The sequence below is a fragment of the Bombus fervidus genome, chromosome 13, assembly GCF_041682495.2.
Source record: "Bombus fervidus isolate BK054 chromosome 13, iyBomFerv1, whole genome shotgun sequence".
Lineage (NCBI taxonomy): Eukaryota > Metazoa > Arthropoda > Insecta > Hymenoptera > Apidae > Bombus > Bombus fervidus.
In genome coordinates, this window is record NC_091529.1 from 7122959 (window position 1) to 7381730 (window position 258772).

At 36.6% G+C, this 258772-nt stretch overlaps 7 protein-coding genes and 2 long non-coding RNA genes across 19 annotated transcripts; 5 read left to right on the forward strand and 4 right to left on the reverse strand.

Annotated features, from left to right (window-relative positions):
* Positions 1-1390: 1390 nt before the first annotated feature.
* On the forward strand, positions 1391-7678 carry Jhbp-1 (take-out-like carrier protein). The gene is made up of 6 exons (XM_072015207.1): positions 1391-1573; positions 2265-2363; positions 4509-4659; positions 5459-5595; positions 5949-6098; positions 7337-7678. The coding sequence occupies exons 1-6, from the start codon at positions 1510-1512 to the stop codon at positions 7489-7491; spliced, it is 756 nt and encodes a 251-aa protein (XP_071871308.1). The 5' UTR covers positions 1391-1509; the 3' UTR covers positions 7492-7678.
* On the reverse strand, positions 5448-6429 carry LOC139993461 (uncharacterized). Its single transcript, XR_011801381.1, has 2 exons — positions 6183-6429; positions 5448-6134 (listed from the first exon to the last, which is right to left on the reverse strand). It is a non-coding gene; the product is annotated as an uncharacterized lncRNA (long non-coding RNA).
* Positions 7679-7994: 316 nt separating the features above from the next.
* Positions 7995-65825, forward strand: LOC139993865 (uncharacterized). The gene is made up of 2 exons (XR_011801477.1): positions 7995-8352; positions 65232-65825. It is a non-coding gene; the product is annotated as an uncharacterized lncRNA (long non-coding RNA).
* LOC139993864 (GAS2-like protein pickled eggs) lies at positions 45762-135082 on the reverse strand. 2 transcript variants are annotated; one of them, XM_072015985.1, is made up of 8 exons: positions 134652-135082; positions 114874-115060; positions 91532-92056; positions 61570-61771; positions 60091-60175; positions 58619-59045; positions 57633-58041; positions 45762-51293 (listed from the first exon to the last, which is right to left on the reverse strand). In XM_072015985.1, the coding sequence occupies exons 2-8, from the start codon at positions 115042-115044 to the stop codon at positions 50407-50409; spliced, it is 2706 nt and encodes a 901-aa protein (XP_071872086.1). In that variant the 5' UTR covers positions 115045-115060; positions 134652-135082; the 3' UTR covers positions 45762-50406. The 2 variants fall into 2 exon arrangements, with proteins under 2 accessions (XP_071872086.1, XP_071872087.1); XM_072015986.1 differs by having other exon boundaries at positions 58619-59033; positions 134652-135081.
* Positions 135083-135929: 847 nt separating this feature from the next.
* Positions 135930-138586, forward strand: LOC139993858 (uncharacterized). The gene is made up of 6 exons (XM_072015973.1): positions 135930-136296; positions 136458-136561; positions 136680-136946; positions 137284-137926; positions 138059-138280; positions 138340-138586. Exons 1-6 carry the CDS (start codon positions 136076-136078, stop codon positions 138383-138385), a joined length of 1503 nt encoding a protein of 500 aa, XP_071872074.1. The 5' UTR covers positions 135930-136075; the 3' UTR covers positions 138386-138586.
* Positions 138587-144919: 6333 nt separating this feature from the next.
* On the reverse strand, positions 144920-153194 carry Nipped-b (Nipped-B cohesin loading factor). The gene is made up of 3 exons (XM_072015972.1): positions 152745-153194; positions 152539-152639; positions 144920-151621 (listed from the first exon to the last, which is right to left on the reverse strand). Exon 3 carries the CDS (start codon positions 151260-151262, stop codon positions 145137-145139), a length of 6126 nt encoding a protein of 2041 aa, XP_071872073.1. The 5' UTR covers positions 151263-151621; positions 152539-152639; positions 152745-153194; the 3' UTR covers positions 144920-145136.
* Positions 153195-154385: 1191 nt separating this feature from the next.
* On the forward strand, positions 154386-201476 carry Tgo (Aryl hydrocarbon receptor nuclear translocator homolog tgo). Of its 8 annotated transcripts, none has more exons than XM_072015945.1 (13): positions 154386-154622; positions 155472-155535; positions 179486-179566; positions 189643-189800; positions 195254-195571; positions 196081-196284; positions 197641-197826; positions 197971-198129; positions 198204-198354; positions 198544-198701; positions 198859-199043; positions 199131-199272; positions 199565-201476. In XM_072015945.1, the coding sequence occupies exons 1-13, from the start codon at positions 154586-154588 to the stop codon at positions 199780-199782; spliced, it is 2061 nt and encodes a 686-aa protein (XP_071872046.1). In that variant the 5' UTR covers positions 154386-154585; the 3' UTR covers positions 199783-201476. The 8 variants fall into 8 exon arrangements, with proteins under 8 accessions (XP_071872046.1, XP_071872045.1, XP_071872048.1 ...); XM_072015944.1 differs by having other exon boundaries at positions 179486-179565; positions 189639-189800; XM_072015947.1 differs by having other exon boundaries at positions 154387-154622; positions 155481-155535; positions 179486-179565; positions 189639-189800.
* LOC139993852 (U3 small nucleolar ribonucleoprotein protein MPP10) lies at positions 201053-203987 on the reverse strand. The gene is made up of 4 exons (XM_072015949.1): positions 203803-203987; positions 202377-203733; positions 202188-202296; positions 201053-202099 (listed from the first exon to the last, which is right to left on the reverse strand). Exons 1-4 carry the CDS (start codon positions 203877-203879, stop codon positions 201729-201731), a joined length of 1914 nt encoding a protein of 637 aa, XP_071872050.1. The 5' UTR covers positions 203880-203987; the 3' UTR covers positions 201053-201728.
* Positions 203988-204364: 377 nt separating this feature from the next.
* Positions 204365-243488, forward strand: LOC139993853 (uncharacterized). Of its 3 annotated transcripts, XM_072015953.1 has the most exons (9): positions 204365-204482; positions 204809-204922; positions 219606-219781; positions 226271-226455; positions 229089-229327; positions 229790-230068; positions 238042-238384; positions 241136-241424; positions 243225-243488. In XM_072015953.1, exons 3-9 carry the CDS (start codon positions 219620-219622, stop codon positions 243441-243443), a joined length of 1716 nt encoding a protein of 571 aa, XP_071872054.1. In that variant the 5' UTR covers positions 204365-204482; positions 204809-204922; positions 219606-219619; the 3' UTR covers positions 243444-243488. The 3 variants fall into 3 exon arrangements, with proteins under 3 accessions (XP_071872054.1, XP_071872051.1, XP_071872053.1); XM_072015952.1 differs by lacking the exons at positions 204365-204482; positions 204809-204922 and adding an exon at positions 215668-215808; XM_072015950.1 differs by lacking the exons at positions 204365-204482; positions 204809-204922; positions 219606-219781 and adding an exon at positions 213625-215808.
* Positions 243489-258772: the final 15284 nt, after the last annotated feature.

Below are 258772 nucleotides of genomic sequence, written 5' to 3' on the forward strand. Positions count from 1 at the left end.
GGCTCATTGAGATTGCAAATAAATATGAAAATTACGACATTTAAATATGAACTTATGATGATATCAATCATGCTGATGATAATTAACACTGAATTATTAGCTTCCTATCAAATATCTGTATCCTACCAAAGGTTCTTGAGAAATTCTAATAAGTTCCATTCTGAGTAATTCGAACTGAATATATCATTAGTTGTAAATATGTACTTAAACATGATACCTATTCAATTACCTATAATCAATAAATTCAAGAGAGCATCGTAGAGTAATTGAGCCATAAAATCTGTCAAGAAAATTTCTAGAGTAGGTTGTTTCCCTAAATGCAAAGGAGGAACGAGGAATATAGATAAGGGACAAACCTGCATATGCAAAATACTTTTACTTTTAAACTAAACGAGCTTTCAACGAGCGAATAAAACAGCAACTGCACTCACAACCGACATTCCATCTCTACAAATCATCTACACCATCTCTATGTAAACACAGAAACAGTTGAAAGAAGAAAGACAAAATTGAAAACAAATATAATAGGGAGAAAACGTAGAAGGAAACAAAGAATCACGATTTACATTATAAATCTGAGCAAACAAGAGGAGACAAAGAAAAAAGGGAAGCTCAGAAGAAAAAGGACAAGAAAGTTAGTAAAATCAGAGTTGTTTTTGGAAAATGAACAACGTGTATTGTTACGTATAAGCAAAAATGAATCTCAGCTAAATTGTTAAAACACCTGTTTGCAGATTGTTAATAGAAAGATAGGAAAGCAAAGAAAGAAGTAAGAACAAAAAGGAAAGTGAGCAGACCTAATAATGGAATTGAAGATTAAGATTCTGTACTCTAAATCTAAACGACAAAGAAAAAGAAAAAAGGAGAAAAGTTCCAGTCCACATTGACCACTGACAACAGTTCCAGTTACTGAATGAAGGCACGTAGATAAATACGGTAGTACTCCATTTATCCGAACTATCATCACAAAGCCCGATATATCGAACGTGTTCCTGGACCTCTACTATCCGATACCAGGACATGTGATATACTGCTTGTATGAAGAAGTGTTTGCCTCGGTTGTTTATACATTTCAGTTTAATTTTTCTGTTTTCTTCAATTACGTGAAAATTAACTACAGTTGTCCACGTCTTGTCCATCGACTGCGTCGGATAAATAGAGTTTTAAGTACTGTAGTGATTTAGATCGAAGATTTTCCATCGTGGAATGGAATTTTCAATAACAACAACAACGAATGGTATTGAACATTTAGAGCTCATGTGTCGTCACTACTTTCTATGTCCTCAGGTATTGTTTTAATGGCTTTTTTCGTTTTTGTATAATTTCGTGGGAAGAGGTACGCGTACTTGATCAGACAAGTAGTAGTGGGGCGATCCTGCTGCTTAAATAGACTGCATCAATGACTGTTTCCATCAGTTCACATTCAACTGTCCGAAGTAATTTTTAATCCGGAGAAGACCGTCGTGGACCACTTCTTCAACTAATCTAATAGAATTTTTCACGGGAAATATGGCGATAGTCAAGTTACTCATCGTGGTCATGTCATTGACCATGGCCATCGCCGTCGATCTGCGTAAGTAGCTTCAGTATTTTTCACTTACGACTCTTTGTTTGTTGTTACAACGTTTGGCTGACAACTATTAACTTACGACACTCTGCTACACACTTGGCTTGGAACGATTCCCAAAGTACAAAGAAAGAAAATCGCTGTAAAATAATTCAAACATTCTAGCTATTCTTCTGTATTCGAACAAACTCCATGTGATCTATCCTCAACGATCATCTAATAACAATAAAATTTGCCATAACTATAAAAAAATTACTATAAGATACAATGAAACACTTCAAAGTAAAAAAACTAATTTTTTAACTCTTATTAATACTTTAACTAAAGAAAAATCAAATATCCTGTATGTAGAAACGTATGAATTATTCAGTGGATCCAAAGAGATGCCAGTATTAAACTCAGTGTCGATGAAAAAGAAATTTGTGCCGCGAGCAAACAATGAAATTATTGAATCTGGACGAAACATTTTAGATTTCCAATCGAAAAATCATTACATATCATGGAGACATGATCACGGTCTGAAAGAGAAAGTCAATTCCGAGCTTCAGATCGGCTTCGTAACTGGTGTTGCACTTTATTGGATCCACTGCAATGCAGTAACTGTTTACGTAACTGTTGCATGCGACATTTTTTTCCTCATTATCAGTCTCAGTATGTATCATTCATTTATTTGTTTGTTTTTCGTTAATTCTTATAGCAAGCAATTGGAAGGTATGCAGCAGATCATTGCCAGCAGAACAGCTTACCGAATGCCTAGACGAGGCTGTTACAGATGCTGTAATTTCATTGGCTGGAGGTAAGGATTACCCTTTTTTTCTTTATCAAAAAATTGAAAAATTGATCTCTATTTTGATCTGTATCCATCCTTATTGATTTTTTTTCTGTATAGAAACTCTTACAACAGTGTAAGAATTTTTAAAAATCTTTTATTCTTTATTAGATATAGGAGTATTTGTAAAATATTCTTACGTATACGCTACGTTATATATTATGTATTAGCAAGGAATATTACCACATTTACGTCAAACATTATGCATCGAATTAATTTCGATTTCTGCCGCAAAAACCAATTTGGTTAATAGGAATATATATATAGAATAGAGATATCGTCTACTGTATTACTGAATCCTCTGAAAGACGAACCAACCACTCAAATAATTATCGTCATTACCGAGAGACCATAAGGTTTACGCTGAATATTTGTACAATTATGCAACCATTTTACCTGACCGATCGTGGTCTCCTAATCCAACGCAATTTTCATTGAAAGAATAGTATCTGTTCTTCCATTTCTTTTTCTATTTTCTTCTTTAAGTCGAACTAGTAATATCGTAAATGGATTATTTCATCCCCTTCTTTAAAGAAATTATATATTATGAATGTTATTAGCAGACAATCATTTCTCATTGATATTTGTACTATCTCCCTCCACGCACGATATCTTCAATCTTAAATTTTCAAAAGTGCAATATCATAGGCTGAGTTTTCATTCCTTTTGGAGGAAATTATTAACTATAAATGTTATTTAAATTGTTAATTACAAATATCAGCATCAAATAGTTAATTTCCTCTGCCAGTTTTACAATTAAGATGTCACCATCATGAATTACCTTACCTTTGAAAGTATCAATAATAAATGTGTCCTTGTTTATAAATAGTACAATTAGGTTTTGATATTCAGTTTTCTACAGGTTTAACTGGAGGCTAAAACTTTTCATAGGAACGCAGTAGAGAAACCTGTGTTATTGAACAACCATTTCTCACATTTGCAAGTTTGTCCAAAAAAACCTGAAAAGAAATATCTTCCACGGATTCAAATTAAGCAGAGAATCGACTAAAACAGACTTTGACCCCTTTGCTATTTTTAAATTTTTTCACAATTTTCGATGTATCGGTAAACGTTGTGCACAATTCCTTGTTGATTTCACAAGAGCAATGCACGCAGCGTTTCCTTGAAACTGGCATTAGTTTCTCTGATATAATCACAGGCGGCAATTTACAGAGGTTCTCCTTGACTCAAGTTGACTCCCTTCGCTTTCTGAATCCCCAATCAAAATTTACACACGTGTGAATACATACTCTCATTCATAATACCCAAAATATTGAGCACTTAACATAACTTCAAACATAACTCTCAAAATATAAAATAATTTTAATGCACCCTTCCCGAGTCTCACACGAATGGTTAGTATTGGAACAATTATTATACAAAGATCTTATCCATATAAACTAATAATTTTGATATTTTCATTTTGACTGTTCTTGCTAACAATTTTCTGAAAGTTCTCGAACTTCGGTATCGTTCATTTCAGTTAAACAAGGACAGAGGATTTAATAATTTCAGTGAAGAATAATTTAATTTTCTGCGGATCAGTTGTGAAGATTTGCTTGGACTTTGACGTTTGATAATTAGACTACAAACGTTATGTATTTATGGAAATATATAAAAGAGGAATAAAAACGATTACACGCGGAAAATATTCAGAGTGATGTACTCGTTATTACTCTTTCCAACTAAAATATACATCTATTCGAGTTTTATTTCTTTTTAGATAAAGTGAAAAATGCGGCAGCTGTGCTTTTCATTGGCTGGAATTCCAACAGGAAGAACTTTTATGTAATCGTTTCTAGTGACCGGTCGATTGACTATCTAGAGAGATCGTGCGATTAAAAGAATTTATTAATTCTGTCTAAACGAAATTCGTTTCCATCCTTTGCGAGCAAATTATGTTACTTATGTCTAAACCTAGTTTTATTTATTACGTTAGATTTTTAAAACAGTTAAAAACTTGCTGTGCTATATATCTGGCTTTCTTTTACATATTATACGATCGTATAATCGTTCATTAAGTCAAGTGCTTGAAACATTTTTCAGTAAAAGTAAAAAAGAAAGTTAAAGATCGCAGAGTGAACCGAAATTAAAGATGAATTTCTTCTGCAGGCTTGAGGAGTTTAAGAATTTTGCCGATTGAACCATTGGCAGTGGACAGCGTCAGTATCGGAGCAGCACAAGGATCGGTTACTTTGAAGCAGGACTATAAGAATATTAAGTTACATGGCCTTACCAAGGGTGTTAGGATCTACAATCATCAGTAAGTTGAAAAACGCTTGCTTTATTTGCTATTCAATAATTGGACAATTAATTGCTTTCCGAGAGTTAGAAAATATTTTACTGCGAACAAACTTTTTCGTAACGTTTAGCAGAATAAGTGCGTTTAATGCGATTAGTTAATAGAAATTACGTTAGTCGATTCGTAGTTAAAAAGTTGTACTATGTATGATATTATGGAGAATTGCATTAACTGTTTGGTAAACAAGTTTAATCGAATAAAAATAAGTAAGCACAGTGGAACGGTTGCATAATAATTTAAGGAAAGAAATGTATCATGTGCTCGGGATTATAAGAATCGGCCAAATATGGGCAGAACCGGTACGATGCACAATGAAGTAACAAGAAAAAAGAGAAAGAAATGCTTGGTAGAAATTGAAAGTTGTGTCCTGTTTGTTAAAACCAAACTTGAACTGAAAAAAATCGAACCAATAAAAGGATTTATTCTAAATTGATGAGAGTATATACAGACTTAATAATATTGAAAGTAGAAAAACTAGAAAAATTCAAGAACGCGTCAAAATATAATTCAGCAGATTGTTCTATCAGATATTGCACGAAACGTGTATCGAAATATACGTGTATGTATCGTGTAACCCTACGTCATAAATAATAATTAGCGCATAATCTTTTAAACAAGATAAAATATTTTTCCATAAATTAAAAATAGTCAGTAAATAAAGAAAAAAAAAACGTTATACGTATTGAAGAAAAAAACAATGTTGACATGAAACTTACGATTCGATCCAAGGTGATGATTAACGATGAGGCTTGTTTTTTAGCTTAAATGTGGATAATGGATGTTTATTGACGTCCGATACGATTCATCCTCAAGTAGACTTCGTCGCCAATTACAAGATCGATGGAAAAGTGTTACTCTTGCCTATCAAAGGATCTGGAAGATCAAACATCACCATGTGTAAATATATTTTTGCTTATATATTACCTACTTACATTTTATAATTTAAAAAACTTAACATTGTAGATGATAAATAACGTTTTCAAATTCCTCACGATCACTTCTTCTTCGTTTCTTTAGGAATCTATCTCTTCGATATCAATTCATTTCGAAAATATAAAAATTAAATTTTCGTCTATTTCCATATTTGCAAAGCTGTAATTCCTTTTATTCATATTTTCTTCTCTTTTCTCCTTTTTTTAGGATTTGTATTTCTTCCTATATCTATAGAAATCTATATCTATTGCGTTTAAATGATAAATACAAATAATGAATAATGTTTTTTCAATCATTGTTTTTATTGAAATATTTAGATGACTTGAAATCGCATAACGAGATATCCTGCGAGAAATATCAAAAGAACGGAGAGACTTACTTGAAAATCAAGAAATACGAAGTGAAACTCAATCCTGCTCGAATCAACTTGCAGTTCGACAACCTCTTCAATGGTGACAAGACACTAGGTATTTATCAAAAATCACCATACAATAGCAGCAATCCTTACTTATTATTGCATATTAATCAACCTTTACGAAAAAGAAACGTACCAATCACTGTGCATGTCTATACAGATTTCAACTTTTATGAACATCACAATCCAAGCAGAAATTTGTTTCATTTATCAAATATTAACTAAAAGCCGAATTTTTTATACATCTTTACGTATTAATATTACAGCTACCAGAACGATCAATTTGACTAATTTGTGAATTTGTCAGAAAAATTTTATAACTTGCAACGATGAGTTTCTAGGGACTTTTAGTGAGACAAAAGCTATATAGTTCTCCAAATAATTTCAATCATTCATAAATCGAATAATACATTTTTCATAAATACATTCAATTTGATAATCTACTAATAATACTATAGAAAACTTTTAATGTAGTATTTACATTTCCAATGCATCGTGACTCACAATTTTGTATAAAATTATAGGAAAATCATTCATTAGAATCATTGTTTATGACCAGATTACAATAATGATACTTGTTATGCTACGCACAAAAATAGAAATATGATCTTATTTATCTTACGAGGTCACCGTTTCGAATGAACGAAGAATAATGCGTCGTGTGCATAGACTTATAAATTTATGATTATGTACGACGTTCACCTTTACTGTTGATCTTTTCCTAAGTCAGTCATGATTACATGGAAATTCTAACATAAATATCTTCTATCTTATCGATGCTACGATGCATTATTTATTAGATTTATTCAGTTCTAAGTTAGATTAGACAAAGTGACAGACCATACAGAATTGTTAATTAATGACAGTTATTACCTCTATGATGAAACAAAATTAGGTTAATGCTATCATGAATGAAATTCAATATTTTATATAAAAAGTAAGAAAAATTATCGTTTGCAGTGATTAAACGTAATAGTGTGATAGTTTTATTATAGGATGATAATATTAAAATAAAATTTGTATCGGATGACATTTTATCTATGATAACATTTAATGGTTAAATGAGGTTAGGTCTGGGTTAAATTTTATGGAAAAGAATACATTTAACATGATTAAAGAAATGGAATAATTAACCTAATAAACTAACAAAAATATAGCCTAGACTGATGTGATGCTGTTGTGATTGAAAATTTCTGTAATCTTACACGAGTTTCGAAGACTTGAATATTGCGACCTCGAATTATATATTTAATAATTTAATATTTCACTTGCCTTTTTCTTCTTTTGTAGGACCACAATTAAACAACTTCATCAATGAAAATTCCGAGTTGCTTTTCAAGGAACTCCAGGCCCCCTACGAGGAAACTTTCAGTCAAGTTTTCACCCAACTCAGCAACGAGGTGTTTAATCGCGTGCCACTGAACAAAATCTTCCCGCTAAATTAAATTACTAAGAGTTTCCATCATTCTATTTGTGTGAAATAATTAAGCCCCCTTCCGTGAAAAAAAGTACAAAACAAATTGTGCGACTATGCCAAAAATGTTGTACGTGTAAAAAATGTTTCGAACATGTAACAATGTGTTTGTATATTTTCTTTTTCTTAATAAAAGAAAATTTTTACTGATTTTCATACTTTACTGTTGTAAATTATTTGAACTAACATTCTAGTGATCCTATTTTCTAGGTGTAATTATTTGAGAGTCGTGATCTTATTTAAAAACTGTTTGTTCTTGTATGAATAATTTTATTTTCGTTGATGATTAGAAACATGATGCGATTAATTAATAACTCGTAATATCAAGATCTTCTTCTAGCAAACAAGAGACGGTTACGTTTAAAAGCGAAAGATGATTAGACTGATTTAAGTGGTAGGTAGCATGGTTTGTAGTTTATGGAATGAGTAATAGGTAGAGTGAGTCAAAACTTGTCTTTTCAAGGTCTAAACATGTTTGTACTTTTAATGTCTTCATACAAAGACCTCATTGATATAAAGCCTGTTTTAACTTGACATAAAAATATTCTCTGCATATATATTACTCGTTTTTTAAATTTTTTGTTTGAAATTAGACAATGCACGAAATGCGCGCGCATCTTTTAACTAAAGATTACAGCGCCGGTGAAACGACGAAATACGCAATTATACATCGCGATATTTAGTCAATAATCTATATAATTTTTCGCGATCGATCTATCGTATTGAGATATAACGTAGAAGCGTCAGTTTTAGAGTGGTTAATTGGAATGGTTAGACAGGAATCGTAGGAGGCACAACAAGAAGAAGCGTGAACGGTTCATCTAAATGTCAGGTAAAGAATACAATCAATAGTTTTTAGATTTGCTTTTACATTATCTAATTCGTCTACGATTTAGAATAATGAGCATTATTCAAAAGAGTTGTTACAAACATATATCGAATTCGATCACTGAAATTGGTTAAAAGTGGATATAGATACTTCTGTATACAGTGGTTCACAAAAGTATTTCAATATTTACTATAGCAAAATTTTATGCATATTATGTTTTGCATTAGCGTGTGTTTCCATATGAGACGTGATTATTGTGGTTATGGCAATCAAATTTAGAATTAATCTTATTAAGACTTATGAGGAAGGTTTAAAACTATAACTTAAAACAAAGAATAAATCCCTCGTTATTCCCCCACCGTTCAACAATGAGACTTAAAATTAAGAGGTAGATTAAAATTAATAAATAAGAAAGTAGATCTAAACCTACTTAGAAGTAACGCTAAACTAATAGTAGATACTAAATAGATACTAATCTATTTGAGGCGAAATTTCAAAAATGGAATTATAGACATTCTGTTAAATCAATTGTTCCATTTAGTAATTTAGTATTTAAACGAATTACATAAAGGAAATACTAATTTTTCACTCTAAGTGGAATAACGTATTTTTGTACAAAAATTGCGCACAATGTATCCCATGGCAAGTGCTGATAATATAATACAATATAAACGTCTATTTTGAGATTAATTAAAATTAAGAAGCACACGTTCCACGTTGCTTGTCTAAACTGAGAGTTAAAACTAAGCCTTAAAAAAAAACTTAAAGATAAGCATACTTCACGCCCCATCTATCTCTCACAGAACGATTACATAAATCTTTACGAACTGTCGTCTAGTTATCGCAAAGGCAGGGGAGTCTTTAAATTTCTATATTATCGATCGAGATAATACCGATCAATCGGTTCTTCTCAGTACTGCTTCGTTACCATTCGCGCAACACCGAGTTTTATCAGATTTCTTACCGATCGGTAATGTTCAAAACATTTCAATACAAAATTCAGGGATTCGTTTTACCAACTTTAATACTCTCAACCAGCATTTAATAGTCAGCATACATATAAATCAACAAATAACATTATATAGTACTTAATAGTATAACATTATATTAACAACATCTTATAATATGTTATTTTACAATAACATTATAATATTACATCTTCTATGCTTAACAGTCGTAAACGAAATGGACAGTTAATTATCTAATGAAATATTACCTCTCCTTACTGCGTATTCAAATAATTTCGAATTGGAAAATCTCTTATAGCATTAAAAAGGGACAAAAAAAAAAAAAAAAAAAACGACTAATTGGAAAAATCAGAAAATCATTCTAATAGACTACCGTTTAAAGCGATGCACATATCCAATTACATAGTTTTTAATCTTATTTTCAATTTCATACGCTAGAACGATTGCAAAGTTTTGAATGGCACTGTATATTTGAATATTTTTCATGGAAAAAAGGGAAGACTGAATTTTATATATCAAGACGCAAATTACAAATAAGACAACATCTTTACATGATATTATTCCGAGACACTTACACCGAGCAAAAGCAAATGTAGGTCCCAGAACGGGCAAATTGAGCAATTCCGATGCCGAATCGATAATGAACCCATTGATGTATCTTATTTTTCCGTAGCATCGTTTATATCCGATAAAGCGCGTCTTTTTTTGGCAACGACCGCTTTTTCTTTACTCCTTTTAATCCTGGTTGTCTGGAGTTTTTTAGAATCACCTCTCACCACAGGTGGTGCCGGAGACTAACACAAGCAACGCTTTTGATAAAATGCACCCTAATGCGTATCGCTCGTAAATTCTCGATTAAAGAAAATGAACACTGCTGGACGTCTTGATGTAAAGAGGTCAAGATAGAAATATTTTCTCTCGGCATTGCCGCTATTAAAAATACTGAAACTTTATTAAAAATACTACAGTTTTACCTTATTGATATTTTCCAGTTTATCAATTAGTAATTCCAAGTGCAAAGAATTGAAATTAAAATACGTATCCGTATTAAAGCTTTTATTTCTTAGAGAAGAACAGCAGCGTAATAAGAGAATTTCTAGTACAAGTTTCTATCGTAATTTTTGATGAATATACACAACGATTTACCGAATGACAAAGTCAAAGAAATTTCTGCTTTTTGCACGATTCGAAAGTACCAAAAATATTAAAATAATTTCTATATAGTCACAAGTCTAATTTTCCCTATTTAACGACCGACGATAGCGATAACATTCACATTGCGTTCTGTTTAAACAACTTCCCTATACTCGTTAATCACGTTAGCAACCGTAAATAAATAGACTCTTAGGTAACTTGGAATTTTTCGAAATCCAACGTATCACCCCGTTGCAATCTCGCAACGTTCCTGCAATACCATCGAGCAACATCATTAAAATCTAAAGATTCCGCTTGCGAGAGGACATTCTTAGCGGTTAACGTAGTTGAACCAACGTCGGACTAGTCTCGTAACAAATGGTCGGTTGTCATGTGGTGACAATAACAGCGGTGACATTCGACTGGTTAGAAAGAGAATCGAACGGGCATCCTATGCATCTGGATGCCGGTTGCAGTTACCGTGGACTATGGTTTCGCAATGGTTCGCGGAAGGTCGCCGACGTAAAGGATTGTCTGCTGCTCTAGGCCGTTGAAACGCAGGTGTTTTCCGACATGAACGTCGCGACAAGGCTGCCCACGATGCCTACGAACGTATATCCGGTTGTACCGCGTGCTGCTGCGATTTGCCTTTCGCAAGGCCGTTTCTCCAGCCTAGCGCTAGCAGCTCCGCTATAGAAAGTGACGATTCCTATGGTTTCTCGAAGAGATGTAGCCAGATGCTGAGTTTTAACACTTTACCGACCGCTAGCGATTCAACAGCATACGCACGTCCGACCGGTATCTCAGGCGCCGGCTCTGTTTCGGTTTAGACTCTTCAATATCATTCTTTTCGTTCATCGCGAACGGTAAGTTTTCCAAATTGATATAAAACTGTGAAAACTTATAAAGCAACGCACCTACGCAAGGTACCTTAGTATTAAATAACGAATTACTGCTCAAATAATGAGGAAGATCGTCGGTGACAAAAAGCCGATTAATAGGCTATCGGTTGATAAACATCGGCGATAAAAAGCCGATTAATAGGCTATCGGTTGGTAAACGTCGATGAAAAGACCGATTAATAGACTATCGGTCGGTAAAGTATTAAGACGTTAACTTATTGCGAGATAAATAGCGTGATAAGACGTAACAATTGTGCAAACGCAATATTATTAGTATCAGCAGCAGTGCTGTAGAAACTGACGATCGGTATGATCGTTCGATGAGATATACCAAATCGTGAATTAAAATGTTAATTTATTAAGGACGAAGAATGCAATGTTAAAATGTTAATTTATTAAGAATCAAATAATAAGGCGGAAAAATTGTACAGATGTAATATTATTACATCTATCGTATTAGCAGGTCTGCTACGAAAGTGACGATTCGTACGATTGATCGGATGTACAGTGGAGGATAAAAGGATGTTTATAGAACGAGAAGCGTGAAGAGACATAATCCTACAAAATGGATTTATATTTAATAGAGCAAAGAATAAATACAATTTACCTCGTGCAGTGAGTCACTGTTACCAATATGGTGAGATATTTTTCGTAGTTACAGAAGTTACTGAAATTTCGATCAATTTGAAACTTTCTTTTATCTGCCACCCTATATATGCAGCGATTACTTCATCAAGGACTAAATAATGCAATAATGAATACAAATTATGGAAATATAATATTATACCTTTATTCTTATGTAAATTAATGTAGTTGCCAATGGTACGAATAAGTTGATGCAACAGAAACGTTTAATTAAAAATGAAATTGAGAAACGAAAGGAAATGACCATTCGTCGTATAATTAAGTCGTGGAATATTAAGACGGTAAACTATCAAAGATCAAGTTGCGAAACGATGCATAGAAATTGAGTGAGTGCAACATTGTAGCAAATAATTTTGTATAAATAATATAAGATACGTTTTAACGAATACCCTTAGTACAGTATATATTCTTATTCTCATACGTCGTATTAGTGTTTTTTAATCGTCCAAAGAATAGAAATAAATATAAATAATTCTACTTTATATGTTCCGTACACTTGTGAAATTTACAATCTACAGATTTTTTGTATTTCTAATTTTCCAACAATTACATAAATATGTACTAACGAAGCGAGAAAGTCGCGATTAACGGAGACGCACACGTTGCGTCACACGAAACATCATCTTTTTCTTTTTTTTTTACGTGATTCAGTGCTCGTAGAGTTGCTTGCTTTCAAAGTTGATTAATTAACCTTCTAAACAGTCGTTCAGTTTATATACACAGTGGCATCGTTAAACAAGATGATTCATTGAAAATGACGGAAACGTGTAGCTTGTTATTATCTCCTTTGATACACACTGTGATAAGGAAGGTCCTTGATCGTCTTGAACCGCTAGATATATCTTCGTAAAAGAAAATGATAAAAGCTTTGATTGTAACAAGAAAAGAAAAATAAGAAGGGAAAAGTGAAGCTGATATAGTTTGCAGTAATAGAAGCGTCGTAGATTCATGGCAATCGTATGAAGTATAGTCAGTAAGTAAGTCTGACAATGAGTGTACATCTTCTATTTTGTGGCTGCATTACGTACAATCCTATTTCTTCTGGTCGAAAGAAGGTGCTTACGTAAAGTTTCAACAGAACGAAATGATTCATTAGTAACACGTAATTTTTTATTATCTTTCTCAAAGCGTACGATTTTCTATTGTTTCCTTAATGGTAGATTTATGTTTGCAATCATTGAGCGAAGTAATCGTTTAATTCAATCCACAGAATAGATCCGATCAAATTAATCTCTCGACAAATAATAGCACATACGTGTAAGCTTAATTTTTCTTTCGCGCAATCGCAATGTCAACGAACGTCTTCGTGAACAATTGTTTTCTACGTGAAATCATCAGAGAATTCATTGTAACGTTTTAAGGTGTTCGATATAAAATCCTGTATACCAATAAGACGAATATCGTTTGATATTTTGTTCAAACAATGGAGATATTTGTCAACGATAGAAAAATGTAATTGGATGGAAATTGCGCGAAAGAACGTGGCAAGTTAAACGGAGGAGAAGAAGGAAAAGTAAAAACGAAACGGAAACTTGAAACTAGTTTCAACGATACGTTTCTCTTAGACGCCGCTTTAAAGTGCACCCCGTCGGTTTTCGACAAATAAGCATTCGTATGCGAGATCACGTCCGCGAGACGTTTCGTCCACCGAAACATAGAAATCACCGCGTTTCGTTTCGCGAATTCGGTATGCCTGTGTCACTGTCACTTGACGAAATTTCGCGGGCAACCTTCGTAGCAGCGTACTTTCCCGCCTTTTTGTCGCAATCCACGCGCCTTCGTCTCTCGCTTTGACGAGCAAGAAGATCGAAACTGTGTCCTTTTTTCTCGGTCAGTCACCAGTTTTGTTACGCAGTCAGTATATTCGCGTAAAATTCTGATTCGCCAATAGTCGCGGACAAACTTTGGAATATAGAACGTTAAAAGACTCGAACCGCGTCGTACGACTATAAAACGATCCTAAAATTTCCAATTCTTACCCGTTGAGTTTCCTGAATAATAATATACGATAAAAAATGAGCAAATACAAAACATAATTAAATATTATAGCAGAGAACCGTGATACATTACCATAAATAATTTAAGGTAGTAGATGGACCAAGAGGTAGCCTGGAAAGGGCGGAGGAAGAAACGGTAGGTCGTCTGAGGGATTTAGAAGAGAAAGAGAAAGAGAAACAAGAGCGAAGACTGGGTTAGATAGTAATAAAGTAGAAATAGAATAGATTAAGTAAATAAGCAATTAGTTAAATAAGCTAAATAGCGATAGTAAGGCAGGTATGAAAGGAATCGTAAGCCAAATCTATTTCTTGGCTGATGGGTCCAAAATTATACAGATAATAATAATAGTAATAATAAAATATTACATAATATAATGAAACTTCCCAGCTATTGATAAAAATTAGTTTATATACTAGTTCAGATTTTCATTTAGATACAGAATTATAGTAGCACAGTTCCATTCTGTGCAAAAGTTCTATGCGATTAACTCTTTGCACTGTGAAAATTGTTATTTAGAATTTCATTTAAAATAGTACTTGACGTAGCTGAAAAAGAAGTAGAATAAGACTGGCCCTGGTCAGCCAACAATGTTGCATTCAAGCAGCCAAGTCACTACGAGGAACAAGTTTGAAGTGGATACAATTATTGAATCTAGAAAGTAGTATTAATTTATTTGCTTAAACAGCCTCTTAATATGTCCTCGTCGGAGTTGCAGGATTATTAACAGAAAAGTACTGCAATATAGGAGAATTCAATTAGCGAAACGTTGCTTCGTAATCTCATTCTGGCGAATAGTCAGTTGTGGTATTGTTCCAATTATTCAGACGATATACTTGCACGATACAGGAGTAAAGTTCAAGGAACGAAACCGCCTCTTTCCTCTCGAAATTCGCGGAATTTCTAATTCCCTTTATAATCTGAGCCCGAAGCACCGATGACAAAAAAATTCATAAGAAGGAAACTTTTACCGAAAACAAACCACGAAGAGCAAACATAACCGAAGAGTACAAGGAAGATCTACGTCGTTCTCCTGTTAAAACTATTTATTTTTCAATTTAAAAATTGATCTGCCTAAAAAATTGCCCGAAACCTGGTGAACTTCGGTTCCTTGAGCGACTGCGAATTTCACTTCCTGCGATCCTTGTAACATTGGTGCTCGAGGGCGTTACACGCTATACTTTATATTTATACGAAAGATTTCACTTTTTATTCGTGAAATCGGCCATTTCATATTCGACATAATAAGAAAAATTGGCAAATCGGCGCGAGTGTTTCGCAAAAATCGCGTATCGAACGAAGAAGTCGAAGGTTCGAAGGATAATATCTCCGCCCACATTCCCCTGGCTTTTCGATCTGCATTTCGATTAATCTACAGTCCGAACTCGACCGACCGGCGACGCTAATCGCGACTTTCACCTTTCCGCGTAATCGCGAATCAACGGCTGCCTTGTTTACAACCGTTGAAAATGAACGCGGTGCCAAATAAATCCCGCTCCGATTTCCCATCAGGAAGCAATCTGCATCCACTGATTATCATCGCAGGGATTTGCAATCGCGAAAGTTTCTCTCTAAATCTCCAAACGAGAGAAATACAACCTGTAATACGCGAGCACGATCTTTTACCACGTCCACTGCCACGATGGTCATTGGTGATCCATCTTGCATTCACAATGATGAAAATAAGATAAATTTCGTCGACTAGTGACTTTTCCATGATACGGATGGTTTAGATTTAATTTGCAGATTGTCGGAGGAACAGTGCGCACACTAAACGTTGTGGTGTAGTTATAGTGCGAGGTAAAGTGTGTAAAATTAGCGTTAATTAAGGTTAATTCTTTTTAACAAAATTATAAGCAAATTATAGCAAAGTAGGACCATCTGAAGACGATCCTAGTGGTCGTGTAAGCTTCTCAACATCTTGAAATTCAGTGTTGAGCTTCGCGCAGAATAATCAAACTCATATTTCATCGATCATCATGAATAATCAAAGCCATATTTTTATGATTGCGATAATTACATAATTCTTTAGTATTTGGTAAGTAATGTTAATAAAATTGTGTAAATAGCACATGTATTAGCAATGAAAATACCGGGCCATCCCATAAGTAATACAGCTTTTTTAAGAATTCTATTCAAAACAATGGAAGCTTTTATCGGAGTTATCAAAAATTGGAATGGAAAACTTAATAAGAAAGATAGGAAACGAATTGCAAACAGTACGAGAAAATTCATCATCGATCGATTATCAATAGATAATTTTTTATTCTATTAATATTATAACGCTTCAGGTCCAAAAATGATTTTCCTCGATTCAATTCCGCCCAGAGCAGAGCGAAGCTCGGTTCTACCGGGTCGGTTCGTTTCATAATCGATCTAACTACGTTAGAGGATGTACGGTGGTGCACGATGTGTCTATGTGTCTATAAACTATGTTAAACGTGTAAGCTCGCTTGGAGAACCGCTCTCACTTTTTTCTCCTTCTCTCTCACGATCTTGGTCTCGTTCGCCGGATCTCTCGGCCTTTATTTACCCGTCGTCGTCGTCGTCGCCATCGTCGTCGTTGTCGTCGTCGTTGTTGTTGTTGTTCGCTTCTTTCCGTACTCCGGCGATTTAAAACGAGAGAAAAAGAGAGAAAGAGAGAGAAAGAAGAAGGAAGGCAAAAGAGAGTGCCACGGCGAGGCAGCAGCCAGCCTAGGCGTGAGTCATCGTGAGAGACAAGATCTCGAGTAAGGAGGCGGCCTTGATGCCGCAAAACTGTTCGTAATATCGATACGGGTCCATGGATCGCTGGCTTCGATCGTCGTCATGTCGTGGCAATATCGCCGCTCTGTTAATCCGTGCCGCCCCGGACACCTCGTCTAGAGAACCTCTTCACACAATCTTCAATAAGCTTCAATAGGGATATCGTTTATAATCGTTGCAATCGCTTGCCCGACGTAAATTACAGGCATATTAGAGACATGGAAGGTAATTTTGAAAACACGTCGAGTTATAAACGATCTAGCCAAATCTAATACAAATCATCGTTATCCTATGAAAGGATGATGCTTCGAAACAATCTATAGAACAGATATCTGCTACGAACCATAATAGGTACTCGAAGCTAATCCAAATTGCTAATGAATACATACATAATAGGTAACGAATAAACACAAACGTTGTTTGATGTAATCATAGTACACCAAAAAAAACCAAGTAGATATTGGAATTTTCTGAAACTGCTGTATCATAGTACGTATCCAAATCTAGACCTAAGCCGAATCCAAACAGGTTTTGAAACAACCTATAGAACAAACATTTGTCAAATACCACGATACATAGGCAAACCTATGCCAATCTATAGGTCTTAGCAAATAAACGAAAACAACTTAGAAAACGAATCTGTAAATTATAATACATATGTGTCCAAGTTGAAGTCGTCATAATATCAAATAACGCTTCAAAACACCCCATAGAACAAACATGTGCTAGAAGCCATAATACGTAGCCAAACCTATCCCGAACTATCGTCTTACCAAATAACGCTTGGGAACAAAGAGTGCAAGGAATATCTATAAATTATGATACGCATGTGTCCAAACCTAAGCCAAACTATCATAATATCAAATAACGCTTCAGAACACTCTACAGAACAAACATCTGCTAGAAACCATAATACGTAGCCAAACTATCGTCTTACCAGATAACGCTTCGGAACAACCTGTGCAACGAATATCCATAAACTACAATAATCGTGCGTCCAAACCTAAGTCATCGTCATATCAAATAACGCTTCGGAACACCCTGTAGAACAAACATCTAGAAACCATAGTACCCTATGAACTAACTATTTCTGAAATCTCAGCTCACCAAAGGAGCCAGATAGTGGGACATACTGGTGTCTACTATTTGCTAGTACGAAGACTATTTGCCGGCGTTTCGCCTCATTTGTCGCGATGCGCGAGGGTTCGCGGATTATAATGGCACTCGACTCAGCCACCAAGAGCCTTAAAGCGAGTGCCAATTATCGCTGCTCCGTCTTGACGAACGTTCGTCCCCTCCACCTCGCCCCTTTGACTCGTTTCTTTTATTTCGATTTTAACGGTATACGTGGCCGCGAAGGTAGCTCGCCGCGGTCTCCGTGTATCCATTAATCGAGCGGAATGCGAAAAGTCATGCTTCGGGAAAAGGGAGGCGGCGGTTTCTTAAAATACACTCGGGTAATTGAAGGGCACCGATATCGCAAGAAACCAGAGCCGCCTTCTTTCCATCGTTTTTTCCCCTCTCTCTCTTTCTCTTTCTATCTTTTGCTCTTTCTTCTTCTTCTGGCTCTCTTTATGCTATCGCGATCGTTAGCCGCAGGAAAAACCATCGGAGACTTTCTGATGCTGAGTCGACCGTGAGATTTTCTAAAGGGGATTCCACGTTGTATAGGATTTGTCAAAGAGACGCGGAACACCCTAACGAGCGATTTCTAGGAACCAAATCGATTGTTTGAAGATTTCTTAACTGGTAAATGAAATATCGTACCTTATAGCTTCGGTCTGATTTATTTTCATGAAGCTTCCTCTTGGGAACACGTGGTATTTCCAGTTACACTTCTCTTTGCTTTACGTATCGTTTGGTGTACTTCTCCAATCACTGACCTTAATTACTTCATATTTAGACTTAAAACAATTACAACTTACGCTTAACTTGGACTCATTCTCTATGTCTTTACTGCTCATATTCTCACAGCGTCAGAATTTCCATAATTATGTAATAACTCTAGTGTAACATAGCTAACATCTGATAACGTAACTGTAACAAAAATACACTATAGAGCTATAAGTTGTGAAACTATTCTCTATTTCTCTTTCTCTCTCTTTCTCTCTGTACTAGCCTATATTATACCTATTAACACTGAGATACTCAATTATTAAAATTAAAATACTACTAATAATCTACGTCATTAATAATCAACAGCGAATAAAAACTGGAGAAATCTCATGGATCATCCACCACTAGAGTTAATGTCCTGTCTCCAATGACCAAGACTGTGGACATTTACACAAATTGATATACGTAATTTCTTTATTAAAAGGCAGGTTCTTTGCTAAAGAAACCAAACCTAACAAGTTCCACTATAACGAGTACTCTATTTTACATATTCCTGACATTTCGTGCGCTCTGTGCAACTTTTCACTTTCAAATTTCCCATAAATACATGAAAACACGCAGTCTACCGATGATGACTAACCCTGTCTAGTATCCTGTCAATAAACGAACTTTAAAAAAAGGAAAAGTCCCTGTGCAGCGTCAGCACGATAGCTACGATGGCGCCGTGACACGACGATTTGCAACGAAACGACGCGAAACTTTCTTGCGACGGACCCGCACGTGGCTCCAAATGATCTCTTGATTCGAACACGCCGCCGCATCCTTTCTTCTGTCTTCTGTTTCACGGTGTCCACCGCGGGGAGAACGTTTCTTGCCACACTGTAAGGGATACTTAATAGCTGGCAAACGTGTAACTTGGCACAGCGTAATGAGCTCGAACCTCGTTTTTGCCACTGACGCGAGCATTAATGTAACAAACGCGTTTCTTCCCCCTAAAGAGCCTCGAAGATAGAGGAAGTTCCGGTATGGAGTGTCTCTAAGCATAGGGCGGAGGCTACAAGGACTTTTCTTCCCTTAGATTATACGTGTTCCTGTTTGGTTCTACTAAACGAGGATCTCTTAATGGCGCAAATAAAGAACTATTATTTTACTTGAAAAGTATAGCGAAATCATGTTGTATGTAGATCTTCTTTTGAGTAGTAGCTTATCTCAAAGTCGATTAGGGGTTGATTAACTACATAAATCGCGAACTAGAGGAACTATGGATGTTGTTCTTTGGAATTTTCTTTGAAATTCGTAGTTTCTTGTATAGTATCATATAATAAACGAACTAGTCGGTTTTTTAGCTTCTTTGAGGACACTAATCACGCGGTGAGATGGCGAAATATTTAGTAGAAAGTAGAATCAATTTAGCTTCTGAGAAGATTACATATAGACCTTTTGACAAATATCTGTTTGAAATTTATTGATACTTCAAATTACTAGCCGCTGCTCATTTTTGTAATTCAATTGGCTGTTGTAGTTAACGTCAGCTTGATGGGATAGTAAAATGTCAATGCATGAAAATAAAGTAGATAAATCAATAAATTTGCAAAAACCTCAATTCGAGACAAAATTTGAAACTTTTGAACATTCAGGTTCAAGATTGCTTGTGTCATTTATAAACTACAAAACGATGTACAGAGCGTACTGTTTTTTACATATTTGTCAGGATAAGATTGACGCAATGTTGTTTATTCAATTTGTAATAGGAAATTTAAGGAAATATTTTACACGTAAAGAAACAAACACGACGAACACGTTTTAATATTAATAACGCGATGTCTAAGTCGTGCGTACGACAGACTTAATGCTCCTCGGTGTGACTTTTAGCTACCAGGTATGTAAACCGCAGTATGAATTTATGTGCCAGTAATTTCTGCGCTCGTTAAAGAGCGCTTCGTCGCGCCGCCTTTCCAGCGTCGCGGCCACGATTCTGCTCGCGTAATACGACAAGCAAACATATCTTAAACGACATTATTCTCTTAACCCTATTGCAATCGTCCGCATTTTTGTACTTCAATCGTGTTCTCATTTTGACAAATAAAACAAGTTTTTAATTTTTAAAAAATTTTCAAAATGTCCTTCTTTTCGACAATTGGTCATAGGAAATAATAGCAGGTTGGATGTAAAAGCTTTTACAATTTCATAAGATCATTTTCAAAAATTTAGCAAAACCGTGAGTCGTCGCTCGTGACCACAGTGACGTTATAATTTCCGACGACCCCATTTCCATAAGAAGTCAAATCGTTCGTTCGTACAATAAGAAGAGAATAAAATGAAGATAAAAGAAACGATAAAAATAAACAAGAAAGGCTAAAAATAAAACAATTCTATATCTTCGAGTAAAAAATGCGTGACACGTAAGTGCGTAACGTAGAACGCAATAAACGCGAGACATGTGCGTGAGTCAGAATTCTGTCAGATGCCAGTGTCACCGTCCGAGGGTTAAGCACCACGATCTCCTTAAATTTTCACGAGATCTACTTCCAATAACGTCTCGCCTTAAAAAAGAGAAAAAAGGAAAAAGAACGAAGCATAGTGTGAAACTAGTACCAAAAATGGTAGAAAAATGGTCCTAAAGAGCTGGTGTACGAGTCATCGAAATCGTCCTTCACACGGCGCTGACCGCGTGACTAATTTTTAAGAATTGCCCGCGATTCCTATGGCCGCGCTGGAGGACACACCGCGGTGCCAGCGAACGCGGTCCTTAGGACTCCCCTAGATGGCAGCATTTTTTTAGAGGAATTGCCCATGGTGGCCACGAACAGATCACCTGGCAAGGATACACTTCCTATTAGCGCCACCGTGGCAGATCCGTATATGGCTTAAGGCGTATCTCGCGATACGACCGGTCGTTTCTGGCCGAAGGTCACTTCCGAAATATCCCGCCACGAGGAACACCAAACGCTTGCGAAATGCAACTTACTGGACACCATGCAATCCTCTCCTTTTCACGTTTGTCCCTAGAGAATTTTCGACAAGGACGTCTTGGAAAGTTTCGTTAGGATATCGAGGTTTGTCCGCAAGATGACGATGGTTTCTAGATCTTAGATTATTTCTGAGAAGATCATTTCGAGAAGCTTAGGTAGAGTATGAAAGTTGCAGGACGTACCTGATAGATAGATGGCAATGTTGGGTGGATTGTTTGTTGATACGAAATACTCTGATTCAAGTATAATACGTTTTCAGAATTTCCTTGGGATACGAAGGTTCGTTTGGTACATGGCAATGATGAATGAGCTTTTAGAATAATTTTGGAAAGAGTATATTAGGCAAGCTTAGTTAGGATACGAAGATATACTTGGAAAATCTCCATGGTGAGCGAATCTTCGATTAGTTTGGGATACAATTTGGGAATTTGGGTATGTTTTTAGAGTTTGTTTAGGATATGGAGGTTAGGTTGGAATTTGGATTGTAATTGTGGAGAGGACATATTGGAAAGCTTCTAACCTAACCTCAACCTAACCTCAACCTAGTCTATAAAGGTTTCCTCCATGAAAAAAGAAAAAAAGTTAGGATATGAAAGTTTATTTGGGAGATGGTGAATGAATTTTTGATTAGTATGGGATAGTTTAATTTATAGATATGTTTTTAGAGAAAAAACATCTTGAAAAGCAGCGTAATAAAATATGAAAAATATATAAATGAAAGTATTCGTGGAAAGTATACTATACGGTTACTTTCGAAGTGAAATTTTGAAATAATCAACAGGACGACTAATAACAGTTTTGAGTGAACAGATAAAAACAAATGTCTGGTTATCGCTTGACAATCAACGCTCGAAAAAAATCTCTGTTTTTTAGCGTGAGCCTCATGAAATTTTTATGAGGTTTCTTTAATCTTGCTCGGGCAAGCATATCGGTAATGGAAACTCGAGCTAGAATCGTTAAATAGCATACGGTTATCCTTACATAGGTGCCCCTACAACTGTCCAGTCGCATTGCCGTCTCACTTTGTCGGACGTTTGCACCCACAGATCTTCTAACTGACTGTTTTTCCCTCCTCTGCTATATTAGGAATGACGAACAGCGTACAGTACCTCAGACTAATTCCAAATCGCCATCTTCGGCTGACATGCAAAACGACAGGAAGATTTATCAAATCATTCGGTGATCCATATTTGCAGGCCAGGAATACGATCGATATAATTCGTAGACCAGAAAAACACGAAGACAGGTCGTTTCTCTTTTTGTGCGTTGGGTCTTAATTTAAATTGTTCTGCTTAGAATTTAACCTAAATCTCCTTTATACGCGTTCTCTGCAACTGATGCAGGAATTATATTTACAATATCACACGAATATAATCAAAATTTAATTTTATATCATGGTTTGTTCGAATTTTCACTCTACTAAATCCAATCGTCGATTTATTCTACAGCTATAAAATTCTGTAAATAATATTTCCTCGTCTTGAAAGATGCAACAATTTCCCATAAGAATTTTTTCAAACATTCTCGTTATTCGTGCGATCGAATTATTTACATTTAGATAGATTTGTTAGACAGATATATTTGTGTGTTTCTGGCACACGCGTTCCTTCTTAATGTGTGTTTGTCGCAATAAATGCTACCTCGTCGACAGTAATAACACCGTACAATCGATACAAATGTTGAAAGATACATTTGAAAAAAATATCTCTCATTCTTCGTATAATCGAATGACGTTCCATACCGAGTGGCACAGCGATCTCGATCGAATCGATAAGCTCGATCCTGCCCTCTACGAAGCAGATGCGAAAGATAGGGTCGTATCTGACGAGACACGTCAAGGAATTCTAAAGGCCAGCTCGTTCCGGGTTGAAAATAATCGAGCACGGTCGCACGAACTTTCGACCTGCGGCGTATGCACGTCCGCCAAAAGGGGAACGACAAAAAGGAGTGCGAATCGCGACTCGGCATACCAGCTGCACGCCATGGACCGTGCCGGAAGAGACTCGTCGCTACGTTTCGGATAGTAGTCTGTATGATGCACCGTCGGTCTAAATTAAAGCCTCAAGTACAGACACTGTCTGATACGGTGACGTTCCCTGTGTAGCATTTCACTTTCTTCGAAAAAAACACGGCTCGACCAAGGCTACAGCTTGCTGAGCTTCTAGACCTTTTCATTATTACAGTAGACATTTTTAATAAGATAGCAATAGAAGTGGTAATTTTTAGGAATTTGAGGTAACCGAGGAACGTTTGTTCCAAGTAACATCTATTTTGAGGTCTATTCAGCGAAAAGATGAACATTTTGGAATGGCTGATTCGTGCTGGCAGCTTCGTTAAAGTCACGAAGGAACACCGTGCAGTAGTCAAAGATTGCACAATTGCGGTGGTAATTTGAGAAACTGCAAATTGAAGTCGATCTAGTTTCCTCTCACATTCCATATGCATCCTTCGCACGGCATAAGTCTTCCTCATTCTCCACGTGCCTCTTGTGTCATCGCAAACACGTATCCAACTACTGTACAATACTCATACCTAATGAATATTGTGCAAGGAGTAGATATGATATTCATATGGTGCAGAATATCCGACTGCTACCAGTGAAAAACAAATATCTAATCTAATAGTCTAATACAATAAATGCTAACCGTCTGAGTATCAAAATTTAAAACGCGTTTCTTAACCGCACCTGTAGCGAAGTGACCGCGATAATGTCAGTATGCGTTCTAAAATAAATTGTTAAAGTTAGTTATACGTCGTCAAAAATAAAAAAAAAGGAAAAGCGTAACTCATTGTTAGTTACGTAATTTGATCAGTGACTCGTGTCATCACCTTTAAAACCAATTTGGAACTAAGTCAATGATCAAATCATAAACTCACTGATAAGACTCAAGTGACATTTGAGAGGAGAAAACCTAGTAATGAAACATTCCAGTCTTCTTTATTGCCTAACTTTCCTCGTAAAATAAACCTCGATACAACAACAACAACATAACACAACGATAAAAGGTAAACGACAACAAGTTACCAAAGGTTCGATGAAAAGATTACTTTATCCCGAATCGCCGACATTCGAACGACGAGTTAACTCGTCCACACCAATTAAGAGGTTAATCCTCATCGATCGTTCGGTCTGATCTTTGGTGAAACAACGTAACCGGCTCGGCGTTTCCCACGGCGTGTGTTCCACAGTTGTGTCCGCGTCGCATTCATCATTCCACGCGTATCCCCCTTAACCGTGAAGCAATAAGTTACTGAAAGCAGATCAAAAAGAAGTCGGTGACGCGCGCGCGTTGCTACACCGCCGCACGATCCGCCTAATTAACATATCTCCGTACGAACCGAAGAGACCGATTTAATATCTTCTTTTAGCCGTGGCCACGAAGGTGACACGATGCTGTACAGAACGAAGACCGGTCCGTAGTCCTTTCCACTTGTCGCAACGCCATACAGCGGCGAATAACAAATCAAGCAGCAAAGTAAAAACGTCAATGAACGTCTGTCGCGATACAGACCGGGTTATACGGTCTAATAGACTTACTGAGCCTGATTACCAACGTCTTTTTCCACGTATACCTGATCATTATTCGTAATCATCATAGTCGACGTTCTGCAACTTTCGTAGCATCCCTCTTTGAAAAATTTGTCATTTCACTGTTCCCAGAAGTATGGTAAATTACGCTGTTCTTTGGCTTAGAGGATTCGAAGAAGCTGAGTCGGATGCTCTTGTGGTAGAAGCTTGTTTGCGAACGAGTTTTTCCATGCATCCCTAATTATTATTCGTATTATTCGAGTTCGCGTTTCGCGAGTCTCGTTGGACGTTTAGACGGACATTTCGATGTTCGACGTGTTTCAGTGTTAGTAGGAAATATTGTAAATTGCCTTGTTTTCTGGTTACACGGGTTTGAACAAATTTGGTGAAAGACCTTGTAACAGATCTCTATCTAGACCACTGTTTCTATAATTTTTGGTCATTTTTCAAGCCTACAAAGTTTCATCCACCACGTCATAGTACGGCCACGCGATCGCAAGGATTTGATACTGTGAAAACAAAACGCATAAACGCCGATACAAAATCCGCTTCGTCGAGGAAGGAAGATACGTGTCAATATCTTCCGCAACCACGGTATTTAAGTGAGAATAAAATCTCAGAATTATACGTTTTCAACGAAGTTAACGTCTTAACGTTACAAACGTTGAACCATCGATTACCCTAAGTACCTCAATTTAGTTTTACTAATTTATGAAAGAGGTTAGGCAGTAAACAATTCCCAATTTCACGTTGTAAACGACGTCAAACTGGCTGGACAAATTGGCAGCGCGACGGATTCGAGGATCACGAAAGCGTCCCTTTCAACATGGCGCGGGCCGATTTCACGAACCGTAAAATCGCGCTAACGAGCGAGTTATCGTAAAATTTTTATTACGCCGGACGAGAGGGAACGAGAGGCGCGATCCTTCTGCATCGAAGAAGGAACGGGACGTCTCGGCAAGCGATCGTTCCGGAGATTTATGCTCTCACGCGAAGGGTAGGCGAATTTTGTAACGCCGCGCTTTATAAATCGCCTCTGCCGCGATGAAACGTATAGTTTACAGTTTACGATTGAAAAATTACCATGTAAAGCGAGCAAATGGACCCATTACTTCGTTCAATAGTTCAGCCTTTTGGCTATTACGGACAAGATTGCGAATGAAACGCTACGATAATCGTAAAATATCGTCGCTTTGAATTTGACAAGTTGTATACAGGCGGTTTCATTCTTGGAAATGGCAATTTTAATATTCGAAAGTTTAATATATTAATTTTATAAAACATTTCGTCGATCCAAACTTAAGTTTCTAGGTCGAACAAACTAGCGCCACCAATCAAGGATAACCACAGTGTATCTCATTCTCTTCCTACCGAGTCGTCATCTACGTGAAAGAAACCGTCATATACTTCGTAGAATTCCAAGATTTTCTTCTTAATTGGATTTAATATTTAATTGATAAATATGTCCATTTATCAAAACATCGAGGAAACGCCTACTTCTGAATATATGATTAACGATACTACATCGTTAATTAATTGAATATATGGTTACTACATAAAACAAACTACGTCCCACTATTTAGCTTGTTCCGTAGTTTCTTTTTTTAACTATTCCGCACCAATGTTGGGCAAAATTTTACTCGAATAGCAAATAACGAAAAGAAATAAAAAATGAAATTTCATTCGTTGCTAATGAATAAATATCCAGTCGAACAAGTATTTATCTGAAGAATAAAGATTTATTCGAATAAGAAACTATTCGTGTAAGGGTTTTTCTGAATACAAATTTAATCGAATATATCTAACCAAACTTAATCCTTGGCATCGAACAAACTAACGCCACCATCCACATGTTTCTGCTACCAAAGAAAGACTTAGAACAACGTGTGACGAAAGTGTTTACGTCTCATACGTATGACGATGTCTGCTGACAAATCTGACTCCCACGATCTTCCTCTCAAACAGGCCAAATATCCAGCCTCCAAACATGCACGCTATTGCATACTCCTCGGTCAGCGCCATAACTTGCACATTATCCTCGCGAGACCCGTAAGAGGCGAGAAGTTCAATCGTTCCGGATTGCTTCCTTTTTTAAAATCATCGGCGTGACCCTCGCGAGAACTAATTCTAGGCAGGATTATGGCAGCAGGTGAGCCACGCGGAGGCTTTATACGGCTCGACACGAGGACTACGTCCTGAAATGGCGGCTTCAAGGTTCCTTACTTCCGCGTGTCCCTTCCTCTTTTTTCCCCTCCCGTGTCTCTTGATTCTTGATCCTCCTGGTTCGCGGAGTTTCGCGCTCCCGTCATCGCGCGCGAATCGTTTCACGCTGCAGGACCTTCGATTGCCATATACGCGTTCTACAGGCGCCAACATGTTCGCGCGCGCGCGCATCGTGTCGCGATGACGATCAAGCTCGATTTAATCGAGCCGCACCGCGCTCGTTCGAAGCGACGCAGAAATAGAACGGCGAACTTTAATCGGCCTGTTCCGCGTGTGCCACGCGCGCCTCCACAGGAATTCCAACTTCTTTCGCAGCGTTTCAGATTGACGATGACGACGACGACGGGGATGCTCCTTAGAATCTTACAAGGTGTGCACCGGTATCGATGGTGTGTAAAACAGGTCGAAAATGTGGAATAAGAGTTTTTCGTTTAAAGGTTTGCTTTCGACAAAATCGAGTTTGAATTTGGCTAGTTTGGAGTTGCATAGGCGCGAATAATCGACGGCAATTGTCTATGAGGAGCATTGCTGTACTATAACGAAAAGAATTTCGTTACCGGTGGAAGTTACTTTCGAGATACAAATCGGCACGACGAATCGGAGAAACGGAGTTCAAAGCAATTACTCGATCAGGGTAGACTTTCCGCGACTTGGCAGGCATGACCGAGTGATTTGTCGAAGCGAGACGCTGGACTGGCTGTTGCACGCGATGGATTTGCGTGCGAGAAAAGTGGTCTGCGTCGAATGAAAACGGAAACGTCGTCTCGCCACTGGTGCTCGTTTGTATTTATTACGGTTGCAGTGTATATATATGGGTTATATCGCGCGACAAAATCGAGGCGTGTCTATATGGCGCGTCAGCATGCATCATCGACGTCAATCACGACGCAACACGACGCGACAGTCCGATCCGGTGCATGCAAATAATGAACGATATCACCGACTGGTTAATTAACAAACACGATACGGAACGTACGTGTCGCGCAAATCAATTTTTCTTTTCTTTCTTCCCTTTCCTTGCGTTGCTCGTAAGTACATCAGAAGTTGTACCAATTAGATCAGATCTGGTACAATCTGGCATACGGAAGACAGTCTTGCGTGGTACTTTTCCAAGATTCTAGCCTTACAGTTGAGTAACTTGCACCTATGGGTAGTACAATATTTCATGGGTTTCGTCCAGGTCGATCTTCCTTCTTCCATTCCCATACGCATTTGAACGTGAGAAGCAGCGATTAAATTAGATGCAGCGTAATCTTGGATATAAAAACAATTCTCGCGTGCAATTAAAAAATTTAGTCTTATGGCTTGATCTAATTTCGGTCTGACCGAGGATTCTGTCTATCGTTATATTAATTTAGAGAATTGAATTTTTGATACGACAGTCTTACGTCTTATGGCCTCATCGAGGATTCTGTTCATCGTTATATTAATTTAGAGAATTGAATTTTTGATACGACAGTCTTACGTCTTATGGCCTCATCGAGGATTCTGTTCATCGTTATATTAATTTAGAGAATTGAATTTTTGATACGACAGTCTTACGTCTTATGGCCTCATCGAGGATTCTGTTCATCGTTATATTAATTTAGAGAATTGAATTTTTGATACGACAGTCTTACGTCTTATGGCCTCATCGAGGATTCTGTTCATCGTTATATTTATTTAGAGAATTGAATTTTTGATACGACAGTCTTTATTCTTATGGCCTGATGTAATTTCGGTCTGATCGAGGATTCTGTTCATCGTTATATTAATTTAGAGAATTGAATTTTTGATACGACAGTCTTACGTCTTGTGGCCTCATCGAGGATTCTGTTCATCGTTATATTAATTTAGAGAATTGAATTTTTGATACGACAGTCTTACGTCTTATGGCCTCATCGAGGATTCTGTTCATCGTTATATTAATTTAGAGGATTGAATTTTTGATAGGACAGTATCCTTATCGAACCCGATACCATTGAGAACCGTGAGTTTTATTTGCTACCACCGCCATATGCCTATCACATAAGGTATAATTGCATCAAACTTTCCGAATGTCTCTATCTTGATATTCAATGAGTTAAATCTAACTTAAATAGATCGAGGTATACGACAAGTAAAGTCAGATTAAATTACACCTGAACCAGGTTGAATATAAGTTACTTTAAATCAGCCTAGCGTCAGATCGAATAACTTGCAGCAGCCCAACCGGCCTATAGACTAATGATAGGTCCAAGTCGTGCACTCGAATCAAACCCTCAGTCACACACGTTCTACATAACTATCTCTCCAAGCAATATTCCAACGTATTCCAGCAAACTTTCGATACCATTTATGATAGTCCTAATCCTCTACCAATACTCATTCGCCAAGTATGTTCCGGGTCTCGCTCCTCTCTCTCTCTCTCTTTCTCTTTCTTTGGGCAGAAAAATTGCACGAATCAGCTTCCTACGATCTCTCGGGGAACCTGTTATTAGCACACCGAAGTCCGTAGAAAACTGGGTCTTGGATGTCGACATCCGGCCCCGCTGACCAGATTACGATACGCGCTTAGGAACAGTTGCCTAAAAATTCCGATCGCCGCGTGGGCCGGTACACGGCATGTTTGTTAGCGGCTCCTTCGACGTAATCAAAGTACGTAAGTACGCGCTCCATCGCGATTCCAACGCCATTGTTCCGTCTGTCAATTCTAATTGCACGAACGACGCCAACGATATTCATTGAAATCTCGCTCGCTACCTCCGCTATGTCGTTGAAACGCGTGGTACACACCGTGTACGGCATTAATCATTTTGCAAAGCACCTGGCTGCGGAGAAATTGCTCGAAACGTTTCTATGTGAATCTTACGAAAAAATTAGTGTTTTCAACACATATAAGCTATACGTGAAAACTATTTTTACACTTTTCGGAACGTTAAAACAAAAATGAACCGAATCGTTTGTATGATTTTGTATTATAATATAGAACAGAACTGATATGGATACAGGCGAATAGAAGAAGAATTCGTTGAAGTCTGGAAAAAAATGGATTCTCCCGATCGTAAACCTTTCTTCCTACAATTCCTCACAGGTTCTCCTTGGATCAGGTCTTCTCGTCGAAAAATTGTCTTGTCATCTTCTACTTCGGTTGTCAAAGACAATAATTCACCGTGTGACATCTGATATTCTATAGCGTTCAATTTTCCCTTTGAGGAGACAATTTCAATTTTACATTATCTTGGAAACATCGAAGAAATAACGCAGGAAACGCGTTCGAGTTTATATAATTATTCACAGCACTGTATATAGTGGGCTTCTATAATGCATCTACGTTTCAAATACATTTCTGTATCTTGACAAAATAATATCTCGTTTGATTTATGTATTTTTTTCTCATAATGTCTGCGCTTAAGTTACTTTTACGCACGTTATTTCACAGTTTGCTACTTAATGGCAGCTTACATATTGGTTCGCTGTACGAAAGATCGGATTAAATTACGATTGAATTTAAATTAGATCTGTTTGATATTTCTCAAACAAGGTTTAGTTGTATCTACGTTAATAGACGAATATCGAAACTCGAGTGTACAAATTGAAAATAAATTAAAGCGAGTCTAAGTGAATTACGAGCTGGAAGGCGAACGTGTAAATCAGGTATACATTCTCGAACGAAAAGAGAACAACGAACCTCGCCACCCATTTTTTTTCTCTTTTTCATTTCATTTTTCATTCACTCTGTAACCTTGTTGCGTGACGCGTAAAGCTTCCTTCGAGACACTGCAATTTACCGCGTCATCAATAAGCCACATAAAGGTTCATTACGAGTATGTGTCGACGTGCAATGGCGATTATTATTAATCATCCATCGTCCATCGATCCGTGCCCTTTTAATTATAACCTATACGTTCATTTACAATTAAAATCATCCTTTCCCTTGAACGTACTCGTACTTACGTTATTAATCTTCATCGTGCGAAAGGAAAAGAGAAAATATTTGAGATATACTCGCAGCCAGCCATTCTTTATCGTCATACCTTGTTTACCAAAATTACGACCACGATTACACATATCGAACTTTATTATTAATAAAATATCATCGTCGTACTCCAATTACACCTAATTGAGAAGGTTTTCTCAATGAAAAGAGGACCTATAAATCTATGATGAATATATGCACGTGTATTGAATCACTGAGTACATGTTGGCGTATAACGTTCCTTTTAAAATGAACGTGAATAAATTGACTTTAAATTACGTTAAACTTCATTTTCGTTTACTTTTTATTTCCACGCTTTTTCTCTCAAAGTATATACTCTTCTTCCTCATGTTCTATCTATTCGAACGAATTAGACGATATCACAATAATTAGCGTAAAATACAGCTCTAAATTGAATTCAACGCAACCCTTAAGCTGCGTGATAATTTCAACCAACTTGAGGAATCCACCACTGTCAGCATACAAACAGGAACCAACAACATCTTAATTAAGTATGTCACTTGCAGCTGAAGAACTCTCTCAAGAAAAGCTTATAAATTATATAAATGTTTCTAAATATTACATTATGATACAGTTATACCGTAATACAAGGTGTAATACTCTATTTTCTAATGAAATAGTCAAATTATCACAAAATTGTTATTCCTGTACTTTGTAAATGCTAAGAGAACGAGGTTCTTCGAGAGCCATTACAGTTACCATGTTTGAACGAAGCTAGTTTCACGAGATTAGGGCCAACGTTTCCAAAGCAATTCACCCAATTTATGGGCCCAATTTGACCAAATTTATTTTTCCGTATGAATCCTTTCTTCAGCAAGTTCCTCGATTGTTATCGATGATAACGACTAATTAGAAGATTGAGTTATAAATAGCGTGAGTTTTAATTATCGAACTGATGGTTTCCGGTATCCAGCGCTCGTCTGACACGAGCCCTGATGACTTTCTCGATGTACACCGTCCTCGAAGGCCTCTTTAGCAGCTTGTTGTCCGAGTCTGAAGAACCAACGCCACTTGTACCGTTCAGACAGAGTCGCGCCATTAACTTCTCATTAGCGTCGCGACCGCTTTCCACGAAACCATGCTACGACCATTCAGCTTCCCTCGTCGACTGTATTTTCACCAACAGATAGCTCGGGTCAACGTTTTAATTGGAAGGTCGTGAACTCGCGGAAGTCTTTCTTATTAACGCGTTACATCGTCTCTTCTCTTCATATTTCGCGCATATTTCATTGCAACATATGGGGTCCCATATAGCGCGGTTCTGCTGTAAAGTGACCAGAAAATTGCTACCGCGCTCTCGTGCAACGCGACTGCAAAATTACTCGACTCTACCGCTTTCTTCGACTCATTTCTGGCCAAATCGTATCTTTGGCTATTAGAAAGTATTTAGAAAGATTGTTGTCTAGTTTATTCAATTTTATTATTAGAACATTTAAATCTTCTTTACGACGAATTTTCTTAAAACATCCAAGTCTTTCGTCAGGTTGATGTACGTCCAGCGAAATTTGTTGATATAATTTAGCTTTAGAATATTGGAACATAAGTAGAACCCAGGAAAAAGTATTAAGTTTTAGGTGAATAACTATCGATATAGATGTGCAGGTTTAAACTGTAACGTATAGCAAATAACCTCCACGTAATAGACACGTAGTTTGGAGTACCATAAATATTTTTATACCGTATATTATTAAAATCCTTTTCTCGATCTAATGAAGAGAGAAAATTGAAAAAGTCGTAGGATCTAGACGAAGGTCGAAATGAAGGCAAAACAAACTTCGGAATTCAATAATAAAAAGTAGAATTCAATAACGCGCGTCCAGTGAAAGCGAATGACGAAATAATGAAAATAACAGGTGAATAGTGTTCCATGAACGCGTATAACCCTTAACAGCTTAATAAGAAATACGAGGAATATTCTTGACGAATTAGTCTTTGAATAAAAAAAAAAAAAAATTGCTCAATCTCATAGTCAGTCGTGCTACAACGATATTCTACTAATTGCACCTGACAACGAAATGGTCCAATCTCTAAATCTTCTTCACAAAAGAACCACGGAATAATAGTCCTATTATTCGCATTAAGGTCATAGAAAAAAGGTCTTAAACTATCCTGAAAGAATCAATAAGTGGACAAAGAGGGAGAAGAAGGTTAATTCCTTTTTTACCATTGAAATTTCAACCGACAAAGGGGCGATTAGTCGCGATTAGTATACTTCTAACAGGAATGAAAAAAGAGTCTCTGTTGGCACAACGTGGCTCTTTCATTCATGAGTTATACAGGCGCCCTCTCGGCGATTGTAAATTCATGAGTGTGGAAAAAAAAATGACTTGTCGAGCAACGCGATCGCCCGGTTGTTTGCGATTTCGTAGGCCTTCGCTCGAGCAAGGACCCCCAAGGTTGCCTGTTCTTTCGACCGATATGGCAAGCACGTAACCTACTACGAGCCTCATCCTTTACCGCCTGTCATCGGCGACCCTGACAGTCTCTCTCTGTTCTCCGGGGAACTACGACCTCTGTCTGAAACAACAACTCCGCCGGAGACAGCATTCGAACAGAAAATCTGCCGAATTTTGTTCACCTTACAGTTGAATGATATTCTTTAATTGTTTCTTTGATTACTTCGTTTTTCGTTGCTTTATTCAATAATCTTCAGATAACAAGGCATCGAACTGACTTTTTTGACGAACGGAACCGATCCGTGTTGGATGTGGGAAGAAATTTTGGGGGGAAGAAGAGGAATCTTTCGTATAATATTTATATTTTGATATAACGCGGAATATTTATTTGCTGGAGTTTACTTGGATTTGTGTGGAATTAATTTAGATTGGAAATTAGAAGGAAAGCGTTGAATATAAATCTAAGGAGGAAAAGGACGAGAAGTTCTGCAATGGCTTTATTAAATTTTGATTATTCGTAGGGTGCATAGTATTAAAAGTTGCATAGGGAAAAGTTCCTTTCGTTTTATAAGGAAATGGATGCACAACGTTTTTCGTTTATCGAATTACGTATGATCCATTTTGTTCTATCAAGATAAAAATCACAAGGTTCGATAGATACACGTTTCACGTTTGTATAAAGATGCGTCGTTGTGAAAGACGTGTCTGTAAAAGAAAGACACTTTTCGGACAACCTAACACACTGGGAACAGGAAGAGATTTAGATTGAAAAATTGCCAAGTTAACGCTTCGTGTATCTATGTAGCCATATTTTTCAAAAAATTAGAATAATCCATTTAGACAGAAAGCAATATCTTCGCGTGGTTTTAAAAACTATCAAGACTTGAAATATCAAAAGAAGAATGAAATCCACGTGTCGTTACCCGTCTGTATCGCGTCAAAGATAAAGTCTATACGTCTAACATCTTCTTACACATAAAAGTTGTAACGAGTCGAAGTGGCAAAAGAAGATTGAAAACCACACGTTGCTAATCGTTTTTCCCGTGTCAGAAACAGAAAATTGTGACTTTGTATCGACTAAAAAATTGGAAAGAATGAAACATATTAAAAGAAGGTTGAAACTTGTATGCTATTAATCTCCATTAATATCAAAGGCTACTTTTCAATCAGTGGAAAATCGTTTAAAAGGTGCAACGTGTGTATCGCAATACAAAACAACTAGAAACTCACCGAACTGTAAAAAGTATGTGGAAACGTGTGTCGTTCAGCCGTGGCTGATGAAAGATTAACACGAGCATCGACTCTAAAACAACTTATTAGCCGCGATTAATGCCGGGTTCGTACAGTAATAACTGTTATTCGTCGTTTGCTGATCCTCTTATGCAAAATTATACGAACGTATTATTACTTTATATATGAAACGTATTGCTGCTTCTTGTGCTACAAAACATTCCTTCAAATCATATTTCATCGTGTAAACGTTATCATTAATATTCAATAAAAAAAAACTACCTATCTTTCTTAGCCTCGTTTCGATAAAAAATCTCCAAGTTATTAGCCAACTAAATCAGCATAATTTCTTCACGTAAACAGTTTAATATTCTGCAACTTTCAATCTCGAGGAGAAATCTCCCATTTTCCAAATCCTCTGATTTCTTCTCTATTTTCTTTTTTCTTTTTTTTGCCCAACATGTGCGTTTCCATGTGAGCTTCCAGCTCGCAAGAGGAAGAAATCATAGACACAATAGGAAATCGAGACCATTCTGCGATTAATTTACGAATTAATAATGTTAGAATGATTAAAACAAGATAAATTTCCACGTCATTTTGCAATCAAAAAATGTTCAACATCGTCCATAGTTAGACTGCGTTTACGCAAATTCAAATTTTGATATCCTCTTAGAAAAGAGGATCTAAACAGAGATTTCTTTCATCCTGCAAATACCATAACTAAACTGCGGATGTCGCTACGCTTGTAGAAGATCTGAAGACGCGAAGATACACAGAATACGCAGAGTATGCGAAAGTACAATACGTAAAATATCCAAAGTATCCTACTTTTCACGCTACCTAATAGATAAACCAACTTTCCATCCAAGTTCCATTCTCTCGATTATATTCATAAAACTATGTATACGCGTAAATCCATACTTTGTGTATTTTCTACACTCCGGTGTATTATCGTACACGTCCTATAAATTCTTCTACGTTCGAATCTTCCATAAATGCACAAACATCCGCAGTTTATCCATCATCCAACCGCTTGCATAAGTCTACGGATTAACGACCGATAAACAATGTTTATCGAAGCTGTGTTTCCTCCGCGATTCTTAAACAATCGTGCGCAACGGGAGCGATTTCGCGCTGGAAACGACACCTGGCCGTGTGTAAGTGTATGTACGCGTGTCGCGTCAAAGGAGATTGTGATACTTACCTCGAAACGCCAGATGTGCTACACACATCGGACAGATATTGAAATGCATGGGATATGCAAATAATCGTGGATAGACACTGGTCACTTGTGGATAGGCAGAGATCGTTGCCAGAGATCACTGGCGGAACGGTACACGCGAAAAACATTTCTCCCACGAGTCCGCTGGAAAATACGAGTCGTGGCTAGCTGCTGTTTTATATCATAATATGTTATCGGTGTTTACTGCCACTCGGTGCAACCGACAGACAGTAAAGTTCGCCGATTGCGGGACACCGATTTTTCCCTCTTTCTGCGCGTCGTCTCTTTCGTTTTCTACAATATTTCTTCGCCTTTTCTTTTTCCTGCGCTTCGATAGCGCCACTTCCGGGTCACGTTCGATCGTATTGGTCTACTGCCGTTGGCAATTTGGTGTGCACATAATCGAAGAATCGCATTATACTGCAGCTTAGAATGCAGCGTTTAAAGATTTCAGTTTATAGTTTTGATAGACTGAAAAGTTCGTGTAGTTTTTCACGTGTAAATAAAATGTAATTCTTTTTGTTATAGGAAATATCCTCGCTCAATAATGTATTGTCCATTCTGATTTATAATCTTTTCTCATATTTCGCACAGTTTCATAATCCCACGTTTATCAAAATTCTTATCCGTCTCCAACAACAAAGTATCGTATCTGTTGCTTAATTCCATTACCAACTTATGGGGCAACCTAATAATATGCAAAAACACATAAAATACCTGAAATATCTAGAGTATTCCTCGTTATACTCAATATATTAAATGTCAAGGTTGAGTGGATGAATTTGTAATAGAAAAATATATTGAAATAATTAAAAGTATAAGTTTATGCTAATTTAAATCCTTACTATCTTAGTGTTACTAGACGGTAGAATGATAGGAAGCACGTTCATATATTTACAGCAAAAGGACATTACCAAAGGAAATTAAGCTTATAGCTTTGGCTAGAGGCTACAGGGAAGACAAATAGAAATCTGTTTAATTAGTTTCTTTGTTCCTAGACTTCGCAACCCAAAACATAATGTATACTCAAGGGTACAATAATATGCACCTCTTCTTATTTAGAATATTTTTGCGTAATAGCAATCTCCAGATCATAGGTCACGGATAGACATAAATAAAGATATAGAGTTTTTCTTGAAGCAGTTTCTTCAACATTAAACAATTGTCACGTTTCAAACGTCTGGGTCATATTTTCTTTTATTTTTTAAATTATTATCTTAGAGTAAGAAATGTTACTTGAAGATAGTCTCAGATGATCTTTAAAATATGAATTTGCATAAATATCCGCAGTCTGCTAATGGCTAGGGTGTACGAAAGGGAGGGCACCGACCACGCAATAGAAAGATGTTCGCGGTCGTGAAAGAGCGATGGCGTGTTAGTCCGGATTACAGACGGACTATCCTCTGTCGTAGGTCTTCAAGTCGGAGTCTTGCTTCTTCGTGTAATCGACTTCCTTGCACACGTGAATCGACTTTCTCGAGGAGGCAAGCGTGCCACGATTCTTCAGCCTATTATCATGTTAAGTCGATTAACAGCGGGTCGTTGACGTCGATTTGTCGTAGGTCGGCACACGGAACCGTGTATCCATCGTTATACCTTAGCTTCGAAATTAAATTATGTCTATATATGTATACGGTGATACAATAAAATCTCCTTGAAAGGAATTTGTAGGACAATTATCAGTGTTTTCATAAATTTTGTGCTGTACTCAGTTTTCTTCGTTATTATTGCATTGGACAAGATTTTAACTTCTTTTGGTTGCATTTGAAGTTTTTCTACAGTAAGTTCCTGATTATATCATTCTTCGATACTGAAAAATTCCGAATATTTCGATATTCGAGAATTTTGTACTTAAAAACTGCGGTAGTTTAATTTTCAGTATCCAAAGCTTTTAATTTACCAATCTTTTCAATATTTCAACATCCTAAACTCTAAATTCCAAAGATTATTAATTATTATCGTTTGTTTCCCAATGAAGTCTAAACAAATAATAAAATTTCATCTGCAAATAGTAAATAATAAATAAATTACTTCTGGCATCGTTCAAGTGACTTTTATTTAAATACGAAATTTTATTCTTATTCGCTAAACTCAACTAAAATATCCCTTTAATTTCTTATTTATTATACAATAGATAAATAAAGTTTCACCCGACAATGTTCTGAACAAAAGACAGCAACGTAGAAAATATTAGCGTACCTATCCTGTCGATCAAAATTTCATTCATAGTGTTTCGCTCGCCCACATGACGCGGTTATCTCACTTCGCCAAATACCCCAAAGATTCATCTATGCAACATCACATACCGATCATCCTAACACCGCATACCGATCCATTCAGACACCTCGACGTGGCTATTATTTCATGCTCGAGGAACCCGTTTTTGTCTCGGCAGTCCTATTAATATCGCGCTATATAGCAATGTTTCTATGAATGAAAACCACATTCCTCCGGGAGGCATTCGCTCGAGACACAACGAAAGCTGAGAGTGCAGAAAGTGGACGAAACAAAGGAACATAAAACGCGACGCGAGGCAAGAAAACGATGTTCGATCGTAAAGCCGCGGCTGTTAGTCGGCCTGTTCCCGAAGGTGCGATGGTTGGAGGATGAAGAAGGGCGTAGGCTGTTGTTACGCGGTCTGGCACCACTTGTAAAAGGAATCAGAGGCACCTGCACACCGCCCACGAGGAGAGTAACGCCAAGGGCCGGTTATCCCAGACGCTGGAGGTCGTGTTCGATATTACTCGAGAAACGGTGAACATCTTAACCCTTAACTGGCTAATATATCACATCCGTTGCGCCACTTTGCCTGGCCTTTTCCCTCGCTGGTCGCGATGGCCAATAGGGGGCGGTACCGAAACGATGTTATTAAGGGTGGCCATAAATAACGCGTTTCCTTCGCGACCACGTGAAATTAGCAATCGTATTTTCGACAAACATCCAACTTTCATCCTCCCTGAAACAAATTGCCTCGATACGAACCTTGATTCCGTTGATTCGAGGATGATTATAGCGTACTGCACGGATGTTGGTAGGGTTATCGGTAGACTGGCGTTCGTGCACTTTCGGCGGGCAATCTGAGGTGGTAAGGACGCGTTGGGTGTTATTAAAGTACTCCGGTGTTAAACTTCAACAATGTTTATTTCGATGTCGAGTGTCCGTTGTTTTAGATCGTAACGTGACGCACATCGAGCTCGAGCGATAACGATGCAGAATTGATACAGACTTGATACCAAATAAACGTGACTATCTGTCTGTCTGACTAACCGCGCGACTACCAGAGACTACCGTGAACTACCGTGAACGACTCTGGACGATTGTGAACGACCTTGGATCACTCTGAACGACTCTAAACGATTCTGAACGACTCTGCACGATTCTGAACGACCCTGGACGACTCTGAACGATTCTAAATGACCCTGGACGACCCTGGACGACTCTGAACGACTCTGAACGAACCTGGACGACTCTGAATGACCCTGGACAACTCTGAATGACCCTGGACGACTCTGAACGATTCTGAATGACCCTGAACGACCCTGGGCAACCCTGGACGACTCTGAACGACCCTGGGCAACCCTGGACGACTCTGAACGACCCTGGGCAACCCTGGACGACTCTGAACGACCCTGGACGACTCTGAACGACTCTGAACGACCCTGGACGACTCTGAACAATTCTGAACGACCCTGGACGACTCTGAACAATTCTGAACGACCCTGGACGACTCTGAACAATTCTGAACGACCCTGGACGACTCTGAATGACTCTGGACGACCCTGGACGATCCTGAATGACTCTGAATGACCCTGGACGACTCTGAATAACCCTAGACGATTCTGAATGACCCTGGACGACTCTGAACGACCCTGGACGACTCTGAACGACTCGGAACGACTCTGAACGAACCTGGACGACTCTGAATGACCCTGGACAATTCTGAACGACCCTGGACGACTCTGAACAATTCTGAACGACCCTGGACGACTCTGAACAATTCTGAACGACCCTGGACGACTCTGAATGACTCTGGACGACCCTGGACGATCCTGAATGACTCTGAATGACCCTGGACGACTCTGAATAACCCTAGACGATTCTGAATGACCCTGGACGACTCTGAACGACCCTGGACGACTCTGAACGACTCGGAACGACTCTGAACGAACCTGGACGACTCTGAATGACCCTGGACAACTCTGAATGACCATGGATGACTCTGAACGACTCGGAACGACTCTGAACGAACCTGGACGACTCTGAATGACCCTGGACAACTCTGAATGACCCTGGACGATTCTGAACGACCCTGGACGACTTTGAACGATTCTGAACGACCCTGGGCAACCCTGGACGATTCTGGACGACCCTGGGCAACCCTGGACGATTCTGGACGACTCTGAATGACTCTGGACGACCCTGGACGATCCTGAATGACTCTTAATGACCCTGGACGACTCTGAACGACTCTGAACGACTCTGAATGACCCTGGACGACACTGAACGACGCTAGACGACCCTGGACGACTCTGAATGACCCTGGACGACTCTGAACGACCATGGATGACTCTGAACGAAAATATCCAAATGGTACTTGATAATACTTGACGCTACTAATATTTCACATTTAAGTTTCATTTTTTTTATCTTGCTTCGTTCGGAGGAACGTAAAATCTGTGACGTTCTTGCGAGCAGATTTTTACGGAGTTTCAAGGGGAGAGTCTTAATATATTTTAGGCTATTTGGAAATCATAAATATCGAGTAATTATCATGGAGATCGCCTAGGATTACGTACACTTTATAGCTTTAATTAGTGGTTTCAAGCACATATCCTGGATTGAAATATGTGACAGGAAAGTAGTGGTCTGTCCCAAATTCCCAGGAATCGATTAGAAAAAGTGGCATTGACGAGTTAATTTATCCGATGTATCGAGGTTTTAAACTTTTATGGCTACTACGGTAGCCGGTTTCTAGACACGTTAACGTTTCTTCCTGCGTTTATGAAAGGTTTAGGCAATTCTGTTAATGTATCAACGTATCATCATAACGAACACTTATAATGTAGACACTATCATCCATAAGTATTTGGACACTCCATGCAATTTGTATATATATATCCATTTCTTATTTATCACAAGCTACATCCTTACTTATCGCATGTTGGATTTATGGAAATCAGCCGCCTATTTCTCAAAAATTGAATATTAATCGTGCATCAGGATAATGAGATTGCTACAATCAGAAAAAATGGAGTTAATCGATTCGTCTTTCGAGAGAATTAAATAGGCATGCGCGAGGATATTTTTGAGCGACAGTGTACGTTGTACTGGCGTCGTTTTACTAAAACTTGATCGACGAACATTTGTCGGGAATTTGACCAATTAGGCAGAGCACCTCGACCGAGATACGCGGCGCGTTAAGAGCGAAGAAAACGAAGACACGACAGTCGAAGAAGTTATTAAGAAATTTGCATACCATAATGTTGGACAGTATGTTGGTCCACTTCGTGGGCGTGACAAATTGAGCCTATAATTCTGTCCGCGACCTTACTATCAACATCGAACGTACACATACTGTACCGTATCATCAGCTTTTACTCGTGTCGCGGATAATAAAACAAAACGTGGTGGAACTTTAATTAAAAAGCTATCTCGAGTGTTTTCCCAATTGAACGTTGAAGCAGACACGTCTGCAAGATGGCCGCGTTGATAAATGCACGGTTGAGATTGCGCAATAAAGTATATTTATTCTGCGTAAGTGAAACCCGACGTCCTGGGGAGGGTCGTCTTTTTTCTGGCGAATTTTCATACATGAAAATGGTCGAATTTGGCCAGAGGTGAGGTCGCCGAGGTCCGACAGCGTGGGAGGACTTTCACCTCGCCACTCAAACGTTCATTAAGAACCGAGTAAAAACGCGAAACATAATGCCGGCCGTCGTTAAAATTCCGAACGTTGACAAATCGACGCAAGCACCAGTCACAACTTATCGTCCGCCTTTGTCCTAACATCGGTCACATCAAAATATTCCACATACTTTTTCTTACTTTAAGAGAAGCTTGCTCCTCTTTCGATACAACGTATCTTCATTGTCGCTGTCCTCAGATACCCAACAGATCGTGAAAATCAGTTCTCTCGAAAAGCCTGACACGCACGAGTTTCGTTCTACATTTTGGATCCATTTTTCGCACGCAGAATATGGAAAATGAATTTTAGAAGATCACAGTGAAATTTAGACGTTTAAGACGATGTATCTTCGTAGAGTTCTGAATATATTTGAAGGCCGGTGTGCGATGAACTTTCTAGGTGAATCTGCTCGAAATCCATCATTATCGATCTAAGTTTGCATCGCGAATCCCGAAAGAGGAATATCGAAAATTCATAGTGAAATTCAGACAAGTTAAAAGACAGTGTATCTTCATAGACGCGTACCCAACGATTTTTGAAAATCGGTTTTCTCAAAAACTAAGCTTCGTGTGGAAAGAAATCTTACCACGGATTTTACATACTTTTACATAAACAATCACCTTCGAGCGTAGAAAGAATGGCCCGTTTGTGTAACACAAATCGGCCTTCAGGGTCCAAATTAGTAGAAAATCGCAATGGTTGCGCGACGACAAATTAAACATGCAATCGTTCCATGGAATCTCGAAAATATATACGTATGCAGGTTTGGATTTGCGTACGCAGAGAACGTATGCTGCAATTTCCATGAGATCCCGCGGAGCAGCCAACGGAATGCGAAATGAACAGTCACGTTCGTTCATACGTATCGTTCGGCGTGTTAAATGAGAATCATTAGGGCGGCATAAGTGGATTTTCTAATTGCCGCCATTACTTTCCTGCGGTTACTTTGCATCGACAATTACGAGTCAGCTCCGGTAAACAATTTGCTCTGGCAACTGTGAACCAACTTGCCGCGAACTGAATTATATCGTTGTCGCAACGCTGCCGTGATAAACGCGAACGACGAGATGAATGAAGTGTAACATGTTTTTATGGTGACTTTTTCCGCTCGTAAATGACCATCGGGACCTATGGCGATTTATTAGTGGAAAACAGTTACAGTGGTTTCTAGAAATCGATATTTCAATGTCTCTATGGTTGAGCGTTTCTACTTTCCAATATGTGTATCCAATATGTGTACGTATACGTTCAATACGCGTTCAAACGCTTTGGTTACGCAATATTTCAAAATTACAATGCGAGAATTTTTTAATTTGCTTTTTTTTTTCTTTTTTGCTACTTTAATGTAGTTGATAATTTTCTAACATTCCATGCCCAAGTAGCAGACGTACAATTTGAGGTTGGCGACTCGGAACTTTTACTCTCCTTGTAGTCTAATATTCCATAGCTTCGAGTATTCTATGTATCAACACTTCGAACGTCTAAATTTCTCCATGCTTCTCAAATACTTTTAATTTCCTTAGGTTCTCGTATTCTAAAGTTCCAATTGTCGCCTCTTCCAGTGCTTAGATTTTGCAATTACCACGAGCCCGAATTTTCCAGTATCCCAATACTTCGGAGCTCCGATTTCACAACGCGCCAATACCTCGAACCTTCAATTTCCCTATACGTATGTACTTTCGATACTCGAAACTCTCAGTTTCTGTACGCTTCGACGATATCTGAACGCTTCAATGATTTAAAACACCCAATTTCCCAATACTTGAAATTGCACAACCTATGGAGCATCAACTGGAATCCAAAAAAAGCGTGTACGTACCAGCGACGTCTCACAAAACGTTCGCTAATCGTCTCCATTATTTGCAGCGTACACGATTCCTGGGATGGAATCGTTGTTGTTATTATCGAGGCTACCGGGGCCTGTCATAAATCTCCCGGCTTGCGGCCGGACGTTTTAAAAATGGCTCCCTTCCGAGATCCTCGTGTATTATAGCGGATGGAGCCGGCAGGCCCCAGACACACAGAGGAAACCGCGTGCTGACTCACGTATACACGCGTGCGGACTCACGCCGCCAATGTTGGGCCCATTGTTGGCGGCTGCTGGCTGTCCGAGAACAAGAGTCGTCTCGCCATATGCGGCAAGGACGCCGATGACTCCTGTCTATTGGGCCTCGTAACGGGCCTCACGCTCCTGTTTACCTCCGCTTAGAGCTTGCGTTATCGCAACAAAGTTCGCTATTGACACGTTAATGTACCTGCAATTTCTTTTACACCTTATCCGATGTAATTGAATTGAAGAAATGTCTTCAATGTGTACGATGATTCATTTTTCGGCTATCGTGTTCGATATTTTGAGAACTAGGAGTTAAGTATTGGCATTTGGTGTAGCTGGTGTATTGGACGTAATTATTCGTTGGGTATTTAATATTTTGAGAGACATAAAAATTAGGTATTGGTATTGGCATTGGGTGTAACTGGTGTATTGGATGTAATTATTCGATTGCCGAGTATTTGATATTTTGAGAGATTTAAATATTGGCATTGGGTGTAGATGGTGTATTGGATGAATTAGTGTATACTGGCTACCGTTTTTGGTATTTTGAGCGATTTAAAAATTAGGTATTGGTATTGGCATTGGGTGTAGCTGGTGTATTGGACGTAATTATTCGTGGGGTATTTGATATTTTGAGGGATTTAGATATTAGGTATTGGCATTGGATGTAGTTGGTGTATTGGACGTAATTATTCGTTTACTAGGTGTTTGATATTTTGAAAGATTTAAAAATTAGGTATTGGTATTGGGTGTAACTGGTGTATTGGATGTAATTATTCGATTACCCAGTATTTGATATTTTGAGAGATTTAAATATTGGCATTGGATATAGCTGGTGTATTGGATGTATTAGTGTATACTGGCTACCGTTTTTGGTATTTTGAGCGATTTAAAAATTAGGTATTGGTATTGGCATTGGGTGTAGCTGGTGTATTGGACGTAATTACTCGTGGGGTATTTGATATTTTGAAGGATTTAGATATTAGGTATTGGCATTGGATGTAGTTGGTGTATTGGACGTAATTATTCGTTTACTGGGTATTTGATATTTTGAAAGATTTAAAAATTAGGTATTGGTATTGGGTGTAACTGGTGTATTGGACGTAATTATTCGATTGCCGAGTATTTGATATTTTGAGAGATTTAAATATTGGCATTGGATATAGCTGGTGTATTGCACGTATTCGTGTATACTGGCTATCGTTTCTGGTATTTTGAGAGATTTAAAAATTAGGTATTGGTATTGGCATTGGGTGTAGTTGGTGTATTGAACGTAATTATTCGTGGGGTATTTGATATTTTGAGAGATTTAGATATTAAGTATTGGTATTGGATGTAACCGGTGTTTGATGGTCTTCGTATTGCATCCAATACTTTGGATATTGATGCGGACATGGTCGAATGACGAAAACCTGAAGTGAAGTATTTAGTTAACAATTACAGAAATATGACAGGTATGGTATCGTATCATCTTCCATAGCATCGTATGTGTGAATAATATAGGAACTAAAATATTTGATACTTGTATTTTGAAAAAATATTATATATAGAAATAGAATATAAAGTAAAATAATGCCATAAACGACAGTGGTTATGAACATTGGAACTTACATAGAAATAAGCATAAGAATAAACTATATTAGAAACTATGTATGCACATATAGTAATAGAGCAATTACTTAAAGAAAATGTGGCACAATGATTTTGTCAAAGCTTTTTATTGTTTTTTTTTTTATGCAAGTTTTCTCTCAATTTACAACTTCTCGTAGATAAAATGATATAACGTAATATACTCAACGTTGCGTATAATAATCATAATAATCAATCAGCATCGTCATCATCTCTGACAATGATGATAATAATATCGTATTAATAATAATAATCGCAATAATAATAATGATCATTCTTAATAAGAATAATAGCGATAGTTCCGCAATTCTTGCAATAATAATATTAATATTGGTAATCATCGATATTATTTATTTCTTATCATTTTGCGGATAAACACCGCAGCTGCATGAGGTTATGAAGCTTAGGCTTAAAAATACGAATGGGGATGTTCACCCCCGCGTTCGAGACTTTTAATATCTACGAGCAATTTTGTAGCATGCCTTCCGGAACGAACTGTGGCCTCTAATATTCTTTTTTCCTTTTTTTTTTTTGTTTTTTTTTTATAAGAAGAACAGTTCGGACGTTTCCTCGATGGAATTTCCTCGAGGAAATAGCGCTTTGTCGAATTGAAAATCTTTGTCCGAGAACCGCTTTTGGACGGTAAATATTTTACAATATTTTCTTGGACGTGCAATTTTTTACGTATTTTTATTTATTCATTAATTTTTTTACAAGCTTTTCTGTCATTTGTTTTTTGTAAAAAAATCGCGCTTCTATAAAGTAAAATTATAACTAAAAGAGAGTTAAAATATTTTTCTTAAAACCGATTGATATTGTTCATCTTTAAAGACGTTTTTCGTTAACCACGATATAGAGAACGCTTACTTTAAAACGAAGTATATATCTTTGGCATGCATTATATAGAACAAAGAGATAAAAGAAGAAAGAAAATTTTCATAAGAAACTACCACGTGGTTTAAAAAACGTCTTCAACAGCGATCTCAATTCCAAATAGGTCGCCGATCTTAATTACCCGAAGATCAATAAAAAAGAAAAAAGGAAGAAAATACTTGGAACCTTTTGCTTTTCAAGTATCGAAGAAATCTTTTAAACGAAACAATATTTTCTACCTGATTGGAAACATAATTCTTGGATCATACAGTGTTTCATAATGTGCCAAAAAATACAAAAAAAAAAAGCAAAAACTAAAAGAAATTCCTGTTTTAAATATTACATTCACAAAATTTGTCTCGACATTTATGAAACTCCCTGTACGAACTAAACCTCAAACCTCGTTTTCTTGAAAAGCAAACAGTCCGCGAACTAAAATAAAAACTCAGTAAAATTAAAGAAAAATCAAATGAAAATAATCCACGCATCGTTCGAACGTCACAGAGGCGACACACAGTAACTTCCGGAAGTGCACCTGACGCGTATTACTAAAAAATAATTCCCTTTCTTTCTTTTTCCTTATATCGGGCATACGTGCGTTTCGCGTTACAATCTCTACTCGAACATCTGGTCAACAAAATAAACTTCTCTGTCTTCCTGCCGGAAGTGTACCTCTTAATTCGTAATCGGCGGGGACCAGAGTTTCCGTGGCGGGACATAGTCCTTGTCGAAGAAACTTCGAGAGGAAACGAAACATCGAAAAACTTGGAGAGGCCGACCTTAGGCCGTAAGGACACGATTTCTCTACTAGGCTATTATAAAAAATATTAGCTCCACACTTTCAGCCTCTTTCATCTTAAGTTCGCTGCGTTTCACTCGCGCGTCTCGCTTCGAAACAATTGTTGATTAAACGCTATTATGATATCTCGAAGTATTTTGAATCGGTGGTGGACACAGAGATTTTGTAATATTCTTTTCTCTTTATTGTATATATTTAGAAATTTTCCAAATCTCGTTTGCAACTATAGAACTGAAAATTTAGAATTACAAATTTAGAGGTTAGAATATACGTAGTATAAAAAACCTAGAGTAACTGGTAATCGTTTTTGTATTCATTTTCGAATTTTTCGATCTCTTCTTGTAACTACGAAACCGAGAAGTTAGGATCGAAGATTTAGAGGTTAGAGTTAGCACTACGTACAATGTCTTTTATGAAAATTTGTTCAATCTTTGTTTTGCAACTAGAGAATTCAAAATTGTAGAATTAAAATGGAAATTCATCAAATTTCTTGACCTAGTTCCAGAATCAGAAATATGTGTCTTTAAAAATGCTACATAACCTAATTGACGTTGATTCTTCCACACGAGGTACCAAATACTCACTCATTCGAGTTACATTCTGTTTAGCAATATATAATTCATTTACAGACGTTCAATTCTGCAGCAAGGACACTACGTACAATTCTTATGCAAAAATTTCCCTGTACACTTCCATTTTTCTAGTTTCTATGAAGCTGACACGCGAAAACTGAAACACGTCCCGCCCGGACGCCATTTTCCCCTCAAGACACTTGATACAAAATGCCGCTACGCTCGCGTTTTGGTATAAAAAACATTGAAACATTGGAATGGCGTTTTGTTCGACGACACGTCGCTATCTACAATAATGCAGTCTGTTTTCTGGGGTGAATTTGATTTCCTTTTTTTTTTTTTTTCTTGCTAAGAAACCTTCGTTTCTCTCTCCTCTACTCCGTTTCTAACCTATTCCTCCTCGACTCTGCATTGTTCTCGTCGTTTATTATCCTCCCATCCTCAAGAGAACTCGCAACGCGCAAATAAATCGTCTTTAATAAATATAACCGATAGACTATATAAATAAATAATTTCTCGCCGGCCCGGCGGCCGTGATAAACGATCGAACGTAGAAATTCTGACTGCGAAACCCGAGATTTTCTCGTCGATCCCCCGACGATCGTTTCTTCTTCAGCGACCGCGATCGTCGAAAGATCGCGATTTACGCTCGTCGACCTCTTATACGTACTAAGCTAATGAAAATGATCACGAAACGACGTGATTCTCTTTTTCCCCTTTCTTTTCTTGTTGTGATATAGCTCGATGTAACTTGTGACCGATCTGTGAGATTCTGTTAGGTTAGGTTTGTAGAAAAAGCTTTGAAGCCGATATCGAAGAAGATTCTGTATTCGTTTTTCTGCAAAGTTTCGTACAATTTTTATGTTCATGTACGACTTTCATGATTCTATATTTAATCTTTCACAAAACTTTCTGTAATTCTCTTTTATTACCATATTATATGCCCCAAATCTTTTTCCAATACATAAATATTCAGCCCCCTATAATTCCTCGGTCGAAGAATGTCCATTAGCTCCGCAATAAAAAAAAAAAGGAAAAGAATTCCCGGTAAAAGAATTCAATAAAGCAAAAGGGAAGGCTGCGAAGTATCGATCACAAGACATACGGAAAAAAGAACGTATCACGACAAAAAAGAGAGATCGCGTCGCGTGTGTCCACGGTGCAAAGGTGCAATCTCTCGTCTCGGATGAATCGACGAGCTGTCAGCCGGAGTGCAATTAACTGACTGGAAGCAAATCGATCGGGAAGCCATTAACGCAAGAGCCGTACACCAGCTAATTGCCTGCTTGAATTCTGTCTGTTGTTCGTCAATCGAAATCGTTGTTGTTCATCGACGAGACGAGTCTCCCTCGCCCTTACCTACCTAACCTACCTTTCTCTTTTTTCCGTTCCCTTTCTCGTCATCATTTCAGCTTCTCTGTCGTTCTTCCTTTCCCATCGTTTTTTTTTCTTCTTTTTTCTTTTTGATTTGTTTTTTTTTTTTAAATTTTTTTTAATTTTTATTTTTGATCACCTTATAATCTTACTTGCATCACGAACGTTCAGCACCATCCAAGCACCACCTCGATATACACGTGACTCCTACGAGCTAACTGATCGACCCCGTACCGTTAAGGCCCGTTAAACTTCCACTCTAATCGGACGCCTTCGATCTGTTATCGCACGACACGTGGAAACGCGGATTTCTTTACATTTGAAAACGCGGATGTTTGGGATTTTTGTGAATCGTGCACAGGTGAGAAAAGGCTGATTTACCTTTCAAGCATCGTTTCGCGGTGTTTAAGTATAAAGGGATTTTCTCTTCTTCAAGGGGGAAAAGAACGTGATTTCTATTCCTCTAAGATAATTCACAATAGAAAAGGGAACAATTTTTTCTTTCAGTAGAATCGTTGCTATTTACAAAATGTTCCAAGAGAAAAGGAATCTCCCAAGCACCATAGAGACACGTTTCATGAAATTACAGGGTACCCAGAATTAGAACAAAGGGAACTATCTTAAACTCCTTTCTAACCCCGGAGCATCAGTTAGGCCCATTTCGACCAGCGATCATTCATCGATGCAATTGGGATGAGTAGTTTATACTAATTCAGGAAATCTGCATGTACATTCGACCAATGTTGATCATTGAACGATGCAACAGACACCAATGTTACGTTAATTCCGGAAACACTGCATTTAAAATTAGGATCATCCTAACCTCACTCTTTCCCTTACTTAAACACCTTCGGAATCACCATTTCTAACCTTGAAACACCTTTCGCACCTACGTCTCGTCACGTGTCCATGTATAATCAATAGAGAATCTGTTAAATCGAGGGCGTCACGAGCAAGGAAGCAGCGAGAGCACTGGCAAGGCTCCGCGTACACACAGTCTAGCTTATGGGCGATCGAGGAGCCCGATGACCTCGAGGACACGCTTTGAACCAGCATCATCGTCGCCCTCTACGTTACTCGAAGCTCATAGAGAAGCTTTACAGGCTGTCAGACGCGACAGACATCGGCCTCTTGTAAACTGGCGCCGGTATCCTGGAGAAACCTCCCCTCTCCGAGACAGGCTTGGGATCCTTTCTAGGACTGGCCGTCATCTGATTGTCCTGAGGCAACACCACGGTCCCGTTACCATCGATCCACGCCCTGGTGAACTCCATATTCACCATGCCATCGCCAGAACTATGCGACTGATAATCCCTCAAAAGATCCTGAAGCTTCTGAACCACTTCGCGTTCGTCTTGCAAGTGGCCAACCTTCTGTAGAATCTGTTCCAGGAGAGGATTCACCTTGGTGGGCGAAGACTGAAGAGATCCAGTGGTAACTTTGATTCTTCTTCCATTTCTGTCATATTGGATACCACCGTTGGAGCTTTGCCTAGGCAGACTTTGCCTGGCTGGACTTTTCCTGGTGAAATTAGGGGTGGTGGCACAGGTGGCTGGTACTTGAGGGTTCAGGAAGGTGTCTGATTGGATACTGGGTCTCTGTCGAGTCTGTCTACCGTTCCACGTGTTGCTACCACTCACTGGACTTGGACAGGTTTTTGGTACAGGGGATGTTTTGCTTAGACTGCCTGTTGGAGGTTTTCGAAGGCTGTTTCTGATGGTTCCTCGTTTGAGAGGACTTCCTTCTGGACTGGAATTGCTGTCTCTGGGTGTTTTACTGCCGGAGGAAGCTTTTGAGACGTTGCTGTTTTCGCGTACGATGGAATTTGCTCGAGGAGTTCGGTCCCCGGAGGAAGAGGCCACGCTTCTCGAAGGCGAAGCGCGGAGAGGACTGGCTGGACCTATGCGAGTCTTTCGAAGGCCTGTCTCGATGCTCTCTGTCTCCACGCAGGACCTCTCCTCAGGTTCAGGTTTCACGGGTTGCTCTGAAACAAGCGAAGAAAGAGATGTTTCTTTTTTTCTTTTATTATCGAATATATTTTCGGTTAGATTGTTACAGTCCATAGGGCTCGACTTAGCTGTTGCAGAATTTCTGAAGATGGATTTGGGGAACGAGAGAGGGAACATTTTGCTTGTGTATCATTTGAGTATAATGTGTGGCATTTATCACAGGTAAAATGATTTTAAGGTTCATAGTTCTATAAAAGTCTCTAGGAGAATAGATGAAGCTTACGTCCTGAGATTCTAATTTCAATAAAATAGAAATTCCATTCTCTGCCTTTTTTAAATTATTGAAAGCACGTTTCCAAAAATTCAACGCCTTAAAATTCACATTGCAGTTCACAGTCTTATTGTCATCTCTACTTATAACTCTCCTAAAATCATTAAACACACATTCTGGTTTGAAAGAGCTGAATTAGTTCTACGAATGCGTTCGGTATACGCAATCGCGATTGCGTAACGACGAATCGCGTTGTTTCCGCGTGCAATCGCATGCAAATGTCAACCAGAGAGCGTCACCAGCTCCCTCCTCGCCGTTTATTCAAGCGTACTCGAGTGGATTTCGACGGGATTTAGGATTCGACGACCATCGCATAGCACTGCGTGGGCAACCTGCCGAATATACGGTCGACATAATCGCGTCTGACTTTTTTATATCGCAATTTGGAACCCCCCCCCCCATCCCCAGCTGACATCGCCAATAACATTTCTCACCAACTATTTATTTAGTTAACATTGTCCGCTGATCTTTATTTGGATTTCTTAATCGGTAAAAAATGTAAAAATAATTTTATTCAAGAGGATATTTATCTTCCGAGCACAGTACAACTGTTCGATCTTCTTGGTCGAATTCTGATGAATTTGAAATATTTTATAAATGAATTACATTACTCTATAGAAAATTAATAATAATCTTTTTTTAATTTGCTCGGAATTTTCTAAATGTTGGATTTCTTAAAGGAAAGAAGATTTAATTTAGGAAGCATCGAATTATACCATCGCATTTGATTAAAAGTATCTTGAAAATGAAATCCGCGCGCGTAAATTATAAGAAAAGTTTCAGCAATTGATTGTTACCTGTAATGCGCGCAATATCACGATATAATTACGATTTTCTTGAAGAGGAAAATTTAACTCGCCACTTTCTTATCTTTACGATTTCCTTGTTCGGTGTAATTGTGCAATTTTAATCGTAGGAATTAATTACGATTGCGTAATTTCTGTAATAGCAGATGGAATCGTTCACGTGTACGCTGTTCATTAAAAGAAAGGGATACACCGAGACGATCTTATTGGGCGTAAAAGAAGCTATTAGTGGAGGTTTGCCAATTACAGACGTATAAATGCGTTTTACGTCGCGAGAACCAGTTCGAAGGAATCGTAAAACGCATCTTAATGGCTCGCGGGATCTTCGATGTGTTGCCAAAAACAATTTTTACAAATGCTATTTCGGAAGAAGCATTTAGTATGCTCTGGACGCGTTCCAAGATAATTGACACATTTTTCGGGAATTTTTAGTTCTCTGGAGACGTAAATTGAGAATTAAATGAAAATTCGGACGAGAGGATTGTCGACTTTAATAGAAAAGTAAGAGATTGAGAAAATATTGAAGTTAAAAGTAACTTGGACTACTGAATTTTTACGAACGAGATATGATAAGTAACTTATTATAATCGATGATAAGCAGCTTATCGGTTGAACAAAAGAATCTATAAGAACATAAGCTTGTTTATAGTGAGTCTAATCCAGGAATAGTTGAGTGAAGTAGTTCAAGTAACTATGTCTTCAAATTAGACATATAAATGAATTTTATATACAATTTTCTTTACAGAAATATACTCTAACGATACGTAGTACTTAAAATAGTTGAGTATTTTAGAATTTATAATCTTGTATTTCCAAATTTCTAAGATATTAAGTTTCCAAAATATTGAAATTGTCAAAGATTCGCAAACTTCTAGACTGCCAAGTCTCAAATATTTATTTAGATTTTACAAAATTCCAAATTCCCAATCTTCGAACCGTATAAATTACCAAAATTCCAAAATTGTAATCTCTATAAATACTAACGTCTCTTGTACCGTCTCAAGACTGACAAATTCTACATTTTTGAATCATCAACATTTTAACATTTCCATGTTTATGCCTTCGATACGCTCGCTTCAACACATAACTACTTTCTCCTTCAAAATCACTTCTCCCTAACCTTCTCCACCCACAGTCTCAACAGAAAAGGAAATCGATTCATTTACAGAAGCCAATCACGGTAGCTCCACACCCATCACTCTTCTAACGTAAACAAAACGCTCACAATACCATACGTAATCGGCAGCGTCTCTTTTCATCGTCCATAGTAATCGAGCAACCCATTTTGGACCACCCTGTAGCTCATTAATATTCAAACTATACAAATACATACACCTAACCTGACATTTAACTGGCTGTGAAGGATTACACGAAGAATGAGATATCTGTGTGCGCATATCGCGAAGCGTGGGCGATCTTCAACAACAACCTGTCCACGGAACAATCACCAGCGGTCGATCCTCGATAACGCTTTGCCTCGAATACCGTGATTCACGCACTTGACACATACTCTGATCTTTCCACTCGGAGCAACGGTTTCCGCGTACTACTACCATCGTACCTACTTTATTTGCCTTTGAAAATTCAATTTCTTTCTTTTCTTTTTCGTAACGAGGAATTGTTTGAAAAAGAGGTTAGGTTAGATTTGAATAAATTACGGTTTCGTGTACCACTGCTTTCGTAGCTTCCATATTTGCATTTGAAAATTTATTCTCTTTCCTCTTTCATCGTGAAAAATTGTTTGAAAAGGAGGTTAGGTTATATTTGAATAAATTACGGTTTCCTATACTAGCATTTTCGCAGCTTCTGTATTTGCTTTTTGAAAATTTCATTTCTCTCCGCTTTTTCATAATAAAGACTTGTTTGGAAAAGAGGTTAGGTTAGGTTTGAATATATTACGGTTTACTGTGCTAGTATTTTCATAGCTTCTGTGGCTGCCCTTGAAAATTGAATTTCTTTCGTCTTCCTGCAGGAAGAATTGTTAAAAAAGAAGTTAGGTTAGGTTAGGTTAGCTTTAGGTAAGAATTATTAGTATGTAGGTTAGTTTTGTTAAAATGGAGACGGGGATAATTCGAGAATTTAAGTCCAATTGTTAAATTTTTATTTCCAGATGATAAATAACTAGGATATTTTTCTAGCGAATCTTTTCTTTTTTAAATTACTCACAGAAATCAAGATTGTAATTAAAATTGTAGGGAGCATTTAACTTTGCTGGTATTTTTAACATCTGACAATTTTATTAAAAATATGTAAAATCCTGAAGTATTGTCACCATATTAAATATTAAATATAGATATATGTATTTTAGTTTTTATAAATGTTTACTTTTGGAATTTGATCATGCTTGATGTTGCATTAAATTACTATTTGTGTAATGTGTAATTTGTAGTTTCCTGTAACTACCCTAGAAGGTTTTTCCCCTAGATTCAGGATTCTGATTGAAGAAAGTAGAACAGATTATAGACTTCTCTTCTCTAGATGAAGATGTAGAGGTTTGACGGTGAGGAGTGGCTAGATGGGACAAAACGCGATAAAAACAAGCACACGAGGCAATTCTATGCGCTGTTATGTACAAAAGAGTTGAAAGGATGGGGCAGTATCGCGAAGATTCATCGAGCTCAGACGCGAATTAAATTCTTCGCTGTCAGGTTTGACAATCTTAGATAGAAGTTACCAGATAAACACTCGTTTTACTGTATCAACTTCCGAAGTCTTCAGATCTTCACAAAAATGTAAAAAAATAATTGATCTTATCTATACGTGCCACTAAGTGATGTATTACGAATATATAAGAGTAAATATTAAAAGAGAATTTCTATAAAATAATCTCTTAGGTATAATAATTATAAGATTTCTTATTATAAGGTAAGAAGAAAAATATATAGAATTAAATATTAGACAAAAACATTTATGAAATCCCTTTTCTATGTTTCACAGTCAAATGTAAAATTACACTTTTCCACAGTTTTTAATATACTTTATAATTCAGTGATCAATCGATAAAATTTACAAATTCTATATTGCAAATTTATGTAGATTATTTTTAAAATGTGTAAACAAAAATAAAGGACCCTGTTAGAGAAGGGCTATTGAAGAAAGAAACAAGAAAAGAAAAAAGGAAATGAAAAAGATACGAGACGTCGAGAAAGTTGAAACACAGAAAAATAAGTAAACACACAATAGCTCGTTCTGTTCATCCATCCCTGATACGCTCGTATTAAACTGAATGACTGGCTTTGATCGAAAAGCCATGCGAGCTATGTGCGTTTTCTTCGCAGCGGGACGCGATTATCGCGATCGCCGAGGCGATTTCACTCGGCGCCCTGTTATGAAACGACCTATACGCTAAACGAGTGTATTTAGCCAACACGCTTTCTTTCTTTTCTCTCCCGTCTTATTACTTGGCGTTGTCATTTAATATTCGAGGACAGCTTTTACAAGTACCTATACCCATAGCATTCGCTGTTTATTATATAGAAAATTTAATCACATTAGAAAAATATTAATAGAATTTATTATTGGATATTGCTATAAATTAATGTCAATCGTCAATGATGATCGATGATATAATTAAGATTTCTGCGTGAATCTACAATTTCTAGCGGGATATAATTCGTCTGAAGTAACTTGCTTCTCAAGGACACTCTCCCCACCATCAGCAACTTTGCGAAGTTTACTCGCTTCCACCACTATCATAATCCCGCCAAGTTCTTCAACTGTTACTAGATACATTTTAAGTATGTATTCATACTAGAGATTTTAGTCGTGACAGAAGTGGTCTTTAAAGTAAACTTATTACACGATGGAGTATATTCTATTAAATAACAGTTCTCTACAGGAACGTGTCACTGACTTCTCAGATCTTATTCCTGCATCTTTGCATATTCCTTGGAAAGTAGTACAGGTTCGAAATTTATAGTTTGAATTGTACTGTATATACCTATTTTATTTTTCCATTTCTTTCGCATCTTCTACGCTATTTTCTTCGATATATTGGAGATAAAAAGACGATAAAAGCTGATCCTTCAGTTTTCAGAAATCATTACTCATTGCTCGAACAGATTCATAAAAAAGTTCCTAATTTTCGTTAACACATCAAAAAATCTTTTTGATGTTCCAAATAGGGAACAGATCATTATAAAATTCTTAGGTATAAGGATCGCTTCAACAATTTTCATATTAGAAAGCAAAGAAAAGATCAGTAAAAAGAATTCTCGACGTTCAAGTGCGTTCTAAAAGATTTAATTTGCCTAAACTTTAATCTCCCCATTAAAAGTTAATTAGAGAAGACCAAACAGAATCCAATCATAAAGAAATTTCCTAACGTTCGAAAGTCTAACCTAAAAGTATCTAACAATCGAGACACCAACACACTCCCCCAAAAACTTTCGCCATTCACGAATTCCTGCGGCAGCCTCGATCTGGCCGGGGCATTACAACATGCTACTCGCGTAACAGGCGTGCCAACCCACGCAGTTGGGGCAGCCCATAAATCCCAGCGCGTGAATAAACGGGATCGCGCGACCGAACGTCGAAAAAGACACTCGCCACGTCGAAAATAACCAGATCCGAAAAGTAAAATGTACCGATCGCAACATCAAGAATCGCCAGCAATGTGTGACACTGGCGCACTTTACAATAATGCGCGCATTGTTCTGCACAGGACTTACTCTCGCGCAAAATGTCTAGTTACATTCTAACATTTGATACAATTCTGCCAAAAGATCGATATTTGTGTTATATTTTCAAAGTTGCGATCGAAGAACGAGTTTTTCCTACTATAAAAATAGTCAAACTTTGGCTTATTCATTTTTTTCACTAATTCTGCCATTCACAATAATTGTAATTACCAATCTAAAAATATTCATAATCTCGTTATGGCGTAAAAGCCATATGTAATATAAAAAATTCTATCTAAAAGGCTATCATAACAGTTTTGAAACCCAAAATAGAATTAAACCTTGTTGAGTTTAGATATTTTGATAGGGGGTTTTTTTTTTTTACTCGTTAAGGGCCAACATTGCGTTAGTCACAAAATTCCACGCATTTCATTCGTCATTTTTTCCCAATTAATTGACGCTATCGATTTCTGTTCTTTAACATTGAAACCACGAAAAAATTCCATCTGAATTTTACGATCTTGTGAATTTTGGAGAATATTAAATTTAATAACATCATGAGAAACGATTGCTTGGTCCTTAATAATTTGATATAAGAGAAACAAAAATTATACTCACTTTGACAATCGGCAACCGTGGGCGATCCTTGCGTGCACGTCCCGGGATTTCCGTTTCCACTGGTTGGCTGAACTGCTCCCAAGCTTCGATAACCCTCGTCAGATACTTCGCTGCAATTGTCTGAATGTTCACCATCGTGCGGTGACTTTGTGTAATGTGCATTCCCGGTCACATCTTTCCTGAAACTTTCCAAGACCGGCTCTTCTTTAATTGCTGGAGGACTCGGCGTTGGACTGCGACTACTGGAGTCCTCGCGACACTTGTAGTTGTAAATTGTCGGCTCGTATTTCGGTGTGTCGTCTTTTTCTATTGTTCTACGCGCTACGCCACCGTCGACGACGTATCGTTTCGTGAATTCCTCTGTTAGGGGAACTTTCGTACGGATCTCTTGGGGGTCCTTCTTTGCACCCTAGGGACAAATTTAGGGATTTTTCACCACAGATCTATCAAGTCCAACGATAACTTCATTCACGTTTTCTTAAAAGAGCATGTCAAGGGTTACTACTGTCATATAGAACTTTTATATATCAAAAAATTCAAATACATATGTCTCAATTTTTATAACTTTCTCCAAGATACATGCACTAGTATCAATGAATATATAATCAACTATATCCTGTTTAACGACTCTAAAACTCCTAAAACGTACCCTATCAGTTATCAATATCTGCAAATATCCATCAATATCCCCTAAATCTCTACCCCTCCCCATACTATACCCATAAATAATTCCACCCCAAACCTAACTCAAACCTTCCCCCTCTCAGATTCCCAAGATAACCTAACCCAATCCTAAATAACTCTCTCCATCTCTATTTGCGGTAGGTCCAAATGGAATTTTAGAATTGTATTACTAAATATGCGAAGCAAGTGCTATTCTTAAGACATGTTTCGTATATGTTTGCATATTATGTGGATTCTATGTATTTTTATATCTTCAAATTTCCCATGAATGCATAAAAATCCACAGTTTATTCGTCACGCACCTTAGCTTCCTGATGCCTTCCATGATAAGTCGGCGAACGTGAACCTTCGTTCGAACTTCTGCTAGGTGAATCCACGTAAGATCCACCTTTTCCATGTTCCAGCTTCGTCGTGGGGCTGATAGGCCTTAGCTGAGCCTTCGGTGTTGGTGATCTCGATCGTTGCTTGCCAAAGTCTGGCTGATGACTCGGGCTACCCAAGAACTTCCTCTGTGGCGTTGGACTTCTCGATCGGTTGATCTTTCGTTGTTCCTCGCTGTTTGATTGTTGCTGTTGCTTGCCGGCAGGCTGGTGAGGCGTGGGCGATCGTGACCGATTGCTGGAAACGCTCTTGGCCGCGTGCAGCTGCGTCGATTGTTGCTGATTCTGCATCGTGCCTGCGCACGAACCGACGCTCGACGCCGAACTCCGTCGTGTTCTAGGAGGTGATCTGCGGATCAGTAGCCGAATTCTTTTTCGGATGCGTTAGGGGCAGGCGACTATGCTAGATGGCCGTTTCTATACACATTTTTGATATCTTTCAAGTTTCTGCTCTACGTACAGAAAATTTGGCGCTTTCGCGTTCAAAAAGTTTTCTCAGATTTATGCTTTTTATAACGAATTTTTGTGTTTTTCACAATTTCTCAAATTTACCCGCGGTACAGTGAAATTTGGAATTTTTGCATTTTCGCAAGTTTTCAAGGCCAACGCATACTTTGCCTACCCCTCCATTACAAAATGGATCCCGCGTTTTCGGTTCACTTAACCTCTAATTTAATATTTCAAGGATCTTTAGAGGTTAGTTGTTAGAGATTAAGAAGATTAATATAATAAGTGTAAAATATAATAAGTTAGAGTGGAAATAAGAGGAGTAAGGTCCACTGCGATAAGATACGGTGATTATAGTGTGAGTCACTCAGACATACTGATCAGCTTAATAAATTGAAAAATACAAAACTGAGATAGTACAATTATTTGTGCTATCATTTGCGATAAATTTATAAAAATAGGACATTAGTTATTTTGAAATTTCAGATCTATCTACATTCATATGTACAAAGAGCGGGATCAGCTTGACTTACGAGGGACTTGTACAAAAAATGGAATATTCCGAATACTAAAAGGAAATAATATCCAAAACGAAAAAGAGCGATTAATGAAGATATAAAGCTGAAGGAAGTCCATTAAAAATTGCTGCTCGAGATTCTTAAGTTCATTAAAATTCCAACGATTAAAGATGTCTTATCAAACACATTCAGACAAAAAGCAAATGAAAATAAATGTTTTCAAATACAATAAAAGCTCAGTTCATCGTCCACAAAACAAGCAGACCAGTCGGTGCTCGTTTAAATCCGAGATCGTTGGGTTTCTAAGAGACGCACAACATAATTTTCTCGAGCAGCATCCTTTTATCGAGGAAGCGGCAGAAAATCTCGGCTCTAGAATGAATGACTGCAGACAGACAAATGACACGTTAGAGGCAGAAAATTACTCACCTTTCGTAATGCACCTGCGCGCTGCCAAGGTCGAACGACCCTCCAGCCTTTTGAATCAACTTCGCTGAGATCATCGAGCGATGCGCTGCAATAAAAGATAAATAATAAAATTGTGAAAACACGTAGCCTATGTGCACGGCTGTGTATAGTGTCGTGCATCGTGATTGTGATTGCACAATCGGTCACGATACACGTTTTTCGTCCGGTTTTCGCTGCATACTCGTTAAAGGATAATTGAAACGTCGCATCGTTTAGCGTTAATAGGCACCTGTAAGCATGGAGATTTCAATGCCTCGAGACGAAAAGTTGAGGATGGGGCGCGTGTGGATGAGAGTTGAGCGTGTTACGAGATAAAATACGTTGGAAAACGAATAGAAATATTATTCCTGTTCTTTCTCAAATTTTTTTTTTTCTTTTTAAGTTTGGATCAAAAATTGAGAGGAGAATATTTGAGTAGCGTGTCTTTTGACGAAGATGCAATGATTGGAAGTAGATAAAAGAAGGATAATTTGAACGAAATAATGAAAATAGAAGAGATAGGTGTGACATAGCATAATTCCATAATAGAAGTATAGTAATTGGGAATTGAATCGAATTGGAATTTTTAGTAAAACTGTGATTTAATGAAATGAACATATCATTCGATGAAATATCATTTATCATCGAAGTTAAAGCTGCGTTAAGCTATGAGTGGGTTTTATAATACAATAAAAATATTATAATTGAAGGATTACAAGATGCATAATCTGTGAGTCGAATGATGCAAGCTTTTTTGTCAAAATGTAAATTTACTAAAGGAGGCGTATCATAATGAAACGAAACGTAATTTCCTATCAAAGCGAAGTTAAATTCTACTAAATCATCAATTTTATTACTCAGCAACGTGTAATTTACGTATGACGTAATGGAACATCCAAATATAAAGTGACATATATCATAATTGAAGAGAGGTTAAAAGGACCATAATCTGCATCTTGTAACGACAGGAATATTAAACATTTTTTCCTTCTTTTTTTTTTTTTTTCTGGTAAAACTACGATTTAAGAAGAGTAGCATATCGTTCAAAGAAACGTAATTTGCTAAATCGAATTAAAATCCCGTTAAACCATCAATCTTATTATTTTTTCTCTATCTGCGAAAAAAGAAACGCGTTAAATCATCGTGCTTCTTTGACAAACACAAATCATCGGACACTTCGTAAATTTGTAACCAAGAGAAAGAGATGGAAAAGAAAAAGAACAGAAGGATGGTTCATCTTTCACATACTCGTAACACGTAACAAAATCGAAAGTCTCCGATCATCATCTTTATTTTCAACGACAATGAGCTCATCCTTGTTTAAACTGTCACCGACGTCCCATATTTTTTATCTGTCTCAACGACTAGTACCTAAAGGATTTACGGGAAAAAATGTAGAAAAAGAAAAGAAAGGAAGAAGGAGAGAAAAAAATTCGTGAAACGTATTGAAAGTTCACTCACAGGTCTTGCATCGGCACGGGTCGTGCTTGTCCAGATAATGGCTGAGGGTGTCCCAGCCGCCACCCACTCGCACCATAACGTGACTTCGAAGAATTCGCACGAAGATCAACACCTTCGTGTCTCCGATACGGTATTTCCCTTCGGAAACGCGGATCATGGGGAACTGCGTTGGACACGTGCACCTTTCCACCAAGTCTCGAACCTGAAGCATAAAAATAGGAAAATCTTGATTAAAAGGATGTCGAAGAAAAATATTTCCAGACGAAGAATCTCTTGAAAGTTCGCTAAAGTTGAGAGAATTCGTCGAAATATAAAAATGTATACTTCTTCTCACACGTGTTTGATACGTACTGTTTATTATTTAAATTGCGATAAAGAATATTTCTTTAAGCGTCTTTTATTTTTGTTAGAAAATTATAGATTCTTTGGATGAAATGGATTCCCATTTCCCGTAATTATTTAATTACGCACGAGTATGGTTTTATGGGAAAACCTGAGTCGACGTCAAGACATTCTTATGGAATCTCGAACGATCGTTCTGAAAGATCTCGAAATACTCGGCTAATTAGATTGCGGACGTAATCAAACCGGCTGATATTTCACGTTTTCTTACAACATGTACTTCGACGTGCGACAGATTTAGATTCTAATCTAAACTGCGATGTTTAGTGATACAAAAGCCTGGAAAACTTAACTAGACTAAACACATAAATATCTGTTCACTATTCCCCTACAGCTAGAAGCCACGTGTAAAATGTTCAGATCGAATAAAAGAATCTAATTTAATTCTGACGTATGTCCTCAATCCTATTAACTCCTGTCAGTCTAAGAAACACTGGACACTCTTGATCTCCATATATTTAATAGACCACATACTGCTGTCTTACAACTAAATATTGCAAATCGGATCGAAACTCTAATTTGACAATTGCTCTCAATTTCCAACATCAAAAACTTCATAAGCTAAATTATACTCTAAGCACGCTGTATAATACAGACCTTAAGTGCCCGTTTCGTTGTAATGTATTTCAAAAACGCTCTATATTCTAACCGATGGCTAAAAAAAAAAAAGAAGAAGAAAAAGGAACAGAATAAAAGAAAAAATACGAATCAACGTACTTTCCTTCTCGACTTATGTTCATGCACGATACCCATAAGAATTATCCGAATAACATGTTTAGACGAAACGATTCAATAACAGAAACAAAAGTGACATGGACGCCAGTTTCCGCCGGGCAACGTCGAGTTTCAGCGCCGCCACTATTTGCCTTTGGGTATATCTACGTTTTTGCTAGTATTCAAAGCAGCGAAGTGAAAGCAGGACTGCGCCCTATCTGTCCGTCCGTCAAACGCTCGCGGCTCCGTATGATCCCTCGGAAGGATTTGAGTTCTATCGGCTCTTAACCGCTTGTTAATTTCGTTCTCGCCCGCCATGACACGAGCAACACGCGCACATTTCCTTCTTTAATCTTTCTAGAATCTTTTTTTCTTTATAGAAGAGAAACGAACCACTATTCGAGGAAATTATGCTCGAGAGAAAATCATGAGAACGTGTTATTTCTATGCTTAGGTATGGTGATCGTGTTTCGCGCATTTAACGCTATTAATGCTAGTGCGTTGTATGGGTTCAATCACTTAACCTATAAAAAATTCCCTAGGCCAGTCTAGGGGACACTAAACATTGTCAATTGTCATATAGTAACTCACGAGCAATTGCTTCTCAGCTACAAACGATAATTACAAGAAAACAATTTCTATCGAATTGAAAATTTGACTTGGTTTTGATACTTGTCTGGAATATTTAACTTGTAGGACGAATTAACTCGTCATATGATTTCCCAAATTTTTAGACGTAAATTCTTTATATAAGAATCTCCTATCTTTTAATGCTCCATTTTATTCAAAGGCATTTCTATTTGAGTCGAAATTGGTCACCGCTACTTAGGGGTTGAGCATGTACTTAAGACTCAAAGTCTCAAATGTAAAAAGGACTGTATGCAGCAAGTTCTCATACTGTTGCTAACGTATAACACAGATGAGCTGCGTCTCTTCCAATTTCTTACAATCAACAAAAAAAGTTACTAAATTTAAACTAAAACGCGTAGAATTAAGAAAACTGGTAAAAGTTCATCAACCAAGCTCGTTTCCCATGTTTCAAACTTCGTACACTCGAGTCTAAAAATACAGACAAAGTGAATTACAACGAGACCGCGAAAAAATTGGGAGAAAAGACTCGAACCAATTATCTGGAATCACTTGGGGAGACAAGCGCAGCTCCGTTATCCCAGTCCAAGACTTTCTTCTCCCGGCGCATTAAGTCGCCTGTGTTATTGATTACGCTGTGTTATCGCGGCGGCGAATCGGCCGGGATAAATATATATCATTTACGTGCGAACACCCACGGGCGAGCTTTTGACAGCGGAACGGTGAAAATTATTTATCGCCGGATCGGCCGTATCCACATGGTTCAGGATTCTTGAGCGTGGTGGCGCTCGCGCCGCCAATTCAACCTTCCCCCGCTGTTCTGTCTGCCAATGACATTTTTCCCCGCGAATGATTTACGCCGCGTTGTGTAAATGCTTGTCGCAACGATTTTCTGATATTCACGGCGAGCAACCCCTCGTGCAAATTTCTGCCGGGATAATCGATTATGGTTAGACTGCGGATTTCTGTGCAAACTCACGTTTTGGGGGATGTTATCAAAAAAGTAGAATCTCGGAAAAAATTGTTTTACGGTGGCAGACGAAAGGAAGTTTCTAAAATACGAAATATAAAGAGACATGATAATTTTACAGGATCCATTTAAGTATAATAAGAGCAATGAAAGAGATATATATAGCACAAAACAGATGCCGTTGTTACAGATATGATGAAATATTTGTAGTATAGCATAACCTATATACAATAACATAACCCCAACCTAACCCCAATCGCATTTATTGAGATTGCTACAGGTTAGATTCTAGCGTATTAAGAGAGGAAGATGATAAATAGAAAGTAGGATAAGTGAAGCGGTTTAAAAAAGAAGATATGTTAATGATAAGCTGGTTGAGAGGTTTGAGGAAAAAATATAAGAATATAGATATAGAAGTAATTGTAAGCCAATGGTAGATATGTGACGGTATATAGGTTAAGTATGAGATAATGTATATAGATTAAACGAAATATAAAGATATATATGTTTAATTGCAGTGTTAGATATCAGAAAGGATAGGTGTGTTTGGATTAGAAGCATAGATAGGTTAGAGTCTTCGGATATGTTGGTGCTCTAAGAGCTGAATATGGGAATGAATGACAATTAGATACTATATGTAAGCCAAGACCTTTTTCCAAGCTACGAAGCCATAAAATAAATAAATACATATACATAAGTATATATGTACATATCATCATATGTATATATCATCACGTATATATACTCGTATATATCCGTAATGTATCAATTCTAAACTATCATTTTGTAGGGGGCGTGGTCTGCAATGGTTAACCATTTTGAAACACGCAGTATAAAGTAAGAAGAATACGAACAGCAAATTGTACTTCATTTTTCGTGCAAATTGCTTAACGACGCTAACTAAATTTTAACGACGCTATTGAACTGTCTTATACAGAGTGTTTAAAAGAGATAGCTTAAGAATTTATAGTATTAATTATAATTACAGATACATCTGAAGGGATCATTGTTCAAGCACAGATATCAGAAAAGTGAAGTACGATAATCGAGGAAAAGGAAACGATGGACGATAAATCATCGGCGCAAACAGTCGATTGGAATTCCTGAAGCGTACACGTTGTTCCTGTTGACGTGGTCACTTTGCGTCACGTCGTTTCTCGTTCCAAATATTTCATTTCACGCGGACCATACAGGATGTGTCCACTCCATGGTAATTACCGGATTATGCTAATCCACGAAAGGACATCATATATGCTTCTAACGTTAACAAATGACATTTTGATCGAGCTAATAGTGTATTACAAATTGCAAAATCGATAGTAATCGATATTGGAGTTAATTGTTGTTAATTGTGTTTAAAATTGAATGAAATTTTTGGTTAAGCGAATTTCTTTTTGGATGCGTATGGCGGCAGTGGTTTTAATTTTTAATAGCGTCGATCGTAGCGTGGACGTTTCCTACTCTGCTTTTGCGACACACCAATTGTCTACGACTCGGTAACTTTCTAGGCTGTATGTTTTCTGCTTGGCAACATTCGTTTCAATCTGTCGTATGTAAAAGAAGAAATCAATTTCTCAGTGTTTGTTAATTTATTTTAATTTGTTAATTTATTAAGTATATTGCTGTACGTTCTTAAATCACCAGTCACATAAAAATTATACTAACATGACGAATACGCCCACTTGCTTCAATAATTGAAAAACAGAATACGTAAGATAATTAAAAGCATTCTATAAAATCTTCCAAACTTTGGTACATCTATGAGTCTGATATTTGAAAAATATCCTTATCCCAAAATGTTTAGTAACATATTCGTAAAAAGAAGTAATAAAATTTATTATTTAAGTTTAAAAAGAAATTATAAGAAGATTTTGGCTATGTTCAAGTGTCATTGACATTAAGACCGCGGTGATAGTTTCGACAATTTAGTCGGTACCTACATTGTGTTTCATGTATCGCTTGGAACACACAGCGTGGCGCATTGCAGGTGAGCGGACAGGATGAATGGTTATGATGCTATAATGCAAGGCCGCCACGAGTTACGTAATAGAACCTAACCCAACGATACGGAACACAGTTCGTTATCGGTGCAATCGTTTGGAAATACGTAAGTATAGAAAGAGGAGCCTCGTGCTTAGCAAGCTTAATCATCCCCGAATTTGTCATACGAATACGCTGAATTGCAAGGCATTTAAGAATTCTGTGAAGCATTCTTAAATTCTACTTTCACAAATTAATTTAGGTTTCCATTCATAGATAGGGTAGACAAAAAATTGAGGAATAGATGGTAAATAGAATCGATAAAATTACCAAGTTATTGTAATCTTTAAATTTAATCAATAATCTATTTTAATTTTTTACTTTTCTCTTTAATCAGTAAGATTAATCTGATTTTTTGTTAATCATAGTAAGATAGAATTGCATATCAGGGATTTCTAGATATATAAAATATTTCTGCATTTATAAAAAAAATGTAATGCACGGAATGAAATATAGAAATATGGCAGTAGATACAATGAAATACGAAAAATCATCAAAAACCTAACCTTTCCAAGAATTTCTAAATCCTATTTCTCTATCTGTATCTTGTACTCGGATCGAAAGAGACTTATCAAAGAGAGAGCTCGCTCTAATCATAAGCAGCCACTCGTCAATTTTATCAGAAAAAAACCACCTGTCAGGCAACCTGAAGAAACATAACCTACGTTCGAAATGCTTCAGAAATTAAAGACTACGCGTGAATTTTTTTTAGTTCCCTCTCTGGCCACGAGGGGGAAAATCTGACAAGCCTGCACATTAACTCTCTTGCGTGTTTTGTTCTTTGCTCTAGTCGGTCTTCCTTCAAAGGCGCATTAGTTTCTCAATTTTCACAAAGCTCTAGTTAAGATCATTGACATTGACAGCTTCCATCAGCAACGATCGATAGCTAATGGAAAAAATGCACGAATCCCGAGTTGTTATCGCAACAACTATACACCACGAGATCGCGTAAATTGTAATTATTGGCTATACGAGGAATTACCCGGTGCCATTACCGTCGATTTCAGCCTTCCGTTTTCTTGTGAAATCATTTTTTCTTTTTTGTCGACTCGTTGGATCGACTTTCCCTCGAATCGTGACGCAAATGGAAAATTTATCGAATCTGAAAATAAGTTCTAGTGACTCTGTCTCTTCCTTTGTTTAACTCTGCTTTAACTGCGATTACATGGATCTAATATACTAAAAATATAAATATTGTTGATCATTTCTGTTATTAAATATTATGAATACATAACTCTTCGCAAATACAATTCTTCTTAATAAATATTATACTATTTTCACATAAATTTCTACATATGAAAACTACAGAGCGAAAAGAGAAAATACGTGTTATTGAAATATACGAAACGATCATAATTGCGACAATATTTTTTAACGTTTGAAGTAGTAGCGGTTAAGAGGTAAAATTAATGAAATTTCAAATAAATTTCTAATACTCTGTAATGTAGTTTAGGTTCCTAACAATTTTACCTTTATAAACATCTTTAGCGTTTCGTATCGCTAATACGAAATATAATGTACATGCATTGTGTCGTAACAGGAAATGAAACGGGGCGAAACAAATCGCGCGCTTTATACCGGAAGTGAAATAATTCCGCGAGTAAGGTGAAACGGCTGGCAGAAAAATCGAGGAATTAATTCGCCACTAGTGTGTAGTTCGCGTAGGTGTTGAACGAGTTAACAAACTCTCCTTCCTTCGTTCTTTCCCTTTCTATTATACTAATATCTTCGCCACAAAATCGATTATTAATTATTACCATTATATTATATTATTTTTTCGTAAGGTCGTAACGATTTGGATGAATCCAAGTCTTCCTATTTCTCACAAAACTCAACTTTAACCTTCTCGTTCTTTCGACTGTTACCTCCAAGCACCATAAAATAAATTTTTCTCTAATTAAGAAGGCTGTAAGTCACAAGGAGACTTCGAACGGCGACCATCATAAATATGGTAGGTGCACGAAAAAGACATTTCACGTAGAAAAGTACGAGAGGTCATGTGACCAGCCTGCAGACTTCAAAGGAAGGAAAGTTCCTTTTAAATTCCGGTGGGATTAGTTTTCCACGGCCGTTGTTATGTTAATGGACACGTCGACACGCGGAAGTACCATCGCGACAAGGATACGAAAGGCTGTCGAACAAACGAGCCTGCCATATTGGTCTCTATTCACCGATAATCATCGTAACACGCTTACACGTATAAAATCGTGGAAAATCTCGAGATCGTTAAACAAGAAAGACTTCAATTCTATTCCATTAAAGATTCGTCGCGGTTTCGTTACCTTTGCAAATATACCATGATGAATCGATCGCTCAAGGCCATCTACAGTTGATCATTCTTGTTTCATTATTTTATGATTTTGAACTATTCGCTTTCTCGTGGGACGCGACAGACGATAACTTTCGTTAAAATTCTTTCGACGATACTTACGAAATCGAAGATACTTCGTGGAATTCTGTAGGTTACTGCCGTACCAACCGAGTACAGCAGTCGAACTCCTTCTGCTTTAAATTTATTTCATCTTATGAACACGCTAATCCTCGACCGACGTAAAATATAAATATAAATAACCAAATTCACATAGCGTATAAAGAATATATTAATTCAAATCAAAGCTCCCCAAATTCCCTAAAATTATCCATATTTCTCTCGAACGAAAATCTTCCACCCAAAAAATGCCTACTTTTAAACTCGTGCAAAATTAACATGGACATATAAAGATCCTCGACTTTCAGTCTGTCAGACGCGTGTCCAAAGATACACGAAACGCAGATCCAAAAGGAGAGCGTAATGAAAAGAAAGGACGACATTCAACGTCAATTCTGACAAAGAGTGCATACTTGGCAGACGGACAAATGAATCTCTATCGTTACGTCACATCGACACGCGTCAGAAAAAAAGAAAAACTGTCTCCAACATTTATTAACACGGTGTATACACGGCGGAGAAAGTGACGGAACCTACACGGTCGACATCTCGATCGCTATCTCGCCGCTATCGCCGGCAGCCGATCTTCTCATGATCATCGGGGGAGGCTCTCGTGGGAAGAGAGAAAGAGAGAGAGAGAGAGAGAAGGAACCGCGAGCGATGCTTAGTTCCGTGATTGCGATTCTTGATCATGAAAATGAGCGGTCGCTTCTTTTCCGGGGAGAGAATGAAAGTCCCGAAGGAATAGTTCGAACGACATCGATCATGTCGTTGCGAGTTTGTACTTACGTTTCGTTATAGCTCGCGTGAGATCGAGCGGCGTTCAAGGTCGATAGCGAGCACGGTTCCCCCACCACATAGCGCGGTTTCACTAATGGCTTTGGGCTTGGGTTGCGACGAAGGATAAAGAAGTATTGTGTATTGTCGGTGATGTGGATGTTTTACTAGTGATTTATTAATCTTGAAATTTGTAAAGTTGGAAAGTTGGGAATTTGGGAAGAAGTTTTGTGGATTTAGGAGCTTAAAAATTTAGGAGCCTGACAGTTTTGAAGAATAGAAATTGAAGAATTTATGAAGCTAGAGATTTGGGAATATAGAAAAGCTTGTAAACTTAGAAATTTGGAATTTCTGCGCATTCAAAAGCGTAGAAATCTACGGACTTTGAAGTGTAGAAATTGAAGAATTTGTGAAGCTAGAGATTTGGGAATATAGAAAGCTTGTAAACTTAGAAATTTGGAACTTCTGTGCGTTTAGGGATTTGGATATTTTTAAGGATTCGGAAGTCTAGAAATTTAGGGGTTTGGAAATACAAAGATTTTACCATTTGGAAACATAGAAATTTAAATATTCAAGAATGTACAAATTTAGAAATTTGAAGATTTACGTTAGATTCTACAAACTTTTCCCCGCCATTGTAGAAAATCTTGTCCCAAATATTAAGCGTTATACCATCAATTGAAAATAATCCCAGCTTTGCAAACATCTCTGTTCGACGTTTTCTCCAAAAGTTACTTAACGTCCTACTTCGCTAAAACACCGACCTATTTTTCAGGGATGGCACATTAAAGACGAGACCAGAGGCCGGTAAAAAATCTTTGTTCCAGTTGAACGACGTGCACAAAGGAACTTTTATCCTCCTACATACACCGTTGGAATAAACTTTTAGATAAGAAAAGTACAATCTGGCCGCAGCTGCACCGAGAAAAGTACACTGCACGGATATCTGGCTTTTTCAGCTGTCCGTTTAGATCATTCTCGCCTTATCTTCTGCTTCTGATAAATATTCTCGACGTGCGACCATTTGTTCCATCAGCTGTTTACGTGTTTCATATGTCTCTGAACAAGCGACTGGACCTCTAGAATTATCTTTGAAATTACCGAAGTGCTGAATTACATATATATATTTAGAAATTTGTATTTTGTTAAACCGAGTATTGAATAGAAATTTAGCTAAAATTTAACGCATCTGTATACATATCAAATTTGAATTTTTTTTAGAAATTTACATGTATTTTAATGTCTTTACTTAGTGTACAGTTTGGATTTTAGTACAGTGTGTTTCGTACAAGCGTATCGTTTGAAGAATCTTTTTCAATTTCAATGCGTAAGGAAAATTTGTAAATCTTCGTTCTATGCATCGTTGAGAGAACGAAAGGAACTCCTACCAGGGGAAAAAATAAAAAGTAGCCTTTACAACGTCAAAAGCATAGAATTTCTACTTTCCTACTTATCATTTAAAAGAAACTAGACTTCCTATTTGCCTTTTCTAAAGATAGAGCTGATAAATAAATTAGAAAGACAACGAAAGCAGATTATCATAACGCGTAACAAGCAACACTCTTCTTTCTAAAACACCCAACATTCAAATTCTCAATCGAGTACAAAAGACACAATACCCCTAAAAAGAAAAAAGCACCCTAAACTGCTCGGAAGAACTCGTCAGAAATCATCGAACCGTTTAACATCCCCCAGCCGTCTCCCGTCAACAACCACCAACCGCGAACCTCGCTATTAAATAAAAATCAATTACTTGTCTCTACCCATCCCAGGAAGATATCCTTTAATTAAGAAGCGACGATAACTGGAAGAGTAAAAAAATGGCGTTTCGTTGCTCGTCTGTTGGCTCGTTCAACCCCTTCCTTCCGTTGATCCAGGCGAAGAAAGGCCCCGTAGGGAAGGTGGAACGCGAGCACGTTGAAAAAAGAACGGCGCTGCTTACTAATTAGGGCCGCGGCGCATTGATAAATCGGCCCGATTATTAAAAGTCGTACGAACGCGAAGGCGTGGCCCGCCCACACGACCCTTTTCTTTCTCGCCTCCTTCTTTTTGTTATCCATGGCCGGGTTGCGGTTTTTGCGGCTGGTAAAAATCGCGCGAGCGGAACGAACCGACGAACCTATTCGATTCTTCTTCCTCTTCTTCGTATGCTTGCTTTCTCTGTGAGGCGGTAAAGATTGAAAGTATACACGTGGAGATGGCTGCTTTGTCGATATCTCCAGGCGATATGTTGCGACTGTACGACGAGGATTTCGAATTGGGGTGGTTCCTTCGATTCTTCACGAGGATATATAAAATGCAATATCTCTCGAAGCTTGCAGGATTTAGTAATATCTATTTATTTGAATTTTTCCAACCTTTTCCTACACCTGTTTCGTTCTTTTTTCCATTGTATTTTCAATTTCGCTGCATTTTTTTTTATTATTTCTTTGTGATCCGTGTCCTCCGCCCTTCAATTACGTGCCCATTTACGATATCTTGTGGCTTGTCTCATCTTAAGTGCTATTCTCACCATAAAATCTGTTTTCCTACCCTTATAATCTTGCTAAGTTAGAATTAGAATGAAGAGTGAAACTTCACACGGATCATACGGAATTCAACTTGAACTTACATTTATTAAACGTAAAAATATACGAGTCAGAATCATATCTGTACTTTCTGTCACATCATATTCTAATTTTTATTCTACTCTCTTCTATTTCAATTATATTTAGTATTCTAATATAACGTTGCATTCTGTATATCATTGTACACGTATTTTCTAGTCTTGTGGCTTGAACCATTATCATTAAATAATATGATATTATACAATAATAAATTATAATGTTATAATTGTTATAACTGTAACCTCATCAATTTCCCCGCCAATGCTTCAATCAATCTCTAATAATATTTATTATTATGTATATATTTGCTATAATTTAGAAGCTTCCGAGAATTTAACGATATTCCAATCTTCAGAATGATTGGGGAAAAGTTTCCATGACGAAGGAAATTTCTTGCGATTATCCTGCCATTCTAAATCAAATTTTAAACCAGCAAAAGGTTTAATATTGTTAAAAAAAAAAAATGATATTATAAGTCGTAAAATATTGAATAATATAAAAGTTTGATATTTTACGATCTTGTTTTTTTTCAAAACGAAAACAAAAACAACGAATAAGATCGACTACAGCAGACATCGAATAGAATTCGCTAGAGCAGACGACGATGTTATTAAACGATTGTTTATGATGTTGTTGAAATGAAAACCAAATAATGATTAACATTGACTAAACCAGACACGGAATAAAATTTGCTAGGGCAGACAACGATTTCATTAATCGAAGAGAAGAAATATAATGAAACGTCTGTTGTGTCACGTGCACGTCCGAGCTCTTCAACAGAATCTCGACTTCTTTTTCCGTGAAACACCATGTCAACGCAGTGGAATTGCGTGAAAAACATCGCCAAGTACTTGTCCGTGCATTCCTCTCGATGATTGCCGATCGATCGATTCCGTACAATGGGGCTCGTTCGTGCAACCTCGCCTACCATGCTATGTGTTGCGATGGAGAGTAGCAAGAGTTAATTAATACGATTTCTAGACGACATTTCTACCAAAGCAACCATTCACGAAACATTCGACTCTATCGCAACTTTATTAAAAGATATTATTGTAAAGAATTAATCTGTTCGTTTGACATGGCTTGGTAATTTCATTTTAAGCGTTTAATAGCTTTTTAATTGAAACAACATTTATGATATATTTATAGTATGGTTTTTTTTTAACAATGAACACGCGTTAAAACAACGAAACAAACTAATCTGTGCTAAAATATTTTAAAATATTAATCCGTGCGTGCTGAAGTATAGCTTGGTAATTTTTGTTTAATTTAAATGTTCAGCAATACTAATATTTAATAATAATGATAATAAAATTAATTAAATTACCATAAAAGTATCTTGTTTTCAATGTATCTGTCTTTGTAACAATATTTCTCTAAAAAACTCGCAATAGCATTTGTTTAATAAATTTCTAAGAAACTTAATATTGATTTTAAAAAGTCCTTCTGTTGAAAAAAGAATATAGTGATTTATGCGATATCATGAAAAAAAAGTTCACGGAATAATAAGATAGGTATGACTCCGAGTATTATAGTTTCGAAACTGGTATTCTCAGAAAGGAGTAATTCGTGTATATTTTATTTTCCAAAGATTACCGTCTTCTCTTTGCGCATCTTCCATTTAAAATTATCTCTTCTACTTGTTTCCTCAGAAAGCCCATTCGGAATATTCTGTGCAACGAAATCTCTACGCTTTCCACCGAAGTATTTGCTTATTTCGCAAATATTCGACGTCTAAAAATAAACAATCGTAATCAGTGGTACATATTTTGATCTCTGATAAGTTAACATAAGCCTACACTTTCGTGCTTAAATCTGATGAAATAAGAGTCATAAATTTACGCAAACGTACCTTTTTTTCTTTCTTTTAATTCTTTCTCGACTACATAGATGCACATATAACTATACAACTGGTTTTATAATTTCACGAACAATATTTATTTTTCTATTCTTTTTTAATAAAAAAAAAAAAAAAAGAAGGAAAAGAAAAATACAACAGTAGGACTACAAAAAATAAAACACACTAAAAAGACATTGCACTATGTAATCTTTTCAGGGTTTTCCTCGACCGGCATGGTCAATGGATAATAATTACAGCCACGATAGCCAATGCAAATCACAGGAAAATATCCAGTACACATACCGGTTTTATAATCGATTGATTTTAAAGGCGAGCCGCTACTCATGGATATCTGTATAATTACTAATTAGTCGATAATTGTAAACTCTGGACAGGCAAAAAGCACGCGTAGTTAACAAATGACCACTAGGTGGAATTGTAGACGATGGTAACGTAAAAACTTTATCGGTTCCATTAGTATAATGTTCATAAAAGTATACTAAAAATATTTTCTTAGTCGATAAGATACTTTGATACATTTTTAGTTATCAATTACGAACCGATGACTCGATGATCGGCATCTCGCGTAAATTACGTATTTTTATTTTATTTATTAATTCTTGTGTTCTTTTAATTCAAATGAGACGACAAAAATTAGGAGATTTTGTTTGAAGTAGATGCGAAGTAGACGTGAAATTTGTGAAGATTTTTGGGCGATCGAAAATCCTATAAGAAGGAAAATTTGGAAATTTGTCTGGTAAGCTCGTGAAGATCTTTTGTTCTTCTTTTCACCTTTGAATTCTTTATTTATTGTCGGAGTTCCTGTAATTTTACGACCACTCTGGCTTACATGTTCTCAAAGGTTTCTAGAAAACTGTAAGACACAAACTGTGAAACGTGCGTGTTTCAACCAAGTTCCTTTCCACAAGATTCCCCGAATTCTGCACCCACGCGTACACTGAGGAATCGTAAACAAAGTTTCGACGGGAAATTTCTTATACAAAATTCCGGGCTCAGACTTCTTTAAGAATGTAAGACCGTGCGTTCTCAGACCTAAAGTGGAAATCTCTTAGCTCGATAGTACGCAACCTTCTTGCAATTTTCAGTACCCGAGTCCTCCAATATATTTAACGTGTTCCTCTCTAGAAGTCTGAGTCTCTTTAGAAATTTATTTTTAATGATCGCCATTTTTATGCACAGGTGAAATAGTCTGTACAACTGTTTAATGTCCCAAAGGTTACGGTAAGAAGGTTTCAATATACATTTCAACTCGCATTTTAATGTTATAATTAATAACAGTTTTAAAAACTTACTCTCGCTTTGATTCCAAGAAATACCGCAGATGAGAAACGTGAAAAAATCCCAGTGACAGGCAGACAGAAGAGACAGCAACAGAAAATTGATCGACCGAATATTCTTCTTTTTAATCAATTTAGTATTAGAAAAATCTAGCACAGTGCCAGCAAATGTCACTCATAAATAGTAAATAAAAAATTACGAAACGTTGATAACCGAAGTCCATACAAGAGTACGTTCTAAGAAACACTCACCTTTGCCAAGTATTTCTTTGCTTGGATTCCAACAGACCACGAAAGACGATAACAAGGAAAAATATGAAAGAAATTTCAGTCTAACAAAGATGAGAAAAAAATGTGAAAAGAAATCGGTCGCTGGAATATTAGTTTTATATTGGAACAATCTAATATAAAAAAAAAAAAAGAAAGACCCAATTGTACCTTTCCAATTGTACGAATCTCAAAAAAATATCACAGAAGTCACCTACAACTGTTAAATAAAAGGTACGTTCCCAAACGTGCTTTTATTATTCCTCCTTCTTCCTTGCCAAGCGTATCTCCTCGTTCGAGTTCCAAAAGAACAGAAAACACGACAATAGGAAGAAATATGGAAGAAATTTTGGTGTAAAAAGGAGGAAAATAAGGTGAAAGCAAGTCGGTCGGTGGAATATTCTTACTTTCGTGGTTTCCGATTTGCAGCTGGTATCGGATAGCGTGGAGGACAGGTGAATTCCCGCAAACACGACGCCCCGCGGCGCAGGTTTTATGGCGGAGGGCAGCGTCGCGGCGCCGGCGTCTCTGCAATCAATACGTCGCGGCGCAACGTTCCGCGTGCTCCAACCTCAGCTGTTCGCTCTCTTCGCGTACGCCCTAACTCCTAGATCGTCTTATTTCCGTTTCCTCCACTCCGAGATGTCCAATTTGCCCGATTCTCGAATTTATCGAGACATCCAGACGCTCAACGTGCGTCCAGACAGTAACAACGTTGGAATTTGATCGTAAAATAAGGTACAGTGGAATTTGTTAACGCGTCTATTAAAAAGAATTTTTATGCAATTTCGCATTTTCTTTAATATAACTGGACAGAGTTTGCGTTTTTATTTCTCCTCTTATTTAACATCTTTCCGTTATATCGTTATAAACATAAGGCTACGTATAAACGAACAATTAAATAATTTAGTGTATAAGAACAACATAAAAAGAGAAATAAATAATTTTGTATATGAGAACAGTGCAGAGAGAGCAACAATATAGTGTAACCTACTGAAGAGAAAATTTGATTTTGCTCAACCACCTATTGGGTTGGCAACTAAGTGATTGCGGATATTGTCATTAGGTAGTAATAGCAAAATCCGCAATCACTTAGTTGTCAACTCAATACTTGTTCAGTTGCCATTTAAAGTTACATATTTATCACGTTACTTGATATTTTTAGCGCAAATGCCAGGCAGAAAAAGGGGACCATCACTTTTCAACGCTACTGTATAACATCCAATGCACTCGCATATTCTGTTTAACATTCAGCAGTAGCTAGCAATGACAATTCTTAAAAAATTTGACTAAAAATAAATTACCATCTCATCAGCAGGCTTTTTAGAAATCGAAACATTGTATGTTAAATCGCGTACGAGAGTGGAAAGCCAATGAGAAAGGTGAATTTCAATGATGCGAACCTAAAGTGCCATTTGTCACGCCCTTTATTGAGAACTGTCATTCGCTTGATAAAGAAGATATTTCACATCACCTTTTTATCGTGGCCGAATCGTGATTCGAATTGAATCGCGTGTGTAAGCTCCCGAGCCTTAAAAATATCTGTCGGAACAATCGAATAAACATTTCTCGAGACGTTGCCTCGAATGATGATAAACCCTCTTCGGTTGAAGACGAAACCCGCGGGCACAGGTTGCATGCTGTACATTCTCAATTTAGTCGATTCGATTCCCTTTCGCAGAGATTTGACAATTTAATCGTATCTTTCGGAGTTATTTATTTATTCGTTCAACTTCCATTTACGGTAGATTTAATGGAATTTCATTAAAATTATTCGTAGATTAATGTCAACGAAACTCAATTTTACCCATTTAATTTGTCGAAATGTTGGAAACGAAAAGTGAAACAAAGAATGGAGAAATTGGTTGATGTAACGAATACGATAGAAGAAGAGTATATGGTTAAAAGAGTATGATGAAACATTGTGGAATAAAAGTGAGAAGTGAAAACAAAGTAGGGCGAGAAATAAAACGTGATATCTGAAAAGAAAATTTAAATTCTATTTCCATTAAATTTTTCTCGCTCATAATATTCATAAATATTCATAAATTTCTTTAGAATCAAAAGAGAGAAATAGCACAGCATACGAATGGAGGTAAAGTGAGACAGAAAATAAAATACGAGCGTATAGTGGTACGATGATTGATGATCAGCTATTCTGATAAAATTAGTTTTATACAAATTTTAGAGAAAATTTTTCTAAAAATACACAAAAAAATACACAAGATACCCCAATGACTACCATCGTCAAAAACACCATTCCAATCAACGTAACATCGTTTCACACTCGGCTTAGAGCAAAGCGAATCATTCGTTTCACAGACGAAGTTTCGATAAATTTCGAACTGGATGCAGTTTTCCAGTGGACGATCGCGACTTACGCTGTGAAATCTGATTTCTGGTCAGCGCACTCTCGATGCCACGGTTCAGGTCGGCAATCAAAGCTGTTTAGAAGCTCTTCGAGTGCACTTTATTGGAATAACCTAGATGTTGTCGATCGAACGGTGCGCGAAAGGTGGCAACCACGTTGATTCCGCTTCAGGACCCTCGTGAAGCCTCGAGGGGACACGGGACACAGGGGGTTACCCGGTTTGTCTGTCACGATTTTTCTTTTAACTCGAGTGTTCGCTGAGGGAAAGTCGAGAATGGGGGTTCTGGGGTGAAACGTGGCAAAAAATTCTTGTGGGGTTGAAATTTGTTGAATGAATGAATCTCTTGTATTTTCTAAGTATCTTTTTCTCAGTAATGAGAACATGGTCTACTCGAGGCCGTTTTATTCAAAGTGTTATAAACAATGGTTCTTTGACTTCGCAAACATTTAATACGAACTGTAACTTCTTATTCAGAATTGCAGTTTTTGTTTACGAATATTAAATACAAATAGCGTAGAATATCTCGGTATTTCTTCCTTAGTTTCTCTTCTTAGCAGTTGCCTACAACTTTAATCTATGAACATCCGAGGCTAAGATATGACACCCTATTGCTAAAATAAGGCCATCTATTCTTCTCGACGAAATCCATTATCTTTCACTATGGACAATCTTGCGCTAATCTGCTAATACATTTATAGCTGTATTGTCTGACAAAGTCTATGAACATCTACTACCAAGATTTGCAATCCTTCTGCTGAAAAAGACATGTGTTATTCTTCCCAAGCTAAACTTTCAAAGTTCTGTAAAGCAAATCCGATACTTTTCTAATCTAAAGCTAATATTTTCCTCTTTGAACAATCTACGTACCAACAAATCCAACAACACACCATTAAAGTGCAACGAAAAGCAGCCGCGTGACTCAAGCCGCACAGAGGCCAGGGAACCGAATGCTGGCACGGCGAACGTGTGTGTCTCTGGCTGGTTGAAAGTCGCCGATAAACACTGGATTAGCTAAGACTCAGACCGCAGCCAGACCTTGCACGGCTCGGTAGCCTTTTCTCTCCGCGCTATCTCGGGCTAATTGCACGTAATAACTAACACGCCTGGACTCGAGACTTCAATGCTATTTATGGTAGTTTCTCGTGGACAGGCTAGCGGGATCAAAGGGGACGCGTACATGTTTCTTCATTTTCTTCTTTTACCTTCTTTTTAACGAAATACGAGCTTATTGTTTCCTCCACTTTTATATTGTCCTTTACGAAACTCTCTATCATCTCTGATGGCTCGGGATGGCTCGGAATGGCTTTCGTGTCTCTTAGCGCACTTGTTGGTCACATTATTTTAATAAAAAATTGAATAAATCAAGATGGTTTCCTTGTTATACTATCAGCTCCCTGACACGTGGCACCTACTGCTTCAGGAATGGACAGGGAACACAAAAGTGTAGTGAAAAAAGTTCATGTAAACGTGTCTCCTATCTGACCTATTTTCAAAGTTGTGGTCACTTATGTGTCTCGATAATCTCTGTAAGCAACTGCTTATCTTCGTAGAAGATGCTCGAAACGGCTATCCTTGGTCTGTATCATTCGTTTGTACACGTGGAATTTTTGAAAGATGGCGAAATTGTTTGACACGACGACTGTAGGTTTGCATAGAAATCGAGGATGGTCATTTCGAGCACCTTCTATGAAGATAAGCTGTCGTGGATTATCGTAACACAAAAGTGACTATAACTTTAAAACAGGGTCAAATACGACACATGCTTGTATGAACTTTTTTCATTGATTTTGTGTCCCATATCGACTTCTAAACTAACTCGTCTTATGAAATACCCTGTACATTAAAATTTCTTCTTGTTCTCATAATTCGCGATAGTCAACCCTACTACGATCGTCGAATTTTTACAATTTGGTCAATAAAACAAGTTCCTGATATTTTATGAAGATGTTTAACACACGATCGAAACGAGAAATCATAACGCATATCGATGCATACCAAAAACAATTGTTTCATTCGAGATGGTACGTAATATCAAGAAAATACGTTTGAGCCAAAAATGATCGGAAGAACGCAGCTTCAACATTACGAAACTTTTCTCATACTTATTTCTTCCTCTTTTCGCCTCATCGCGATAGGTTATGTTAAACGAACGGGAGAAAGAACGAGTAAATGTCGAAGAAGAAGGAAAATGGAGTGAAGAGAATGGAGGAGGAAAAGAATTCTTCAATTTCTTCTCTCGATCGTGTCACGAACCGTCCCCTTGCTTCGCCGGAGTAATTAACGGCCAGCAATGACGAGAGCGCTCGCCGCCTTGGGCATGGGTTAGCGCGAACGACCTAGATTCGCCTCCATATTGCGAATACGTCGACCACTCGACCATCCACGGGGCTTTTTCAGATTGCGTGAGAATTGCTTTTCACGATTGTTGTTCGATTGATGGGAAGCTGTGATTTGTGGTTGCTTGGTGATTATTGAACTAATCTATGGAATTTTGAGGTTATGTTACCTCGGCGTTCAGAAAATGTTCTCTGTTGAAATTTGCATATTATGCTGGTTTAGTAAATCAGTAGACCGCGGTTTTTTATGCACGAACAGAATGCGTTTAATATCGAAATATATGTCGAATGAATAATAATTACAGTCTTCCGAATTATGGATGAGAATTGAAAGTTACTAGACCAGTTTCTCAACTCTAAGTACTTACAAGTAAACTTCAATGTAGCTACATTTCATCGCGTCAAAGTTAGCCAAGAATTCCTGGACTTGCAAATTATTCCAGAACTTGTTACTCGCGTTGAATCGATATCGCTTAAACTCTTAATTAGATGGGAACGATAAATGGCAATTTCAAATACTCGGAACGAGTGCGACGCGTAATAATACACAAGGATTTCGGTGAAAACATTAGCTCTTTTTTTCGATGACTAAGTACAGCAAATACGATTCATATTTACGATAAAACGTGTCGAGATATACGAATATAGAGCATGGCCGCTAACTTTAGACGCCATGGAAGATATGCTCCAAATGAATCATACGAATTTTCAGAAACGTCGGATTCGTCATTGTTAACAACGGCTACTCGGAACGGCATTCTTGCTATTTCATTATATTTAGAAAATTGTAGACGGGAAATCGTCGTATGTTTGACGAGCAAATGAAGTAGTTGTACACATTGTGAGGTTATGTTATGAATCAATCAGTTATGTGAACACGATCCGTCGTTTCCTGTACGATAACGTTTTCAAACTGTCGTCTTGTAGCGTGTAATGTATATTTATATAATTTTCGCCAGTCATATTTGTAAACGTTGGACATACATGTACCTATAGAGAGTTTCATAAGTAGTGTACGATCAAAAGACAGCGGAATATCGTAGAACGATTTTTATCAATAAAATTACGATAGTTTCGGGTTAGTTTCTATTTTTACAGCTACTAAATATATGCTTTCGACAAAAATAATACTGAATTTTATTGAAGCAAGAATATATTATTATGATATGTATATCTATTATTATATTATCTATTTTCATCATGTCGCTTCGATTATGATTATTTAGCGGAAGGAAATGAAATAATTGAACGATGTTACAAGAAAATCAGTAATTTTTATAAAATTATCGATCGACATTATATTGACATTTTTATATAAAATCAATAATATCCATCACTCTCGTCAAATATAATTCTGTTACGTAAAATGAAAATGAAAATGAAAATTTTCTTTTGAACTCTTTTTCGCCTTCCACTATGTACGTAATTATATTTAGGTACACATTAGAGCTCGATGATTTTAACGATTGAAATGAGTATGGACTCTCTAACGGAATAACGTTCGTTTTATTAAAATACCACGATACTATATTTCATTGCCTTGCATTCACGCATTTTAGTGTACATCCGAATCTGTTAGCGAAGGAAAAAATGTGTTCAACATCGACGAGAGCAAATATTTACGGAAACGTATTAAAAAACATGGAAACGAGAGGCTACAGGTATCCGAGAACACGTATGCTTGCACACGTTCTCACTTATCGTCAGAAATGAAGCGTACGCCAAATATCCGCAGAAAAATATGGGGATGTCGAGGAAATATTTTCTCTCCGATAATGAAACGTTTTTTTAAATAAAAGGCGGATTTCAAAATCGGTCAAGCTTTTATCGTTAACGAATATATGAATAGATAATGACCAGCCGGAGCCTCGACACATCTATAATGATAGCGAAGGATCATTAGTTGCCAGAAACCAGGGCAAACTGTCTATTTTTAGAATAATAAGGTTGTACGTATTATGTGCTGTTAAAATACGGTTCTCTAAAGAATATAATAAATAAGGACGAAAAAAGAATTCTTTCAAGAAAGAAAACTATATAATTGTATATAGCATGACGCGGCTGCTCTAAGGATCACTATCCATCTAGTGGAACAAACCAAAATTTTCCAGACCAAGAATTCGAGTTAAATCATGTACCCTAATCACTGAGAATAAAAATATCGTCACTTTAATTCCATGGCCGCTTAAACTGTAACATCATTCTGCGCTTATTTTGCATAAGAATGGATGGTAAATGTCATTTTGCGAGAAATAGCGTCTTTCATAAGACATATTCTCATGAAGGATAATACCATTATAAACTCAGACTTTCCTAAAAATTACAATGACTATTCTGCTTTGAACATTTCATACATTATATTCTATCCATCTTTGCATCTTTAAACATTTAGTTACAATAATAAAAAAGTAACAATTATAATTTCAACGGTAGCCGATCGACCGACCGATTTAAAATTGCCAATAACTTTCACTTAAACTAAAACTTGATAAGGAAACGGCGATTAAATAACGAGGATCGTTATTCCTTTACGAAGGAACAGCTAAGAAGAGGAAAGGGAGAAAACGCTTTCTCTTTTCCTTCGTTCTATCGAGCAACCCTCGGGCCACTTTGTGCAGTCGATATCCTCCAGGAGAAAGGAGAGCTTCGTCCTTCGTAGGAAACTTAAGGACTTTGCGCTTGAACTTGATACGAAATGGGCTAAAAGCGATCAATACGAGCTTTCGGCGCTTGCGAGGCAAAGCTCCGGCTGGCATGACTAGCAGAGACCACCCTGCAAGCTCGCTACGAGCCACCATACTTGTTATCAGCATGGGAATCACCATAGGCAGCCACAAATACCGAGGAACTACGTCTAGACCGGAAGTGAGCAAAACTTCAATTTACTACAATGGTATTCGACATCTAAATTTTGAGACGGGAATTTTTCTAAAGAAACTTTCACCTTTTAAACGAAGGAAAATCTGTGAATAAGAAACAAAAGTATTGAAACGTGACAATGAGTTTAGGAAGTTAAGTTTGTTCAAAGAAATACCTGTAATTTTTGTTTGAGCATGTGCTTAAAGATATACATACAATGGTATTTAAAAGTTGGACTTTTTCAAAGAAGAATTTACCTTTTTAAAGAAAGAGGAATTCTTGCGTAGGAAACGAAAAGAATATGACAGAAACTAAAGTTAGGTGTTTAAGTGTAAAATATGAGGAATTAAGTGGTTCCCTCTTGGTTACTTGTTCGAAATTTACAGTGCAAATAGGTTCAGAATTCTAACTTACTAATAGCAATAAATTACGAATAGTAATTTAGCTTGTCAGATAAGTGCAGGTTCTTTCCTTAGATAAGGTACTTCAAAAGATAAGAGTTTCTAGACTATGACGAGATAATGATCAAGGATGAAGCATAAATAAGATATTCGTTATATTCGAGAAACTATTGCAATTGTAACAATAGATGAACGAAGATTTTTATGATTTCGTTGTTTGAATTCTTTGAAATTATACTTAAACACTATGTGTATCGAAGTATCGAACTATACAAAATTATTGATCAAGTACCATATATAATTACGATATTCGTAAGAAACTACCATTTCAATTACAGAGATAAATGAATGGAGGAAATTACTGGATTAATTAATTAATGAATGGAGAGATAAATGAATGTTTGTTAAGAGAATATCCATCGAGGCCTAAAAACAACAATAAATAAGATATTTATAAAGAACTATTCTATTGGCTTAGTTACCAACCCAATAATTATGATGAAATATCAACAAAGAAGATTTGTATGAGCAATTTTACGACGAACGAATTGAAACACTCTCTACACTAAACTTTATTTGGTTTATGACTATCCGTTTGACAATTACACAATCTTTAAGCTAAGTGTAAGAGCCCAACGTGTTGTTCCGTGATCACAGAACTCCAGCTCGGGCTGTCCCAATGATTCACCATAAACAGGACCAACGCAGCGTGTTTTACCGTGTTCAGATTAGACAAGCACGCTTGTCAGCCTTTCCCTAATCGATACTCCACTAGAGTACTCGGCGTTTTTCGCATTTAATCCTGTCTTCAACGTAATTCGCGACTTAAGAATACGTTCGCGTAATACAGTTCGATAAGATCGAACTAAATTTTGTAAATGGATGATACACAGGTCTTTTATATTCTCTAAAAATCACTAACATGGTGTTAAAATTATTTATAATATTTTTAATATATTGGGAATATAATATATAATTATGAAAGATAACGTGCTGTTCTTTTATCACAATTTCATATAAATTTTGCATCTAGAACTTTTACGACGATGAGATATTTTGATCAATCAACTTTTTGGGATAACCCATCGCGTTTCCATTTTACATTTGCACTTGGCATTTACAATTTGGGCAATGTAACACGGTTTCAGGTTTCCCTCGAAGTAGACAGTGTGTACGAAACGTCGACCCAAAATGCAAATGCCAAGTGCAAATGCAAAATCCAGACGCGATCGTTCATATAAATCGTATGAGATAAAATTTCTAGAATTTCTAAATGTCGTATAAATTAAATTCCTATCTTAAGGGAATAGAACTGTTAAAATAATATTATTTGATTATAAAAATGATATTATAATTGGACTGCGGATTTTTAATCATCGATAGAAAATACATTGAAATAATCAAAGTATAGTGTTTTTTATAATACCTACTAAGTAAAATAATTTTCTACCGAGGTTCTATTTTCTTAATTATATTCTCGAAAACGTGAATTTTCACAAAAATAGGCGATCTAATTACAATACTCTATTTTATCTTAGCTCTAAGAAATAATCTATTTAATATTTAATTCTGTTTAAATTTAGAAAAAAGGGGGGGGGGAAGTGACAAAGATCAAGTCTGAGTGTTTGAATATAAAATTTCGAAACAAGATCGTGAATCATTTCTACTTAAACGATTTATCCAACGGGGCAGCTAATTTTTTTGCGATCGCTCCCACTTCCACTTAACTCTTTAACGAATCAATAAAGTCGTTAGCTTTAAATTATAGCCAATTATCGAGTCTACAGAGGAATAAAATTCCATCGTAGAAACGATACACATACAGCATTCTGCGTGATTATGGGGTTACGTAAGCACTCTTGTTTACGCGACCGTTAATACTATTAAAAGTTCTTGCTCTTGTTTCATCCGGCAATAACAAGCTATCGATGATGTCTTAAATCTCATTTTCGCTCATGATACTTCTACAACCTCGTATAATTATGACACATTTCTATCAAAAATCTAAACTTTCGAAAATTCCATTTAATTATTACGTATCTTCGATTCAAAATACCAAAGTACTTTTTAACAAAGTTTATTGCAATACAATAAGATATTTGGGTGGAAATATAATAAAACGTGCAAGCATATTTGCAAGACAGATATGCCACAGTACTTAGTAAAAGGAGGTAATGAGGCAGGTCAAAGTCTTATGGTTAGAGCAAAATTTCATAATATGTACGAGTGAAATAAATATTGAAAGAAAGAAGAAGAGAGAATGTGCGAGGTATGTCAAAGGAATATGGAGAATCTTAAACACCAAATGGAAGAATGGGAGCACAGACGTGGAAAGAATTAAAATATAAGTATTGAACAAATTTTGCAGAATAAAAGGGTGGGAGAAATATTAGAATGACTTAGGGACATAAATAGAATAAAAAAAGAAATAAATAAAAAGAGACGAGGGATGGATACCAAAGAATAGATATGTGCAATAGAAGGGTTAATAGAAGGTAAGAAGTGTATAACGTTAGTTGTATGATTGTTATGGAGCAAAAAAAAATATGGAAAGGGGTAAACGTAGAAAGATTAGAATGTGTTGCAGAGATACGTGTGTATGGTAATTAAAAAGAAATTGGAAGCCAAGCCCGATATTTTGAGCGCGAGGTCGAGATTAAATAAGTACATATGTACAGGGTAGTCACACTACTATTTCGCAGCGTTTTTCTCGTAAACGATAAGCATAAGAAAAAAACCAAAGAGGAAAAAGATGAATAGTTTAAGATGAACTACACATGTGAAATAATTTTTTTTCACAAGTGTAAAAATATATTTGCATGACCGATATATGCAAAAAGAAAGGGAAGGTTTTCTACTGAAAAAAGAAAGATGCAACTGTAAAATGCACATGGATTTTTGCACTTGCGAAAATAATATTATCGTAAATATGTAGCTATCTATCTCCTTTCTCTCTTTCATTCTTTCCATGTACTTATCGTTTACGAGAGAAACGCTGGGAACTAATAGCGCCAACACACTGTACATACATAGTACAGCTACATAGCTTGGAACACGGCGTATGAACGTTAAAATCCATTTCCATCTAGCGACACACCCGCGCCATCGAAAAAGGGAAGCCTCCGCTGTATCGCGTCTATTCACCGCGACTTTTTCAATTTAATTAGCCATAGGCGAACAGGAACACGTGAACGAGGCGCTCTACGTTGAAACCGATCGACCTGTACAGATTTCCCTTTCGTAATTGCCCTTTATGGAACGCGCACGCGAATTGACATCGCGCCGCGCAGAAATGCCCGTTTGTATTCATGCGGACGTGCCCGTGGATAAATCGCGAGCTGGACGAGCAGCCACGCAGCTGCGATTCCGTATACGATCCTTCCATAAGAAACCGTTTCCCGCCACGCGTGCCATTCTCTCGAATGCAAATTCGCGGGGTATCGCGACGACCTCACTCCAACGGGAACGTTTCAACACGTTACGAAACAACGCTCTCAAGGGTTTTCCAACGATAAATGTCGAAAAAGTCTTTCTACTCGGTACAGATACCGTGATAGTTTCAACATTGTTTTGGAAAGCGTGTATAGGTTTGTTCAAAATTCGCGCACTTATAGTCTTGTACTCTATGGTTACACGTAGTTACCAAAGGAGATAGAATTGAAGATGTGAGACGAGATGAGCAGAGAAAATCGCGCGTCTAATAAGTAGTGGAGGGGGTAGAAGTTGGAGGTGTGAAGAGAACAAGAAGTTTTGCAGGCTTTTTAGTCTTCGATTATATTCTATTCTTTTTATACGGTAAGTTGATTCGCAGGAAACCTTGCAACATTGTGAAAGACTACTGTAAAGAGGATTCCAATGGTAAATGAGGAAAACGTTTCCTAGTTTGTATGGAAGTTGGAAATTTCTATGGAAAAAGATTTTCGATATAATTTTGCGAGTAGTTTCGGAAAGTGTGGATAGGTTCGTGAAAAACTCAAGTGCCTCACTATACCTTACACATAGTGTAGGCTGTGGAGATGTGAAACTGTGCAACATTGTGAAAGACTGCGAAGAATGATATTTCAATGGTAAATAGGAGAAACGTTTTTCCTACTTTCTATGGATATTGTGATGATTTTGATTGTAGTTCTAAATGTAGCTTCGATACAGCTTTGAGAAGGGTAAATAGATTCGTTCATAAGCCGAACGCTTAAATTGTAGGTACTTAGTGGAGGAGATCGAGGTTGAAGGTGTGAGGAGAGTTCTTCTATTCTCTAAATTATACAGTACGTCAACACGACTGCAACGAAAACGTTGCAACACTGTGAGAGATTGCATTTAAGGATTTTTAAATGATAAATATCGAACAAGTTTTCTACTTCGTATGGGTAGATATCGTGGTGATTTCAGCATAATTTTGGAAAGGGTATATCGGTTCGTTCAAAAGTCACGCGTTTAACCGGCGGTGGTTGATTAAGGAGTGATGGACCTAGATATTATTTCTTCGACTACGTAAAATCCGATGAAATACGTTAATTTCGCTCGATTGCTTAATTTCCCAAGGAAAATTCTACAGAATGTTAACAACTAAATTTATGAGACTTCCTGTACACACCCTACGACTTTCCAGGCTTTAAGAATCCAAACGATGTATCGAGTCTAGCTGGGAATAACGATGAGATCAGACGGAAAAGAAAAGTTTCGCGCGGTAAAATAGCAAACGCAAGACTGCATTCGTTCCGATGGAACAAATTAACGAGCGTTTCTTGTCGCTTTCGAAAGCACACGCGGCCTTTCAGTCGCATTAAGCCCGCTAGACGCCGTTAGTTCCGGCTGAAACACGTTGGAAAACACCTTCTAGTCGATTTTTTTCGCGCGCCGACTCTCAAACAACAGCGATGTACGCGCGCGCGCGAGCACACGGCATTTCACGACGCAGAAATTTCCAACTAGCGCGACACGTTATCGCCGCGCGGTTCTCCGAGAATTCCCGCACATTTTCCCTTGGTTAGTCTTTGAACTCCACGGTGAACGTCGCTCATGTATAGTGAACTTTTATCGACACACCTACACGCACACTTTGTCACGTAATAATACCCAGTTTGATTTAATGTATCCTTTGTTCTTTAAAAAATTGCCACTTTTGGTATTTAGTGCTGTCGCGTTTCACGTACCTTATCTTTGTCGTTATGTCGAGTTCAACGATTCTTTGTTACTGTGGTTATCGTTATCTTGGGCCTAATCCAAAAGTATTGCATATACAGTGGATTTAAAAAATATTGGCACATATCCTTATCCTCCAATGAAGCTTGAAACGTCAGCCTCTACACTTTTACAGTATCAAATCTTTGTAATCATATGAAACTACCGATCATGAATGACTCAATTAATTAGCATATAGATATTATAATAAATAGCGTGCCAATACTTTTTGTAACCACGGTATAAGAATTTCTGTCAGGTATTTTTACTATTAGTTTTTCGCAAAAGTTTGTGACTTTGAATCTAAATATTCCTATATAATCCATTTTATATAAAAATAGTTTTTACCTTTTAGTTATCAAGTAACATCGATATTAGAAAACCAACGAGAATAGCCTCGTTACACGTTTTCCTGTCATCTTCAAATGAAACATTACGCTAACGTAACTTTGCCTCTTAATGGATCGATATTACAGGCCTGTGCATCGTGTATTCAATTTTATACTTTATCGTACGATCTTTGATTAGTTTTTCTTGCGCGCAAACTTTATTTGCGAGCCTGGAAGCCGTTAGGCGCAACGTCAGATTTGTTGGCGCCGCGCCAGTGTATGAATTCTTGCGAACATGTATCAGCAGATTGCTCTTTTCCCATTCAGTCGACGCGCAAGCATTAAGTCCGGGGTCGACTATATTCAAACAACAACCGGGTAAATCGCTCGGATGCCTAAGCGTGTTTTGACGCGCATACCGCGGATAACTACACAAAGAATACTGGAAAATGGAACAGCTTTGTTATTTTAATTTTCCGAGAGAAGAACGCGGCCGACTCTTGAGAAAATTCTAAAACTCTTGCGGTCGTGAGAAACACGTTGTACTTGATACTTTCTTCCCTGTACACATCTCATATAACGTGGTATTTGTAGAATGAATGGAATTTATAATTCAATTTCCATCGAGTCTAACAGCGAACGATAAGCGGAGAGCTAAAAGCGAAGATATAAATCTGCCGTGGCTTTCGATTGACATCGTCGAAGTAGATATAAATGAACACATTAATCTGAATTCTTTTGGGCTATTACATTTTCATCGCTTTTGTCCGTCATCGGCACGTACCACTCCCTTTTCTAACTATTGTCTCAAATACCATTATACAACTATAGAGGTGCACTTTATAGCTCACATAAATTAATCCCTCGAGTTATCCAGCGACCAAAGCACAACTAAAAATAATGCCAATCACAAGCACGAGTCAACAACGGCCACAGCCGTACGATTCAATTAATGTAGCCTAACTAAAAGTCTGAAAGTAGCCTCTAACGTTACAAGAATCGGACAATACGACTATAAATTCCGTTAGCGACCATTCAGAGGAACTTCTAGCCGTACGGTAACCTCTAACACGCGTGACCGACGGTAGAGTACGTGAAAAGTGGACAAGTCGGGGCCAAACGATCGATTCCCACGTAGCACACGCCAACCGTTTACGATCGAATTGCAACGAAAACGAAATCGGTCTCGCGATACGTGCATACCGGGCAATTACGCTTGTTCTGCCCACGTGACGCGAACGCGTTGCGTTTAGCCGGCTGATTTAGTGGCCGTTTAATCCATTTAGAGATGGAAAACGCAAGTGGAACTGGAAGCGAGACGGTTTTTGCTCCGGTGTCATGCTAATACGATTTACGAGTGGCGAGCCGCCAGCGGAAGAGAGTTATCAAGGCGACGTTCAAACCGTCGTTTCCTCGAGCATGTACACTGGTTAAGGCTTTATGCAAGGGATTTCTTCTTTTTCTATCTTTTTTCTATTCTTTTTCTTTTTCTTTTTTTTTTTTTAATTATCGGGCCACCTGCGACGACGATACGTCGGGGCGCTTTGAAACGCACGTGACGTGCGTTGGTTAGAGAACACTTTGAGGAAGGTTGGGAATTTTTGTTTTGCGGTTGTCGAACGTGTATGCGCTTTAGCGTGGATTTGGCAAGGTTAGAGAGTGAGAAAATTATGGAAACGGGACTCCGTGTGAAACGACCGTAGACGAGATTTTCCATTTTTACTTGCACGCGACGACGAATTTGATTTTGCGGTATAGGAAATCTCTTTCGCGGAATAGCGAATTCCCTTTGTGGGAAGGGACGGCTTGTTGCCGGCTTTGTGGGAAAGGAATGTGATTTTGTGAGAGCCACCGATAAACGATGAATTATGGAACGTGAATTACACGCGTTTCTTTCGCCTTTCAACGCCGGAATACGAATAAACCACTCTCTTATTCCTGATCTCGTGATATTCACGGTCAGCGGGGAGCAACGCCATAAATACACTCCGATAGACCTAAGGGCGCGAGTTATTTTCATAGTCTGGGAATATTACAGTCGCGTCACCTTTTTAAAAATACGAGTTCGTTTCCTAAGCTGACTTGCGACTCTGGAATCCCACGAGTTGAAACAGACGGCGCTTTGTCTATAAAATTACCAATAAAAACGTAGTCCGCTACCAGTTGGCTGTATATTATAGTTACATAAAAAGAATGTGAAATATTGTAATTAATATTCTACATCGAAAATTATATCGAAATGGAAGGAATCTTTTATTATAGAAAAAAGTAAGCAATTTCTTTTTTCAAAATAACTATACTATATATGATAAATTTTGATTAATTCCATTCAAATCAGAAAAAAAACGAATATACGTTGCTTCAAAGTAAGAACTGCTTTTAAAATCACTCTTACGATATCTTTATACATATTTTGCAATCTCTTGGGACAGCTTCAAACAAAAGTCCGCAGATTTGGAAATTATATCGCGGGACGTTTCGAAAGGCGAGTTATTATCAGAAAGCTAAATCACAGAATTTTATAGCAAATAACGAAATACGAAAGACCACTCACCATTTCGTCCAGGCTCTTCAGATCATTGGTGACGATCTGCGGCTGGGGTCCATAAATGAGACACGGTTCCTCCTGTTGCATATCAGCGTAGTCGTCGTCGCTCTCCTCGTTTCCATTATTTCCATGAGCTCCGTTCGCCGCTTTATTCTCCGCTGCGATCTCTCGATCGATTTGTCTCTCCATTTGTACCAACATTGGCGCCAGCATACCAAATTTCGCGCCCCGCCTGGCGACCTCCAATAGACAAAGAATCACATGTCGTTCGTTCTTGCGCATAATCAGGTCGTCGGTCTCGAATAACAGACACTCGATGATACCGAGGCTGTTGCGGCACCAGCCGATAAAGTTGGACACGTTGTCACGGGCGAAGAAGGTGCCGGCCTTCGCGTTCGGCAGGAAGGCCACGTCGCTCAGCTGGCTCATCGGCAACGCCAGCGACGAGGTCATCGATCGTGTCATCGAGATTTTGCGCGCTTGACGCCGCGCCACGTACTCGGCCGCTGACTTGCGTACGTTGTTCGCGTGCTGCAAACAGAAGATAAAACGGTACTGGTTAGAGGCGCGTGAGGAAGCAACAAACGTATTGGATAATACTGGTTTGAAGAATCCCGATGGTTTTGAGTTGAATCTTCCTGTGTTTGATATAATTTGACTTGGTTTGCCTTGGTTTGGTTTGGTTTGATTCAATGGAATTGGTAAATGCGATGCTCTAATGAGCCGGAAGAGATTGGACATTCGTGTGTTTGAGTGTATTGTACTTAAGAAAGAAGCGAAAACACCGACTTGATTAGTCGTGATGGATGGATGGATGGTGGATGGAGTTGAATTTTTGTGTTTGATTTCGTTTAGTTTGGATTGCTTTGGTTTAATGGAATCAGCAAATGTGATACTCTAATGAACCAAAATAGATTGAATTTCCGTGTATTTGATTTGGATCGTAGTTTGGTCTGATGTCGTTTGATATAGTAAGAACGACGCATTTGTCGCTTCGATGAGTCAATGAATGTTAAATCAAATCTTCGTACGTTTGTTTGTGTTTAACTTGATTTAATTTCGTTTGACGACCGCCAAAATAGTGGCTATCACGCGTCAGTAAATCTAGACAAATTGTTTTCATTGATTTAGTTTGCGTTGATCTCATTTATAAGAAGATAGTTGACCATTGATCACTGAAAGCATTGAAACTAATTGAACTAACTGTACAGGCTCGATGCTCAATTTCACGAGGAAAATAATCTGCAAACATAATTCTATAATTCGTAACAGTTATTTAAAATTCAACTATATCAAATCCAAATTAAACTCAAATTATCTGTCTCGGTTGAACAAACAGTGATAGAGTTGGCTCGCACCTATCTCATTCTCCTTCCTACTGACTTCTAGAGCCACACGACTGGCATTCACCGGTAGGAACGCGGCCCGTTCGCTGCCGCTCATTTAAACAGTCAAACAGACACCGGCGATAACATCTTAACACCCGTGAAACTAATTGTTCCATTAATAACAGCGCGCACCTTTCTTCTCTGCCGCGATTAACATTCACGCGGGCGATAAATATTGTACAAGGCACCGAGGAATCTTCAACTTCTGCACGATGTAGCGCCCATGTATTCATAAGACGCATACGATTTTATCATCGACTATGAGCTGCTTAAGTAACCGGCTGATAATTGGATATCGAGATGATGTAAATGAGCTTACGTCTAATAACAGGTTTTGCTGCGTGGTCTATCGTTTAACATCGAGGAGTAGCGCGCCTGTTACAATCAGACGACCTGTTATATACGCCCTTTTCTCCATTTTTCATTTCTCTAGGTTAATTAGAAACGAAACGACTTATCAAGACGTAAAATCGCGAATTATTAGGCCGCTCGATAAAACACCAACTTCCATTCGAATTTTAATCTGAATCTCAACGTTCGTTTAAATTTAGAGTCAATTCTCGTTGTAGCAACGGAATTGCTCATAATTATCAAACCCTGCCTGTAGCAAGGCTTCCAGTATACTCTGTTAATTTCCTGTTAATCGATCACCGATCCAACCATTTCCCGATCCTTTCTTATCACCCTGGCGCGTCAGTCACATGTCTAAGGCACGGAAAGAAATCGCGTTTCAAAGTCTCCCGTTCAGCGAGAAACAATGATCGCCCTTATTCTCAGTGCTATAACTATCGATACGAAGAACTCGCTAGCCACAGTGAGCACTGAATTCTTTATGATTGAATTGCCGATGCACGAAGGATCGCGCTGACAAAATTAGAAAAATTAGAAAAAGCGCTGGCTAAATTGGAATTAAATTTCAATTTTGATGCTCGAATATTCTCGATTAAATTCGAAATTCGTCGAAGAATACGCGTAAGAAATACTTGAAATAAAATGAAACTATCAAACGAAATTAGTAAATCAAATTCATAGCAGTGAAACCAAGTCAAGTGCGTGAAATATTTGAAATATGACTCAAACGAAAGATTCGCGTTATCAACTCAAATATCATTCTCCCCTCTTGTGATCATAGTCCATTTCAGCGCACGAGCGTCGCCTTTTCTATCTCCAATCTCTATCAACTTCGAGTTAGCTTAATAAAACAAATAAAAAAAGAAGAAATATTCGCTAGAAAGGTCAACAGTGGCCAGAAAATATCCAGTATCGCTAGAGATTTCCATTAACGTATCAACTACAAGTAACTTTATACTCGGTCTACAATGAAACGAAACTTCTATCGACAGATGTGGTTTCCACCGCAACAGAAGGTACACTCGGTATTATTCCTCTTATTTCTATCGAGAGGCAAAAGAAAGAAAGGAATAGATCGCGGTACGACAGTGAGTTAATTAGTCGTAGCTTGCGAAATTTTTGCGAAATACCTTGCGATATTTTTGGACGCGTCGATTCATTTTGCTTTTTGTTCTCCAGCGTTGTCTGTTTGCCTAATTCCGAGGGCTGACGAGGTCAATGTTACGCGGATTAATGCCTTCTCATCTCACTTTCACCGTACCACATGCTCGCTGTTCGCGATTTTAAGCTACCAATTCTGGTACGTAATTTAGTAAACTAAATTTCGTTTATACGGGAAAATTCCTCTATCCGGAGTTAAATCGTTTTTTCAGAGGTTAAGTTAAATTTTGAACAGAACATTAAAATTCGGACAGACAAAATTGTCCAATAAAATTTCGCTTAACTCGTCTATGAGAATTTCAATCTCCTTACGAAAGGTTGATTATCTTAAGCATAATTTTTCTTTAAATATTTCCCTCGCTTCTCGTTTAAGGAAAGAAGGGAACGGTTTGTCAAGAAGTTTCTTCAAGAAAAATATTAGAAATATAATGATATTCACGTGTACACTTTCTATGTTTTATCGACAATAAAAAACATTTCATTTTGTTAAAAAATTTCTACCAGGAAGTAAATTTCTTTTTATTAACGACAAACAACGGTTCCTTTTAAAAATACTCCTTTTATAATATTTATCAAGAAGTTTCCTCGAGAAAAGATATTACAAATATAATAATATTCATACGTACGCTTTGCTGTTTTATTTAACGACAAGAAACGATTTCACCTATGTTAAGAAATTCTGAAAACGAGATTGATTTCCTAAATGTTGTCTAAAGTTTCGAGGAATAAAATAAAATAAGATCGAATTTCTGAGAACAGAAGCGACCTATCAAGTTGGTAGTTATGCAATTAGAGCATTTCAAAACTCAATTACACAGAAGCGATCGTTTTCTATTGAGCAAACTTCTCGTACCATTCATACCGCGTATCTGCCGGCACCGTCGTTGTTAATCCGACTACAGGCGACTTGATAAAGCAGTTAAAGAGGTCAACTGGCAGACGCTGATCGATTGTTCCGTAATTCTTCATTTCCTGCCACGATACGCTACCATGAATTTCAATAATTCCCGACGGTAGCATAGAACCCAAGTCTAACAGCCTTTCTTCGAACCAATTTAAGAATCCTCTTTGTTTTCTAGTCTTACATAGATATTCGAGTCTTGTTCAGTTCGCTCAAAGAACAAATATTTCTTCTGTTTCTAAGATAATTGCTTGCATTCCTTTTGTTAAAAGATTTCTGTTCAAATCGTCGGAGCTTGAGAAAGTTGAAAAATTTTTGCTGTAGTTTAGATACAGTTTTCGAAGATTAAACATTTTTTGGAAGTTCGAGGGATAAATTCAATGTACCGAATTTCGTAAAATTTTAGAGAGTGAAATTGAATCTTGAAAAATCTGTAGAAACTTGAAATACTGAATTCCGAGTTCCAAGTTTATCAAAATGCCAGAGAATAAATTTAAAAATAGAATTTTTTTATATGAATAATTGAATTCAAAGCTTCGAATTTTTGTCGTAGTTCAGAGATGAATTCAGTGTTACGAAATTCTCAGGAATTTCAAAGATTGAAACGTATTTTACAATGAATTGTATTGTAACATAATTATCGTTATTACCAAATGGATTGTGACGATTTTAATACATAAATTCGATTAATGTACATAGGATTTCTAGCCTTCGTCGTTAATGGTATTCCTAAATAAATTGTACTGACGTCAGACGAGGTTCGGAGCGCGTCACAGTACCAAAACCAAAGTCAAACATCCGCGAAATGCGAGAAACGGGGCGATAGAAGCGACGGCCAGCTGGAAATCGGAATAGGACATAACTGTTTCTCGAATTAATTTCCGAATGTTCACCTGAACGGCAAATTTCCGAAATCGGCGACGTAGAATCGATCTGTGACCCAGTCGCTACGTTCTTCGTGTCGAAAGCAACCCAATTTCACTGTAGAAACTTGGACAAACAATTTCCAAACATTTCATCGTAGTCGAGAAATTACAAAATATAGCAATTTCAAGTATCACGTAACCTACTTAAAACTTTAAAATTTTATTCCGTAAAATAATTCTAAAAAATATATTTCTTAAAATGCGCAACTTATTCAATTCATTGAAACAGAGTATCGAGTGTTCTTCGGTTCGTGAAGAGTTACAATTAAATTTAAACGAAAGACAACATTTTTCATCCTATTTAACTGTCAATTAAAAAATTCTCCATCGAACGATAAAGCCAATCAATTTCGACTAGTATGGAGCGTGACAAAAACGATTGTGCCCACTCTTGTCGCATTCGCAGGATTTCCAGACGCGAAGGCGAACGAAACAACGGCTGGTTAGGCCGTTGACACGTTCGCCTAATCTCTATATTATCCTCGGGGAGGTATCGAGCCGGGACGGTCGACCGGATGCTGTTACATAGATTTTTTACGAGTGTTGAACGGCTCCAGCCGTGGAACCGCTCGCATACCATCGCCTTATGGGCTCCACGTGCGCGCCGCTACTAGATACGAGCCCTTCCAACGTCTCCAACGATCCAGTTGCCCTAAATTCTTCAATATGCATCGATTAATTTTCTCAATCATGCTAATTATATTACGAAATGTGGATGACCAAATTCTGCAGTTCTAGAAAATTTCAAAGAGTAAATTGAAATATTCGAATTTTTCAAGATATCGAAGGATGAACTTTATTATCTTGATCAACCAATCTAACTATAAAGATCTTTAATTAAATCTACATAACAGTATAACTGTAAATCTCCAAGAGACTTAAAAGAACTCAGGTATAGACACAAACGTCACACCGGCAGAGTGTTGGAAGTATCAATTACATAAGACTGTACGTAAAATATGTGGAAAGTCATTGAAATACAGCGAGATTCAAAAGCGAGTATATATACCTTTCAAAAATGAAATTCGTGGAATATCGACCTATCCATAGATCCTTATTTACGTCTTTTTATCATTAATTTGCATTCCTAGATGGCAACTCCCTTAAATTTTTTAAATTTATGATGTGAATATCTTTTATATTTAAATGAATTTGACATGAAATGAGTATAAATCAATGCTATAGATAATGAAATAATTTTATGAATTAAATTTTTGAATAATGAATAAATTTTATACTTAATTTAGTAACAGTGTTGTATAGATAGATGGGTATTTCTTGTAATCCCATCCCCCCATGGGGCCATAGAATAGACTTGGTTTACAATGTTCTTTATAGACACTCGTCCCTCCACACTGTACCCACATCGTCCCACATCTCATCTATACCAGCGTTATATACTTAAGCTTTATTTATTACGTATTCACCCTCGTAATATATAGATTATTTAGAAAATGATTGAAATTAATATTTACATTCTTGCGTAAACAAGCTATATATTTAACAAAATTTCATTCCTACCTATTTCCACTACTTGTCCGCTTACTTTTCTTCCCGACTGTCTACACAGTGATCGTAAAAAAGGGCCCATAAAATAAAGGGTTATAATAGTTGTTAAAAGGAGCAAGAAACGTTCAAGCAACGTACGTACGAAAGTGAATCCTTTCCATGTAAAATCGACTCTTATTCTTCATTAGCGTCCGATACTGCGATCTGGTTCTCTTCGCATCACGTTGAACGTCGAGTTTACAACCTCGAACTAATACAAATAAAAGGTACCACTGGTTTACCATGTTCGCCCGAATTCGCGATAACACCACTGAAGAATAAAAGTCGACTTTACATCGAAAGGATTGCTTCCAGATTCCACGTTGATCAGACCATTCTCTGCTCCTCTCGGCAAGTACTATTGTGTTGGCAACTAAGTGATTGAGGATTTTGTCATTAGGTGGTAATGTCAATACGATCCCTTTAAGTTATGGACCCTTTTCTACGACCACGCTATTGTGACAACGACCATACTCAAATCCACGTCATTTCGCACTACCTGACAATGAACCTTTAAGCTTTCACCTTACCTTTGCATATGGCCCAACACCAAATTTTCCCCATTACATAGGACACTCAGGATCCTCTCCTTGCTCCTTAACTCCAGCAAACTTAACATATAAAAACTGCGAGCATTCGACCACGAGACTAAGTCTTGGGCACAGCCTTGGCCGCGATTTGAACAGCTATTTTAATACTTTAATACTAATTTTTAATATAAAAATATAAAAGTACAGTCAAGTTAAGCTATTGCTCAGCTCTTCCCTTTTTATCACGAATTTTACGTGACACTATATACAACAATTTTCGAATAAGTGTCCTGCTTACGATATCTGTACTCGCTTTGCATTCTCGCTGTATCTGAAAACGTGACAAGGGGTTGTGAAAATGAGAGTCACTGGTTCGTAGAAGAGGAAGAGTAGCGTGCAAGAGAGTAGAAAAGGAGAGAAACGCCACATATGGTAATATAACCGAGCAGATGAGAGTTTGACGGCAGGATGTCACATTATGTGGCCTTTGACCCCCTCCCACCCTTCTTCTCATGTTCTGACATGGTGTCGTCTGGGCCGCGCCGACGGTGTGGGCAAACGCGCTTAATGAAAATGGCTGGTACACATTCAACATCGTAAATTAGAGCGGAGCCTCGCGAGAGACGCGCAACGTACGATCGCAGGGGAGAGAAGCGCGCGCGGCATCGTTAACCGTAATGCCATGGAGAAAAGCGTAACGCGCCGCGGTTTCGTTTATTTGCTCATCGCAAACACGAACGCTATCGCTGCGAAGAGGAAGCGACCTCTCTCGACCCCGTACCGATCGTCCGATATTCCCCTTTTCGTTCATCTTTGAATTTTGTTCTCGTTTTCCTTCTATTGGGTCATTTACGGTCTCTTGCCTTCTTTTGCGTTCATTAATCGTCTTTCTTCTTCTTCGTTCTATAGTCAACAGGTTTTACGGTAATCTTCGTTTGTAAATAATGGTCGATTTCTAGGAAGCTGTAAAATATTTTTCGCTTGCATATTTCAAGGTAATGTTCGTTAATCAAGTATAGGCTCATAATCTAATTACGAAATTCGTTGGATGATTTTCGAGTCTTGGAAAATTGTAAAACGGTCGGTAATTCCTAATTGCAAAGTTGTTAAATAATTTTCGATCCCGGAACAGTCTCTCGCTTGTATTCGCTTCTTTCTTCGACCCCCACGTTGATCTTACGGATTTTCCTCTCTCGTTTTTCCATCGATTTTTCTCGTTTGTCTTCTTTTCTCTTCTTGCCAAATAAATTACGCAGATCGATAGCTCGTACGAAGAAATTATACAAAATCAAAAGGAAATTTAATTTGTTATAGGATAAATGGAACAGTAAATCAATATCAGACTTACATCCAAAAAAAAATAAATAAATAAATAAATAAAAAGAGACGAGTAAGGAAAAACAAGCTTTCTAACCAATTAATAATAAACATCGTAATAAATAATGTAAAAAATTCTAATGATAAAGAATCTTAAGAAAAAGGGAAGATAGCCTAAAGATGAGGAAAACACTAATCGACTTCGAGGCAACTATACTTCAAAAAAGTCTCGAATCACGTATCCCTCCTACTCAAAGACGATAAATATTGGAACTTTCACGTTGCATACTGTAATTTGTGGCTGACACTCGTGTCGTGAATCATCTGCATGGTTTTTTCGCGTGTCACGGAAGTCGACGAGAAGAACCTCTTCCGTTTTTGTCGTTGTTAGCGCGCACGAGAAATAACTGGTCGCACAATGGCCAACTTTAATTGGTTGTTTTTACGCATGGGAAAAGGAGAGTCGGAAAAGCAAGCATTCCTGTAAAGTAGACGAGTCTATGGGTGAAAATAGGAAACACCGTGCCCCTTAAGAATAGAAAACATCCGCTTTTTAACTCGTTCTACCGTTACAAGATTTTCCCTGGCCCGTTGTAGAAACTACAAGCTATTCTTTCACGGTCGAAAGCCGTGCTTATTATATGGCAGGCTCGTTATTTGCGTTTTGGAGCGAATCCTCTCCGCCAACTTCCATTTTCCTTTCACTTCGACCCGGAATTAGGAATTTCGATGCAAAATTCTTCGATCCGAAATTAATTACGTTGCACTTGCCTTCTTTCCATCATTTCCGACCTGTTTGCATCTCTTTAACGTCAAAGAATATCTCGATCTTCGATAAAATATGAAGAAATTGTTATCGACGTACGTCATTTTTTCGTTCAATTTTACGTTAAATATTTTCTTGACTCGTTGAAAAATGTCTATGTTTGCTGAAGTAAGAGCAAGATTGAAGCATAAAGATTCGAGTATCGCAACGGGATTAGGAATTGGATGCATAAGTGGTTAATCGCTACTGTAAAATTATACAGTTGTCTACGAAAGTATTCAAACACTTACAGAAGTTTTTAATAGATATATTATCAGTGTTGCTCGTGGCACACTTTGAAACCAGCCTTGTGTGGAGACTTCTATCTTGATAAGATAAATAAATATATTATGAATCTGCACGTACATTTCTCTGTTTATCTTTCTGCATTGAAAAAAATATGGAATATAGCAATTACTAATCAATTTTATCGAATAACAGGAACTCGATCGATCTAATCGCTAACAACAATAGGTTACGGTACATAATCACCTAACACCCGTAGTTTCTCCCATATCTAAAAACGCGTATCTTCCAATGATTCATGTATTATAGTATTGTTAATAGTACTTTATATCGAAAGCAATCAAGCTTAATCTTCACACTCATCATCGATCTATCGTAAAACTTTTAAAAATAATTTCTATGAAGAGCAATCTAACCTAGATAATTCTAGCTTGCGTGCAATTTTCCACGATAATAATAGAATTCAATGAAAGAGACAAACGTAATCGAAATAGCAGACAAACAGGTAGAACGTGTGCAATTGCTGTGCAATTTTCTATGACTGGTATATTGTCGCGCGCACCTATGCATACGCAGCTGGCACACGTGTAGACTTAATTTTTTAAACATGATTATCTCGTCACGCTTATCCAGCAAGAGGTCACGATACACTATCTCCAATAAATATGTAGCCATTAATTATGCTACGGATTATTTTGCGCAGCCAATTGTACGCTCAATTACTTAATAGCCAGCTGATGTGGATTACTCCGCGACGGCCGGTACACTGTGGGAAAACTGCCTTCAACCAGTCGAACACCGCAATACATTACGGCGAAACCAATACCCATTGGTAAATAGATATTTATGACGCGATACCGACCGACTGCCAACAAGTTTGATTCATCTCGACGAGCCGAACGCGTTCCAAGAACCACCGCGTTCGAGAGTTAATTGAGTTAGCGTCCAGTCGTGATAGGTGAGGTTAGGCGAGGTTAGGTTAGGTTAGCTTAGGTTAGGTTAGGTTTGTAGATATCGTTGGTGGTTTGATCGATGATACAGAAGAGTTTGGAATGTGAATTCCACGTTATAAGAAGGGAGAATTGTTTTGTAGAAAAGAAATACGTTTAGAGTTTTCAATATGGTTGAGGTTAGGTTTGCACGTATCTTTGATGGTTTGATTGATAGAAGATTTTGATATTGTATTCGAATTTGAATTCATACGATTACGGGATAGTCTGGTGAAAAAGGAATAACTTTCAAGTTCGTTGTATGATTGAGATCAGGTTTGCAGATATCTTTTATAAAAGTTACAGATAAAAAGATCAGCAAATGTAACAGTGAATGGTGAGATAAATGGGACAAACAGGTTTTCTATATGATTGAATTTAACTATGCAGATATCGTATGGTGGTTTGATTAATAATGAGAATTTAACATATCTGTATTTTGATTCATACGAATGTGATATAATCTGGTAAGAATGAAATAAATTTATGGTTTTCTAGTTGTTGTCTAAGTTTCCTAGTTGAGATTAGGATGGTAGAAACGATTGATGATCCACTAACTAGATAAAGTGCAACTGCTTAAGAATAGGAGAAACGGTTTCTATTCGAGCAAATTTCGCGTATGCAAGTGTCTCGTTTCGCTTTCGTGCAAATGCCACCAGCACTTTACGCCGAATAGAGCACACTTTCCATCGGCTAATCCGTCTCGACGGGCGTTTGAAGCGGAGCGTTTCAACGATTCAAATGTCCCGTCACAAGAGCATTGTGAATTGTGTGACACGACACCGACGCGACGTTTCGGTGACACTCGCTATTTGGTTTAATCTCGAGATAACAGGGCTTTGCGTTAGATATCGCGTTGTACAAATTGGCGTCCAAAGGACTTTGTGACCGCTGGAAATCCGATTTCAGTAGGTAAATTTGTAGCGGAGGATTTTATATCGAAATCAAAGTTAGAAAGATGCGGAGTGCAGGTAACGGATATAGTTTAGAAACTTGACTATTCGACAATTTTCAACTGGAACAATTGGAAATCGTAAAGTTGAAAAATCAGGATTGCGAAAAATTTGGTAATAGCAACGTTTCTTCGAAATATCTTGCTGGAAAAATTGACGAGCAGACAATTTTCCATTTGATAATTCGAAAATTGGAAAAATCATTGCAAATTGGAAAATTTAGGAAAGTTATCAATCGAAGAGGTTGCGAATCGGAAAAATTATCAACTGATGTAGGTCTCAGCTTTCAGAAATTGATAACATTGGCGATTCGAGCATTTGTCAACTAGAAAAATCCGGACCTGGGAACACTACCAATTGAGGGAATTAGGAATGAGGTAAATTATCAATTAAGGTAACGAGAAACGAGATGGAATTGCCAATTGAGGAAATTGGACGTTGACAAAACTAGAAATTGTACGGATTACGAACTGAGAAATTGAATTCCGTAGCATTCGGGAGAAAATTAATTTCTATTTCTGTATTACAAGTGTACATTTATTTTTACACCAGATATAGAACGGAATTCAAAAAAATATTATTTTTACAGATGATAGATTCAGTTTCCATTTCACTATCGTATTATTACATCCAACTGGGTCTCGATCAATCGCAAAAAGTTGCACGCCAATATACTTGCCATAGATCACGGTGATTAATCTTAATTACCGAAGCATAACGGAGATTGATAACAAACAACCGGTGAAAGATCAAACACGGCAATATGTCTGCCGGCCAATTGCTTCTTGTATTAATTAACATTCCTCTTCGTATATCACGACATATCTATCTCATTATTCCATAAACCCATCCACTAAAAATAATAACCGATAAGGATAAACTGTTCATACTACTACTCGTAATGTTACTAAAAATAAAGTTACTAAAAATAAACGACTTACAATAGGACAACCTAAACCCTGTAGAAATAAAGTACAAAATCGGTATTTTTATCAATACTACTTTTATCACTTTCTACTTTTCAACAAATACATTTCTAAAAACGCGTCAAAACCAACGTAAACTGTTTAGTAACCATCATTCAACGTAAATAAGATTATCAACCTTATCCAAAATATGATTGTCGAGAAAATAAACCTAACGTACGAAAGTATAGCAAACTTTTATTTTTATCAAATTTTACTCACGTGTGTGTCTATCTTTTAAAAATTTGCTTCAAAAGACAGGAAAGGGGATAATAAAAAAAATAAGACACAAAAGATTTAATAGGAAGAATTGTAAAGTAGTAGGACCTTTTGTTAGGCTGTCTACGTTTCCTGGAATCGTGTTTCTACTTCAGCTACCCTTCGCAAGGGTGGGAAATAGAGGCAAAACGATTTGTTGCCGGCTGGTCTAGCCGAATTTTTCTCGTTTCTTTTTTTCGGGGAATACCAGAAATAAACAGTCAGTCGTCCTTTCATCCGGCCTTTTTCACGTCTAAATATACCGATTCCTCCCCCTGGATGCAACACGGCGCATAGGGCTGCGCTGGAAAAACAATCGACCAAAATAGAATGTCGAGCGACCATGATGATGGTGCTGGAGACGACTGTCTAGGACCTTTGGGGATTTACATATCTTCAGTTGCCTTTTAATCCAGTTCCAAGTCGAATTCCTCTGACTAATCCACTGGATAATAGGTACAAGGTCTTTTCAGTTGATTTTGAACTCGTAATGACGTTTGAGGGTCTTTCGCAGGGCTCATAAGTCTTTTAGAACGTCGTGTAAAATTTTTTAGGAGTGAAAAAGTAAGATGTCATATCCGGAGTAGAGAATTGTCATCTCTTAGACCTTTTTCTTAAGTGTTTTATTTTATTTTGGTGTTTCTTTATGTTTCTTACTTTTTTTTAGGCAATTGTGGAGAGTTTGAAAAGTACTGGTAGCTTTAAATTATTTATTTTGAGATTTTTTAGAATCTTAAGATCAGATTCTTAGAATAATTGCAAAAGCAGGAGAAGAAATACCCAGTGCAAGGAAACAAAAATATACAAAGGCTATAATATCATTTGGATAATTTTCAATTTCAAGAAACGGTTCAACTCTGAGACGTGAATATTTAAAAAGATTATCACGAAATTAAAATCATAAAAGCTGACGTATATTGTGAAATCCTATAGGCCGACAAAACCATTCGAATAAGATTAAAAGGACAACGTTGTGAAAAAGTATCGCTTAAATAATTCTATAAAATTCTTTACATTGCGACAGAAACATATAGATGAGAAATAAAAGATTTAAATAAATGACCACAATGATAAAATTACACAATAAAGCCATCCATATCACACAAATCTTATAAGCCATAATTTCAAGAAGTAATAAATTATCACCAAACTAAAATAATAATGGATACTAATAAATATACGTAAAAAGATACCTTATTCCAAAAGAAAAGAGAAGTAAGAATTTGAATAAATCATCGTAACAATAAAATTATACGTATATATCGCACGAATTTTATAAACCACGAAGCTGTAATTTCAAAAAAAAGGCACTTCATCGTGAAAAAAGAAAAAGATCAGAGGTAAAATTACAAATGCACGCATACGTTATGCAAATGATGCAAATGATAACATCGTAACGTATATCTCATTGTGCACGCGCTGTGCACAAGATATCAAGCTCAGTCTACCACAACTATAGAGTTGCATAATTATGTACATGTGTCTATTAATGAACGCTAGTGATAAACTAGAATGAAGGGTTGATAAAAGTTAGCAGAAAAGATAGTCTTTCGATTAGATTCGTTCTTGTTGACTACAAAAATAGATTGGCCTTCCGAAAAGGATAATCAGTTGGCAAGGACGACTGGCTGAATATCTTTTTTGTATGCAAATGCATGTAAAATGGCCTAGAGTCGTAGATACAGCGGCGTACGTGGAAAACAAGAGATCCTGGGGCAGATAGGAAAACACGCGTGTCAGAATGCGGGTCGCGAACGATCACGTGTCCTTATTACGCGATTCCTGTGGCAGTTTCACGTCGTGGAATTTCTTATTCGCCGTTCTTTCCCGTACGAACGAACTGGATCAAATTTTGATAAAACCGGTCACAGGATATTTCGCGTTTTAAACGGTCTGGAAATGTGGGTTTGTAGTTTACGGGGTTGAACGAGTGAATTTTTATCCGCTGTTTTAGATTTTAGATTATTTCAGGCCAATGTTTTTTAAATCTTAATTATTTTAAATCACTGAAGATAAAATCGTAGAGGAATCTATGATATTGAGTTGGTAACTAAGTGATTGCGGATTTTGGCATTAGGTGGTATTGACAAAATCCGCAATCACTTAATTGCCAACTCAAAAATTCCTATGAGATCGTAATTCTCGATTCTTAATTGTATTAATCGATCACTGATCTAATTTCTGATACTTTTAGGTATCTTTTTAGGTATCAGGTAAATAGGCTAAGAAGGTGAAAAGTTTCATTAAAGGAAAAACACATAATTTAAAAAAAAGAAGACACTTGACATAAAGCTAATCGTAATAAAAATAACTTCAAACTAAACAAAATAAAGACTTTCGCCATAAAAATATATACAAGGCATCCCGCATTCTGCATTTGCAGACAATAAAAAGATCTTGTTTGTATATATATACTATCCTGTTCGACCGTGTTTCCGAGTTACAATAAATAATTCTATCGAAAGATGGATAATTGAAGTAATCTCACATACTTATTTACAAACGTAATCCAATATTTGGATGTTTGAAGCTGAATCTTGTATTCTGACCCTGTAAACACTTCCAGTCGATGATAAAACGTCCGCGGGTTTGCGTTCGTACGCAAGCAGATCGTTTTGAATTGAAAGTAGAATGAAATAAGACATGTATGAATGATCCTATGAACCTTTCATTATATAAGTTCTATTATTAAGAACATGAAGTTTTTTCAATCGTTTTCATACGTAGAATCCAGTCGACCAAGTGATTCATCGTTGCTGTGAGACACTCTGTATATAATATACTTGAAAAGATACTTGACCTAATATGAATTCCAATAAAACTAATTCCAAGGAAAGAGGAAAGAGATGTCATCAAGAAACTATATACGCAATTACTCGATATTAAAAAATGACACTCGGCCTAAAATAATTCTTGGTCGAGCAACAATCCCGAAATAGCTTCTAGCGAATCAACGACACGATTTAAGACGACAGTGATTTATCGGACAGCATCGTCCAAAACGAAGCAACATATATCCTCGGTGATTAGCCTGTTCCCTCTAAGCGTGACACAATTAATTTGCATGATTCGCGCGCGCGTCGATCGGGTAAGGACAAGCGTCGTTTAATCCCAATTACGGCGTCGGTTCGAGTTTCTGCCAACTGCTAATTGGTAAAAAATCATCTTCGTCCAGGAAAGCGATTCTTGGAAGTTGAAAAAGGGGGACATGCCGCGTTACGCGAGTCGAGACCTCGATGGAGCTGCCGTAAATTCTAATTCACTGTGAAAGAAGGAAGACAAGGAAAGCAGATGTCGACAATTGCGCTTGATTAATCCAATGCCTGGCCATTCTCTCTTGGAGGAGTCTTAATGAAACGGCTTCCTATTTTACCAACAGACGTCCTTATTACCGATTTACCAACTTTCCTTCGAGGTATGTCTCGTGTACCTGCAGTTTATTGCGATAGAAGCGATTAAATTGAAATTGACTGGATAATAAAGTTTCGAGTTAGGTGAGCTTGAATAGTTCGCGATTGTCTCCTTTTAGATCTCACTGAGACTCGCGGGATTCGTGAAAGGACATAATTAAAAATAAATTAAATATAATTAACAGTTTAATCCAATTAATTATAAACATCGTTCATGGAACGAGGATAACAAATCTCTTGACATCTAAAGTATTAACATTTTTCATTGAAAAGATTGGAATTAAAGAAGATTACAAATCGTAAAGATTGGAAATTGAAGTCTTAGTTCCAAGAAATCTTCTACTGATTAGAAGAAGCAATGATAGAGTAGAATAAGTCGAGTAAATAAGCAATCGGTTGATTAAGCAACGATAGTGAGACAGCTGGTATATAAACACGGCAGGTATAGTACAAGAACGGCGGTATGAAAGCAATTGTAAGCTAAATCCATTTCTGTATAAGCTGACAAGGCTGGTATTAAATAAATAAATAAGTAAATGTAGATTACGAGAATTAAAAATCTTTTACGATCTGGTACTCTCGCCGGCCAATATCTCAGATTCTTTTCAACAACCCTCCGCGAAAGCTGCGCGGACACGCAACACCCACGAGCACCTGCACTTTTCACGCAACCAAGCGCAGTTCACCTAAAGCTTGGCCCACGATCGTCCACCGCAGATCGCCATAGGTTGCGGCTTGTGGACTTGTGGAGCAGCCACAGACGGTTATCGTGACTCGTTATTAGCGATTGTCGTCGTTATAAATTCATGCCAGAGAAATATTTAGAGTAGGCAGCCGCGATAAAGGAGCAGACAAAGGGGCAACCGAGTCGGTACATCGGCTACTCGCCCCCGTTGCGCCAGCAAAGGATTACAGACATCTTTGTCTCTTTCTTCCTCTCTTTCTCTCTCTCTTCGATACGACCGAAGTCGCATAGAATTTCCAATCCTCGCGGCCTATTCGCGAATCACCTTCTGCGACTACGTAGACTTTACGAGCCGTGACGACAGCCAAGGTAGAAGAGAAGAGCGAGCTACGTAAATGGTAAACTGCGGATTTTTGATGCATTCGTAGAGGACTTTGAGATACAGAAGTGCACAGAATTGATACTAGATAATGTTGATATTCGATGGTTGGAATTTCTCAGTTTGATAATAATGGAATATTCAAAGAATTAAATGTAATTCGACATGAAAGCTAGATAGGAAGAAGCGAGTTCGATTCGGTGGTAATAGAAGATAAAAAGAAGAGACGAGCGTGGTTCAACAGCAATGGAAGATTTAGAGAATTGATTTCATTTAACAAAAGTAGATTACTCGCGTGGAACAATGATATATGAAAATGTTACAGAAATCGCAATGGGGAAAGGCACAGGGTCTGTAGAATTAAAACTGAGAATTTGATACCAGAACCATTTTTATAGATTTGACTCAACGATTTTGAGAAAAATATAGATTTGCGAAATTAGTTTGATGAAGATAATCGTTTGGAAATTAACATACAGTCCATTAGATGATGGCAAACCTGAAAGATTCGTGAAATTTATTCAGAAAAGTAGAACGTACTGGCAGTAGGTCGTTAAAAGATTAAGATTAAATCTATTTGCACTACAGCTTACTGGTGGCTTATCTCGCGATTAACACGATACAAGTCTGTATTACTAAACAGAAGTTGTAAACTGCTAAAAATACTTTGACAGTGACTGTGTGAGTAGAAGCGCCATTAAATTTCCCAATAACTGGTTTCAATATACGAAACGTTTATTGCCAGAATTAACCTCGGACACTTGGAAGGACTTAATGAAACCTATTAATGTACATAGTTGGTTCTACATTCTCTACCACTTAACGACAACTTTTCTGTGTGGTATTAATACCTAGCTTTAAAAGAACTTGTTCTATCTCTTCAATATTTTAAAATTCTCGACGTTATTAAACTATTTGACAATTTGAACTAAATTGATTGGTATTTTTCAAATGCAAGAATTTTAAAAATCTCGTGAAACGATTTTTGAGACATCCTCTATGCATCATGTTACGTACGATTCGTCTTCGTTCTCGAGATATAAACAGAAATACTGATAGTCGCCGTGTAAGGGCATTATTCTCGTACTCGCTGATACGAGCTGCATATTTTTATAACGATTATGTTTTGTATCGATAAGGGGGAAACATTGACCTCGTCAATAATATTTACACCGGACAGCGACGTTAATTAATCGCATTAAAAGTTAAATAGCTTGAATGTATCTGATTACAAACTCGTTCTTTTCTGCTTCACCATCGTATCTCGAAAACGAATTCTTTGCTCAAAATAGCCTCCCACACAACTTGGCAAAGTCCGTCGATTGAGATCTGCATGGAACAATATTTCAAATGACATACTTTTCTTTCTAATACGCTTTCGTATATTATGTGCATTCTGTGCACTTCTGCATCCGCAAATCTTCCAGAGAAGTACAAAAAACCGCAATCTATCTATATCGATAAAAAGAGCCTAATTGCGAATCTGATTCGGCGATTTTACGCGGCGTAACCGCGACAGCTCGCGAGGAGTCGAGTTCCAGCGATCGACTCCTCGTGGATCAGTGAAAGTCGAAGCAGCTACTCGCTGCTCGCGCTGCCGACAGCCAATCCGACACACGGGAGACTGCTCTATCAGCGCTGTTCAATGGCACACGCGATCGTGCGCGGCAGATACGAGACCCGTGTTTCTTTCGACACGCAGCCTTCCAACAGTTGCAACGCCACGGGGCTCCAATTTCGGCATTTAGTTTGACAGTTTGGCAAAGGATCGGGTGAGATCGTGTTGGCCACGTCGCTCCAACGCTTCGATTGTCTGCTTCGATTAGCTTACATACAGTGTTGCTCCGAGGTAATTAATCGGGCTGGATTTTCGTGAATTTTATAGAATCAAGAGGTGGCTGGATTTCAACCCTCTCGCTGCGACGACGTTGGTCGAATATTTATTAGAGAGTACAATTGAAGGGTTCGTAACAAAAACGATCATTAACTCCACACGTTTGCCTCTTCTTCTTTTTTTCTTTTTTTTGGAAATTGAAAGAATGCTCTTATTATATTCTGTAATTAATCGATTAATATCGTCGATATTGATATAATTATAGTAAGCGTATCTGTTACATAAACGAAGTTCTGAAAGCTCGATAGAGTTGCTTCGAAGAAATAACGACGTTAAATTCGTATGAACATCGTAGGCGGTTCAAGATATGCAAATATCATGATTATCATTAGAAACTCAAGCTGCGTAACTGGACAACTTATTTATCTTTCAATATCCAAATTTTTAAGCCATTTAGGTACATATATCCGACGGATAAAAACCAAATACTTCATACTCGTTACATTATGCAGGTGTACTTAGATACCTTTATCGAGACCGTTCGATCAGTAATTCAAACCTATCGAATCTGTTCATCTTAAACACACCCTGTAGTAGCAGCTGCCGGAGCGGGAAACATCGAAAAACCAACACGCAGAACGCGATCTTACTAAATGATACAATTATAGGTGTATCGATCGTTGGAAACATTTTGACGACTATACTTTATATTAAGATCAAGATACAGTCCCATTCCTAAGTATTAAGACACTTATGATCTTCGTATGAAATTCGACGATTGAGACGTTTCGAAGGTATCGATGGATTTTCTGAAAAGTCAGAATCGATGGAAATTGCAATGAACAAACGTGACAGCTACACGGCAAAGAAAAAGTTTATTATCAAACTGACGAGAGTATTACTGCACTCATCGTGAGATTCTTCTTATAATACATTGAATATTATAAAAATATTCGAACAAGATAATCGTTCGAGACCTTACAAGATAATAATTAGTTTGCTAATAACGATTGAAAGATACTTTGGTAATAAACTGTCCAATTTTCACGAGTGTCTCAATCGATAAGATTACATGCACGTAACCCGACAACGTGTTTATGACTTCGAATAGTTCTTCGAACGAGATAATAATTCCTGGACGTTTCGTTAATTACTTTAATAGCAACGATTAAAAGATGGTCTCGTGATAAACTCTCAGGTCTTCATGATACGTACTTCTGTAGCCGAGTGTATCGTTAAACTAGCCCCAGTTGACCATAAACCGAGCTAAGTTACGCCGCTATGATCGCAACCACGCGACGACCAGTTATTTCCACCCGATGCAAATTCGCCTTTTATCTGGATTGTAAATTCCGTGAAATTTATCGCAGATTCTTCCAGCCAGTACCCTCCCTTTGCAACGCGGATATCGTTTCTGTTTTGCACGCCTATTCGCCCGTAACCCTAAACTAAAACGCGATAGAATAGAAACGAATATCGATGGTGGCGTGGTTAATAATAATCGGCATTCCAGTTGCAGACGGTGATTTTTCACGGTTTTCGCGACCATTCGGATCCGGCCTAATGATCGCCTCCGGTTCCAATACTCGCCACGACATTCTCCACTTCTGCCTTTGCTCTCCAAATGCTTTATCGCGCGCAAAAGCACGTCGAGAACTCGTTTCGAGAGCTCGATGTGGACCTTTGATTATTTTACTGAGGAATTCGTTCAACGGTTTTACCACGCGCTGGCTCGTGCAAGAATTCCAATTATGAGGCTACCGTTTTGCCTGTTAGCAATCTATCGCTCGAAAATTTTCACGTTTCGATCTTTTCCAGGATACGGTTTTTTTTACGGTTGAGTGTTTTTAGGAACAGACGAAAGTGCATCTGAAAGAATAAAAGTTGCGTTCGAGGAATTCTTCTCCGTTTTATTAAAATTCCACTTTTCATTTCTGTATGTTGTTAGAGAGATAGAGACAGGGTTGTTACTTTTAAAACTTCAAATTCTAGAATATTACACGTAACGATTCAGATTGTTAAATATCATTCTGTATCTTGTATTTCCTCTTATTTTACGTTTACTAAATTTTAATATTTAATCAACAGTTTGGAAACTAATACTTTTACTCTTTACCGTTACTCTTATGTTGTTTTCATAGTGAGAATAAAAGTGTCGTTGTTCGCACAATTTCTGGTTTTTTCGTCCAGTCGCGGGGAGACGCGATCGCGTTGAAGCGCGTCAACGGGAGTCGTAAATTCCCGTTACGATTATAACAATCGACACGACGAACAGGTCGATCTCCTTATTTCTTGTGGAATAATAGGGGTGTGGATTTTCAACAATCTATTACACTTATTATTGCGCCGCGTCGGAAGATATATTTGATAATTGTATACTTGCTAGTTGCTTCGTATAAGCAAAAAGTAGATTAAGTTAATATCGCGTAGACCGTGGTGAGACTTAAGTTTGCAGCAACGGTAGAGGACTACGTCGAGATTGAAAGAACGATAGATTTGACTGGTCTAAATGTGTAGTAATAGTAGATGACCGCGCTGAGATGGAAAAAACAGTAGATGACTGCTGTAAGGATAAGACCGTTGACTTGACTACACGAAGATTGGAAGGACAGTAGAAGACCCGTCTCGTACTATTAAGAAGGACAGCTCGGTGTGGGTACCTGTTTGAACTAAGAATGAGGATTCGTTGTTTACACTTTTCGGTAGAAAAGCGAGGGTAACGATTGGTTATAGCCAACGACAATAAATAAAAATATATGAGGAGAAAGTCTCCTGCAGTTGTGGCTCATGGGTGTCCTTGTTCATGGGAAACACCCGCTATTTCGGTAGACAAACATCCGCTTTCTCCGTAATTTGTAAGAAGGTGCAATAAACAGAAGGACTGTTTCAAGGACCATCCATAAACCGAAAATACTTATATGAATAGAGATTAAGCTAAAAAGATTCGGTTTATGGTGGTTGCTTAGGTTTATTGCGGGTCAGTGTAACGATGTGTAGGCCTTGACGACCAGACCATGAGGGACGTCGCACGGACCATCTCACGCGACGTAATAATTTCACTGGAAGCTATATTAGAAGAGAATCTAAGAAATCTAAAAGAGAATCTAAAAAGAAGGAGAATCTAATCGCGAAATTAGAAGAGAATCTAAGAAAGTTCAAAGATCTCGAGCTACGTTCTAAAATAAGAAACAACTTATTAATTGAAAACAGAAGACCGGGAGAATCGACGGTTCGCAACCGTGATTCTCAGTAGCTTCTTGAAAATTCTACGCGTGAGTAACGTGAAAACGGCGCGTGCAACAAATACACACACTTATACGACTATTAATACAGTGAAGTGTTAAATGGAAATGCATAGAGGCCGCATGGGGCACGTAGTTTGGTCGCGGATCGTGAAACAGAGGAAGAAGGATGCGTGTGACGTCCACCGGAAGCTGTTGCTTCAACGCCACTTGAATTATGAATTAAGTCGGCGCGTGCAAGAAACTCTGTGACACGATGAGGAGCGGCTGAAACGAGCTACTTGGTGCCCCTATTTTCCTCTTTTCTTTCCTTTTAAATTTAAACCGTTGCGGCGATAAAACGAAAACGTTTATTCTTTCGTTATTCTACCATAAGTCGAGTTCTTAAATATCTGAAATGCTATAACTACAAACTGTTACTACAATAAAACAGGATCTGTTTACTAATAATTTTCCTATTGTACTCTTTAACACACAATTCTAAATATATTACAATCTACCAATCATTTAATAACCGGAAATGCCGCGGTAATAAAATTGACTTATGACACGATCAAACGGAATTGAATTTCCTTTTAACAAGACTTCCTTCACCTTACAAATACTGAAAGTCCTCACAATACTATAAACCCGCTTTACGATACGTCTCTAAAGCAAATAATTGTAAATTACGCACACATACACGGTGAGTCAAAAGTTACACTTTTGAGAGACAAAAGCCTAAAATCGAACCTTCGTCCTATTCCTTTTTCAATTCACCGTGCACGTAGATATCTTCTCTTTACTTCGCGATACATAGTCGTGGGGGAATTGAACGCACCTTGTTTTCTGTGATAAGAAACGAAAAAGAAACAGAGAAGAAATAAACAAATAAGGTACTACCGTTGGCAAACATAAGAGATAAGATTGATCATTGATCGAAATGGGGGCAAACTCTTAATTTTTACTTGCCAAACTTAGATTGACGTTCTTCCATAGTAATTTGCGTAGAATTTCTTCAATTTCCACGCGCGCGTACCTACTTTTTTTTTTGAATTTTTGATTTTACACGAAATGTTCCTATACACACGTCTATCAATGTTATATTTATCGAATCTTATCCCATATAAATTCTACATGTCGATTTTTATCTACTATGATATTAAGTTTCATTATAAAATTGTATTAAATTTTACACCGTGCGACTAAAGCAATCTAGAAAAAATAGTCGTATCTTACGAATGTTGATAAATTCATTGCAAATAGAAGATAGTGAACTATGTGTATGCGTGCAGCTTTTACTTTTCCTTTCATAAATCATAATTTTGATATATCGTCGTGTATACAGGGTAGTTTATCCGTTTCATGGTTCTATTTAGGTCTACCCTGTATATAGTTTCATACATACGCGCGAAGATAGACAGTTGGAGCTAGTTTATATGTACTTCTGGGAATGTATAAATCGTTCTACGGCCACTTACTTTGCAAAGAGCGACGCCGGTGTCCAACCTGTCCATAAAATTGTCAACGTTGATTCTCAGCTCCGGATACAGCGCGTTCAACCACTCGGCCAGGTCCTCTTTCATCGCGATCAAATACTCCTCCGAGGATTTGAAGGGCCTGTAAGACCTCGCCTCCAGAAGCACCGACATATTGCTTGGTCGATACCTGAAACACCAAGTGATCCTGCTTATCACATGCTTGTCAAATTTTTGCTTTTATCGTTATATTACGCATGAAATTTCCAAGTATTTAATTTTGAATAACAATAGCCACCAAACGATGACTTTATTATTCTTTATATATATGTGGAATTCATTTTAGATATTTAATTTAGATTAACAGAATAAGTAGATTATTAACCAGTTAACTGCGTTCGACGTGTATACTCGTCGTTGTTTGATTTTATCTGCGCACCCCGTAAGGTATTTTTGAAACTAAATTCCGCAGCTAACAAGTTAAATTATTTTCCGTAATAATAATAGAATAAACGATTGCAAATAAATGAAATTGCATATATAATTTTTTAGTATTAAAGAAAATAATATCTTCGTAGTGTATAATTAATAAAGTATAGAAGTATATCATTAGAAAAATATCATTACTGTCTAATCGTTTCAACTATGATGCAGAAACGCTACACTTCCAAATATACTATACTCATATTGCACATATATTGTTTATGAATTTGTTTTTATTTCTCTGCAATTGTCCGTCCTTTTTACTTTATTAGAAGTGGAAGTCGATCGAGCACGAACGTTTAATTCAGTCCGATTTTATTTATAGATTGGTTTATGGATACGAGTGGGTCGCGGCTGATTGAATATGAACGGTTATGGGCTTTGCGGTTAGCATGTGCATACTGTGTGGTAGGTGTTTAAATGTCTTTTTATCGGCTGTGAGATTCGTGATTACATATACGCGAATTTAGGTGTTTCTACGATCTTAGCAAATTTGTTAACTACCTCGTCGATACTTCGTTAAATAACAACAGACTTTAATCGTTAATCGTTAAAGGAGCGCATAAAATTATACAGAAACTATTCCAATTAACTGTAGGATATCTTAAAACTATATTTAATAATACAGACTAAATCGTATTAAAAATATTAAACACCAATGAGTGGAAATATTAATTTAAAAAGAAAGTATTTAAAAAGACTAAAAAGGGAACAATTAATTCATCAAACCTTCTCTTTCATAAAGGTGCACGGAAATACTCAAATGAAGCTAAACCGATAATTACAGGTCCGGCTGGAACAAAGTATCCCAATAGGATCATTTATCAGCGAACACAATTTGCAATTATAATACGACAGACCGTTTTCCCAAGCCGGACGATCCACCAGTAACCGATTGAACGACGTGTCAGAGTGAAACACATTGTCGATGAACAATAAAATTTCGAGGGATTTGCAAGACAATGGCCTGGCCTGGCCTGGTCGTTTGCTTGTATCGTCCTAGAGAAAATTCTCCCCTCTGGTGGCTACTACCGGTTAAACCACCCCAGAAAACGCTATCGAACAATGTGGCCAAACTCGTGCTATATCCCGCTCGAAACTCCCCTGGCTACCCCTATAAATTTCCATTGGTCTCATAAAACGATGGACCCGCCGGTGCGATTGCCCCTTTCCAAACGAACGTTCGGCTTTGAAGGGCCGATTATGACGAGCTACGGGACCATCAGGCCTTTCTATGTGCTTTTACATTAACGAAATACGATCTCTTCTCTCTTGTCTAGTTTATTCTTTATTCACAGAGTACAATTAAATTAAGTTAAATTTTGAAACCGGTCGTTTGACCGGGCCTGGTAAAGTTAATGTTAATCCACAAACAATGGAATTGATTATTAATCGTTAGTAAGGTAAAACCAATCTATGAAAGCAATTGTCGAACATTTTCAAGTCAACGAAAGCTATTCCAGACGATTTCAGAAGTGAGAAAAATTATTTTTCGCTACCGTTGTAATAAATCATTCCACCAACTACAGAACGAATGTCCAATAATTCCAAGTCAACGAAAACGACTGTTAATAATTTCAAAACGTAACAGAAACGATTCCTGGCCAAGTTAATAAAAAGATACCTAATCAGTCAACGAAAAAAAGGCAACAAATCGTTCCATTATATCGCCATTCAACCCTAACCTCAGACTCCTATCGTCTCGACCAGGAATCTAAAAAATTTCTGAACAATGAGAATCACTGTCATAGAATCGCAGTACAAACGCTTCACCGACCATCAATCCCAATAAAAAGCTAACGAAGAGTACAATAGAGGCGGAAAATACGAACAGAGAAAACGAATAAAGAGAAGGGAGGAAAGGAAGCAAGGGAAGAAACGCAGCAGAAAGGAGACGCGACTCGAGAGGGAAGAAATCATAAAGGCGAGGTCGATGGTTCGTGAGCCAACATCGGCGATTGTGGATTACAGGCTGGCAAAAGGTGGCTTTAAAATGTCACCCGTCTCGTGTTTCCCTCGGCTGCAACAAGCGTGACTTACTCGTCGTTTACACAGCGTATCTATCCCGTAAGCTCTTCAGGGGACCCCGTGGTTCACGTGCTAACAGGTGTTTTCTTCTTAAATGGCAAAGTGCGAAACTTACGTCTCTCTAGGAGTTTTCTTTCTATGAAAACGTTGTTACAGTTATAAGCGAAATTCCATGGGTTGTGATATTGTGAATTCATGGTTAATGTCGAATTATTGTTCGTTTCACTGGTTGTAGAATTTTCTAAAGATCTGTTTGACAGATCCTTGACATTTCCTTGAGAAATGCAGGTCACGTTAAGAGATGTTAAGATCGACTAGCTTTTCATTGATGTATACATTTCGAGGAACGTTGCAAGAATCATTTATACGATGTGAAGATATATCTGCATTTATCAACAAATGAGCTAAATAAATGACTCTTTGGTTAGATAGACGTGCTCTTTTAAGAAAATCCGAACGAACTTGTTACTCCATTCATTATATACAATATTTCATCATCAAACCGGTGAAGAATACAGATGCCCTTTAAACAAGATAATATCCAAACTAAGAACGATCATCTAATGTTTAACAATTTTAAAACGTCTACCACAAAGTCTTAACTTCAGTCGCCTAAAGCTTCAAACATTCTAAAAAAAAAAAAAAACATCTATACCATCGACATAATTCGCAAAGTAATCAACCCTACGCAAAACTTTCTCACATCGAAGTGACAAGGACTGCAGGTGAAAAGATATGAAGACTTTATGGCTCGTTTTACGAGCTACTTTCAATGAAAACTATACGCGGAGTTGGAAAATTTCAATTGGACACGGCGAGGAGGCGAGGATGCAGGAAGTGGTGTGTCACGATGTAAAACGAGGCACGCTCGTTTCCATACACCTACCAGCGTGGCGCGAGCGAGCAACGCTTTCACAAAGTTGTGGCAAAACGCGATCGCTATCTCGCGGTAATTCCCCGAGAGTGCGAGCGGCGTGTGCGCGCGCATCGTCCCGCGCGATTTTTCAAGTCGGACAGCTGCGCGCGCAGTAAGCGGATCGATTTATGCCCCTTCGCGTTCTCGCGCGGTTTCCATGCTTCCCGATGATCTATGGATCGTCGCGAATTCACTCGGTCTTCCGTCCTTCGCAGATTTATTTTCCATCTTATGGTTTATCGCGTATGGTAGCGGTTGGAGTTTCTGTTCGGGCTTTAAGTTATTGAATTATTGAATTTTAAATCCGATACCATGATAAATGATACAACAAGTAAGTATTTTAATTCTAAATGGTAAAATAAGGAACTAATCGAACTACAATGGTGAATTATCGAATTTTACATCTGTTAGTACGTTTTCAACGTGTTTAAGAGGTAAAATACGATATTATTCACGAAACCACTATAACTATTATTACGTTTTCAGTAAAAATTTTCAAACTGTTACATCGTGTATCAGATCACCTTATAAATAACGGAGAAATTATCATTTATCTCGCTAAAAATTGCAAACTTCTTCAAGGTTTCGTTCAAAAAACAAAATGTTGGAAAATGCGCGTTACGTTATAATCGATAATGAAGTACTTTTTCTAATTCAGAAGACAAGTTCTTTTAGAGTATATTTCGCGTGTTTACAAGAATGAAAATCTGTCCGACAGCCCGTCAGTCGATTATTTCTCCGCAAGACATCACCGTAGATGTTTATGTTTATGGTTCGTAGAAGAGGTACAGTATGAAAAGGTTGCAAGTCGGGACGAGTTTTCCTTGGCAAGGAAGCGGGGAAAGAAAACGAAAGACAAGGCGGACGAGCTTCAGCTCTCGGAAAGTTTAGCCTCTAATTTACGGTTAGCTCGTAGTCAATAGAGGCGCGCGTGTTATCGCGAAACCAAACGAGGGAGTTGCTAAATCAGTAGCTTCGACCACGCGGCTTGCAGAGGACTAGCAATGGGAATAAACTGCTTCCAAATCTACACAGCATTCAATATGATAATTCAAACTATCTTTGAGATACAAATTTTAAATTAAAATTCTAAATTAGATAATTTATTAACGAACCTGATCAAATAATTCATGGAAATTCAATATTTTTTGTGCGTATATTATTATGAAAAGATGAGAAAATTGTTAAGAATATTGTAGGATCTTACTACAATTAGGTTATTTAAAATGGATTAAACAGGTGTTGGTTAAACAAAAACGATGGTTGTTTAACGTGAACTAAATACAATAACGTACTATAATTTAGACAACTAAATAGTTACTTTGCAACTCTCGTCACCATGGTTCCAACGTCCTCTCTCACACGAACCACACTCTCTGAGTTATTAACTAACACTGACTGTGAATTCGTCTTTCACCCTTAGCATCGCTTCGTCTTTCCTCGTAGCTCCACCACGAACGTGTTCCACAACCGCTCGTTGCCAAGGTCACGCAGGCCTTTTCCGTAACTATTCGATTGAAAGACCGACAATATATTGATGGGCCTGTCGGCACTTAGGATTTCTCGGGACATTGTTTATAGTTCGCCCGATATCTCTTAGGCCTTTCGTCCGCGATACTACAATATTTAATTGTAATAAGTTATCGTGCATGTGTTTGCAAAAGAAATTGCAAAAGAACGATGTTTCTTACAATGATGAAATACATCGATGTTCGTTTCAATTTAATAAAGTGAAAGTAGCTTGTATTCAGTAGCATGATACTAACAATAAAATTACATCATAGACAAATATTGCGTAAATACAGCTTGTTTATTCAATATGTTAAAAACTTTCACCCCCCTTCCTTTGGACGCAATAAAAATTCTCGAAATAAATTACACTGTGTTTTTGTCATTACACACATGTATATATATGTACACACAGCGAAATTCATTACGCTGTCTCAGTAATTAAAATCCCTTAAAAATAACCGTTTAAGAAAAAGATACTCCACAAGTAAGAGGAAGGAGAATTATTTAATATCGTTATAAAATAAGCGAAAATTGCTAATTGTTACGTACACTCGTTAAAATTATTATTAAATAATTATTAAAATTGGCAAAATTTCTTTTCCATTTCCTTTTCTTTTTCAGTGTATATCGCTAATGTCACTAAATACCATTTCGCGATTTATGTCTAATTTAATTAACGATGAGTTTCGTTTTTAAAGCAATTTTATTATCATTCTTTCCCATTTCTAGAAAAGCATTTATTTATTAAATATGAAATTTAGTATAATTAAATACAATTATCGATAATAACTTAGACTCCAGACGACGATTACTTGAAACGTTCAATTTTCTTGCAATAAAATACGCCTTAAATAAGAAAAGGAAGAAATGACAATGAAATTGCTTTGGAAATAACTCTTAAAGGACTAAACAATCATCGTGCGATTAAACTCGTGAGTAACTCGCAAGAAATTCAATTATTCCATTTACGTTAACGTGCTATGAAACGTCAAGATAACCTTCGCGATTCCCAGCCGTGATTTATACACTCATAACTTCGTTCGACTTCATCGTATCAACCTTTTTCCTTTTACTTCGGACTTTTCTATCGCGTAATAAAGACATCGGTATGTATACTAAAAATCGCGAACGCGTAAGAAGAAATCGTGCTCGTGTTCGTTTTCTGCGTAAGTAGATCGGCTGGTTTCTCGTCATTGTCTGTCCCTCGAGATTCGAGTCTCCTGGAACGCGTAATGAGGTTAATTGGAAACGTACAAACGAACGGATGAATGAACGGATGAATGAATCAGCTGTTATGAATGAAAAAGAGGGTTCCAGGCAACTCTCTTACGTTAATTAGCATTCAACCGCTTTTTCCTATCTATTACAAGTTTCGTCATTTTATTTTCACTTTTTACTTTTTCTCCTTTGGCTGTAATTTTTATATAATTTTCATATATATATTATTAAACCGATATAATTTTTGTTTATACTATTGTTGTATATATCGCTATTTTATAATTGGTATTCTTTTAAAAGTAATCGATTCTTTTTAATCAAACGTCGGGATAAATATGACAAATTAATAATTTTTTAATTTTCTAACTCTTGTGTCAACCGGTAGTTGAAAACGAATATTCCACACCTGAATGATAGATCCTTTCTCATTTACTCTTTCTGTTTGTATCCGCAAAAATATAACTTACGGTTCCAAGAGTATTCTGATAAATTACATACGACTTAAAAGGTGCAATTTTTACAAACAAATTTCCGCATAAAGAAGTGCAGCGCCAAAATGCTAAGATGCATAGAACACTAATTTGAGAAGCCACTTATTTACTATAGAAACTTGTACACTATAGAAATGGAAAAGCTATTCATTAACTAACAAAACGCAGAAGAAGAAGAAGAAGGAGAAGAAGAAGAAGAGAGACATTCTTCAACGTCTTCATCACTCACTTTCCTATTTTTATTCCCATTTAAAAACAAATATTTGTTAATATCTATATCGTCCCTATTACTGTTAACCAAAAGAACATCTGAATGAAGAAGAGAAACATTCTTCAACTTTCTCATCACCCACTTTCCTATTTTTATTCCCATTTAAAAACAAATATTTGTTAATATCTACATCGTCTCCTATTACTGTTAATCAAAAGAACATGTGAATAATAATAGATGAATAAGAACATCGAGATATTTTTTATAATTATTTACTACTATTAATTGTAAGAAACGAAACGAAAAGAGGAGAAAGAAATTCGCCAACTAACAAGACGCAGGAGAAGAAGAGACCTATCAATGTTCTCTCTCATTTTTCTGTTTCTATTCTTATCTACTCTTCCACTTGTTCACCGAGTGGCGTGCATACACTTGACAACTCTTCTCTCTTTCTTTCCGCTCGCAGTGTACATCGCGCGATATACCGTTACAGCGGGCTAAGTACACCTTTAAAGTACGCTCACGTAGGTAAACTTAGGAACTGGCTCTTTCATACCAAGGGCCACGCACCTTTTGATATTCCGTCCCTTTCGCGCGGTTCAATGGAATAATAAAAACCCTACGGGCGCGACTAGCCCCTCCTATACTTGCTTCTTCATCCATTGGAATCTTGTCGACGAGCTGTTACGATGGCCAGTCGAATGTTATGTAAGAATGTGGAATTAAAAAATACACTCTTTACAATGTAACTTTGGAATATTAAAAAAATCGCGAACGAAAGAGATGGGTAACTCTAACGATACTATACTCCATTTTGCAGAAAGAAGAACTGAAATTGGCAGGAATCGACGATCGTAGAAATTCGGAAGGTGCGATTTTCCGCGTTGAGAAAAATTTTGAAATTAAGGAAAGAAGAAAAAGAAAAAAAAGAGAAGAAATAAAAGGAAAATTCCACAATCGAAGGAATCGATAATCGTAAAGACGTAACTTTCTATCCTTTTAAAAAGAAAAGTACGGATCGAAGAAGCCAACAATTGTAAAAGTACAACTTTCTACGTTTCTAAAAAAGATCTTACATCGTAGAAATGAAAATTGTAAAAATACAACTTTCTACCGTGAAACTTGAAATTTTCTAATTTATACAGTCAATTAGTAATACACAGTTTGATAAACTGTGTACGCGTACGTTGAAACATGGTAACTCGATTAATCATATCGATTTTCCTAATCGGTTTACCGTAGCCAATAACAAAATCACGATATGCGCAGGTTAAATCGATAATTTCACGAAAGTATAAACGCGATCGAATTGAACGAGCGCGTAATTAACGGTCATTTGCTCTTTTACTGGCCGTTAAATGTCAACTAGATTTCTTTTCCCTTATCACCTGTCGTTCTCTTTTTCGTTATGGATCCTACCCAATTGAGTAAATTATCGGGATTCTGCATAATTGGTTTTGACTGTGGGTTCACGTAATCCTTCGTTCGACACGTTGTAATAATTATCTTTATGGTATAATGCCAGCCCCACGATCGTCGAGATCGTGTCATAAATGAGAAGTTGTTATTGAGTACGTGACTCGGCTGTTAAGTAAATTACCAACGTGATTCTATAGTGGTTCACCTTTTTCTTTCGAAGAAATTTTATGTATATGAACGTTGGAACGAGAGTATTGCGGACATTTAAAACAATTGTGTAAGATAACACGTGTATAAAATAAAAGAGCGAAGAAGAAGAAATTGAAAGCAAAAACAAGGACGTTATGTAATACTAAATTTAAGTGATCATAGTATAAGAATACGTATATTGTGAAAGAAAAAATACAAGTGAAAAAATAAAAAAAGAAAACAAAAAAGGAAGAAAAATATAAGAATGGGAAAGAAATTCTGAAACTGGAATGCTAAAAGCTAGACGATTATACCGCACAAATCTAGACGACTGTATTGGAAGTATCGTAAAGAAGAAACGAAAGTGAAGAAATAAACCAGCACAAGAATAATAAAGATAAGTAACACAGAATACTAAATATAGAAGAGAACAAAGAATAATCTGTAAAAGGCAGACGAGAAAATAAGGGGATGAAAAGAAAGAAGAAATAAAATAAAATAACTTCTTTTTCTTAAAAAAAAAAAAGAAAAAAAAGAAGAAGGCGGAAGAAGAATCGAAATGTCTAGAAAATTCCGGTTATAATTATATAAGGATAGAAAATCTGAAAATTAAACAAATTAATTCTTAGTGACGCGTTTCTACAGCGTAGACTTATTGATTAGAGGCATCTCGATAATTAATGGCGCTAAATGCGCGTGACATCCAATCAGCTCTATGACGCATAAGTCTATTAACTGCTATGTTTCGCCTTCCTTCTGAAATTTTTATGTAGCTTCATAGATTTGAACTCTACAGACTTTTAAATTCCACCTCGTCATGAGCGACAATTACATATTTTAAAATTAATTTCATTTAATTTTACTTTACACTTTAACCGTAAAAAAATACAGAATGAAAGCTCCATTTTCTAAAAAAGAAAAGAAAAATAGTCCTCGAAACAAATTTTATCCCTTCTATTCCATTTATTTTTATCTTATTTTACGTAGAATAACCTTCTTTGCCAAAATGTACTATCCATTCCAATATACATATTTCAAATAAACAGAAATCTAACGAGGCAGAGAGTTTAGAAAAAGATACAGCGATGATATTAGAATTGAACCAGAAACGTATTCCATAATTATATTCCGGTACAGGTAAGAACGAGCTCGATTGAAACTCGTGTCTGGAGGTTTCGTGTGTGTCGTAACAGGCAACGATTTCATTCATTTCGCGACCAGAAAATGAACCTGCTTCGTCGTACGTCGTCGGTGGCATGCGCGTCGAATGCAAATCGCCCAGAGGCTCGAGCCGAGCTCTCGAAATGCCTGCATCATAATGCCGTAGAACGCGGTAACTCGTTGTTGGATACGGGATATCTGGAACCGGTATCAGCCGAATGGTGATAACGTCCGAAACATTTCTGTACTCGTTTGTCATCGTACACGCACCGATGACTATTCGCTTGCTGCATATTAATCTCCTTCTTACAAATGAGACTCTAATCGCCAGTAATCTCTTTAAAATATCCTACACGAAACGAAAATAATTTTTTGTATTTATAATAGTATTTTCTCTAATCAATTTAATTAATCTAACTATTTGTTTCATTAAGATATCGTACATGGAATGAAAATAATTTTTCTATGATTCTATACTTCAACTTATCAATTTCTTGCCAATTTTTATTCTTCCTACATATTTTTCCTATCCATTTATTTCCAATAATATTCCTTCCAATTGTTTCCTATCATTAGTCGAAAATTAATATACAGAACAACTCAGAATCCCAGAACAACTCTAATCGATACAAAATATTAACTTAATCCGATTCAATTTAATCCAGTTTATTAATTTCCAATAATATTCCATCCAATGCATTGCTAACATCGTTCGAAAATTTCTAAGTATCCGGAATAGCTCTAATCCATAGAAAATCCTAACTTACTCTTCGTTAATTCTATTTCTCCCGTTTCCTTCTCTTTCTGTATTTCCAATAACACTGCAATCTTGTCGGCCTAACATCTACGTCTTCCATACAAATTGCTAGACTTTGGATATTTACAAGCACGAAATTCATACTTTTATGAGCGCAACTAACAAGATAGTAAACATAGTAAACTCTTAGGCAGAGATTTGCTTTGCCAAATATTCAAACAGGTACTATGTTTAGGATATTTTAAAGGAACCTTAAATTTCCCATAAACAGAGAAAAATCCACCATCCAGGTATAAATTATTATGTCTCTCTCTGCTTGTCGTCCTCGAGATCAAGAAACCAGCCTACCAAGATTCAATTGCTCTCGTTAGAAACCTACCTCGGTTCCCGACAATTACATACAGCCATCTTATAAATTCTAATGCGGTGGCAAGTGCAATTTGCAACAGTTGCACAGCGGGGAGGGAAACGCGAATTCCTAGAGCGAGGTATCGCGTCTAGAATAGCGTTCTACGCTCGTGAATCGGATTATGCAAAAGCTGTCCTTATTCTTAACGACCAGCGCACAGCTTAGAGAGATCGTTATCTGTCTGTATTGCTGGTATGACTCCGTTTTCATTGAAACGAAACCATCGTAGCCGGGAGAATTGAACGCGAGAGCAGAGGATAAAAGCCATGGAATCGTAAGTTCGATCTTAACGACTCTGTCAGTGGCGTAAATCAAGCAACTTCTCGCAGAATGGGACGTAATTCGATTAAATATCTCGTTTCGTAGCTGGACCTATGCTTTATAACGGAGGCTGGCATATGTTTTATCGTTTTCCGAGATTTCGAATTTTTCTTTATTTAAACATTGTGTTTTATTTCGTTATAGGTAGATATTTTTATTCGTAGGAAAATTCGAATTTTTTCTATTTTTTCTATCTTTATGGAAATCCATTCTTTCTCTGTTATTTTCAAAGAATATTATTTTCGTCGTGTCTCTCGAAATTACGTGGATTTCGCCTGCTTGTATTTCTTATTCTATTCGTGGATCTAAGGATCTATTTCACCTTTTCTATATTCCTATGCTTTGGAATATTATTTTCTTCCATTTTAATTCCTACAGGAATTAAATTTTTAGTTTTTTATTAAATTCTTTAGTTTTCGTTTTTATAAAGCTTTCGCCTATTCCTACTCTCTAAAAAGTCTACTTTTTTTACTTTAAATATCCAGATATTTCTTCTTACATTTAGATTTTGCATGTCTAATATTTTATTATACTAATGTTAGGTGTTATGAAATTTTGATTTTACATTCTCCCACTCCTACAGAGAACTACATCAATCAACATCGTCACGGAAACACAATTTATTCCTAGAAATTTATTACTGCCTGTCGTTGGTTCCACAGAAATATCTTTAGTAGCTAAGCCATCGACCGTAGCCAAATTGGACACATTATAAATGCAGACGGAATAAGATACACACTGTAAAATAGAAAGGTGTTCGACAGCTCGAATAAGACGAGAAAAATCGCCTGGCAAAATGTTAAAATATACAGCGACACGATAAGCCTGTTAGAACTATGCACGTTTTTAAATGATCGATCGTATGACACTGGTAAACAAATACAAATTTAGTCGCTGTGCTAATATGGAATGCACCGATGTTATCGAAATGCACCTCATTTTTTTTTTACTGATAATACCCCGCTGATTTCGACTATAAATTATGCAACGCGATAAAGTACTTAGAAACTCGTCGACGGAGGACAGACCATTTACAACGGCTCCGATTTGATAACGTCAACGCTATTTATGTAATCTATCACGATCTTTTAGCTTTTTAATTCTTTCCATTTTTCCGCCCATTTAAGCAATTCCGCGTGGTAAAAAAGACAGAGATTGCTTGGAAATGGAATATTTGATGATTGGGAAGTATTTTATCTACCGAATTTCATGAAAAAGTTAAACAATTCAACTGATTAGTTTTAGGTAATTCTGTTTAGCAATAGTCTTCAATCATATTTATAAAAATAAGCTATTCTTAATATAAAAGTTACATATGTACTGCATAAATGTTCGCAATTTCCTGATCTTCATAATCTCCAACGACAGAAGCTCCAAATAACTTAAAATATGATGAAAAATCGAAAACTAAGAATTAACAATCCAAAGCTAAAAATTGAGAACCCTTCGAGCAACCTTCGCTCCTCTAATCGCGTCTCTAACCTGAAAACAAAAGAACGAGGAGACAGCAACGTTCTTCGTTGACAAATGCCATGAAAAAAAAGGAGAAACGTGCGTGCTGTGTCGAAAATAATCGTCTAGCGACGAAACCGAAGAGACACGCGCGGAATTTATTCGAAGAGCGCGCATAGTCCCGCGGTTGCGCGTGCGTGCGTGCGCAGCAGCTTTTAACTGCGCATGCGTCGTGCCTATACGCGCGCGCCGCGAAATTGACCGACCGCCCGACAGAAAATCTTGTGAATGAGCTGCTTCTCCATTCACTTTTAAACCGGACTCACCGGAACACGCGTGCAACACCATAGTCACGCTTTGCTGCGGATAGCTGAGCATATTTTTAGATTAATCGCAAATTTACCGGTAGCCTGACTCGATAAAAACTTTCAAATTAGTTGTAATCTGTTTGTTATAGGAAAAGTTGCGCCTAATGATAAACGATGAATTATTGTACAAAATAGATGCATTTTCACAAAGATGTTGCGTTAAGTTCTCTAATTTAATCTGATGTATATACGTTGCTATTACATCGTACAAGATTATTACATTATATCATAGATTTTATATTACACGATTAGATTCTCTAACTGAATCCAATATATGATTAATAATACTTTAAACGCGGTGAGTCGATAAATAAGTATAAGTTAATATATAAATAGTCTTCCAATATGTTTCTCGTAAATTCTCCCATAAAACCTTTCCTTTTGCCGTCTTAATAATTCGATCACTGAACTGTAAATGTTGGGTTCGCAACTAAGTGATTGCGAATTTTGTCATTAAGTGGCACTGACAAAATCCGCAATCACCTAGTTGCCAACTCAATATATCCACAACGTGTATTCGAAGTAATTTTTACATAAGCTACATAAACTATATTTGTTACGTCGGCCGACTCTCTACCTAACCCAGGTCACTCACCGTGGGCAAGAAGGCATCCAGATGTCCGCACATCCTTATTGCATACCCTTGATAGTCTTAAGAACCGACCATAAATCTCAGAAATTTTCTAGCTAAAATCCTTCAGACCGAACAAAGATTTTTTACTAAAGCGTTTTTTAAGGTTTATGGTTTACTACGAGAAAACACGGAAAAGTTAGTTTTTCTCACGTACGATGCTTCCTACTAACAACTTTCTATCGAGGGTGGCTAAGACCCTTCCTGGTCCACCAATCTTCTTCTTCAATCAGAAACAATGTCTACTGTCCTCACTTTCCTAACCAAATAATGGTCCCAATCCGATGGTCCCGTGCGCTAGACAAACCCATCGCTAGTTTTAACTTCACTTATTCTTCATCGTTAGAATAACCAACATGTCTGTAACGGGTCTCTACCCTTAAATCAATCACTTGCTTAACTTGTACATACGCAACAGCGTAACTATCCTCCTATAGAAAGTTGTTGCAATAAACATTATTTTATACGTGTTAATTCAGTGTAAACTCAATTAAACCACCCCTATTATCGTAATAGAAATAAGGGAATCGATCAGTTCGATTATCTAATCGTAACGGGAATTTACGACTCCCGTTGACGTGCTTTCTCGCGATCGCGTCTCTCTGCGAATGGTCGATTAAACAATATTAATTATGAAGAAAAAATCAACAATGAGAAAGAATTTATAAAATGAGATTCGACGCTTATAGATATCTAATTATTCGCAATGAATTAGTAAATCCAAAGCTTATTCCCTACCACGTAACACTGACATAAGATTCAAACAAAGGGAAGTTCAATTACCGGCATATTTTCCTTTCGCGTTACGCTAGATTATGCAATCGTATTCAACTTTTTATTACATTGGGATTCGTACATTTAATTTGTCGTCATCGTACGTTTACCGGTTCGTGCAACTTTCCCCTGTGGCCGCGCAAATATTTTCATCGCCATTGTTTACGCGCGCACGGTTGCCTACTAGTTTTCTTAACCGCCTTATTTGCATTCCCGGAACCTGTGTATCAAGACATAATATGCAAATAGCCTGTCCCTGTGTCTCTCTCTATCGCTTAAGTCTCGAACAGAGAATCCATCTTCGTAGAACCGAGCCTGGTGGCCCATCCGGCGCCTCCTTTCTTCTTATTATCGCTATTTATTATAATTTTCACTCTCCGTTTCCATTAATCTCTTCCGCTTTCTCTATTGTGCCGGGTAATCCGACGTGAATCCTACGAGATTACGTTATTGTTCGGCCTAAGTATACGTGATTCAGAGTGAACGTTAATTTTCATTGTCGTCGAATCAACGGAGGATAATGATCCGTGAAATTTTTTTTTATTTGCGAATCAGGCAAATTTCGAGACGCAGACTTTCGTGATACGCTCAGGTATCGTGAAAGTTAATAGAAGATCAAATCAATGTAGATTATCTCTCGTAGAATATATTAACAACATAGAGACAGCATAAATGAGAGCAAAACAAATGTAAGGATCTTAGAAGAAATACGAGGATGATTGGAAAAGAAGCTTTTGATTTTCTCCAGACGTTATTCAGAAACTTCATACTGCAGGTATTAGAAAAAAAAAAAAGAACTTTGAAAAAGGTACACTAAGGAAACTGCAGAAGAATTTTTGGACGCTAGAGTAGCACTAAAACCATTAAGTTTAGCGATAAAAAGAAATGAAATGTGAAAGTTGCGAGGTAACACAATACATTTAAACAATGCGAAATATTCAAAAAGAACGTTCTTAAATCTCCAAATTACGCTAGAAATTGTAAAAAAGAAATTGCAAAAGTAAAGCCTACGATATCTTGCGCTTTAATCTAAAAATAAATTAAAGTTAAAACACAAGAACAACAGAAATATACCAACTTACTAAATCACTACAGAAAGAGCAAACAAAATAAATTTCCTAGAAAATAAAGAAATATTAAATGTTCCTCAGACGTAACTTTAAAAAGTCAACCCTTTAGATTTTCCATGCTGAAAAGAAAACCTTTGATTCTCCCTATTCCCTGTCCATAATCATCCAAGAATACCATACATCGGGTTCCCCCATCATCAAACACTGAGCAAATTACCGCACGCTATAACGCATCAACGATTCATCATCCACCGTTTAGAGGCGAATTTCACGGAGGGTAAGCAAGCAGCTTTCGAAAGATGCGCCGGTCCTCGATTATCGCAAAAGTGCATCTGGCGAGCGTATCCGAGCGCCTCGGACTATCATCCGACTATCTCGGCTGTTTGTTTCGCGTTTCCATCGAGCTACAGCGCGAGATCTCACCGAGAACCTTTGTCCTCCCTTCTTCATCTCGATTTCCACGACATCGAACAGCATCGAGAACTTAACCTCGAGTTGAGAATTCAATAAAACTAGTCGTCGCTTCGATTGTCGGATAATCGGTTTAAACGGTGACGAGGGTGGACGCGTCGGAGAGAGATAGGGATGAAAGAGACATGGAAGAATCAACCCCTTATGCTTTAAGATCTACGATAGATGTATCTCGATATAGATTTTTGAAGTTCACGCTTTGTTTCTTTCGGGTGACTTCTTTTCGATGTTTAATCTACGGATGAACAGCCAACTTGTTATTTATTGATATTTATTTTGATTGATATTTATATAAACATATTATATGTACATAGACAAGAAATTTTGAATCTCAATTTCAGTTTCGTTAACGTAATTTTAAACGTAGAGCAGCGGGTTGGAAAATCACGAGGAAATATATTAGTTTGTCCGGAAAGTTCCTTTCGTTTCATAAGGTGATAATAGATGAACAACAATTTGTTTTATATTATTTTATTGAGTTAGGTATGATCCATTTCGTTCCATTTCTATTATTATGTTCGTGCATAATTGTTGTTATTTCTTTATTCAGAGGTATCTTATTCTTTGGATAAATCTATCACACCGTTCTGAGCCGAAAAACCTTTATTGTACATTCTTACATGGACTAGAGACAAAAACGAAAGAACATCTTAAACCTGTCGATTAAATCTATCGATCTAGAACAATCTTATAGTTACTATTTATTGTAACTAGCGCATCTGCATATGAATGGCGAGCACGAACTCACGTTGTCATTTTCAACAATAATTCAATAAACTAATATAAAACAAAAAACATTGTGCGTCTATTATTTCCTTATAAAACGAAAGAAACTTTTTGGACAACCTAATACAAAACAGATCGTAACAGATTCTAAAGTAATTATATGAAAGTATAGGTAGCTTCGTAAGGAATACTAAGAACGCGAAATAAATCCAAAAAAAGAAGAATCGTGAAATACAACAAACGTTAAAGAAGCAAAAACAGCAGAAAAAGTTCGAAAATGCTACATCACCCTGTAAGTATCTAGGCGTTAAAATTTGTTCAAAGAAATCGAAGAAAATTTCGAAAACATATAAAAATCTAAAAGAAAGAGACCTTTGTATAAATCCAAAAAAGAAAGAATACAAGCACCACCAGTGAACTTCTCACCTACGATATCTACAATATTCTACGACATTTATATGAAACCTAAAATATCTACGAGAGATCCGTAAAAAAAAAAGCAACATAAATTAGAATTAAATAGTAAAACATCGATATAAATCTCGACATAAATAAATAAACCATCTTCCACGATCTGTGTTTACTTTACAATGGAACGAAGTCTAGATCGTATTACCGATATAATGTATCACTGTTACAGACAAAGCCTGACGATTCCATAGGACGAGAATTGGTGATTAAATCTGATCCAGACTGTAGAGATCAGCGCTACATTCGTTGTAAATAAGTGTCATTGCGTACGGGATTTATTTGTTCGCCTAGCTGCACGTTGATACGTTAATCGCCTCATTTGCCTTTTAAGCGTGTTTTTTTAAACGCGCTAAGGACAGGTGAGTCAGCGTCGCGCTCTCGGAAAATTTATTAAGACTTTTAAGGTAAAGCGACTTAAAAATAGACGTCAATAACGATCTTGCTAAGGATACAGAATGTTTCCAGCATAAATCGCTATTAAATTCGGCGTTATATATGTTCGATATCTTCTTGAAATATGTCGTTGTTATTTATCGTCCTATTATTTGTCTCAATATTGTTTTTTTGTACTTCCGTTTGTTATCTGAGATAATTGTATTAATTGTGTAGCAGATATTATAATCTTCAAATATAGATCATCGATTACTCGAGAATATTTTATCGAATTTCCATTCTATCGCTTGATATTCCTCTTGCAAGTAGGCACACACATTACGTGGGAAATATTTGAGAATCAAAAATTCGATAGCTAATAAGAAAATGATTTAGAAGAAGGACAGCGAGGAAAACAGCAAGCACGATTAATATTTGTTTTAATAACGATGTACGCTGATATTTCACGTTCTTAATGAAATCGTTATTGACATATACTTTTATGATTTATATTTAAAAATAAAAAGTTCGGATTATGACAATTATGTAATTCGAGACTACTTAAAATCAGAGTTTGCCTTTGTTATTAAGAAAAAATTATCTGGATGTTAGAACAAGCAACACCTAATTGGTTGTTTGACGATCAATCACGCGTAACCGCGAAGGCAAACATTTACCGCGCTAAATCAATAAAAACGTTGTTCGACTGAGACACCTTCGCGGTAGCGTGTCCTTTTCGATTAGATCAACTCTGAAATAGTATCCTTAGACTATAGATCGATATAATAATTTATATTGGTTTGGTAAAATTTTGAGTATCTTATATTAATGTAAATCATTTTGCTTTTTAATATTAGTATAAACGGAAAATAACTTTATTTTGTATTCTACGTCCGCCGTGATAGGGATTTCTGATAAAAAGAAATTAAATTAAGAATTCCAAAATTAAATAATCCAGCTCTGAATTATTATAATCCCCAATGGCTTGATAATACCAGTTCAGACGTTCAAAGCTATAACGTTGCGTGTATTTAAAGTACGATCGAAGAGAAGCTTATCGTCAATCTCTTTTCGCGGCTTCCAAGATAATACGAAAAATCGCTGACCTGTCCCTGCCACAACACCGTTCGATCCATCAAAATTTTGATAATCTATGCACATATACGTTCAACTTACACGAATACTATTCCGCATTTCTTTATTCAAACGCTAACACGCAATTATATTACACGCATTCACATTGTATAATAAGCTATGATCGCATTATTCGTCATAATATTATCATATTGAACTGTGTATGTATATACAGTGTATAGGATAGGAATTATTATATTTTGATCTGATTGTAATCTTAGTAATCAATCGAGGTTTCTAATGATTTAAAGAAATAGCTAAAAGAAAATTAAAAACAAATAATAATAAAAAATATAATTAGATCGAGAATGGTCGTAACAAAATGAAACACGTAGCAAGGTTAAGTATTCATAGGTTAAGGAATACCACTTAGCTTCAAAGATACAAAAGGAATTTTGTTGCATGTTTTTTTTTATACTTCATATGCGTAGAATATCGTTTGAATGAGAATATTTTGAGATTCATATAAATGGCGAAGCTACAATGCTTACAAGAGCTACGTGTTAGGTTAGGTAAATTGTTACATTAAACTAGTTTTAAACGCAATCTTTTTGAAATCATGCTTTCTATCCTAACACGCAACAGATTTATTTAATTAATAACAAACTTCGATATATCACACTTCGTGTTTTCTTCAATGCTTCTATTAGTGAAATTTGCAGATACTTTCAAAGATTATTTCTTCTAGAATATATTTTTCAATAGAAAGTCAACATTTTCACTTGTCCTTTGAAATGATTAAGGAATCGTACGCCACACACGTTCTTGAGAATATATTACAATGTAACATAAAAGTTGTTCATTTTTTCTCTGTTAACACTTCTACCAATTAACAAGATTTTGCCACACATGGTCGTCTCGTAGACAACGTTTAATAACTCCGCCATTTTGTAATTTTGACGAATAGAAATCAAACTGAAATGTTTTCTAACGACAATCTCGATATTTCGTCGAATAGCTAAGTATGTATTTGAGATCCAAGAATGTCGATTTAATCTATCTTTTCACACCTATAAGATGACGCGTCTAAAAAAACCGTTGTTAATTTGACGATCGACTGCGACCGTTAAATCAAACGACGCAGCTGACCGTTGCGCTATGGAACGATCGCAAGATACATAAAAAAACGCGGGACAAAAAGCTACAGCGCAATACTGACCAAATAAATCAATAAACACTTGATATTTTCTCACTCACCTATCAGTCGTGTCTACAAAGAGGAAACCTTCTTCACGTATCCCTGACAGGCACACGCGACAGCGAGTGTCGCATCGACGAACGATTTAATCCCGAAATCGTCTCGATCAGTCGCGCGCGAGACCGCCAATTATCATCAAGGCGATCGCGACGTATCGTCTCGAACTAGTCCTGTGTTATACGATCGATTCACCGGACATCAGCGGAGTGACAGTTCTCACTTCGATACGGTACGATGCCACCGAGACAAAAGCTCGATAATTACCAGGCCAGAGGATACGTCCGTTTTTGCACGTTTCTGTATCATACAATTTTTCTTCCTGTCGCGTCACGACGATTTGTTTTCAATGCACGATACCGTTCACACCTTCAGGGGGTGCACTCAAACCCCACACTCACGCGTCGCGTCCCAACTAGAGACTAAGCGCCTAGTTACTCTCCACCCGTATAAATGCCTCGCCGCAGCGTGAATGTAGTCGTAGGTTCGGGAGCTTGGAAGGGAATATTGTCGCTTTCTTCCGTTAGGGGGCGCCATGATGTAGCTTATGGCTCTGGGAGAGAAATGGTGGAAGAGTGGGAGATGTAGGTAAAGAAGATCTAAGAATTAAAAGAGTAATGTTATCGATCGTGGAAAACTGTAGATTTTAGTTGGTACTGATTTTGGTAGCTTATAATGTCAAGTAGGCAAAATATAACTAGAAATGGAGATAAAATAAAAAATTAAGAAGGTTGGTTTTGGTAAGTGCTTACTCGGACGAGGTATTTGTAAAGATATTTTTTATCCACAGTGGTTAAGTAGATATATCAGATTTCTTTATAGCTTATGAAAGATAATTTTAACCCGTTAAAAGGTGCATTCCAGTTTAAATTCACGTTATTGAATTCATATTGCAATCACGAAAAGATATTTAAAACATTTGCTCAATACCTTTTTTGATTGATTCCACAATATGTAAATATGTAAAATGTGTAAAATTCCACAATATGTAAAAACATGATGTAACATACGAACAAAATTGTTTTGATAATATTGTGTAACTCTAATTAATTGATTATAGTAAGAAATTTGTTACAAATAATAATTAGTAAGTTACGTAAAAAGATATTCACTACTCTATAGGGAAAATTCATGTACCTAACATCTCAGTCACTAATTAAGGGACAAAGTCCACGTGAAAACGTAATTACCAAGGCTACCATAGCTTTGATGACTACTTTATCGTCTGAACGACAGGTGCATCGAGTATATACGAAGTTACGTTATGGGGAATTGCTATGGAAACCCATAAAATGCTACAGTCGACCAATGGAAGTTGAACGAACCTTGCTTCATGTACTTTGACGTTAAATGTCAAGCTCAAAGGGTTGCTAAAACCAAGTTCTCAGTTCAATTAATGTCCATTTACGGATAATTAATTACGTCAATGAGCGCCAATAGCGGAAATAGCGTTAAAATGAAGTACGATACATCGAAGAATAAAGTGACTTCCGCTCAAAGAGATTTATATATCAGACCACTATTAAGGTTGAAACAACAAGAAGATATTCTTGATAAAGGACTTGCTGGTGCGATTGAAAACATGAAAATAAACTCGAATTTGTTACAGGATATTATAAATGAACACAAGGAATTGTCACTGAAAAGGTATTTGGTCATATTTTACTTTAGCAAGTTTGAATTAAGATTCGAATTTTCCCATTCTTAAATAAAAGGTAACTTTTCATAGTACAAAAGCAAAGGAAAAGTAATAGAAATTTAATGACTCTTAATATTTTGTGCATTAATATTAATTTACTATTTGGCAGACGAAACTTTTTGAACACGATGTACAAAAATATAAAAGATATTACTTCTGAATTGGATTCTGCGAAACATGTGGCGAAAAATCCAGAAGATTTACAAAAGCTAGGTAAATATAAATATTTTGCAACCATCTTACTATTATGTTTATAGTAAAAAATCTAGTTAGAAGAAATTAGAAGTAATAATTTTATAATTATAAAACCTTTATACATATTTTCATTTAGATGTGAACACGTTCAAGTCAAAATTGATCAAACTTTCGCAAAAAATGCAGGATCTCGAGAAATCTTGTCCTATTCAAACATTAATGGAGGAAGGAACTGCATTAAATACTGAAGTACACGAATTCGAATTTAATTTAGATAAATATGAAAAAGCACAGAAAAATTGGACACGTTTACCGTTATTATGTAAAAGTAAAATTGAAAATAGACAACACAGTACAGAATGCAAAGACATAGACGATTTTCATGCTCTGGTTGCAGTAACAGGTAACGAAAATATTTGTTGAACAATTAGAAAGTTAATTAAGCGTTTTACATTCTTTAAATCATTTTTGGCCAAATCATAGTTTTCCGTATTTACTATTTAAAAATTCCTTAAATTCAAGGGAACAGAATTATTATTGACACGCTTGACTTCTTGTTTCAATATTATGCTAAAGATTTTCTTCGAACATTAAATGTCCTTTTTTTGGTTAAAACGAACATGGGACTGCAACATAAAAAAATTCGAATGTCACAGGAGTCACTTAAGACACCCAGAAAGCCATTTAAACACTGGGAAGATCGTTACAAAATTTTCTAAATTTCTCTAAATATGTAACAGGACACACAGAAAATTGGACCATGGAGGATCATCTATTTTTCTTAAAAACGCGAAAAAGGTGTGAAAATATACCAGCTCTGGTTGCAGCGATCCAAAAAAAGTGTCCAGATCTATCTACTGAAATTATAGTAAACCACGAGGCGTGGTACAAACAATACACAGATTTACGAGAAAAACAGAAGGCAGCAGTGAAAGAATGGCGTCAAAGGAGGGAATCAGAAAAAAAGAAAAATATCGACGAAATAGATAAAGAAATCGGGAATCGTTACGAGGATGAAGATTTTCTAAATGAAATCCCCAGAGAGAAAGCAACATGTATTTTAAGAAAAACAAAATCGTCTACTACGGAAACCAGAAGTACCAACAGCAGTGCCAGTTCGACCGATAGCAAGAAAAAGGAATTGATTAAAAAGTGGAAAATGGAAAAAGAAAATAAGCGTTTGATGGACGAAGAACAGGTAAAAATGCAAATAAAATTGAAGGAGAAAATGGAGCAAAATAGGAGGAAGAAGCGTAAGGAAAAGATCCAGGAAGCTCTGGAACAATATAAAAAGAAGAAATCTTTGGAAAATATTTTAAGAGAAAGGGATGAACAATCTAAAGAAAAATGTACATACGATGTAACTTTGATTAAAGCGTTTAGGTAAAATTTATGCAGAATTTATAACAAATTCGAACATTAGAAACAGGACAAAATGTTAATAGAAATCGAGTATATAAATTTGTATAAATAAAATTAAGTTAAACGAATAAAATACAGAAATTATGTTTGCAGAGAGCAAGACAAACAGTTTACTAAAAAAAGAAAAAATTTAATTCTACGTTCTAAGAAGCCAAACAAATGCGAATCAGTGAATATAAGAAGAATAGAGCTCGTAGAAGCAAGGAGCTATTCAACATTGTTTGATACTACAAAAGTTTGGAGAGAAAAATGCAGAGTGGAAGATTCGACAATGCGTTTTAACGAATTACAATATATCAAGGACGTCCCAAAAATGTGAGTAACCGGATATATTATTAAACTGTTTATTTATTTACATATGGATGGTATTACAGGTGTATCCGATGGAGGAACGAAGAATCGGAGGATCTAAAAATCTAACAAGAAATATATCGATTAAAAAATGTAAAAGACGTTAGTATAAACGATCGTGTTACCGTATGCCTAATTTATTGTATATACTCGTACAAGTTTCATTGTTTACGTGTAACTTGGTAACTAACGCGACTCAAAATACGTATAAATATACAATTTTGTCATTGGTAAACTTTACATCATCTTTTTATAACTTTTAAAACAATGTTCAGCAATAAATCATGCAATTTATGATAACCCGAACGCAACTTAAAAGGTGTCTATCTTTTACTTAAGGAAAGTACAATTATTTTCATTAACCCTTTCATGATCGATGTTGCGTTCCGACGAAGTTTAAATTTCTTCCATTCAATTCTAATTTTACTTTACAAATCAAACTTCAGTTTCAGTGCGTTAAGCCCTCTTTACAAAAGTATTAGAAAAAAATGTGCGTTTCTAAAGAAATATTCGATCCTGAAAGGGTTAGTTGATCGATTCTTATGTATACACATATTCAGGAAGAAAACAAATGTTTATGACTAAAGAATATACGATATGTTTCCCATTACTCCTCCGCTAATTTAATATTATAATTTTTAATAAATTAACCAACCGAGCACACTTCTAGACCGGCGAATTTTCAGCGCAATTTCTGTATAATAATCTGCGTAATAATCATACTTCAATGTATTTACAGTAATTGTACTTACTTCCTGTTCGAACTTCTTCCAAACTCCGGAATTACTTCATTAGAGCCGAACGAAATCTCGGTATCTGTTTTGTACTTCGTTTCCGAATCGGTATACTAAAAGAATATTCTCCTATAGTAACAGTCTTTCATAGGAAATGATCCACGAACACGGCGACTCCATGAACATAAGCAGTAACGAGGACAATCCCTCGTGATCGATCCTCCATCGACGAATCACTATACTCCAAAAAATTGTCATTTCTCTTGTTTTATTTACAATCGCTAAAATCTTCGAATTACAAATAGCTTGTGTGCTACTTGTCAGCAATCGGTCTCGAGGAAATTCGCGCGATCAAAACAGACGCCGTAAGTGTCGGCTGTACAAATGGATCCGCTCTGAAAAATGATTTCAACGCGTTGGATACATTCTGAAAACGCGACCTCAGCACAACACGACGCAACGTTACGAGTCGATGGATATATCTTTTTTAGAAATTCCCTTTTTGATTTTCAGTATTTTTCAAATTGCGAAAAGTAAAAACGTCATATCGGACGAGCGCGAGAATTGAAACAATGGAGGGCAAGAGGAAATGAACGAAATGAACGATTGATATATACTTAAGTTTATTTTTCTTTTACGAACGTACCGGTTTTTTTTTTCAGACGATGTACATAATAAGTTATGAGTAAAAGAGCGTTGGCTTTATCCAGGACCGTTAATTTATTCGACTGCTCAGAATGAACTGTTAATAATCAATTACTCAATTAATAATTAATTAATTAACCCTCTCCCCTTACCCAAACCTCACGTTACCTGAGCGATCGCGCGCGTGTGTATCTGTGTGAACATATTGAACGTGGAAATAAACATACGTAGAAAGATCGGAGAGAACGAACGAAGAGAGACAAACTTAAACAAATATATAAGTGAGGACGAAAAAAATGATTTCCTGCTTCCCTCTTCCCGTCAGTCGTGGATAATACCAATTCTCGACGATTTTACTCAAATATATAATATACTTTCTATTAACCTTCTGTTCGTTAATTCGATATTCTTTTTTGTAGATTTTTTTTTTCTTCTTTCCTCTTCGTCTTTCGTTAGATGACCAAATACAAAAACATAGGTGATACAATATATATACTATATATATATGTATAATGTTATAATACAAATGTGCCTCGTACTGTGCTGAGTACGATAGATCAATCAAATTCGACGACCGTTCATAATTCATATTTTATCCTTCTGTTTGTTCACGTATTTTTTTTTTCTTCTTTCCTTTGTTCACATCCTCAGCTACCCCTTTCTCGCAGATCATTATGAGGTACATTATCATTATGATCATTATGATTCACATTCACGCCACCTATCATTCATATCTTCGCTCTGTTACGAATTAGACGTCACGCTATAGCAATATTGATAATTCCTCCGATTTTCTTTCTCCTCGAGCCGCGTATATATACACATATATGACAGCCTATATATGTGTATATATGCACAAACAAATATAATCGCTTACAATTCGTCTCTCTTCAATAATTGTATATCGTTTCTCTAGAAGTTTATTACAACGAACAATAAAACGTTTAATTGAACGCTTTCAACTTTCCACCTTGCGCATTCATACGATCATATTTCTCCGTTGTATTCGCCTACACAAACACACACACGCACACTGTATTCATCCTCACGTTCCCTTATTATCCTTCATAGCAACAAGCATTGTAGGACGATTAACGTTTTTCTTTCCCATTGTTCGCCATTTTCTTCCTCGTAACCCAGCATCGTCTTTTTTGTTCTTTTTTTTTTTTCTTTTTTATAATAAATATGTACACACTTGAACATTTGTACAGGTCAAAGATCTTCCTCCCTACGATTAGTTTAGTCGTTTTGAACCTCCCGTCTAACAATATTTGTCATCGATATCCTCATACGCAGCGCCTCATTCATTCTCTCTCTCTCTCTCTCTCCCTCTCTTTCTGTTCCAGCTCTATATATCCTTTTTCACTTGTGCAAACCATAGCAGGTGTGTGTGTTCAATTGCTTTTTTTCCTCTTCTCTCCTTCCATATCGCTTTTTTCTCTCTCTTCCTCCTTTCCTTTCGTATCGATCGATAGAACAAGCATGATCGATCGAAAAATCCGCGACGCTAATTTCAACAAACGCACGACTCTCGTCCTGACGATCGAAAACTGTGCGTATCCCTTTCTTCGTTCAGGGACGCCAAGAACAGCGTCGAATCACGACGTCCTCGAGCTATTATTTTTTCAAGACTTCGACGCTCGGTTAGCTTAGTTACGATTTTCTTTTTTTTTTTTTTTTTTTCTAATTTCTAACATTGCACACGGTTCCGGGACGGCAAAGAATCGGACACGGGATCGATCGTCTTTCGGCGAAGAATCGCGCGCCGTTGAAAGGCACGGGCGAAGATGAAAGGGAACGCGATCGATGGGAACGATTCGTCCAAGTGTATAGATTCCCGTTTTAAACAAATTTTTCAGTTTTGGGTTTCTAAGGATTCGCGACGGTTTTCGAGAACGTTCGACTAATCTAAAAGCAAGAAATGCACGCGAATTTTTAAATTCTCTCATTTCTATGATTAAGGAAATTAATTTAATACGTAAATGTAAGGTTTCATAAAACGAACGAAATTTTGTTAAACATTAAACGAAGAAAAGAAATGAATTTTTGACAAACAGGATTCGCGTACATTCCTTGCGAGCATAGTTGAGACTCTTAATAACTAATCGAATGAATTCCATACTCCTTTTACTGTCAGATTTATTGATGAGATATAGATGAAGGTACATCTGGGCCCCAATAAAGTGCTACTTTAAATCGAGATTAAAACGAAAGAAGCGTATGTCACCTAATAGATCATTCTGCTCGCGATCGTTCGCCAATGTTCCGCGGACTAACGTTTATCCGTTGAACAGCTAGCAATTTTCCGTTTTCTTATATTTCTTTTTCCCCCTGTTGTTTTTATTTTCTCCCTGTATAAATGAACGACCAGCTTGTAAATGCAACAATGATTGACAATGATCGTAAAATGGTAACGTTCTCGCAGTAGAAAGTAAAAATCTCTAATCTTTCTCTCTTTCCATCCATGTCTGTCGCAATCTTTCGATCGTTAACCAAGGCTCGCGGCTCATGCAGCTACTCATCGATCAATCGACTCGTTTCCTTCGTGTACTTGCCTCGTAGGGACATAAACGTTTCAAGCTAGCGATCTAAAAGATATGGACAATGATATCGCATGTTGGTTCGCTTTCGACGAAGATTCGATCGGTTGTCGTGTGATTAATAATTTCTAAACGCCTCGCTAACCAGATCATAGACCTGGAATATGCATATATGTATGTGAATGTATTGAACGTAATATTCGACCATCCAGGACAACGAGATACCTTCAACTGCTTTGTTTCGATAATTTTTTTATGTTGATGATGGCTGATGGAATTTCTATAAACGTATAAAAAAGACGAATTATACCGCGACGCACCTGTCCGCGCTTCAATATCGCTAAAGATCACAGTTGCGCGGTCGATTTTCTAGAATTAGGGACAATCGATGAGAATTATCGCCTTACGCTTACACGCCTTAGACAACGCCGTTACTCTCGTTCCTGGACAGTCAAAATCGCATATGCTGCGATTTACGAAGAAAACGAATCGTCGAAGAGCTGCGTGACCCATCGAGGATCTTAAGTTCCTCCCTCGATCGCGCGTTTTTACGGGTCTCCGATGTTCTTTCTTCCCGGCTTTTTATCTCTCTTTGTTCTTTCGTCTCATTCCACCCCCATCCCTATGAATAATTTCGTTCATTTCCCCGTCGAAAGTTACTAAATCCGTCCTTTTCCTTTTAACTCTTCATCATCCTTGTATCCTCTTTCCTTTTACTTTTCATTCTGCACATTTTTTGTTTTTTGCTTTTATTTTGTTTACTTCTAAGCTTGTATAAAAACGATAGTTTTTTTTTTTTTTTTGTTTATTCAATTACACCAAATGACGAGTTGTGTGCATAAAGCAAACTATATTGGGACAACATGAATTTTGAATAAATACTTAATATTACAACAAAATTTTAAGTATTCTTTCGTAATGTCATCACTATATAGTTTGTAAGAAAATAAGATACTTTACTTGAAATTTGTATGTACAGATATTACAAACAACACACTCTCGCTCGCTTCGCTCTCCCTCTCGCTCATAATGCATAGGCAATGTGTTTCTGTTTTCTTTCATTTTGTTTCTTTTTTCCTCTTTTAATCTTTTTTTAACTAAACGCTTCTCTATAATACATTGCTGTGGAGTAAGCCTAAATAAATCCATTTTTCCATGCGGTTCTTTCTTTCTCTTATGATTTTTTTTCTTTTTTTTTTGTTTCCCATTGTTGTTGGCTTTCTCTCTTCCTCCCTGTTTTCCCGAGTTTTCTTTTAATTCGTATCTTTTTCTCTCTGTTGTCTCTTTCTTCTTTTTCGAGATTTTGAAACGAAAATTTACGATACCAATTTTTTCAACATCTTGACAAGTTCCTTCCTCAAAAAAAAATTCAAATCATCCCGAGTACTGGCCACTCTGTTTATCTATCTCCGTGAAAAGAAAACTAAAATCTCGTATCAATCTTGGTGTTATTATTCAATATTATTTACAATAACAACGTTTAGTCGAATAATGCGTGATGTATTCCAAGAAAACGTTACAACTCGGGCTCCGTCTCTTTATTAAATTAGATACTTGGTTCGTGTCGTTTCAACATCGTTTTAGTCGATTCTATCAAAATCTATTTTTTTTAAAATTACGATTACGCACATAAACAAATTATACAATTTTCTTATATTAGTATTCATAGATAAATTTCCTAAATTGTGGTATTAACTGTAAACAAAATTTCTTTTTCTTAATTTTAAAAGTTAAGTTTCGAGAATTGTAAATAAAAATTCTTATTTTGTAATTACAATTAAAGTTCTGATGACAGTGGAAAGAAAAGAACGACAAAAAAGAAAGGAAAACGAAAGAAAGTTTTACAAGGAATTTTTCCATTTGATATATGAGAATTGACGAAATCGACTCATGGATGAACCAAGTTCCTCCCTCTAGTCACGTGATCGAAATATTTCGAACGGTTTAACACGGACCGAGAAAATCTTAATACGTGCATTCACCACATGCCCTAGCCAACAGATAATTCTAATAGATCGTCTCGAGATGATTGATCCTTAAAACCTCTCTTTCGTTTGAACTCTCTCAATCTCGTTCAATCAAACTATGTCGCAGAGAAAGATCGCACGCATTACCGCAGAGCACCACCGTCCTCTGTACACATCAGCATCCTTTCTAATCCACATTTTGTATACTTATTATTTTGTGATTAGTCTTGCTAAAAGTTTTAGTCCATTTCCGTGATCGATGGGGCTACGTCGCGATTTCAGAGCGTCCGGCACTGGTATTTCCTATAACATCAGTGTCATATATATTTATATATATATATATATTTATATATATATATATATCTTATATATTTTTTTCTCTCCCTCTCTCTCTCTCTTTCTTTCTTTCTTTCTCTTCCTGTATTCGAATTCATACAAAAAAAAAAAAAAAAAAAAAAAAGAAAAGAAAACGCAAATAGAAGAAAAAACGGAACGCCTACACTCACGGCCGACAGGAAAACGCACCAAGAAAAAACGCCGCACACACACCAGTACGCACATTAGCCACTTATTTTAGAGGTTCTCGTACGCAGTATGTAATATGTACACGTTGGACGCGGGAACACACCACCGCACTCACACTAAAAAGTCAGGATCACTGTAGTCTTCGTCACTCTCGCTGGTATCGGAGACTCTTCTCCTTTTCTTCTTTTTGTGTTTCTTCACCTTGTCGGTTTTGTGCGCCCGATGTCTGCGGTGTTCCATCGTGCCCCCCTGGTGGTTTTCATACATCGTTAGCTTGGACACATATAACGCCGCTATGTGTAACGCTGATACGATGTTTATGCGACGCGTGGACCGGCGTGGAGACCGGAATGAGTCCACTGGCGTGATCATCAAGTTCACCGAATTGATCGGATGCTCGATGGACGAATTAGATTACCTCGTTTGTATCTTCTTCCGGTTCTTCCAAGTCAAACTTCAGCATTAACTGCTTGAAGTCCAAGTACTCTTTCACTAGCTTCCTCCTGCCATCGGAGTCAAGCTCAGCGCTACTCACTCCCTCCTTCAGTCTCTGCAGAGTGGCCTTTGGTTTGAACAGCAGATTGCTCTTACGGCTCACCGCCTTCTCGTACACCTTCGCTGCCTCTGTCGGCGAGTATTGGCCGATTTTTTGGTCAGAGAAGCCGTACAAGTCTTTCAAGTGCTGCCTTAGAGTGAGCAGCAACAAGAAGCCTTGGCTGGCGGTAATGTAATCCCTCAGCAGCGTCGTGTCTTCTGGTAACCTCGCCAGCAGGGCCTCTTCGTCCTCTTCGTCATCCTCTTCATCTTCTAACGCTGATAACAACTGATCTGGTCGCGGCTGTCCATCCGGTCCAATAGATGCATGGGCCTGATGATGTTGCTGGTGTTGATGATGGTGTTGCAGTTGAGATTGACTGCTACCTTCTTTTGGTAACAGCGCCTCTTTAAATGACTGCACCAGATTTGTACCTGACATTGAGATGATGATATCAATGTGATGGATGATGAACAGAGGCTCGTCTTGTACTTGATATGTAAAATAAGCGAGATTGTCAGCTAAGTAGAGCATCTGCGATAAGCTTGTCTTTGCAGACTCATCGAACTGCTTCAGGAAGGACAAAACAATGGCTCTCCTCTGTTGCTTAGTGTTCCTTAGGATGGTGTACAGAAAACCGTTTAGTGCACCAGGGAACTCGCCATCTTTTACTCGCATTCCTCTTACCGTGATGTCGTTCTGCAGGATCTTCTGCAGCCGATAGCTCAGCTTGATGCCTAATTGCGATTTCATATGAATGAAGCCCGGATATTTCTTCTCGATGTCCTGAAGTTGTTTGTCTGCGCTGTGACTCACTGCCTTTTCGCAGTCTGTGCTCATGCAGATCAGGTAGGGAACTATTTGAACTGGATGAACTAGACCTTGAGCCAGAATCAACTGGATTACTTTAAGTGCTGCGTGTCTAACACTGATGTTCACGTGCAAAAAAGATTCTAGAATCTCTTTCACGTATAACTGAATCACCGTGCTAGCCATCCCTGATGATACGTCCCCCATTTCTTTTAAGTTCTCCTGTTTGGACATCTTCGCCCATTCCATGTCCTGTTTAATCATCCTTTTGTCTTCCTCCTGCAGATAAACCTCAACATTATTCAGCACCTGAATCCTCATATGAACCAACGCGTTTTCCGATGTAAGCAGATGATGGTACAATTCCTTTAACTCAGGAAGCAACATAAATTCGTAATGACGGATACATAAAGAACCAATGGCGGACAGAGTAAAGTGTCGAATATCGTCATTGTCCAGATGCACAAAGTAATTTAATGTTTCGAATACCTGATCCTTTATATTTTCTGCTAATCCTTCGATCACTTCAGGGTCGGTAAAATTGAAATGTCTGAGCAACAAGCCAACGGTGAACAACGCTCTCCTGACAAAAGGCCGATACTTTAAAAGCATAGGATTTGTAGGGTCTTTCTCGTAAAAGGATTTGTACTCAGTCAGATGTCCGTAATATTTCTTAAAACAGTCTCGTATTAATTTAAAATTTCTGGTTACATTGTTCACTATTGAACCTAAACAAGAAAGACAGCTAGCCACAACAGATCTATCGTGTTGTAAAATCAGCTTCACCGAATCCTCTTCCAACTGTGCTAAAAAAGTCTCGCTAGGATGTTCCATCAGTGGCACGACTAACTCCAACGTGTGAGCTACGCTACTGATGATCTGATAATCGCCCTGTGTTTGACACTTCAAGCTCAAATAAGGCTGTAACGTGATCGCGTGATTGACTAGCAATTGCGGCCGTATCTTAGCAAACAGATACAAGGTTGTCAAGCAAGCGACCAATCTTTGAGAGGATCCTTTTTTCTCAGACTTCTCAGACTCCTCTAGATTCGTCTCTTCTAATCGAAGAACGTTTTCAATCAAGCAATCAACAATCTGTTTGCACGCCGTCAATAATGCCTTTGTGGGCTCGGTTTTCATCTTTGTACTATCGTCTTTGTCTTCCTTGGGCTTGAACAAGCTAACCAGCAGCTGTTCAAACCACTCCAAACCCATATCTTTACTAGCTGCCACAACATCCGTGATATTCATAACCTTCCTTAGCAGTGACTCGGAATCTAACGAGGGACGTTCTCTGACTGGTGTGAACCACATATTTTGAAACACCTCCATTACCAATTTTCTAATACCTTCCTCGTCGTTCACTCGTCTAATCATCTTCACACAGATCTCCGGGATTTTGGGGAAATCAGGACACTCCATGCAGATGTCCTTGAGAATCTTGATTACACGCTTGCGAACGCTAACGCCAGTATCGAGAATTCTAGCTGATAACATGTCGTAGTATTTATCTATTAATTCGGGCCTACTTAGTACAAATTTTCCTACCAGATCGACGGCTGCCTCGCGCACCGACGTCGCATGGTCTAGAAACGAATGCTTTACGCCCAGCTGCATGTCCACTCGCGCCAAAACGCTTGGATCCGCTTCAACGATCATCGTCAGGCACTTCATCGCCTTTGTCCTGATCGCTATAGATGACTCTGTGAGCACGTGTAGGATCTGCTTCAGGTATCGATCGAAACTCTGCGAAAATGGCCTTTTAGAAGCGAGATACTGTGATATCAGTTCTGCTGAATTATAATCGATATAGGTCTGAAGAATGTCCGGTTTTGTGCCAGTGCTGTACGGCCTTATTCTACTTATAATGTACTTCTTTTTCTCTTCTATGATTCGGTATGTTTCCGAGTACTTTTGTTCGTTATTGTCATTTTCGTCGGCATCAGGTTCATCTAATTCTGATTTTGATTCCTGATCACTCGTGTGGTGTTTGTGTTTCTTTTTCACTCTCTTTTTATGCATTTTCTTACTGGGACTATTCTTTACCTGACCAACCCTGGATTTTTCTAGCGCACAATCTCTATACCATTGCGCTAGATAGAAATGGCGGGCGTAACCTAAGGCAGAGTCCTTGGTTCCGTTTACAGCCAAGTAGTCTAGGAGCACTTTCTGTAAAAAACCCGTCCGTTCTTCATCCTCGCTCAAACCTACAATCTCTTTATCTTTCACCTGATCATATTCAGAATCCTTTTGTTGTTCAATTTTGATGTCCTTTATGATCTGGTCAATAGTAGATAGCTTGCATTGAGAACTTACCGCGTCCTTCCTTAATCTGGCTGCGACAACGCCGAGGTAATCGATGGAGGCCACCCTGAGCGCCATATCTGAACTTTTATTAGAGAAATGACCTACCAACAAGTTTCCAAGTAAACTCAGAAGCAACTCAGCCGCTGGCCATTCAGGTTTGTTGACTGTTGCCAACAGATCTTGCACAAAATTCTCGAACAGTGGCCTGTAATCAATTTCCTCACCTTTGCTGCCGCATTTGTTCAGAAACACCGTTAAAAAATTCCCCGCTATTCTAGTAGCGGTTTCGTACTTGTTTATGATCAGGACATCTGCATCTACGTGATTTGTTTTTTTCTCTTCCTTCTTCTCTTCATCTTCTTGTGACTTCTTATGTTGTGGGAGTACATTTTCGGGTAATACAACAACGCATTGAATCAGCTGTAAGACCAACGCTGTCAACATCTGTATATGATCTTCAGAATTTAACCTGTAAGTTCTTAGACTCCTTTTGCTGCTAGGAAGTCGAGCTATAGACGCCAAAATATCATCTAACAACAATCTCCTATGCTTCTCGTACTTCGTAAATATTATCGTGACCAATTTTAAAGCGCTCAATTGAAGATCACTAACAGATTCAACAAAAAATGGCGCGACACCTAATGTAGAGGCATGAAGGACACTAGTGTCTGTTAGAACCTGGATGTTTAATAGTTCAGCGAGAAGACCAACCAATTCGTGCATTTTGTTGTATACTTGAAGGATACTCTTCTCACGGACTTCTTTCATATGACCTCTTTTCTTACGACCACTAGAATTATAATTGTCAGTCTTGTTTTTTGTGTCTATTTTATAAACCGGATCGAATGAAGGATAAATAGTATTCTGCAATTGAAACTTCATGAAAAGGACTATTCTGTCGATTACATCTTCCAGGTAGACCATTTTTGGCATGTTGTTAGACGTCATGATGTGTAATGCAATTAAAGACGCATCGACGGCACGTTGTACTCTCTCCATGGCCAGCTGTGTCCATAATCGACTTTCATCAACATCGTCGTCCGGATCTGCCAACGGAGACACCTTGGCTCCATCCCGAATGTTTTTCTCTAAAATGTTTAATAGTCTAACCAATCTATCTGCTGGAATCGACTCCATTGCTCCTAATGCTTTCAATTTAGCTGCTTCTGTGCACAAATCGTGTAATTGGTATTTAGGAATTAATAATTCTGGAGGCACATCACCATCATCATCCAATTCGGTATTGGTTGCTACATCTTCTGTGTTTTCAAATATCGTTTCTATGGTTGTATTGAAACGTTGATACGTATTAGTTTCCATCAGCTCCTCCACGCTAAGTTTGGCCAATACAGGAACGAGTTTCTTTTCTACTTTGCGGATTTTTGGTTTCGTGGGTATAAAAGCTTCTTTCTTCTCGTCTTCGTCATCGTCATCTATTATCCTTTTTCGTCTGCGCGTTTTATCTTCGCTCTTTTTCCTCTCAGCTTTTTCTTTTTCCCTTTGAACCTGACGCTCTTTCGCGCGTGCTTTAAAATATTTATTATTTTTACCGATTTCTTCCTCGCTATCAGACTCAGATTTTACATCTTCACGGTTAGAAATGCCCATCTTCGCGGCTCGACTTGGCGACTTCTCGGCAAACGCGGTTAGACTCTTCTGCATCAAAGCTTGATCTGCTAAAGATAGTCTGTCCAACATGACAATCGGCTCTTTTAGTTTCTCCGGCAAAGAAACGGGTATTTTCATCCCCTTTTCCGAATTGTTGTTCTGCTGGTGTTGTATTACTGGCGTCGTAGTGTTCAACGTATTTACCATGTCGGTGGTATCCATGCTTGGATAAGACGTGGTTTCCGTTGTAGATAACAGATGTTGCGTCACGTTATCCATGCTCTGCTGTTTCGCTTCGATATTTTCTATGGGTATATCAATGTCAGGAAGACCTGTGACTGGATCAAGCAAAAACTGCTGATTTTCTTGCACTGTACTATCAATGTCCATTGGTTGATGATTTCCTAATGGATGATGTACTTGTTGATTCATCATAGGATCGTACATATTTTGCTGGATATTAATAGGTTGATGTTGTTGCAAAGGTATATTAGCACGCATAGGAGATGCCATATGCATATTATGTTGAGGTGTCATACCAGCCATATTGTGGTGTTGAGGTGTTACATTACCGAGAGTTGTTAACGGCGTCCCAGGAGAACTCATATGTGCTGGAGAATACATATTTGGTTGCGGAGTCATGTTGGGTAGAGGGTTTATGCCGGTAGGCGGGGGTAGCACTGTTCTAGCAGCAGCAGGATGAGCTGGACTACCTTGAGGCGTTTGTCTCGACCCTGAAGAACTCGAGTAGGATGGTGAAAATCGTTCGTAATTAGCGGATGTTTGATTGGTATGCATCATAGGTGTGCCTTGGGCCCAGTTTCGTGGTGAATTGTATTGAGGCCCCTTAAACACATGCGGATTTATTTGTAAAATTGCCTTAAGTAACTCCGGCGTATTTTGCTCGGTTTCCAAAGGCTGTTCTGCATTTGCATAATTATCTTTCAGTTCAATATGATCGGATGAGGTTTGAGATAAAGATAATATTAATTGTGGCACTAAGTTTTCATTACGAACACTTAGCAATATTTGTGCTTCCTCTGCCACTCTTGGATGAAATAAAAGGGACTTGTTAGTTAAAGTCTGAGGCAGCGGTGTTGGAAGGGGCATTTCAGGTAACAAGTCAGTAAGACTCGCAATACCAGCGAGAGTTGTGATTGGCACACTCGGTATAACCCCGTTCATCTTGAATTTGACTTGTTCTGGCATTACAGCCTGGACAAAAAATATTATTGAAATTAGGTCCAGTCTCCTTATATGTACCTTGAGGTTCATAGAATTATCCAACGTAACAAACACAGCACTGACATATTAGAAAATGTCTTATTCACAGTATATGATAAATATAAATCAACAGAACATATCTAAATGCACTGTTTCCACGAATGCTTAAAGAAATCATTGTTAAAATCTTTACACTCGCATTTTCAAGGCATTCCGACATAAGAGATTTTTCACTGTCAAGGAGAATTGTACCTAACGCTTATTAAAGAACACTAGCACTAAGGCATATATTGGGAACTTAACAAAGTCTCTTTTAAGTTCCCATGATGCAGTAGCGATTATCAACCAAATTTTGATGAAGCACGTGGATCCTCCAACAAACGGTCCATTGTTAGCAATAATTTTTTGTCCTGAAACAGACATGTAATAAATATAATGGCATTTAAATTATTGATTTGACATATTTTATGTATATAAATTAAATCTATATAAAAAAATAATATTTCAAAGCAATGAATGAATCTAAATACTTTTATTATTATTTCAATTTTTTAAATATACAGTATGAAATATACAAATAGATATATTATTTTGATAAACAATAAGGTAAAATTAATCTACACTTATGTAATGTCAAATTAATGACATACTTTTATGAAAAATTATTAATTTCAGATAAATTTATTTTTCAGATCTATATTATATAAAATTAACAAAAAATCAATTTAAGTGGAAAATAGGATATTAATACTTTATTATACACTTAAAAACATTAAATATTAACAAAAGATAAGAATCTCTCTATAAAGGTTAGACTAATTACAAATGATTTTCTGGAAGCTAAATAAACCAGAATTTAAAAAAGTTCTAGTTTAAATTTAAAAAATTACATTATATTCCTATTCTGCGTAACTTACAACAATATTTCATTCATATTAATTACAAAATAGTATATTGTAACTCGATATATTTGTACATACATATATACATATATATGCATGCCATAATGTCATAACAAAAATGTAATCAAATCAATTAAATCATTTCCAAAATCAGTGCAATATTTTTCACAAATATCAGCATCATTAATGGATTAAATACAACACATTGAAACAACTCCACATTAACTCCCAATTAACATCAGCAATCAAATGAAGAAATTGTTTCACACGAACAATGTCAAATGAAAGTGTCATAATTTCCCAACACAAACCATCTTTCCTTCAATGATCCTGATCATTTGTCTCGTTGGAACAATTTTACAGAAAGAATTCGTCTAACATAAAATGATTGATTCACTATCACCACATCAAGTTGTTATTATTACCTCCAATTGTCGAGTATCTACCATCCAACATCATACATATGATAACATGGCCTTAACCAGGTTGCTACAGGCTGTAAATCTCCCAAGTGTGCTCAATTCCACTAAATAATAGAATTGCCATAGTCAGTGATGGTAACTGCGACGATCGTATGTCATTTGATGGATGAAAACAAACATCGGTGGGAGTTTTGTGTGAATTGCCTTACCTGGCTATCCAACAACGATTATTTATACTGCAGAATGCGAGTAGTGAATGGAATTTTGGCGGGAGGTGTATCGATATCCAAGATCCCAGTGTTGTTTGACGCGTGGAAATCGTCGGTATTTACACATTTGCCAAAAACAACGACTCAGTTCGTGCGAGTCCGTTCGAAAAAGTTTTCGTCGTGAAACGATATTCACTCAATTGTCATCCGTGGTTCTGGCCTATTTGGTTGGACGGGTTTTCTCGTCGATCACCAAGGAATGCACTTCGATTCGTGGCGTGTCACGATTTTCACTTATGTTTCTCGCGGTACCGCGCAAACATCGCCATGTCAAAGGGGATCCATCGCAGTGAAAACAGTATTTATAGTGTGAATACGAGGAAAACAGACACAAAGGCGTCCATTTTGCTCAGTAGCGAGTTAGCGGAAGTTGCGTAGGAGATACAGGCTAGATACAGGTATACCGGCGCTACGGCGTCTTATTTCAAATTACGATGAACCGTTCGCATGAAAGCGATACTATTAATTCGAATTTTCGAACTTTTATTATATATATACGCATCTTGCAACATCATTAAATATTCATTTATGCTATAATACAAGTTTTGTTGGCAGCTGTTGTTAGTTAGTAATAATTTTTACGCAAGAACAACTATTTATCTTATAAATGTTACTATAGGACGATATATAATTCATATGAGAACAATTATTCATTTACTTTTATTGTATTTAAAAGTAGTTATTAGTAATAAAACGTCCAAAAAAATAAGTTTGGAATTTTTTTATACATTAAGCGTATGTGAAATGTTACGTGTCCGCCTTTATATGATACAGATAATGGTTGTGAATCTCTTCTAATATTTCTGGCACGAATTTTAAATATTATCAAGCGTTTGAGGTAATAGGTAATAGCACGTAATTCGAAATTTAAAAATTGTTTCACAGTTTCGTTCATATAAAAGTTCTATATAAAATATAAGAAAGTTATTTATAAAGTTTTTCATTTATTTGAAAAACTGCGTAACAACACTGCACTGTTCACATAAAAGCGGTACAGTTTATCCAAATTTTGTAAATTCTATCAAATATATTTTATGTAGAAAATATGTACACATAATTATATTCCATCATATATTACCAGTTAAAATGTTTTTCGTTTTATCAAATAGTTATCCAAAAAACAGTTGGTAGAACCTGTCACACATTTTGAAACACATTCGATACTGTATTCAATGACCTAGCAATAAAAGTGTTTGTAGGTGGCGCCACTAGGCCTTTTAATTATACAACCTTTCGATAATTAACGTCTAAAAAGATATCTTTCAATCAATTATCGCTTTAATTAGCTGATTTAACATTGACATATATACTAATATATTCAATCGTTGTTCTCGAACAACATATCTGAATGCTCTTAAATAATAGTTAAGAATCGATTGTATAAACAGTTAGTTATTCTTTCAATACTATAACGAACAAAAATATATAAAAAGTAATGGAAAATTTTGGGATATTGAGCTAAAAGCTTGGATATAAAACAAAAAGGCTAATATTTATTAATTATTTACATATGCATATGTATATACATATTTCGACGCAGAACATTTTCACGAATTGGCCGGCAGATTGCGCTGCGGTCGATGTAATTTCACTTCTCGTGGTTGAAGGCTTGAGGAAAAATAAAATTCCGAGTAAAACTTCAAAATGGCGCGACTGCTGAGTGTAAACACCCAGTTTTGATGTTAAGTAAAGTGAATTAATCGCGAGGTGTTCGCGTGAAAGTTCGATCGACTGTTACATCCTTTTTGTGTTTCACGGTGTAACGATCAAATTTTACCTGAATGTTCACTGTATCTACGATCGCCCATTCCATACCAGGTAAGTATCGAAATTGTTTGACATTGAAAGTATTTTCTCATTTCATCCAATTTAACCTATTCGCGGATATCTTCTTAAAAAGTTTTTTTGAAAATTTATTTTCTCTTGTGAACAGTGTTTATATTGAAATTTTGACAAATTCCGAGGAACTGTAAAGTGATGATGTCCAAACGAATTTTCGAACATCTTTCCCTAAGTGGGACGTTTTTCTATTATAAAATGCAAATTATATTCTGTATGATTTACCATGCTTAACATGCAAATATGTTGCTCTAGTATAATGCGAACGTCTATTTTCTTTAGTCTATCTTTAAGTAATGATTTTGGTGACAGAGCGTGTATGGAGCTATATGTATAGTTTTGATGCACAAAAATGAAGCTTGGTTAGAAATAGATGAAAGTTTCTGTAATTCTTTTAATCTGTCTTGATAGTAGCACTCATAGGTACATTTATATAAGTATTATAATTTGTAGACTGCGAATGTTTATATACATTCATATACTTGCAACTGTGGATAAATGCAACATTGGAAATCTATCTCATTCTTTACTACAGTTTATATATTTTTGTAATATAATGTGCAGTCTGTAGATTCTTACATATATAAATTTTTCATAAATGCATATACATTTACAGTTTAATAATTGTCGTTAAAATTTGAGTGATAAAATACCAAAGAAAACACATGTAGTACATGTATACACATGTAGTAATATATATATATTTATTTGAATGATATTACATTCATAGTACTTTATCGAAGCAATTTATATATTATCTCCTGTAAAATGAATATAAAAAATATTTATAGAATATCAATATCATGACAAGATCTTTACTATTTGTAGTTGTTTTAGGAAGTGACCCGAACAAGATGACGCAGAAGCGTTGTGCTGGCATGTCACATGTTGGGTAAGTCCCAATGAAATTATTATTTTTTCATTTACCACAATTGCACTCATCAAATACTATTAGATATTATTCAAATTATCTTTCACATTTTCTAATTAGTTAAGTTTTATGTTGTTGTGTAATTTTTTACTCAAACTAATTTTTTAAATTTATTACAACTTAAATACATAATATTATTAATTATTATTATCCAATTTAATTCTACATTTTTCAATTAATCAAGCACAAAGCTCTTGTCTAATTTTCATTCCCAATCTTGCTTACTTATCACGGTTCTGTTTTAAATTATCTTCTACATTTTTAATTAATCAAGTCTTCGTTTTTTATCAAATTTTAATTGTTAAAAAAATTAAAGAATGGTAAATAAAAATCTGGGATTCTTAAATATTGATTTATTCTAATTTAATCTAATTTTATTTGTATTAAAAATATTCTAGAATTTTTTATTTCTTAGAAAATATTTTGTAGGAAGGTTTTGTTACTAATGTTTTATTTCTAACAGATAGTGTAATATTTTTGTCGACACACATTGTGAATTGAGGAAATTTTGAATCGTTCTCGATTAACACGATTCCAAGAAGTATTACAGTGGCGACAATGAGCCCGGCTACGATGTCTGGCACAATGGTAGGCGATTTTCTGGGTTGTCGATGCCCGCTAATATTCGTTCGTACAAGCGGTTGCGACATCGCGCTAGAAACATTTCGTTATCGTAAGTGTTGCATACCTTTACCTCCGTTGTAAACGGTTCTCGAACGTTACAACGCCTTGAAATGGCTCTTTGAACTGGGCATTTGCACGTTAATCGTCTATAAACGATCAGCAGATAAGCTTCTTGTTCATTGAAGCGGTAAATTTCTTCAAAGATGAAAAAGATACTGTGAGTAATCACTAGAAACTGAGAATTTTAGTAATACTAATGAAACTCAATATTGATTTTTTAATATAAATATTAATTGTTAATAATTTATTTTGTTTTATTAAAATTATATACAATTTTAGATAATTTCTTCAAAATTCTAAAATTTTATTTATTGTAATTTGTTTGCTAGAACTTTAAGACTTTTCTCCTGGAATTCCAAAATTTCGATTTATCCTAATTTAATATAATATTATTTGAATTTTAAAAATTCCAGAATTTTTAAATACCTATATCTTTTTACGTTTCTGCGATATGAAAGTAAGTTTTCCTGATTTGTTGAAATGACATAGGAAATTAGTATTCCTTGAATAATTTTATATCCTAGAAATTTTTAAAAATAAAAATTAATTAGGCAGGCGTTATAGCCGTTTCAGCCGTATAATCGTTTTAACACAAAAAGAGTGCAAGCTGTAATTGTTTATGTTTATACAAAGTTTGTTATGTAGAGGATGGTTGGTCGTGTGGTTTAAATGACGAGATTACTCGATATTGAAACCGTCAAATATATTTTAAAATAATTAATAAATACAGAGAATGTTCGCCAAGACGCTCGGTACTAATTTGATTCGCTAAAGACTGTGTATTGATCGTTAATAAAATCGCTCGAGACTGAGACTGAAAAAATTGGCTATCTTACAATCGCGTTCGTTTATTTATACTGGTCGGGAAAGTGCCGGAAAATTTAAATTCGACTTTTTTTTACGATTGCACGTAGCGGCGACATTGTTTCGCCCGGAGTTTATTTATTATTGCATTATGTATGTCCTAATGATGTTGATAATCCGGGGTAAAACAACAACATGATTCGAATTGTCCTCTAGCTCATGTGCCGCTATAGTTATTTTTCTTGGGAAAAGGAAGTTATGCAAAGAGAAATAAAAATGTAATACCGCTTAAATCACAAATCGCTTATAAAGAAAATCATACCGATATTATATAAATGTCTATTACATAAAATATACATTATCTGAAACGATAACTACAGCAATGATTCGATGTAATAACTTACTTCCTTCGGTCGCTCTCATTAGCCTGTCTCCTTTTATTCTAATAATTCGTTTCATCTGTCTAATAAGTAATACAATAGGCAAATAAAGTTTCCTATTAGAATGTTGCTATCTGTCGTCTTGATAGAATTGGAAACTACAAGTTTTCATTTCTTTTCATTTGGTTATCCAAGTTTCACTTGGTGGACAGGTCGATTGAGTGAAAGGATCAAGGAAATTCTTCCGAAAGAAAATCACGAGCATTGTAAATCTTTCACAGAGGACAGATACGCGCAGAACCTCTGAATCTTCTATGGAATTTCACGAGACAATTTTCAAATCCTCTACAAATGAAAATGCACTACAAAAGCACTAAATTATTTAATGAATCTTTCCAAGAGAATTAAAAAATAATGAGAGAAGTTCACGAAAAAATTCTACAAAAGCTCCAAACCTCCTAGGAGAAGCTAAAACCAAGGAAGATACCAAAAATTTTACTTCCTTCAGAATAATCTTCAAAATCTTCCAAAAAAAAAAAAAAAAAAAAAGAAAAAAGAGAGAGAGAGAAAGAGAAACAACACCAAAGAAATCTCCGAAGTTCCAGCTTCTCCGCAAACACCATCGTTCAAACTGTTCTCCATTGCGACTTCACACCGGCAGGAGTGATCCTGATCCTGGTCGTCCTCCTCGTGAGCATGTAGCGTGCGGAACGAGGACGATGCATCCCGGTTAAAAGTCATGCTTTACACAGTGGCTGTGTTCCGCGGCTCTCTGGTGGGAGAAGTGATAGTCCTTACCGGGGTATAGCACAGCGGCACATTATGCGGCTATGGTGGAATCAGTCACTGGCGAGTTGTGGGTGGTGACTAGTCGGCGACCCATCCGTCCGAGTAGGAACGTGCTTCCGCGTTTTCGTTCCTTTCGTTTCGTTTCGTCTCAACCGGACCGAAAATCGCGATCAAAAACATCGATCCGTCGATCGATCGTCTCAAGCTACTCTCGAGCACGTGCCGTCGCGTTGCCTCGCTTCCTTCACCAGAGTATTCTCTTTCACCGTTATCTCGAATCGTTTCATGGTTTTTGGACGTCCGCACGACATATAATATACGTAAATATATAAACTAAACATTTCTTTTCAATTATGGAAGATTGTTCATCGATGGTGAAAGTGCGACGGTGAAGTTGTAATCGTGGCGGGATTAATTATGAGATAGGTTTGGACGGCTTGGATTTGAACTTTTGCAGCTTGATGGAGGTTTGGAGATTTCGTGAGTCGTTGGGTTGTCGGAGGTGCATTTGAATATGTGAGGATTCTTTCGTGGGAGACTTGTGCCTTGTTTGGGTTTGGCGGAGCTGAGGATTCCGATGCGATTGAGATTTGTATTTTGTGTGAAATATTCGCGAGTTAGTGCTGTTGATCGAGAAGATTCTTCGAACAGAGAAACGTACTCTCTTTGATGAACAAGACTTTTATTTATCTAAAAGTAAAGTGTAAAAATAAAACTTTGTTATTTACGTTTGGAATAAGATCGACCGAGAAGATTCTTTGAGTAAGATGGAAAAATATTTCCTTTGGTGAAGAAGGCTTTATTATTTGCATTTACTGGAAGAAGTAATATTACCCTGATTACTGGAACTAATCTCGCAAAGTGTTTAGTCGATTGTCATGTGACAAAGCTGGAGTTGAATTTCTGTTTCAAAAATCCAATTTATCGAGAAGAAGTCGAGCCAGGTCTCCACGTCGGTTCTAATGGAGCCAGGAACGAGAATCTTCGGTGAAACTTTGTCTGTAATAATGGATGTCATTCGAGGGTCAATGGTGTAGATTACTTGGCTCTCACGACGTTCGAGTGAAAATATTTTGTCTGCAAAATGACACCAAAGTTGCCAATATTGAACAATGTTCGTTCCATCGAGTTGTCTTTTATTCTCATCGAAGCTTCCTGTAATCGTACCAGAAATTGGATGTTTGCTGAACTTTAACTGAAAACTGGATCAATATTCTGAATATTCCAGTTAAAAATCCAAACTTTGCAGTTTCTATGTAAATTTTTACAGAAATCCATCTATTGTTAAAATATTCGTTGTTGAAATAGCAACTTTGGATTACGGTTTGCAAATAGATATCAAGTTACTAGAAAAGCTGAAGATTTGTGTGTATCTTGAAGAACAGAGGACATCCTTCACAAACACTCGAAATATGTATTGTTAAAAAATCATCGACTCGACATTTTATGGAAATGACTGTTTATCACTGAAATATCCATTGTGGAAGTGCAACACCGAATTAATATCCAAGTATAATTAATAATAATATAATTATTATTGCAAAAGTGGAGATTATAAATATTTTGAAAAATAGCTGAGGATTTCCAGCTCGAGGATTGAGTAAAATCCATCAAATATTCCAGATACTGTTATAGAGCTATGTACTCAACTTTTCACACAAGTAACTATCTCTTGTTAGAATATTTCTTATTAAGATACAGCAAAATCGGTAGATTTTAACAATCCTGAAGAATGAGACTTTTCGCAACAACATTGAGCAAAATAGTTACTGTATTATCGAAGAAATATTTATGACTGGAAGAAATTTAAGTTTGAAAAGTTGCTCAAAATTACAGAGAAGTGGAAGGCTCAGAGTAGCTTGAAAAACAGAACAAATAATAAGTTTGAAATATCCACGATAGTATTGCTGGAAAAGCTGGAATAAAGGTTGGAGGAGGCACGGATAATTCCTGCGCGCGTCACCCATAAATACCTGTTGGATCTCTGGAAAAAAATCACTGGGGATATCTACGAGCAACAGGCCTGGAATATCTGGCAGAGACAGGCCCGCCGCGTCGCTGTGAACCGGGTGTAAAGTATCAAAGATTCGTCGAGCATAGATCTCTGCTAGAACCAGATGACGAGAAGATAACCCTGGCCAAGGTGAACGAACGGTCTCCACTTTTCCCATTCGAATCTTCCAATCCAATACGAATTACACATCAATGGGATTGCCATAAAGATGATCATTAAATTCTCACCAATGAAACTGTTACAAAAATCATAAAATAAAAATTATTTTATCAAAAAGTAGAAAGGATTCTCTACTTTGAAAATTGAAGTGACCAATGAAATTCCTTTGAAAATCGTCGGATAAAATCACAAAAGAATTTTGTTCTTGGAAAAATCACTTGCTGCAAAAATCATAAAATAAAGTTACGAAAATTTGATACAGCAAGAAGCATTGGAAGATTCAGAGATGAAAGTGGTAAAAGTGGTAAAATAAAATTGCAATAACTCGACACAATAACTCGGTAAAGATATTTTCTTTTTGAGAAGCTTCTGTGAGAACCGTAAAACAAAACTATACAAAATAGATATAAGAAAAAGAATTTTTTCTTTGGAAAACTCGTCGATGGATCTTCTCCAATAAGTCGTGTAACTATAAAAACAAAATTAAGCGAAACTCCACATAGTAAGGAGGATATTTTTGAAGAACTATACAAAATAACGTGTGATGATTTTAGATTGCAAGAAGTTGGAAAGAATTATAATGAAAGAAGTTTGTAAGAAGATTGTCGATGAGACGGGCATGCGTTTCGAGTTGAAACTGAGAGTAGACTAGCTTTGGACTGTAAGAGAACAGTGGAAGATCCAGGTAATCCCTGTGGACACTTCCTGTGCAATCTATGGGCCATCTTGAGATTTCGCGATAACCGGAGGAATACATGGAGTAAAATTTCTTTTAAACTGACCACGTAGAATCTCGTACTGAGATTAGAGGTAGCAAGATGATGAACTGATTTAAGAATCTTTATGAACGATTTCAGTCTACTGTACGTGGTTGTGAGGTTCAACCGTGAAAACTGACTTTTCATAATTTGATCGAGGATTCAGGGATTTTGTCTTGAGGATTCCAACGCAACAGATGATTGAGAAATATAAGTAGGTTCTAGAACTTTATAAGCAAGATTATCGTTGATGTCAGATAGAAACTTTCGGTAAAAGCTCAACATAAATCCATGATTAATGAACACTCTATGAATAATCAAGAAATGAGTCTGATGTCTGTAATCTTTGTAGAAGCCGAAAGAAATATTTCAGAATTAACACGGTAACGCTAAATCTCTGGATAACAGAAAAATGTTGTAACTTCAGCATTCCCAAGACTCAGAATAATAATTACCAGTCAGCTTACATCTAATTCAACTTAAAGATCTTCGATCAACAAAAATTTACCACAGGAAGATTTCCAGCAAGTAATTCGACGCCAAAACAGCCACGGAAAAGTGTTTAATAATTAACGAAAATTTGTCACCAAAACCATATACTACGCCGCAGGAATTTAAAATAGCGAGAAAGTTTTATCACTGTTAAGACTGTGAAGAAATCTTTATTATTATTCAAAGACTTAGTGCTCGAAATGAATATTTAACAACTTCTACATGAACTAAACGAAATAGAATTTCTCTAACCAACACAATAAACTCTAAAGCCATGAAACACTGACGAATGAAATATCTTCGTTCAATAATTATACCGTTCAAAATGAATATTTAATATTTATCACACCAATTAAATGAACTGATATTCTGCTACTCAATACAGTAAACTCTAAAGGCATAAAATAGTGGTAAATTTAAAAAAACATGTTTATCGTCGTTCAATAACTCGGTGCTCAAGATGAATACTTAATATTCATAATACGAATTAAACGAACTAAATAATTCTGCTACTTTAATATAGTTCCAACTCTAAAAACTTAAAATAGTGGCAAGTTAAACCAATTTTTATCATCGTTTTATGTGGATATCTAATACGGAGGATGAATATCTAATACTCTTTATATGAACTAAATGAAGTAACATCTTCTGGGAGGTGTCCGGTACGAGTTTTCGGTGTTGATTACAGTGGCAAAAAGGCCGACAAAATAGAGTACCCTGGTGGTAGCGGTATGTATGGGGGCGGGACGGGTGGTGGCGGGTATGGGGTAGGTTTGGGCCCAGGAGCGGGTCCATCGCATTACATACCCTCCGCCACGTCCGTCGGCTACCAATTGCCGCCCCCGCCGCCTCCGCCGGCGTGTCCCAGCGCCGGAGGTCAGCTGCTCTCTTACGGGCCTAACCTGTCGCCCCATCATATGCAACAGACCCATGGAGACGCGCAACAGTCGAAAAGAAGGAGGTAACTTGTGTATTTCGATTTCGTTCTTACATTCCTTTGGGGCGCCGAATTTTAATTCTGCTACGATCCTCGAATTTTAATACTTGAGTCTCTATCATGTTAGCGACGAAAAGGATTTGTAGTGTTTTAAGAAAATGTTCCACGTAAAATTGAGACGAAGAAACGTTCGGGTGACGATTTTTTTTTCGGATTTTAATCGAATTTGAAATATTGTTTAATGTTAAGAAACAACATCGGGTCGGGAATGATGGAAAGAAGGTAGTTGAGTTAAGACGAGAAGGGCTTGAGAATGTTGAAGATTAGCTATCGAGCGGAAAACAAATTTTAACGCGTTTAATGTATTGTAGTTTGGCTTTTAACTCGTTTGTAATTAAAAGAGATCAGAGATATTCTTGATGGATACGTGGCTTGATTTTTTCGGACGAAATGAAGTTAATATTTTCAGTTACGTAGCTTAGTTCCTTAGGTATTTAGTATGTTTATTGTTAGAATTTTCGTTGAAGAAATAGGCTGTTTTTAAAAAAAAAAAGAAACCGCGCGGTTCGGTGTAATCGATATAGAATAGTTATAATTAGCACGAGAAGATGGCCAAGTGAATTCTTGACCCATATGCTTATGAAGCTGCCTTGGTCTGGTCTTCTCTTTGATTAAAAAGATGCGGCCTTACAAAAAGGAACGCTGCATCTTTCCTTTAAACAAAGAACTTGCATTGTGTTACAATATCATTATGTGAATCACTTCCACTATATACTTCAACTCATGATTTGCTTACTAACACTCTAATTTCCAACACTTTAATATGCCGTCTGTAGAAAGATTTAGAAAAATCAATCGAATACATAATCGCTAAATACCCTTGACTTTTTACGATTGAATTTTTCTTTTCTTATGGCGAAAAAAACGACGATTAATTATATCTTTGTAACAAGAAGAATAGGAATTCACAATTGTTATTAACGAGTTGTTTCACAGCAATGCAGTGTTATTAGAATAAAATAAAATAATATTTAAAAATATTCATGTAGCTATTGACCATTCGGCAGTATAATAAAATGAAGATTTTAGAACGAACAATTTTGAAACTAATTATATATTTTTTTATCCTCAAGATTTCTTGTATTTCTAATATCAGGAAAAAGAAATTACAAAATTCAAATAATATTACAACATATTAAGTCTCAACTTCGTAGGAACTTCTATTCCACTAATTCTATCGGAAATTCCAACAAGAAACGATTACATTCTCAGATCTCTTAACAACTCATTCCTTTTTCTATCTGTTTAGTTTATCTCTCCTCAAATCGTTCTCGATAGAAAACACGTGGTCAAGTCAGTACCAGGACATGAATTCTAAATTGTAAATGACTATTCTGCATGTTTAACGAAGGAAATAAAGTAAAGAAGGAGGGAAAAAAAATGAGATCCGAAAGGACAAGAGAGACTGGCAAAAGAATTCCAAGCTATGCTGCGTCGTGTTCGATCTAGTTTCACGTTGAAATCGTGACCGTTGTTCTCGCAATTGCTTATTGAAATTGAGAGAGGCAAGCGTGTGTTAGCGGTCATGGATTCGCTATTCCCTTAAATCAATAGCCCACGGGGGATACTTCTGCGGTTACCGTTCGGGAATTTCTTCTATCAGACCATTACCGTGTCGATTTATGCCAGATAGATCGGACAATGAGGATTATCGCGAAAGTAATCCGGATTTCTAACTGAACCACTTCGGGGATTACTCTACTCTGTGTCCTTTCAGCGAATTTTTACCGTTTCTAGTTGGAAGTATTATCAGCTTTCTTTCTTTTGTTTTTTTTTTTTTTTTTTTGGTGGGAGAGGGGGGATTTTTATATTTACATTATGATGGAAATCCGGACAAAAGTTAGAGAGATATTGGAAAAACGAGACAAGTCTTATTGTTAGCGAAGGAAAGTTTAGTTTTATCTTTTTCTGTTCTATGAATTCTTCTAGAGGATTCAAATAGTTTCAAGTTTTGTCATTTTTCTTCCTTCCTTTTGTTATATTCTTATAAAAAATTTAGTGGAAATTTGGAGAAAAAATTAGAAGAGTATTGTAAGCAAGTATTATGTAAAAAAAGGAAAAAGGAGGTGGAGTTTTGGTAAAGGAAATATTAATTTTCTTCTCTGTTATATGTTAGTTCATTTGCAGAATTTCGTTGGTCTCTATATTTCATTTTTATCGAGTCATCTAAACGATTAACAAATCCAACATTAAAATCGAATTATTTAAATCGACAAAAATCATTAACCATCTCTAAAACATCTATGTGCTATCGAAACTATACGACTTTGCTATCTAAAACTTCCGAAACTCCTCAGTTTGATCCCCCTAATCCACAACTTGATCGTTGATACTTTCGCAAACCTATTAAAGGGAGTTAAATATGATGAATGCCTCGTATTTGATTGCAATCGTTTCCTCAAACTTTGAACAATCAAACGCTCGAGTAAAATTAAAATTCTGCCTGTTATCTCTGAAATTAATCAAATCTCGGTTAATGTTTTAAGAAAGTATTAAATCTACAAATCGATCTATTTTGATGATGTAACAGGAAATTCGAAATCGTGGAAAGAACGACGTAAGATAAGAGGACAGAATCATAAGAGACGATTGAAAGGAGTGCCTTAATTGGCCAAGTGAACTTTGATACGGACGACGATCATCGAAATAGCATCGTCGAATGCCGAGTTTCTACATGAGAATTATCACGTACCGTGTTATCAGTGACAAAACAGTCCCGTCGTATTGGTAATAATTTCGCGTGGTTTGACGATTGGTAGCTACTACTGTTGTTTTTGAATCGAGATAGTTGGATTATCGGCGAAATCCGCGTAAAAACAGCGTGGACCGTCGTAAAATCGCTTTACCGTCATCACGTGGACGGAAACACGAATATCATAGAATAGATAGCGAATTTGAAAACGTATTTACAGTGCACTAATACCACGTTACTCTGGTATTTTTATTCTTCTCTTCTTTTATTTCATTTTTTTCTCGTCTTGTTTTTAACAAGAATTTCTTATTTAACATGTTTACTGTGACTGTGGTCATCGGTTATGATTACGTCGGTTACTAAATTTTTTTTAGAACGATTGAAACGAAATAAATTTCATGGACTAAGAAATTTTCAGCGATGTGACTGACTTATATACTATTGTGGGAAAAATGTACAGATAGAATATAATATTTTGCAGGAACTAATCAACATTAAAAGATTAGGAAGCACTGTACTATTTGTCAAGTGTGTTATTCGAATAAATTTCCGAGAAAGGAAATTTCAAAGGCTAAGAATATGAACTGATAACTTTTAAAGCGGTTCTAATCGCTTTGGTACCTTTTTCGTATCTTTAATGCTTGCGACACTTAAATTCAGCTATTCAAATTCTCTAAACAAATGATAAACTTCTCTGCTCTGTATAGAAATTTTTCTTTACATTATCACAATTTTTATAATTCTTATTGTTTCATATTTCTCCTCGTATTTACCATGCTTATCTATTTTTTTTTTTAATTAATCCACTCTTTAAAGTTTTCTTAATATTTTCCAAATCTTCTCTTATTTCTATACCGTAATAAAAAATCATAAAAAGTAACATTACTCAAACGAACACAATTAAATTTTTTCCAATGTGATTTTCAACCTACAACATGTCGAACATTATACTTGTAGATGGTATGTAAACTGTTTATTACAAGATCGGCAAATTTTTACAATGATATCCAAAACACGTCGGTTGGACGGATTATAAATAATGTCACGTTTTGGCGGAAGTAAATTGCTTCATTATTGTACAATGTCTTGTGTAACCAACGGCAGAGTTCATTATATATACAAAAGGACTAAAAAACGAATGTGCGTATGCGTACGACTTCCTCATACTTCGGCCCCCCAATACCTCCGGAGTTATACTGTTTATTGCGTGACTGTTTTTCAATCAACGCGATGTCGTTTCTACGAAATCTCTTCCCCGTTTAATTTCCGTTTGATCAAAACGAAAGCACAGAATTTTAGACGGCACAAATAGTACATAAAATTAATTTACCAAATTAATGATCGAAATTAATTATTGGAATGAATGAGACTATGTAATTGAATAAATGAAATTAATTTATGAAATTATGTAACTTAATAAATGGAATTAATTTATGAAATTCATTGTAATACGTAATTGATTAAATGCAATTAATTTCATCCAATACAGAAGACTAAAAAAGGTGAAATGGAAAAAGGAACAGACAAAAGAAACGAAGATGAATAAGAAACATCAGGCAACATTTTAGTCTCAAAATATTTCGCAAGAATACTAATGTGTTAATTTATTAAAATTGCAAGAAATTTAATAAAATTACAAATTTACCCCTAATCTCGTTCCTCTTCCTAAATTAATTTCATTTATTCGAAATCACCTTGGAAAGAGGAAACTGAGAAAAAAGAAGAGATAAACGAAGAACACAAAATACGAAAGAGGAACATCGGATAACCCGTTTCGCTTTCCAGCTATTGCTATTTTCTGTCTTCACACGTCGACAACAGGGGTATAAAGATCCCTTTGTTGGAAACGAAAAGAGACCCTGAACGGCGGTAGCCGAGCACTGGCATTTCTACGATCGCGTAAAAACTCGATCTATCGAAAGGGCAGTCGTTGCCGGTGGTAGAGCCGTGAAAGGGGCTTTTTTTTCCCTGCCACCACCGTTGCCACCTCCGCGATCCTCCACGCGGTTTTTCCATCGTCTGGCCATTATCCTCGCCGGTTTATTCTCACTTTCGTCGAATCCGACCGAGTCACGCTCCATCGACTTCTTCCTCCTCCTCCTCCTCCTTTTCTTCTTCTTCTTCCTGTTCCTCGTCTTTTTCGTCAACTACTGTTCCTGGACATTCTTACGGTTAGCCGCGTCACGAACGAATCTTCTCGTAGCCTTGATGATGTATCAGTCGGGGATCTGGCTAGTTTTTACGAGATCATCGTTGTCTCGACCATCTCAAAGAGATGGCACGAGAAGTGATTTGATTTTCCATGGATTGCGATTCGTTTCTGTTTCTACGTTTCGTTCTTCTTCTTCTTCTTCTTCTTCTTCTTTCTTTTCTGTGTGCTGTTCTTTTATAATTCTTTAATGAGCATTCTAATCTGTTAACTGGGTCGTTTCTTAGGCTAAGCTAAATCATACTGTGCTAGGCTGACACTTATTTGATATACTAAAATAGAAATAAACAACAAGATAGAAACTAGAGTCTTGCGTGGGTCTAAAAATAATTTTTAACTATCTTCTAAACCTAAAATAAATAAAATTTGATGTGAGCTATTGATATAAGAAAAAGAGAATAGCAATATGTTGATATGTTAGATTACCATATGTTGATGTATGAAATATTAGTCGTTAAGCAAATTCCAGCATTTCATATATTTATAATTTACCTTGAATACTCAGATAGTATACCTTCATTTATGACATGTTAGGACGATGTGATATTAATTACCAATACCTACCAAGGATAAAGATAACACTCAAAAGGATAAATCAACATTATACAAAAAGAAGAAAAATAGTTACTTATATACGTTCTGGTATACTTTTATACTAACAGATATTACTTTTCTACTTATAATACATTTGTATGCCATTTATTACCTAAGCTTATAATGAGCGAAAGCCTAACGCAAGAATAATAATGGAAAGAAAATATTAGCCGTTAAGCGTGATAAAAGATCAGAAAGGATTACAAAAGAAGACATTTAAGAAAAGGAAACCATTTAACATTTTTTCATAAACTCTTACCTTTTAAATAATGCATCAATAAATACATTAATCATCATTCTAATAAATAAACCTGCACTTTTCAACGAATGCAGCTTCGCTTTCGACTGAAGAATTAAATCTAAAATAAATTGGATCTTATGCGAGAATTTAATAGTTAGATTGAACCATTAAAATAAATTTTCTTCGGTTGGTACGATATTTGTAGAACAATGATTCTTTATTGAGATTTTAATTCGCGTATGTTAGATGCAGGAATTATTCGTCTGTAATACGTTAATTTTGCTGAACGATCATGGCTCGTATGAAGATGCGTGTCGATACACGTTGTATGACATAAATATGCATTACGCGGTGCGTTTAGCGAGCGTTACTAATAAGCAGTTAATTATGAACGAAAATAATAAGCACGGCCGCCTCAATCTTGAAACACACTTTTCTCGTCGTCTGTTCATCCGGTTCAACGACTCCTCGAGAGAAAAGCGTCTATTGTAAATTAGGTGATATATCGAACGATCTGTTACTATCATATTAATTAGATAAAGTTTTTATTTAGGATTTTGTATACAATTATGAAAGATAAAGGTAGATTTCTTTAAATTTAACATTTTTTTAATTTCAACATTCGTAGGAAATTTAAACGTAAAACATCTACCTGATGTTATAACACGGAAAAATATAAAAAATATTCATTATGAGTATATAACAAATTTGTATTTAGATTCAATTTCTTTGATTGCGTTCATAAAAATATGAATATACAGAAATAGTCCATCGATAAGAGCAATGAATAAATATTACGCGTATAAATAAATAATGTATATATAAATAAACGTACCAAATTTTTTAATGAAATTCAAAGTTCATTTTAAAAAAGATACAGCAAGTTTATTCAATCAAAATGTATTTCGCCGTTGCTTTCTATTATAACTTTGAGCCATCTATCAGGTAAGTGATGAATTCCATGGTGGAAACATGCTGCGTCTTTAGGCAAGATCCAATCGTCAAGTGATTTTTGTGTCTGATCTTTTAATTGAAAGTGGGTATCGGTCAAGGCGCGTTGCATGCGACAATTAGTAATCCGAAGGAGTAATGTTTAGCGAATAAGCTGACTGCTGCAAGACGCGCGGAGCAAGACTCATTATGACGTTTTTCATCGTAGAAGCAATGTGTGGTCCGTCATCACGCAGTAATTTCACAGAACGTCCTCCTTTTTTGGTACTAATTTGTCATGAGGTGGTATCGACAAAATCCACAATTATTTAGTTGCTAACCCAATAGATGGGTCAAAGTCATAAAAAGCAGCGATACTTTGATTGAACAGTTTGCGGTATTTTTCTTTTAAACAGACTTTGAATTTCATTGAAAAGATTGAATTATTCATTTGTATATTTGTAGATGTGTGCTGCCGATGGTGAAAAATTTCTAAATGTAGAATAAAAGTACATATATAAAATATATATGTAAGATATAGAAATTGAAAATAGATTAAGAGATTACTAAAGTTTATAATGTACCAGTATGAAATTTTCTGTTATCCGTCATTATAGTATACCGTCCTAAAAACAGCAGGGCCGAGGCGAAGAATTCCCCGTGGTTAGGATGTTACGTAACGTAATGATCTGGTAATCGGCCGCGTGAATTCGCGAACGGCCACAAATCTCTACTACGTGACGAATTCCGCGAGCACCGGGTTTTGTTTGGTCGACGCGTACCACGTTAAGCTGGTTGGCATTAGGCGGACAGCTCGTGGCTACCATCGGAACAGCTTGTGTTTCCTGCATCGTATTTAAGAGGAATCCACCGATAACACTATCCAGCACAGATTCTTCTCGTTGAATTTTTATCGTTCTCTGATAATCCTCCTTCAAGGCTTGTTCGCGTAAATATGTTCCATTTTACTCTTTAGTAAACTTGTTTACATTATTCGAATAATAGCGATTATTTATCGTTTGAATTTATCTTTAAGGACCATGTTGTTGAAAAGTTTCTTATGAAGAGAGAAATACGGAAGAGTCTTACGATTAAGAGTTTTATTCTTGTATCAAACTCTTCCTCCAAGCAATACGAATCTTCTTATACGTTAAAAGGAGAACGAGACTGGAATATAAAAATTCAAAGACCATAACGTAGTTAAGAAAGCTAGTTACATAGATAGCGACTCTTCTTTCTCCAAACGATACAGAGTGAAACTTCATTAATTACATCCCCTCTTAAAAACAACCGACCACCCACTAATTAAAAAACTTTTTACCCGGCAACCAAAATGTAGCCTAAACAGCCTGGAAAGTGGCGTAATGGTTCTTAAACGAGCGTGTAATAACAAAAATGAGAGAAAAGAATGAGATTATAGGTAGAAAGTGGGAGTCAGAGTCGATAGAGCAGTTACACGGTGCATGAACAGGGTGGTAGCAAACGTTTCGCCGGCAATTAAGCGGATCTCCCTCTAATTTCCTCTTCCTTTTTGCGTTTTGGTCGCGTGACTTTCCGCTCGAGGCGAGCCCCCTATACTTGTATCGGAAATAACAATAAGGGTTTCCTCAGCCGTGAGAATGTTCCCCTTCAACGTTGTTTTCGTTCCATTCTACCGTGAAGCTGAAACCCCGATTCTCGTCCACTCACATTGTATCTTTCGTCGCGGCCCGGACGACCTAAAACGACCCAGAAATTTTCTGGCAACCGATGAAAATCCACCCTTCGCACGAACGTGCGTTCCGATGCTTTCATCTCCCTTTTTGTTTCATGTGATTCTATTGTTGCCTGGAAGTAATTCCATTCGTCGAACCGTTCCGCTATGACTAACGAACTGAAACGATCCAGATAAATTGCTCTATTTTTGCTACGTTTTTATCGAGCAAAAAAGAAGAGAGGAGAGTGTGAGGAGATTTTGGTAAGAGGTGGTAAGAGGCGTGAGTGATCGGTTCATTGAATTCGAGGGTGAGAGTTCCTGTGAGGGTGCAACAGGTATTGGAGCGGTGTTGATGTCATTGAGTCTGACGAATACTCTCTGACAAGTTTTTTAATGTACAGTGGCTATAGATAGTATTGATATACCATTGTATTTATTATAATATATACGTACTAATTAATCAGTCTAAATGGTGAAATATTAATTAGCTCTTACGTAAGTAGTACACCACAAGTTACCAATATTTGATACTATTATTTGCTTATTTTTCTACTTCACGAGTAAAATTTCGCAATTGAAAGCTTGGTGTAATGTAATTGTATCGATTGTAATTGTGATTTGTCGTTCATATAGTAGGATTTCACGATAAACAGATTCAGTCACGTGTTGCCAGATGTGCATTTAATCGAGTACTATCCTAAAATTTCGTTTCAATAAATGCAGTTCTACTATAAATCCAAAGCAGATCATGTTTAAAAAAAAAGAGAACACTAAATTAAATCATTTTGAAACAAATCACTCGTCCTCTATAAATATTTGACACTCAAAGATTTGACGTCCAGTTATCCGCTGCAAATAATCCAAACTCTTCGGCGAAGCTCTATGAAATCAGTGGAATTCTATCTATGTGTATTTTGGAGATAAACACTTTATATAATGAAAAGTCACTGATTATTTTCATTACCAATGACTGTTCGTTCGTACAAAAGCAGCTCACATTCAGATAAGCCCAGACAAGTTTCAACAAAAATATAGCTTTAATTGGGTATTAACTAAAATTCTATTCCGATAAATAGAGCTCTACTATAAATCCAATATAAATCACAATTGATACTCGAATAAATGAAATAATCCTGAAGCGAGCTACTCATCATCTACAAGTATTGAACATTCAAAGGGTTGAATCTGCACTTAGCTAATCCAGGTAACCCGAGTCTTCAGCCAACCTCACTCTACTCTACAGAATCTTGTATAGCGATCGTGGCTCGCGGAAAACTCTGTGCAAGAAGTCGGCGTATGTACAAGAAGAGGGTCGGCAGGAACGATCGGGGAGGCGGTGACCAATAAGGTCGGCGGAGAACGGATAAGAGTCCCGGAGTCGGAGAACGATGGACCGCCTCCTGGGCCCGTTCCCCGGGCCCGCCAATAGCTTCGCTCTTTCCTTTTAATATGCGAACACTCGCCGCCGTTCGATCGCCGTTCTCCTAATGAAAAAAACTCACGCTACCTACCGCCTAGGTGTTAGATTTCTGGTCACCGTCGCTGGACATTTCTACTCGCTAGCGCTACGCCTTTCTTACCCTCGGCTCACGTCGATTCTACTTTGGTTTCCTCCTTTCGATCCTCTTTTTAGGTTATGGCTAACCTTGCATTTCTCGAGGCATCGTTTATAGGATGTCGTGGCCGAGGTTAATTGGAATTACTGTTTTATAGAATTGTCTAGAAACTGATGAAAGTATAAGGATATGATGTTTCGGGAATTGGGATGCATTAATTTGTTGGATGTTGGAGGAGCTTCGCGAAGATAGTCGAAAATTTGGTAATGTTCTCGTCACATGATTTCAATTTAAGTTATGACTAAGTCCTGGACCTTGAAACGCTATTTATGGAGTGTCGTGGTTAGTTGGAATTTGCGTTTTGTGGAATTGTTTCGTAATGAGTAATATTTTGAGGCTTTTTAGTGGAGTACTAGCTTCTTTGAGGTTGGCGAGATTTTGGGAAGATAGCAAAAGATTTGGTAGAGTCTCTTGATTAGTCATTTTATTTTAAGTATAATTGCTATTGTTTCACTTTCCCCGTCTTTCCGTCTGTACTATTTTATCTAACTCTGCGAGGAATTGACCCTACAGGACCGTAATGTTTGCATGATCCTGTATACGAGGCAGATCAGTTGCATCCAAAGTACACGGCTTGGGCTGCAGATACGGCCCGAGTGTCGGACGTACTACAGGAAGGAGCCTAGGTGGATGTAGCACACGTGGACGTAGAGGAATGGCGAACGTAAATGTACGAGGACGATCGCAGACAACGAGCAGAAAAAGGGGCAGGAATAGGGGGACAAGGGGGTCAAAGTCGTGACCACGGTGTCGAGTTGGAAAAATGCAAAAAGGCGCCACCGTAACCTGAACAGAGGCCACCGTATCACGTGACTCCCCTTCTTTTGTTTTTTTCCTCGAATTATTTCGGTCCTCTGCTTTCATTTCTTTGTCTAATTTCGTGTATTTTATAGTACAATTTTTGAAAGTTCATTATCTAGCCCATAAGCAGTGGTAACTTTTCATGTATTATGAATTTTAAATATTTCTATTGATAAACTAGTTTAAAACTTGAAGTTGAGTATTTCATTAAAGTGTGGTGTTGAGTGTTTCGTTCTGAAAGTTAATTTACAAACAAGTATCGCGTCTATGGAAAATATCTCTGAGTTGAAGTATAGTTTGTCTCTGCGTCGCACATATTTTTCAGATTGCAAAAGATCCAAAAATTTCTCAAGCTTCCATTCGTTCTCAGAATTGAAAAATATCACGATCATCGAATAGCTTTTCATCGGATGACAAATCAATAACTACAGTAGTAGTGCTTATTTTGAGAAACTTCAAGCAGTTATTTTTCAGAGCTGTATAGAAGTATTTTTAAAAAAAATTAAAAAGATAAAAATTCGTTGAATCATGAATCTTCTTAATTAGCCCGGTACTTGTCCTATAAAGTCGTCGAAAAAATTCCAATAAGAAGGAGACTAATAACCGTGTTAGTTTAATAGAGTTACCTAGATAATGTACCGTAGGAATTAACGAAGTAAAACTTGAATAATGAAGATCGTTACGCTTCGTTTCTAGAAACGTCAGATTTTTGGTACGATATGGTCTATAGATTTGAATATTTGTAAAAATGTTCTCTTCTATTCTATCAACTCCATCATCTCGATCACATCCTCACCAATTCATCAACTGCATCCCCACCATTCTTCATTCTTCTCCTCCATTATCTTTATCGTAATTGATCTCGATCGACTACCTAAACATTAACGTGTTAATATCTTCTCCAATCATCGAGTTAACAAATCGATCTCGTCTCTATCAAAAACAAACGAGCCAGAAAGAAATCTCTGAACGTACAAGGCGACGATCGTTGCTATTCGCCGCGTGTTAAGATCGATCGCAACGCGTGTAACGACGCATCTCATTAACGCAAGCCGATACGAAGGAGAAGAGGAAGAGGAACCGGTCGAGGAAAGGTTATCAAGACATTATTACGATCCTTATACGCAGGATAATGGCCGATCAGGGAACGTGCTGTTCCCGGATTAACGAAGCTATTATTTGTTGTTTTTGTCGCACGTTCCTGGGATGAGATTCGCGCGTTTGCAAGACCGTTAAGAAGCTCTTCGTTTTATGTTCGAACGTTTTTGCACGCTTGGGTAATCGTATATGGTGATTGGGAAGATGTATTTTATTTTTATCGAGAGAGAGAGAGAGAGTTGATCGGGTTGTTTTATATAATAGCAATTGTAGTCTTGGATCTTTTGTAGAATTTTTACACAATTCAATTTGTCTCGGATGAGATCTAGTTGGGATTGTTTTATATCATTGGGACCTTGAAATTCTTGTAGAATTTTTGTACGAATATAATATAGAAATTTGATAAGTGGTTCGATCAAATTTTGTTTGAATAAATTTTACTTGGATTTTATTGGAACGAATAGAAAATAAAAATATTCGATTTATAGCCGGAAGGTTCGGTTAGATTCGTTTTACGTAATTTGTAAGATCTTTATGAATTCGATGTGGTAACTAAATTTAACTTAACCAAATGTTAATTAATTTTCATAAGAACAAAGGGAAATATAAAAGATATATGATAGTTTTTTACAATTGATTGATGAAATGTAACAGATAATTTAAATGTTTATAAAAGTGGACGAGAATAATGAATAGAAAAAATACAATAAAAGTCAACAAGAAACGAATGAAAAATAAATAGAAATGAACGAATACAACGTATTTAATAAGTTGGAGCAGTGCAAGGGTTGGAGAACGCAATAATTCTTGGTTCGTAACACAAAGATTTAGCGTTGCTTGCTTCCGATGATTTACTAACCAGATAAGAAAGATAAAAATCAGAATCGAGACTCCATTCCCACGGCGTTCGTGGCTACAAATTATCGAATGCTCCAAGATCCGAGAAATACAGAGATTTGTGATCTGACTGCAAAATCTACACGTGCGCGGTCCCCCTCTGAATCACTATACTAGACACTTTCACCGTGTTCTACCATCGATATCCAAAATGTCGTTGCCTACGATTTCTAACACGTTCTCCAAATCGTTTCAAATAATTAAAATAAATACGATAAATATGAAGGAAAACGATCATTGAAAATTTCATTTAAACAACACGAAAGAAGAAAATAATTAATGTGAATTATTAATTCCTGACTTGTATTATTGCATCATAGGTGATATCTAATAGTTTCACATTTGAATTGCAGTACTGAAATTCTATTGAAATTCCAGTTGAAAAAAATATAAAAAAAGATTTTCTCGTAGCACCTGCTTATCCAATTATCTACAACCTATGACTAAAAAGACGACCAATTAAAATCTAACACAAATAAGCTGTGTTTAAAAATCAAAGTGGTTGACTATACTTCAAAATTTAACAAAATTTTTTAAATCTCGATTGATTTTATATATCTTTTCGTATTACGTGAATTTTGCGCAATTTTGCACTTTTACATTTTCTATAAATGCATTAAAGTCCACAGTTTATTTATATAATTTCATCGATTTTCCCTGTTTCGTGGAGTTAACCGATTTGTCAAACAAACGGCTTAAATAATCCCAAGAGCCTTCCACTATCCTCACTCCTACCACCCAAACGCGGCAAATCTCCTAACCGATCTCCGCCACGCACCGGGCATCAACGTCTCAATGAATCCCAAAATCCCCTCCCTCTGGGTCCCCAAAAGCGGCGGCCTCTTACGGTGGTCGAGAAGATTCGGGCCCCTGTCCGGGGACACCGCGTGTTCCCTGGCTACCAAGCATGCATACGTATCTGTTAAGACGACGTAATACCGCGAGCCGCATCATTATGTACTCCATAAGTCTCCAGGTCCTATCGTCTCTCCTCGTCTCGCTGTGTATCCGACTCCTCCGTGGCAAAAAAAAAAAGGAGACCAGAAAAAGAGGTTCAAAGCTGGCAGACATACAGAGCGAGTATAAGGAAAGGGAGGGGAAGAGGGACGGTGAAGGAATATGGGGCCTTCTCGTTGTACCCGGATACAGTACGGGCCCTACAACCCCCACCGCCACCACCTCTGTTACCTATGGGTAGAGTGGTAGGGGGCAGATGCTGATGCTGTAGCACAGTGTAGCGTTTGCCAGAGCAGAGGAAGAGAAAAATGTATGTATGGGCAAGGGAAGGGGATGGAGGAAGGGGATCTCGGTTTTTCGCTCAGGGTCAGAGGCGTACATTAGAGATGGGATCAAGTATATCGCAAATAGGCTTGAATATGACTAGAAAGTTTCGAATAGATATCGTGGTATAGTTATGAAAGTGTATACTGTCCGAAATAGTTAAAGGATCGCTGCTATAAATTGAGAGTTAGGGTTGAGAGTATATTGGGCAATGTAGTTATGATGTAAATTAGGTAAATGGGGTCAAATATGGCCGGGAAGTTTCGAATAAATAATAAGGCGTATTTATGGGCATATACGCGACTCGATATAATTAAAGGACAGCTAATACGAATTAAGAACTAGGGGCGAGATCGGATATATTGCAAATGAGCTCGAACATGTTTGGAAAGTTTCAAATAGGTCATACGATATAGTTATGAATATGTACTGAATACATATTGAAATTGATCCCATCCCTAGCGTACATTAGCTTGATGTAGTAGCTTGACGATCGACTGGATTTGTATATGTAGAGCAGTGTGGCTAACGACAGCACAATTTTCTATCCTGTGCTTAATACAACCGCTTGATCGAGGGTACGCGGCTGACACCCGGGTAACGAGATGCCAATGACGGATTTACGATGCATCCTTCACTCTTCCTGCCATTTCACGTTTCCTCTTTTTCTTCTTCTTCTTCTAAGTCTACTTTAATTAGATCATTTCTGTTATTGACTCTTATTATTTCGTATCGTCGTTTGATTTTTTCCTTGGACAGGGTGGTTGAGAAATATTCTTATTTTAATATTCCACCTTGAAACATTTTCATTTTAATATTCAATCTTGATCGGTTACGCTAAGAGTACCTTAATCAAGAATAAGTTAAAATGGGGAAGATACCAGGCTTAGAAACGCTAAAGTATAAATCAAGTGTACCTATATCTTTCGTACCTTGGTCAAATCAGTACATTCACACCGGGCATGTAGTAATTTGACAAATTAACATTAGTAGCATATATTCTTCTCTGAAGAACGAAGACGAAGACAAATTGTTGATTAGGCAAGAAAGAGAACGTATTGCCGAGAACAGATGCATATATCAAAGAAGGGATTATACCTCTAGTAAGAAAAAATGAAGTTTTTATTGAGATACAGAGGAAGTTGTAAGGTATTCTCGACTGTATCGATTAATCAATTATAAAGTATGACCTTTACGATTTAAAATCAATTAAAAGAATACTCAAAAAGATTTCAATACTTTACATAGAATATTCCTTGGCCATATTTTTCTTTTTTTTTTTTTTTTTTTCTTTTTAGAACAAATCTTATTTTATTATATTTAATTAATACATGCTTTTTCTTACCTAAAACTTCTGAAACCTTTAGAAGCTAATTAAACGAATATAACATCACACGTGTCCAAGAATTCAAGTCTGCCCAATGTCTAAAAATCGTATTACTGCATTTCAAACTAACAAATGTCTCGTGACTTATGAATAGAAGTATGTCTTATAATTTATAACTTCGAACCCTTGCTTAATCTGCAATTCCACCCCGCATAATTGCGAGCCTATAGAAAACTAAAGGCGAATAGTGTAGTAAAACCAAATGTCGTAGAATTAAACGGCCTTGACCAGGCAATACATTTAGACCCGTCTGAAAATTACAATGAAATTCATATCGAAATCCATATTTATCCTTCAAACTCGGCCACGTGAACGCGACTTCGTCACCATAGTGATATAGAGAGCAGAATGCTCGCGTGAATATTGCATGAGAGGGTCTTCTCTATTCGCGCTTACTGTTACACGAACGATCCAGATTTGGGGAAGTTGGATAGGCGACGGCCAATTTTGTAAGGCCTCGTGTCGCGTTTGGTAATCCGGAAGTGATTACACTACGACGTATCGGCGACGCGACATTTATTCACGACGTACATAGAATATCCGATCGGTTAAAACGGCAGATGGACCTCGAGTAACGACGTTCCACGAGAACGAGAAGGTCGAGGAAGAGTTTTCGCGTGGCTTTTTTGCGCAACGTAATCCTCTATTTATGCCGATCGACGTTGACGACCGTGGCTTTTGCCACGTGCTTCTTCCTCGCCTTGTTTTATTTTATTTCGCTCGTTTATTTTTTCATGTCTCGTAGTTTGAAATATTAGATATCGGGCATTTTTATGCATAGGTGTACTTTCTAGTATCTTGAGGAATATTGACATATACAGTGAATTATAAATTAATCACATATTGATAAACTTATAGCTTAGTTAAAATAACCTTGTTGAAATAAACCGTCTGTTTTTTGAAAACTGAACAGTAACCGTATTACGTAGATAATGTAATCGATAAATTTACAAAAAATGGATTCGATCAATTCCGCTTCTGAGATGCTCATGTATCAATAAGAAATAAGAAAATCAAAATCCATTTTTGATAATTGCCTGTTATTTTACTATGTAACGATGGTCTAACTGATTGGAAAAGCAAAGATTATACATTACAAAATTATGTTTTTATTGAATATGAAATATAATTGACACACCATGCAACGACAAATCAATATATCTACATAGATTCAACTGCAACATGTAGAATATACAACGATCATCTTTCCTATACTTATTTTCTATCAGTAGAATCTCTACCTTCATGTTCGACATAATTCATTTGAAATATTAAAAAATACATATGTCTTTTTAACTAATTAATTCCTATCGTAATGAGATACAGGAATAACAATAATAATTGGACCTAGAACATCGTTCTAAATGATCATAAACGCCTGTATCTTTACAGATCCGACGAGGATGATCCTAGCGGGTGTAAATATAGAAGGCTGGAGAACGAGAATGTACAGGACAAAGAAAGATTTGCGAGGTGAGTGTCAGGCTCGACGTAACTTGCATGCTGTTCGCCTTACGATAAATGAGAGGGGTCGGTGAACGGGTTAAACGTCTCCCCTTTTTTTTTCGTTGGAAAAATGCGTCCTTTCCTGAGCCAAGGGATTTTTGCGAGTAGACCATTTGCATACTGAACATAGAGCACTTGTTCTCTGGAAATTTTCAACTAGAAATCTGCTAATGAACAGAAGTATTATATTAGTGGAATTTAAATAATGTTAGGCGAGCTTTAGGAATTAAAACATTTTTAATTTAAAAACAAGGGCTGGTATTTAGTAAAATTCCTGTTAACTTATTAGAATTTTCTATGTGATTCCATCAGCAAAAAATGTTGTCTTTTATAAAAGAACGTTTAATAAGCCTCTTAGTTACAATTCTATCAATGCATTCCGATGGAATTCTGACATCGATTTATTTGAAAAAAAAGTACTTATTTGGTACTTTCTTCTGCTGTGTGAAGCTTCGTACACTTTGTTCTGAGACTTAGAAACGTCAAAAAAGCTGAAACTATCCAAGAGCAATTAGTTCCCTTAGTTTTATAAGAATCTACATTTTCGTTTGATAAAAGTATTAAGTAAGAGAGAAGCACGATATAACCAGTGTATATATAATTAAAAAAAACTTGAGATTATCGAAGCAGTTCGTCTCCTTAGTTTCCTAATATCTTTATTTCGACTTGACGAAAGTATTAAGAAAGAGAGAAGCAGAGACAAAGGGAGGACAAGTCTCCTTCCTGATACTGATGGAGGAGGGCATTGTTAATTCGTCTCACGAAATCCTGGGCCAATATGTTCCACCGGTACACCCTGTACATGGCCAGCCAAGTACGAAGATACATACATACCTACATGATACCCGCCAATGTGAGTCGATAGCGGAATGGGAAGCCCTCCAGGCTGCTCCAGCGTGGGAACACGGGCCACTTATACGCGCGCAGCGTTCGCATAAGTCCCGTCCGCGGCGAAGACACCGAGGATCTCGATCTTGCGACGCGATACCACCGTTGACACGCCAGGATCCATCGAAATGATATACGACGAGCGATCGATATTATGCCGAACTGTTTGACTACAGGAGTGCTGTTGCGTTTCAGGAATAACAGATGGGTTCTGATGAGTTTGGCTCTGTTTGCGTATACATATATACACGCAGAAAGGTGAAAAATGAATTGTCTTAGAAAAGAGGATGACGAATATTACGTCAGACTTCTCGTCTAGAGAAGCGTTGTAAATTTTCAAGAACGGGTTTTGACAGGATTTTGGAAAAGAGAGATCGATATGGGTTGGTTAAGGTTTGAACACGTTTGTAAATGGAAGGTTGAGCATAAATTGTATTAGGGGAAAAGGTGGTAGGTTCAGGCACATAGACAATAAAAGTGTCGTTGGTTTTAAAAAATAACATATGTTTCATATAATATATAATAAACTGGTTGATATATGGGGTTGTTTGAATTAGGTTTGAGCATGTTTGCGTGCAGGACGAAGGTTGAAAATGAATTGTTTCAGACATGATTGAGATAGATGTATCAAATCTCTCGTCACAGCAACTCTTTAGATCTCAAATCCTTCAACTCTATACCCTCGTTCTTCAATTCAAATCTCCCACGCCAACTACAAACTTGTTCTCCAATACCAATTTTTCCAAAGGAGAAACTACTCTTCGCTCAGAGCACAAAACGAAACTTCACTTTCAAAAAAAAAAGGAAAGGAAGAAAAATCAAAACTACCACCTACAACTGGCTGAAGTTCTAAAGAAGACATAACTTCCGTTCGAAAGAACTGGATGCAGCATCACCATCGCAAATTCTCGATGCAAGGGTATACTCGCGGTGGACAGACCTTCGTCTGTAACCGCGAATTTGCGTCGGAACCGCTGTATTTTACATTCGCCCCGGCACCGGGGCAAACTAGGGGGGTGTAGTGATTGTAGGCATGGGCCACTGTACGTACGCGTTTCATGGAAAAGTTGCGGCGGCGGCGATGTCGCGGCCGCTCGGATACCTCACTTTTAACGTAATAACGCAATTACCGCCTCCCGCCGCAAGGCGTACAACCCTCTTATCCTCCTTCACCCGGTGAAACAGGCCCGTCCACCCGCCTCCACCGCCATTTTCTTCCTTTCGTTGAGTTTCTCCTCGGTTTTCGGCGGTAAGGACACCGCGATAAACCGCGAAATCCGCGATGAGGTTGGTTTCTAGTTGGTTTCTCCGTCGGGAATTTTCTAAGAGAATTTTTTAAGACCGTATAGTTAAAGAGAGTTAAAGAATTTTTACATATAATCGTCCCTTCTTTCTTTCTTTTTTCTCTTCGTTTGTTTGTTGGATAAGAATTTTTAATACTGGAATTAGTGGGAATGCGGATGTTTATGCATTTATAGGAATTTTAAAATGCTGAAAATGCGCAGAGTGTATACGATACGCAAAAATAGAAATATTTTACTTGCTGTGATGTCTAATGGATGAGATAAATTTTGAATTAAAGTTTCATTCCTTTGGTTAAATTTATAAAAATGCGAATTTATAGAAACTGTTGTTATTGTCTAGCGATAACGGAATGGTAATTAAAAGTGTGTGAAATGAAAGAAATGGAGTGAGAAGCGATGAAGGAGATGAAGGGAGAAGAGGTGGTTAGAGAAGGAGGAAAAGAAGAAACAAAAAAGAGGAAGGATAGAAAGAAGCATCAGGTTGAATCAATGTTTATACATAGCATATATAAATATATAAATATGTATATTCGTATTATGAACTATCGATACTTTTTTTTGAAGAGTTTCTTTACAAAATTTCCATTTAAAAGAGAGAAATTCGAAAGAATCATGACGGCATTTATAGAAAACAGACAACGTTTTAAGATGCACTTTCGATGGAAGTCATCGACACGATACGATCTTTCCGACCGCACGGAGATAATACAGAAATATTTTAACTATGAAAATATAAATGAAGATTCGCCGATGGAAATGATTTTGCGAGCTGGTTATAGTCATTAGATCCTGACGGTCTTCCATTACCCGTAATGTCAGGCCTGTTCCTGCCAAGCATAATGGAATTATAAGACGATCTGCTCGTACAGTTAATGGCGGTCAATGACAAAACGAATAAAGAGTCGAGGGAACCTAAAAATGAAGAACAAGAGTTTTAAAATGTCGTTAACCTCCTGTAACCAGATTTTCCATTGCTTATAAAAAGAAGAATAAATCATCTCTCGTTATGATTTTTAATAATCAAAACAAATAACCATTTAGGTTGTCCTTCTTTAGTTATGCTCATCAACATAAAAATATGATATTAATGAAAAAATGAACAAATATAAAGTTACAAATAACCACACAGCATAGTGGAATCAACTTCTGTGTACATTTATAGAGTCTCGTATAGGATTAAATTAATAACAATTGACGTTTTATACCCAATAATTACTACAATATTATCTCATTAAAAAAATTATTCTATCACATTTAAAGAGTATTATTACTTGAAAAGATTATTATATATGCATGTGCAAGGTTAAAAAAGGAATATTGGAAAGATCATTGGTTGACTTACGGTTGCACAGCAGTAAACCCAAGACAGGAGAAAATTTATCGTTCGACACTGGCCGAGATTATAACATCTTCGTTCGTAAATGATTTAAAGGGCACTCAACGGGTCGCATATTCGACGTGAAATTGCCTATTCCGATGTTCTATTATTTTATGAGCCGGTTTATGTTTGCACGAAGCTTAAACACGAATGCTGGCGACCCTTTTCTTTTTAATCATAATCTTTTTTTTCCTAAAACTATTTAAAATTGGTTGTGTTATTAGTGCTTGAAAGAGAATTCAAAATTATTCAAATGGCAAAGGAGAATTGGTATAATTACAAGAATTAGACACTGACATTTGCGTTTTCTGTTCAATCATGGTGCCCTATTTTGCCAGATAACGTTGAACCGTGACCATTTTATCAGTAGGACCAAACGTAATACTGATTTTCTTTTAAATACAGAAAACGATTTCCAAGAAAACGTTATTACAAATATTCCACAATTAATCCATTTTTTTACTAAACACTATATCACATCATTCGCTGTTCTTAGGAAAATACGTCAGAATTAAATATCTTTATATACTTGATTATTTTATCATACAGATGTTCTTAAAGTTACATGAAAATTATGTTTCAGTAATAAATTTATTTTTATATTTATCATGAGATAATAAAATGTACATAACAGGACGAATTTTAAATTAGTATCATTTTCACTCCAATGTTATCTTCATCATCGAAATCCTAATCCTAAGAGAATTAATCCTCAACGATGAAAAACTTTTAAGCACCATCTTCATTTTGTTACCAGTCGAATTATCCAGTTTCCAACAGTAGAAAAGAAAAGTTTATCGCAAATGGGAAGCGTAAATTCCTAACCATAGAAGAATTAACGCCAAGGGAAAAAAGGGCATGAAATTATCATTCTCATTCTAACACCGTCGTCAAATTTCCAACGAATAAGAGAAAGAGAAGGAAAAAAATCGAACTTCCGCGAAACGAATATTCCGAGCCATTAAGCATTCGGAATATTAAGATTTGGCATAAATCAATCGGTGTCTACAGCTCGTTAGCATACGTCCACGGCCGGAATATATTCGATAACGAATAGGATCGCATTAAACGTTCTTCGATCGATTCATAATTCATTTCATTGTTCGAACAGGAGGGTGTACGTAAGTTCTATCGACACGCCGGCGGACTCGATCGTTAGACGAATCCATAATTCACATACGGACATTGTCATTTATAGGATTGCCTCGTAATACCGAGCGTATCGATGATGACTCGAAACGATCTCCTACGCGATCTCCTTTCCTACCGTATCTATACGTGAATTTCTCTATGTGTATGTTTGCAGGTGTATGTTCGCGTGTGTCGAGGAACTCGTTTTTTCCCCCTTAGAACGATTTTATGTGTGCGGTACGTGCATTTCAGTGCCGACTTTGTATCATCGTAATGCACAGATCGATATACTGGGTGGCAGCTTTCTTGGTATACCTCTTTGGCTGCTCTGATGCTTCAAATGAATATTTTGCAGGTTTTGAAGTAGTACAGTTAATGATTACTGTATGACAAGTTTAGAGGAAAATCGCTACAAACGACAAAATCGGTGATCCTGTAATCTACACCTGTTTCTACACCTGTAGAAATGAATATTGTAGGTTTTGAAAGGGTACACTCTTCATAACACTGTGTTTGACGAGTTTAGAGGAAAAATGGTACAAATGACGAAATCCTTGATCCTTTAACACCAGCGGACATAATTATTATTCGAGTAAGTTGAAAAGTAGGCAGCTCGACTTTAGTTCTTGGTCTTTGGTATTTCTTCCGTCTTCCACTTTTGAAGGACACGAATAAATCGTGATTGAAGTACGTCAAATTAACGCGATCAATGCAAAGCTATGACAAAAATGACCGATCTTTCAACATTTGAGAGAATTTGAAAAATTCTCTAACTTATGAGAAAATAAAATATAAAATAGTGTTAACGCGTACATAGTAACGATATTGAAATCGGATACCTTTTTTTTATTCATTGGAAAGTTGATGACAAAATTAACATCACACTGAAACGTTAAAATAATACATTCAAAATTTTCTTTTTTGCTCTTAATTTTTTCGTGGCTAGGAATTTACTTTTCAAATCCTAAAAACAAAAGACACATGAAAATTGAAAAACACGTGAATATTATATGTAGGAAAATTGAATCGCAAAGGGACCCACCGTAAAACGTAAGAAACGTTTGATCTGCACACCCTGTATAGCGTTCGCTGGACCCACGGAGCGAGCGGGCAACTTCGGAACGTCTGACCCTTGACCCAGGAGGTTCCCTCCGTCCTGCTCTCGTTGGATCGCGTTCCTCTTCTGCCCCCTTCCTCCTCTTGTGTTCTTCTACCGTCCTGCACGGTACAGACTCTGCTTTATACTTGCGCTTTAAGCGTCCTGGCCTCTTTTAAATAGCGGCCCTTGCGCTGCTTCGACTCCGAGGCCCCACGTCGTCGAGGGCAGCGTTACCGATTCCAGCCGACAACTCTTTCTACGAAATGGATGGGAGAGTCCTGAAAAGTTGGAATATATGTAGAATATAGAAGCAACTGAGATTTGGCCGATTTTGGTGTATGACGAAGGAAAGCTTTTTTTTTTTTTTGAGAATTCAGGTGTGAGAAAGTCCAAGGTTAAATAATTTACAATTGGTGGGATACGAGGAAGAGGTTTCGTTTTTTATAGAGAGTCTGAGTAAGTCGACGAAAGTGGAGGATTTGGAGAAATCGTCGGTCTTTTTGAAAATTGGGAATAGAGGAAGATTGCTTTGGGTTTCTGTGGTATTGCAATTGATATGTTCTATTACTGTTCGTGGTATGGAAAATCGTAAAATTAGGCAAAGTTATGCAAATTATAGGAATCTTCTGAAACGCTTTCTTCTTTCTTGGGGAAATGTTGCGTTGGGGAAATTCACAGAGAATACTTTAGAATATATTTTAATAGAATTTTCTTGAAAAGTTGTTGAACTTTCTGAAAATGAGAACAAGCAAAAGATTCCTTTAATCTTCTATGATTTAGGTACATTATTAGCGTTCGCTGTATGAACATTCATAAAATAAATTTGTTGTCCCTTAATTTTATAGAAACATTGCCAAATTTCTGGTATTCTTAGCCTTTCTAAAAATTGAAGAAAAAAGAAATTGAAACATTTGTAGCGCTATTGAGGAAGAGATCCAATAATTATAGCTTCCCAGTTGTATTTCACACTAAACTACCTTAAAATCGAGGATTTAGTGTCTTCAAAACCACAGAGTATCCGAAACTAATTGCGTTACAATAGAAGTGCTATCGCCGGCTTGGTCAGAGCAAGCTTTTGTACATGGAACAAACTGGAGAACAATTTTTCTGGTGCGAGGTCGCGATGTTTCAGACGGGGTGGACGTCCTGGACGCGGAACTTAACGAGAGGTCAATGTTCACGACACGAAGACATCAGCCTCACGTCAACTTCAGCAATATTTCACTCGAGAGTCTCTTTGTCCGATCGACAAAAAATGCAAACTGCTCGTCCTTAAAAAATTTAGTAAACCGTAGTAAAACGTAGAACAGAACACAAGTTCTTCAAACTATTTTCGTTGAAATTAGAACAAGACAACATTAGAACTTTACGTATGAAACGAGAAATTAATTATAGCTAAACTCTTCATAGATACATCATTCGCATAGAGGTTTTAATAAAAAGATTTGTAAAAGATCTATAAATATAAAGAGGTTAAAAGAATTATGTAACTAGGAATATTAAATAAACTGTAATAAAGAAAAGAAGCATCGTAAATTAAAACTACTTTCCTTGAAATCAAGAAGAGTCCTTACATATAAAATAAAAATTCAATTATAGTTAAAAGTTTTCATAAATCCAAAGACGTTCAAAGAATTAAATAAAAATGCATAGAGTTTAAAAAATTCAACAAACTATAGCAGAAAAGTGTAAGAAGAAGCATGGTGAACTAAATGAAATTAGTTTCGACGAAATTTAATTTAAAGATGACCAATGATGACCAATGAAGATGGTGAAGACACCAAATCCTCAATTTTTAGAAAGGCTAAGAAATTTGGCAATGTTCCTATAAAATTAAGGGACAACAACAGATATGAAACGAAAAATTAATTACAACAACACCTTTTACAGATATAATGGATTATAAGTCAGACATAAAGGTTACAACAATTAAATGCAAAAATGTAACTAGAGTTAAATTATTATAGTCAGGTAAATATCATCCCCAATCACGTTGGATACGATGAAAAAAGAGAATCGAGCAAGAGTTGATCGAATCTAGAGTCGGTTTGCACGAGGGAGAACGAAAGCTGGGAATCTGAAAGTGGAATAAGCACGGGGTAATAGTTCCTGATGGACCTGGAACGAGATGGAGGGTCTTATCTCGCGAGTAGACACAAAAGGAAGTTCTCTACCCCATAGCTGAGAAAGAGTCGCGATAGTTGAGCCAAGGAGAGAAACATCCCGGATACACCCGGCTCTAGAAAATAAACGAGTTCATTCATGTATTTCAAATTGCCTTTAATCTTCCGCAGTGTGCCTCTTCCATCCACCGAGAAACGACCTTGGTTACTTAATAAGAGGGAAGTCGTGCTCGGAAATTCTCACATTTGATATGAAGCTTTGCAATTTTTATAAGTCTACGTACATTATGGAATTTTTATTATTATTATTATTTTGCTTCATATTAGCAGCGAGAAATGAGAAAAATTTTATTTTAAGGGAAAATTCATATTGTGGAATTTTTATAAATCAATTTCATAGAACTTTTCCTATTTCATTCTTATTATTTCTTTTATATTAATAGTAGGAAATGAGAAGAATCGTATTTGAAGAAAGTAATTATCTTAAAGATTCTTTCAATTTTATTGAATTTTTACCATCTTGCCTGTTTTATTTTGCAAAGTCATTCTGAAAAGTTCTCAGACATACTCTCGTTCCTTCTTTCTCAATTTCCAATCGTAAATTCCACGTTAATCTAGTTCTCGAAAATTCATAGTAAAACATGTCCCCTAATTTCCGCCTGACATATTTTTCTTACTGATAATGATTACTTACAATGTTATAAACACGTATCTATCTGTATTTTGCAATGAGCTTAGTATGAACATAGAATCTCAAGAAATGGATAAAACAGGGGATGTTTCCAATAAATTTCATACGTTTCACTCTCGCGACGTTGAAAGTCGTTTGTTGCTCGTCCTTGTTGTTGTGTGGTACGTTCGACTGAAATTATCAGGAATTAAATGCCATTAAATTTACGATTGCTCGCCGACAATTACCGGTCTATAGAAAGCGGAGAAAAGACGCGCGCCGTTATTCGCGCCGGTTACCCTCTGGTAGCGGTAATAACAGGGGAGGCCTGAAATTGTGGTTTCACCCGATACCCCTTTTCTTGATGGGAGCATCGTTTCAGAATTTATTGGCTACATTGATCACTAGTACCCTTATCAATGACGTCGCTAATCAATGGAAACGCACGTCCCATCCGTGAATAGTTTTCTTAATGTTCCACGCACACTCGTGCTTCCATTATGGAAGCAGATGTATGCATATGCATATCGTATTTTTGAATTGTAGAAATCTCTCTCTAGATCTCTCTTCCTTTCTTTATATTGATGGTCTACTGACGCGTTTTGGAAGATTTGCTCAATAGAAGTTTAAGGGTAAACAGCTTTGTTTTAGCTTAAACGTTTTTCATTTTCTTTTTTTTTTTTTAATTTCCAGTCATTTAATGGATTTGGGGATGGAATAGTTCTCTTGACATATTAAGACTTTTAATACTTTATTTTTGGATTTTTTAATTCGGAATAGTTTGCAAATTTTATGAACGAAAGTCTTAAGGATGATTAATCTTCTTAAGTTCGAACTTTTTAACGTTTCTTTGTACTCGTGATTAAATGAACTAATAAGCGTTGACATGTTGCGCTACGCTTTTCAATCATCCAACCACGACGACTCGTGCGTTAAAGTCTCCTCTGTCTATCCATTATCCACACGTTTCACCGTCTGAAAATCGCACAATACAGACCGGCGTAGTATCTGTATCTTGCACTTCTAAATCATGGAAACCACACGCATACAATTGGCGTCATGCGTTTCCATAATCGACGGAATCGTATTCACGGTCAAGTTTCTTTTGCAATCGCATGACAGGACGCTGGAAGGGGCATGTACTAAGGATACAGGGATTAATTTCGTGCTTGTATATAGGTGGAGGAATTTTTTGTTGACTGGTATTTATTAATAATTAAGTTTTGAAACAGTAACGTTAGTTTTGCTTAATTAAGATATTAATAGAAATTAGCTTGCCATTTTATTTCTATATTAAAGAAATATCTAGATTTTTGTTTACTAAAATTTCATAAGCATCTGGGATACATTTTCGTCACGAAAAAAGAAAAAGATCTATACATTTGATGTATCTATCTATCGTTCAGAGAACTATGCAATTACCTTGGTTTTGTCTTGCGTCTTACTGTAGGGAGAATCATTGCGAAATTGAACGGCGGCGGCGGAACAAGATGACCGCCTATATTACCGAATTGTCCGACATGGTGCCGACGTGTTCAGCCCTCGCCAGGAAACCGGACAAATTGACCATACTCAGGATGGCGGTCGCCCACATGAGGAACCTCAGAGGTAAGTCCCTTTCTTACTACCTCCTATTGTTTTTCGTATTTCAAGAAAATAAAGGGGACACTAAGGACGATGATGATACGAAACAATAGCATTTTCTTACGCTGATAAACATTTATTGAAAATTTCAATCCAACCAAACAGCGTCGTTTATGATCAAATGCAATGTTCTTTTACTGTTCCAGGTTCTTAAAAAATTCACAAAAATTTTGAAACACTTCTTGAATCCTTGTCTACATTACGCGATCAATTTTTAAGTCAGACGTTGTAAAGGTTTTCCAGGAAAAATAAAAATTTGTTTCGTAAACAGTCATTTGCAAAATTTCGCTCAAAGCGTAAATAATATTAATTTTAATTATAAATTTCGTCACGTTTCTCTTACTCAATATCATACTATAGATATTTTTATATAAAAACGTTAAAAAAATCCGGGCGGTATTTGTTGTGACTGTTTATAATGATTCTTATCGTATTTAGTAATTTCTTCTTCAACTTATGAATCATGGAAGATAAAGGTTAGTTTACAACATCTTCTGCAGGATATTAATGGTCCCTGCCTCGCTCGATATTTCCAGCCTTTCATATCGATAGCTGCGAAAGAATCGAATAAGCTGTACGGAGCGTAATTCAATCGGTCCGAGTCAAAGCTTAAAGATCGCGTTGCCAAAGTTATTTTACTGCTCGTGACGGATAACTCAAACATCGACGATGCTTAATCGTCACGTCCCGCATTGAACTACTTTGCTCCTTATCGGACAGCCAACGACTCGTTGAAAATTTTTATTTTCCTGCGTAACAATTCTGTAACTGTGATTATTTAAAAAACAGTGTCATCAAAAAAATAATTAACTACTTTTGACAATGAATTAAATATATTATTGTAATTGAAATAATATAACAAACATTTGTAGATAGATACAATTACATTTTTATCCGAATGAAGGTCAACATCAATATTGCAAAAGTTTCTTCAGGTTCTTGATATTAGGTTGCTACATAATAAACTAAAAACACTCGCAAACTCGAGCTGAAACAATTATCCTAAAAGAACAATGCATCTATACGCTATTTCCAATACACACTAAAGTTATTAAAAATAATTGTAATTCCAAACAACGCGATCAAAACCTACTGTACCCTTGTTAACCAAGAGGACCATCCACCCCATCAATCTTCATCGCCAAAAGAAACACTAAGAACAATCAACCTTGAAAATATACTTCCCAGATAACTCTAAAGTAACTTTTACAGTCCAGTTTGAAACTGAACCTCCCATTCGGAACACAATCATTCTGAAAGAACCACAACGTCTTTATAATACAAGAAGTCCAAGTAAGCAAGGGGATGTCGCTTGCGGCACGGACACAGTGGGTTCTTTCTTTACTCGCGTCTCTTTCTCCGCGGAGAAAATTCATCCGGCCGAGGCGCACCGGAACGGTCGTAATTCACCGACGGTTTCGTCGTGTGCTGGGTCATATCGAATGCAGAAAGCGCGATATATGCTTCCGGTGCAAGAATGGGTGGAGTTGCCCCGTCGGCTGTCCCTTTAGCCCCGGCTCCCTTCTACGATGCGTGCACACACGCGTTCGTTCATACGACCTCTCTTTACCTCTTACTCTGTCTCTCTTTCTCCTCGTTTTGTTGGTGGATCGGTGTGCGTGCCGTGATTCCAGCTAAGTATTGGTGGTGCGTCGCATTGTTTATAGCCACTTCTCCTCTTTCCCGACAACGCGGCCGCTGAATACAAATTGCTCGAACCGGAGAGCTTCTCTCCTGTTCTTGCCTCGTTGCCTGTCTCTCTATACAATCTTTACCTACTGGGAGGAGAGAGGCGATCGCCTCCGGGATACGTAGCTCGTTCGCGCGCGTACACGCACCCACCCTTTGGCCAGGACGCGGTGCACCCACGGTGGGACGTCCAAGAGACGCTTTTCTACGGAGTTTTCCTGCTCTTCTTATTTTTTTTCTTTTTTTGTTTGTTTGTTGGTTTATTGAAACAATATATTTTTCGATAGTTTTGGTAAACCAATACACATTTACCGAAGATCTTGTTCGATTCCAATTAACGTGTAGGGTTTCCTTGCTCTTTCTCTTTCCTTTTCTTGCTATTTTATGCACCACTATATGTTTTACTGGTTTTACTAAACCAATACATTTTACATTTGAAGGTTTTATTCAATTTTGATTGATGGTTTGATACGTTCGAATGACGTCAAATTACGTCTTCTAATAACAGGCCACAATTGACGTAAAAGTACGTGTTCTCGTAACAGACTACAATTGACGTAACATTACTTCTTTCTGTATGGTGTTACTTATTGTAGCTAACGTAGAATTAAGATTGGCGTAAGTTGTAGTAGGTTACACCTGACGTAATATTACGCCGCTTCGTAAAACGTAGCGGGTTATCATTGACGTAATATTAAGTTTCTTCGAAAGTTATAACTGATTCACGTTAACGTAGAATTACATCCTTTCGCAAAATATAGCTAATTAACACCGATGTAAAATTACATTACACTATGAGGTACGAAGAATGAAAAGATTCAAAGTATGTAATACTAGCAACAAAAGTGTGTCCAGTTAGTAGTTTGTAGCGAAAGAAATTTAATCACAAGTAGGGATAATGATGTTAATGATTGATTTCTCTTGAAGTTTTATTTCTACCGAGTGATTGGCGATTTACTAATAAGAATTATTTCTGTGAATCGATAGATCGTATCAGCTTCCGGTGTCTGTGTCCCATACTGTATAGGAATTAAATTCCAATAAAACTTAACAATGATCAGAACAACAATTCTAACAAATAGAATCTAAATTCCTTCCATTCCGTTTCTAATAACTACCACAGAGAAACATGTACTTAAGTTACTGAATGACTTCATCGGTGAATGGGTTAGGTTATCAATCATAAATTTACTCTTCAGTATCCTTCTACTAAACGTCATCATCGTTTCTTTCACTTTACACTCCATCATCAATTACTCCATCATTCGACCTATCAAAAGATGTGTCCAACACAATCAATATCTTTTCCTCTATCAATCCAACCATAAATCCTCAATTTTAGTATCGCACTCTCTCTCAAAACTTCATCACGTATTTTCCTCTTCAACAATTCAATCGAAACATTCCACAGTCTATCCATCTACTCACTTAAACATAAGTTTAACTCAGCATAATCAACATTATTCCCTTATGAATTTTGAATCATAAGAACAGAACTAGTATTCAATTTTTCCAACACCTCGCAACGTCCTTTCCTCTTCTACAAGCCCGTATAAATAAAAACGTTAGACCATACACATAAAATGAAGATGAAAAGCGTACTAAAGCCACCTCTAGGAACATGTTTCGCTAGATAGGTCAAGGGGAGCATCGGCGTCTTCTTTCGATGGAAGGAAACCGAGTAGAATCACGGCGGCATTAATGTCCATCGAAAGACCGTTCCTCTACGTGGAAGGTAATGGTAACGAAGGTCAGCCGGGGTCTTCCATAGATCTTGTTTGGAAGTCGTTAAAGTACCTCTTCCCGGAATTTCTCCGTATATCGGGGTAAAGATCGCATCGCGACCCTCTCTCTCTCTTGTTGTTTCTTTCTTTCTCCTTCTACCGCCTCATGCTCGCGGGATCCTGTCCGCTTTGCAATTCCGATCTTGCACCTCGATAGTTACCTACGCTGCCGAGCTGCCCCGTCCTCATTTTTGGTACCACGCTTCTTCCTTCTCCCTTCCTCTTTTGCTTGCTCCCCTCCGTCTCTTGCTTTAAGTTGGCGCTTCTTGTTGAATTTAAAAGATTTTGCCGTTTAATGTTGTCTTCGAAGGTTTGCAAAGGAAGACGCTTTTTGTAGTTCGTCCCGTATAAATGTTGGGTCGCGGGTAAATTATTATTCTCTGAAGCAAGAAATAAAGCATAGAAACGAGCCGCTTATTTGCCAAATCGGTGAACTCAACAAAATAGAAGACAGAGAAAATTGATGAAATAAATGTAAAGTAAGAGTGCTTAGAATTTCAAAGATAGTAAAAAGCGGAGTTCATCACTTTGAGCTGTGAACAGCTCGAATAATACAACACGTAATACGTAATTTAGAATAGAAAGATTGTCACTCGGGACGATACAATCGTCTCAAATTTTCTCTCTCTGAACTCTTATTATAATTCTTCTTATAATTTTCTCTCCATTCTTCAATGATTCGAATCAGAGATTTAGCAACGAATTAAAGATTTCACATGCGTGATACTAGTTCTTGCAATTTTCAAATGGTGTCTCAGTTTGTTTGCTATAAGTATTCCAGCATAAACATTAGTTTTCAGTTTTTAGATTAAATTCTCAAAGGTCTAATTGAACCTTTCACGTAAAGTCTTAGTCTCATGGTTTTGATGAAAAATTTACCGAGGGAAATAACGCGACGAGATTTGAGGCAGCTTGAAGAAGTTCTTAAGTGAGTCTTATAGTAGTCTTATGTGGGCCAATGACCCTCTGTAGAATTATAAGCGGCATGTGATAGATGACATGAATATTATGTGATTAGTATATGCTGTAAAATAAAATGATTTAACTGTTCCTGAACATATTCTGATCTGTTTTTAATTGGTCGTATTAATAACAAAGTATTAATAGCTCACGTGTAATCGTCTGAATTTGGAACTGCATTTAATTCCTTTTATACCAATTACGTCGAATATCGTAGGATTCAACTATTACAATTGTTAATAAGAAAAGGACATTTCATTCGAGTGGACACACTTCGAAAAAGAACGCCCGATCTACACGTGGAGAAGTAGTGGCACGTATCCACGGACAAGCATTCGTTTCGCTTGAAAAGTGTTCCTCGTTACACGTGCATTCGATGTCGAGCGACCAGGTAGATCCCTCGATCGATACGGACCATTTACATCAAGCGCAATATAAAAGTTCAGTCTTCGTCAAAGAAAAAACACGTGCCTTAAAGGAACAGCTAATTTTCTCTTTCGAAAGGCTAATTCTAAGGTTGGAGTTACACCAATCCTTCAATACCGAAAATCAATATCTTCATTAACTAAGAATAATTCCAAATCCAATATGCTTTGTTCCTTTAAACAAAACACTTCTATTAAGAAAATCTTAGTTCTAGTAATAAATCAGTTTCATAAATAAAATTAAGTAATTTTACAATAAATGCGCTACAATCTACAGTCACAAATGTGCTGCAAATATACCACTTCTATGTCAATACTAACCTGCTAAAGTTAATTTATACAAATCAAAAATACAATATTTTCTTTGATTAATTATTGGGTTGTCTCAAAAGTTTCTTTCATTTTATAAGGAAATAATAGACGCAGAACATTTTTTGTTTTATATTATTTCATTGAATTATGATGATCCATTTTGTTCCAATAGAACAACAAATTTTTGGGGCGACCTAATACAATTAATTAAAAGCCATAGAAAAGAAAGATACAAATTCTGTGGCAGGAACAGGAAACACCAGCTCGGATGGTGCGTACAAGCCTTCGTTTTTAACCGATCAAGAGCTGAAGCACTTGATCCTGGAGGCGGCGGATGGCTTCCTCTTCGTCGTGAACTGCACCAGCGGAATGATCATCTACGTATCCGATTCTGTGGCGCCTGTTTTGAATTACACTCAAAACGATTGGTACGGCACCAGCCTCTATTCACAGGTCCATCCGGACGATACAGAAAAAGTGAAGGAACAACTGAGCGGTGCCGAACCGGAAAACGGTGGCAGAGTACTTGACTTGAAAACGGGAACGGTGAAAAAAGAGGGACAATGTAAGTATATCTTCTCTTGCTAACTTCTTCAAAACTAAATATCTATTGGAGGTAGTCTACATAGCTTGGTGTATAATTTTTCTTGGAATAGTTTATTCTAAACTATATCGAACCTCCAAAGAACTCTACGTTTTTATAAAATTACTGTATACTGAAATACAACTATTCTAAAGTACAAGAAATTTCTCAAAAAGCCACAGTTAATATCTACAACCTCGTTTAAATTGTTACATTAAAATTCCGTTCATACGAACCTGAAAAACAATTCATATAATAATAGTCCAGACAAGTGAATTCAATTAATTCGGTAATTCATTTAATCAAACAGTAGGTAAAATTTCATTGAAATAAACGGAGTTCTATTGTATGTTCTAAAACAAAACCATCCATAAATATACTAAAATCCTCAAGATCCCATAATCGATATAAACAATATATTAATTAATAATAAAATACAATGAAATATAATATCAATATTATAATAATAAACTTTTAATTAATGTCCGTAGCATCGATGAGACTGTGCATGGGCTCGAGGAGAGGGTTCATCTGTCGCATGAAGGTTGGGAACATGCAGACGACTGGCGACATGGCTGCCGCCCATGGCCTCCACCACGTGAAGCAGAGGAACTCTCTCGGTCCTCCAGCTCGCGATGGTCAAAATTACGCTGTGGTTCATTGTACAGGGTACATCAAAAGCTGGCCCCCAAACGGTGAGTGTTCAACATAGGTTCCAACTTGTCGATGTTGTTTCGCCAATTGATTGTCATGATGATGGTGATGATGTACGTCGTTGTCGACGTATAACGGGGCCGCTCTGTTGATGGCCGCGCGCGAGACGTAGCGCCAACTTTCTATTTTAAAGCGAGGGAGACGTCGGCGTGCAGCAAGAATATGAACGAACCCGACGGCTTCGTAGAATACACGAGGATAGCGACGTTTGTACTATAAATTAAGGGGGCCGGCACTCGGTGGCGGTCACGGATAGTATGATCGGTTTATAAAGAATGAATGGAATCGTCTTGACCTAACAGCCGACAGAACGGCTGGAATACCGATAAACTATGTCGAGACGGGGCCCGATACGGAATTCGTATGCTTTATCAAGAACCTCAATGCATAATAACGGGCTCCTCTGCGAGCCATTTTTCACGCGTTTCCGCCTTTTATATCGCTCCATTTTCAATCATTTTATTAGGTCGTTCCATGAGTAATTTCATCTCTTATTTTGTATTTTAAGCTTCCAAAGTGAATTTAAGTAGCAACTGGTAAAACTTACGACTGAAGAAATTTCTAAAGAAAAAGTTTTGAGTGAATATGTACGTAGGTATGGGATGTATTTTCTATGGAGATATTTTTCATGCATTTCTATGAAACTTTGATTTATTTTGTAGATGTGAAAAGGACAGTCTTTTTGAGAGTTGGTTTTCGGGAATTAATTTATTCCAGTTATTTTATGTTATGGAATTGTTCTTCAGAAATGTAATTCAGTCAGCAATTAGAAAAATTAGAAAAAGCGTTATCATTTCATTAAATTTTTATTTTAAAATTATATACATAAAGGCGATATTACCCATGGAGTGATCTAATATGTAGAGTTCAAAGTGTCCTTCCATTTGGATTTCTTATATAGAGATTCGTTGGGAATTTGTTTGTTACCATTGAGTGCTCGCGAGGGGATATTTTTGGAACTCTGTAATTAACACGTTCTTTACCGCATTACTCATATGTGAGTTACGATGTTATCTTGTGATATACATATACATATGATCTTTTTTAGAACCGCGTCATGCATGTGTGATTCATAGAATCTACTGTTACTTATTTTAAATGAGCTGATAAAAAACAAAGAAATAATTCCAATGAAGAAAAGAATGAAAGTAACACAAGTTGGATAGAAGTTGAAAGAAATTCTAAACATGCATGTTTATATTGAAGTATAATTAAATAATATTCTAAATTCTATCCATCTTAAAAGTACTTAGCATTGTTGTATCTAGCAGCATGTAAATCATAATCAGTTGTCGGTTATGAGGAACCATGGACTGACTCAACGTTTTACGCTGTAGGTGATTTTGTTCCCCCATGTGTACCAGGTATGGGACTAGCTGACAGAGAGGCTGTTCAAGTCGGACATGATGGGGTGGTCGCAGATGAGAACGTCAGCACTCACTGCTGCCTGGTTGCCATTGGGCGATTACAGGTCACCAGCACACCGAATAGTAGCGATTTAGCGGGTTCGAACAGCAATAACGGTAAGCATCAAGTAATTTTGGTTTAGGAGTGACTGACTGACTGACTAGTTTTGCAGTCTAAATATTTCACTTTGTATTTCACAATATCCGCTTTGTAAAATATGAATTAGACAATTAATTTCTTCTTTTTCTTTTTTATTTCAGAATTTATTTCACGCCATTCAGCAGAAGGTAAATTCACCTTCGTGGACCAAAGAGTCGGTGGAATTCTAGGGTATACGCCGTCCGAGCTCTTAGGTCATCCGTGCTACGAATTCTTTCATCCAGAAGATTTGACGCATATGCGAGAAAGTTTTGAGCAAGGTGAGGCTTCTTAAGACTGAGAAATATCGATTGTACTCGTGTTCCTTATTGTTAATGAGCATCTGTTGTTGCAGTGCTGAAGCTGAAAGGACAAGTGGTGTCTGTAATGTACAGATTTCGAGCCAAAAATCGTGACTGGGTGTGGTTAAGGACGTCTGCATTTGCATTTTTAAACCCGTACAATGACGACGTTGAATACATTGTCTGCACGAATACACATGCTAAGTACGAGACGTCATGCTAGACACTGAACTGTTTATTTCACTTATTTCGTATTGTGCAATTGTATTTTTTTTAAACTTAACACGTTCACAACATCCCAATTTTTTTCATACATATGACATAAAAAATTGTAAATGTATCGATAGAAGAGCAAACATAGTCAATTAAAACATCTTTGTTCTAATGTTCAAGGTCGTTCCATCCTGGTAGTGATGGTCAGACAGAAAATGAAGCTGTACCTGCTTATGGACAACCTGGCCTTGATTATTCCTTACAGAGACACCCTACAAGGGATCCTCTCTATTCTGGACATCATATGATGCAGCATCCAGCAGCTGTTGCTACAGCTGGTAAACTGTTTTAGCTAAATTAAATCATGATAAAAAAAAGATCATGATATTAATATATTCAGTATACTAAATTCTAGTTTGAGTTACATTTTGTACTAGATTCTTTATATTTATAGTTGGAAAGTATATTGTATCGATATAATTATAAATTCATCAGGTCCTCAACAACCTAGGCCGTCCAGTACACAAAATGTTTATCAAGGATATGAAACGACACAGTCGCCCATAGCTTATGGTTCACCTGGTCAACAAAGCGCATCTTCTTCTGTTTTAAGTAGAATTCAGAAACCAGCTAACACATCACCAACCCCTGTGCAACAAGCCTGGGCTATTGGAAGACAGGTAAATATATAACAATGAATCTGTACTTAACCTTAATCTAAAGAATATTTTACAAAAGTTAGGTTATAATACTACTCATTGTTTTAGCAACCTGTAACAGAAGGATACCAATACAATCAGTTAAGCCCTTCGAGGTCACCGAATGGACCAACATATACTCAGTTAAGTAGCGGTGCTAGGACACCAGCTACACAATATCATGCAGTCACAACTGTACCTAACAACCCCGGTAAGCCTAACCTTAAATTTAATATAAGTAGTCTGCAGATGTTCATGCATTTATGGAAATTTTGAAAAGTAGCAATACACAGAATAAATATAATATGCAAAAATATACAAAATATCCTATGTAAAGCTTTCATATAACATTAAATAAATAGAACAAATCCCTATTAGGTTCTATTCATAAAAATATAAACGATTATTATGATGTAGATGAATGTTATGATGGTAATTTTATCTAATCGTAGATGAAACAACGCTAAAATGGATTAAAAGGATAAATAATTTTATTTTTGTAGGTATGTGGGGATGGCAGAGCCAGCAACATCAAGCACCTCAACAAGATGGCGGACAATCAAATCCTCAGGTGGCCGGACAAGCACAACAGCCTCATCCTTCTCAAGGTGGACCTGGCACACAACCCCAGGAACTGTCAGACATGTTACAAATGCTCCAAGACCAGGGTGGGGCGTCCGGTTTCGAGGAGTTAAATATGTTCAATACTAATTTCGAGTAGCGACAAGAAAATAATATGACCGATAAACATCTACCTTAAGGAAGCTTTAAGGTTCGAATTTCATTGGTAGAGTCCCGGGATCGCTCGAAGTATCGTAAATCACACTTTTACTCGAGCAATTAATTACGATATGAGAATTCGCCAGTCAGCACCTCACGCGCAAAACTTCAAACGAATTAGCTAACTTCACAATAAGTTTATCTGAATTTTATAAATTGATTTGTTAACGCATACATTTTGCGAGAAATTTTTATTCTATTGATTAACAGTATAATTTTAACGATCGTACAACAGCGCAGTAAATTATTCGAAATTCGTGAATATCGTTTTGCAAAAGTGCCATGAAATGTCATATTGGGAAAATATAATATGGAAAGTGGAAACTTATAATATGCACAGATGGATCAGTTGATGAGATACAAGTTTTAGCGTTTGATATGACTAATAACACAGAAGGATTTTCTGAAAGGAAATTATAATTTATATTTTTAAGTCTTCTTTTTTCTTTTGCTTCTTTAACTGAAATATAGGTTAGGTTGTATTTAATGAATGATCGTAAGATAATTTTCTTGCTATTTCTTTATATAAATCTGATTTTGCGATAGAGGAAGTAAGTTTAACGAAAGCAGCGTAAATTAAAGACAGAATTATTGACTCTCCTTACTGTTAAAAAAAAACACAATTATAATAAGGTAAACTATATTTAAATTGTACATGAAGTTCCAAGAACGATAAAGTAATAGGGTGGCCTAGAGTTTCATCGAGCTATTATTAAATGGATGTAAGTATCTGTATAAAATTTTGGATTAGAAGAAAACAAAAATATGTGTAAGATTTGTAATTGTTCGAGAAAAAGTAATGTTTCATTAAGATTCCAAATGAACACATTCGTTGTGTATCAGACTGCATGTATTTTGTACAATTATTATCACTTTACATTTTTATAGGATTTTAACGCCTCATCTGTGCTTATTAATAAGTAATAGAAAGTAATTTCTCTCTTTTTTTACGTGGTAGCGATTTTATTTCGAATAAGAAGCTGGCGCACTTCGATAAACGTTCAAAGAGGTGCATTCTAAACGATAAGAGAAAAAACAAAAAATAAAACAAAGTATTTTTAAAAAACTTCTCAATCAAACTTACATAAATCACGGTAATTTTAATACCAGCTTATCGTTAGATTTCTAAGATTAGCTTAATTATTTTAATTTAGATCTTTGTAATTATAAATAGTGCAATCGTCAAAATCGACGTGGAATGGAAAGGAAAGCATCGTTTGAACTGGACAACAACAATGATGTACAAAAAAAAATTATATGTAATCCACTTTGCTTCTCTGTGCAAAACAAGAAAAAAGCAAAAACCCCATTTTTAGATATTTCTAAAGAAAAATATAGATAATGTTACGCATACAAAAACATAATTGCATTTATAAGTAACCATGTGTGATTTAGTGCATTGTAGATGTACATGTCTAGCAAATTCTTAAGTAGATCGAAGGAACAGTTGCAGCATATCATGATGAATTGGGAACATTTGTCACTAATATATATAAAAATTTACATTACACGTATAATTCTTTTTAATCATCCTTTGTCGAAAGTAGCTACGATTACTGACAATAATTAACATATTGAAGTCGACGAAGGCATCAATATGTATAACGCAAATAATTGATTAAACTCCGAAACATATTTCTGAAGCATTCTATGATCCTTTCTCCTCTATTATTTGAAATTATCTTTCCTTCTTTTTATATTATTAAAAAAAAAAAAATAATAATAAAATTAAACTTACATAACATAAGAAGTAGAGAAACCGATATTGCATATAAAAATTAATTTAATTTATTAACTTTAACTTAGGATCGACCTAGGAACAGATTAGAAATTAAATGCTAATTATATAAAATTTTCAATTTATATTTACATAACTTGGTACAAAAATTATAACTTTAACTTCGTCGCAGATAGAACATTTTTTTGTTTCTTTCTACTGTCTGTGTTAGTTTTCGCTTTAGTATGGCTCTTTACTTCGTCTTGCAGTTGATTAAAGAAAGCTGTAGAGGACTTAGGAGCTTTGAAACTGGACTCGTCCATTTTTATAATATTCCGATCCTTGATTAATTTCTTTACCAACCCTGTTGCCTTTTCTTTCTTGTATTTCTTAGCAACGCCTGGTTTGAGTGCATTTAATTTCTCTTTTTGCTGCATAGCCTGTTGTCGTGCACGTTGTTTCATCTTCTTGCGTCTTCGTTCTCGTTTCATATCCGTTTTGGTTCTTTCCGATTTACCAATCACATCACCTCGTGGTTTGGCTTAAAGAAAAGGAAATGAAAAGCATAATTGAATATAATAAATATGAAAAATTTAAACAGTGTACAAAATTTCTTTTACTCGATATACCTTTAATTTCCTCTGGAGCTAATAAGGCGGCATCACTCATTCCAACTGGTGCCACCTCCTCCATATTGATTGCAGGCATGTTATTAATGATCCTTATTTCGGGTTTAGCCTAAAAAGAATGTGCAATTACTGATAAGCTGTAGAGAATTACAACATAAAAAAACAAGTTTTTTTTAATAATCTTCTTACCTGTGTTGGAGTGTAATGGAAGTTAGACAAAGCATTTAACTTGGAGAATACGGAATTCATCATTTCACGAACTTCCGTATGCAATTTTGGTTCCTCTTCTTCTTTCTCATTGTTATCTGGATTTAATGCTTCCTTCTGTTTAATGTACTCATTTTCGTAAATTTGAGATAAACTTTCTTTACTTTTTTCCTGATTCAAGATCAACTTCTTTTTGTACTCTAATGGTGTCTCAACTGGTTTAAATTTCTTTTCAACATCATCCCAAGCTTTGTCTTTTATTCTTTGCTTAATTATATCTTCTAGTTTTAATGTTGTTTGCTCAGTAATTACAGGTGCGGGTCGAGTTGTAATGTCAAATTCGACAAATTCCTCTAACAATGAATTCTGTGGCCTATTTGATGCATTGACTTCACCCTTTAATTGCCAAGGTTTGTCTCCTATAGCTTCCTCTTCTAGCTTTTCAATCCTCTTTTTTAATCTCTCTTGTCGCATTTCTAGAGAAGACCTAATTTCTACATCCTCTTTCAGATTGCTATTTTTATTTTCTATGCTATCTGTTTCATCAGAATCATTTGTGAGATTAAATGTGACCTTCTTCTTGGAAGACTTTGGATCTTCTACTTCACTATCTATATCCATTTCATTATCTATATTCATTTCATTATCTGTATCACTACCATCATTTAACGATTCATTATCATCAGACTCTTCCTCATTTATACTTTTGCGTCGTTTGGAATAATGAAGATTTTCATCTTCACTTTCTGGATTATCAAAAAAGTCTGCATACTTCAATAGTTCTGCTTTTTCAGTTTGGTTGTCATCATCGGAAAAACCATTGAATAAATCTACAGATTCATCATTAGATTCTTTTTCATGCTTTTCATCATCTTTCTCTTTTTTTTCTTCTTTCGTTAAATACTCATCCAGCTCTTCTAATTTAAAAAATTTGTCATCTACTATTGACGATTTCTTCTTTCTTTTCTTCACATTCGTTTGCTGTTTTAAATTACTTTGTAGCGTTTCCTCATCCTCTGAGGTTTCATCCTCTATCACCTTTTCTTCGTTATCTGATAAATCTTCTTCATTACTTTGTTCAGATTCCGATATAGGATTAGTTGTACTGATTGGTATTTTGAATGTTTTAGTTTTGGCTAAAAGTTTAGAAACATCACCAATTAGGTGATCAAGTTCACCCTCATTTTGCAATTCAAGCTGCTGCCAGATCTGTTCCTCATCAAAGCCTTCTGTAACAAGCTCTGGCAAGGCATTTGTATTTGTTTGTGATTGCTGTTTTGTAAAATCATATAAACGCTTTATGGAATTTTTAAAATCTATAGCAATGTCGTGTTGTACACTATAAACAAATGATTGTTATTATAGAATGATGTAGGTTAGGAAAAGAGAATACCGAAAGCATATTTACCTTAAAAATTGTTCTGGCCTCTTAGTATTATTATCGATCGTATTTAAAATACTATTAAATACTTCTATATCAGCCATTATATAAATTTATGTTTAACTTACTATCAACAAAAAATATTTAATTGATAGGTTATATTCTTGTTACAAGTAACCACCATTGGTATAAGTTATGTACTAGTGGTTAGGTACTAGAAATAGGTTATGACATATATCGATAATTACTAATACACATAATACCATTGATCGGTATTTGTTTTCATCACTCGATATGTTATCGATAGTTATATTTCTCATGCGACATTATTGATTAAGTATAGTAGTGGTTTTAATTAAAATTAAATTTTGGATTAATATAATTAATTCTTAGATCACTATTTTCGGCATAAGAATAATGAAAATAGCAAACATTAAAAACTCTTTTTAATTATCTGCTCTGAAACTGCTGTAGTTTATTGACTGAATCACCGATCATACAGCATTTCAATTTTGCGCGCGACTTTATACGAATGAGAAGCCATTCCACATCAACCAATCAGGAATCAGCTAGACGAAGTTTTGGCGCGGTTCGTCATTGTACGGTTGAAATGCATGGTATCAAGACGTATTGTCGTTTGAAGCGCGTGATTTCAACTACGTAGTATTTTTGTTACTATTTTATCGTTTTCTACCGATTATTATCAGGTACGTTTAACTAATATATATTTTATTTAGTTTATTATGTGTTGTTATGACGAAATTCTATAGCTTTCCGAACTTTTTCTGTTCGTTTATCATCGATCGCTTATTTACGCGTTAGCATTACCAATAGCTCATATTATAAACTTTATTTGAGATAGAATTTGAGTTGGATTATTTCTTCATTTTAACACAACTACTTGAATTTTTTACATTAATTCTAAATCTTTAGGTATGTTTTGCGTAGATCACTGATAATGTTTAATTTATTTTAACAAAGATTGAAAAATTGACGTCTTCAAAAGTAAATTATATCCCTTGCTTTGTTACAGATTTCTTTCAACTTCCAATTCCTCTATAGAGTTCTGTGGTTTCTTTTTGATTGCTTTAGTGATGACGTCCTCTAAGCTACTGTAGCGTCGATAACAATGTTTTCGCATCTAATGGTGAGTCGCATGTGTTTATGTTTTTCTGGCCATCCAATCATATCGTAGCACAAAAGGTTCGAACCGAGACAAATGACTCGTATTACATAGAACTTTTGACGAACATATTAACCAGGGACATTTATTATTAATATAATGTTGATTATTGGGATAAATGGCATACTACTAACAATCGTTTAAGTATCTATGGTTAATAATACGTTCACCACACTTATTTTTAAAATCGGAATATGTATATTTAATATAGACCCACAGTCCATACAAATATTGCAATAATAAATATTGAAATGATTTTAATTGAACATTTTGTCGAAGGATATTCGACAACTAGTACATTATAATATATAATTTCTATATTTATAATAAATAATCTTTAATTTCATTCTTTTTATGATATATGTATTGAAAATTTTATTACACGACAATTTATCAATTTTTAAAACTAAAATATGACATTATTGAACAATTAATTATTAAATATATAAACTTAATATGTTTTTACAGATACAAGTTTGTTATAGTAATAAAAATTTTAGGATTAGTATATTAATTAATAGTAAAGTAAACAATGATAATAAATTATTTTCAATTAAAGAAATTTCTCCTTTTACGATAATTTCTCTATCAATTCTCAAACACTAGTCCAAATTGCTAATTATTAATAGTTTTTACGAAGGACATTTGGATCTAGATCAGCTTCCACGATTTATATTTTTCCTTTACTTTTGTAAGTTATTTTCCATTATGATTATATTTTGTTGGCCCTTCTGGCTAGAAATTTGTTCTCTTTTACAGCAACTCGTACATTATCAAGACTATTATTATTTAAAATATGCATAGCTAAAGTATATTTGTTCGTTAATATTCGCCGTAATAAATCACAGAGGGCGTAAGAAATACTCTGACTTTTCAAAGTCGGTATTGCAGAACGTGAGACAGTGAGACACAAGCATTGACCGTCGGTGCTACAGAATTTGGTCTGTGCTTTTACCAATGATTTATTAGAACTGAATACAAATTGTCTCTGATGTCAAAGAGACAAATTGTAACTATAAATGGAGATAAGTAAAAAATTGTTTAGAAATAATTGTTTTAAACTCGCTCAAAAATAAGCACTTGGTAACTCTTTTTACATCTGCAATTATTTCGTATAATCTTCTATGAAACTTTGTAAAATTCTAATCCAAATCTTCAAATTTAAATTCGGGGTTATGTACGTACATCGTCATTGTACATATATAGACATTTGTTTTGTCAATAACTATAATTACCGATTGATGATCCTTCGCCACCAGGAGTCACCAGTTATAACATTCATGGTAAGAAAGTTCAAATCTTCGAAGAACTCTGTATGATGTCGAAATGGAATTAGTTGCATATTTCAATTAAATTAATTATAAATAAAGTAACGAGATATTTTAATTTTCTTTGATTTTATAACCATACATAAGAAGAAGCTTTAAATAATTACCGGATATCTTATATTATATAGAAAATACTATAAGTACCAGAATATTGATACACACGATATCATCATCTTTTTTACTTACTTCCTCAAACCAACAGTAATCTCGTGAGGCGTTAATGGTGTACGTTTTAAGTTACGTCACATCGCGACTTTCTACATCCTCTTCGCGATACTGTTATAAAAATTCCCTCGACATTTAATCACGTGAAAGGAATCCTACAACTCTCGGACCCCGAGTTAATGCTTGTATCGACATAGATTACGCTCTTTCAGAATCGATACAGAAGGAAGAGGAAAGAAAAAGTAAAGGTAGGATTCTAATTCTCGTATTAGTCGCTATAAAATATTACCAAGTCTCGGTGGTCCATAGATGTTCAGTATAATGCTCTTAGGAATCAAATTTATTTTCTTGGTAAATGGTGTCTTGGTTTCGAATGTTAGATATTTGGTTTCGAGATATTAGAACTTGAAACTTGTAAATTGATACTTTTAATTTTCACTTTCCACCGTCGTTATCGACATTTTTGCATATTTACGATTCACGTATATTAGAATTCAGATATTTGGGGATTAATTATTTGGACTGTCAACCTTTCCACATTCGACCTTCAACTTTCACTTGGATCCGGAGTTTAGTCGTTTATTTATGATACCGTATATTTAAATATTAGAACTGGGAAACCAGAAATTCCTTAGAATTTTTACTTCTTCATGCATCCGCAGTCTTCAAATATTAGAACTTGAAACTTGCAGATTAACTGGTTTCTAAATATTGAAATTAAAAATCTGCAGATTAGTTGCTTGGATTTCCAGTTTTTACCCTCCTTACCATCACTCTTCGTATTTTCACGGCCTTCAAATATTAAAACTCCTAATTTACAAACTAATTGCTTGGATCTTCCGACTGTTACATTATCAATTATCCTTACTAATTATTCGTAAATCTAAATATTGAAATTAAAAATCTGCAGATTAGTTGCTTGAATTTCCAGGTTTTACCCTCCTTATTACCACCACTCTTCGTATTTTCTCAGTCTCCGAATGTTAAAACTCCTAACTTACAAACTAATTGCTTGGATCTTCCGACTTTTACATTATCAATTATCCTTACTAATTATTCGTAAATCTAAATATTGAAATTAAAAATCTGCAGATTAGTTGCTTGAATTTCCAGTTTTTACCCCCCTTACTATCACTCTTCGTATTTTCACGACCTTCAAATATTAAAACTCCTAACTTGGATCTTCCGACTTTTACATTATCAATTATCCTTACTAATTATTCGTAAATCTAAATATTGAAATTAAAAATCTGCAGATTAGTTGCTTGAATTTCCAGTTTTTACCCTCCTTACCATTACTCTTCGTATTTTCACGACCTTCAAATATTAAAACTCCTAACTTACAAACTAATTGCTTGGATCTTCCGACTGTTACATTATCAATTATCCTTACTAATTATTCGTAAACTTCCGATAAAGATTCTTGAGACTTTTAATTTCTGCAAGCTTGAAATATCTTTTATAAATCTATTTTTGTAGAATATCGATTATAGGGATAATATATCGATCGATGGCGGATCTTTGGCGAAAGGATGCGTGTTTCATGTTTTCACGGTTGATTTTACATTGTACCGGAACCGTTTACTTTCTCAGCGGCGTTCTACCGTGACTCGTTGGGCACACGAGTCCTTTTCCTGTTTTCCCTATCTTTTTCCCTGAACGTTATCCCGCGATTAGGCGACAGGGCTCGTTACGTGAAATTACGTAAACTTGTTTCCACGAGTTTCAGACCGTATTATCGGCGTAATCGACGTAAGCCGTTATTTTGATGAGATTGAACTTCCTCCAACGATTAAACGTAATATCAAGCAAGCCGTGTATTTTATTTAAAAACATATTGCTTATTGGTATAGTCGAATTGCTGGTTAACAGAGTATAGTTCACAGAGAAATAACTATATTATACTATAGTCGATTCACCTGTGTGTGCCTGGTCGAAGAAAACGTTGATATCAAAGTCACGATTTTCTTATGGTTTTATTAGTACAGCAAATAGGCCGCATAATGTAACGGTACGAAAATAATGGCGATGATCAGAAATTGCCGTATTAATCTGAAACTATCATATGCTGATAGTTACTTACATACTGATAGCACAGTAATGTATAAAAACATTTGATATATCAATATACAGGTATTCTGATAATCAAGCTATTTACGTAAGATCTTGTGGACGAGTTTACAAGTACCGCAATACCAAAGTGAAGATCGTGTTGAAATATTAGAAATTTCAAAATACTTAATTAATTGAGATGTAAGATAAACTTAGCCGTTGAAGTACTGAAATTGACGAAATAAAAAGGAACAAGATAGGAAATGACGGAGAAAAATTCCTCTGGTTACTGTTGAAACGGATAACCGTACAAGGTAGAGGCCCCATTTTTATACGGTTTAAGTGAATTGTCTGGTAGTTTCCGCGCCAGCGAGCAAAACTTGAAATCAGTTTTTCAGTGAACCTTCCTCCTTTTCGTTTTCCGTTTCTTTACTCTGTTATAGATGTCAGTCCCGTTGGATTTGGCTTGGAAAACGTGTTTCGCATTCCATCGAGCCGGGGAGAACGCGCATACCATTCGTTAGGATCTTGTTTCACCTAATCGTTCACAAAGGTGCGAACTGTCGTTCACATGCACAGCGTTTAGATTACAAAGCTTCAATTACATTGATTCTTACCAACGATTAAGCATTTCTTGTTACATATGTACTACCTTTAGTTAATTCATAGTACAGATCGTAATTTACATATTACAGGCACTGTGAGGCATGTATTTCAGATATTTCACGATTATATGTTTGTTTATGGTTCGTTGTAGGCGAACTGTTATTCGACAGTTGCGCTACATTAAAATGCTATCTCCGGTTAATTCTTAATCTCATCGAAATTGTAATTTTCAATATGTGGATACAAATTTGCCATCCGCGGATAAATAAGCGAACGTATAGAATATAAATTGAACAAAATATAAATTTGAATAAATGTAAACCGACTGAAGTGTAAATATAGATAAATACGAGTCGAACGAAATATGAATTTAAATAAATATAAATTGAACGAAATAGACATTTAAATAAATAGATATAGATTGAACGAGACGTAAATTGACCACTCGCAAATAAATAATAAAACGCAGTAAAATATAGATTTGCACGAACAACGCGACTAATTACTTTCAACCTGCACGAACAAAGAGAATACGCTTTTTTCCGTAGTCTAGACGCACCTTGAAGCGACCTTACTTGCGAATGGTCGAGTGCTCGAGTCGTCCGCGAGTTCGCCAACGATACTTAGCGCATCTGGTTAGCATTCGTGGCAGCGGAGGTGTATACGTTCGCCGCGACTCGCTTTTGTCGATCGTCTCCTATATCGGGTGACCCGAATAAATAATACGACTGGATGATGATCTAGCTCTAATTTCTTTGCTGCACCGTTTTCGTCATCGCGCGGTCGGATACGCTCGATCACCTGTGCAAATCGATACTCGTTGATTGAGCAATCGAACACGATCAATAAACACGATAGATTTTCATTTTAATTAACTTGTATCTCCGTTCGCGTGGTTAGATGGTCGTAACGTTGAAGAGGGGGCGTGACGACGCGTGTTAATTAATTGCAACGAACATTTATTTTTCGCTATCAGTAAACGAAAATGCTCGTATGACTTTTTCAAAATTATAGAAAATAGACGGTATAGTAGAAGTATAGTAAGTATAGCAGAAGCAAGCTATTTTATTCTTTTTTGGTCAACGAACGAGTCAATGATCTAGTTAGATACATATGGAGGGCTAATTTGTAAGAAGCATCCTGATTAAGCCAAAGTTTCCTTTAAAACTTGTTCGGTATATTATTATTATTACTATGTTATATTATATAATATATTCGAATAAGAATCTTTGTTTAATCATCGAAAAATTACGAATCGATGTTACAGTTTGAGGATGGTCCTTTTCGTATTAGTCGACTGGCCGATGCTCTACATGCAGTCCGTCCTTGCGAATCGTCTCACATATTAACTGACCTGAATAAATAATAAAGATAAATAGCCAGGTTTAGTTTTAGCCTCGCCTTTCATTTATATTCGCCGATTGGTTCTAATCCGCGCGTGCTGGGTTAATGTAATCCGCCATTGCTAATCCTAACCTCGTCCACTTCATGAACTGAATAAATATATCCATAGATTAATAAACCGCAAAGGAACAATTACAAAGCAATATTATAAAGAAATGTGGTGTTAGATGTAAGTGTCCGAGCAATACTCTCGATGTTCAACAATAAAGTTTATTTAACAATTAACAGTCAACGATCAATGATCACGCTTCTCGAATGTGTTTGCTTCGCTGTTACGCTAGACCCTTCGTATTTCGCTGTTCGAAACGGAATGAATCTTTTGTTCAAAACCAAACGGATTCTTTTCTTTGTTGCCCCTCGATATCCCCACTAGGCTCGCGTTCGTTAGACGTCCGCGACCGTACGCTTTCTTCCGAATATTCGGTGAAAGGACCGTAGGGATGTCGATGGTACATTGGGCATGTCAGCCTTACGCTTTGATGGTATAGCGCTTTGTGTGGCGAAGCTATCGGAAAGTTCCGTCGTCGAGTGCCGCCACAGAAACATCTATCAATAAGCGAAAGAAATCTCTATTTAGATTTCAGTTGTTAGATCGTTCATAAGAATATCTATTGTATTTGCATAAACGTCTACATTTTTATTGATTTCGCAGAATTTAATGATAGGCGAACGAACTGATGGAAGTAAGTGATTTACTTTTAAGGAAATGAAAATTAATCGTATAGCTGGATAATGAAAATGAAAATTTGACAAAGTTTTACATTAGTCATTTTAGCTTCTGAATGGCTAGATTTGTAAAGTTTGGAATTTCGGTGTGATATATGGTTACGATTGGAATTTGTACTGAATCATTTGAGGATAGATCAGCGCTTGGAGTAAATATATTATTTTATTTTCACTCGTGCACGTTACGGGCTGTATCATTGCTGATATGTGATACATTTCGTTTTGTACGGTGCGCATACGAAACTATACCGCGGTTTGCTATCAGAGAACTGACGGCCTATAATTTGAAACAGTAAAGCTGAGTATTTCGATGATCGACTCGTACGATCTGTCGTTACTGCGAAATTTTCCGAGAAACGATAAACTATTACTTGTAAGATACTACACGTATGGTATGCTAATGAGTCGATTTTCTTTTGCTTGTTAATGTTGTATTTTAATTTCAAGTACCGTAACGTTTGCTTTTCTTCATATACGTTTTCATACTATTATGAAAAGTTTCTTTCGTTTTATAAGAAAATAATAGACGCACAATGTTTCTTGTTTTATATTAGTTTATCGAATTATGCACGAATATAATATTAGAAATAGAACGAAATACGATCATATCTAATTTCATAAAATAATATAAAACAAAAATTGTTGTTCATCGCCTTATGAAACGAAAGAAACTTTTCGGACGACCTAATACGTATATTCTACAAATATTCGTCCCTTTTGTTTCATAAATGAAACCAGGTTGTAAAAAAAGGTAAACGTCTTTTGGGTCATTGTTGGTTATTTTAACGAGTACTCGAAGGATCAGCGTTAAATAAAAAGAGCACGATCGAAGTCGAAAGAAATTTTCATTCAATGATTTCTTATATAACAGGACTTTATGTTCGTTGTTTAGACCGTTACGATAGGAAAAGCGGAAAAGCATCTATCGACGTGGCACGTGTATAGAGGCAAAGAGTCATTAAAAAGATACATACATCGACGATGAAATGAAGTCATTTGTATCGATGAAATTCGAACGGCCCCGAACGAAACGATCGTGTGACGCGGATGAATATGAATTCGTCCTTCGCCAAGCAAGAAATTGTAAAAGCCTCCGAGGGAGCTTTCTATAAATGCGTATTTTTACGATGCTCGCGTAATGTTTATGGCATCCGTGAATTATGAATGACGTTATGCCGTATGACAGCATAGTGAAATTGCTTTGCGCTAGACAAACCCCACAGACAGCCATTAAATCGCCACATTTTATTCGATATTTTCCTTTAATTTACGCTTATGTTCGATAAATGGGACGGAAAATAGAAACGTATAGATTGCTTTGCGTCGATCGGGGTTATGTTAAATATTTGTTCCAATTGGATACTTACATCGATGCTTACAAGTATCATATCCGAACACTTGCTTATTTTTAATCTTTTAACATTCGAATTTTTGTTTTGCGTCATGGGAACATTTTTTGGAAAAGAAAAAGGATTGCTACTAGTTTATTAAATTAATTTATTTTTCATTTATTAAATTATTCTATTTATTTAATTAATTTGTTTAAATTAAAGGGATCACTGGAGTTTTATACAAATTCATATTTTTGTGGACGTAAATATAAGAATGGATTTTAAATGGAGATTTGTCTCGCCTATTATGCATTTAATAAACGACTGTATTCAATTTTAATATACCACTGATAAATTAGGAATTAATTAAAATTTTTAATTTGATTATTTTTGACTATTAGCTTATTATTGGTTTGTACGTAGTACTACCACAAATCGACGAAAGTGTACGCACATTTATAACTGGTAGTATAATTATTGTAGATGAATAGGCAGATTTGAGCGGATAATCGGATTACGAGAGTTGGATAACATTATTATTCGAAGAATTGCGCGCTCGCGATTCCTTACGCTCACGCACCCACCTTTGCAGAATCTTCTTCGAGTCACGGTTAATAAGACCACACAGGTCGGCGTCTCTCTGCGATGGTTAATTGCATCGAACATGCACGAACGTACCGCCTTCGTTCACGCATTCTTGTCTTGCCCTCGACAGGCACGAAATCTCGTCAGTTACGGAATTCTCCAAAATCGCGATTATCTAGTCGAGAAAAGATAGAGTTTGTTTCAGCAAGAATCGCACATTTCTATACAAATTTTCAGATTTGTCTCAAATTCTGACAACGTAATCTCGCAATAACCTGTCTGAATATAGTATTAATGAAGTTTCAAAAGCTTGGATATAACGCACGTAATACAGCCATAAAGAATTTCTGTGACAAATGTACGAATAATTTTGCAATTGAATAATTTCACTGTCAATTTAATGTTCTTTCTCGTTACATGCAAGGAGGATTTTATCTTTTATTATTGTCAGTAATAATTTATTCCTATCGTGCATCGTAAAATATCACGTGGTACGTTAACATTTATTCCTAGTAGTTGATGTGCAATAATGGAATCGACATCTGTAAACGTCAATCTGTAAACCTTACGCAGGAAGTTTGTTGGAAGAATTCTTTAGCATCGACAGAGAGATAAGATAACCCTGGGAGCATGATCGGTTGCACCTTCCGATCTCGTCGGTCGCTCGTTAATCGGTACACCCTATAGAGGCACCTGGCATCGGGTTAAGCGAGTCGAAGAGTATCTATATAAACGCGTAGGTGGAGGGGGCACGGTCCCCGTTGGAGGCCTCGACGGCAGAAAATCGTATTGGGGGACCGTATCGAGCTGAACAAGGAAAAACCGATACGCAGAGCGAATAGAAAGGAGAAGAAAGATAGTAATGGGACGGAGATGGCGCTAGTTGTGGCCAGAAGAGGAATCGCCCGCCATGGATCTGTTGCTTGCATTAGCGGTAGTGATGGGACCGACTTGATACTTATCTACCTGGTTTCGAAACCCTACACGTTAATTTAAATATTCCGATTCTCCACGTGCACGTGGCAAAGCAAGATGGAAGGGAAAAAGGAGCGCTCACCATGCTAGAAACATAGTCTTATACTCTACGTAATAATAGTTTTCATCTGCACAAGAGCTGCATCTCTGATGTTATCTCGCAAGAAAATCTCAGGTTTTAAGTTCAATGACTAATATCTGCCATCAATTTCGCAACATGTGCGAACACGATCACGTCCATGAAACGAGTGTAGCTCGATTTCACGGGTATATAACCAACCAGACTGCCCAACGAGCAACGCTTGAACCTGACACGCTAACATTTGAAGAGAGAGGGCAGTTGAAAAAGTTGACAAGCAATCGACACCAGCCGCATGTTGTTTCCATCGCTAATCAATGGGGGCCTCTCTCTACCTGCCTGCCTCTTAACCTGCCATCCTCGGTGCAGGGGCAACGCTTACCGAGGAGGCTGAAACGGTCAGGTAGGGAGTCGTGGACGAAGACAGACGAGGAAAGACGAAGGAAGAGTAAGAAGGAAGGAGCGAGAGAGAAAGGGGAAGGGGCCCGGTTCTTCCACCACTTCCACCACCGTTAACGCCATCTCTTTCCCTTTCCACTGTCTCTCCTCGTTCCTCGACGGGCCCCGGGACTAAAATTCAGGACAGAAAACCGTCCGGTTAGTTCGAGGCTGCTGGCAGAGAACGCGTTACCGGCGATCGCGAGTCGATCTCGGCAAGGTGTGGCGGTTCGTCCGAAAGAGAGAGGAGAAAGACAGGAGAGGAGAGCGCAGAGAAGATCAAGACCCGTCGAAACGGGCATTCGAAACGAGCGAGAGATTCCTCCCCTCCCCGCTAAAGGACAGACATAACCTCGACTCGAGTCGGTTAGTTTGCCTCTTTTTAACTAACTTTGAAACGTAGCTCGGCCTTTCTCGCTCGCTCACTCTCCCTTCGTCCGCGTTTCACTCGAGCTCTTCGCGGAGGATCTCCGCCGTGGAGTCAGTATCCCGTGATGGTTAGGTACGCGCGAATCCACTCGCGCCGCGTCGTTGACAAGTGAACTCTGCGAACAACAAGCGACGCTTTCTTACATATACGATATACAAAATCATTGGAATTTTTCTATATATTTTTGTAGTATTACAAATCTGTGTTTTCATTTTCTAAACTTCGTGCTTCGGATTACGTTTCCGTTCCGTTTCGTTTGCTTCTACCTTCCGTTCCAACCGAGTTTCTTTGGCCAACGAGGAACGTACACAACAGTAAACAGAGAAACGCAACCGTGTGCATATAAAGAAACGCCTGGCGAGCGTGGAAAAGTGCTTTGGACTGGAGTCGCGCAGCTGTCAGATCGACCGAAGCGAGCTTCTACTCTTCTTGTTCTTCTTAGTCTTCTTCTTCTGCTTCCTTCGCTTCGACGAGCTGGTGTGTGTCTGCCACAGGATTTGTGTACACCTATAGAAGCGCTACAGAGATACGGTTGTGCATGCTGTATGCACTACGTGGGACGTACGTACCGTACAACTTGTTCCTCTGCTCACCGAAACCAACCGCCGCCACCGCCGCCGCCGCTGCTGTCTGCTTACCGAAGACCCGTTGATTCTTGGCCGCGGCTGCGTTGCTTAATTTCTGCGAAAATCGCCGCAAGCTCTCAGCATCCCGGACCCGTTCCGCTGCCGGTCAGTTTGTTTTACCATTTCTTTTCTCTTCTCTCCTGGCATTTTTACCTTGTACAATATTAACATTATCTTTTTCTTTTTCTTTTTTTTTTCGAGAAGCTAGTAACGTAATGGAATTTTTGTTATTTTTGCGCGATTTTGACTGGAAAGTATCGCACAATGATTTGTTAATTATTGATATTAGTAATTTTGACGAGTTACAAACTTTTTACTTGTAATTTTATAATTTTACCATTTTTTTTATTTTATTTCCCGTTGTATTTGTACTCCATAGAAAACCAACATGGTTTCTCTTTTTTCATTTGTTTAGAAATTAAACCGAATTGAAATTTCATTTCATGATGTGTTGCAAACACTGTTTTTTAAATTTACCATTATTTAAGATAGCTATCTTAGAAGATAGCTTCTTGCAATCAGTAAATTTATGATTAAGTCATTTCTTTCTTGAAGATCAAATATGAATCGTGTACATGTATAACTATAAAATAATGAAATTAAAAAATTAATAAAAGGTTGATCAGTTTGGCTTCTTAGTGGTTCTAATATATACTATCACATATAGCATTACAAATTATAAGTATAAAAAAATACGTTAAAAATAAATTAACCGAAGGATCCGTATTTTATGAGACATATTTGAATTTATTAATACCAATTATTCCTGATTAGCAAAATTTTACAAATAGTCCCAATGCAATTAACTCTATTCTAATTTTCTGTTGATTCGACACATTATTCAAGGAGATGTTAATTGACAGAACTCTTTAAAATCGTCAAGTCAAGCCTGTTTATAGCTGTTCACGCTCGTAGTAAATACGATTTAAATTTGAATACACGGCGCTAAGGATGAAACGATCAAGCTAAACGCTATAAATACGATTTGAATTTGAATACTCGCCGCCAAACATGGAATAATCGTTTGCAACATCAAGTCGAAGAAATTCGAATCTAATCATTTCCGGCGTGATGATGAAAGCTACAGATTCGAAAGTTGCAATTCTTACATCGCGATTCTCGCATTAATTCCAACTGTTCGAGTAACCGTGGTTTTGTAACGTTTAAACGATCGTAATTTCCATTCATCGGAATGTTCCCAGCATCTGATAACAAGTAATAAACGACTTGAAAGTTCATAGATCATTTCTTTTTCTTTCTTCCACGCTTACGATCTCTACGTTTCTTTAAACGAAGTTTCTTTTAATAAAAAATACTTCCTTGTTGTATGTAGAACGTAGATTGAAAGTCGATGGTATTTAGATATCGTCCACACGAGAACCGTAAAAAGAGGAATTTCGATACGATAACATTGATTGTTTAATTATAATAACTATTAGAAAATAGTAATCATAATTTAGCTTAAACTTGTGATCGTCAATTTTTCTTACATCTCAATATTGCTCTCACTTTAAAAACGAAAAAGATTCGTACGATTTAAAAATATGTTCAACAGGTTGAATGTGCCACGTGAATTTTATGTTTTGTCCTGGCAAATATACTACTGCACGATAACATTGAATTTTTGCAAAATATTACAAGTAATAATAATGAATCATTCGTATCGTCGAACATTCTCTAGTCCATAAATTTCATTTTATTTTAATCATTCTAAGAAATTGGACAATCCGAACCATCGATGAATACCGTAGCTGGTCAACGTGTTAACGTAAAATTGAGTTGATTTATATTTCGTTGAAATTTGAGATATTTCTTCACGTTAGAAGATTATAATTGGATCGAAAATGGACGAAAGAACGTAGCAGGGTTAATATAGATGTTGAAAGACTGTTAATCAGGGTTTGTACGTTGGATGGTGTATATGTAGCCGGATAAACGAATGCGATTTATCGTTAAAAGAAACATAACTCTTCTTGTAAACGGTTTTGTGTCCGTAGGTAAAGCGAGCCTATTACATATTTACGGCTACACGCGAGCGTATAAGATTTCGAAACGCGTGTAATGCATAAATAAAGAGAACAACCGTAAGAGCGGACAGTATCGTGTACAGTTTCGCGTGCTTTAGTCGCATGTATATCGAGCGGATCAAGTTCGAGCATTTCCAAAAGCGAGAGTTCACACTTTTTCAACGTTTCTTTCGTTTCTTTGAAAGTTAGCTGGTTTTTACAGTTATAAAAATGTACACGTCTTTTTTCTTCCTAACAAATACATTTTATTCCTATTCGAGCTATCTTCTTAATTGTGCTACGATTCTTTGAATTTGATTTAATGGTGTTTTGTTTTCTGTGTAGGAGAAGACTTGATCCTCTAAAGAGATTAGCACGCCATTGAATTATATGTATTAATAACGACTCATTTAGGTTTCCCTTACGTTTTTAAGTCGGATGTAATCCTGGAATTATTTAAATCTCAATCTTGTTTGAGTTTCAATCGAGAAACGGGTTTTTAATGCTTCAAGAAAATCGCTAGCATGTAATTAAAACTGAGAAGTTGTATCATGTTGTAATAATGATCTCTTCGTATTTTTCTTGAATTTGAACAATTTTCTGACGATATAAAAATATGATTGGAAACTAATCCAAAAGATTTAACAGGGTTAGAAAATTTGGAACGTAAAATAATCGTAATTTGTCTTAGAATACAATTCTATTTATCTTAAATGTTCTTTTGTATCCTATTTCGAATATCTTGGATATTATATTATTCTCTGTATTTTACATCGCTCATTTATAAGTACTTCGTTCATTTAAGTGTACATTTCATTTCATTTACTTCGTTTAAGTTTAATAGGTAGGTACTTTATTCGCATATTTAATTCGGGCTTAATCAGTTAATTGACTGTAATCGAGCAAAATTTATGAAAGTTAGACAAAAACTAGCGTTAAATGCATACTAAAACCAGTTGAATATTAATTTCTTGAAAAAGTACTTGAAAATTTCGATCTCGTATCTCAGGATCTTGGACAGTTCAAGATAATTGTATGGAAGCTATCGAAACGAACAGGTTATGCATGAAAAATCGGTGGATAATCGATCGTCCGAGGTCGACATTGATCCTGAACGTGTTTTTGTTCCGGTTCCTGGGATATTTTCGCTTTAGATCGGCATGGACGCGATGCAGATCGGTGGGAACCGATTCTTCGCGAGACGGTTAACGTAGAAAACGGGTTTAAGCGTGAAAGTAATTGAGGAAGCGGATGAACAGACAAGCCGTTCGTGTTCTTCGCCAGTCAGCTACGGCTGTGTAAGCTTGCCTCGTGGAAAATCGCCGTTTTTGCGCCAGGGAAACGTTATGAACACGCCATGTCCGGTAAAAAGAATCTTTTATAGTAAGAATTGCAATAATTATCGTGCTATGTTGAAGTATCATCTGGTGTCCCGATTCGCACTGTTGGTTCGAGCAATGTGTTCGATTAACTATCGAAAACTTTTCATCAAACTTATGAGAATTTTTATAAGCTATTGACAGTTTTTTCTACGAGAGGTTGGATCAATATATTTTTGAAATTATACATTTTCAACTAATAAATTTGAATACTTGGACACTGGGAAATGCGCATCTTTGAAACTTTAATAGGAATTTTAATATGCTATGGTGTGTCAAATAATGAAATCGTAGATTTCTCAATTTCTAAATTCACAGTCTTTTAACTCTCAAGAATTGTCACATTTTCAACCAGATTTTCAACCAAACATTCAATCAAATTTTCAACCAAATTCTCAACCTATCACCGTTTCCTCCCTCAACTTCCAAGCGTTCATTTCTCAAAGAGTCCATAATCATCCCACCTCTGAATAAACTAAAAGCCTCCAAGCTAACGAGCGATGCATCTTTTCTTTAGTCGAACAGTGAGTGATGGCCCTGCGTCTGAGGAGCAGCAAGGATGTCAAGAAGAGCTCGTACTATGTTTGGTACCTGGGCGCTCGAGAGGCCAAGGGGGTGGATGCGATGCCTGGTGCCATAGCTTACCTGCTCGAGCGAGAACGGCTTCAGGAGCCTTTCAAGGTCACGCTGCAGGTGAGCGGTACCATTTCGGAGATCCGGTTTCGTGGCCGAAAATATCGCGCGAAAGAGTATTAATTGTCCGGATCAGAAAAGGGAGACCACGTTTCTTCATTAAGTTTAACCCTTTGCGGTCCTGTAGCGGTCCTATAGCGGATGTAACTCAACACTATGTTTCGTATTATAATAACATACAATGCGCACAATATAATACGATACGTAGTATATAGGAACATTATTGTATTCTTTTCTTATTAAAGGTATTGAAATACAAGTAAAATCATAAGACCCGGGACTGATTTGATTTGACTGTGACGAAAGTTGGAAAATTTGAGACACAAGGGCTTTGGTGGTATAAAAGTTTGAGATCTTGGAAATTTGCAGAGTGGAGAATTAAAATTCTAAGATGCTTGGAAAGTCAAGAATTACAAATTTCGTCAAGTTTGGAAAGTCGAGAGAAACAAAAATGTTAAAACTTTGCAAGTTTTGCGTTTGATATGCTTCAAGTTTTGAGTCAATTAATATAATACTAGATACGTGAATAAGTGCGTATAACGCCGTCATAGCGATGCCATTCGATTATGAAGACAAATGTTAAATGCCTCCATCGTAACGACATTCGACTGCGAAGGGTTATTACTTGTACGCGTCGATCGGTTGCCAGTGAAAGCAGTCTGCAGGTCGAATAAAAATCACCAATTTATGACCTCAGCCTACATACTGAGATCGCCAGTCCTCGACCTATTCGAGGCGGTTATCAATTTCCCCAAGAACGTTCATATTTTTCCTTCAAATTCACCTCGAAATAAATAAAAAACTTAGGAATGGGGTTGTACCTCGAATTAATGACTCTGTTTTGATCTTTTCGAGGTTAAGCAGATAAAAGCAACAGTTGTAAAATCAAGATATGCAAATGAGTAGTATAAAATGGGCAAGGTGACGGCTAAATTTTACGAAGAATCTTGTTTTGGAAATTGATAGCCACGGGTTTTCGGGGGTGGAGTTGGATTCGCGGTTTAATAGCGGTCGTAAGCCAGCTTTTTTAAATTCCTCCGTCGTAGAAATCCCATTTTGGGAGCGGTTCTTTGTTTGGAAAACAACTCGGATGATGTTGGAACGAGAAGGTGGAAAAAGTCAGTTAGAGCAGAATTATTTTTAGATTTCTTCGGATTTTTGTCGAATCGTTTGGTTTACAGTCTCAAAAATATCCGGACGCATGCTTGTTTTCGATAAAATGTATTTTAATTACGAACAAACTGCGTACGATACGATGAATTAAATATTTTTTATTATTCATGACAATCAATAATTAACTTTTTGTATTTTCATTATAGATCTTCTTAATATTATTAAACATATTGTCATTTATAACAAATTTCTTCCTCTTTACTGTGGTTGGTAATTAACGATTGCACAAAATCTGATGGATGGTAACCTGATTAAATCGGATTTTGCAAGTCAATATGCAACAATAAAACTGGTGTTTGTAGATTGTCAAATCTTGTGGAACTATTTTCTTAGAAATTCTTCTGAACAAAACATTTATCTACCGATTTTTTCATTTTTAAATTATGAGATAGATTGAGAAAAGTCTTCTAAACTAATAGAAAATTTTTTATGTTAAATAACAAATATAGTAAGAAAATATAGTACTAAAATATTAAAACATACTATTGTTATATCTCTTAATAGATAATTTAGATTTATATCCTAGTGGTTGCATTAAAAGGTAGTAAGCGTTGCTCGTAATTAGTAATTCATCATTAATTTGCATACTTTGGTGAAATTCACGTACTATCACTAGAAATTGATTCAGAGTACATGTTGCCTCTAATTAATGATTCATCGTTAATTCCTATACTTTGATGAAATCTACATACTGTTACTAGAAATTGATGAAAGTATCCGGATATTTATGAGAGATAGTGTATATAGAATTTAATGTGGTCTCTTAAAATTCGTTTCGTGTTGTTTCTAGGAAAGTTTCGTTCCTTGATTCCCCCGAAACCTAGATTTTGTTGTTACGAAAACGTGCCACGAGCAATTGTTGCATCAGAAAGTTAGAAAAGTTCCTGGAACGATGTCAAGCGATTCTTCTTCGCCCCCGCTATAAATCATTCGTGTGAACTTTCGTTGAACTTTCAATAGAATCGATAGTTTCCTCAGGTGTATCTTCTTATTTCGTTTAGCCAGAATTAAATACACTGACTGGCTTATGAATGTATTCGAACACTTACAGATTCGTTTTCTTAATATATTGCGTATATTTCATTTCATTAATGCTCTTATGGGACTCGATTATCATAATTATATAAAGTTTGAAAGAAATCTGAAAATTTACGTAGAAGCTACAAGATATTTGGCGCAAGTGTAAAGTTTACAAGGATCCCAAAAACATTTAAATTGCCAATAATTCAATTTTAAAATAAACTTCGATATTGTATACTAATTTTTTACTACATATATGATGTTCATATTTGTATTAAAAATTTTGTAACTGCTATATTCATTTTCAGATTGGTTTCAAGTTTCCTGCACTAATCGTAATAGTCAGATGTAATTACAGTGCTAATAGAATTTCAGAAAGTTTTGCATAATACACACAATATATTTATAAAAAATGTTTACGTTTAGTGCTGAACCACTGCTGTGGGTGTATCAGTAGCATCTATACACAGATGTAAATAAAAAACATTAGAAGTTAGACTTGTCAAAACATTTCTCAGGCTGAAAGATCCAGTTATATATAAAGACATTAATAAGTGGTTTCATTGAGCCAGATTAATTAGATAAGCGCAATAAATGATTCGTTGACCCGAATGTTAGCAAAAACGAGCACGCCGCTAATACATCCGGCGCGTTCAATATGGGAAAGAGAAAATAAATGGATGACACCGAAATTGTCCCGTGACCGTTAAGCTGGCATGTTGCTCGACATTCCCGTTGCATGTCAATCGAAATTTACTGAAAGGGGTTGCATGTCGATTTTAAAATCACCTCGTTATTCTTCGTTCCTTACCAAATTGGTCTTGTCTTCCTCGTCCGTACGAAGTCCACGATGAATGATCGTCTTTGAGTCGTCTTTTATTTCTTTATTTATCAGAAGATCCAGTTAGCTACAGTTGAAGAATCTAAAAAACCTTTATGATTCGTATTTCTTGTTCACAAAGAGTATTAAGAATTTTTTGCAAAAATTTAGGGAACCTGTGGAAGAAGTTATTATTACTTCCTTCTGCACAGACAAAAATGTATAATCGTCATAGTAGACTTCTCAAAACCGAAGAAGTTGTTTTTTCATCTACTAAAATATACAGTTAACTGCAATCTAAGAGTGTGAAAAACCCTTATGATCCGTATTTCTTGTTCGCAAAGAGTATTAACAATTTTTTGCATAAAAGAGGAATTTAGGGGAAAGTCAATATTATTACTTCCCTTTGAACAGTATAAAATATAATTATGGTATTAACAATTTTTTGCATAAAAGAGGAATTTAGGGGAAAGTCACTGTTATTACTTCCCTTTGAACAGTATAAAATATAATCATGGTAGACTTCCCAAAATCGACGAAGTTATTTTTTTTATTTACTAAAACATCCAATTAACTGCGATTCGAGAATCCGAAAGAAACCTTTATGATTCGTATTTCTTATTCACAAAGGATATTAGTAATTTCTTTTAGGAACTTAGAGAAATGTAAAAACAGATTATTATCATCGTCCTCTGCTCAACAAAAAAACAAAAATCCTATAATCATGGTGGACCTCATAAACCGACAAAAAGTCTTTATAAAGATCTGAATCATAGAATTTAACAGGTGTCGTCATAAAAAAGTGTATCTCGCGTCCGAGAAGCTTATCGTTGGGTGATTTATTGCGCGTTTAGGTACCGGCAAGCTTCTCGAAGCTTTATCGCCTGGAAAACAAAGGTGTTCTTCTTATCGACGCGTTCAATCTTAATGGGCGTCGTTCTGCGTAGATTTAGGCGGCGTGTTAATTCGCCGCGGGCACGTTTTACAAGGAACAGAGAGAAGGAATGGGCGCGAGAAGAAAGAAAAAGGAAAGAAAAAGATTGTTGCGAAATTACGCGAGGCCCCCCTAATTGTTGTGCAAGTGTAATTGCCAGGTCGTTGCGAGAGATCGCTCGCCTTGAGAATATTTTAACGCGCCGAATTTTCGCGATGGAGACTCGCGTCAGCTGTAATGAACAGTCTTCGCGGCCGACGAAAATTGCCCGCGTCATTTTCTCCTTGCCCGATCTCGCCGAAACCACAGACGCGAGGACAGCGCTGATTATTGTTCGTGCATCTGTTACGATGTTCGCTTCGGAATTGGATTTTGTAATTTTCTTGCCACTCCAACTGCGAGCAGAGTTGTTCGGCGTATGGGCAAAAATGCTTGAGAAAATTTCTTAGTAATCGCGTGTGGTAATGGATTTTTTCAGAATACATCGGGTATTTTAATACCTCAATGTGAATATCGCAAAGTTTTCAACCTGAAGCAATATCTTTTTAACAATTTGCAACTTTTTCAGATAGTTTCTAAAAGGAAGGTTTAATTCTGGCAATAAATCGCAATAGAGAAATAAATTCCAGGAAGATTCTTGAAAATTGCGAGCTAATGGACGTTTGAATATAACATTGTTTCAATATCAAACAATTTCCTTAAGTTGATATATTTTTAACATAGCAATGTTTCTGATCTCAAATATTTTTTTTTATATTCTATATTTTTTAGACTTCTGAAATGAAAAGTTGATTGTAAGAATCGATAAGAGTCAGGAATTGACACTCGAGAAATTTTTTTGTAGTTCGTGAACTCTCTCCCTGATGGACTTTTCTAAATATAGGAAATGATATAATTCATCCATATGGAACAATTTGTTGCAGTTGATGCATTTTTAGAAGATCTTCACGAATTTCTATGCTTCTAGACATCTTCCTAGAAGGAGACTTTAATTTGAATGAGATTCGAATTTCTCAGAGAGATTTTGCGTCGATAGAAACAACTTATGTTTCTGACCAAAAGCATATCGTGTTTACGACCGACCCATGTCGAAAATCAGTTACTCATCAGGTTACTCATCGACTTTTTAATGGATCTTCATGGCCGCTAATAAAACGGCGTTGCTGGTAATTTCAGCACCTTGGGGCGAGCAATAATCATCGATATGCTCGTACGCACATTCCTAAGAGCGTGATCGTAAAGTAGAGAAAGTCCATTTTTTTTTTTTCTTGAACTATCGTGTTCGCTTTCATCGTTACGCTGTTATTATATGCTTTCCAAAAGGAAATTGCATTTTTACGCAGCAGCAAATAACATGCAGAACATGGTATTGTTATAGGGAAAGCATTTCTTCTTCGATATTATTGTAAAATAATCAGAGTATGCTTGTAACTATTTTCAAAATTTAGTAGTACATTAGTAATAGTATACCAATTAAAAAATAATTCAGCAGCATATCAGTAATAATACATCAGCAATACGCATTAGTAGATAATTATATGCTCGAGTACAAGTTATAACTGTAACTGCAAGATTCAAGTGTATTTGTACTTTTATGAGCGCGGAGCTAACTGTATCTGTAGATGTAAATTATAAATCGAATTGGACCTTGACAACGTAGATGCAAATGTCAATTATCAAACGTCTATAAATAACTATATTAGACTACAGCAATAGGAAAAGGAGACACTCTCCTCATTGAGGTTCTTCTTCGCACATGTCGATACTATACATATTTGAACTACCAATAGATTCCACAGAGAGACTGTTATAATTACATTGTGATAATAAAAAAAAAAAAAAGAAAATGAATTATTCTACGTAATTTACCAAATTTTAGTGGTAACTATTTAGATGTAAACGAACAACGTATAGATGTAAACATAAGTACAAACACGTGTGAAATTATTCTTTGTGAAACGTAGGATTAAAGCAGCTCGTAAACCAGAATAATTTGAAGACTTAAAAATAGGATAAGAATCGCAAGAAGTGGAGGAAAATCTCGCAACTTGCGAAAGATTTGAAGTACAATTGCATTTGTCAACAGGAATTCAGGTTGATTGAAACTGTAAATATAAAAGTGTCTTTAAAGCTTCGTTGAAAGACGAAGAATTGAAAGAACGTGAGTTTATCGAGTCAAATAAAAATCAAAATAAAAAATAGATAAAAAATCTCCAAGATCATAACTCTAGAACGAAAAAATGCAAAAATGGTTGCAACGTTCTCTCGGCATTCCGTTTCCTTTTAAGGCAGAAAATCGAGGCGACGTTAACGTTCATTAAAGCTCGGTCCGCCGATGCGTTACAGCCATCAAAGTAGCACGATCCTCGCTGGTATAATGTATCCATCGGTCGATTTGCATTTTAGTACGCAACAATGGCGCGTTTCCGTGGCCGCGTAACTCATCGTCGAGGCTACGTCGAGTGCGCGTTAAACCACCGTTAAACGTGTACCTGCTATTAAAGCGGCGACCAGCTGATCGTCCACGTTTTACGATTGTCAGGTGAGCAACAAAGGCCTGAAGATTATACAGACGGTCCATCCGGGCGGTTCGACGAGGTCGGCCGTGAAGCATTTAGTGCCAGGACACGCTGTACTCGCTGCGGTACAACGAGAGGACGTCGTCGCCGCCACTCTTCTGCTTCCAAATCCGGCCACCAATAATCCTGTCCACGTGCACGCCTACAGGTTACTATATACACGCTTTTAAGAATCATATTTTCAACCAGCTTGCATAATTAACCCTACTGCGATCCTCAAATTTTTATATTTCATTGTTGCTCGTTTTAGCAATTCAGGTGTTGCTCTATTCGTCAAGTATTCTTTAAGAAACAAAGAACCAAAACGACTCATGAAACAGAAGTAAAGATGAAGTAAGAGAATTGTAGAAAAATTGTGCAGCTCGCGAAATATTCAAAGTGCAATTCGCTCTGGTTTAATTAATATTTTAGAAGAACGTTTAGTACAAAATTGAAACGAGAAACCATACGGTAAAATTTTTTATCAGTGCTGACATACTTTTTAGTATCAACAAAATGTAATGAAAAAATGATTGAAAGGACGCAGCAGGGTTAAAATAATACTACAATGGAACTTCGTTTATTTGAACTTATTGAAGGATAAAAGTAGTCTGTACGATAGAAGTTCAATGATTGAAATAATTTTAGTATAAAATTCTCTGTCTGAAACAGTCCGAGTTCACTGGAGAATCAGTAGTTCATACAATAGAAGTTCAGATAATTATTGTAAATTCAACTACCATAAATTTAAATTGGACATTAAGTAAAAGATTAAGTCAGGCATCTTTTGAAATCGCTTACGCGTAATCCAATGAAAGCATTCGCAATAGGCGGTTCGGTCAAGTCAAACGAAGATCTGACCGTACCGTGACCGCCAGTCTGAATCAAGTTTGAATTTTCGTCCTAACGTACAGTTAATAACGGAATAAAACGATGAACCAGGGCGGCCCTGAGGCAGTAAAACAGTATTTTTCGACGCTCTCTTTTTCCCTCGTAGAGATCTTTGATATTTATTATCATAACTTACCACGAATCTCTAATTAAATAGAACCGCGAGAAACGACCAGTTCGCACAATTTGATCGCATTAGTACCAATTAACAGATAATTATCCGGCAAACGACCGCGTTACCGATTCCGTGAGATCGTTCGAAATGCGTTAATTTCCGGCCACAACCTCGTTAACTCGGCTAACCTAGCGCCAGTAAGTACGGTGAACGTAAAATGCCAACTTTTTGGAAAATGAAATAGATACTGATCGCGTACTCGCAATTAAATTGAGAAATTTATAAAATGTGGATTAAATCGATTTGGCTCGCGAGAGTCTTAGAAACTACACTCTGATAAAAAAAAAACTTCTGGCAGCCACTGTGACCATTTTGTTAGCTCAAGGCGTTCGCTAATTAACGATCTACGCGATTGTAACGGGTTACTAATAACGCTCAGAAGCCAATGTTCGCACATGCTAATCCCATTGGCGCTATAGAGGAACAGCCTTGCCATTGAAAACAAGATTACTGTATTTTTATCCCGTGAGAAGAGCTCGTTTCTTTTTTCTTTTCTTCTCTTCCATATGGTACAATGATTTCCTGATACGTAATGGAACCGCGGATTATACAACATCGCCATTGAATTCATGAATCGACTGTTTCGATCGAAACCAGGTAAATGGTTCATTCGGGAACGCGGCTCGTTTCGAGGCATGCGATCGTTCGTTGGCCGCGATTTCTTGCCGAGTTCATGGAAAATAATAAAAGGTCATCGATCGCGGAGACTATGGTTTCAATGGCGGTTGCTTAGAAATTAAAAGGCGACCTCTGCTCTGGTGTGAGAAATAGGAAAATAAGTCGATATTTGTCTTGATCACGAGGTTGAGCCTTCTAGTACTTTGGTTCTCGAACTTGTAGAATTGTAAGGAAATCGTGCAGTTTATAAAATCTTTCTTCGAATTTTAACAAAATTACCAAGTTGCTTTCTGTAGTACTTTGGTCTTTGAACTTGTAAAGTTTGAAAAAAGGTCATGAATTCTCTTTATCCTTCTTACCGATGTCTACTTGAAATAAATGAAAAATTCTGTTACTAGAAAATTGATGAAATCGCAAGTTAAAATAATTAGCTCTACGCGTGTATATTCAATAATAATCAGGTTATCCGAGTACCCACATAGGAGGTAAATATCAGATTCCTGCCAGAGTTTATCTACAAATTCAATTTACAACATTCATCTATCTAGATATTGCATTAGACTTTTGTAAAAACCTGTAAATTTATCGTTAAAAAGTAACTTTACATTTTTGTTGAAAATTATTTAATGCTTTTGGTCCGCATGTATTAAGATTTATATTATGTTTACATATTTATCATAAGCTTACATAGCTTACTCATATGAACGAGGAGGTGAATAGAATTTACACAACAATTTGATATGATGATTACATAAAACATTCAATTTACATAAAACACGCAATCAATGAAGATAACATCTCGGCGTGGCAAATACATAAAAATGAATATTTACGACAATAACCAGATTCTCTGCAAAACATCAATCTGCCTACCTATTAGGTCATAACTAGTCGTTAAGTATAAACAGACAGAAAAGAATGTTAATTTATAAATTAATGGCTATTGAATGACATTGAAAGCTTTTAGACACTGACACAAGTGTTGACAAAATTTGAGAAACTGAATTTAATTAAAAATTTGATTGCAATCCTAGTTAAATTAATAAGCTTTAAATTAATAAAAGAACTTTCCTCACATACGTTGTTCTTACGCGTGGATTTGATTCTTGTAACTTTAGATGCGACTCGGTTGAGACAGCGGAATTATTGGGTGGCCAGTTGAAAGCATTGGCATCACACACCGACAATTTGGCAAGGGTGAACTCGCTGGAAGGCAGAGCTCGTAGCAATTTAGGTAGCGACGGTAGGAGCACCAGAGAATCAGAGTCATCGGAGGGTAGTGGCGAACTTAGACACGATACCGTGCAAACTACCACGATATACGAGTCTTTGGCTGCGGAATTGCGTGCCAAACTGGGTAAATATTTCTTTAAAAGTAATTTCTACCATTAAATTATTTAAATTACAAAAATCTCTATTCGAACGACGAATACAATAGTGAATACATTTCTAAATTAGAACTTCATTTTATTAGACAAAAATACAATTATATTTGTGTCGTGAAATTTAACACTAGAACTAGCAGAGTGGTCAGAACGACCAATTCGTTATTTTTCATAGAAATTTTGTAAATCTACGCTACATTTCTAAAGATTTGTATGGTATTTTGTAAGATATATGAATAAAACATTATATTCTATAATACACATAATATACCTATAAATAGAAATTTTCTGTGCTGTGTGTTGAAATACCTTGAGGCACTACAGATATGAGAAAAGATACAAACATGGGTACAAGTAGGAATATCGATGACAGCTTGGTTAAAGCTGCTTGGTATGAGGGAGATGAGCGCGAGACACGGCTTATTCCTTTTCAGGCAGAGGCAACTCAGGGGACAATGACGTGGGTCCGATTTTGCTGCCTCCGCGGGATTACGATACGGTGCACCGACACCGGGGCAATCTGGCTGGAATAGAATTCAGGCGTTGTCTGAATCAAACGATCGTAGGCGGTAGTACTACGGTTGACAGAGGTGGCACGAGGAGCGCGGCGAGCAGCGGAATAGGCTCGGACAGCGCTGCTACACCTCCACCTTATCAGAGTCATCATCCTTTGGGCCCCAGACCCTCCAGACCTTCTAGAGATTCTTCCTCCGGTAAGTCAATCATGCCAGCTTCCATTCTTTTCTTTTTTTTCTTCTGAAATTCTTATTTTTATACGTCGACCGCCGTCAATACAAATTTTTATTCTTCTTGTTCCCTTCGAACTTTTATTCTCATTCTTTGACGTCCCAATACGAGCTTCCATTCTTATCGAATTTCGTCCCACGAAAAGTATTCGGAATTTTCCTCCGGTAAGAAGATTATACCATTCTTCTCGTTTTCTCTAACGGGAATTTCTATTTTTATATTTCGACTGCCAATAGAAGCTCTAACTCTTTTCGTTCCTGTCGAACTTTTATTTTTATTCTTCGACGTGCCAACACGAACTTTCATTCGTATCGTGCTCTTCTTTGCGGATTTCATTCCACGAAATGCACTCGGACTTACAGTGGATTTATCGTGGTGAATTTCCCTCCGACATTTTCCTCGTTTTCTCCTTCTCGGATTTCTATTTTTTTATTTCGTCTCCCAATAGAAGCTTCTATGCCATTTGTGTGCTCTGAATTTTTACTTTCATATTTTGACATCCTTTCCGAATTTCATTCCACGGAACTCATTCGAATTTCATTCCACGAAACTCATTCGAGTTTATCGTCGTGGATTTATCGCGGGACTCACGAGAATGATGTCACGCGAAACATCGAAACGGATTCCGTAACGAAACGCCAAGCTAAATAGCGCGAAAGAGGGGAAATTACGACAGCACGGAGGCGTTACGTTCTCGCGGCGATTCGATAGTCATGCTGAGCAAGTGTGAAATTTATTGTGAATGAAAAGCGCGAGTAAACTCGTTGTTCACCGTGACTTCACGGTGTCAGCGACACGTAGCCATTCAAACGAGTCTAGTTTACTTTGGTAAAACCTATCAAAGCAATAGTAGTGTTTTTTTTTGTAAATATTTGTATCGTTTTAATAAAAAGATCAACCCACACCGTGAGAATTGTTCTCCTCGAATTTTGGCCAATTTTTTAATCCGAGAAACCTGAAATTCCAATATTTTTTGATAATATTCAATGAGAAGAAGCTTTCACAGCCGTACACAATACCATCGTTCATTCCCTTGAATGAAAAGATTCAATAGCATCGTAAAGAAACAAGAATGCAAGAGCAATTACACACGATTGTCGTCTAACTGCCAAGTGGAAAGCGGTTGAAGTGTTTTCCTGGGAAATTAGGCGATCTTGCTGAACGCGCCATTACGCCCGCTAAACGATCGCGCGTACTGTTGGTTGATGCTGCACGAAAGTGAAAGTCTCCGCTTCTTGTTTTCCTGGTCCCGCTCGGGAAACGATCCCGTGATCCTTCTCCTTCACGAAAACTGATGAACCACGACGCAGTTGCTCTTCCGCGATATTAAATCCTGGAAGAAGTTCGTCATGCTTTTTACTAACTTTAATTACATATAAAGATTACAGGAAAAGGCATGATAAATGTATTTCTGTTATCGTTTTTCCTCGTAGTATCACATTATTATTAGAAAGGAACATTTTTACATACGATAGATAAAAATGAAACGAACCAGTTATACGAAGATATGGTTCATGTACAAGCAAAGACTGTAACTGTCGAAATAAACAATATTATATAATATTTTTTAAGTTAAGATTCAGATGAAAGAAATACGTCTTAGCCTCAAGACCAAATAATTTATCAGATAAAATGACGGAAATGATATTTGTGTACAGAAATGTTATTTCATGATACTAGGAGAGTAAACAATTTAGAAGAAAAATATTTGTACTTTCGATAAAAAAGTTTGGCTATTTACTGTTCTCTTTCTTATAACAATATCATTAATGTTCAATTAGATGGATTATAGCAAATCACAGACAAATGTGATATAATCGGATAATTCAGAGTAAATATAATCATCGTTTATTTCATATTCACCGTGTTAGAAGTTTATTCCAACCTTTTTTGTTACTTCCCGAAGAAAAAGAGACGTCGGTAAACTTCAAAGCTAAAAACCGAAGCTATAAAATTCTAAAAAAAACTTTCGTAAAACGTGGATGATACACGTAAAAAGTGAACTTTCTCTGAAATTTCGAGCGCAATGAAAGAAACGTGGTCGAACTTGAAATACGAAAAAAAAAAAGAGAAGCAACATTGCGTTGGAGATTCGTGACGATGACAAAAATTTGGACGCTTTCTACCGGGTTGAACAGGTGGCCGCGCGTGTACGTTCCGCCTCGAATCTTATCGGCGCTCGTAGAAAACCGGGCGGAAGGCGACCCGGTAACCCAGTTTCTCGTCGAGCTACGAAAAATCGTTTCTTCGTACGTTCCTCGTCGTCGTCGTCGTCGTCGTCGTCATCCCTCCTCGATTTTTCTCTCTTCGCGTCATTGCTCCTCGAGCTGAATGCAAACGCGCCTCTAATATCGCCAATCCTCTCGTCTGCTTTCACTTCGATCGCTCGACGACGATTCTCCTTCGGAATTTTATCCCGACGAATCGCTAAACGAATACGCCTTCGTCGAAGAAAGTTTCGATTTTCGAAACGTTTCTCGGAATTTTGCATTGTCCCGTCCTTCTCGATTTATTAACGCTTCCTACGCTCCTCGAATTTTTGTATTTCAATATTGCACTCGCTTTGGCGAATAAAAAGAATTCGTAATATTTCAAGACGCTTAACGTAGAATTGAAACAAGAAATCATAGTAAATCATAGTAAATTATGTAGTACCAATGAGATTTATATTTCGTCCAAACCGATAATACTTGTTATTAATATTTTTCTTTGTTAAAAAAATATAATTGATTCGAAGATGACCGAAGAAACGTAGCAGGATTAAGTTTGGAATGCAGTAGCGAGATTTCTCATTCATTTTTGTTGTAGTTTTTTAAGAGATAATTGTTTGTTATTTATGTCATTCGGCGATCTTTTGATAATAAAGGAGAGGGACTATTTAATAGCAGATTTGTACTTGTTTGAAATACCTGTCAGTAGAGTTTCAAAAATGTCGAAAAATCTGCCTATACAATCTACTTATACACCTACTTATGCAGGAATGGTCGGAAGAAGAATAACTGAAAATTGACAAAAAGCAAATTAACCCATCCGATTCTTGGACATCTTACATAAAACGAAAACGAGGTAAAAAGATTGGGATAATCAAAAACAAATGAAAGGTAATAAAGAGGAATGGCTGAAACTTGTCTGACCACATAGCGGCGCAAGCTACTTAAACCTGCTATTACCTGGCGGAACACTACCTATATTCAAAAACGTGATTCCTAAGAAAAAACAACGTCGCGTTGGTCGAAACGTGGCAAGTTCCCGCAGGTTGCCTTTAATCGGCGATAAAACAGGATTAAAGAGGGCCTCTCCACTCGCTCAGGGATTGAAACTTCAAAGTCAGTCGGCGGTCGTTGTTAAGGCGTGCCGCGTTCCCCATCTCACCGTGAAACACGTTTTTAACGGACGACTGACCTATATAACGAATAAACGAATAAATTTCGCGAACGAAGGAAGCCAATGAAAGAGAGAAGAAAAAAAAACACGAGAGAAAAAAAAAAAGAAAACAAGAAGAAGAAGAAGAAGAAGAAGACAGAGGAACCAGGTTGTTTTTGTGGTCGTGTGTCGGTGCTGACCGAGCTCCGTGTTTTAACTACGTGCACGAAGAGGACGTTGGTATTGGGCACCTGTTACAGTCGAAGGAATACCGTTAGGACGTCGTGTCAGCGGCAGGTACCAGCCTACGGGTACACGCATACATCTTCCCCGAGCTCCGCAGGCAGCCGCAACCGGGCAAAAATCGAGCTGCTTCGACACCAGGCCCTGATGTCCAGACGCCGCTACCGGAATCGCTACACGCGTTCCAGCCGGAGTGTATCTGTTCCGCTAATTCGACGTCTGTCGTCCGACTAGGGTTATCTCCTGAACACCTGCACTGTTGAGACAGTCGATGTGTTGTAAATTATGTTTGAGTCGGAGAGGACTTAGAAGAATGTTTGATCGATGACAGACAGGATTGGAATCATGAGTGTTAACTGGCAGATGCTTTTTTTTTTAGTTTGTTGCGTTAGATTGTTTTGATGGGCATTTGGAAATGGAGAGTGTCGAGGTTGAGGAGATTGGTATTTGAAACTTACGAAAAAAGTTACGAAGTTAATTTAGGCGGTTTGTAAGTGGATTTTCGATTATGTTACATTAGGAGGTTTCTAAATTGGATTTTAAATTAAGTTTTTTAGGAAGTTCCTCACTGGTGTTTCAATCAGATCTCTTCGGTAGATTTCTAAATAGCGTTTCTTCGATCACTGTCATTTGTCAGTCCTATCTATAGTATGTTAATGAAGCGTGTTTTATAATTTGAATTAAACGAATTCATTAAACGAAGTGTTTTAAATAGATTAGTTATATATTTATATAGCTCGTCGAATTGAATTGCTTCGATTGGAAATTAGAATGTACAGAATGAATGGTCTCTGACTTCAATCAATTTGAAAGGTTTTTTAATTGGTATTTCTGCGAGTCTACGAAACTAAATATTATCGAAGTGTGATTTTTAATTTGAATTAATTCAGCCAATTTGTATTAACGAGCGTGGAATTAAATCAACGAATACCCATAAATCCCAATTAGAAATTTTAATTCCGAGATACGAGACAGTCGTTCGTTATTCCTGTGCAATTTGCATTCTGCGGAGCTCGAATGACTAGAAAGAAATAAATTTCGAATATTATGGTTTGAAATCTGTCCAGGTGCAGTTGTTTTTTGGTCCCATGCAATTAAATCGCGAATGGATCGGAAGTCATTTGGCAGATTTACGACCTTAAAGCGAGCATACATCAGCTGCTTAGATAATTATGCGATTTTTCATTGAGCACCGATGTTTTCTAGCCGAACGTGCCACTGACCGACTAAAGCCGCTTTTCACCAACGTCAGTTTTTATGGACACTCGCTATTAATCTTTCCTGGATTTTCGGCTCCATTTAATCTTTTTACGACGACCTTAATACACACAGCCTTTTAATACTTTCTCTATGAGCTCGAAATCTTTACAAATCGTACTCGAAAAGTACGATTCGTGCTCTAGGGAATTGTCCCTAAAGCGTCGTTGGATTGTTAAACGCGGAAGTTTACTTTAAAACAAAATAGATTTGCGCCAGTAGTAGAAATCAAGATAACTTTATTAAGAACTATGTCATTATCTACACATCATTATGTACGCTGTCGACGAAGAAATTAATTTACATACATATACCGAGTCTTCTGTTAATTTAAAATAATGTTTATAATTTTCCTCGTTATTATATACAGTGGCGAATAAAAGGATATTTAAAATTGCTACACTATGAGCTCTAGTAACTTCTATGCCAAAAATTTATTACCATGTTGATAACAGTCATCTGCGTATTATATTCGTTCACTGCTCCTATTAAATGTAAATCCATTTCCTAAATTTTTCTTTATCCGTCACGGTGGATACTTGATGAAATAATTTCTTAAGACAACAGAATTCTCAATTCACTTCCTTCTTTAAATCTTTCACTTCTACGGGGCACACGGTGATCCCAAAAGTTTATCGCGGATGTGTTAAAATCAAAAGACGACAAAGAAGGAAACGTTGATGCCTGTCTAGGAAAATAGTTCGGCTCGTTATATCATTGGTGTTTTACGCGGCACGAAGGAACCCGTTTCGCAACAGGTGTCTCGGGGACACGGCTCGATCACGATTTCCACGTTCGTATCTCCATATAAGCGGCGCTTCTCGCTTGTTCGCGATCTGGCACACTTTGCTCACGATCCGCGATCACTGTATCGCTGTTTCTCGCGCGCTGATGCATCGCGCAAAACTATCCTGTGCTTGCCAGATTCCGACCGTCGATTAGGACGATTAATTTATCGCCACGTTCGGTAGCTACTTTATGCTCGAAGTGTTACTTCGTCGCGTGTACTTTTGATATAGACCTTAATGGATGATTGGTAGATCGCAGATTTTATGGCAGACTGAAAGGTGCAACATTGCAGAAAGTATAAAATATCTACTTAAATTCTTAATTTAAGATTGCTTGTAAAGTAGTAGACATAAAACTACACGGTCTAGCGATTGGTCTAATGAAAAATGGACTTTTCGTTTAAGTAATCATTGTTTGGGGTTTCTGATTGACTAATTGTATTTTTTGTGCAGGAAGTTAAGTAGAACATTTTTCCAAAGGGGTTTGTAGTTGGATAATCGTCCTTTATATAGGATATTTTGTCTAAAGAAACTTCTAATTATACAGTTAATTATATGTTAGAGTTATAAATTAGATTGCTGTAGAAATTTCAAGCATTAAAGAATAAGTTGCTTTCAGCGTTTAATTCATTTTATAAATTAATCATTTTACTCTTTCTTTTTAATCAGTCTTACCATTAGTGCTTAGTATGCTTTACAAATCGACAACATTTCCTATCCACTCAATTTCAATATAAAATCTAATCCCTTTTTTCTTTAAAGACAATCCACTTTCTCATTCAATTACTCATGAACACCAGAACGACCGAGAAAAAGCAATCAAGCCTATAGAACGCGTAAAACTATAGTTGAAACCTCTTCTCAGGATCCCAAGGATCGTCGATGATATTCAGAAGAATCTCAGGCTCTTTGCCTTTTAACTTTTACCTGGTGCGGCATTCGCGTCTGCACGGTGTATTGCGCAAAACGTTAGCTCTCGAAAGGCTGATTTCCATGAACGTTCGCCTTCTCGCGTCCTTTCTTATTTAACCTGTGTTCTGTTATGCCCTTTGATCATTTTCGACCGAATCGTACTTCTGTATCGTTAGACAGTTTCTTAAATTTAAGAAAACTACAAGAGAATTGTTATCGACACGCGTCAAATTTCTTCATTTAAAGTTTACACTAAAGATGTTTTTTTTTTAGATATTAACTATGCTACGATCCTCGAATTTTTACATATATATTTCAATCCTGCTTTCGTTTTAGCAAACAAAAAGAATTTGAAATGTCCTAAGAAGGTGTATGACATAAAATTGAAACAGAGAATCATTTCAATCACGTATATCCATAAGTCTTTTGTTATATTTCGTTCAAACTGAAGAGATTTTTTAACGTTAGAAAAATATAAGATTGAGTTGGATTGAGTTTTTTTTTGGTGAAAGTAAAGCGAGACAAAGATATAAAAAAAAGGTTAATAAACGTCATCGTGTATCGAAAGATAATGACGAGGATCGATATGAACGTGTACCAATCCACCGACTGTTGATGAATTCGCGTGCAAATCGACCTCGTGGGAGGTCACACACAACAGCGGAATAAAGTTCCGCATTCTCGGCCCACAGCCTGAGGCAGCTGTTAGCCTGCCTCCTCTTTCGGCCTCGTCTCGACGTCACACGTTGCCTTCGTGTCTTTTCCAGCTTCTTTTCAAACCTTCCTGACCTCTACGAACAGATCTGAGAAAGAGACACGCGTTGATCTTTTTCTTCTGTTTCTTCTCCCTTTTCTTGGCCAAGCGACAGGTTGCTTGATAAAAGAGAAATTGAGACTCTTACCGAGGACTCTCTCGATTCTTCTTCTTCTATCCTCGTGTTTTTAGCTGATCCATTGTTCAATCGTAGCTTTCTACTTTGTAGAACGAAGGATTCATGGCGGAGTGATTAATCCTTGAAACGATGTCAATCATTTTCTATAGCGATAGACTCATTTGAAACGCACCTGTACGATATAAGGGATATGTGCGTATAAGATACATCAAAAGGAGAAGAGCTTGTTCAATCACTATTATTATTCTCAGCTGTAATCATCATAATCCAGTAGCGTGTACAGTATAGTGTTGGTGAAATTTCAAAATGTTTGGTATAACGTATAATTCATTCCTAAAAATGTAATCTATATAAAAACTGTACAAGAATATAGTCTCTTTAATTTATTTACAAAATTATTATGTCCTGTGTATAGAAGATTGATTGTAAATAAGCTTGCTATATAAGAAAAAAGGAATGTTAATCATTTGTGATTTATTTCAGACGACGACTGGGGAGTGCCAGCAGAAGAGAATGATTATTTGCCAGAGACGGAAACGACTGGGACGAGTCTAACGCTGCCAAGATTACCGAGAAGTCCTGAAAGATTGCCCAGTCAAGTGAACAGAGGTGTTTCACCAAGTTGTAACAGAAGTCGTAGAGCACCAGAGTTTAGACAACGATCGCCTAGCCCTCAGTATCAACCGAGGATGAATCCTGGTGAAGTGACTAGCCCTAGAGAAAGATTCCAGGATGCTAAGGAGATGTTTCGAGCTATGGAGAGAGAGGCTATCTCTAGACCTGTCCTTTCAAGGCAGAGAGATGTTGACAGCCATCCTGCTCATAGGTATGGCTCTATTTTCGTGATCTTTCTTCTCTTCGCCACTTTCCTACACTTTATCTTCATTTTTTTATCTGCAGTCAAACCTTTGATCTTTACCTTCAATTAAATTTCATTAGTTAAATAGAGGAAATATGTAATGGAGCGTTAAAAAGTACAGATATTCTTCTTAATTAATATTATCAGTTAAAACCATTTCGTTTTATGCATGAATCGCTTAGAAATCAACCGAATCAATTGTCTTTTACACATTTCTTCGTTTGTGTACACAGTACATGTATTATTGGTGCTTGACCTTTGAAAAACAAGATTAATACATTTTCTCGATAAAGTTACTAAAATTAGTTTCTGCGTGGTTGACGTGCAAATCAGGAAGATTTACATTGGTTTGACAAGCGCTAAAGCTATCCATAACTAAAAAAAAAAGATGAAGAAAAAGACAGTGAAAAGACAGTTCTACTCCTTGTTATGAAATACAGATGACATAACCCAGATACCATCACTGAAATACATGTAATATCTTTATGCCTCTAAAACATTTTAAAATCATAAATACTTTTTTTTCTTAAAGACACTATTGATAGGGTGCTTGGAAATTAAGAAACACACGATGTATCACTAATAAAAAGTAAAAAGTCAAGGTACATATATATATATAGCGATCAGAATCAATTGGAAACAGCTTTCAGTACCACAAATGCCATTATGGCAAACGTGGATCTTAACGAGTTCGACGTATTCGTTTTCTAATCCAAAGAATCTGCACCGATTCCATTGTGAGGGACCGATTCGACCGGCCTCTTCTCATTTTCTCTCGTGCCCAGACCAGAAAGACTAGTTTTAAAAGGCCACGCGGTTGTCTTTGCTTTTTCCCCCGGTGGCATTCGTTTTGGGCCAGCAATCACCGGTGTCAATCTCAAGTAAAAGCTGCCCGACCAGCTGGAGAGCGATTCCAGAGCAAATAGCAGCTGAAAAGTCGACGATTGTCTCATAGATAACATATATCTATATGGGAGCTCGGTCCATTGATGCCAGCCAACGAACTTCTCATTCAGAGCACGAAGAATATATTTCAATGGTGTTGCTTGACTTCCTACTAACTTTATTTCTATGAAACTTATCGTTTCACTCGACGGCTATTCGAGTTAAATAGAAATAAAACGATTCAATTCTATCGAGGTTAAAGCATTAGCTTTCGAAAGGTTTGACATTAATTACTAGACTGCGGACTTTTTTTTGAAAATTTATGAGAGGTTTGTAAGTGTGAAAAATGAACAGAATGCAAATAACATATGAAATGTTTAATGTGGAGTATTTATCGTAATACTTTATAGGCGAAAGAAATTTCTGCTTAGGTTTTATTTCTTTCATTGAAGCTATAAAATATAGATAAATACTCGCAGTTTATTAAACGACTAGATTACGGATGTTTGCTCATCTATGGAAAATTCATAGGTGTAAACATTTGCAATGTACAGGTTGCTTGAAAGAATATGATATTTTCTATAAGTACATATTATACTATTTACTGGATGAAACAAATCACTGTTTATATTTCATAAAAATATGAATTTCAATAAATATCTGCAGTCTATTAATCATACAAACACACACACACATACATATATATATTTTGTATTAAGAAATTGTTGAAAATTGGATGTATTGGATAGTATGTTAATTTGGTTTCTAAGTGACTCATCTAGGATTCTATTTATTAGTTTGTAGTTTAAGTTCGTTGTAGGATGTTCAGGGAAATTGATGAACGTCCCTATCGATTTATTTCACAAGTGACTGCCAGAAGTAGCACATGGCAAGTGGAACAAATTCGGAAGTGGCACATAGTGATATAACTCTGTGAGCTCTTCCAAACGTGTCTAGAAAATTCCAGATACCTTGTCCATTTGATTTAAATAGACTCGATTACTTAGCCTCTGAACTTAATAGAATAGGCTAAAAATTCCCATCAATGTGGAAGTATTAAAACTTGCGAATGATCCTGATAAGCTCCACTTTTTATTAATTTGTTCATTTCATTACATAAATGTACAATTAATATTCAAGAAACAAATGTTTTATTCTCACAAGATCATTAGTCGCCACAGGAATAGCGAAAAATTCGTCCTCATTTCTCTGTACTTTTCAATTTGTGGAGATGATCAACATCATGACTTTGATTACGGATCAACAGATCCGTAGTGTCACGTGAAAATTTCCCTGCACGTTTGCTGCGTGTTTATGACACTGCTGAGTGTGTTGCGTGTCTGACTATGCGATCTGCATCTCCTTAGAATACCGAGTACAACCTGTTGCACGAATTCTACTTCCGATTCAATGAATACAGGTTCTGATTGCAATATAATTTGCTTTGAAGTCGGAGCTCCTGTATATTTTATATTGTTCATACGGAAAGCAAATAAGTAACAAGTTGCTAAGTCATGTTGTTAGAAAAATACTAACAGGTTAAAAGTGCAGTATTAATAAGAATGTTAAATTCCAATATCTATTACCTTGAAAATAAGAAAAATTAAATTTTCCTTGGATAAATTATTTACGATCACCGTATCTTTTGGAATCATGTTTAAATCAAACGTTTACGTACATATAAACATATATCGGTTTCCTTCAAGGAATTAAAAAAACAAAGAGTTTAAAAGATCTGTTATCGAAGAAGATAAAAGTAAACTTGGTAAGATCTACTTATGTTAATCATCATTTAATGTTTTCTGATATGTGACGAATTTTTCTATGTAATAGGGTCGAGTCAGCGAGGCAGAGCCACGAGGACCAATCTACTCGTCAGCATTCGGCGAGCAACAGTTCAACGACTGGCCACGAACACCTGATCAGACGGAATCATTCGGAGGTATCGGAACGAGAGAACGATATTTCTTACAGGGCCCGACCACGGCCGCGAACCCATCATTACGCGATGGAACGCCCACCGGAGCAAGAGGTCTCGAGGCCTCGGCCGAGAAGCTTCTACGAAAACTCAACCGTTGGTAGAGACTTCCGAGATCAAAGGAACGTCGCTGATCCGAGAGAAGTAAGGGTCATTGATTCCACGCCCTCCTCTTCGACCGTTCCTCGAGTTTCCTGCCACAAAAAATTCCTGAAACTCGTTATCGTCATCTCATCGTCAGAAATCATCTGGAATTATTTCCATAATATGTTTTGTATATGTTTTGTTTATAATATATGAAGATCATAGGGGATTGACATAATATGCAACATTTTTCGTTTCACATACGAAGATTATAGAAGAAGAATACGATAAGTTACATTCTTCTTTCTAAGATAAAAGAAGATTTTTAAATTCAATATGTTATCGTGTATGTTACCAAAATTATCTTTTTGTTTGATTAGATGCTGTAGGTACACATATCCCCTTCGTAATTTTAAAAATACTGCTTACTCTTAGTATTTTTATATTGGATCTAAGGGGTGGTATTCATTTTCAACTATGTCATACTATTCTTTGATCACAAAATGACGTTAAAATTAGAAAATCAACAAAATTATGTTTGTCATATTTTTCTCCTGCAATCTTCATATTCATATTTTCTAGATTCGATTTACAAATGTATTCCAAGATTCTCGGTTTTGCGACTGCATGATTCCAAGTGTCGTCTGAAACTTTCTTATTTGGGTTTGCACTTTCTATGACCACTAGTGGTGATCTTGCATGGAAATGCTAATTGCTTGTCCTGTGGATAAGGAGTTGCGTGATTTCTTGCTTCTTCTACTATGTCGTGTGCTTGTGAATTTTACTGCAAATAATGCTGCTCTCTAGTACAAGCCTATCTCGTAGCACTGTTTGTGCTTGTAGGGTGAAAAGAAAAACGTATTACTGTGAACTTCCATAGCGAAGAATGTCATTGCCAGTCACTCATTGACAAGTTGATGTCTTTTTTAAGAAACGTGTAGTATTATACTCCGTTAATCACTTTCAATTCTATATGTATTACTACATCTACGAGTTTCTACTTTATACCGACATTGAAGTATTCAGTGCTTTGTTTTATTAAATTCCAACATCTTATATTATATATTGTAGTAATCGTTACATTATTAACATCCAATTCTTCACAATCTGAGCTGTCAAGGTTCTCATTTTGCATTGAATTAAACCATTAACTTCTTCTATTTACCAATTACTTTTGTTATTGGAAAAGATCGAATTATGTTTTGCATTCCTACACAATGTGACATTATGTCATCAACCTGTTACTATTTGAACAATATTTTATCATCGATAAACGCATCATCTACCAATTACATCTGTTACATTTATGTATTCTGTGCATGCCTTATTACGTTGCACATTTTCATACCACTGAGTTTCACTACCACTTCTACAACATTTTCACTAGACTATAGTCGTATGTGTCTTCTATCAATTACGTCTCTTATATGTATGTATGTTATGCACGTCTATGATTATATTATACATTTCTACGTAACTGCACTTCACTACTACTTCTACAATATCTTCATTAAATTGTAGATGTACTCGTGCAACTTCTGCCAATTACATCTTTTACATTTATGCATGTCTGCTATTATACATCTTTACATAATTTACCCTTACGTCGTCGATGCTTAAACCTTTATTATCACTTCTACAATAGGCATGTTCATTAAATCATCAACTTGTTTAACTTTTACCAATTGTTTCTGTTACATTTACATATGCCTACTATCACTTTATATATTTCTACATAATTTAGCATTACATCGTCAATGTTTATACCTTTATCACATCCATAATAGGTATGTTCATTAAATCATCTCGTCTTGTTTCATTTTCGCCAATTATTTCTATTTCATAAAATTTTGTCGACAGGCTCGAGATTTCCGTGACCGTGCACACGTGCGAGAGATACGCGAGAAAGTGCGTGCCAGGGCAACCACGTACCAGGAACTCTCCGAACACGAGAGATACCCAGGTCTGGATCGCGACAGCGCCAGGCCACCCTTGGAAATTGTGCCCACACCGGGTCGATATCGACACAGCTACGCAGAGCCGCCTAGACTCGGTCTAGCAGCCCTTCATCCGTACTGAGTCGATTTGCTCGTTGTTAACTAATAAATTATTTAATTAATCGACCGTATCGTTATCGTACCATTCGCGGCTGTCCAGCGTCCTCGACGATTCTTCGTGAAGACGTTAAATGTAGTAATTACGGGGAGCAAATATAAACCTCATGACTATGATTTCATATTAGGATATTTTGTTGAGAATTTCTTTAGAAAACGTGATACGTTATAGAAAGATCTAGGTGTATTTTCGAAGCTTCTGTTCTTAAATAGCAACATTTTTTAGATTCCTCTGTTTAATTAATCCTTTCAGGAACAATTTTGTTCGCTCTATAGTATAGAAACTTGTTAAAAATAATTATAGATAGTAATTTAGATAAATATTTATCTCTGGAAATTTCATTTCACTAAATTGTGTTGATTGAAACATTTGTGTTGATTGAAACACATCTTTTGGAATGATTTTTTAAAGAAAGTACATCGCACCAAAATTTCAGATTAATTTTACAAACAAGTGCGTTTATCGTTTGTATTAATTAATAAGTTTCTAAAGTACGACGATGCTCGACATTTTTTGTTGGTATTGCATAGTGTGAAAGGGTTAATTGAAATCTGATAAATCTTCTCATAAATCTTATAAACCTTCCTAAATTTACAATTATTGTTGTTATGATGTTCACTGCCATATTGTATCTCTCTCAATTAACATCAGAATCGAAAGAGGAAAAGGAATAAAATTTATTCTTCTGAAATTATATTATAATGGCGAAGCTACACCTCTTGTGTGCTTTTCATTTCGATGGTTTCGTTTGCCTCAATTTTATACGATAGATTCAAGGAGGTCGTGGATTTTTCTATGGAAAAACGTCGATGGCCCTGAGCGATCGGGACGAACGGCGATCGAGCATTTATTATTCTCTCTTGAGCTCGTGCCGTTCGTCGCGACATGATCCTCGAAGTCGTGGGTCGTCTGTTGACCTTTGACTTCCGTGCACTATATTGTTATTCGCGCCGGATGCCAGACTAACGATAATGATAGGAACAAGTAACAAGCAGTAATATTGACAGTAACAGTAACAATAATAACGGTTAATAACAAATAAGGATTGTCGTTCTTTTCCTTCATCTCCTTCGTGCATCCTTCAGATCAGATCGTGGCTCTCATTTTGGAAAAATTTATTCCGAAAAATACTTATTTTATTTGTTACGATAGCAGTGCTTCAAAGGTAGTTTAGTGGCGGTTTCTTCTATGTTATTTCCTTCTATGATAATTTTATTAAGAATAGTTTCGCTTAAGATTAAATTCTAAATTAGATTTTTAAATTAAGAAACGCTACTTTCTTCTTTGACTTTTTTTGACTCTTTTAGTTTAAAGATAAAAATATTCGAATGTATTATAATTTATAAGAACGTGCATCGTCTAGACATAGTTTAGATCTTGGAAGATATAGTTTCAAAAATGGAAAAAGCAATTCTGAGAATAATTTAATGGTAGTTTCAGAATTAGAAACACTGTTTTGCTTTGAAAATAGAAAGGCGTGTTTGAATGTAATTTTTTCGAATGTGCAGCCTGTAAACCGATTTATGCCTTCGACTTTGAAAGTAGCTGATATGATAATCGCAACTAAATATTTATTAAATTAGCGATGTTTTGAAGACAGTTTAATAGGAGTTTTCGTGGTATTGCTTTGGTTTAATAGTAAAAGTGAGTATTTATTTATAATTTATAAGAATGGTAAAGGGGCAGTTTGTTTAATAATTCATGAGTCGACGCACTCAAGAGAAAAGTTTCCAAATATATATGGCAAGTAAATCTCAGAAGACCGTGAAATAAATGTTTCATGGAGATAGATTCGTCTCTGAGCAGCATAATGCGAACTGCAGTTGGATTTTTGTTTCCGTTTATCCTTTTATTGCCTTTATTACATTCTTTTTAGTATTATCTCTGAATAAATGCGTAATTAGAACGATTATCTTAATGTAATATTTTTAGACACGATACACTGTTGAAATCTCCTCCTTTTATCTTTCGATTTACAACTTTTTATTCATAGCTTGGATGATAATTAATTAGAAAGTATTTCCCGGTACCTATTTCAATTTTGTAATAATTAATTCGTGCACGAAATACTTCACGACACAGCGAATTATGGAAAGCAGATTGGCTTGAGAAAATGTGCGCACAATTATCTCCTTTGACGCCTCTGTTATTGCATTCTTTCACCGCAATTTATACCCTTTTCGTCTTAATATCTGCTGCGAAACAACCTGCATACCACGCGTTCCCCGAAATTCCTCGAAAGCGCAAATTTTACGTAAACGCACGTAATCTTCGCTAAATTTAGAAATTTCACAAATTTCTCTTCCTCTGAGATATGCATTATAAAACATCAAAAATAATCACAATTTCCCGTCTTCGCAAATTCTAACTAAATTCCAAAAATAACCATAATGAGTCCTTGACTCGTTCAATTTTCGTTATTAGATACTACATACCAAAAATCATCGTCACTTTTCTTCTCTCCAATTATTCAAGGAATAATCGTGATAAAATATCCATTGCAAGGTGCGCCGAGATTCGCGTGTAATGATATGCGGCCATTAACTTACTCGCGTATATATTTTCTCTCTGCAGATCGTGCGTCAATTCATTAGCACCGTTTCGAGACGGTACGAAAATTTCTCTGATAAGCCACAGGCACACGTCCACTGGCTAGATCACGTACGGTGGCTCGTTAAATTGCTTTCATGGTTAACGGAGCAGGAAGTGGCCGGTTTGCATTGTTTCGATGTCTATAGTTGTTGCACGAATAACAAATGAATAGAAAGTCTTTCGTGCCAGAGCGACGAATAAATCTCAGGCTCGTCCGTTCCGTTTTTTCTCCCAATTGGATAATTGAATTTCCACTTTGTTTCGAAAAAATTCATTTAACCGAAGAATTCTTACTACTCTTCTTTTCTCATTGGAAGAATTACAGTTTAACTAGCTTTTTTTAATCCTTTTCGCGATTTAAACAATTCTTTGTATCATCGTGAGCGGTATTACTTCGTGATTTCTTGAGTTAATCAAACAGATTGCAGAGAATCGTGTTAGACCGTAGTAATCGTAATCATCGCGATTCTAAGAAATCGCCAAGTTCTAAGAAACCACCACAGCGACAGCAGTCGCGTTCACCGCACAAGCCAGATCCACTTACCCCCGATTTCTAATGCGTCTCGGTTAGCCCGCGGTTTTCCTCGTTTCTCGGTGGAATTTCGCAAGCTTCGACCGGCTTGTTACGTAAGATATACCGCTGAACTAAAGTATCGAAGTATGAGCGAAAACTCAGCTCTGCCTCGCGAAACAAATTAGAAAGATATTGGTCAGAATGGAACTTGTATTCCCACAAACATATATTGAAGTTCTCTATCTCTATTTTTTTCTAGTTTAGAATCAAAGAAAATTCCAGTCATTCTCGAAGCATCGTTTCTGTGTTTTCCATTTGTCACGGGTCCTTTATACGGACAGAAAGAAGAAAATTGAAGAAATTAAACATTCCGTGGCGAAAAATACTTTAGATTCTTCATCGCGGAACTAAAAGACATTCTTCTTCTGTTAGACTTAAACAAAACTCTCCAATTCTCGTCCACGTGCCATTTTGGCATCTCTCATCCTTCATAAATACTTTAAACTCGTAAACTCATAAACTAACCAAAAAAAGAACGAAGAAAATACGCTAAAGAATATCATAGAACTCAAAGCTTGCGTGTTGTTCATTCTAGAATCAAAAAAAGATTCTCTGTCATAGAAGTAAAATCTTCCATGTCTCTTAGAGTCGAAGCGTTGATTAATACCATCTACCTGTTTTTATCCTCCATTTCCTGAAATCGATGTCGATTTAAAGAGAGAAAGAGGGATAAGATAAAAAGAGTCGCAGCCGTTCGCGAACTTTCCTTGTTAGATGATGGAGGCCAGAAATCGCGCACAACGTCGTCGGATTCGCAGGCCAAACCGTTATAGCGGAGACGTGGGGAACGGTATCGTGGAGTAGGTCCGGTTGCCGTGATTGGGTAATGAAATTCGCGCGTCTAGTGGAATTCAGAAATTTGATTACCGTTGCCAGCGACCACGCTGACGCATTCTGAACGGAGTTGACACCTTGGCCTTGAGAAACGAGCGAGGACAACCGTGGTTTGGATGGAATGCGAAGAAAGAAACGAAACCTTGATTCCAAGGGAGCTTGAGGGAAAAGTGACGAGTCAACTGCACAGAAATGCTGGCAAAAGGAAACCGCTTCTTGGTTGATTTTACTTGAAAACGCAAAGAGAAAGTTCTTTGTTTTTGGAAGATGATATTTGTCCTATCTTGAGACGCAAATAAAACAGCATCTTCACAGAGACTTGAAGAAAATGAAACTTGAATTTTAGAACACGAATATTCGCAAGTTTTTACGGCGTACGAAATTTTTTCGTCATTTGTTAAACCATGTACGAAACTATTAGCTAAAGATGAAATATGCAACGTCACGTGACAAGAATAATTTTAAATGTAACTTTGCCATTGACAAAGCTTTAACAATGTGTATAACTATTAATCAAAGATAAAGAACGCAATATTGTATCGGAAAAATAAAAATCTGAAGAACATCGTGAATTCTATAAAGCTTCCTGTCGAGGATAATGTTACACGATACTAACATATATTTTTATTATATTATACTTTGTTATATCTTTACTTATCTTTCTAATGTTAAAGAGGCTCCAGTTACACTTACTTGGAAAAGTTTTTAACAAAAGCTACAAGTAGGACAAATGTCGAATTCCTCGAAGATAGACTTCTAAAGAAATCTTGATTAAATATCGTTTCTCACAGTTGGATACTTTGACGTTTAAAGTTGCAACACGTACGGTTCGTCGCAGGCCGTGAGAGAAACAGATTTACGGATTAAAAGAAGTAACCCGACGATGATTGTGTGTGTTCCATGGACACGTACATGGAATAAAGTGGATCCCCTTCTCCCATAAAGAGACCTGGAACTACGAACCTGCTCGCTTCTCTCGATGGCAGTGACCTGTTATAGGTCTCTCTCACGGGGCCTCATGCTTTATGCTCACGTGCGATCCCTCGCTTAAATGCCAGGCCTTTTGTGCGGCTAGGAAATTTGTCCGTCGATGTTATTGTTCGCCATTACGCAAACCTAAACCGCGAGAAAATTCGTAAGGCAACCGGGCGACTCCAATGGATTCCACTCGATCGAATCACTCGCATTTTTAACTTACGCTTTTAAAACATTTTCATCGTGGGTTGATCAATGATGGATAAACGTTTGCTTTGTCGTTTGAACAGCTTGACTCAGGTACTTTTACAATTAGGAAATTCAAATTTGTGATATTTAGACCGTAGATTTTTATGCAATTATAGGATATTTGATAGTGCAAAGACACAGTATGCAAGAATATATAAAACATCGGAAATATAGTACTCTTTATAACATTTAACATGCAAAGCAAATCTCTGTCCAGATTTTATTCTTTTAATTGTATCCATGAAAATATTCGCATAAAAATTCACAGTAACTATTTAATAATTTTCCATTTCACATCAATTTCTCACAAAATTTATTTCCCCGGTTTTCGTCAATCTTCTATGTAATCGACAATTCGTTTCTGAGAAGCTACGAATTCTCGTTATACAGAACAGTCTTCCAGACTAAAGGATACCTGTCCCGGCTTCTTTCTTTTGGGCCATTTTGCCGGACCGTTTCCCATTAAGATCACGAGATCAACCCTTCAGAATGTGTTCCTGCGAATTCACCTTGAAACCTCACTTTCCTAAAATTTCTGCAGCGTAACGAAATTAGGAACGAATAGAGAAAGGTTGGCCATCCTGGGATTCGGAGCAAAATCGTGAAACGAGCACGGTTCGGTGCACAAGCATCGATGAGGTCGTAGAAAGAATTCGAGTGGTATTCCGTGAGGCACCGATGGGTGCACGTCACTCGACGCTGTTTTCGCATGAGTTTCATGTTCGTAGCTTCTGCCATCAATAGTCATGTCGATGTATTGCAAGCTATGACCCGATGACTATCTAAAGGCATACGGCTACGTGACGGAAAAGCGGATATTCCGTGCCGGAAGTTCCCGTTGCTCCCGATGCGCGTACCTGAAAGAATTTTTCTAGTTTCTCCTGCGGTATTCGCGCTGATTATGAATATAATCCTCCTTTCTTGGTGTTTGTCAGACAACCGAGAGGCAATTAAAACGTGGTTACTAATTAAGGAAGAAAGTCGAAGGGAAATTTATTACTTCTCATGGATCTTCTTTCAATCCTAGTCGATATGATTTATTTATCATTTTATTTTTTAATTGAAATTTTACAGGTTTGCTATAGTACAGTCTGGAAGATTTTTATGATATTTCTGATGAAATGTATGCTAGAGCAATGAGAGGCAATCGAAGCGTGGTTACTAATTAACGTGGAATAAAATCGAAGGGAAATTTATTACTTCTCATAGATCTTTCAATCCTAGTCGATATGACGTATTTATCATTTTATTTTTTAATTGAAATTTTACAGGTTTGCTATAGTACAGTCTGAAAGATTTTTATGATATTTGTGATGAAATGTATACTAGAGCAATGAGAGGCAATCGAAGCGTGGTTACTAATTAACGTGGAATAAAATCGAAGGGAAATTTATTACTTCTAATGAATCTTCTTTGAATAGTAATCGAGATGGAGTATTTGTAATTTTCTTTTTTAATGGAAATTTTATAGATTTGCGATAGTATAGTTTGGAAGATTTTAATAACCTTTCATGTAAAATATATGGACAAGAGTTTGTACTTGTTTGTTAGACCACTAGGAGGCAATTAAAGGCAATTAAAATAAAGTCAGAACTACAGAAAGAAAGATTATTTTCGTATGTACGAATGGACTCTATAAGAACATGTAATATTATTCAAATCGATTCAGAAAGCTAGGTATCGTGAAAACGAGGAATAATTTCTAGATTGCGTGCAGCAAAATGATGTTTACAACATGTGTTTCTCAAATATTGGAAATTTTACTTTATCAAACATTTCGAATGCATTTCTCGGAGCATTCGTGAGAGCATTCTTGAAAGACTATCAAGAATGTTTGGAACAAGTATCTTCGTGCATATTAAATGAAGTGTTAATTAACAGAAGGAATGTTCAGTGGAACGACACCCGTTAGATTGGCAGGGCAACGACGTCTTAAGTCGGCCGCATTAGTAAAAGTGAACCGCTATGGAGCAACACACCTCATCTCTCCTTCCGTTATTCTAACTGGCTGGAGATTTCAACGCGCGCATATACACAGCGCGAACTATATCGGCACGGTGCAGTCAATAGATTGGTTGAGCCTTATGGTTGAATGAGATTACCACAAGGATCGTATTAAAAAGGGGATACTCTTAATATAAAAATGTAAGAATTCATTTTTATAGTTCATTAAGCCGTTTCTTTATGATATTAGCTCTATTCAAATTGTATTCTTATTTTAATTTTAAATTTTAGTTCATAACATCGAAATTCATCAGAAGCAAAAATTGATCATTTTCATATTACTGTATGAATGATTATGTATTTATGAGACATTTAAAAATACAATCGTATAAGTATAGTACTCGTATGATGTTCACCGAATGAAAGAAATTTTGGTAGGTTCCATTTAATTTTCTATAGTTACGTTCATAGAAAATATACATTTGCATAAATACTCACCATCTATTTGTATATGTTTCGAAAGTAAACAGCTCAGTTTAATAAGCAAAACCGTAAAACAAATCGTAGGAATAATTATCAAACGGTAATTGTCCAATTCTCCGACCACCGGACTAGTAATTTAATTATAGAAAAGCGTCCAAGCTGAACTCCTCGACTTTTACAATTTTGTATTCGTCTAGCTTCGATACTTGTTTTATGATAAAGGAGAAAGTTTCGTAATAATCGAACTGCAGATATTTTCTCAAGACGCAAAAACATTCCGAAGTAATCGCGCTTATTAGCAGAACCGATTTCGCGTTTCTCAGCCGCGCTTTCGACGGATCGAACGTTAATCAAATCGTCTTAATTAACACTCTACTCGTTTGGCCAGTGACCAAGTTGCCACGTAACCGGAAGAGCGATCATTACGTCAATGCAACCCCTATTTTTACGTTCGACGAACTTTCTCGCGTTCCTTCGACTCTCAAACGATGCTCAGACTGAAAAACAGCTTTCTTAGTGTTGGAAAATGATGACGCGAGATGGAAAGTATGAGGCGTTTGAAGTGTTAAAGAGAGATTCTTACGTGCGTCTCATAGCCTACGGCTTATTTGCGTAAAACTTTCGAAGCTTCCTCGGCACGAGGTGTAGTAGAAAGCAGTCAAGATCGTCGACGTGCCTCGCAGACGATTGATCTACGACTCAAGGATCTACATGGTACGCGGCAAGGTTGAACTTCGCGGAAATCGTGTACAGAGCGCTCAGATAGAAACGTAAGAGGGAACTATTTAGTCGATGAGATAGTTTGATTACGAAACAGAACGGTAGAAACTTTGAAAGAACTGTGTATTTTGGGCAAAAATAGTTGATATTTTTATATTGAAATAAATGTTCTATAAACAAAATATTCGGAATATATAATATAATAAATATTATTATGAATAATCGATGATATAAATGAAATGTTGGAAAGTTATTTGAGTAAGTGAAAGTATTGAAATATTTAAATTTTTTAAGAATAATGTGATTTAAATGTTCCTGGTAAATAAAATATTCCAGGATTAGATGAATGTAAATTTCAATTATTTAAGAGTAACTTGGTGTCTAATCGATGATATAAATGAAATGTTGGGAGGTTATTTGAGTCAGTGAAAGTATTGAAATATTGAAATTTTTTAAGAATAATGTGATTTAAATGTTCCTGGTAAATAAAATATTCCAGGATTAGATAAATGTAAATTTCAATTATTTAAGAGCAACTTGGTGTCCATGTGAATAAAATATTCAAATTAATCGACATGAATTTAATTTGGTTTCTATCAGATTTAAATTACATTAGAATTTAATTAAATCTGCCTTAGGTATATGTCTATAATATAGTATTATAAATTTGAATATAATATTCTCGTATATCAAATATCGGAAGATTATAAAATTAGTCGAAGAAGAATTTAAATTCTTTTAAAATAACTTCGTTTTAAAACAATTTACTCTCCGAGATGAAAGCAACTTTTCGTCCATGTCGATGGAAAACGAAACATTCAAATAACGATTCCACAGACGAATATAAATATTTCTTTTTCGCAAAGAATTTAAAAATACACGCGAAGCGCTCGGGTCGCAGACGAGAAAGGATACTTTCTTTCCTTTTTATCGGGGTACCGTGACTCGAGTCGCTAACGGTGAGGTTATTGCATTTCCACCGGACAGGATTCTCTGCATATCTCTTGGCTTTTCTTCATACCGCAATCGAAACACACTGGATCATCCCATGTCATTAGTTCGCTCTTCTAATTTCTCGCTCGAAATTATACCTCTTTTAATGATTAATATTAACTGTACCACTTTTTCACGTTTCTCTCTTGAAAAACATTAATTCCTTACCTGTCAAAGACGTTGATAAATCGTGTAAAAAGGGAATCATCAACTGCGATCGTTCCCACAGAGAGCAATTAAATTAAGAAAAAAATCGCCGGTCTTTTTGAGGATGTTTTTAGCAAATTCGAAACGGTATACCGTTTTATACCGGAAACTTGAGGCTGTGTCATGCATCGACGCTTAGAATATGTTGACCGATATTACTCTTAGTCATGGGAAGGCTTTTTGTCGCAGGCTCAAGCCGATCAGAACGGTGATTCGAAAAAGATGTCAGCGTTCCTTCGAAAGATTGCAATATCATTTGTGCATCGTAATTTTTCTTTTTATTCGTATTACAGTTACGCCGGCCATAAGTATTTGGCAATATAATGCAGTTCTATCAAATGGATGGTATTTTCGTTACTAATGGATTGATGAACTGTTTGCAAACGTGCAATGAAAAACATAATGTTACAAAGTATGGAGGAAGAAGGAAACGACATCGTAACAATTGAGGATCATTAGAGGCTAATTAATGATTTTTGTAGTAATATGTGCTACGTTTAAGTATACAGAAAAGATATAGTCACCGAATTGAGATTCTTCCTCGAAATGGGTATAAAAAAATATACAGAATACATATAATGTGTAATTTATCGGCTGAAAAAAATTTGTGTAGGTTTCACTAAACTTTCACAAAAATTGTATTATTCAAAAATTGTTCAATTGCTAAAATAGTAATTTAATTATAATAATTTATAGTAATATAATTATTTGGACACGCAATAGAATTGGATGAAAATGTTGGTATTTCTATTACAATTGGATTGACGAGCTGTTTGCAAATGTACAATGAAAATTACAATGTTGTGAGGTGAAGTATGGAGGAAAAAGGAAACGAGCAAGTGTCCCAACATCGTTAACCCGGAAAAAGAGAAAGAAGATTGCCAAGTATCTTAAAAGCTTTCCCCGGCTACCTCGAGACCGGTATTGCTCTTTTACCGGAAATATAAGTGGGATTTCTTTGTAGCTTCGAACTCTCTGGTAAAAGTTTGTCACGGTTCTGGTATTACTCGTTACTCGACTACCATTATTCGTAATTATTCAGGCGCAAACCCAAAGACGTTTAAGGAATTTGTTAATAAATATCGCACAGTGAAGTATCCTAGAATGGGCAATTTTTATCAATAAAATCAGGATGTTATAATGTTATAACGAAAGCAGTTACGCTATAACGATCGTCATTTATCCTCTTCATACGAATGTTAGATTATTTATTCTTCCTTTTAGGGAAAGTTCATTCGCGATTGAACAAATAACGGCATATGACATTTAAATAGATCATTATTATTATTTTTATGTTATTTTTATTCAGCGATGACTTGGAGTTTCTCTAAATAGAAAATTTTAATATTTTAATTAAGCTGTCGACTCTAGTGTATAATTAACTATACTATACGTACACGGTTTCAATTAAAATAATGTAAGGAAAAGGCATAGGTTTGAATAACAGCCATAAAATAATTGCCCGTTATTCGTATCAAATAAAAATCAATTTTACATATTTTCAACAATTGGAAAAATAGGAAATTGAAACTCAACAAAATACCAAATCTCGCTACGAAAAATTAGGCTAACGTATCCCATTGTGTAAATTTCGGTAGAAAAGATATTTTTCATTGTGAATATGAGTGACTTGAACAAAATATGATTTATATGACAGGAATGTACAACGAAACGTTTCATTTCCGTGTTGTCATAGTTGGAAATGGCGAGAACGAAAAGTAAAGGAGGAGAAGCGAAGAGAATTCCTGTACAAGGAGGTGATTGCTCGAGGTGTATGCAGCCTCTGGATTCCTCGTAATTAACGTGACAACGACCCACTGACCCACTCGATCGACGATTTCAGGAACCTTCGAAACGTCAGGGTGCAACCCATTCTGCTCTGAAATAAAATCGCTCGACAGGAATATTTTTCACATACCAACGATATCCTCACCCATGAACTGAACTAAGCTATCTCTCCTATAAATATAGCATCGTAAAATCGTACAATTTCTAAGATAGTCTAATCTTTCTCCAGTTCCAAGTAATAACGTAACCGATTTATATAGATATTAAATTTATTATTTAGCAAAGTTTCTGACAACGATTAGAAAGCTCGCCTTTCTTAACGTTCTTCTCATTTTCTGCGAAGAAAATAAAATTACTAGCACCATGGAACAGTTCTCTCGGCGTCGATAAAAAGCAAACACGGCACAGAAAAAGACACGGTTCGAGTTTAGATAAGATCGCAAGGAAAATCATAAAACGAGGATACAGCGAGTCGAACGATTTACGTCGATTTCAACGATCGTCCTTCGAAGGATCTCGCGTGGTTCCATCTTCTGAAATAAATAAGAAGACGAGTCGGCCCTGGACCCATTTGCATACTAATGTTCCATTCTCGGCTGGTCCAGTGTGCTCGCGTGTTTTCGGCATTCTGCCTTTTTTATCCACTTCGAACGAGACCGTAAAGATCGGAAGATACGCCTGGTATTCGTGATATCTTCGCGGGATTTTATTTTCTAATTATAGGAGTTAGTGGATTCTGTCGAAACTATTTTGAAATTTCTTCAAATTGATGCTTGATTCCCAAGTTGTCTTGACAGTTCGCTCAAAATGTTAAGTTTTGTATTCTAATTATTATTCTAATATATTTTTGAACGTTCTTCCTGTCAGAAAATTTTGTTACGATGGTTTAAACAAACTACTAGATTTATTTAGAAATAGACGTGAAAGTTGTCTCTATTGGAAATTCGTCTACCTGACACTCGTGCAAAATATAACTAAAGTGCTGTTTTATACAACAATTTATTCGGTAATGGGTATATGTATATCTGAATGATTACTATAGAACGATATCTCCAATGATAGGTTTTGCATTGTCTTTTTTATCATTTATATTTCGACAGTTAAAACATGCCTGTGATTTTGTGAAATTTTTCTCACATAAAATCTGGCGACTTTTCGTCTATTATAATTTTAAATAATAACGAAAAATATTTCCTGTGCTACTGACGAGTTGTACAAATAATTAACGTTCAACGCGTGCTTCTTTACAAGACAGTTTATTTAGTAACGTAACACCGTCTTTTTAAAATCTATTCTTAATTTTAATTTTAATTAACATTTACGATTTATTTTCCAAAGGTTAAAATACGCTTGTGAAAGAACTGTTCGGTCATTTTATTCCATCATAATTCCCACTAATAAAAGTGAAAAATATTTCTTTTACTACCGTGGAATTAAACGATCGAGTGAAAAAAATATACGAAGCTATTAAGAATCCTGTTTGCAGCGTCATACGCAGACTATGAGTAATTCCGGTTGGAATTTCCGGCGTGGAAGAGCCGTTCCCCCACAATTTCTACGTCTTCCCTTTGGATTAAGAGCGGACGACGTTTTCCATGTAATTAGTCGCGAGTACAGGAAGCGGCGAGGAATCGTAGAACGCGAGCGTGTCACGTGAAACCAGAAAACATGGAATCAGGGTCGCGTGACCGAAGACCCTGACAGTGGCCAACTCGCGAGATTTTGTCTTGTGAAACCACTTGAAAATGAATAATTATATAAAATACAGGAAATGTGACTTAACATGTTTCCCACCTGTGGTTTTCAATCACGGGGCATCCTGTAAAATGAACAGATAGATAGAAAAAGAATAAGAAATAAGAAATTGTAACTTTGATTCGATTTAGAATTTATTAGAAATAAAAGCAAGGTCTATAAATCTTCCTCATTAGCGCGTGTAATTAATGTTTCTTATCGCGGGTTATTGGAGTGTGAAATTTTGAGATTACGAAGTGTAGATGTTAATTTTAGATGGAGGGAAAAAGTTGATAATGCAACGTGTACCTAATGCGATTTATAGCGATTAAATTAATTAAAGAATTCGTGCGAGATAGAAGTTATTCGACTGTGATAAGCGGAGAGTATCTAAAGATTATACACATCTATGCAAAATGATAATTAATTCTTAGTATATGTATAATCACTCACCAACATTTACATGCTGTTTCTTCTTTGGAACTAATAGGGGATAGTTTGAAACATATGTTGTTTAATATCTGACAGCCGTCCGCTTTACGTAATTAAAAATGTTATCTCTAAGAGGTAAGAATCGTTAGATCTCATAAATAGTATAAAAAATTTGTATATCGCGGAATGACAGAATCGTTTGCAATTTCTACCAACTAACGGGAGTTGAGGAAGTTACAAGAAATTTATTGCAAACATACACCGAGCAAAAAATTAATATACACTAGGAATAGTAGTATTAAACGTGCAATTAATTTATTATATACACGATAAAGTATCGTGGCTTATTAATATAGAGAATAATTGATTGTTCGAATACTTTGATTTTCTTTGTTTCCAACTTCTAATATAAATTTTCAAATCCTTTTCAAATTTTATCCATATGATCATGATAGTCTTCCTACAGCTTACTGCTAACAAGATTTCAAAATATTTCCTATAATATGTACATAAAAAGTTTCTACAAGTGTTTGAATATTTATATGAATCAATGGTCGTACTGTCTACGATAGCTAATGGTCTTCCTCTCGAATGAAATACAAATACGTCGCAGATAAAATGACAGATGAGAGAAAACTAATTAAGTGGCAAGCATCGAACATTTTGACACCTGTATGTAAGATCACGTATGCCGACATGTCCTTTATAGGTCAGAGACTGCAGGATCACAGTGAACGAGGTGAACGCTTACAATTCTCTTTTGACAGAGGCCGATTCCAGGTCTCCAGGTCGAGTCGTCTGGATGTCCGCTTCGCTTCGCGGCTCGTCGCGTGGCCACGAAGGCGAAATCGCGAATATTTATTGCGCAACTGCACGAATCGAAGCATTCGCCGTTAATGCTTTGAAAAGGGAACGCGTCTGTGAAAATCGAATCATTGCCATTTAATGGTAAACTAGCGTTGCAATTCCTTTCGTTATCTAATCCACTCTTTATTCCGAGGAATTTCTGATTTATTGCGTACACTCTTCTTTAGCACTTGAATTTGTGGTTGGTTTAACAAAATTTACAACGCAATTCCATCGAACACTCGATTTTTTTAAACAAAGAAAGAACATCAGTTTTGGGGAATTTGAGGAGGATAATTCGATGGATAATTACAATTTTGCTCCTTGTCTCTTTTGTTCCTCTTCTGGAAAAATTGACATAGTATTTTGAGAAAATTTGGAAAAAGTTCTCGTTGAAAAACGTATCTGTGATTTAATCATGAAAAGGACGTTTGTCACTAGAAATATATTGTACCGTAGTTTAAAGGAGAGTTGAATTTCAAAGTTCAGACGTCGATGCTTAAATCTTGCCGCGAGATATATCGCTGCGACGCGAAACTGCTTCGCTAAATATTTATGAACGGGGTATTCATGAATTCGATCGTAACGTGTATCGTTTTCACGAGTAATCCGTGTTAACCCTTTCCCTGCGATTTCGTCCGTAAATCAGGGTGTCGAAAATTCTGTGTCGACACACAGACTCTGTTAATTTTCATGAAATCTGCCTTTGCAACACAAAACGTGTACTTTCTTCCACGTTCTAAACTGCAAGATTTAACCATTCCTTATTAATATTATAGAATTATCAATGTTAAGAAAATTCTAATTCTTAAGTTTCCAGATATATGTCAGATTTATAAAAATGCCTTTTACCGAATTTTGTCTGATTTGTTGAAAAAATGCATAAACATGAACGCACCTGTTGTATCACAAAATGTGATAT

Excerpts from the sequence above, each read along its gene's own strand:
- Tgo (XM_072015940.1), top strand. The coding sequence starts at position 162,386 with ATGTATGGGGGCGGGACGGGTGGTGGCGGGTATGGGGTAGGTTTGGGC. Across the intron at positions 189,801-195,253 it reads CCACATGAGGAACCTCAGAG|GAACAGGAAACACCAGCTCG; the intron begins GTAAGTCCCTTT and ends ATTCTGTGGCAG. Across the intron at positions 198,355-198,543 it reads TGCACGAATACACATGCTAA|GTCGTTCCATCCTGGTAGTG; the intron begins GTACGAGACGTC and ends CTAATGTTCAAG.
- Nipped-b (XM_072015972.1), bottom strand. The coding sequence starts at position 151,262 with ATGAACCTCAAGGTACATATAAGGAGACTGGACCTAATTTCAATAATA.
- LOC139993858 (XM_072015973.1), top strand. The coding sequence starts at position 136,076 with ATGAGCGCCAATAGCGGAAATAGCGTTAAAATGAAGTACGATACATCG. Across the intron at positions 136,947-137,283 it reads TGCTCTGGTTGCAGTAACAG|GACACACAGAAAATTGGACC; the intron begins GTAACGAAAATA and ends AATATGTAACAG. Across the intron at positions 137,927-138,058 it reads ACTTTGATTAAAGCGTTTAG|AGAGCAAGACAAACAGTTTA; the intron begins GTAAAATTTATG and ends TTATGTTTGCAG.
- LOC139993853 (XM_072015950.1), top strand. The coding sequence starts at position 215,623 with ATGCACTACGTGGGACGTACGTACCGTACAACTTGTTCCTCTGCTCAC. Across the intron at positions 229,328-229,789 it reads GGAATTGCGTGCCAAACTGG|GCAGAGGCAACTCAGGGGAC; the intron begins GTAAATATTTCT and ends ATTCCTTTTCAG. Across the intron at positions 241,425-243,224 it reads ACGTCGCTGATCCGAGAGAA|GCTCGAGATTTCCGTGACCG; the intron begins GTAAGGGTCATT and ends TTTTGTCGACAG.
- LOC139993852 (XM_072015949.1), bottom strand. The coding sequence starts at position 203,879 with ATGGCTGATATAGAAGTATTTAATAGTATTTTAAATACGATCGATAAT. Across the intron at positions 203,734-203,802 it reads AGGCCAGAACAATTTTTAAG|TGTACAACACGACATTGCTA; the intron begins GTAAATATGCTT and ends ATTTGTTTATAG. Across the intron at positions 202,297-202,376 it reads TCCATTACACTCCAACACAG|GCTAAACCCGAAATAAGGAT; the intron begins GTAAGAAGATTA and ends CATTCTTTTTAG.
- Jhbp-1 (XM_072015207.1), top strand. The coding sequence starts at position 1,510 with ATGGCGATAGTCAAGTTACTCATCGTGGTCATGTCATTGACCATGGCC. Across the intron at positions 2,364-4,508 it reads TGTAATTTCATTGGCTGGAG|GCTTGAGGAGTTTAAGAATT; the intron begins GTAAGGATTACC and ends TTTCTTCTGCAG. Across the intron at positions 6,099-7,336 it reads CAATGGTGACAAGACACTAG|GACCACAATTAAACAACTTC; the intron begins GTATTTATCAAA and ends CTTCTTTTGTAG.
- LOC139993864 (XM_072015985.1), bottom strand. The coding sequence starts at position 115,044 with ATGTCGGTGCTTCTGGAGGCGAGGTCTTACAGGCCCTTCAAATCCTCG. Across the intron at positions 61,772-91,531 it reads TGAAGAGCCTGGACGAAATG|GTTCGAGACTTGGTGGAAAG; the intron begins GTGAGTGGTCTT and ends TTTATGCTTCAG. Across the intron at positions 58,042-58,618 it reads GAAGGCATCAGGAAGCTAAG|GGTGCAAAGAAGGACCCCCA; the intron begins GTGCGTGACGAA and ends ATTTGTCCCTAG.